The sequence below is a fragment of the Micropterus salmoides genome, unplaced genomic scaffold (assembly GCF_014851395.1).
Source record: "Micropterus salmoides isolate LMB-PRFRI ecotype aquatic unplaced genomic scaffold, ASM1485139v1 Ms_hic_scaffold_1, whole genome shotgun sequence".
In the NCBI taxonomy this organism is placed as follows: Eukaryota; Metazoa; Chordata; class Actinopteri; order Centrarchiformes; family Centrarchidae; genus Micropterus; species Micropterus salmoides.
The window spans coordinates 10,003,867-10,292,224 of record NW_024040040.1 but is presented as its reverse complement, the minus strand read 5'-3'; the positions used below and the strand labels follow the sequence as shown (position 1 = coordinate 10,292,224).

Genomic DNA, 288,358 nt, shown 5'->3' with positions numbered 1-288,358 from the left:
CCGTTTGCAAGGTGAGGCCCGGAGCTATCCAGAATACCACTGCACCTGAATAAGCCTTTTGTCTGCTGAATAGGGTATGTCTTTCTCATAAGACACTGGGGCCTTTGCACAAAATCCAGTTAAGAGTCGCTAGGTTAGATGATATCGCTGGTGAAACAAGTGCACAGTGGTTTGGCCGAGTGTTAAAACCACAGAATGGCATCACTTCGAGGCACGAGAGACGCTGAAACACAAACTGTTTTTTTCCCCGTCTGCACTGTGCTGAACAACATCTGAACTTCAGGCTGAAGAGTCGTATGTGTACTATGCAACTGAAACAGCATATTACATTAACACCTCTAAGTCTGATGAAGTAGTAATCTCATTAGGGCTGAAACTACCGATTATTTTCATTGTCAATTATTCTGTTGATGATTTTCTCGATTAATCGATTAGTTATTTGGTATAATGGTGCGTTCCATTTGACATGGGAAGTCAGAATTACCGAGTTCAAAGTCGGAAATTACAAAGGGAACGCCCCCTTAAGTCGGACTTCCAACTCAGAAAGTCGGGGACTTGCACTAACCCAAGATGGCTGCTCCGAGTATCAACAGGTAGTGAAAGCTGTATGTTTTGTACTGTTCATTAGCACTTCTGTGTACTTGTGTCTCCTGGAAATCTTCGTGCACAAAGTGCTGTCCAACTGCTGTCTGTGGACATGTTGCTACTGTGTTTAGTATGCGTAAATAACACAATGCGTTCTTTATCAGCTGCCGTTGCTAGCAATGGCTAACCTGGCTAGCTGTAATCAATGGCTGGCCAAGCGAGGTTTTTCGACTTCTAACTGGAACGGCGTCACCTCGGGTGTGACGCCATTTTCATCTCCGACCTCCAACTTCTGAGGTAAATGGAATGCAGCATAAAATGTAGGATGCACATTAAAGTAGAAGTTACCAAAAACATCTGGACAGTACTCTCAAACGAACATCTCCAGAAGAAGATTAGTGAACAAACTTCACAAAAAGTTCCTAACTGAAAGAGATTCTAAACCGAAAGGCATATTTGGTTGACATCTTAATGTTCACAATTGACCTCCTGAACATAATGAAATTCAAACACTGCTACTGAACCTGCCCTTTTTGCGCCTCAGTGAAACCTGGCTTGATGTTTATCGCCTTGCTTGCGCTTTCGATGATGGTGGTTTTATCCCCATGCTTATGACCATGCATTTTATGATTAGACATAAGACAAAAAACAGATATCTAGAGTTTAAATTTTTGGGGATTTTAACATGACAAATACAGGACAGACAGGCCAAATAATAACAAATAATGATATGGCTGTAAATGAAGGTCTGTTTCCACCAAAGAGTTTTTTTGCCATCTGAAAACAGCCTGCTGCTCGTCTGAAAACGCCCAGCAGGGAGCGCTTGCAGCGTTTTTTCCGATTGCTTTGGTTGCGTTGATACATTTGTTGCAAGTAGTTCTAACTAACTTTACTGGATGTAAAAATGTCAACACAGAGTAGAGTCCTTGCTCTGTATGAAGAGACTCATGTTTCCTCAGGTCATGTTAGGGCCAATTGCTTAGTTAATGGAAGCCAAAGGTGACAGCCAGGGACTCCAAACCAGAAAGTCAGGCTCTGTCTCTCCTTTCCACATGCTTGGTGAACTGACTGACGCAGTTGTCTTGATAACGATGCACTGTTATATAAATTTGTTAGGTAACCATCGGTCGAGATTATCTTTATTTTGTTTCATTACAGACAGACGGACTGGCTCTATCTAGAAAGTGTTGCGTGTGGCTTGAATGACCCACAACTGCACCACACGACTTTAGGTTTACTTAGGTAAGCATGGTGTCCAGTGTACGAACTATACCCTGGCTTTCGGGGGAGCTCGCTGTAGTAGTAATTCTCCCCACTGGCTAGATGAAGTCTGACACTCCTGAATTTACGCATGGAAGATTATGATGATAGAGAAATATATAGAAATTAATGGTGGTAAAGCATGCTGTCAATATTTTAGTGACCCCACAAAATATCACAAATCATGCTTTTAGGGGGGCTGATGTCTTATTTAGGGGAGTTAAGCTCCCCCTGGCTCCCCCGTAATTCGCACCCTGATATCAGGTATTATATTGAATCAGTATTCAATATAATCCGCACACATGTATAGATGGATAGAAATAACCTTATTTCGACACTTAGTGAATCTCTGTAGGTCTAGGAAGGATAAATATCCCCAGACAGGAAGTATCCTTCAGATTTCGTGTTGGCATCCATCCTGTATCTCCTTGGCCGAGTCTCATTAAACCATGCTGCGTTGTCTTTATCAGTATTGTTGAGTTTTATATATTTTAAAGGCCCGTCTAGTGACGTGTATTGCAAGTTAGCTTAGGCTATAAATGCTGTGGTGTGTGGCATTGGTTTATGTTACATCCTTGTCCTTATACAAATAGACATTGAATAAAGCTTGTATTTCTGAGCAGGCGATTCTGTTTGCTTGGATTTACACTGGGTGGAGTTTACCACAATCTAGTGTAGAGTCTGGATCTGCAGAAATAACTCTGGTCCTGCAAGCATGGTTAAAAGACCTAAGTAATTTAATACTATTTGCAAATACAGTGTAGTGCGAGTTAGAAAGTAAACACAATAGAGACTTCATCTTGACTTGCTCAAACCTTATATTTGGATTCCCTGGTCCTTAAATTGTATTTATCTCACATTATTGAATGAAGTTGGAACAATAGACAAATCAGGTGCTCGTAGGTAATTTATCCTAGACTTGGATTGGTCCATTTGTTAAAATTAGACAGTGCTCCATTAATCATTGGTTGAGGGAATTCAGAGTATGTGGCCTCTGGCCAATAAGACAAGACAAGGCCAAATTGACCTCATTAATCTATTTCAGAGTCAGGAAAGCAGGAATTGTTTTCTGGTGTACAATTTGTGTTTGAATGGGCTGCGCGTCCGAGTTAAGTTTGCTCTGTTTCCTAGCGCAAGTCATTTATAATCAGGAAATTTAGTAAAATTTAGTAAACCTTTCCTGTAGGTCAGAATGACATGTAAGGATTCAAGTCTTGTCAAGTCAAGTTGTTTACTTAATCACTTCATTGGCTTAAAAACAAGTTGGTTACAAATTACTTTCTGGTACGGGCAATAAACCTGACAGATATATCTAGACTTGTTATGGATGACCTTCCTTCTGCACTCCTGTCACTGGGATACTTTGTCTGACATCTTTGCCAGGCGCATGAACCCTTCAGCTTTGTTCACCAAGTGTCTCTTAAACCACTGGCATGAACAGCATTTCACACAGGAGGTTTAAGAAATCAGGTTACTGCAGAAAGCTGACCATAACCTTGTTATTTGTAAATGCACTGAAGGGAGTTTAAGAAAGGGTGGCTTCATCGTCCAGCCTCTGTGTCATCATTGAAAACATACAGTAGTGGTTGCGACCATATGTCTGCTCATGTATGTGTTTCCTGTTTGTATCCATGCTGAATGCTTAATCCCTTACAGATATGATGAGTAACAGGTCAGAGGTCGAACATAGCCCCAGATAGTTTTTATCTTTGTAGTGTTGCCAACTACGTAATTGACCCTGAGGTCTGCCGGGCTGATAGTGCCTGTAAAGCTCTGATTTATAATGTCGTTGGCACACCCACTCACTGAAGTTTATCTTTTCTTTTACATCTATATGGGATCAATAGACTGTTGCTCTGTGTTCTGTTACCGTCTCGCTCGCACGCTTTACAAACTGTCATCATTGTTCTTGCAATTGATATCAGAAAAGATTCATTTGTTTAAAATGAGATCACCATTTGACACCACCTATCAAAATTTAGTGAAATGTAGACTAATAACTATATATCTGTATATCCGATTGAATCTACAGCATTTTTTTTTTATTTTATGAAACACACACAGTGCCAGACAGAACATCCGACCTGTGTCTGTTCAGTGATCCTAGCGGGGGGGCACCTCTCACTGCGTTCCTACCCTGTTTAATTTGAAACCTTTTCACATGCTTGCTTTGATTAATTGCAGTGGCATAATGGAAGTGTTTCAGAAAGCTCCAACACCATGTCCAGAAGTGCTGTAGAGACGCATAATAAGACCACTTTATTCTGGTCCATCTGTGTGTTCTTTATGTATTCACTAAGCGTGGGCAGCGACCTATGCTAAAATGTGGTTGTTACATTATGGAAAGCCTAACATAGAGACCGTTGCATACTTTCCAAAAATACAGTTTCCATGCAGGTTTCTCTTATGCTAATAATGATTAAATTAATAAGCAAATTAATCACATTGGTGCTACGCATGGTATCTGTCATGTACAGTGGTGGGTATTAGTTGGTGCATAGAATTGGGCCAAGTTCATTTCTTCAAGGAAATGTGTCCAACAAAGCTCCGCAGTATTGAAGGACTAGATGGTATAATTTTTGACTTTATTTTATCCCTATTTTTATTCTATTTTACTTATTTTATATTATCTTAAATGTGTATTTTAGTCTTTTAAATTTTTTCTTGCTTTTATCTTGTATTGTTTTTGTATTATTGTCTTTTGGGTATTATTGTCTTTACACTTGTTAAAGCACTTTGTAACTGCTCTACAAATAAAAATTATTATTATTATAATAAACATACAATATCGTTCATTAGATCTTCTGCAGATGGTAACGTTTATATTCTAATTACTAAAGAGACAGAAATAACTTTGAGATTAAATGCACTTAATTTTCACTGTGATGTCGACAGCACTGTAGGACTGCCTGCTAGATCTGATGCTTCAGTTTTACCCCTACTTCAGACATCTTTTAGAGACGTCTGCTCATCAGTTAAAATCTCAAAGGTGCTTGTGTGAAAGCGCTTCGTGTGTAGTTTATTTATTTTCACCCTTCAGGCCCATTCAGATAAGTTTGTAGAACCACAAAGTCTTTGATGTCGAGTTTTCAAAGTGCTGGATATTTTGGTGCTGATGATGCATCTTTGCAGTTTTGAAATCTTTTTATTTTCTGTCTGGCCAGCAGAACAGAAGTTAGTTTCTTGTAAAGTGTTTAGACGCACAACCCTTAGTTTGTGTCTTGGGATTACTTTTGCCTGGTGCATTTACTTTTGCAGGTACCATTGTGTAATGATGCAATATAGACTGCTGCTACCGCTGATTCAGTGAGACCTTACTGCTCCTTTAAAAGGCACAAAGGAAAGCCCATATACAGTCCCTCTCAGCCTATCGAAGAGGATATTCTTCCCTTAAAAGTATTACAGACATTTCTTCAGGCTGTTCCTCCACTCAGCTCGACCAGGTTGTACCAATATTGACTCCCAATCAATCCAAGTGAATCCAGGATTCTTTACAAAGCAAACTAGCCCCCCCCCCCCACCCACCTACACTTGCAAGTTTGTCAAGAGCGACAAAGCATCTGCTTCTCAGGCGACGCTGTCCTCCAGGGCTGTTTGTTAGCTAATAGCGAATGTATGGCAAGTTGAGTGACATTTTGAGTGGCGGCTCTAGTGGGAGAGGAGGCATCTGTTGCCAAGTGCATCACTAGGGCCGAACACTAATTAACAGCCTGTCCTGTTTACACAGTTAGTTTGGTACATGAGTGTTAGGGCTGCCTCCTCCAAGTGTCTAGGACCCTCTCTGCCTCTTTGCAGTCAGAAATGCATCTTAGTTAGTAGTAAGCACAGTTGTTAAAAAATGCTCTGAAAAGTGGTTTGAATTGAATTATTAACTATTACAAACTGGGCAATTATGGCTGAAAATATTATCCTTAAAAGTGTCAATATAATGTTTTCACTCCCATCATTTTGCAATCATCCTACCCTCTCATGTTTCTATTCTATACAAACACACAATTGGCTGACTAAAGGAGATTAGAGGGCCATGCCAGAGCTTTAGTGTTGTGGTTCCATAAAGTTTGGGGACTCGCAAGAGACAGATTGACAAATTATCGAAGCAGCAGAGGCATCTTGACTTTTACCCCATTTTATGGATTAATGTCCAAAGTCCTACATTTCCCATAATGCATCTCAGTAGCATCTTTTCATTAGACTCACACAGCCGTGTAAATACCCATGTCTTTTAAACTCCACACCCCCTTTTTTGTATTTTAGGCTGTTTTAAAATTTAAGTCTAAAGCCGAAGTAGTAAATAGATATTTTTTCACTAAACTTGACAAAGAGCCACAGAAGATATTCTACAAATGTTTTCAAGGCTGAGTAGTAATAACCATTACTAGTAAACTGTCAAGTGTAGTGCCCCTTTAACGTTTTTCCTTTTCTAATTTTAGTGGATTTTTCGGGAGTGACATCCAGGTTATTGAGCTATTTATATTGTTAAATCAGCCGGCATTAGATAGACACTACAGGTAATTCGTTTGTAGCATTTGTCTCCTGCCCACACACGGACACTTCACACAGATCTGGTGATATCTTCATAACAGCTACTCCCACATTCCTGTGCCTCCCACACGCCCATAACACAAAGTGAGCTAACCGTCCTCAATGAGTTAAAGGTTCCTCTGTGCATTGTAATGCTGGGAAGTGCGCAAAAGGATCACGATGTGAACAGAGGAGATAAGGCATTGGAATTACAACCCCGAGACATTTAATCTCATGCATCACATGTGAAGAAGAGCTTTCACCGTGATGGTGAAACACACTTCTTGTCTGGCTCTCTGCCCAGAGAAAATAATGCAAACTATATCACCATACTTCAGTTAACTTCAGCATCCAAAACACATTCCACTGGTGTGATGGGAACTTGAATGAATACTTGTAATATTTATTATTGTTATTGTGACATGAATTATAAGTAAAAGGTGTTCACCTTTTCAAATCATTTGTGGAAAGTAAGACTTGTCATTTTTCTCATGTTTCAGTAATTGCTGGGCTCATTTACACCGCGTTAACACATTTTCTGCTCCCTGTTATTTTATTTTTTATCTATGCCTAAAGATATTTCGCCGGAGGCAATATGTGAACTGCGTGGAGAGATCCAGTGAACAAACTGGCGTTTTGTCGAGTGGGAGAAAAAGTCACATAAAGCCAACACCCTGATTTAAAAACATGTCAACCTTACTTGTGAAACTACAGTAGCACTTTGACAGTGAGTCATTGTTTCTTCTCATATGTTCCACAGTTAAATCATGATACAGCAGCTGTATACCTGCCATCATGTGTTTAAACATCTTGATTCATTCACCCTTTTAAGGTGTGATTAGTCCAGAGGATATTTGCTGTAGATGCATCTGACTTGTTTAAATGCTGGCAGCTACCTGAACGGTTGGTGTTTAGATTCTTGGCTGAAATGTTCTCAATAAATCCTCCTTTTATTTACTACACTGGAGTGAAATCCATCTCCCCTCACTCACTGACCTTAATTTGCCTCTTTAGTAATAGCGTTGTGGCGTTGAGCTCTGACCACAGCAGCTCCCCCGGGACTCTAACACAAACCACAACTGTGCACCTAAACACCTCCCTCGCAGAATGAATGCTTCATTCACTATAAGTGGTGTTTTAGGTCTGCGTTAAAATCTGCTTGTGCTATTCCTGTTTTTAGTTCAAATTAGATTATAAAGCATATTCATTTTTTGACTGAATCTTTTCTGTCCACACTCCAAACCCTTGTCTTCACATTCGTTCTACAAGGCAGATGGCGGTGAGGTAAAGTGCTGCCAACTTCACGGCTCCACACTTGACCTGCTCATCCTGTGGTTCCCATAGTAACTGGTCATCACCGGGCAATAAGCAGCAGAGGGAACAAAAACCCAGAGAGCGTGTTGAGTTGTGTTGCGCAAGTGTTCCCGTCTCTCTCTGGAATTGTGATCCGTGCTAAACACTGAGGTTGAACTGGGCTTATTTATTTTAAGTTAATTGTGTGCACTAAAAAGCAGACACTTGTGGAAGATTTATTTGAGGCATTTTTGTTTTTGCTTCAGTGATGCAAAAATTGAGCCTGAAGTAATTTGTCATTTTGTTCCCATATAATATCACTTTGTCTTTCTTCCTGTTTGTTTGTTTTTGTTTCCTTCCTTCCTTCCTTCATTCTTTCCTTTTTGTTTTTGCTAAAACACATTTAAACCAACTTTAAATGCATCATATTGATGGTGAAATTAGGCCTTTGAGAGCTTGTAACTCAGTCTTCTTAATCCCTTCGCTCCAGGGTAAAGTTTTGGGTAAGGTAAAAAACGATGATGCAGACGCTCACATTTGGCTTTCTGATTGGGTCTTATCAGTCATGCAAAGCAAATGCACAAATCTACTGACAGTGTTTTTAATTTTGGTATTTTTATTAAAATATTTTGTACTGTGCAAATCAGCACTAAAATACACTGGATCGCGATCGATCTTCTAAATCATGTGCATGCTACTTGTCTGAGCAGAAACAGGAGAGAGAGAGAGAGAGAGAGAGAGAGAGAGAGAGAGAGAGATGGCTCATATGCGTTGTACAGCGGCAGAAATCGTAATGAAAAGGACAAAGTTGTGAACATTTGTCATAAATTTAGGACCGTGGGAGGGCAATGAAATCTGGGAGTCTAACCATTCATTTGAGTTTTCTGTATCTATTAAGATATTTTTATTTTTTGGCTGCAGCTCACACCCCAGACAACAGTTTCCTGGGCTTCGTCGTGGAGCAGCACCTCAACGCCAGCGACATCAAGCACATCGATGACATCAAGAGACAGAACCAGTCTCTAGTCTACGGCAAGGTTGACAACTTCTGGAAGGTACTATAATCTTTTACACACACGCACGATACATTTACACATTTTTACTCAATGAAACATGTACATCTCACACTTGGTTTTCTCATTAGACAGTAGCGTATTTTATTATTATACTAGTCTAGATATTGTTGTTGTTTCTAGTCAGCGACAGACGGAAGTAACCTTGCTACATAGGATAAAGACTTCTGAAAGTTCAACACATACAGTAGATGCACAGAAAGAACTGTACACACATGCCTGCAGGCTGATTCACACAGACACCCTTTTCAAACACGTACGTCCTGACATCCAAAAATGTACACACAGATACATTCATATGTATTCCTTCTGAAGATGAAAGTGACAGAATAGGCATGCCAAATAACACCAGCGACACCAAGGATAACCTATTTTCAGACCTCTGAGGGCTCTGCAGTGGAACTCTTTGAACAACCTTGGGTAAAACTTTCACAGGAAACTTAATAACAGTCTGGTTTAGAAGCTCAAATTCAGCTTATCCCCCTCTCCACAGAGCTTTTAATATATTCAAATGCATGCTCACACTGCGGCACGGAGACCAAGGGATTACTGTATCCTAGACAAAAACGACTTAGAGACTTGGAGAGATTTGCACATTGTTTGGCATGCCATGGATGGCTGGATTATTGCCCGCGCCTTGATGAGCTTTCAGGAGACACCATGTATGTTTCAGACTGGGTCGCTCCAGATCCAACCGACTCTTTAGAGGTCTGACAGAGCAACTCAGTGGAATGATAATAGAAGCTACAAGAGATTATTGTCTTCATGTAACATGCCTGTAGTGTAGATGCCTTCTCACATCAGGAGGCTGTGTGACGAAGATGTGTAGAATTGAATAAAAAGCCAAACCCAAGAGACTAATGCCAATACTGTAGCATCAGCCAGTCATGGTTTGTTCAACTTTGCTTTATCCAACTTCATCAACTTGACTTTACATATATGTATGTTCATACAGCTGACTGGCAAGTGAGGATATTTCATGCATTCTTTGCCTAGGATAGGTTATGCAGTTGCATTGTTTTGTCCTAACTATTAGCTAGTTCAACCATTTCTCTGTTATATTTAGCTTACTATTTGAACTCTTTATTAATCATATTACCTGACTATTTCAACCATTTATGCATAACTTTTACTCTAACCTAAGTTTTTAGACTTCTTTGCTAGCTAGCAGTTACAATATGTTATTTCTTTTTAATCAAAAGGTAGTTTCTGTGTTTTTAGCCCATGTAGCCCCTGCCAACTGCCGGAGTACCCATTGTGGTACAAGCACCCTTAATCACTGGCCTAGGTCTAGTTTAGGACTCATCCAATTTCCTCCTCTGCTGTCTCCTTTTTGATAGTTCTTCAGATTAAGTGGAAATGTAAACTGGTATGTAGAGTTTTTTTTTTTCCACTCACCACTGAGGAGTCTTTTTGGAGCAGATGGGGGTTAAGTGTCTGGATCCAGGACACTTTAACATTATGTTTCAAGGGTTGGATGAGTGTTTATTTGTTCACTCATATTCCTATTTTTCCTGCTGGAAAGGTTCACACAGGTGAACCATATCAGCCTGCCCCTGTTCAGCTCTGCTGCACCCAACCGACATGTTGTACTTTGAAACTTAACTTTAACTAAGCCAACATCGAAAAGGGAAATGTCCTTAAAATGAGTCTTAAAAAATGACACCAGTAGTTTTGTGTAGTTTTTTTGTACTGAGAGAATACTGTGAGCAAAATCCAACCAGTCACCACTGAACGAGCACAAGGAAGTGTTGTTTGGAAAATACAAGTCAAAATGATGAGCAAAATTTGTTGACAAAGCAAAGTCCACGTTTATATCTAAATCTAATCTAAAACTTATTCATTAACAACACTTCTACAGTTTGAATTTCAAAGCACAATTGCAGGGCTTTAAATCCCAAGGTGATATAAGATTTTAATCTAGAGGTAGCTTGCATGCTTGTGGGGTTTGTGCCTTCTAGCACTGAGCCAGAGCCATTCAGTCTAGCTTTAAAAGGGCGGACGGGGGAGACCATCATCTCACAGCAAGGGGCATTAGTTCCCAATCAGACTCCCAAGCGTGTTCATTACCTCGTGCTTTTAATTAAAAGGCCATTTTGGAGCAGACTGATAACGAGCTGACTGGCATACTCCATTTCCCTCCCTCTTCCTTTTAAATTGCGCTGTCTTTCGATCTCTTTCTCTACACTGAAGACATTTCTTTTTAAATGGTATATTTAAATAAAAGCTCTCTCCAACTTAACCTTGAGGAAGGTTGGGGTTAGGGTTAGTTTTTTATCGTGTAGGAACTGAATTTTGTTTCTTTTTCAGCCTTGATAACATTGTCAGAGTTCAGTGTTTTTTGTCACTTATCAAATCCTCCTCGTTTTCCAATTTTTAAAAAAATTTTTTTTGCCACCATTACTGTACCTGCACTCGGTGTCCAGTCTTCTTCCCCTAAATTGTTGTTTATCCAGGGATCAAATGATTTCCCGATTTGGGGAGGGGGGATATTATATTATTATTATTATTATTATATACCTAACCTGTCAATACAAATACGATATACACCGCTACTGCCCCCACCCCCCTACTGGCCCCCGCCACTCTTACAATAAGAGCTGCACAGTCCTGGAAGCGGGTGTGACACGAGACCGTGGACTCCTGTGTCGCGGTTTCAGTCTTGGTTTCAGAACCATTGCATCCCTAATAGATATAGATAAAATATGAAAAATAATGGACAACAGACACCAGAGATACTATATCAGTGAACTGAACAGGAAATGGTCCCACCCTGCCAGCTTCCTGAAAAGAACCGTCTTGGTAACTTCCCCCTAACAGCCCAGTTATAAATAAGTGCTAAGCTTTTAATAGGACAACATTTCAGAACAGTTAATTACTTCACACCTTTTTAACCGGAGACAAAATTCCATGATGAAGGTCTAGTACCAAAACCTTGTAATATATGTAATATTATTTGCAGGTTAGACAGTGTGCAGGAGTTTTCTTTGCAATAGAACAACATTTGCAATTCCACATGTGGGCCTTTTAACTGTCTGCTGTACAGGCTTCATAAAACAAATAAAAATATACATTTTACTAGATTAAACAAGCTGAAAAACATCATGTTCATTGTGGAAACCAGAAGTAGTATTTCCATGTCAGTCTTATCCCATCTTTTTGCCTTACTGAGCTATATAAAAGAAATAGTGTGGAGGAACTTTGGATATTGAAACAAGATGCATTAAAGGGCCTTAGCCGACGTTGTTACAGAAATGTTCTCCAGCCAAATGCTGTCTCCTTCCTGCTGATTAATTTGCAGGGGTTAATGTGGGTTAGGCAAGTAATAGTCTGCACGTAGAATACAGCCTATTGAAAGGGCCTCTCTTTGCCTGATCAGTATGCAAAGGTCCTCAGGTCACACTCATCCCACAGGTGTACAAAGTGAACCGGTGTGTGAAGCAGACTGAGTAATCACCCAGGCACAGACACACTCTCTCATCACACACATTTTTCAGGACTTGTTCCAACTGGAAATGGGAAAACAAGTACAGATGCTTTGTAGCATACATGAGTTTCTCATTCTCTCATCTTTTTAGGGGCTTTGTACAAAAAGGATTCTCCGTTTGGTAAATAGTTGTATGCGCCTACACAGGTAGATTCTACTACAACTAAGCTAGGGATTGAACCTCAAACCTCATAGAGTTTGTGGCTCATAAACCTTCTGTTCATTGGATTTGTTTTTCTGAAATAAAAATCGGAAAACTGATAATTTTGTAAGTAAAATAAACCTTTAGGTTATTTTTTATAATATAAGCATTTTAGCATTGCTAGTCTAAAGCAAACTTCTCCATCACAGCAAAATGCAAATATCCTGAAAAACAGATGGATAAAACCTGGTGTGTGTTTACATCAGTGAAAATTATGAGAAGACAACTCCGAAATGTGTGTATGTGCAAGATGTATGTATGTGTAGTATGTTAGGTCTGGCAGCTAAATTTCGTAGGAGAGGACGTCTGGTGTCCAACATTAGCGTCAGCAGTGCTAGCAACAGTGTGCAGATTTTGGGGTAGCACAGGGGAGAGTTTGATTTGGTTGGAGGTGAACTTCGGGACTAACCCCTGTCACTTTACTCAGCAGTTATCAAACACAACTCTGCCACTTGACTTGGATCTTGAGTAGCTGCAGCAGCTTGAGCTGCGTTCACAGTTCAGGTTAACCTGACTCCTAAACTCAGCAGCAGGATTTAGAGTCGTCTGCACTCGGGTGGGTGGGTGGGTGTGTGTGGTGATAGCGGTGACAGTCAATCCTGTGATTAAAGCTAGGATCATTTTGTAGTGAATCAATTTCTAGTGACATTCCTCATTTTGCTGTGGATGGTCTGTCTAGTCAGGAAGGCCAGAGCTCATCCAAGGAGGATCAGGGTTGCATATGAAATAGACCAGAGAGATCCTGGAGATTAAAGAGCCAGGATGGCAACTCATTTTTTTTTTGCTATTGAAGAGGAAGTGTTGATGGTGAGACCCGAAATAAAATGACCAGACCACCTCTGAGGGAGCCGTTTCCATAGCAACCCAGTTGGAGGAGTAGAAAGGCAGAGCGAAGAGTGACTGCCTCCCTTTTCTCACTCTCTGTCTCTCCTTCCATACATATACAGACTATACAAACCAGCAATTGTGTCACTGTGTGCACATGGTTGGTCCATGTTAAAGGTCCAGTGTGTAATATTTAGGACGATCTATTGACAGAAATGCAACAAAATATTACATAACTATGTTTTCAGTGGTGTATAAAGACCTTACATAATGAACCGTTATGTTTTTATATCTTTTAATGAGCCATTTCTATCCACATACACCGCGGGTCCTCTTACATGGAAGTGTACAGTAGCCCAACACGGACAAATGTCAAGAGCTGACAGAGCGTGTCGGCCACCGTAGCTGCTTCTGCGCGCTTGAAAAGGGAGGGGTGAGAGGTGCATTCATGTGGTGTCGGAATAATCAGAATCTTTTTTTTCCTCCTCAAATCTTTATTTAAAAAAAATGGAATATGAAGAAGTATACAGAACTTTGATTTGTGCAAAATCACATTGCATATACATATTTTGCAAACATGTCATTTGTAATATGTTTATAATGGTTAGTTTGCTGTCCATGTAGAGCGAACTAGATGTCTGCGTGTTGTTTATCCATCCATCCATCGTCAACCGCTTATCCTGCGTACAGGGTCGCGGAGGGCTGGAGCCAATCCCAGCTTACAGTGGGCAAAAGGCGGGGTACACCCTGGACGGGTTACCAGCTGCATTACCATTTCAAGTAAAGTCAGTCGCCATAATTCTAATTTCTAAATGGTTGAGATTTAATAAAAGAAACCAATAAGGCCTCAACAGCTTTTACCTGGACTCACCGCATCAGTGTACCACATCTATATCATATCGGTTAGTGTCCCTGTTTTTCAGTGTTGGTGTGAAAGAAAGTAATTGATGAGGCAGAAGGGAAGATGGGAAAAGGTGAGAATGAGTAGGATGTACAGAGAGGGAAAGCTGCAGGCCCCTGGCAACAGATCAGAGGACATGATGAAGAAAGACAAATCACACTGAGCTGATGGACACACACACACACACTCTGTGCTGGCATATGCAGAGCAGGAAGGGTAACATCCCACACTCTCACCCTTGAAAGCCCATAAACAGACAACAATGTGTTTCATCCACCTTTCATGGTGGTTAACTAAGTTGAGTTGAACATTAAACCTTCTTGGCTTTCACTGTCGTTGTCTGATCTCATGAAGCAGTCCCAGGCCGTTAAACTGATGCAGGTGCCTGAATTTGACGTTTAATGAAAGAAATACAGGTTAGAGTGGGAAATATTATTGCTGTTATTAAATAGACGCCTTCTGTGACAGATATTTTATTGAATTAGGTGAAAGGCATTTTCAGAAGGGGCTGTTCGTTACAGCTTTACTTTGTAACTCCAAGCTGCAGGGTTAAATATTGTTTTACATATGTCTGTAGTATGGTACAACTAAAAAGGCTACATTTTCCTAAGAAAATTTATTTTCGCCTATTGCTGAAAATTTTCCCTTGAAATAGTTATTATAGAAATAGCTGAATTACTGAAAGAAGATAAAGTTGCAGTTGAAGTACAATTACCAAAAGAAGGTGAAATGGCAGCTAAAATGCAAAGGCTGAATCAAGTTAAAGTGTCAACTTAAGTGTAAGTGCTGAAGGGAAGTTTAAATGTCACGTGTGTAGGTGATAAATTGAACTGTAAATGTACGTCACAGAATGAAATTAGCCATTTTAAGTATATAAACAGAAAGAAGGTGCCCCTTGAAGTGTTACTGAAAGCAGTTGCAGTAAACTGTGTATGAACAGTGTGGGACTTGGAGGAGCTGACCAAGGTTTTGCTTTTCAAAGGTGAAGATCTGAGCCTTGAAAGAGTTTAAAGTGTTAGCTGAAGTGTGAGCGCTTAAGGCAGATAAACTCTGTTAAAGAATAAGAGATAAAAGCAGTGAAACTGCCAGTTGATGTGTGTAAGTGCTGAAAGAAGAATACAGGATGACAGCTGAAGAGTAATATATGAAAGCAGTAGGGCTGACCCTGAGTAGTCGAAGATTCAATGCTTCGATGGGCGGAGCCATGAAAGCAGTAGGGCTGACCCTGAGTAGTCGAAGATTCGAGCCAGATTCAACTGTCAATCTCACAGTTAAAGATTTGCTGCAAAACGAGGATCATGCCATTTTGGCGATTTGGAGGTGCTCAATGTCTATTTTTACGTAGAACTACCAGTTTTCTCCCAATAAGTTAATATACTGCCTATTACAATATACATTTCAATATATAATGCTGTAAATAAGAAAATGAGAACAGGAAAAAAAGCTTTTAATAAATGTTTTTAAAGTGCGTGATTAAATCCAGAATTGTAAGCCTAACCCTCAAGATAGCAGGCATCAGTGCATGTGTATTGGCACAAGTGAAACTTGCTCTAGAGACGGAGCCTTAACTTCACCGTTGTTGTGCAGAGTTGTCCGCACTTCGCGGGACGTTCGGATAATTTATCACTATTGATGAACCACACAAAGAATATTACATCGTTTGTAACTAGTACTTGAAATAGACCTGCAAGGAACCACGACATGCATGCAGTTGTTGGCCACATGGCATGCACGCAAAACTCTGCACATGACCGGTAAATGGCAGGTGAGCAGAGAGAAAAGGGTCAACAATAAGACTCGGTTTAGCTGGAAATGTACAGTGTAAGTTCTCGTGGAAATTATATTCCTGGTGAGGGGCTGAGCAAATAATTGTGTTACAACAAACCGTTGTCTTTGAAGAATTTATTTAACAAAAGAGAATAAACAGAGAAGTACTACAACACAAATCAGCTGGAACAGCGGTTCTGTCTCCTAAGACAGTCACTAACGTCTGGCCCTGAGCAAAGGGATGCATCATCATTTACACAGTCTAGGTTTCTATGTTTTGGGGAACAGAGATTCTCTCTCGGCCTTGAATGAACATTCCAGGAGAGGAGAGGAACAACAAGAGAGGGAAACACCAAACCAATCTCACAGCTCTGACCTAAACCCTAGTAAATGTGGACAGACGAACATCATAAGTATAGGAGAGGAAAGTTTAAGGATAAAACACAATACATAATAATAATAATAATAATAGTAGTAAAAGAACATACATAAAAGATTAAATAATAATATATAAGAGGACACAATTTTCTGTCATAACAATCCTCCCTCTGGCCATATATATGGACATCCAAATACAGAAAATTGACAATAGAAAATTAGCCGTAGCCAATTTTGCAGAACACAGACATTAAGTTATGAATAAGCAGGGGATCAAACATGTTTATATTCGTACTCATCCTGGATGAGAACCTTGGCTATCAAATATCATGTATAACATTCATAACTGACCTATAGCATGGTATCTATAATGTCTACTATATTAACTTGTGGGATAAAACACGAAATCTACCAGTGTGAATGTTTCTTTGCAGGACTACTTCTGTGTCTGAGACCTTTTGTATTGAAAAACTGTTGCCTGGTTCCATCAGATAAAAGCTTTTCCAAGTGTGTGTGTGCATTACTCACCAATCTAATGGTCCTGTCACCGGAATTGAAATTGATAATAAAGAGTTTGGTCTTTATTTGTTAATTAATTTCTTAAAATAAATTCAATTAGTCTTTCGGACAAGCACATGTTAATATCTCAATATTTAGCAGTCACAAGCTTTGACGGTTGATTGTAATAAAAGTATCCACAATCTCCATCTTTTTGTTAATTGTACACCCACATCATCAGAGACTTGATTCAAACCCCGCCACGATTTGATTTCTTTCGTTAAACAAATTTGGGACCCCTCAGGGCACCGCTATGGCATCTTTATACACATTATGATCATTGGAGGAAAAGTCTGGGATGGAGTGTTTCTGGCTGTGAGGCTTCATATGGCATGATAAGGACATCCAATGCCAATACTACTCTCATGTATGTACCTCTCCATCCTTCCAGCAGAGTTTGGTACAGCCGGCCACTCCCACAGGACCAGTACAGGTCAGGGATGGCACGGATTTGGTGTAATAGTATGTCAGCGCTAGGCTTGTATGCAGTGTGGCAGTCTGTGTTGTTGTCTACTGTGCAGTCCCAGGTGTGTGAGCACACACCAGGAAAATGTCCTACCGACAGCCGTGTGAACCTTGGAATGAGTCTCACCTCTGTGACAACATTTAAATTTGACGTCTGTCGCTACTGCTGTGTTTTGAGGAGTTGGTATGGCGGTGCTTGCGTGGGCAAGGAGTGGATATTTAGCACAAGTTTCTAACAGGGCTGTGTCGACTTTGTAGCCACGTGTGAGCATGCATTCCCAGGCCCTGACCAGGTCTGCCGGGTGTCGGAGAGTGGGAAAGGTTTAAATTTGGAAACTACATGTGAGCGTTCCATGTAGGCTATGTAAGGCAGAGGCAACTGCCTAAAGCGTAGCTTCCCGGTCATGCATGCATAGCAACTAGAATTTAAAGTGGCGCGCACAGAACTATTCAGCACTCGGTACCAGGCATTCCCCTCCGGTGGGAAGCTCAGTGGTGTTACTGCTCGCTTTGATCTGTTAAGACTATGCGGTATCAGTGTGGTCGAGTTGGATGCAGGTGGACGTTTGTCAAACACATACAGAATAGGAAACACCAAAATCACAGAAATACCTGTCAAAAACAACATTAAACCCCTGAGACCTAACCGCTCCCATCCTGGCAACTGGAAAGGGTGCCCCGTTACCATTTTACTGCACCAGCACTCTGTTGCTGATGCCCTCACTAAGGATAGAAAACAGAGATGAATTTCAGTTATTAGGCTTGTTAGGGCTTTGGCCACCGCTCTGGCCTCCTGTTTGTGGAAAACTTTAACCTATTTACTTAACATGCCAACAACTACAAGCATTTCATTTATTCACATGGTATTAGTGCAGTTCACCATAATATCACGTCTGGACCTGTAGGAAAGACACAGATTACTACAGCATGAGATTTTGAGTTGGTCCGTAGTTGTTTTGCTTCCACAATCTCTCTGAGATAGCTCTGGCTAGACAGTAGCATGTTTTAAACTGGTCTCACCCTCTCTGAGTGAGTCTTCTTACTTGGTGCTCAAAGTGTCCAAAAACACAGACCGTTTACCTTCCATTTCTGACCCTGAACAGCTGCTCAGTCTAGTCTCGAAGCAGATTCAAACTCACTTTAAGAGGTTAGTGTTAACCTTTGTTAATCATCCATTCATACCGTAGGCAATATCAAACAGTTAAAGGAAAAACTTTACAAAAAAACACTTAAAACATTAAAACTGTTATTCACGAATATTATTGAAATCTGTTAGTTCAGCAACCTTCATTCAGTCCTTATTCAGCCTCCCCCCTTTTGCCCACGTGGTCCATTGGCCCACACATGAGCAACCTTCTTGACCATGTTTTGAAAGGGTTAAACAATAACATTCAACAACATAGAATGAGCTGGCAGCATCCGTTCTGGCTTCTGCTGTGGGAATCTGTTGGTGTGCTTTTTGTCATTAAAGGGCGGTATATGGGTGCAGACAGACAAACATCTAGTTCAGTATAAAATAAGCAACAGGAACAATAAGCAACAGGACAACAAAGCACCAGTCTTCTGGTTTCCCCCCCAGGATGTAGTGTCAGAACACTTCAGGTCATTGTCTTCTGGTCAGCCACCCAAGTAAGAACGCAGGTCAAAGGTCAGGTCTTGGTAGTCCCCGAGTACGGCGGACTGTGGAGAGCCTTTTCAGTCAGTGAGGCTCTGGCCTCTCAGTGAGTCTGTCAAGTGCACTGTTTTTCACCATGAATCATGGGAGAGAGATTCATCTCTCTTTTAACCTTTGTTAATAATTAGGATCCTTAGTCTACAAAGTCGTCATCACCTCTTTATAGTGATTGCTTTTGGAATAGATAGAAAAGGCTTGTACGATGTGGGAGGGAGAGACGTACTTTCACTGTGATCACATGTCCCAGGTTTATCCTGTCTGTTCCAATTGCAATTGAGACAGACTAGCCTTGTGTGTGGCCATTGAGATCTAAGCGCTTTAGCAAACAGTGGTCATCTCAGCATGCTTCGTGTGATGGACTGCAGAACGAAACCGACCAGTCGCGTGGCTAATGTAAAATTTTTACCAGGCCTTTGAATCACCAACAGAGAAATGTGTGGCATTTGATTTAATCAATAACCGGTTTGTGTAAAGATTTGAGACCTAGTACTCGCAGATGCTCTACTCATTTACACTCTACCACTCTGTGCTCTGTTGGTTGGCCTTCCCCACAGTTTTCCCTTTGATGGAAAATTGTGAGAGTGGGCAGGCGAGTCATCATAGGGGATGGTGACTCCAGCCTATAACAGAGAATTCAAAACATATTAATAAACAATCAAACATGTTCAACACCTTTTAAGCGCTTCTTGTTTCCAAATCTAACTTGACTTTGTGAAATCTATAGCTATAAACTCTCATTCAGTTGGCACCTCAGACATGAGGTCACTGTTGAATGAATGTCTACCCATGGTGTATGGAAAAAATGTTATTGGAACTAGTTCACCGGAACTCAGAACCACAGCAATGTGTGTCAAAACAGACTTGTTGATGTCACCACCCTTGCAGTCCCGGTTCTCGGGCCCCACCACTGGGCACTCGTCAGTCAGCCGACTACGGGTAAGAATCCCATCTTCTCCCTTCCTTCCAGCTCCAAATTACTTGATTTACCCATGTAACTACCCTTTGAGGCAGCTCAACTTAGAAAAAGAGACAAACAACACAACAGCAGCAGCTCCATGCCTCCAGATAATATTTCGCAATAAATATCTAATCTATCTCTCTTTAACTGTCCCTAAATTATTTGTCCATAATTTATCTAGAATTTCATCTGTCCACCTGAACTGTGTAGACTACTGTGCAGTGGGGAATGCATTGGAAAGTCTGTGTGCATGTGTGTGTGTTTGCCTTAGAGGTCACCCTCTCTCCTCAGTCCCAATGCTCTGATTACCAAAATGAGTGTTTTGTCATGTTTCATCAAAATCTGAATATCACACACCACATAGTACCATATTTACAACATCTGCCCCTCTTCTTGGGCAGTTTTAAACAAACAATTTAACAATGATGTCACCTGCTAGGTTTGAACTAATTAACAGTTACTCTGATAATTTCCCAACCCCTTTGTGCTCAGTATTCATTACAAACATAGGATGGTCAAGATTAATATTACTTACTATGATCTTAACATGTTATTCAATTTAGTTTCAATTTGTACTTTATTTGTGCGTTGTAACTCACTCGGTGTGCGTTTGGCTGGATCCTGTTAATAGCGTCCGTTCTGCCTCCTCCAGCTCAGTCCTTTTTGGATTTTTTTTCCTTCTCGTCGTCTGTTTTAGAAATTGTTCAAAATCTGTCCACTTTTGCCCTTTTCTTCGCCCTCTCCCCCCCCTGTATTGTCTGTTTCTTCGTAACAGGATGACTTGATACAGCACCAATCATTTTCTTTTGACAGTTGTCTTCTTGCTTTGTCTTCGTGTTAAACATGCTCTGTCGTGCTGTCTGTCTTGCATGATCGCTGTGTTTCTCAGTCATTGTGGCACATACTCTTTGACAACCTTATCCAAACTGCTCCAGCTGTGTCTGTGGAGCTGTCGAAGGTTTCAGTCAGGCTGGTCACGTGAGCCGTGGCTTCAACAATGTCCTATTTTTTTCCTGGCATTTCTTTCTCTGGGCATCTGGAGGGAGAGCCAATGTCTCTTTATTGGACTTTTTCTGGACCGGAGCAGATTTCCTTCTGTGCACCGGCAGTGGGCCTTTAATTGTTGGTTTCTCATCTCCCTTTTGCTGCCTGGTCAGATTTTAGCAGCACCAGGGAATACCAGTGGTCTTCCTACTGGACTGGATCTCAGACTGGAGCATTCTGGAGGAGGAGGAGCGGAGTCCAGGACTGGATCAGCCAGAATGGATTGCGTGACTTGTGTACCTCAGTTAAAGAAGATATAATCAGTTGATCAGTCATCAATAGGCTAATCAGTTTAATCAGATCCTTAATGAATTTATTCTAAGTTCTCAGCTTTCCTTGTCCTCAGTTCTTGTCTTCATATAGCCTACCCATCTGAATTGCAGTTTTTTACTTTTCTTTCCTCTGGACAGGGCTGCACGCTCTGTTGCATTTCTGCTCTCCTTTCTCTCCAAGCATGTCTTTAGCTGGTTCAATAGTTTTAGACTAAAGCTTCCATTTTGCAGGAAACCCATTTCAACCCACTTCTCAAATTGTTCCATTAATGTCTAATATTTTAGTCATCAATTTCATAGCTGGTGAAGGTAATCTGGGAGTGGATTCAGACTCAGTCCTCACTTTACTCTGACACTCGCCATAGTCTACTCTCTCTAGCTAGTCTGTACTCGGGTCCACAACAATATCTGGGTCCACTGAGTTCGGTTAAGTCTGAGGCTAAGCGCTGCAAACCTAACTTATCAGCTGGAAACCCCAAAAACCCTCGGACACCACAGAGAAAACCAGGACATGTCTGTCCGCGAGCCCCTGATCCAGTCTCACTCTCCACCCACATGTCAGTTTACAAGCAGATAGAGGGTCATGCAAATCATTCAGGCGCAAGATATAAGACCACTTCCTTCACTCTGTTCAATCTCACTCCCTTTATTTTTAACAAATTATCTACTCATTTCTCACCGTGTAAGTTCTTTTCCTTTTCTCTCTGGACCGACGAGCTGAACATAGCTTCTCCCTACAGGGAGGATTTTAAGCCGGCCTCCGTCCTTCAACGGAGTCCGAATCGCTCGTCCGTCCCATCTGGGGTACCAAATTGTCGTGGAAATTATATTCCTGGTGAGGGGCTGAGCAAATAATTGAGTTACAACAAACCGAATTTATTTAACAAAAGAGAATAAACAGAGAAGTACTACAACACAAATCAGCTGGAACAGAGGTTCTGTCTCCTAAGACAGTCACTAACGTCTGGCCCTGAGCAAAGGGATGCATCATCATTTACACAGTCTAGGTTTCTATGTTTTGGGGAACAGAGATCCGCTCTTGGCCTTGAATGAACATTCCAGGAGAGGAGAGGAACAACAAGAGAGGGAAACACCAAAACAATCTCACAGCTCTGACCTAAACCCTAGTAAATGTGGACAGACTAACATCATAAGTATAGGAGAGGAAAGTTTAAGGATAAAACACAATACATAATAATAATAATAATAATAATAGTAAAAGAACATGCATAAAAGATTAAATGTAAGAGGACACAATTTTCTGCCATAACATAAGTTACAGTGTCTGAATAGAATAGAGACTACAGCTCTGCAGCTTGTCAAGATTAACGCGGTGTTACGGTGTGTCATCGTCCCCGCAGCACATGATTCGACTATCAGTCGACTTTAGGCTAGACTTGATTATTCTGATTCGACTATGTAAGTCCTTAGTCGGGGACAGCCCTAGAAAGCAGCAAAAAAAAGCTGAATATTTTGTATTATATAAGTATGAACATTAAATTGATATTAAAAAGGCACGGATGTCCCAAATAAGCTTAACGTTTTGAAATTTGGTTGAATTTTCTAAGGAAAAAGTAATAATTAGTCATTGTCCTTGATTCATTGACCTTAAATGTGTAGTGTTCCATCTGCTTTGATTTTATTGTGCAAAAGGAGAACATGAGTACTGAACGTCAACACTGTTTGCTTCCATGATCATTCACAGAAGCAGATTTACCCAGACTTATGAATAATATTAGAATAAAAAGAAGTAATTAGTTGTTTTAATTGATCAAGCAGTCCAGCTCTGCTTTTACCACATTGTCCAAGGACAGCAAATCTTGTGATAATTAAGCTTGAAATTATATGGAACCCTCCTGATGGCACCAGTTGTGTTCACTGCATGCTTCACGAAGTAGTACTTTCAATGTATGGAAATGGTGTTAAGATCCCCCTCCTGGTGCCATTAGCTTCTGTATACAATGTGCAAAGCTTTTAATTGTACCCAATGAAGCATGTGACGTTACACGTGTTTCCATAGCTGAGAGACAGGCAGGAATAGTATTGCTGCTGCTTGTGTTTTTAATTTATTTTTCTTGAACCGGGCTTACAACTCAATGTTTCCTCCCATATGCGCTCAGCCTGTTACACTTGGATGATTATGCATCCTACATGGCTGGGGCTCACTTTTCAGCACCTCGTCTACTGTCTGACAGTCAAAAACATGCTCTGGCCAGCCACTGAACAGTCCCACACTCCATTATGTCTAATGGAGTGTGCGAGGGCTTTGAAGTAAATAACATCTCCTGACTGCACTCCAAGCACTTCTGGACACTATTTTACCACCCCTGTTTCTCTTGGTTATTTCTAAAGTATCTGTCAAAGTACATGTGATTGCTGTGAGCATTTAAGCTGATTTTGAATTATGTCATAGTTATATGAAAAGTCATAGACCTGATGGATTGGCTGACTTGAAAAGACTTTACTTACCATTAGACTTCACTGCATCTCAAAGTGTACAGGTAAGTAGAGTGAGCTTAGTTACAGTTTGTGGTACTGCAATACTGAGCATTTTGAGATCCAAATGGTATTTCTACTATGTACAGTTGCTGGGTAGTGAATGGACCTCCATGCAGCTGTCTGCATTATGAAACTCATAATACACAAACCTTTCAGTAAAATGAGCTTATGTACACTGAGCATTTTCTAATATCATTGTTCAGAACCCATAAGATAACTATCACGATAAAAATCAAATCATTTATTTGAAGTGTAAAGGCTGATTTTTCCTCCTGAGTGTAAGTTGAAGAAATCAGACGGTTAACTGTGGTTTTAAACTATACCTTATGTCTAGAATATGACAAACACTTGATGGCAAACAGTGGATCACTTCACAAATCTGAGGCAGAATATTCAAAGTGATTTCTCCCACATTTTCACAGGCTATGCACTGTCCTATCTCTCTCAAATAAAGGCAAAATACCCACAAAATATATTTTTTTAAAAACAGTTGACAGGGAATATCTCATCAAACATGCTAATTTCATAAAAATCTTTAATCTTTTTGTAGAAATTTGGTCACGTTGTAAAGGTGATGTCTGTTAACTTCCTCCACATTTAGTTATTCAGTGAAGATGTTCTCACTGTCAAAAGAAGTTTGTATACCATACAGACTAAAGTTCAACCCTTGGGACAAAAGGTTAAACACTGCAGGAAGCACCAAGAGACCTATGGCCGTTTTATTAGCCACTACCATTATCTCTGACTGACACAACATTTTGACATCTCTGCAGAGATGTGTGAAAAATGGGTGAAGTGAATGTGCAAGGTCTGAAAGTTGTTGAAGTTGTTGAAGTTTGTGTTTTGTGACAATTCAGCCCACGTAGATGAACAGCCGCCCAAGTAAATTTGGCAACCCATTTTAAAATCATTCTTGATTGCTGCGCAGCGCACATTTGCTCCGCACATCATCTCACTCAGTCGCTCTCTCTCTCTCTTTTGCAAACACGAACAACATAAACATAAACACACCTGCACAAATCTGTCCAACACAATGCTGTCAACAGTTATTAGCAAGCATGTAAGGAGCCTAGCTAATAAGGAGAGCTTTGTTAACTTTGGAAAACAGCTGTTGAAGTTACCACGCTGTATAACTGGTAGTCAACAGGTGCGTTCGAGATAACTGGCTGACTTTTGCAGACTTGATAGATAGGGGAATAAAAAAAGCGCCGTCAAGTCAGACACACTCTACCTCCGGTAGACTGCGTGAGCTTACTGTGAGATTATAACAATGATCAGGCCTTGATCCCACAAGGTCTAGTGACGTTTTGCAGCGCAGGTGTTGTGCTGAATTCTGCATGCCTGCCGTGAATTGCATACACCTCGAGGTGGATGCAAATTTCGGTAGGTAGCCTACAATATCTGTTTTGCCGAAATTATACAATTCACTTCTTAAGGTCCTTTTAGGACACTTTGCTGTTTGAATGCGGTTAACGCCACATGTTTTTGCTGAATCTCAAGAAATGGTACTTTTACTGTGTAATAATATATTAACGATTAACGTTCATAAAATATATACAGATCATTTATCACTATTGATCAACCCCACAAAGAATAGTATAGCGTTTAAAAGCAGAACTGGTAATGCATTTTCCTACAATTCTCGGCAGGCATGCAAAATTTGCTAACGTGGCTTTAGACTCTTAGCCTTGTTAACTTAGAAAGAGCTGTTAGCAACTTTAAAACAACTGGTAAGTGCTGTAAAGCTATCGGTCATCAAGAGGGACCTTCCTTGCTGTAGGAGTCTCAGAGATTGTGTCTCTCAGCCATTAAGCTTTCCTCCCTGGACACACATCCCTCAACCCTCCCTTCTGTCGACAGAAAGCAGCCTCCGCCTCTCCTGTTTCCTCTCCTGAGCCAGGGTTTACAAATTCCCCCTGATTTACAAGGTCATAAAACTCTCCTCCTCCTCCTGCTCCTGCTTCAATCAACCTCTCCAGCTAAAGCAGCTATTTTATAACTCACCAAGCACATGCTCCTGCACAAGGATGCCGCAATCGATCTGCTTCCTGGTTTCAGATTGCATATTGCATTTGCTCGGAGACTTATACATCAGATTACAGTACAGATGAATACACACTGTGCTCGCTGAATACCACACGGGCTGATCAAGGACGTGGAAGGGGAAACTCTTTTGTAATGTTATCAGTCTGTCTTCCCAGTGTGCTGACAGCTGAGACAGGATTATGAACTGAAGTTGACATAATATCATTACGTGAAGGAAAAGTGAAGAAAATGAATCCACAATGAATCTAAAAATGGCGACGCACCTCAAACATGCTTCTCTTACATGTTGTCCCACTGCTGTATTCCTGACGCTGTCTGCCAGGGATGAGATTTTTCTGTTCTTTTTAAACACCACTGTAGTCCAATCGAAGTGTGTTTGTGTGTGTGAGAGAGAATCCAGCCATGCTCCAGAGAGCATCTGGCGAAGTGATGTCCTCTGACCGTGAAGCTTTGTGCGGCGACTGCCTTGAAGGGTCATGGCAATCGTATGTTCCTCCCCTGCACACAGTCACTCAAGCAGTCAGAGTGAACACACATCCTGCCTTAAGAGACTTAATCATGCCTTTCCTTTAGTAGTGTTTATTTTCCCTTCCTCTCCAAGCAGTTAGAGCCATGCAACATGTACCGTAGCTCAACAAACATTGCACTCTTACACATGATTGCACCACAGTCCAACAATGCTCAGTATAATCCATAGTCTAACTTTGCTAAATCTCATATGCATTATTACAGTGCATTGCATTCTATGTTGAATGCCAACAGACTGTTCCCAATCTGCTTCAGCTAAGGTTTTCAAATGAAGCCTCAAATGTCCATCTTGATATTTTATGACGTCATCGCCCTGAAAAAACAAACTCAATTGTAATAAAGTGATTCATCGGATCAAATTATTTGTTCTTTTTTATATATATACATGATGGATGTGGGCAGCAGGCTAATCCCAAAATCCTGTTGCAGAAGTTCACAGAAGGCTCACTCGCAAAGCAGCCAAAATAGATTTTTTTGTTGTTGTTGTGGTTATATAAATGTAATTTTTGGTTGCTGTTAGGTTGCTGCTAGACCGACCCGTTAATACAGGTGTGAGCCTCCCTTTGTGTGCGGCAAGCTGGAGTGCGAACTGTTTTTTGACCGCAGTGAAAATTTTATTTTTGAAAGGCCAACACATATTAACCGAAGCAGGATATTTTATTGGATAAAAACATCTTTGTTTAGGGTTTTTTTTCAATACTTTTTGACTTTTGGACTTTACAAGGCGCTGGAGTTTGTATCACATGAGTTGGAAACAATCCTATGCAGCCACCACTGGATAGTATTAGTATAGCCTAATCTTTATCTGCAGCTGTGCAGAAATACTGGGTTTACACAAGGGCTGCAGCTAACAATTATTTTCATTATCGATTAATCTATAAATCAATATCGATAAAAAAAGGACTTGATATATTGATTATCAAAATAGTTGTCGATTAATTTATTGTTGACAACTAATCGATCAGTTGACTAATCGTTGCAGCTCTATTTTAAACAACATGAATGGACATGCAAAAAATGGGGGTGGTCGATTTGAATATTGGCGTTGTGAATAAAGCTTTAAACTATTCGGGACAGCCCTATTATGTTAAACGCATACGTAAATATGTCAGCTTTTGCATTTAAAGCGCCATCAGCTGATGTCAAAGTGCAACATCTTATATTTTCTATTCAAAATATTTACATGAATCACCACTGCATTGGAATTATTCTGTTTTTTGGCCTCACGTCTAAACAGCTGAACATGGTAAAATATGTATTCCTGTTCCAAAGTGTGGATCTATTAGGTCTTTTTTTATTAGCTGTTTCAAGTCTCCTGCACAAGCTCAGATAAATTCCGGAGAGTGTGTGTGTGTGTGTGTGTGTGTGTGTGTGTGTGTGTGTGTGTGTGTGTGTGGCTTCTTCTTCAGATACCCACCAGTAACCCTCATTTATAAATCCCTTCATACATGGAGAAAAATCCTAGCTCAGTTCAGAGTGAAAAGATTACAGGATAGTGATTTCACCTTCTAATTAGCACTTCATCTCAAACACACACACACCAGGCTGCTTTAGTTACAGCAGGATTGCTGGAGGCATCTGATAACCAGGCCTCCAGGGACACTGACGAGCGGCTACCTGAAATTTAATCCCCAAAAGAAAGCACTGAGGTACACAGACACACACAGTCACAGACTGAGAGCAGGAAAATGTCCTGGAGGCAGAACTGTTTCAATGGCAGGTTCGTGTGGAGGAGTTGTGTGTAAATTTGAAACCGGTAGCTTTCAACAATAATGAGGCCTTGCTGCCCCATGTGTGTGAAGGCTAATCAATAATATTTCAGCGTGTGCGTGTGTGAACATACTGGTGAATGCGCCTTTGAGGCATCTTGTCAATATGGAGAAAATGGCCAGCTTTCATCTATACTGCATCCCTAAAGGGCTCGGGCTTTAGCATTCGACTGTACTGTACGTCGCTCCCGCGTGGCTCAGCGGTCTTCAGCAGGTACAGGACAAAGTGAAAAAGACACATTTTGCACTGCATTTTAGAAGGGGACACGGGGGGATAGTTTGTGTGCACATTTGGCTGCGTTACACTGCAGTCATGTCCTCGTTTTTTGAGAATCAAAGGCCTGCTGTGACAGTCTCAGCATGGGGACGATCAGAGGCCTTTTATAATGGAAGTAATGTTTCCATCCAGACTGATTAACTTGACTTATTTTTAAAATGAAACTCTTATGGGGCTTCTATGACCAACTTGACAGGGATACTAAAAAGATGTCTAAAGTAAATGCATTATATGCCTGCCCAAGAAACTGGTGAATTGATAAACACGTTTAGGGAATTTCATTAAGACATTTTTACAATTTCACACATCCTTGAGTCACTTTAACATTTTACAACATCTTGAATCTTATTAGTATTTCTGCTTCAGTACATGCTGGTCTGTTATCACTTGCACATGAAAGAGGCAAAGTGCAATTACTGCAGTAAATTCGGGGGAACCTAAAAGGCCCTTGAAGATGAAAACGCACTCTGAGGCAAATAAAAAGGATCATTAAAAACATCTATTTTTTGGGGACATTTAATAGGTTTTAAAAAAAGACCTGTTTTGACATCACAGGGTCTTTGCCAAGGTCGATCTAGTAAAAACAGATTGATGCTGTTATGCTGTACAGGCAATAAAAAGGAAGTAAACATTATCACATAATGAAAAGTTGCACCCTTTGTTGTAATTGTTTTCTAGCTGATTCCTTGTTTGGAGCACAGATGAAATAAAATACTCTGGAATCAGTTTTAAAGTATTAAAATAAAGTAGGCGAACACACAAAACAAAAATAAATGGCAGCGACAATGCAGCAAAAGCAGGTTTTATTGGCCTGCTTTGAATGCTTTGTCTTTTTGATGAAGGACATCATGGATCAGGTAAACTTTAATAACAATAGAAGGGTATTGTGTGCACTGATGCTCCTCATACAGTGCTATTTTTAGCTCTGCCTGCCATTGTGGCAAGATGCTCAGTCAGGTAGCTCGAACAAATGTTCATTGGGCCACATAACAAAGAAACGATACTGATCCCCTCTCAAAAAAAAAAATGGAATTCAATATGGTTCATTCCAGGATGTTTTTTTTCTGGATTGCAGCAGCTTAACCTAAATAACCTACATTTCTTTAATGGTGTGTCTCACTTCAAATGTACCCTCTCAGAGTAGACTCAGAGTAGAGAGTGGTTTCCAGCAGGATTTTGGTTTCTGGAACTCTCTTGACTGATTACGTCTCTCTGTTTGTTCCAGGACAAAAAGAAATACCTTGACGTCATCCACAGCTACATGGAGGTCCACGGCACCGTGCACGGCACCAGCACCGTGCACCTCCCGAGCTACGTCAAGAACCATGGCATCCTGAGTGGCCGAGACCTGCAGTTCCTCCTCCGGGAAACCAAGGTGAAATTGTCTCACATGGAAAAATGAACCTGCAGGGAAATGAAGGTGTGAGAGTGCGGTACTTATTAGACAGCTATGAAAGCCACAAACCAACTCCCACGCTTTTCCCTTTGACATTTTTAAATGACCAAGAAACTGTGTCCCAGCTAACCTGCAGAATATTGAGGAAACACTGTATGTTTATCACCCTATTTTCTATGTGCCAAAGACTGTGAAACCTGCTCTGAACCTTCCTGTAATAGTATCCAGTGGCTGAGACACAGTTTACCTAATTCGAAATTAGCCATGCCCGACCCTCTGTGTCTAAATACAAAGATGGCTCACTTGCAGCCTTCATTTTGAAGCACATTTCAGTGCTAAAATGTAACTCAAGACAAGTTGGAGAGCAAAAATTTGATTCCTAAAGTTAGATGTTGTTTGGGTGAAAAGAGACCCTCTTCTGAAAGAGCCTTGATCTGGCTGTAGTTTGTCTGAGTCTGTCCTCAGTCCAGCCGTCCTCAGAAGCATTTCTCCATTCACGTCATGACTTGTCCCTTCCTCTTACTACTCAAACCACTCTCATTCACAAAGGCAAGGACACAGAGACTGCAGCCAGGCTGGATTGTACCGCGTGGAGCGATCTCTTCTGAACACACACTTTACATGTTCACAGAATGTGTGTTGAGCTGTTAAACATAAATAGCTTTGTTGTATGGCAGTATTGAAAGCTGTGAAGTGGAGAGCATGCTCCCTCAAACTGATTCAAGACTTTCCATCTGTTAAAAAACCTTTTTTTTTATCGATTCAAATGCAGGAAATACAAAAGTAAAAGCTGAGCAGAAACCGAATAATAAATGCAAACACATTTAGTTATTCACGATACCTGAAACAGATAAGTTTAATCTTTTTATCGGATTCATCTGGTATGAAATGACTGATACTAGCAGGTTTTAACAGCTCTAGCTAGCTAGCTAGCTAAATGGCTAACATTAGGCTCCACACGTTGACTGACTACGGCTGACTTTCATACGGTTTAATTTTAAAACTGGAGTGCGGAACTTTTACATGCAAATGAACGTCCATTACATTCAAACCCTTGCCAAACAAGTGCACACATTTCTGATTAAGCCTATCAGTGCCATGTAAATCTCTCTGTATTCAGTGTACAGAGTTTCTATATCTAGTGTCAGAGGCGACATTCAGGCGATCTAGTATTGATGTTTTTTTCTGCCAAACAGCATGATTGGTTTACCACAGCTGAAGGGGGGAGAAACCGTAGCAATATCAGCAGCTCAGCATGGCAGAGCCTGTACATCATAAGCACATGTTGTTGATAGTGTTGTGTTAGAAGGGGGAGACATAAGTTCTGCACTGCTGATTTAAAAGTAGAACCCTGTTAATATGCCTACATCATATTGTGCTAAAAGACTACGGTTCCACGCAAAAAGTCAGTATTCTCACCATTTCATGATCCATTCAGAATACATGGAAATAAACGGCATTGTTCTTGTTTTGCAGTGTAGAACTAGTTAGTCCTGGAATTGGTCCTGGTGTTATGGGTGCTATCACACATAACCTGTTTGGTTCAGTTAAGAAGAACCCTTGTGCGTTTGCCTGGTTTCTTTAAAACTGTCCAATCAACGAGTTACCTGAACATCTGTATAACTTCAAGCTGAGGTTTTTCAGGTTTTTAGGATGAGGACTAATGTATGTGTTTGAGTACAGTTGGCTGGGGATTCCCCTGATCTAATGCAAGAGTAAGACAGAGCTGCTAACTTTAGCTAAAACTCTGATAGCATCCAAGACCAGCTTCCACACAGTGAGGAAACACTACATAGCGTATGTGCTAGCTTTTTTAAAACCTAACCTGTAACCCTACAAACTAATGTAGTTATGCACACACAGACATGCTAACATTTGCAGCTTATGTTAGAGCAGACAAACACGGTTTAATCCATTCATTTAAACTTTTGCTTATGTGTTTTGTTAATGCTAAAAAAGACATCACCCTCCAAACTCTTTCAATTAGTCTTTTTGGAGCCTCATGCACACATGTTGCTTAGCTGCACAATCGTTGTTTCATGGAAGGTGTTTAGCAAACTATAAATCACTTGTCTTAGGAGAAAGCAGTGATTTTTCACTGCCCAGTGCTGTATGGGAATGGAATTAAAATTACTTGGTGCTGAGAAACCTGACAACAATGTCCGCTGAAGGTGAAAACCATCATTAGTGCTGGCAATGAAAGATGGAGTCTGTCTTTTGGCTCCAGTCATCATCCTTTTCAGATGAATAAGGTAGAAGAGAGCTTCGATTTCTTTAGCCTCTGACACCAGATGCTTTCCCATCAGATGAAGAAGGGAGGCAGAGAGGAGAGAGACATCAGACAAGAGCTGGGGCAGGGATAAAAAGTGCAAGAGAGGCATAGATAATGATTCAGACAGTTATAGAAAAAAGATGGATTGAGATTTAAGCCCCCCTTTGTACTGAAAAGACTCATTGCTTCAGCCAAAAAACAATTCTGAGCACCTAAATCCAAGAAACCCAGTCATGCTTGAGGCACTGACAGAGAAAAGCAAAGGTGTATAACAGTGGAGCAGGTCATTAAAATGTTGAAAAAGAAATAATACTGTAAACTTTGTGCCAGTACAAAGAATGGAGTGAATTTTGATTTGCTGGATTCATGTAGCCTGGCAGGTTAACACTCACCGGGGATACATACATATATCATTACACGTTGTTCTGCAGGGAGAACCCAACAGGGGAACGGCCAATTAAATACCACAAAACCCCAAGATTTTAGCCGCAGTGTTGTTTAAGAGCTTACAAGCAAAGCAGGAGGTGTTGTAGGCACAGTTTTCCTCTTGCTTCTTAAACAACACATTTACTGTTACAATCAGACTGCCTGAGCTAATTAGCCTCGTGGGATTTAACTATTGACAGAGTGTACTGTAAAAATACTGTGCATGGAAGCGCTTCTGTGAAAAAGAGGAGTATGTTGCCGTGGATGTCTTGACATTTGATTTTCTCTCAAACTAAATTTCCTGAAATAAACTCTTGACGTGCTGTGCTGTGTCAGGGGAATAGTGTCAATGATCAAACCGCTGAAGTGTGGCAAAGCTTTACTGCGTCATGTTGCAAGCTGACAGTCAAAGGTTTTAGATTTTTCTGCCTGCTTCTCTTCCATCTCGTATATCTGCTTTAGTCAGTCTGTTTAATTGCCTCCTACTGTCTGCCTCTGGTTCGTCTCGCATGTGTTTCTTATTTTCAAATTCACATTTTCTCTATCCCACTGCTCCACACTACATTACATATTAAGATTTGTATATAAGACAAGGACAAAGCTTTCCTTTTGTCTTTTAAATCATTACTGTCATCATATTCTGCTCATTAGAAAACAAACACAACCCATGGCAGCTGCTGGAATTAGAAATACCAAGAACAAACGTAATTAACTTCTTGGCTCATTAAACTCAGCGACTGCCATGTTTTAGGCGATGTGGCCTGGGCTGGGGCTGAGGCAGAGCCATGAAACGCCAGACTCCTTGTGTTGGAGCACAATAGTGAGCTGACCACAATTTGCTTCACATCCTTCAGTCTGATCAGCTCATAAAACCTGAATTTACATGTGAGTTTGAGCTCAGAGGTAGAGGCTCCTCATTGCATCTCGTGTTCATCAGCTTGTGTGCTTTGCAAGCGCCTCACAGCGTCACGGACATTGTGTTAAGTCCTTATCTTTGTCACCTTTTCTGTTGATACAGTTTCTTTAGTTGGATCTCTATGTGGCCAATAACTGCCCATTGTCTTTGTGCTCTAACTTTCCTCAGAAGCAAGAATAACACTGCTGATGTAGGAAAATTTTATGATGCAAGTAACACGATATGAAAAACACTGGGGTCGTTTAGTGTTTCCATGCTAAAAGATCAAAGTTAAATTTGGCCTCCTAACAAAGGATGTACTTTGGAGTACTATTGCCATTATTGTGTTGCCTGTAAAATGAAAGCATATTTATTGTACATTTTAGGATACAGAAAAGCAAATATAGTACTTTTCACTGCACTACATTTACGGTGTTTAACCAGCCAATTAGCTGTAGTTAGTAGTTACTATAAAGTTAAATAGAGAATGGTATAGTTGTAACCTTTCCACAACAAAAAATGATTCAAGGATTCATACTTGTATTTGTAAATTGTAGTATTGCTTCTTTTACTTAAGTAACCCTGAAACCAGATGGAAAGAGGAGTTATAATACATATTTATGACACTTGTCTGATATGGTCTGGGACATTATATTGACATGTGGGTCATTATTTTTACTGGCATTTGGATGTGCGTCCATGCAGTGGGTCAGGTTGAGGATGCAAATTTACACGAAGGCGGGACGTTTTAAAGGGCGGGACAAATCAATAGAACAGCAGCTCTGATGCGAAGCTTTGGATCTCATGAGCACAATGTCCTTGATGTACAGCACTAAGCCTTGCAATGTACGTGAACATGAATACACAAATCAGCTTTAATGCACTCTAATAAAGAGCTTTCAGGTAAAAGCTACAACTCTTGATTGATTTCTCTTTTTGAATTTGTAACATTCACATCGGAGACGCAGGCATCATTTCTGCATTTCTGCCTTTGAGTCCTTCAGTCTTATGGATCACTGCTTTGAGAGCTCTCTCTGTCTCCTCTTCATCCCCTCCCCTACTCGCCCTATAAATAGTGGCCGACTGTTTCTCAGCATTGAGGGGCTTTCACATCCACACACACGGACACACAAACACACAACATACATATGCAGAAGGAGTATGCTTTGCTGCCACCTGTTGGCAGAAGTCTCTTGCTAACAAGACTGTAGGTTTTAGTTGTATTCACATAGGGGCTAGAAGAGCGTAATTCACAACCCAGGTTAGATTTTTTGAAGACTGTACAGACTTACTTCATGATACAGTGCTGCGTTGTGTGTTGTGGGAGTATGTCATCTGTCTCACCTGTCATGAATTGGCAGGTGTGTATATGCACATAGATACAGAACAAACACACGCACACAGACTAGCCATTGTAGCCAGCCAGCTCTGGCCCTCCAGTAAATATGCCACTTGCCCAGTCCCCCCCACCACCACCACCGCCACCATCTCCACTTCCATCCCTCCCTGCTCGCTCACTCGTTTCTGGAGGACTGTCTCATACTCATGTTGAAAAGCTGCCTCTGGTTGCAGCACACTGCTACTGACTCTCAAATATTTGCTCTTCCCATCCTGGAGGAGTGAACTTGTTATTACAGCGCCCTATAGTTTTCTATATGTACTGTACATACTTGATGTGAGTAGGACTATGGGCTTTTCAGAAAACCCACAGAACAAACAATATGTACAGTAAACATAGAGAAGAAGCCTTTGGTTACTATGCACCACAGAGCTTGACTTTGTCTACCATCTAAATTCAGGTTAAACACTTTTAGTTTCTCCCTCAACATTGACTGAACATTAAGCGCTCATCTTTTCACCTATTTTTATCTTTACATATGTTTTTTATTTCTCTTATTAAATGGTATCTAGCGTTTAAAGGATAGGTTCACATTGTTTACTTGTATCCAGTCCTCCTGTTCAAATGTCCCTTCCTAACATGCTTCCAGTGTAAGTGATGGAGGACAAAATCCACAGCAGAATTATTTTATGAGCTCTTTTTAGGGCCTCACTGTCAATAAACACAAGCCTGCTTGGGGCATTTTGTCTTTTTATTGCATAGTGACAGGTGAGGAGAAACGGGGAGAATTGAACCAGACAGATGAGGCCATTTTGCATGCGCTGTAACCAGTCGTTCACCAAGGCGCTCCCCAAGCCCACTTCTTTAACCGTAAGAGAAATAGGCTTATACCCGGAGGGTCGGCGGCCCGATCCCTGAACCAGTAAGATAAGTTTGGTTGGGGAAAGTGAAAGAGCAGCCTTCTTATTCCTCCACTCGGGTGAAGCTTTGCTGAATGAATACAGTTCAAACACAAAAACAAGAAGAAATAACACAGTTAATTACACCAATATAAGAAATATTCTTCTACTCAAATGTCTCTTAATCATTTAGAATTACCGGATGATTTCAGGATTTGCATATTCTAAAAATGATTCAAGGAAAAGGAAAACACTCTGGGCGAACCAGTCACAAGTGTTTTCATTTTAACTGGCCACAAGCCACAAAGTTTGGGAACCACTGATTGAAGTGGAAGAAACATGTGTTAACTAAAGATCAGGGTCAGTATTTTGAGATTAAGTGATGCGGCTCATGTGGTGTTCATGGTGTTTTAAATGAGTAGTTTCAGATTTGTAAAGTGTTGTAAACATCTTTAATCGAGTTACTGTAGTTGTTTTTCTAATTCTCATCGGGCTGCCGAGATATAGTGTGTTTCCAACTGCAAAATATCCACAGTACTCCCTCTTTACCAAACTCCTAGCGGCCTATGGGAGGAATAAACATTAGAGCGATGTCTTCATATTATTCTGCTTGTTTTTCCTCCCTTGTTTCATAGAGAAAAAGTGCTGCCTCAAATGCAGTTTGTGCTGATAACATGGGAGGTTTGTTTCAACAAGGGCTAACTGCTGCTATCAGCAAACAGCAGAAACTCCTCAAAGCAGCCGGTGAAATTTTCTACCTCTCCACTTCCACCTGCTGTTTTTTTTTATTCTGATTATGTCAGTAGCTCCTTCCCACCTTCAGTGATGAACCCATGCTGGCAGCTTGAAAAAAGTGTGAACACAGACTTAAGTTGGTGTGGCTTTAATTAAAGGCAGAGTTAGCACAAATGTTCTCAGGTTATACTTTAATTCATGTTTATCCTGAGTTCAACCCCTCTCTTGGTTTTGATTAAATATAACATGCATGTGGAGGCTAATCATTTTGGTGTCCTCTAAATTTTCTCTCCACTGCAGTTGTTTGTGGGTCTGTCCTTCCCCTACGAGGGACCTGCCCCCCTGGAGGCCATTGCCAACGGCTGTGCGTTCCTCAACCCCAAATTCAACCCTCCAAAGAGCAGCAAAAACACAGACTTCTTCAAGGGCAAACCCACTCTGAGAGAGGTGAGCGAAGGAGATCTTTGGCGACACAAACACAAGTTTTTACTCTTTCCTTGCTCTTTTTCTCAAGATATTACTTTTTAGTTTTTCTTCCTAACCTCTACTCTTTCGTGGTTGTCCGCAGCTGACCTCTCAACATCCGTATGCTGAGGTGTACATCGGTCAACCCCACGTGTGGACGGTGGATATCGAGAACTCTGCCGAGGTGGAGCGGGCCATCCGCTCGATCCTCAGCCAGAAGGTAAACACGGGAACACCTTTCCTTAAAAAATGTCTGCGTTAATATAAAAACGATGGCGTAAAAAGATGGGGAACATTTATGAGATGACTGCCTCATAATTATTACTGTTTTGTGGGATTCAGTCAGTAAAATTCGGCAATTTGGCAATTTCTTATTGCAAAGTAATGCTGCTACTCATGTTGATTTTCATAGAATATCAAAAAATAGTAAAAATAAATAATGTCCCATATCATAGTTTCTTAAAGCATAAATTGACATATTTAAAGCCTTGTTTGGTCCAATAACCAAAAACCAAAGGAAAAGCAGCAAACCTTCACATCAAAGAAGCTGGAACTGGATTTCTTTTCATTGCTTGAAAAAAAATTAGTTGATTATCAAAATGGTTGCTGATTAATTTTCAGTCAGTTGACTAATTGATTAACTTACTGATTGCCTCAGTCGTAATTCAAATTTACAGCACTCTAATACATGATGTAAATACAAGTCATTCATGTAAGAGGTACACGAAAAAAGTGTTAAAATCATTTATTGTGATACATTGAATTTGAGAATGTGAAAAGTCAATTTGGCAACATTTAAAGGGGTTGAAGCTGCAGAGGCATTGAAATTCCCCGTGATGGAGTCTAGACACTGGTGGTGGTGAGATGAAAGGATGAAGAAGATCTGAATGAAAAGCAGGGAAGGCTCATGGATTATCAACATATTATCATAATTGGTTGGAACAAATGCTTGAATGGAAACCTACCCAGAGATGGAGGATGAGTGAAAGCACAGGGGAAAGAAAGGGAGATCCTGTTCCGTCTTCGCGTCCATGCATATTTAAAGGCCAGCCGCGGGACCTCGTGTTGTTTTGTGCCCCGCCGAGCGAGTCGGAACAATGGCTTGGTTCACCGGACAAGCCCACGGAGCCTCGTATGCTTTGTGATCCGTGGCAAGCCGCAGCCTACCAGGCTCCGGCTTGGCCCGCGCGCCCTCCCTCTTCCCCCCCCTCCTCCTCTCCTCTTCCTCTCAGCGCACAAAGACACAGAGAAAGCAGCGAGCGGCTTAGCAGCACTGCAAACAAAGGCTTCAGTTGGTCCTTCCTTTTTGAAGTTTTCCCCTCTGCGAATCTTGAGCCTGTGCAGGTCGACAGGAATCAAAAGGCAGACACCGGGTTGATATTTCACCAGGCTGAGCTCTCACACACACACACACACAGTGAAGTATCCTCCCCTGACACTTCTTTGTCTGTGTTTTGTGTTTGTCTGATCAGATTGAGCCCTACCTGCCCTATGAGTTCACCTGCGAGGGGATGCTGCAGAGAGTCAACGCCTTCATTGAAAACCAGGTACAGCCTGTAGATGTTACCTCAGCATACAAGTATGTCAGAATCTGAGACTTGATTATAGCTGAATGAAAGTTGGTGATTTAAATGCCAACTATTTCAGCTGCTATGAGTCAAATGCATAGATTAATAACTCTAATGTAATGGAAGTGATCATTTATAAACACTCTTTATTTTGTAGTTTAAGTGTGATTGAAGCTTTACTGTGTTAAAACCAGTGTGCAACAATCAGACAGAACATGGGGAAATGTATATATAATTTTCAAAATATACACCATGACAAAAACTATATTATTGGAATAAGATATACATAACAAAAATATAGAATAGAATATATAATAATGTATTTTGTATTTGAAGGATTTCAATCAAAGTAAGCAACAATGTCTTTTAATTATGTTATTTAGCTGTGTGCAGTAACCGATGTGTAAGTGACAATTCAGTAATTAAAAATAAGTGTATAACATAAATGCATTAGTGACCTCCTTGAACTGGAAAAAAACATTTTTGTCAGCAACATGATTACTGATTATCTTGTTAGGACAGTTTCGGTGCCTGTATTTGTTGAAATAGTTAATGCATTAATGATTTTTAATCATCTGTGTCATACCAGATGAATGGCTTGACTCACTAGAATCATGTCTGTTTGTATGAGCTTCTGTTCTTCAGTAACATAACTGTATTTCCGTCGCGTTGTGTTGTCAGGACTTCTGCCACGGCCAGGTGATGTGGCCTCCTCTCAGCGCTCTGCAGGTCAAACTGGCCGAGCCTGGTCGCACCTGTAAGCAGGTGTGTCAGGAGGAGCAGCTCATCTGTGAGCCCTCCTTCTTCCAGCACCTCAACAAGGACAAGGACCTGGCCAGGTGGGACACAAACACACGTATATACATTGAAACGTGAGCAGATACACATGCTCCGCCAGTTGTAGTTAAGTGGCCGGCCACTAGGTGGCAGCATGCCACAGGCCTGAATTAATTTGTAGTTTGTCATCAAGTGGTGAATAAAGATGAAGTGATTGAAACTGCAGTTTCATATTATTACCACTGGAGGGCCCAGTTTGTTTACTGGAAGAAGTGGGTCAAGGCTCATCACTGATGGTGGAGAACATTACTTGAGTTGAGTGTGTCCCCTCTGTCTGTCCTGCTCAGCTTGTCTGATCATTTCTCTGCTTCCTATTCAAATTTAAACATTTACAGACACAAATGTTAGTCAGTAAGCATAAAAAGTGAAGGACACTCTCTCTGCCTTTGTCTCAGGTTTGGCGTGGACTGTCAGACGGTGGAGTCGAGCGCCGACACGGTGGTCCCGGCCTATAGTGAGGTTCGCCACCACTGCATCTTCCAGTCTGACCTGCTACTGTTCAGCTGCGCGGGCTCCCACCCATCGCTGCAGCGCATCTGCCCCTGCCGCGACTACATGAAGGGCCAGGTGGCGCTCTGCAAAGACTGCCTATAGCACCAGCACACAGGCTGATGGGGTGGGGGGGCTGACAGAGGATTGGGCGGATTTTTAGGGGGTTTGGGGCATGGCTGGATGAGGTTAAATGAAATCGAAACAGCTTAACAAGTGTGTGAGTGTGTTTGCGAGACATGCAGCTATCAGTCAAACACACACGCCTGACTTTTTTGTGGGAAGCTGTCTGGACAGAAAAAACATTCATAGGACCGAGCGTCTTCATCATATTTATTGTTTCCCCCAGCTGCTGGAAGTGAAGCACTCCTGCAGCCAACCCAAGCACCCGTCAACCATCCGGTTCACCAGCGGTGGCGCTGCGAGTCCTGGAAGCAGTGTAAAAATTACTTGAATCAACAAAGGGAGACGTCTCAGACTTTAAAATTGGAGCAAACGAGCTCTCTTCTGCCACCTTGGTAGACTCCACATATCAGTGACTGCCTGCCTGTTTGTCTTCAGGTTCACCAGAGCAGCAAGGGACCAAGGAGACTGAAATGCCCCCTTCCTGACAGCCAACCCCCCCCCCCTCCATCCACCTCCCCCTGGTCAATCTGAAACTGTTTATTCTTTAGGTAGGTTTGCACTGGACTGGCATGCCTGAAGGCCCGCTCCCCCCCCCCCATACACAGACACACACATACATATACACACACACACAGGGGGACTGTCCCAGGCTTAACAGATGGTGGCTTAAGAAGAACCCAGTTTTACACTGTAACCAACTCCTCTCATCTGGTTGAACGCGATGAGAGCGGACATGTAACGTAGATATCTAGATTTTTATTCTGGACGTTTTATCATTTCCTGACACATATTCCAGAAATTAAGGTGGTCTGCATTCCCCCTTCAAAAGACAGAATAGTCCAGTCGCAGTCACTCGTGGGCACGGTCTGCCCCTTGATTTTCATACGTTTAAGTTGCACACTTGTTTTAAATGATTTGATGGTGACAAAAAGTTACAAAGAGGGTCGAGCGTGTGTGTTTCTATGAAAGGCCAGTAGTGTATGCGTAAATATTTGTTTGTTCAAAATAAGGTACTACGCACACACACTGAGCGGTGAGGATCGGGGAGTAGGTTGAGGGTCATTCTCTGTAGCTTAAGCTCTTGCGTCGGAGTCGTAGGATGCCGTGACGTTGTGTCATAGATGATAGGCTGTCGTCAGTAGCAGCGGTAACACCTCGAGGCATCGCAGGCTAGGGAGCATTAACAGCAACACGTTTTCCCAGCGCCTGCAGAGAAACATGAAAACCTTCCAGAGATGTTTTGTCTGTTTTGTCTTTATGTGCACAAAGTCAACTGTTAGAGAATACACAGCTCCACACTCCTCTCCCCATGTACCAGACAACTGCTGTAAATCCTTTCGAGCAAACTGTACGCAACAAAAAATGTGCCAACAAAGCGTTCCTGCAACGCACAACTTCGCATCTCCTAGTTTCCTTTGAATAATCGTTAGAATCTTAATTTGCCTGCAGATTTGCAAAGAAAAAAAAATTAAAATGAAAATAAAATTCGTAGTTCTTGTGGTGAATGGGGGAAAAAATGCACTACGTTAATCTATTTGCAGAGGTTTAACAAGGTATCAGTGACACTGTATATTGTTCATATTGGATTTAAAGTTTTTCTTTTGTATTTATTTTGTATACAGATCTTTATCTCTGTGTTTTGCTGGAAATCTTTGGTTTTTTTTATTTATAAGAGGGGTGTTTTCCTGCTTTTTTCCTTTTTTATAGATTTTTATTTATGGAGAGTAATTTAAACAAAAAGAATAAAAAATAAGCAAGCTTATGTTCAAGTATATGAAGGTGGGGAGGATTTGTCTACTTCTGTTCAGCTTATAGCAGTGATGTGAGGAGTAACACTCCTGTCCATAATACGGAGTTATATTTGGGCCTTTTTTTGTGTGTGTGCGCGTGTGTCTTTTCTTTTGTTCTTCCTGTCATCACTGTCTCTTGAAGATGGACAGTAGTGGACAAACGTGTCTTGTTTCATTGCGAAAGCCAGCAGGAGCCTCATACACTTTTGTGCTTTGATTTACAATCTCAGTTTGTCTCTGTTTGCACGTGTATATTCAGACTGAACGGCACGGGTCAGCTGCGGTACACTACCTGTCCTCTCTCACCTTGTCAGCTCAGACTGTTTTTAATGTTTTTTTGAAAAACTTTTTTAAACAGGTCCGTGATCTGCCGCCAAGTTAGTGTTTCTAAGAACATGATGTGCCTTTTCATGGTTGAGTTTTTTTTTTTTTCCTGCTTGTGTTTGACAGTCTGTTGTGGCATGTCAGAGGTCAGGGTTCACGTCTGGAGCCTGGAAAAGACAATTCACACACTCATGATATAACCTTCAGTCCCTCATTTAACTCCACAGATCAGATAAAGGAATCAGTTTTTTCTGATTCATTCAAGAGCCTTTCCTAAATCAGTTTCATTGTTCAGTATATTTGAAATTATTGAATTTTCATATCATTTTAATTTAATGCAGTTTAGTTTTATGTAATCAGTCCAAACCTTGTGATTTGTTACACCCCGGTTGAGTTGTTCAGGTTTGGAAAATACTGTTTGGCCATTCACTGTTAACCTTCAGTGATTTTAGGATTTAGGAAGAAAGAAATAACAGTGTGAAATGTCAGTTCAACACATGTTGCGGTCCATTCTTGAAAACATTAGGATCTTTTCAGTGGATTTACGTGCTTTCTAGTAATTGGATTACCCACTTCCAGCAGTAATTTGATTTCAGAAGCATCCATGTGAACACAAAATGTGTGTCCCTTTTCCCCAGTGAATAAATGAGCAATAACCAGTTTTTCTGCAGTATTAGAAACTCTGTATAAACTGGTGTTTTGGAGTAATCAGATTAATGCAGCACATGTACTATACTTAAAGTGGCTTTCTGGTTTTATTGCCTTAAACTGATTACTCACAGCATTCTGTTGTCTTGCATTTCAGACTCTACGTCTAAAGCAGCGATACAGTGAGAAAGGAACAACAGTGGTGTTATCCTTTAATTTAAAGGATAGGGCTGCTGATGATCTGTAGTTTTGTTATTGTCAACTGATCTGCAAATCCAAACACCATGCTAGTCTGTCTCTCAATTCTTCCTGAGTCCCCTACCCTCGGTTGCTCTCAGCCCAAAGCCTATTGGTTCCTACAGAAGATGTAAACTTTTAAAAATGGCTGACAAATATATAGAAATTTGCTAAAACTAAAGCACTGGGCACAGGAGGAAATTTTGCATTTGCTGGGCACTATTTTCAGCTGCGGATTAATACCCATTTGCTTTAGAGAATATTTCTGGCAGCAGGACGGCGTGCCCGTGTTTGTTGTTTTGAAGGAATCTTATTTGTTACAATAATATAGACTATCACCAGACTTATCCTCACCGTTGTACATGTGAGTCCAGTTGAGTTCATACTAGAAAACAAACCAACAGTGAAATGTGGCGTGGATGTTTTTTTCTCAATAAAAACATTTTAACCTCCAGTGACACATCTTAACAGAAATAAGCTCTGTCCCCTCTCTATGAGCAGCTGACGAGTAGTCTCAGACTGATTTTGTTGCAGCACTTACTTTATGTTAGTCAGACTTATTCAAAGCATGCTGTCCATCAGATTATCAGCTGTTTGGTTTCAGCAGAAATCAGCTCTGTCTGTTCCTGAAAACTGAAACACCAATGTTTTCTTCACTGTCGAATGTCTACATTGTATCCAAAAACAAAACCACTGCTACTTGTCATACAAACATTTTATCAATAATTCAGTCTCCGCCTTGTTTGAAGCTGTCCGTTAGCATCAGTGTCTGAAACACCAGGGATGATTGTGGTCCAAGCAGCAGGAGGTGAATAACGCAATGACAACATTTTTTGTTTTCAGTCCTTGATGAGTAAGAGGGATATAACTTTATTTTTAAATAAACCTTTTTTCTGTGACAAAAGGCTCTGACTCAGGTTTAATATTTGTTTTACATCACAGCAACACAGATTTCAGTATTTACACCGGCATAGTGTACTCAAATTAGAGTCCTTAAATCTGACTAAACACAAACCAACATAGTCACAAGTATGTGCGCCGGATAAACCAGTGTCACAGCACAGTGTGTACATTCAGTTACAGTCACAGCAGGAAACACAGACTTGAGGAAAAACATATGAATACTCATGAAAAATGCGTCCTCCTTCCCGCACCTGCGGTCTATGATAATCAACTTTCTGACAGCTGAAACTCCACCTGATAATTACATTCATGTTTTACAGTCGCTAAACACTGAGCAGAAAGATTAAGGCTTTGGAGTTAAAAATGAGCATGGATGGAATGGAAAGAAAATGATTAATGATTTCAAGGTACATATTTTAGTAAATAAGAGCTTCCTTTCCAATGCCTGTGAACAGTTTTGTATCCACTGTGATACAGCAAACTCAGAATTGAGCTTTTACATATTCACATTGAAATTTCAAGGTAAAAGCAAACACCATTAAAAAGGAAGATAAGCCTGCACACACAGGTATAAAGAGCTGCAGAGGTGCTGCTTTGATATAGTTACCTAGGGAATATGAAATGCATCTGAAAAGTGTCTTTCCATCTAGGTCATTTTGGTCGTTTCATGTATTAAAACTGCCTCTTTGCTCATGAGTTACACCTCCAACTGGCAGACATACTGGTGGAAAGTGAAGTGAAGCTAGTGGAGAGTCTACTAACACCAGACCTAAATAACATCTTGTTTATTTAAAAAAAAAAAAAAAAGGCTTTTGCCTTTAGTCATAAATAAATCTGAGTAACCTCAATCAACATACTTAATTCAGCAGAAAGATTAGGAGTTGCCCTTTTAAATCCCAAAACAAACAGCAGCTCCAGATAACAGAGGACACATGTTGACTCTGGACACAATATCAAGAAGATAAATATTGACTAAAACCATCACTGGCCAGTTTCACAGATTTGGAACCAATAACGTGTTCATCACTGGTTACAACGATCAGGCTTCATGTACAATCACAGTCAAAGTGATGCTTAACAATGCAGTGGCTCATAAAACTGTAAGTTAGCGGACATGATGACCCTACTGGACATCAGTTCAACAGACATCCAGTTTCAGTGTAAACTTCAGATCAGTTTGGGCTAACTCTGGACAGTGGTGGATTCATGCACACAGTATTTCCCATCTTTTTTCCCCCGCCAATCACTCTGATTAGCTCTGCAGTTGGCCAACGTCTCCTTATCAGTAGCCTCCCCACCGAACCATCAGTACTGAAAGAGCTGGAAAGTGGAATCCTTCACAGTATGATACTGAAATATTTCATAGTATGCACTGAAAGTGACTGAAGAGTTTTCTCAGTCACAGCTGGTAGACAAACGCGTCGTATCATGAATTTATGCCAAAGAAACCATCTCGCACACTGTCAGAGTTCATTATAGACAGGCACCAAATTATTTTCATTACACCACACTTACTACACAGAGGCCAAGCTACCAAAACCCTAATCTAACCGAATCTATGATCTAGCAAACTAGTCTCCATCCTCTTCTTTATATAGATGCTTGTGGGGAGAACTGACTGCGCTGGAACCAAAAGGCAGGAAACCAGGGAGGGATTATTCCGAGACATTTTTTTTTTTTTATACCAAGACTCTCTATCACATTCAAACAAAAAACAACCAACTAGTTGGTGTCCTGTTGAGATCAACCACTCCAGCCTAGAGGGAATTTATAGCTCTTAGCAATTGAAATCACGTGACCAGCGCTTACCCTAATTCACAAACAAACTGTGTCTCTAAAAGGTCTAAAACCATCCATGATGCTAAACTTTTCACCAACCTCTAAGCTAACTACCCAAAAGTATTTTAATTAGCATTCCTTCAACATACACAAACAATGACCAGAAACCTAATTGGACAAACCAACAAACAAGCTCCCTTCTGTTACAGGAGGTAGCAACACCAACCAAGCCCAGTTAAACTTCAAAATGTGACGACAAGCTCCTGTTTGTCACAAACTGGCTCACCTATCAAGGAGGGAGTCCATGCAAGAGCTTAACTCAACAGATGTCATTTATTGAATTAGGCCAACTAAATTAAACAACCTATGGAAGTAAGGCAGTGAAAGTAAGTGCAATTGAAGTGTTGAAGAAGAAGACATCAGCTGAAGAGAGCACGTTAGTCTGGAAAGCTCAGGTGAGCTGACGAACCTCTGCTGTCAGAAAATAGTAAGATTAGCCAGAACCAAACACATCCATCCGTTTCTAAACTTACCTATTAAGTTTACCTTACCTAAAGGTATTTCATTTGGAGTTTTTATACATTTTTGATGTGTTTGAGATTTACTTCCTTAGTGTATTGGTTGTTGCAGCCTTAGGCTCTAGTATAAACTTTACAAAGCATAAAGTATAATGCTTCATATTGTGAATTTAATGCCTGACAAAGATCCATGGTGGAAATGTTGCATCTCTAATGAACTCATTGCTGACAGTGTGCAGGAACTGAACTTTCTATTTTATCTTACATGTTAAAAAAAACTTTGTTTGACCTGTAAATGTCCTTAGAGTCGGTGCAGAGCTTTGTAGAAGACCTATTTCAAAGCGCTGTGTTCAAAGACTTCCAGCTGTATTAGATGCAAATACACTCACCTAAAGGATTATTAGGAACACCTTTTCAATTTCTCATTAATGCAATTATCCAATCAACCAATCACATGGCTGTTGCTTCAATGCATTTAGGGGTGTGGTCCTGGTCAAGACAATCTCTTGAAACTGAATGTCAGAATGGGAAAGAAAGGTGATTTAAGCAATTTTGAGCGTGGCATGGTTGTTGGTGCCAGACGGGCCGGTCTGAGTATTTCACAATCTGCTCAGTTACTGGGATTTTCACGCACAACCATTTCTAGGGTTTACAAAGAATGGTGTGAAAAGGGAAAAACATCCAGTATGCGGCAGTCCTGTGGGCAAAATGCCATGCTAGAGGTCAGAGGAGAATGGGCCGACTGATTCAAGCTGATAGAAGAGCAACTTTGACTGAAATAACCACTCGTTACAACCGAGGTATGCAGCAAAGCATTTGTGAAGCCACAACACGCACAACCTTGAGGCGGATGGGCTACAACAGCAGAAGACCCCACCGGGTACCACTCATCTCCACTACAAATAGGAAAAAGAGGCTACAATTTGCAAGAGCTCACCAAAATTGGACAGTTGAAGACTGGAAAAATGTTGCCTGGTCTGATGAGTCTCGATTTCTGTTGAGACATTCAGATGGTAGAGTCAGAATTTGGCGTAAACAGAATGAGAACATGGATCCATCATGCCTTGTTGCCACTGTGCAGGCTGGTGGTGGTGGTGTAATGGTGTGGGGGATGTTTTCTTGGCACACTTTAGGCCCCTTAGTGCCAATTGGGCATCGTTTAAATGCCACGCCTACCTGAGCATTGTTTCTGACCATGTCCATCCCTTTATGGCCACCATGTACCCATCCTCTGATGGCTACTTCCAGCAGGATAATGCACCATGTCACAAAGCTCGAATCATTTCAAATTGGTTTCTTGAACATGACAATGAGTTCACTGTACTAAAATGGCCACCACAGTCACCAGATCTCAACCCAATAGAGCATCTTTGGGATTGGTGGAACGGGAGCTTCGTGCCCTGGATGTGCATCCCACAAATCTCCATCAACTGCAAGATGCTATCCTATCAATATGGGCCAACATTCCAACATGCTTTCAGCACCTTGTTGAATCAATGCCACGTAGAATTAAGGCAGTTCTGAAGGCGAAAGGGGGTCAAACACAGTATTAGTATGGTGTTCCTAATAATCCTTTAGGTGAGTGTATATTCACAATTGTGTGGCAGGTACCTCTTCTGGTCAGCAGATGGCGCAAGTTGTGAATGTACAATTTATATTCTTGGGTTTGTCATTTTAGCTTCAACAACAATAAAAACAAAAGTGGCAACCTGAAGTAAACTGAGCTGGTTTCTGCCATTTTCCTTCTGTCACATTGTCAGTGAATTGGAGGCTGAGACAAGTCTGGACTCTCTTATGTCACTCAATGCCAAAACTGCTGATTTTTATCCTCCAGAACTGTAAGCTGGCGTTGGCATGAGGTTGCTGAAACAGTGTCCACTCTAGGCTTCCCGGCTCCAGCCACAACAGTCTAGATAAATAAGCAAATCACGTGTGTGTGTGTGTGTGTGTGTGTGTGTGTTTTTATCCCGATGGGGACTATAACTTGAATGCAGTGATGGGGTTTCGTCACTAGTGTCACTTTGTGAGGGTTAAGACTTGGTTTTAGGGATCAGGTTGAAATTAGGTCAATGCTAGGGTTAGGCATGTAGTTATGATGGTTAAGGTTAGGGTAAGAGGGTAGGGAATGCATTATTTCAATGAGATGTCCCCATGGGCATAGAAGAACAAAAATGTGTGCAGGCTTGTTTTAATTTATTTGTGGGGTCCAAAAACCAGGATTCCACTATACTTGTGGAGTCTGACAGCTTTGTGGGAACCAAAATGCTGCACCCCACAAGTTTAAAGGTCTGTTTGACAGTTATGACTTGATTTGAGGGTTCAGGTTAGAATTAGATTAAAGTTAGGGCAAGGGTTAAGGTTTGGCATGTAGTTGTGATGGTTAAGGTTTGGGTAAGGGTACCCACAAAGATAGTAACACATGGCTGTGTGTGTGTGTTTGTGTGTTTGCTTATATACCTGCTCCCTATGGCAAATGGGCCTTGTATTGATATATCCTCTCAAGTCATATGAAGGTAAAACACCATTAATACTCCACTGCTACATCAGCTACATCAATCAGTTTGATCTGCCACACTGCAACCTTTTATAGCACAGCTGAGTAAAGGCCTCTAGGAACCATGGGAAAAATAAACTGCTGTGTTTTGACAGGGCAATGAGGTGTAACTGAGGTATTGTACATCAACTTGCTGTGCAAAAATCTGTCTCTCAGGTTCCATAAGTCTCCTGTACGCTGCAGTACAAGCATGTCTCTGTACTATTTGGTCATTGCTGTCTCTTCTGTCACTGAGTCAACCTTTATTTTTAAGCAGGTTTAACTCCCTTTCACAGTTAACTTCCTCAATCTTGTTTAAATGTGGAGGCATGAAAGAACAGACTGCCCCATACACTGTTAAAAGACAGATAAAGGTATTATATGTACACCAAATTGTAAAACACTTAAAAGGGGCCAAGAATTTGATTCGCCCTCACTCAATATCAGCCTGGATGCTCAGTTCAAATCTTTGAATGGAAGGACTATATAGACACAGACGTCTCCACTGGCACTGAATGTGATTGTCTGTGGAGAGACTGTAGGGACAGTAATCCCCATCCTTCTCCTGTCAATCAGTCAGCCAACCCGCTCCCAAACCTTCCTCTTCGCCCTCTTTCTTTTACTCTGTGGTCCGTCACTCAAAACGCTCGTAGTTCCTGGTTTGTCGGACCCGTGGGACCATGTCCAGCAGCAGCCTGCGGTGGGAGAAGAGGGGGCTTTTTAGAAAGCATAGGAAAAACTGAGAGTCGATTCAAACACTTTGATCCCCTTAAATAGAAAAAAGACATGCATCCCATTCTGACTTATTGAGACGCTGCAGACAGTCTTGAATTAATTTCAGGTTGTGGCTGTAACTCTAGGCCAAAAATGTCACTGCATCAGCAGCGATGAATGCTTCAGATTAAAATCAAAAACTCTTCTGAGGGCTCATGAGAAAGATGGTTCCCCATCCTCCATGACTCCATGTTTTTTTGTATAAAGTAATAATTCAATTCAATGTTTGTACAGAATCGGCATGGTTTCTGAAGAAAGTTTTTTTGTGTAGGCTTAATTTTAATTATAAAACAGCTGTTTGTGGAAGGCAGTTTGAGATCAGTAAACAAGACAAGCCAACTGTATAGATAACTGTATCATCTGCATACAAGTTTATATTTGCTGGATGGATGTTCCTCCCTATATTGTTTATAAAAATTCTTATTTAACCAAGCTTTAATAATAACTTGTGATGAACGCCTTGTCAACAAATGTAGCTTGGCAGTGTAGTTTCTTTTGAATTGAAGTGATGACATCATTAATTACAAATTAGGCTGAATAGCTGTACAATGTAAAGTCTCCAGAGCTACATATATTACAAAAACCCTTGCAGGACTGAACATTAAATCTTCATATATTCAGATTTACTACCAGCAAACTGTACATATTGTCACACAATCATTTATAAACTGTTCTTCTAATAACTTCTAGTAACCACTTACTTGACTCCATAGGCGAGGATGATAAGACCTATCAGGATGCCTATTGTCCCATCCAGGTACCACACCTTGGGTTCATGCTTGAACACTTCAGCACTGATGAGGATGGAGAACCCCATAATTCCCCCCACTAGTGAGTTGAATCCTGGGAGGAGAGAACATTTTTCTGTTGGAAAACATCTTATATAAAGTCATCTGATAAGGGTTTTGTAGGGTCAGTGTTGGATTTCATTCCCTTATGTGTTTAGGCTTCCCACAGACACCTGCTGAGAGTACAGTGGACGTGAAATATTGACTGCTTTGGCCTCTTTCTTTATCATATTACAGCACAGGGTTGTAAAACGAGATGAAGTTGTAGTTCCCTTTATGCTACTCACAAAACGCAAACATTATACAAAAATTATACAGTAGATGGGTTGAGAAGCTGCTCTGAAGTCTTGTAGTATAACAGCAGATACTTCTATATCTCTTGCCAGACAGCAGCAGGTTGAACCAGTTGTGGCTGGGTGGGTACTGTCCTTTAGGCCCCGTGTTCACGGCAGCGTCTTTTTTCAATTCATTGCAATGGGAGCGCCGCGTTTGTGCAAGCTGGTAAAAACGGCAGGAGCGTGACGAGGCACTGAGAGTCTTTTCCACGCTGGGCGCTGAGCGTTTTTTTCCGGTCGCCGAGAGTTGAAAAATGTTCAACTTTGGGAAAAACGCTGCGCTCGTCACTGTCAACAGTTAACAGTTTTTACTGTTGGTTTGACCATTTTAATCAGCTTGCGTGTTAGTGGGCAGGAGAAGGAGGGAAATATGGTCTGATAAACCAAAATTGGGACATGGGAGGGCTTTGTAGCTCAGTGGCGGCTCCTGACAAATTTCTCAGGGGGGGCAATTGTTGCGATGATGGCTAAGGTGACCAGTTCAATGGTCTAATTCTGCTATAAGACAAGGATTGTTCCTTAGGCTACATACTGTACAGTATTTGTGCTACATACTGAAGTTCATTGTCAATGCCTACAATGAATGAACAGTCCACAGTTAAGATCAACAGATCTTCACACCTTTGGATGTAAAGGCAACTACTTTAGCATTAATGAAAAAAAGGATGACACTCACACTCATCTGATTTATCTGTGACAAACCTTTTATTTAGGAACAACAAATTCAGAATAAAGCGCAGTATTTACACATAAACAACAAGGCATGTAAGGGGAAATATAAAAGGTATATTCTATTGTTTTTGGTTTATTTTCTGTGTTGCTTTCCTACTTCTTTTTACCCTCCTCTGACAAGATGCCAGTGGTGGTGGCCACATCAGGCTACCTCCTCTTTCTTCTTCGGTTTCTGGCAATAAAACAAAAAAACAACACATCAGATTATTGTTACTGGTTAAGTGCAGCTAACTTTAAATTGACTCCACCAACACATATAAAACATGGCTTAATAACAATCACATTTAACATAAGCATAAAATTCGGCTTAATAATAACTATCAAGATTTTTTTTTACAGTCACAGTTATTAGCTTAGCCTATGGCATTTTACAGAGCATAAATTAGCCTTCTGGCTAGCGGACTTTTCCTCTCCTCATAGCTTAACAAATTACATGTATTATTTAAACTGTGTCTTACTCACCGCTGGTAAAGTCGCTGCATCTCCCGACACCACGGTTGAATTTTCAGCATGAATGTACATTTTGTACAGCAGCTGGTCGTAGTGAGAGCAACAAGCTGGAGGAGTGCAGAGCTATTTTCAGGTGGCAGAAGCGTAGCTGTGCTGCTTGGTGCGTGGCGTAAACACGTTAGTGCTAGCCCTCCCGTAACCCATAGAGATTGCATTGCAGCGGCCGCAGCTCGAAAAAAACTGCCTTAACATGAAAGTCTATGAGAGAGATCTGGGCGATTTACTACCAGCCTGAAATTGCCTCAAAAGAGGCGGGACTCCACGGAACACGACTTGATGCTGTTTGGACAGCGATATTCAGAGACAAACTGTCAAAAACAGTCACAGCTAACTAACAGTGTGGTAGAAAGTGTGAGAAAAATCCCCGGCTTGGTGATGCGTCGCCTGGTCGCCCTAATGAACAAATTAAGCCGCCCCTGTTGTAGCTGCCTGGAATGTTTCTGTAAACATGGTCCAGTGTATTTGTTCTCGTGGGGATGTGGACATGCTGGTGGAATTTCGGTCTTTTTTGATTGAAATCACCTGCTACAATAGGAAATACCATCAGGTTGTTTTGTTGTGGGACTTCTGATAACCTCATACAGTGCAGTGCATTTCTTGGAGGAATGTAAACAGCAGTAACTAAACCACTGGTGAATTCTCTGGGCAGATAATATGGTCAACAATGTATAGAAAGTAGCATGTGCAGTGTACAGCGTAAAATGAACAGTGGCATGACAGATTCTTCAAATGCCTCTAATACAGATTCTTCAAATGCCTCTAATACAGAAAGGTCATCTCGTTAAATCAAAATGCAACTGCCCACGGCCTTGTGTAGGTGACGAACCGTTGCATAACGACCAGTATCTGTTACTCCATGGAAGGAATGTAAGCATGAGTGCGACACCAATGTATCACACTGGAAGTCACACTGTGACACTATTACTAGGAAATGACTAGAAAACCCTTCACACATATATGTGTATGGAAAGACTGACAGTAAATGGACAATGCAGGACAGTTAATTAAAGAAACATACGTATTACTAATGAATTAGTGTAATAAACAAGCTCATCTTTCCAAATTTAAAAAAAACTATGCAACTTTAAAGATTATGGTCCTAAAAAGGAAGGGCAGTACAATGTCCTGCAAGTCTGCTGTGTTTGAGCATGTGTGTACCCCTACCATCAGTGATGAGGACTTTGCTTGTGAGCACTTTGCCAAGCATAAACTTGATCACAGCCAGGAAGATGCACACCAAGCCACTGACGATGGATACACTGAACAGGAATGCATCCTGTGAGAAGACAGACAGAAAAACAGAGGGAGTTAGAGTCATGGTTTGCTTCTATTTTATGATCCGCTCTGTCTTCACCACCCTGTCACGTTACTGGTGTCCCTCAGGGTTTAATCCTAGGTCCTCCCTCAAAGTGCACCACTGGTTGATCCACAAGACTTTGAGGGCCAACAGTTTGTATGTTGTCAGTTATTATAATAAAAAAGTCATAAAGAGGAAAGCAATACTATAACTCTACTAAAACTTTTACAGTTTCAATTTGATTTACTCACTAAAATCTCTCTAAACAATGTCCTGTGACTTACCAAAAGTGCCAAATTGCCAAAGTCCAGATGAGAGAAGATAAAAATGTTTATGGATACATCTAGGTCACTTTCAATTAATACTATGTGTGATCACAGCAATGAGCTTTACAAGGAGGTGTGAAGCTTTGTGCACCTTTTTGCCCTGGGCTTTGTCTCTATTACATACAGGTTTCCCTAATCAACCAATTGTTAGCGCATGTTGAGGCCGCTTGCATCCTCCGAGGAACGCTGCAGATATTACATAAGACTAAAGAAAATACAGCAGGCTCCTCTGAATATTTCTTGCACGAAAAAGAAACATTAATCTTTATTTTGATTTACAGTTCATATTTTTCCTAAAAGGATATTACAATTGAACATCAGTCAAACATAAGGAACTAGCAAACTTAAGTAAAGATGCAAATACAACATTATTTATCATTGTGTATCGGTACAAATAGGACTAATAATATGTTTGTGTGTCTTTTTAACTATTATGTCAGAACCCCAGCTCTTACAAGGTCACGCCTTTACGAAAAAGAGTCCCGTGTTACAAAGCATAACCAATGCTTTATTGTGTCCCCTCTCAAACCAAACCTACACCCTCTATATCAGTAAAGATTATCTATTATTGTTGAAAAGACCACAGCGCATCCGCAGTGCAACCACGGTTTAATACAATTGGTCCCCGCTGTACAGCTCATTCAGAAATGGCCGTGGTCCAGTCTTATGTCCCCATACGACCCATTTATATATCATAACACCTACCCCCTCAACCATCTATTCCAATTATACCACATTTTAATGTTTTCCTTTGCTCCCCATAGCTCTTATATACTGTAAATGCTTTTCCAAGCAATTATCTCTATCTTGTCCTTTTGGTTGTAAAGATGTTTTTTAATATAACTACACCTATTGTGAGCTTCAGGTATATATACATAAAATGTAAATGCACTGAGGACGGATGTAGGAGAGGGGGGGATGGATGAGAGCAGAGAAAGGGAGCTGCAGAGCACTCGGCGCCTCTGCGGCAGCATTAATATTGCACTATGGCCTTGGAGCCATGAAAAGCTACGTTGGCGAGCTCGCAGACATGAAAGAGGAAATGGAGAGAAAACCTGAGCATGCTACATAAAACCTGAGTCAGTGCTGTGACTCAACTGTGAAAATAAAATCGAAATAGCATATCATCCTCAAACTATTGAACACATTCTTCAGCAACAAGGACAAATCTTCCACTTCAACAAATACAGACATACAGCTATACATATTTTCCCATGGTTTTAAATAATGTATGGAATAAATTAGAGGTTATCGGGTGTGATAATCCAGTAGTGAGTTGGTTTAAATTATACTTAAGTTACCATTCAGTATGTAGATATTATGGTAGCTTAATAGATCCTGCAGTGGTAACGTGGCGTTCCACAGGGATCAATCCTAGGCCCCTTTTCCAAATATATAAACTATGAAATCAAGATTATGTGGTTTACTTGATCAAAATGTATGGTTAAAAAATTCTCCAGAAGCCTAAAATGTTAGTGAAAAGAAAATGTTATGTAAGGTTTTAAAACAAACAAGAACATAGTAATTTATATCGTCATGGTCTTTCTAAGTAGCAACAAACCAGTTTACAAATTGCAAAAAATAACATGTTAAATTTACATACATTAAAAGAACTCACTTAAAGGCATAGTAAGTGATTGTAATCCAGTACACTTTTTGTTAAATTCACCAAATATTTCCTCTTGGTTTGCTAGCTCTCCGTTTTGTGTGTGCTCTGAAAAGTTTTTCTACAGAGCCGTGGCTCTGTACATTGAAAATAAAGAAAGTGGTGTGGACCTTCCCCACAACATTGTTTCAGCCAATCAGCAAGAGTTAGTGCCCGTGCACAGGAGTGGGGGTTAGTTAGTGCAAGAGAGAGTTCTATACACAGTTATATTTTTATCCTGTGACATGCTTTAATTTATGCATAACATCTTGTTTATGTTATATTTTATTTCATTTTATATTTTACTTACAAGTCCATGTCACATGTTGGAATAAATTTGTGTATTTGTTTGTTTCCTTTTCTCTTATTTACTTTTTTGTAAACAAAACATTTCTTGCAGCTGCTTCACAACAAAAGCCTTCAAGAAGTTTTGGGGAATTAATACTTTGAAGCTGCTGCCGAAAGTGTTCTCTGCGCTAACATCAAATTAACATTACATGCCACAGCAAAAATCTGAATTAAAATATAAGTAGTTAAAGGTTTACAGTTCATCACGATCCATGGTATCCAGATATTACATTTCTCAAAATTAAATAGTGAAATCTAATGGTGTACCTTTTAAAGATGGCATGGGAAATCCCCCTAGTGACCCTCTAATCAACATTCAAAGTGGGTGGGCTCGTATTTTGGCCCATTAGAAAGGGAAATGCACACACACCATAAAGCAAATGACAAACAGACCCTGCCCAGAATGTGAACATGGTGCTGACATTTACATTTGACAACCAGACATCAATGTGCAGAATAAGAAAATGGTACTAACTGTCGTTCTGCTTTTTAAAGGCGATAAGTCAGGAAGGCCAAGAAGTGCATTATTTATAATGTGGAGAAACCAGACTGGAACAGACAGTGGGAAAAGAGAGAAAGGAAAAACAGAAAGTGTTTGCTTATTTATAATGGGAAAAAGTCAATTATAGTGGTATTATCTCTTCTGAATGTTCAGGTCTTCATCAAGCAGCTCCAGTTTAGCTTAGCTTAGCATTACCAGCACCTGTAAAGCTTAGTTCCGGTACGTAACTGATCATAAAAACTGGTCATTTTTACATTTTGTTTTTTTGACATGTTTATTAGTCAAGTAAAGATTAAACATTATATATATAGAAATACCAGGAATACATAAATTTACATTAAAAACAGGCTTAAATAATCTTACTGCACTGATTTTTTCACATCACAAGTTGTCAAGTGATTTAGGTTTTCCAGTGGATTTTGAGTGGATTTCATAAGCCCATGGGTTGGGGCATTTTCTCAACTCCCAGGTTACAGCAGCCCTTCAAATTAATTAAAAACAGATTTGTTTTGGATGCTAACTGACATTAATTGGGACTAGCAGAGCAGAAACAGTCAAGTGTCAAAAACCAACCTTTGTCCTCCACATGTTCCCTCCTCCCCTCCCCGGCCTCTCTGTCTCCATTCTCCTCTCCCTCTCATTCCCATCACCGCATAACTAAGCAGCTGCTTACCTTATTAACATTTCATAGCGAGGAGGAAAAGAAGGGAGGTGGTGAAAATAAACCTTATTTCCAACATCTGCATACTGAGGCGGGCTGTGAGGCATACACAAGCTATATATAACTCCAAGTATGATGCACCAGAAACCAGCCTGGGAGAACCTGAATGTGTGACAGAAGAGGAGCAGGTCGACTCAGAAAAACAGAATCTGTCTGCCTCACTCCCACAGTTTCCCTTTGTTTATGCTTTGTCTGTTAGGCCGTATCCTTCCCTCACTGCAGCCACAGAGGAATAGATGGAAAACACAGTTAGTCCAATAAATCAATGAAAGATTTGAGAACTAATTGAATTTGTAGCCTGAGTGAGTTGCAAAGGCTATTTGAATCTCTTGAAATGTGTTTGTCATTGTGGTATATTGGTGTTCTGCAGCTGATCTAAGAATAGGAAAATTATGATTAAAGTGCAACCAGCTATGTTGATATATGCCAATCTCCAAATCTAACCATAATAGCGTGTGTGCAGTAGCCTACTTGGGAGTTTTCCTTCTTTAGTATATGTTTCTGTCTGTATTTCTTAATGGAAAACTAACTTAATATTCTTAACATTTGTAGTTATACAAGGGATGTGAGAGTTGTTGAATAATTCAGTTGCAACAGAAATTTAAAAGAAATCATTAGTCTACTCACAAAAATAGTTCTATACCCAACAAAGCAGGAAAACAGTTTTGGTCATTCTTTTAACACCACCAGCAAAACTGCGTATTTCAGAAATGTCTGAGCTAGCATAGCTAAGCTACGATTTTAATAATGCGTAAAATATGTTTCAGCTTGCAATATAACTAACAGGCAAACAATATATTAAACTTAACTGCCAATCCTTTGTAAATGTAGGACTGTTGCTTTATATCTGTATACATGTAGCAATAGGAAATATCCAGTAGCTATGTTATTGTTATGTTGTTTTATTATTTCCAATGTAATTAGCATTTTGTGTTGTTTTGTGAAATATAATTTAAAATCCTCTACATCTTTATTAAACGGCATTTTTAGTGTCAGGTCAGATGTGTCAACCTCCTGTACTCCTCTCTTAATGAGTCATATGTTAGGAAGCTAACGTTAGTTTTGTCATTTAAGCTAGTTCAGTTATGCAGCCGTTACAACTGGCAGCTACTGAGTGTAAATATGTAGTAACAACTACTTAATCTCTATTTAAGAAGTAGTTTGTGTGGTGCAACCTGTTTGAATTTGGTCATATGAAAATCTCCATGTAGTAAACACTTTTGCTAAGTTTGAATTTAGCCTGCATTTCAAGTTTTTGTGGAGATTATCAGTATTCTCATTCAATCTGAAAAAAACTGCTTACTCTTACTCTTTCCTGGGAAGCACGGTATAGTTCAGATATTCAGCTTTTAAGATCCTGTATTCTGATATTAGCTCCTTGGAGAGTCTTCAAACAGTTGTTAGCAATTAGATGACATCACACAACTAATATATATATATATATATATATATATATACAAATAGCCCCAGAGTTGTATAATAGATGCAGCTCATTCTATGAAGCATATCATCATGCATTTGGGACTAAAATCACATTAGTTGTGGCTACATTGGTGGAGAGAGGGCTGCTTGAATTACCTGTGGCAGTAGAGTTAGAAACGCTTCCGGTGGCTGGCTCCACGGAGACCGAGAGGGTGCAGACCCTTAAGCCACAACCAGTCTCTAGGTGGGACGACGAGGTCGGTGGAGGGTTAAAGACACCAGTCACGCTGCCACGTTATGACCCTTCCCCTGAGAGCAGTGCTCGTTCCAGAGATGGGGCCCGTATAAAGGTTCGCCTGGCCCGTCTCCAGCTTGAGGCCCAAGAAAGGGAACGCCAGCAGCACATGCAACTTCAGCTTGAAATCAGAAAGCTGGGAGTAGAGGCTGATAAGGCTGTAAGGCTACGGAAGCTCGAGCTTGAAAGCTCCCAGGCGAGGCAAAGACCGCCTGCTGCTGCACCAGGTATATCATCCGCCTCCTCCACCCTAAATTCTGCTAGTCCAATTTCTCTGGCCTTTGATGTTAGCAAGCATATTGCTCTAGTGCCATTGTTCCGGGAATCTGAGGTTGACTCTTACTTTAGTGTATTTGAGCGCATTGCAGTTGCCTTGCAGTGGCCAACAGAGGTGTGGCCACTACTGCTCCAGTGTAAGCTCCATGGCAAGGCCCAGGAAGCCATTGCAGCGCTCTCTTTGGAAGAGAGCTTAGATTATGAGTCGGTTAAGTCTGCCATTCTTCGTATTTACGAACGAGTTCCTGAGGCCTACCGGCAGAAATTTAGGAGTCATAGGAAGTCACAGAACCAGACTTACACTGAGTTTGCGAGAGAGAAGGGGGTGTTATTTGATAAATGGACTTCGGCCTGTTCTGCTGATAACTACAGTGCTCTGAGAGAGTTGTTACTGGTGGAGGATTTTAAAAAGAGCCTGCCAGAACGTATTGTTGTGTACCTAAATGAGCAGAAGGTAACAACTCTAGCTGCTGCCTCAACAACGGCCGATGAATATGTACTAATCCACAAAACTGTGTACGCTCACTCTCCTGACAGACCACGTAGAGCACCAGTTTCACCTCCCTCTGTCCACAAAACACAGGGTGGGGAGAAGGAGGAAAGGAAATGTTATTACTGTCACCTGACCGGTCATGTTATTGCTACCTGCCCGGCCTTGAAACGCAAAGAACAGTCTTCACGCCCTTCCCAGCCTAAAGGCGTCGGTCTAATTAAAACTCAGCGCAGTACAAGAATTGAGGGTAACAGATGCGATGAGTTGGATGCCTGCTTTAAGCCGTTTGTTTTTGATGCACGCATTTCACTCACTGGCCTGCCTGTGGACCAGCACTCGGTCCGGGTACTGAGGGATACTGCGTGTTCCCAGTCAGTAATTTTGACATCGGCATTGCCCTTTTCGGAACATTCAGCTTGTGGGTTCGGTTCAGTGCTCCGCGGCATTGAGATGGGTTACGTTCCACGTCCGGTGCACCGTATCCACATTCAATCTGACTTAGTTACAGGGTTCTTTCCTGTTGCTGTTTGTGACGCTCTACCCATTCAGAGTATTGTACTTCTACTAGGGAATGATATTGCGGGAGGGAAGGTGACGCCCACGTTGGAGGTGCTGGATTCTCCTCTGTGCGGCAAGTTCCCCACAGACAATATGTCTTCTTCAGTGTTTCCTGCTTGTGTGCTCACTCGTGCACGCACACGGTTGCTCCAGGATGAGTGCGACAGTTCAGATGTTTCCTTAAACGACAGTGTACTCATGCCAATGTTTTCAGGGGAAACTGAGGTGGTGGGAACCAAGGAGCAGGCCGACGTGCAACCCCTGCCTGAGGCGGTTGAACCACAGGACCCTCCCGGCTCAGATTCACTTCCAGTTACACGAGGGCGCCTGGCGAACGCCCAGAGAGGAGATCCAACACTGCAGCGTTGTTTCAGAAGTGTGGTAAGTGTCAACGATAACGCAAGTGTGGAAAAAGTGGTTTTCCTGCTAGACCAGGACGTCTTAGTTCGCAGATGGTCCCCTCTCCCAGAGACTGATGCTGATTGGAATGTTGTTTACCAGATAATCGTGCCTTCTCTGTATAGACAGCATGTGTTATCAGTTGCGCACGAAAGCAAATGGTCAGGACACTTGGGGGTAACGAAAACTTATCAGCTCATTCTTAAGCACTTCTTTTGGCCAGGGTTAAAGTCAGATGTAGCAAAGTTTTGCCGTAGTTGCCATGTGTGCCAGATAGCAGGAAAGCCAAACCAAACAGTCCCTCCTGCCCCACTACATCCTATTCCTGTAATGGAAGAGCCATTCGACCGAGTGATAATAGACTGTGTGGGTCCGTTACCCCGCACCAAGAGCGGAAACCAATATATACTCACCATTATGTGCGCGGCAACTCGTTTTCCCGAAGCAATTCCCCTTCGTAATATTACAGCCAAAGCTGTAGTTAAGTCCCTCACCAAGTTCTTCTCTACCTTTGGTCTTCCACGCGTAATTCAGTCAGACCAGGGTTCTAACCTTCAGTCCAACCTCTTTAAACAGGTGCTCGGCACATTAAATGTTAAGCATGCAGTGTCCTCGGCATATCATCCTGAGTCCCAAGGGGCTCTGGAGCGTTGGCATCAGACTCTCAAGTCCATGCTGCGTAAATATTGTTTAGAAAACCAAACAGATTGGGATGAAGGGGTTCCATTTGTCTTGTTTGCAACACGTGAAGCCGTTCAGGAGTCTTTGGGCTTCAGCCCCGCGCAGCTCGTGTTTGGGCATACCCCCCGTGGCCCGCTTAAAACGTTGCATGACCAGTTTATGTCGCTCAAATCGTCGCCGGTCAGTAATGTATTGGATTATGTCAGCCACTTCCGTGAGCGGCTACACATTGCGAACGCACACGCTAAACGGTCCTTAACCAATTCACAGAGAGTGATGAAGCGCCACTATGACCGTTCTGCTGTGGCTCGCTGTTTTCATCCTGGCGATTGGGTACTGGCGTTGCTGCCCACGCAGACGTCGGTGCTATCTGCTAAATTTACGGGTCCATATGAGGTCCGTGAACGCCTCAGTGACACGGACTACATTCTCAGTACTCCCGAGCGAAGGAGAAAAACGCGCGTTTGTCATATCAACATGCTCAAAATATATCAACCTAGAGAGGATAGTAAGCGCTCTGTAGGTGGACCTGGTCCTTCACTCGTTACCTCGCCTCCCCAGAGCGCGGCACTGATCGTAACTGATCCTGCGCTCTCCCCCGACTGTGATGACCTGCGGCCGCGTCACCCAGTCCAGTTAGGCACTCGACTCCCTAATTCAGAGGCGATAGCAGAGTTGCCGTCCCAGTTATTACATTTACCTGCTGAACATCGACAGGATGTAATCAACCTTGTCGACAACTTCACCTGTTTGTTCAGTGATGTACCGACCAAAACGACTGTAATACAGCATGATATTGAACTGACTGACCCGCGCCCCATAAAGCAACATCCGTACCGGGCAAACCAGACAAAACGGGAACTGATGAAAGGAGAAGTGGAATATCTTCTTCAGAATGGGTTTGCTGAACCCAGTTCTAGTTCATGGAGTTCACCCTGCCTTGTTGAGGCTAAATCTGACGGCTCACCTCGCTTCATTACTGATTTTCGTAAGGTAAACTGCGTAACTGTGCGTGATTCGTACCCCTTGCCGAGAATGGAAGACTGCGTTGACAATCTGGGGAATGCCAAGTTTGTGAGCAAACTGGACCTGTTAAAAGGTTACTGGCAAGTACCTTTAACTGACCGTGCTGCAGTTATTTCAGCGTTTGTTACGCCAGACCATTTTGCTCAATATTCCGTCATGGCGTTTGGTATGTGTAATGCTCCCGCTACCTTCCAAAGACTAGTGAATACTGTGTTATCTGGAGTGGGTAACTGTAACGCATATTTGGATGACTTGATTGTGTATACAGACACGTGGAAGGAGCACCTACGCGTCTTGGAACAGGTCTTCAGTAGACTCGCCCAGGCCAATCTAACATTGAATTTAGCCAAATGTGAATTTGGAAAGGCGACCGTCACCTATTTGGGTAGACAGATCGGGCAGGGACAGGTGCGACCTGTTGAAGCAAAGATCTGTGTAATTTCACTGTGCCCGGCCCCCACTACACGTAAAGCGCTGCGTTCGTTCCTGGGAATGGCGGGGTATTACAGAGCTTTCTGCCGTAACTTCTCCACTGTTGCTCAGCCACTAACTCGTTTACTGAGCCCCAAGGTTGATTTTGTGTGGTCTTCAGACTGTCAAGCCGCGTTTGATAGCCTCAAGGCGCTCCTGTGTCATGCACCTGTGCTTGCGGCTCCGGATTTTGCCAGGCCGTTCAAGCTTGAGGTGGATGCCAGTGCGGTAGGGGCAGGCGCTGTTCTCTTACAGGAAGATGTAGAGGGGATCGATCACCCAGTGTGTTACTTTTCCAGGAAATTTAACAAACATCAACTTAACTATTCCACCATTGAAAAAGAGACACTTGCCTTGTTGTTGGCCTTACAACACTTCGAGGTCTATGTTGGGTCCAGCTCCCTGCCAATTGTGATTTACACTGATCATAACCCCCTGGTTTTTCTCTCACGCATGTATAACCACAATCAGCGCCTAATGCGTTGGGCCCTGATCATTCAGGACTACACCTTAGATGTCCGCCACAAGAAAGGTTCAGAGAATGTGGTGGCTGACGCCTTGTCCAGGTTACAGTGAGTGTTGGCGTGTTGAGTTGTGTTTCACCCAAACATGGAGTTTGTGTTTATGGGAGGGGGTGTTACGGCTGCCACCGCCCCCACCTGTATTTGCCTGTGCTTTCAAGTGGACTATCTGTTATGCTGAGCAGGCTGTGCAAGCCCACGCGGAGGATTGGCTGCACAAGGAGAGAAGGCCCGCCTACTTCCTGGGTTTCCAGTTACCATGCCCTCGATTGGTGCGGCATGCTCTACGGGCCAATCAGATGGAGACCGTGACAACCACCACCTGCTTAAAAGCCTGCGGGGTCTGCCATTCGAGGCAGCAATCTGACCTGAGTTGCTTGCCTTGGGAATGCCTGTCTTAGAGATTATAGTAGTGTTTTGTAACCCGTGTTAGACTTTGTGTCTTGACATTGTGTGTTTCACTGTGTGAAGGTAAGAGAGTGGGCCAGGGCTAAGCTTAGCTATCACTGACACCTTTCTTGCACACACCCTAGTTGTTTTATGTTAGTTTTCACCAGGTTCAGGGGTGCTGTGCGTTTTGTGTTGTGTTTTTTCAAATGCCGTAGGTTAGTGAGCTTTTGGTTTATTCTTGTTTTGTTAGTATCTCTGTAAGCAGTAATCCTCCTTTTGAGGATCTCCTTTTGTTATAATTGTTTGTTGATTTCCACAGCACCCATTGGCCCATCCTCTGTTTGTGCTCCACTTGCATTATTTCAAATAAATACCCTTTCAAACCAACAACATCTGGTTTATGTTTATGTCCCTATATCCCTAGACACCTCGGGACGTAACACAGATAAGAACATTTTTTTACCAAACTGACATAGATGTGATTGTGATTACAGAGCTGAAGTGCAAAGAGACATTGAAGGGCCTAAAGAGCAACAGTCAACTCTCTACAGTAATTCAGCTCACTAAAGCATAATATTCTCATATTTACTCATCGTCATCATTACGTTCAGATCCTCGACAGCATTTCTACAGAGATGACTATTGCCCAGCAACGGGGTGATGAAGCTATTTCAGGAAGTGTGAATGCTCTTGAGTCTTCACACCTGAGATTTGTGACATTCTTCATCTGACAGCAGCAACAACGCTGTTACACCTCTGTCACACACACATTCACACACATGTTATTGATGGGGAGGGGGGGAATCTAATGTTCAGCGTGAAAATCAAAACCTGCAGCACAATGATTCTGCTTGTTTTCAGAACAATTTGTACACCTTTTTCCAAGCTGGAAGCTGAAATGTTAACAAATTAAATATCTCACATAGTATATATAAAAATCATTCCCCTCTCACCCCTTGCAGGGTGGTATGTGTATATATGTATATATATATATATATATATATATATTAGGGTTGGGCACGTTAATGCGTATTATCGCAGTGGGGTGGGATGTTGATCAGCCTGCAAATCACCCACCCAAACAAGCAGTGAATGGAGGCTTCGGCAGACTACGCTGTCATCTACTTTCCATATTTTTCCACTCGCGATCCGTTATCACAGCAGCAGGTGAGCCACTTGCTGGTTAATGACGCAGCCTATCAAACAACTCAATCAGCCAAAACCAACATCTGCACCCTGTGTTCAATGTTGCTTTAACGTTACCTGGTCTGTGCTTGTAAAATATCCACCGCGACTTGTAACGTCATTTCAAGTGATAAAAGATACCTGATGCTGATACCTGTTCAAAAAAAAAAGTAAGAAAATTGGACTCTGATGGTAACTTGCAACAAGCTAGATAAAAGGTAATTCCCTGGCAGTGGCAAATAGCTTTGGTTTAATATTTGATTACATTAATGTTTAAGTTGAGATTTAAAGAAATATTTTATTGCTACTGTGTAAAGGGAATACTGCTGGTAAATAGCACCTTATTTGTTTGCAAACCACATGTTATTGCTCTTTTGTGTATATAGTAGTACATTTAAATTAAAATTGTGCAATACTCTGCTTTAGAATTCATTACTCAATTTTATTTATTTAATCGCGATTAATCACAAGAAAATCATGCGATTAATCGCAATAATTTTAACCCTCGCCAGCACTAATATACATATATATATATATATACACACACATATATATATACACACACAATATATATACACATATATATATATATACACACACACACACACACACACATATATATATACACACATATATATATACACATATATACACATATACACATATATATATATATATATATATATATATATATACACATATACACATATATATATATATATATATGTATATATATATATATATATATATATATATACACACACATACATGTGGATGCACCTTTCACTTTTACAATGCTACTATTAGCAACATTCTTCCTTGATTCCTTATGAGCCTAACCCACATGTGTACACACACACACTGCAATGAAATCCATTATAAAAATCCATTCAATCTTAAAGGCCCTAAATTTTCTCAGTTAGCTTCTTACTATAAGCAATGGGGTCCTACATGAACGCACAACCTTCTGCACAAATAACAGTTTTTGTTTTGGTTATTTCACATGTTATTTCTGTCTTTTTTTACCTCTGTACTCTTTTCACTAGTTTGAAGTGGGTTGGAAAAATGTGATGCCGTATATCTCTGTGCACCAATCAGAATTTAGCAACTTAGATTTTAGAGTTTTTGAGTGTTAAAATCTTAAATAATACTTATATATAAATATAAATTTGATTGTTGCATAACCAGTCAAAACTATTCGACGTTATTAAAAACACAACTTTTCAGGAACTTTAAAATCGTATTATTCCGAAAACGGGAAATCTGCCAGCAGGATGATGACATTCCTTCCTCATTTTCTAACATCACTTTTATCAAGGACTTTAAGGCATTTTTAAAAGGATAAATATTGATTAATGCTAATAGTAAGTCAAAACAATGTGACTATTGTTAGAGACTGGAAAATAGCAAATAAGCTACTTTGCGAATGGTACACCATGTAACTGAAGATACTGTGAAAGTCAAATATGAATAAAACAACATAGCAGGTGTGAAAAACTGAGAAACTGTCAACACCAGTCAGCCTCCTCCTCTCAACTCCCCTCTATATTGCTTGGCCTCAGTCAAGTCTGAACCACCAACCCTCAAGTGACCAGCACCATGTGACAGCTAATAGCTTAAAATATGCCGTCTTATCAGATATACAGCCCACTCAAATGGCAAGATGTGGAGTGAGTCAGCCACGTCTGATCTGCAGCTTCATGCAAATCACGTGAATAACTGCCTGCATGTTGTTTGTCTTGGACGCTAAGAAGTAAACTCAGATTTTGAGAGGATATTATTAGATACAAACACACATCAACAGGGCTTTTTTAAAATCCTCGTCTCTGGCAGACTGGTGGTATTACAGCGGGGAGAGTAGACGATTGCTGGCTAGAGAAAGTAGTTGTTACTATCAGGACAAGCTTTAAAAATAGCCATAAATTCCACCAAATTATCTGATTATGCACCAAACCTTTGGCTTAAACTCTGCAGCCTGACTTCAGTGAGATGGACAAAACTGCTATATGACCCTGTTTAACTGTTCATCTGACCGTAATCCAGCTGTCATAGTGTACTACAGAATGTTAATGTGTTTAGGGTTTTTTCCTGAGTGTTAAATGGATAACTTAATCTGTTCCATATGGTGGATGTTTTAATCCAAAGCTCCCCTCCATCTCCAGTTTGAATCAAATTCTGACCTCTACACCACGGTCAGAGCCATTTCCTGCACACTGGTGTATACTGTATGATGTCATGTAGTAGAAAAACATGTGGTAGTAGACTCTAAGCTAGTATTATCCAGTCTTACATAGTGTTTTGTTGTGTTATGAGTGCATATCAAATCTTAATCAAAATATAAATGGAAAATGTGAAATATTTTTCAAATCTAAAACTTTCACACAGCTTTTTCAGCTCTTTTTAAATCTGGGGTTCGTGTTGGTGATCAATAAATTCTTACCACTTCAGGCAGCAGCTTGGTGGCCAGGTCGTGGATGGCCTTACCCATAATGCACAAGGAGGACAGTATGAAAATCACACCTAGGATAACACAGGCTCTGAGGAGGAAAAGAGACAGAAGAGTACATTACTAACTACACAAACACAAATTACAGTGCCAGCTCCAAGATGGATCGTGTGAGCCAAGCAACAGTGTGGTAGCTGTCTAGTTAACAATCAGTGTAAATGAACTGTGTTGCAGAAAGCCAGCAGTAACCACCTGCTCTCTCTAGTACCAATAAGTGTCACCAGAGAGAAAATGAGAAAAAATCTCCTTAAGACAAGGTTTCTTCTTTAAGGTTTATTCCTTCCCGGAGAGCAGACATCTTGACCTTGAACAACATTCCCTGACGCTGAAAACCCGATCAATAGTGAAAGTGGTACACAGCTGCTACCTGCAAGGCCGAAGCCAGGATTTTAAAAACTACTGAGGTCAGGAGTCGTCGTGGTTATCTCAGCTTGGGCTCGAGAAATCAGACACATTTAGTGTTACAAACTTGAAGTGGGGATTGAAAGACGTGGACATTTAAAAGGGGGGCAGGTCTAATGAAAGGTGAAATTGAGCTGCTTTATGGGAAATGTAGGATTCAGTATTTTTTGAAGCTTGACAAATTTTTAGAACTAAAAGTCAGGATTGAGTTTAACCATTCTTAAAGTGCAATGCTACTCCATTTTTAAATTGATTGGTAACTCTTGTAAATACAGCTGTTTTGAGATAGACTGTACAAAAAATACTGACATTTATTTGTTATCTTTACTGTTTTTAGCCACAATAGCATTTTGGTTCTAGGGACGGCAATGTTGATCCACCACTTAGTCCAGACTTTGACTGACTGCCATTAAATGTTGTACACACATTCATGTTCCCCAGGGGATGAAACCTACTGACTTTGGTGATACCCAGACTTTTCTTTTAGCTCCCTTATAAGGTTGGTGTTTGCGTTTTTTTTATTTTGTTTGTCTGTTTACTATTTATTGGAATACCATGAAATATGGTACACTTATCCATGTTCCCCTCAGGATAAACTGTAATAAGGTGACAGCTATGCTTTGTGTTTAGTCCTACTTAGCAAATATTAGCATGCTCCCTATCCAACACAGAATCCAGTTTAAAATCCTCCTCATCACCTTCAGAACTCTGAATAACCTTGACCCCTACTACCTCTTTGACCACCTACACAGTCATACAACCACCCACAACCTCAGATCCACATAGACGCCAACCTCCTTTCCCCTCTCATTCGCCCCAAGTACCAAAACTGCACTAAAAACCCATCTGTTTAAAGCTGCTTTCAACCTGTTTTGTCATTTTATTTCTGTCTTTTAAATAGTTATCTCAAGTAGTTATTGTGGTTTTATGCTGATCTTGTTTTGTCTTTTACCACGTAAAGTGCCTTTCAGTACCTTTTAAAGCGCTATATATATATGTGTGTGTGTGTATAGCTATTATTATTACCACACTAAACTAAGATGTAAAAACATTATACGCAATAAACATATGCATTTTGGCATTGTCTTTGTCAGCATGTTAGCATGTTGCCTGCATTAGCATTTAGTTCAAAGCGCCGCTGTATCTGTAAGTAGAGCCTCACAGAGCCGCTATCATGGCTGTCGACTCTTAATCTTGTTACATTTTGTTTGTTTAACCACAAATGTAAAAGAGTTAGCTAAAGCAGCATTTTCCTGTGAACCTAAAATGATCCTGAATGACCGATAACTGTGTTACACTGATGTGCAGAGTGAAGACTTATTTGGAAGCAGCAGATGTCCTTTACCCAATTAACCAAGTCCGGAGGGAGATGCAAAACAATTGGAGCATATGCCCTGGTCGCGCATGGCTACCAGTGTGTGTTCAATTCTGAAGGTTGCTCTCGAGCCACACTTGGTGTCCTGGGTTTTGACCGGATGAGGTAACCAAGGCAACACCCAACATCACTCTAGGAAGTCCACACACACACACACACACACACACACACACACACACACACACACACACACACCAAGGGAGCTCTCAATCCCCACTTATGACCCCCCTGTTGTTTCTTGCACAGTGGATATAAAGATGACGCCATATCTCTGCGCTGCTGTTGGCTCCACAAGTAAAACAACAACAACACAACAGCAAAAAGACCAGCAACAGTTTTAAAGCAAAATACCACTTCTTTTTCAATACATCACATTCATTCATATCACAGATGGATAACATCGCAGCTGTATCTCATTCTAACCTTTGCCTAAGTGATGTGAAAAAAGGTGTTTTTGTTTCGAAAAGGCTCCATGTTTCATTTGTGATTAAAAACTCCCTAATTCATCTTGTTTTGATATCTCAGGCTTGTTACCCTGGCAACCGGGCTGTACCTGGGCATCGCTACTCAGCCGTCAAACACATACAGATAAAAAAAAATTAAGAAGATTCTCTGGTTGTGTGGCAGTAGTTTTCTCACTCAGTCTGCTGAAAGCCGCTAGCCGTCTAAAAAACGTACAAAAAAACATGCTACAGTAGATGTGTGTTAGTTCATGTACGTGTTTGTGTGTACCTACATATGGTATGTGTCTATTTAAGTACTTGTAGACTTGTGCAACCATGAGCGTGTGGGTGTTATAGTTGCTTGCAGGCAATTCTTGCTTTTCCGTGTGTCTCAGAACATTTATACATAAATATATCTATGTTGTTATATATTTATATATCCAAATTCTCCAATTTGCTGCCTGAGTGACATCATGAAGGCTGCTGATAAAAAGTGACTCTGTGTGAATGCTTTAATGTGAAGATTTAACACTCCCATATATCTATCAAAAAGCTGATTTGATTGAAGGCATCAACAGCTGTTAATCTAATTACCCTGCTGCTGACAAGAGAATAAGAAAGTGAGCCCTTCAGATTCTGACTGGTTCTGAAACCAGCGTTTGTTGTCTCTCAAAGTCACTCGCTCAAATTAAATTTGAATTCATAAGCAATAAAGTTCACCCTCTCACAGTTCATCACACTCTTTACTCTGCTGTGACCAGTAACTAACGTAAAATATGTAGTAATGTTTTTATTTTCTAAAGGAAATGCTACCATATTGTATTGTTTGCTTATTTCCAGAGGATATTATCTCATCTGTCGTCTCTACAGCAATTAGCATTCACTCCTCTGGGTGTGTTGGGACTGACAGATTCACTATATGAATCTACCAGATGCTCTGACAGTAACAGATATTGACACTTTCATTTACCTGATTCATTCAGTAACATATGCTTTATGTTTTGGTTGAATTTCATTTGCTGTGTATTGTTTCTGGTAATGTTAGGACTCATCTTAACAGAACAGCACAGGACTAAAATACTGCGTTACACTCTGTTTTCTTTTCTTTCACTCTCTTTCAGTTGCCTGGTTGCTGCCAGCACCCTGACTATTCAACAGGCTCTGAAAAGCCCACCTGACCTCCACACACACACACACACACACACACCATTATCAGCCAGGTACAGATAAGACGTTAGGCACCTGTCTGTGATCGGTCCCATCGGGACGAGGCTGACAGGGCTGAAGAGACCTGCTGTTAGACATACTCCTTCACAGGACAAAGGCCACACATACATCAGACCCTATCACGGCTGTGCCTCACTACTGTTCCCATGTGTTTCTCCGTGTTTCCCTCCTGCCGCTCCTCTACTACTCGTGGCCAGATCATTGCCTCAGCTCAGCGGTAGTCTAGCTTAGTCTAGTTTCTCGTGTTCTCTCTTTGTGATTGTTTTTCATCTTGATTTCCAGCCTGTCACTAACTGCCTTTCCATTGTGCCTTCTCCCTGCTTGTTTGCCTCCCTGCCTGCTAACCAACTCTTCCCCACTACCTCCACCGGCCACATCGCCTTGCCGTTCGCCATTCCTTCTCAACCCTCTACCACAACCAGCCATCTGGTCTCCTCAGCCCATCTTCAACGTATCTTATTTATTCAATAAATCTGTTAACTTCACCTGCCTCTGCGCTAGGCTCCCCTTTTGAGCTAACTGTAACAGGCACTGTGGATACATTGAAATGGATTTCATCACTTCTCTGGGTTTGTTTGGGATTCATAGATGGAATCAAACCATCTGAGCAAGCCAAAACAACTGCAGGGTGTCTGCAAGTAGTCTTCTATTATTAAAAAAATGTACTACACAGTTAATACACAGAAACAAAGCTGTCAAATCAACACTAGTTCTGCCTGAACATGAGTTAAAAACTAACCACAAATGAGCAGTATAAATACATCATATTTGACCAGCCTAATTTGTGCGGCTATCATTTATTCTGAGACAGTTTATATAAAAAGATTTTTGGGGGCGTTTTTGCCTTTATTTCTGATAGGGCAGGTGGAGAGAGACAGGAAATGAGGGAGCGAGCGAGAGGGCACAGGATAAGGGCCCAGCCTGGTACATGGGGCGCGCAGTCTACCAGCAGAGCTAACCGTGGCCCTATTCTGAGACAGTTAAATGCAAATAATCTTTCCAGAGAAAGACCTGCATTACACGGTAGGTGTTCAGAACACCACGGGGATGTTTTAGCAGCCTTTGTACAAGCCATCATATCTATTATCATCATTACCTATTTAGCATTTTAGTGGTTTTAATGCTCTTAAAGTTATAGAATTTCCGTATTGATTATAAACCAGGTGACTGTACTTACATGTATTCGCGGTGCGCTGAGTGGACAGCTGCTGCGTTGCTGTACCGCCACAATACAATTACAGAGGACAACACATCCAGCATGGCATCGAACTGCAGAGTGAAAACAAAAAACATATGTTTAATATTCTCTTTACCACAGCATACAGCGTTAGCCATCGTAGCGTTAGTGACGTGGAGGCTTTACAGTCAACTTACAGCAAATCCAAAAGCTGAAGCACTGTGGCGCATGATGGAAACAGCTGGGAAGAAAACAGACAGAGAGAAAGGGACACTGAACAACAAGTAATACTGATACAATATGCTTGTCATATAGTTTTTATTTCACTGATATTTATTCAAAACATATACACGCATCCTTCCATCCATTTCTTCCTACACATAGTCATATTCTGCATATTATGTTGCATAAATGTTATGTTCACGTTTCCTACTGTAATTCCAAGTCTTTTTCAATCACATGCTGTAGTCTGCTCACAGGAGATGTGTTACATCCCAGACATCGCAGACATTAAAACACCAAGATGAAAGTCTTGTTTTTGCGGGACTACTGACAGCAGGATGGAGATTTTCTGCCACTGCCTGTGTGCGTAAACAAATAAAGGGTGACAGCTGCAAAATAGAAAATGGCAATCAGGAGAATCCCTCATTTGAATGAGAGATCCCACACTGGCTGGGCCCTCTCCTGTCTAACTGCAGTGATGGATGATTATGATAAACTGTATGTCTAGAGGTGCATTTTTTGGGAGGAATTGCTTTTCTAGTTTTTATTAGTTTGCGCAGCAAACCTGGCAGAGCGGAAAAGATGCATGATGTTGACTGAAGAGATTTAGTTATTAGTCTGTTTTACCTCAATGCGGAGCTGTTGAAAACAAACATTGCGCCACAACAGCTGTCTGTAACAATTCAACACATATACACCTGCAGTGGGAGAGAATGAGGAGAGACAAAGGAGAGAAAGGTGCAGATAGATAGAGGGGAGGAATCCTCTCCTCTCCTCTCCTCCCAGGTTTATTTTTAGCGAGACTCACTGGGGACCAGCAGCTCGCCTCAGCCCTGCATGCAGAAACACAGCATTGTGTGGTATCTCTTTCTTTGTGCTTCCCCTTCAGTCGCTCATTTTCTTTCTGCTGCAAGGATAGCATAATGATTTCCCCTCCTTCGTGTAACCCCCTTTCGCTTTTTTTCAGTCTCCCAAGCTCCCTTTTTCATCACCCTCTCTTTTCCTCCCTTTATGGTTTCATCTACATTCAGTTCCTCTCTCTAGGCTGAAGGTGCAATCATCCATTTCCCGAGATCAAAATGGAAACACAAATGGATGCTGCATTCACATGCTTTTGCAAACACTTAAGCACACATGGACACACCTTGAATACAAATGAGTAAGTGGGATTGTTTTTATGATACAAGAGATCTGCAGAGATGCAGCATGGAGGCAGTTGTTACAATCAACAACTGATTGTAAAAATCATCTATACAACAACTTTTGGTCAGTTTAGCAAAAAGACACATACGTCTTCCCTCTAGCACTCATACACAAAGTAGCTCTGTGCTGTTTGATTTTGGAAATGAAACAAGGATCCATCTTATGGGATAGATTATTTCTGATTTCAATGCGTATTATGTTAAATTAAGGGGTATACTGTTTAAAAAGGCGGCAGAATCCTGCATATCACCGTCCCTCCAAGCTTTAGCATGTTGCTCAACCTCGTGTTCGCTAACAATATATGTAATAAATTTAGTTGCTGTTCACACATTAAAGGTTTGGGCTCAGATTAAACAGCATTTTAATTGGTCCCAGGATCCATTTAAGCAAGATTAAACTGGCACAAATTTACCCTGCTCATACTGACAGCTGTGACAAATGCTTCCAAACTCCATTTGATCTTACATGTATGCGTGAGTAGTGTATGAGTACAGTTGTTGCTCTAAATGTTTTTTGGGGGATTTTTACTTTTATGTGATGTCCAGATGTCCACTTTCCAGGTAAATATACTGGTTAGAGTGTCTCTCACCATCATCATCACATGTACATTTGGTTCATATAGTGTGTGGAATGAAAACACCATGTATGGCACGGTTTACTTTAAGCATCCAGGGTGGAGACATTCTTCTTGTCAAACTCGTGCATGCCTCAGCTCTCATAACAGATATATGATACAGCAAATACAACTTGGCAGCTTTTTAATTAAAGTACATAAGAGATGGGAGTGTCACGCATCTGCCAGCGTTGACACAGCAAGGAAAAAGTAGCAGGCACACAATGTTTTCTTCTTTAGTGTACATGTGAAGGACTAACATTGACACAGCAACTGAGGTGAGCATGTATGTACAGTCTGAGCACAAAGAAACACGAAAGTTATATGTAACTTTACAAAGTGCTTTACAGAAAGGTGGAAAGGGGGAATGGATGCAGATATAATTTTTGACTGAAATACATACATGTTTACCTAACTTGTTCAAACTTCAATCATGTCCCATTGCTTTCATGCTATTTTACACGATTTTTCAGTTGGTAGAGATCTCATTCGGGATGGAAAGCCAACAGATCCGCCCGTAACGTCATGAGCTGGGGGTCCAAAATCCAGACATGTACTCCCTCCCTCTTCCCCTCTTTCCTTCCCTTTTCTCCTCCTAGCCACCTCATTAGGAGCAGAAAGAAGAAATTGCGTGTAAATGAATCTGCTTGCGGCTCTGCAGTCGTCAAAGCAGAGCCCCTGCGATGGCTAATTGGCTCCCAAGAAAGCAGGGTGGGTGTCAGCTGGGATACACACACACACACACACACACAAACACACACATATGAGGTCTCTCGTCTTCCCCCCTCCTTGTCACATCTGACAAGAGGAACAGGAGAAGAGAAGATAAAACACCATCCGAGCTCTACCGGTTTATTGGGTGTTTCTGGAGCTGCATTATGCATATCAGTGAAACACTTTGCATTCAAGGTTGTTTTTACAGTTGGTGGACTGATGGTGTTTGTCTCCCTGTGCTGCAATATGCATACGCCTTGTTATTAAAGCAGCAGCGAAGGCCTCGATTACATTTTCATTCATTCATTCCTTCAACTCAGTTCTGCTCCACTAATTTCACTGTAGGAAGGATTGCAGACAACAGAATGTGTCATGGTAGAAAATATTTATATAGTATTTTAAGAGTAATACTTATCAAGGCTTTAGTTTAATCCTTCTTTATTCATACTGTTGTGGAATAATTAGCAAATTAGTTTGATTTATTTCTTTACATTAAACTGGATAGCTAAGTTCGATGAGAACATCTATACCACTTTCATGTCTGATAGTGATATCGATCTGCTCATCTTCACATCAGTAATGAAGCAAAACAAGTGTATTTTTCCAAGATGTCAAATTTTTTTGTTAACTAAAGTAGAGCCAGTAGAGTCAAGAATCTCTTAACTGTTGTTAAAATGCACTTCTTTTCCAGTTTACAATTATTTTCTTTCTCTACAGATAAACTGGCACCAGCCAATGGGACTTGGTGAGTCAGACTGGACCAAAATTGTTCTCTTTGCTTAAATTGTTGAGTGACACCGTATCTGTGAATAGTCCCGTGAACATTCTACTTTCCCCACTGCAATGTCTCTGCAATGAACCTAAAGCTGCACCTGCCGACCCACAATGAAAGTCACACACTCACTCTCAAATATGCTAAAGTTGTGGTTTTTGTCATGGGTCAAGGTTATGTTACCCGGCAGCTATCATTCTTTCAACATGTAGAGCCGACAGGGAAGAGCAGCAGGTTGCTTCATCCACTACAGTCGGCCACAGTGTGAACACACTGCCAGACTATAGGGTTTTGCATTCCAGTGACGTACTTCATGCCAAATATTCAAATATCATACCATTCCTCAGTTGTATTAATCTTTTAAAACTCCTTCTCTGCCCAACTCTGCCAGAAAGTAAATGTTGAACTATTCATTTAATAAGAAAAAATTAAGATCATAATTTATCTGGACATTACTGTTTTATAAACCAGCCTGCTTTGTGGTGAAGATATACTTATTTCAACTGAGTCATTTTGTCTTTATAATTCAGGTCATCAGTGATGAAGAGTACTTGTGTTTATTTTTCCTATTTACTTTCTCTCTGTGTACTTTCCGCCTTTGCAATCATGTTTCATTTGGTGTAGTTTATAAAAACAGACATGTCAAGGAATTTTCAAAATGAACTTTAAAGAGCTCACAAACACACAGGAGGATAGAGTTTTTGTGCAGTGCTAACAGCTAGTTACCAGCAGGATTGTCACACGGTCATAGCACATTAAAATGTTGCTTTTTTGACAATGGGGCTCTGGGATACTGAGGATTTTACCTTCAGTACACACTGACTTGGTTCCAAAGAGCCAGTGACAGTTTAACAGAACATTTAATGAGTGTTTATCGAGTGAATTGTTTGCTAATAAGTGTTCATTTTCCCTACACTGTCAACCAAACAGGAAGGTTGAACCAAGAGAAGGGGGATGATACGATAGGAGTGAATCTAACTTATGCTGCTGTAAACCGTGTGGAATAAGGTAATGTGGTAGTGTAAATCTTAAGCATTGTTAATAATTTTCTGCAATTTGCAATGACTAAACCTCTGTCAGAGTGGAGCGTACTGAACATGTATCTTAAGCAACTTAACCCACACATGACAAAGAAGGAAGATGTAGCACTGGCCTGTCCTGCTGCTCTACCAACATTTCCTTATCAGAACAGGAAGTGGGCAAAATGTATGAAACAACGCAGACTGAACTACAGGAAGAAGCTCTGATTTCCAAAACACAAATGTCTCTGTCCTTTAACCATTTCACTCCAACAACTTGCTGGGTCTCTTCATTAACTCTGACCCAAGTGGTCAACGTGTGCCACGCAGCCACAAACTGAATTCCAAGTTTTAATCTCACCCTTAAACAAGACTCCAATTAATTATTGAACCAGTGGCTATTCATCAGTCCCTTCTGTTTTTCTCTAGAGAGCGTCAAAATCGAAATGAAACAATTACCTGTGTGTAATAACAGTGGCCCGGTGTGACTGTAAGTCAGATCATTGTTTACTACAATCAGTGCCACTACATTTGTCTCTTCCTCTGCTCTTTTCTGCAGCTGATTTGAAAGCAGCGCCATGTTTCATTTGTGAGAAATAGCAGGCAAGATGTGACAAGTGAGGGGTGCCCCTGCAGGACCACAGAGATGTGATCGAAATGTCTAAATGAAGAGACTCCATGATAAGATGTTCAGTGAAGAGAAAAGGCCTGTTTGCACATGTAGAAAGTCTTTCTTAGCAGGCTAAATGAGCAATTATTCTCAAAAACAAAGAAGGCGAACATGCTTTCTTGCTGTCATCAGTCCTAGTCTTCAGCATTACAAGAAACTACATATCTCTGCACATATGCAAACCAATGTTGAGGTGATCAACTACACTGCAGCAAAGCTTGTCCTCTTTACTTAGGCATCTGTCAAGCTTAACCTGCATTTACTGCAGAGGAAGAAGAATACTGAATATTACAGTATGTGATAGTGTCAGATCTCTAAAACAATCAAAAATCTGCATCTCAAGCACCACTTGTTAAATTGTACTTCATGTTCTTAAAGATATCTGACACATATTCATCTCTACATGACACCTAGGCGGTCAAATCTCTAAATAATCCGCAGGGTTTTCTAAAATGGGCCTTCAAATCCAAACGTGAGGAAACATTACCTGAATTAGAGCTACGGCGTGAATTACTTCGATCCAAAGTTAAGGAGAGAAGCAATTGACATGCAGAGAAATGATATGTGATATAAAAGTATGAGAGACAGTCAGTACTCTGTCTGGCCTCTGCTCAATCTCCAAACCCAGAATGAGTCATTGTATCCACGCAGGGGATCGTCCTTCACACGCTGAGGTTCGACAAAAAGAAAAATGCTTATGACAAAGACAGGTGCTCAAACTTTCCCTGCCTCTGAAAGAAATAAACTTCAGTAACGGCAGCAAGAGCCAAGGTTGAGTTCACACTCTTGACAGCAGAAATGTTCCATGTTGCTTTCTTAATGGAGAGGAATTGCCATTTGAAGTGGAAGCTGTGGGAGGCTTAAGGTTTAGGGGGTAATGAAACAGGATCTTGGCAGTGTGTAGTAGCGTGTTCACATCAATTGCTTGTCCTTCATGTTGTCATTTGTTTTAAGTATTGTTTAATCAGGCTGTTGGGTGTCACATTGATCCACAGGGTGTCATAGTAATTAACAAACCTGTCCTTCAACTGAAGGACAAAACAGCAGGCATCAGCATTTCTTCTGGTTTTTGTTTGCGTAGATCACTTTTGTTTCTTGCACACAAATGTTAAAAGAATCGCTTCCCGTGAGCAAGAGGTTTTATCAAAGGAGTGTTACTCACTGAAAGCGGTGATGGCCAGGACTATGGTCACCGCTATGGACACCCAGGACACCCATAGAGCTTTCTTGCGGTAACTCTGTGCTTCATGCGGCTTCAGACGCATACTGCTTTCCAGAAGACCTGCAGGCAGTAACACAGGGCACATTGACCCAGGAAATACAGATATGATTCAAAGAGCAGTATAAGAAAACAGGGAGAGGGAGTCCAACAGTTATTTAAATGAAACCATGTAAGAAGTTTAGAGTAGAATGTCTCTTTGATGGAGCTGCTGACAATTCACAGACAGCAACTAACCATTGCTTTAAGGGGTTCTATCAATTGATCTTAGCCCCATGTAGTGTTAATTAAAATAGAAAAGTTATTTTAATTTTTTTCCAGGGTAAATACATGTGGGATGATTCAATGACTGTGAAAACTCAATGAGGTACCTGTAATTGTGTCTTTCACACCTTCCAGGCAGCTAGTTTTCACTTCCAGAGGCTTGAAATGTGCTTGAGTTATCCATTCATAAAAACACATGTGTCTGCTTTGGTTTTGCTCAAAGTTACAGGATTGTTATGTAGAAACATTGTCTGAAACATTCAGAACCAATCTTCTAATCTAATCTAATAATAATCAGGGTTGGGAAGGATCTTTCAAAATACATCCATTCCAATACAGTGAGGAGTCACCTCATCAGAATCCACCAAAGATCCCTATATTTCACAATACTGTCCAAATGAAAGTAATGTCTCTGCATTTTAGATGAATATCTGATTAGTTACTTAAGATGTGGAGCACATGCCACATTTTAAATGGCTGCCTGTGGATTTCCCTCAGTCCCATAGGCAATTTGCAAATTTATTCACACAAAAAAATGTAATCACAGCAAGTATTCCATTTCTACCCAGCTCTGTAAATAATTGATCATATTGACCATAACATTAAGGTGTCAGTCATCAGTTACACCACTCCATTAAGTCGTATTTGTGCGCTGTGTGGAACATTTGGGGCAAATTAAAGGAAATAGACGAGCATTACTTTTCATTATAGTTGAATAAATGCAAGTGTTAACAGATGCAGCGCGTGTACAGTAGCTAAAACATATATCGCGCTACTCTCCGTGGCATTACGCACAGAATGCGCCCTGGCGACGGGGCATCCGGTGAACTTTAAACATATTTCACACCGCCTACCTCGGTCCTCTATGCTCTCTGTTATCTTCATCTCTTGGTCCATCTTGAAACCCTCTCCCTGACTTTCTGTGTTGGGCTGCTGCTGCTGCTGCTGCTGGGAGTCTGCCTGCTCGCACTGCCCGTTCGCAGCCGTGTGTTCCCCTACTACGGCCGGGTCCGGGACGGCGGTGGAGTCTGGCGGTGTGGAGTCCGTCATCTTCTCCTGGGGTTGCGATTCCAATAAGGCAGTACAAAAATGTCACACCTGGGCGAGAGGTGCAGGCTTTGAATTGGGGAGAGACCCAGAGACAGAGAGGGAGGGATGGCAGGGAGGGAGACTCCTTGCAGGGCTGCAGGTCCAGTTGCGCCAAATTACACACTGTAAGGTGAAACAATACCGGAAATTGGTGCGGACTTCAAAACAAACGCCAATTCATCGCCTGAATAAAGAGTAGGAAATATCTCTCTATTTGTATGAAATAGCACACATTCTTATAGATAAATTGCCCAAAGGTGTATTACGTACTTAAATGTGTCTCTATCTCGAACATTAAAATGCTGCTTACATATCAATTTGTCAGCGAGGTAAAAATAATAGTCCAATAAGCTATTATATATAGCCTATCCTAACACTCTTAAGATTGTTAAAATTAACCCCTATATGCTGCACAGGTCAAACCAGACCATTTAAGGTTGTAGCAGTAAACCCCTCCTGTGTGTGTTTGGCAAAGGAATTTAACTATTCGTTTGTACAAAGAAGAATGTTTTATTTTCTTTTTCAGAAGTTACCCTACATCCTATAGCTTTAAGTAAAAATCTTAGAAGTACTTAGGCTATGTAAAAATAGAGAGCAGTAGGCAGGCTATTTATTTTGAAGGTGGTGACCGGCACTAGTAACCTTGGCCATGTCTGCATGCTGACAAACCTGATGCGCGCAGTCTGGACATGCATTAACAAAATATTCACAATAGGGTCCACTTCGCGTCGTGGAATAGCTACACCTGAAGTCTTAATTACTAATCCTTGCGGAGTTCACGAGACGTGGGCTCGAGCTGGAGTCGAACAAAACTGCTGCTGCGCCGCGCGCCCCGAGCTCCGTGTCCGCGAGGAAAACATCTGTCCCGTGTGGATTGCGCGAGTTAGCGGACGCGCAGACGGTCTGGACCCGTTACTCACCTGTCACGTAGCTACGCTGCTTGAAAGCTAATTTCGTAATAATAAATCAGCTACAACGATTTATCCTCCTGAGCAGCAACCCGTCACACAGACCAGTGTCTTACTTTACTTTTCTGCAATCAAACCCACCACACCGGGGGAAGTAACATGATTCCTGTAACTTGTTGTTTGATAAGCAATTGTAGGCTAGACTATAGGTTATTCTGCTTAGATTAAAACCGTGACACGATGTGAGGTTAATTTACAAATGATAATGCGTCCACTTATTTCTACATGTAGGTGAATTCTTTGAAATGTGAGGATGGAACAAACAAACCAAATTAGGCTACATTTCACACAGTAGGCAGACGCTGAAGACTGAACTGTCAATTGACTAGACAACCTTTGATATTATTAAGTATAGTACTGGACACAATCAATACCTGGATCTTTACAAAAGAGCACAATTGGGATTTTATAAATATTTATTATTGAAATAATGTATCTCTATGACCGATTCATGCAAGCAATTTTGACATTTTAATAAACAGACTCAACAGGTTAATATTAAGTTACATGCAGCTTTCTGATAAGAGTCTTATACAGTAGACCTATGCAGCTAAATCTACTCTTCACATTTGTCTTGTTTTGTTAGAGCAGTTGGGGCAGAGGCTCACTGAGCTTGACTTTTGTTGTTGGTCTCTGCTTCCCTTTAGTGGCAGAAAGAGAGTAATGCAGGGGAAAGAAAGAGGTAATGATCAGTCAAATCTCCTTTTATTCGGATTTTTCTTTAAATGAAGGAACCTTGCCGTTAATTAGATACTGCCTCATTTGCATGATTAAACATAACATTTCAGAAAACCTTTAATATAAAAAGGTATTGTCTTAATGTAAGTAATTAACTAGGAAATTTCATGGTGATATCTGTTAGAAAATGTTTTTTTTTTTTTTTACTCTATTCACCTGTAGTGTCTCGCCTTAAATGAAGGAACCTCGCCTAGCTGCATAATCCATTCATAAAAAGATGGTTCACCTGGACTCTTCTAGCCCATAAGAACCATTTCTAAGGGCTCTTCTGGGCTTTACAGTAAAAATAATACAAGAATGGCCCAAAGTACAGCTGTGACCCCTAATGGCTAATCCGAACTCTGAATCAGGTTTACTGGCAGGTACATTTTCACAAAGGAATTTGCCTTGGGATATATTGTTGCTTAACAGTACACATAAACATAAATACAGAAATATATATATAAAGTAAAGAGATCAAAAATGTACAAGTATACAAAATAATACAATAACACTATAATACTAATAGGTAGATAATCAATAAGGAATGTGCAAAAATTCACATAAAGAATTAGTGCAATGTACACAGTTCAAAGTTGTGTGTTGTTGTAGCGTGTAGGGTCAGGTGTGGTGGTGGTACTAGTGGTGGTGGTGGTGGGGGCCTGGGCCTTGTTGAAGACGCATGTGGCATGAGGTCTGGTGTGAGGTTTTGGTCCTGATGGACTTGTATGAGGCCTTTCTATTTTTTGCAACAACTCAAAGCGTTTTACATTATTTCCCATTTACACACTGAACGAAAATAACACATAACAATACACTTACACTGACACACCAACGGCACAGCCGCTGGGAGCAATTTGGGGTTCAGTGTCATTAACTGGGGATCAAACCAGTTAGTTACGACTGCTACACCCACTGAGCCTCTGCCCCCCACAAACAGTGAGTGTCTGAAACAGTGTGTGCGGGCCACAGTCCTGGAGGCGTGCAGGTCCTGGAGGGCTGGAAGATTGAAATCTGGATATTTCAACCCTAGCTGCTGTTTGCTCTTTGATTAATCAACTAGGAAAGGAACAGACGGGGATAAATACATCTACTATACATTTAAATAAAGGTATTTTGTTGTGGGCTTAATGTTATCAGACCACAACAGGTGTTATTTGCACCACCGACCACCGGTGGCGCTGTTCGGAAACGGGCTAACCGGTTATAAACAGCTACGGCTGTTCTTTTCGTCCTTCCGGTGCCCCATCGCCCCACTCCCTCCCGATGCTAACGCCGTCGGGCTTGGCTGTGGGAGCGTAATGGCGGTGCACCGGGGACCCTCTACGAAATGGCTCTTCACCCGGGAGCAGCTCGAAAACACACCGTCTCGCCGCTGCGGAATAGAGGCTGACAGGGAGCTCTCTTACCGGCAGCAGGCCGCCAACTTAATCCAAGATATAGGCCAGAGACTCAACGTGTATCCTTTCTGAAACTCCAAGCTAGCTGGCCGACAGACGGGTTAGCTCGGCTTAGCAGCAGGTTACAGAAGGGCCGGGATGTCGGGGCTTGTTTTAGCTCATATTATAACTATCGAAACACACTGAAAACCTTTCTTTATCATGGATAGAGTCCTCTCCGACGATATGAGCTGTTAAACTCAGCCAATATGGTGTTTATATGTAGCTACCTGGAAGTGTTGAGGCCTGCTTGCTAGCTTAGCTATTGTTTTGTCTCTTTAGAGCGCAGAGCCCATTGTTAGCTTTGTGTCTAATGATACCAGCGATAAAAAAAAATACCACTGAAAACGTTACTGTGTAAAATTTAAACATAATACGTAGTTACAAAAGGACGTTTACTACATAGTTGTATACGTAAAGACTTGATTATTGGTTTTAACCCGCCGGGTGCACGTTTTGCTAGCTGTCCATTGAACGCTAGCCGGATGCTAATGTGCCATGGTTTGTACAAGAAAGCTCTTAGAGTCAATTTGTGTTTTTCTGTATAATATCCACGTATTATGCCTTAACTATACACCCAGCTCTCAACTGATTATCAACACTGCTATAGTATATATGCATAGGTTTTATATGATTCACTCCTTCACAAAATTCCATAGAAATGTAAGTATCACTGCAGTGTTGGCTGATACCAGAAATCCCGGTGGGACCAAGCATGAAAACTGACTTTTTCTCCCACCCTCTGTAGATAATTTCCCAAACTACGTTGTTCCTGGCAGCTAAAGTTGAGGAGCAGCCAAGGAAGCTGGAGCATGTCATTAAAATAGCCCATGCCTGTGTTAACCCCCAAGAGCCTGCCATAGACACAAAGAGCAACGTAAGTAAACTGTGACTAAGGAGTGGACTTTCATGAAATGACTGCTCCCATATCAATATACACAAGGATGTGTGATATTCCTCTCTAAATGTACACCACGTCACATTAAAAGTGATGTGTAGCATTACAATGTGACCAAACAAAATGTTTGAATGTATACCTGACACTGCCGTCAGACCTTGACTTTTCACTGTCTGTCTTCCACATTTTCTAGGAAAGAAGAGAAAATACATCTTCAAGTAGAGTAGAGTGAAATAATTCTATTCAAGATCTTTATTTGTCCCCGAAGGGCATTTAGTTTTGCCTCAGTAGCAATAAAACATTAAAACAAGACAACTACAAATTAAAAATACAGGGTTAGACATATAGATATTTAAAAACATGTGTGCCTTATGTGCAGACGTTAACTATTCGTTGCAGAGAAATGGCAGAGGGTGTGAAGGAGAGTTTATATCTGTTAGTTTTGACTGGTGGTTGACTGAAGCGGGAACCAGAGGGCAGCATCTTAAATTCGGCATGCAGGGGAATTTAAGATGCTGCCCTCTGGTTTAATCAACTGTTACAGTAATTGTTAATTGCAGCCTGAAACTACAGCTTTCTTGAGGCAGTTTACTTTGGAAGGAGCCTCTGCTACAGTTCGAGGGATATAAAGTTTACCTGATAATGCTGCAGTTATAAAAGACTATTGTCAAATGCAAGTACAATACTGTAGCTGCTTATTGCATCATGCGCTTTTCTGCCTCACTAACTATGCTGTCATTTGTTGTAGGAAGAAAGGACACAGATAACTTGAATTCATACTGTTTGACAGGGCTATGCCACAAATCTGTGTCTTCGGTGGGGCTGCAAAATGTTTTACTTTATTGACATTGTGTTTTGAATGTCGCTAGTAGTAATATCGCAACAGGATGCAATGTTACAGTTTCATGCAGTTAATTAGCTCTGCTTTCGCACTACCTGCTGCATACAAGCTGTGATGTAAAGGCTATTCTTTTCTTGCAATAGTATAAAGTTATCCTCTTCCATCAAAGCATGGAAACAATGTGGTAGTTTAAACCTGTTTTCCTCTGTTATGGACTTTTCAGCTTGGGTTTATTCAGCCCTGTGTGATGACACATGTAGGGATTTTCACCATTTTATTTTATGTCCTTGAATTGGATGGCTGTATTATCCCAATTCTGTTAAGCATTTATATCAGAATGCTAAAAGGCACCGGAATGTAGAGCTGCAATGATTTATCGATTAGTTGTCAGCTACTAAATTAATCACCAACTATTTTGACAAAATGACTTTGGAAAAACAAAAAGTCAATCTGAATTCTGCATCTGAAATGTAAATATTTTCTGGTTTCTTTGCTCCTCTATGACAGTAAACTGAATATCTTTGGGTTGTGGACAAAACAAGACATTTGAGGATGTAGTCTTGGCCTTTGGGAAACACTAAATGACATTTTTCACCATTTACTGACATTTCATTGACCAAACAACTGCTCGAGAATGAAAATAATTGTTTGTTGCAGCCCTACAGGACTGCCCTCTTCAAATGATCACCCTTTACAGTTTTGTCTGCTGGCATTGCTTTTATTTTGTAGCAGTGTTGATTAGAAGTTGAGTCATCAGATTATAGTTTTTGGGAAACAAGGTTTAAAATTGTTCATTGATCTTTTTCAGGCATTCCTGCAGCAGGCACAAGAGCTTGTAGCACTGGAAACGGTAGTGCTGCAAACGCTGGGTGAGTGCCATTAAAGCTTTCCTACTGCACAAACATGCATTTAGATTTTTTTCTGTGAGTTAAATTGCTTCACTGGCTTCTACAGTCAGCCTTTTTTAGCAGCATTATTCCCGTGGAAAGAATAAGTGAAAACAACTAAATTACACAGGTACCATGTGGGCATGTTGACATTGGATTTAAATGTTTAACACGTGAGATGTTTGTTTTTAGTTTTTTTAACAAATGTAAACCGCAATATCAAACTAAAGTTCTGCTGCTGACCCTGTACTTGCACCGGTGGCTGATCTTCATTCAACATCTTGATTGCAGGTTTTGAAATAACAGTTGATCATCCACACACAGATGTTGTGAGGTGTTCCCAGCTAGTGCGAGGTATAACGTTATTCTCACATTTACCTTTTTATCAACTCAATATTGTGCCATTTTTTTTTTTTTTTTTACAATGTTTTGCCACAAAGTGCCACATTGTCTTCGTGTAGATCTCATTTTGGATTCACGTGTTTTATATATTCATCTACATACACTGTACTACATAATTTAAAATGACATTAATGCTAATTTTAAAATGACCTCAAAGTATCAACTGGGTTCTAAAATGAGCTTTCTTTTTCTTTTACAGCAAGCAAGGATTTGGCACAGACTTCCTATTTCATGGCTACCAACAGGTTATTATCCTGTTCCCGTTATTGCACTGTAATGGCACACTATAGCTTCCTGTCCTGCAGGGTCCCCCTTCCTGTGTCCAACGCCCTGTTGGCGCCTGGATCCTGGGAACCCCCAATGTGGGGAAGTACCGGCCAGGCCGCTGTGCGGTGTATTGTACAAGGGCTCTGTGTTGGCACATAGGGGTTGAATGCACAATGTGGAGTGTAGTGGTGCTGTTTACCTCTCAAGGTTGTTTGGTACGGAGTGCATATGTCTAAAAGAAAAACTCAAATGGTAGCCTGAATATAGATTGCCACTAAAGATTCTTATACTTATAGAGTGCTTTGGTAAGTATAGTTTATAGTTCTTTTTTAATTTTTAATCTTTTGCACATTTTCACCCACAAAGAGCTAACAATGAAACGCCAAACTACACTGCAAACTGCTTGTTCTGCGTGACACTGCAGTTTTTTAGTTTCTATGAACAAAAAGAAATATAACATAGCCGTGTAATGCATGTGTATCTTAGGGCTGATGTCTTTTAAAGAGGAAACAGGTTTGCTACGCAACGATTTTGACTTTAAAGTCCTGATTTTGACATTATTGTGCTGTTGTGTATATGTCAGTAACTGACTTTTGAGGTGTGTATTTCACTTGTTTTACAGAGACTGCTAGTTTGATATGGAGGTTGATGTTCCCAGCAGATGATGGTAGACAGATATTTACAGTAAGAATAAAGGCTAGATTAAAGTGTAGTGAATGTAATAACACAAATATATGATACTAATTAAGTTTAAAATGTGTTTGGCAAAAAGTACCTTAATTTTCCCCACATGTAAGGGCAAAGACGGTATGTTAGTGTGGAGGGGGGAGTACAGCACATCAGAGTTGCGGCACGGTTATGTGTATTATAAAATAATTAGCTTCATTTAGTGTTTTTAAGTCATGCTAATTACCAAGGCACCGTTTCAGAAAGCAGGATTAGTGAAAACTGTTGAGCCTGAGATGAGGGGAAACTCTGGGTTTTCTGTTTCAGAGACAGAGATCAGATAAATGCTAGATCAGTAACTCCGGCAACTGATGCTGTGAAGAGAGGTTAGCTTCAACAAACTGAGTGTATCTGTGACTTTCCTCCCCTCCTGCTTAGCCTGAAGCAGCTGTCTGACACACAGTGTCATTTCCTCATTCATAATGTATATGTCAAAGCACAGTTATGAACGCATTCATATGCAGACGTTTATGTCTTTAGAAACCTAAAAATCACGCTTAGATAGCCTATTAGTTTGTTGCCAAATCATGAGCTTGAACATGACCGCTTTTGTGATCAATCTATTATTAATTTATGGACAGCGACCTCTGGACATCATCATCGTGGATTTAGCCGCAGCACAGGAAAAGGAGGCTACACTGCTTTTTTTATAACACCATCACTCTGTACATTAAGGCAGCTCTCAGGTTGTTGAAACATTTACCGTGAGCTACATAACTGCAGTAATCACTGTTAAAATCAAACTAATCTGTAGGGTTAGATGTAGCATTTCATTAAATAGCCTACAAAATGAGGAAGAGATTTTTTAAATGTAAAACGGAAGTCTAAAAGTCAGTTTAAACCTACAGACACATTTTCCACTGCCTAAAATTTTTTTTTGATAACCTACTGGGTCGGGCTATGAGTTTACAATCACAGGTCCATGTGTAGCCTAAACTGTGTCTGTCTGATCAGTTCGATCCATATTTTCGTCCACCTGCATTTTGTCCAGTCAGGTTACAGATGAATAAATATAGCCTACCTATTTAAAATTGTTTGTAATGTGCTGTAGGAGAATTCCAGCACTTTATCATTCATTAAGGAAATTAAAGTCTGGTAAATGATGAAAGAGCTGCACTAAATAAAATGTTATATTGTTAACATATTGACTCCTTTGTCCATTCCTGCGTTTTAACATAAATAGCCAATCAGGGTCCGCGTTGGCGCTCATTCATATTTATAGCTCCACTACATTAAAATTTAGGCCCTGCCATTATTTACCCGTTGCCATTGTGAATCGTATTTATATTTTTTTTTAACCCACACACGCACTTCCGATCAGGTTCAACATACTCAGATTGAACCTATTCTGAACCGAAAACTCAGTTTCCCATCTCGGGCTCAGTCAACTCGGAGCTCAGGGACAAGCTCAGTTATTTAAGCCTGCTTTCTGAAACGGAGCCCTCTATAATATATGATCTAGATAAATTAGTGAACTATATTCACATAATCTGAAGTGGGGCCGTTTTCTGCATTTCTAATTATGAAACTGTGCCTGAAACTGACATAAAACACGTTGTCATCATTTCTGCTGAGAGTGTTGTTAAACAGGAGGAGTGATTCTACCTTCTGAAGTTAAGAGTAGGAAGCTTCATGAATAACTCTGTCCTACTCTGAGGTAGGAGAGTTTTCAGTCCAAGTTTAACTTTCAGTGCAACTCCTAGGAGTGATTCTGAGACGCTTGAGATGGTTATTATATTTTATGGCTGACTTTGATCGCCGTGTTGCTCTTACCAATGTGTTTTTGTTTCGATACACGAGAGCCAGTTTGCAGTTTAGTTTGCGATTCAGGGTGCAGAGAAAATTAACTGTAGAAAACTTTTAATACCTAATCATTTGTCTTAGCTACCAACATCAGTGTTTCTCAGTCTTAAACTTCCCATGTTTGATGTTAAGTTTCAGTGATGAGAGTTAAAATGTGCCGTCATCACTCATTTTACACTAACACAAATAGCGTGTAGACTTGATTGTTCAGTAGTAGAGATATCCTGAAGTGCTTCTTGTTGTTCATTAAGAGATTGAGAAACACTTTTTTTAAAATGTTATAATTTCCCCTTTTACATTAAAATAAAAACACATTTAAAAACATGCCAGAATGAAGATTGCAAATATCTACATTTATATATGATCATATGAGGCTGTGTGTGTCTCATTCAGACATTTAGGAACATGCCATAATAAACGTAGGTATTCTTAGATGTTCCAGCTGTATAAGGTAAGGGTGTGTATGTGATATGTCAGTTTTGCTTTAAACTTTAGCTGTTAATTTGATTGTATGTTAATGTTGCCTTGTTATAAACTGTTTAAAGTGTATTTTATGTGTGTAAATTAGTATAAAAGCCCTTCAGCTGACGTTTGTATCTTTTCCATCTGTTTCTTGTCTCCTCCTGCAGTTTGCACCTCACCACCTTCTGCCTGCAGTACAGGCCCACAGTCGTCGCGTGCGTCTGCATCCACCTGGCCTGTAAGTGGTCCAACTGGGAGATCCCCGTGTCTACAGATGGCAAACACTGGTGGGAGTACGTGGACCGCACCGTAACGTTACAGCTGCTGGATGGTGAGCACTCCCTTCACTGGTTTATCCTTTTCTTGGACTTCAAATCTAATTCTCATTTATCAATTACTGTATTGTGTATCATAAAAATTATTTTTTACAGTCATAGAAAAGCTTGATGCTCCTTGAGGTTCAGGAGACTAGGGGTGTTATTTACTTTCCCATTAATGTTGTTTTCCCCAAACTAATCCTGTACCTGTCTGTAATGAAGTTAAGAGCTGCTCCCTACACTGGATCTTAAAGGTGGAGGTATGCGATTGTGGAGAAATCCAGTACCATGAGACAGCGGGAACAACTCTCCTCCTACTATAGCTAACATCACAACAGCACGTCATTTAACGTTACCTGACACACACATACTGGCTGTAATAGTGTTGTGTGACTCTGTCTTGTTTCACAGTTACAGAGCCAGGGCTGTAGACAAACGCCGCGCACACTAAACAGAAAGCTATCGGACCATGAGGAGATAGTTGCATTTGCCAAAAAGACGTGAATTGGATTAGAATAACTTACCCCGCCTTAATGGGGCTGAATTTAAACTGTGTGTCAGATCAGTATTAAACGGATTACATTAGAGTTAATCGAACAGAGGGCTTTTTATTTTCTTGCCAGAGGCTGCCTCCTTCCAGTCCCGAGGGGAATCGATGGGCTAACTGTGAATTGGCAACAAAAATGTAGAGCTGAAACATGAATCTATTAATTGTTTCAGCCATTTTCCAAGCAAAAAATACTCATCTGCCCTTTGTCATATGTGATAGCGAGGTTTTGACCTGTTGGCTGAACAATACATATGAAGGTACCAGGTTGGGATTTAGGAAGTAAGTTATGAGTATGAGAAATTAAAAAAAACAAAACTATTTTCTAGTATTTTATTGACCAAACGATGAATTGAGAAAACAAAAAGATTATTTGCTAATAAAATGAATGGTTGGTTACAAAAATGTAAGTGAATGTAACTGAAAATGTGCATCCTGACCTTTTTACCACCGTTCCTCTATCATTGTATTGCAGATTCAGCCTTGATCCTTCGCTATCAGCAAATAGTATATTGATCCCACCATAGATCACTAACACTGTTGTCTTCACTGTTTGCAGAGCTCACGCATGAGTTCCTCCAGATCCTGGAGAAGACGCCCAGCAGGCTGAAGAGGATACGAAACTGGAGGGTATGTCATAAATACTTGTCAGGCAACCATATGTGATCAGTACAGGACACAAAGCGTGGCTGGTACAGGTTAGGACAAATGAAGTGTCTTTATCTCACATTGAATTCTGTGTTGTTTTGTAGGCCATTCAAGCCGCTAAGAAGCCAAAGACAGATGGTTCAGGGGGGGATAGTACCTACCAAGGGACGTCCTTAGACGGCCTTCCTGGTGTCAGCAACTCCTTCTTCCCCTCCACCTCTGCATCAGACTCAGACATGCCCTCCCTCAACAACATCGCAGTCCCCTTCTCCTCCTACCAGCCGATGGACGACCAGTCGAAGTCCTGCGGCTACGACCAGTTCTCAGAGCCTCACCTCTCAGACTTCACGTTGGTGAAAAACGAGCACAAAGCCACAGGCGGGTCTAGTAGTAAACACCAGCAGCTTGTTACAAACGCCGCGGCTTTTTCGCGGCCACAGAAAGTCTTGACTCTGGAAAAGTACAGAGAGAAACATGCGGCGGAGCTGGCCTCGCAGAACGGTATAAAGGATGAGCCGAGCACAGACATGTACGCACCTGCTCCAGCTCTCTCCTCGCACCACCACAAGAAGCGCTCTCAGGCGCAGCACGCCGGCCAATCAGGCGACAGCAGGAGAGAAAAGACCAGCTCTAAAAAGGCTCGGCTGCCTCCTTCTTTTGCCGAGAACGGCTCCGCCACAAACGAGGAGCTCAAGATGAGAATCAAAGTTTCATCAGAGCGACACGGAGGCTCAGAACAGAGCGGGACTGGAAAAGACAAGCACAAAGAGCACGGCGGCCACCGTCACTCGAAACACGGCCACTCGCACGCTTACTCTCTCAGCGGAAACAGCAGAGGGACAATAGACACCCCCTCCTTATCCCTACAAGCTCCCAGCAGCCACGACATGCGCTCCTCCGGCTCGTCTCGTAAGAGGCCTCACTCCGACACGGGAAACCACAACCACCACCACTCGTCCAAGAGCAGCAGGAGCTCGAAAGGGGGCCTCAACTCGTCCCACTACTCGTCAGAGAGCCAGAGGCTGATGGAGCACCACGGCCACGATGGAACCAACGGCATGCTGACCTCCAACGGCCAACACACTGACTACAAAGACACTTTTGACATGCTAGACTCTTTACTAAGTGCCCAAGGAATGAACTTGTAACCCTCGGAGAGTCCACAGTGTTGTCTAGAATAAGGTATTACCATGTTTAATAGAATTTTAAAAATGAATTTATTTGTCTTAAGTTATCTGAATTCGCCCCTCAGTCGTGTCTCCACACTGATTGATTATTCTCGTTTAGCTGTCAAAAAATGTAAAATTATATGCATAGAGCTGCGTACTACTAGCTTGCAACAAAAAAAAAACAAAAAACAACCATGTGAAGTTTTAAGAATGCGGCTGGAAAAATGAAATGGGATTTTAAAAGTTCTTTTAACACGAGCTGACGTGAGTTTTAACGTGCATGTTTTCAGTCACAAAAGGGAAAACGGCTAGTGTTCGCAGCCATCGCGAAAGTTGACAGACTGTTCTTTTTTTTCATATGTTAAGGCATTTTGTTCCACTGAAAATCTCAGGTCTTGAACTTTTTTGATATAAGAACGAATCTTCCTCTGTTTGGGTTTATTACCTGTATCTGTGGAGATGTATCACCTCGTCCGTTTGTTGACGAAGAGGGCAGAGCTTCGGTGTCTGTCTTAGAAAACATGGTCTGCTTACCTTTCAAAGAGCGCATCAATAGTTCAGAAAAAAACAATACAAATGTGTGGCTGACTCCAGCTGCTGTCTATTGAGACTTTCAAGGCCGCACCTGAACTTAATGTGCAGACTCATTATAGAGCTACAAATGAAGTTTACGTTACATCTGCTGTGAAAGTGCATTTAAGATATATCGGCTAAAATTGCAAAAAGGCCTTGTGATTGTACCTCGTCAATCGCTATTCAGTATGATAAATGTTATTAACTATCAGAAAATACAGATCTCTAAAATAAGATTGTGTATATAGGACTGTAGTTCAGATTTAAAACTGTTGGTTTATTGCATCAGTCCAAATCTTCCTCCGTTCAGTGTATCATGAGATCTAAAGCAGACTGTATTGATGAACATATCCTCGATTTGTGTATTGGGAGCCCAAATAAAGGTGTAAAAGAGATTTTTACATATCACAGCGATTTTCTGTTCTTAAGTGTCTGACGTGAAACTGAATTTTTTTTTTTTTTGATTGCATTTGTCAGTAAGGGCAAACCTTTTCTGTAACAGGACAAAAACATGGTCATGTTCTCTATTTTCTTTCGGGTTTCACAGTTTTCCATTGAAAGTTGTAGGGCTGGGACTAATGAGTCATTATCAAAGGACCTACAGATTATTTTCGTAGGCGTTTAGACTATAAAATAAAAATGCATGTTGCGACCAACAGTCTCAAAAGTACCCAAAGGAATGAACTTGTAACCCCACTTAGCCTACTGCAATTTTCAAATCACATGAGGTGCAATATTTGGTAATGTTGATGTGTCAAAATAGCATTTTTAAATTAAATATTGTCATGTCCTGGCCTACATCACATTCTACAGACCTCAGAAAACATCTTTGTTTGGTTCAGATCCCTGCAAAAATCACACCACAATCATGAAAATATGGTTTTCAATAAAAAATTATAATTCCTTCCAAATTCGCAAATCGATTACAATTGTTTTGAGGTCGATCAACCAAAAATGTCTGCGACCACATCTGCAGGCAGCCTTGTCAGTGTGGCTGCTGTGGAACGACGTTGACACTCCCTACTGTGAGTTTTGGGAAGGTAGTGAAAAGGAGCAATATTTCCTCTGTTACAGTTTTCGTTTCTTAATGTTCACACGTTTCTCCTAAATGACAGCAGATCTAATCTAACATCATAACATTCATGTTAAATATATGTTGTAACACTGTAGAGATAATGCAGCTGAATGATGTCACTTCTGACAAACTGCACCCCACTCTCCCTTAAACAACGGTCTCATATATGTACAACCATACCCAGAAGACATATGTAAGGTAAAATACAAAATCACCAATAAAATAAAACATTGCAAATATAAAATAAGTTTTAAAGTAAAGTTAGAAAAAGTGGGGAAGCAGAAGTTATTGGTCTACCGCATAATTAAACATATTTCTAGTTCATTAATTATTAAAAAGCTAAGATAACCATGTATATTATACATGACTTTTCCTTGTTTTGATATCGGCATCATATAACGGCCATCAGCCATAGAAAAGCCCATATTGGTCGACTTGGTGACTTGGAATCGGAAGTTTAAAAGAAAGGAAAAAAAAAACAACTAAAGGCCCACTGACGAGCTTTTTCCAGGGCTTTCAACCACAACCGTGATGAAAATTGAGCTCCAACGCATTTCATCTTTTGCGGAAGACCATTAGTTGTGGTTGAAAGCTCTGGCAAAAGCTAGTAAGTGGACCTTCAGTTTAGATTTGTTTTATCAAATGACTTTTTCATTCATTTTTCAATAATAATATTTGCTTTTAAGGCATAATTAGCCGACCTAAACATGCCACGTGCTGTTAGAAAACAGTAAACTCACTGGTACGTGATGATGTGTTAAATACCGATCACAAGAAAGAGCTTATTCAAAAAAGGTCCATCCCTGGACATTTTTCATGTTACATTTTTGATCTGACTTCTGAACAGTCCTAAAATCTCTTTTGGGAGTAGGCCTACTTGGGCTCACCTTGACTTGAGTTCGACTCTCAAGTTAGAAAAACGCTGTCCTCACTGCAAAAAATAAAAAATTAAATCTTAAGCCCCTAATTTTGGCCTGGAAAGCGAATATAGCATGCAAAAGTGAAAAAGAAGTGCCAAATCATGCAGATGGTTTAATCCCAGCCTCATAACATTGGATTTATTCCCCATTGAATTTAAGCCCTCGCTGCATTTGAAGATAAAACAGTCATTTGTCAAACGCCGCCAAAGAAAATTCTCATCAAAACAGAACATACAATGTCTGTCTGCTTACATATAGTATATAGATTAATTGATTATGTTACAGGCTACTTATTGAACAATGCTGATTACATTAAATGACCACAATATCAGCTGTCAGTACTGGCTATGTTTAAATCTAAGGCTATATCGGAGCTCTAATAGAGTGCTGAAGTGATTAGTAGTTGGGTTGCTGTGCTGTTGAATTAGTAATGCTAATGGGAGTAACAAGGCATGATTGGAAATACATGCTGATGTTACCGCATGAGCAGAATACTGAAGTGAGTTTGTGCTTTTAGAGTTTTTCATTTTGCATCTAAGAATGATTCTGTGTCTTGATAATTGCAGAGACTGGGAGGAAAATGTAATCTTTTTCTTTTAGTAGCTAAATTACCTTGAGGGCATTTTCTTTTCTTTTTGTTCTTGTTGTTTGGTCCCTCCCAACAAACCTCAAAGGGGTTTCAAGGTTCAGCTTTGGACTTTACACTCTCACACAATACAGCGTTGATGGTTCATTTGTGGGTGGAACATAAATCCAGTTCCCGATAATTAACTAGCACCCTCAGAGCAGACGCAGCGTTTTCACCAAGTATTACCTTCTAATTTTAGCGTGGAAGACAATGGGGAAATTCAGCGGGAGGACGTCAGTGAAAATTCAACCATCTGGACATTCTCGCATAGTGGTGGGAGGGTGATGATTTATTTTCAGCAACCTCTCGAGCTGAATAAGAGATGCCTACTGCTCGAAAATCCGCAGAGAGGAAGAGATATGAAGACTGCTTTTGTGAGCAACAAATCCCAGAATTAAGAGCCATCTGAAAGGAAAACACCGTCCAAGCTCTAATTACAACTCAAAAGACAGGAACATAAATATATATTTGTGCGCAGGTAAAGGTTCCAGACACAAATACCATTATTATCATTATGACTGTTTCAACAGCTAAGATGACAAATTAAAAGTTAATGGATTACCAAATTACACTTTGAAAGATGATTTGGAGACATTTTCTTTCTCAAGTCATGCTCCTTTTTGATGTTACCCAGCTGCCAGATGAATAGATGCAAAAAGAGGACAGCATCATAAATGATTTTTGTTTGGGACAAGAATAATTGCAGCATTGGCAGCCATATTTCACAGAATTGCAGGTACAGACAGCAAAAATCCCTTTTTCATGTCAGTATGTGTCTGATCCATGGCTGCTTGTACACTAGATGGCAGTATTGCCTTTGGCCTTGAATGCCAGCAGGGCCGATCAGCAGCAACACAAACATCCAGCATCATTTTCTGGGTGGTTTTTGTAGGTTTTTTTAGAGGAATTTTTTAAAAAACAAACAGGACACAGTGATGAATAACCTTGAGAAAAGGACGCAGCTTTTCCTGCCATAAATCCAAGGTGCCTCTCAGCACACTTTGTGATCCTCAGTCACAACCGTCACACACACGTGTCAGCTCGCACAGCCACAAACTTTGGACTTGATCCATCTAATTAACAGATTCAGATAACTGTCGGACGGTGGAGGCTCAGAGGCATCCCAGGAAATGTCATGGCACTTGGTAATTTCAGTGGAGTTGATCAAAAGGCCTTTGCAGAGCGGCATATGGTGCACTTATGCCCATACGGGTCTTAATGCAAATGATGCCCAGGAAATTGTGCAGGAAAGTGGCATAATTATGAGCCATTGAAAGTCCATTGTCATTCCTGTCTGAGAGGTCTCTCTTGAAAAATCAGGAGCTGATGGAAACCCCTCTAAGTACCTGAGATAAAGCCGGAGGGGGAAAATGACTGGGCCAGGGCTGCCATTATGCCATGGTAGCACAATTATATCCAATGATTGGCAGGAGCATAAATTAGCGTCTGTCTTCATGGTGTGGTTTACTTTTTATTTCCAGCCAGTGCGAAGGTATCCCTTTTTCATATGTTTTTTTAAAAAAGCTGTATCGCTCTCTTTAGCCAGCTGTTCTCAGTGAAAAACAAGACATTATTTCAGTTTTCCTCTGTAATTATTCCCTTTACTACCCCAGTTTATTTCTCCGCCCGATGCAAATGCATCCTCTCGCGGCCTGAACACCAGAGATTCATGTCAGTGGTGGGAACCGCAGAGCACCAGCTGTCCTTTAAAAAGAGACAGCTAAAACACACACACACACACACACACACACACACACACACACACACACACACACACACACACACACACACACACAGAGTTGATGTGAAATGTCTTCCTCCCTACTCGTCCCCAATCATCAATAATTCACCGGTTTCGACATTTGAACTAATTATGGTGCACCAATGGCCTATTTGAGCAGGGTCCTGTCAGATGAAAGCTGCTAGGTCCTTCCTGTCAGCGGTGGAGGGAGCGGAAAGAACCGACAGCAGTGGAGGCTGAAGCCATTAAAATGAACGGAAAGCACCTCTAACAATCATACACCTCTGACACACACACTCTCACACACAAACAAAAACGAACTGCTGCCTCATACACACTCACAGTTATACTGACACAAAAACAAATAAAGATTAAAAAAAAAACATGAATTGCTGCCTCACACACACCCACATGCAGACATGCATAAACATGATGTGCTACAGTAGACACACTGCACACACACATAAACACACACACACACGGTGACATGCCCGCCACCTGTGTGGGTTGTTTGGCCTCCTCATCCGGACCTCTCTTGTTTTAATTAGCCTGCTGCTGAAGTGTTTTCCTTTTTATATTCTCTGAAGGGCGGTGATAAGGGCTACAGCCGAGATGGAGGCTCTCCGCTGGTTTGTTTCATTAGGGAGAGCGTAATGACCCTGCAATCACAACACCAAGAAAATACCTACCCTAATAATTATTTTCCTCTGAATGGTTCAGTTTATACTCGGCTGTGGCTTTTGTCATCAGCGCTGATTGAAATGATTTATAATCATCATCTTCCCAAATTTATTGTTTTTTCGGGGGGGGGGGGGGGGGGGGGTTGTTCTTTAGCCTGACATCACTTAAAGGAATAGTTTGATATTTTGGGAAATATGCTTTCTTGCAGAGAGAAAATTGATATCACACTCATGTCTGTATACTAGGTACGAAGCTAAAGCTAATATTTAGCTTAGCTTGTCATAAAGACTGGAAGCTGGGGGAAACAGCTAGTCTGGCTCTGTCCAAAGTTTTAAAAATCTTATAAAGCTCACCAATGACATTATCTGTTGTTGTAAATCTACTATTAGCCCCCCCCCCTTACAAAAAAAGAGTGGAATCAATCTTATCATCTAATGCTCTGCAAGAAAGTATATACACATATCTCCCAACATGTCGAACTATTCCTTTAAGGAACTGACTCCAGAAACGCATTAGCGTCTTTCAGCTCATTATTTTGGTTTTATAGTCCACAACTTTACTGGTTTGGTTTAGACCCATGGCTCTCATGAACTTTATAGCAGAGGCAGGAAGCTGGTTTCAGAAAAAAGCTCTGAAAAAGATTTTTTGATCGTTTGCTTGTTCTTAAAGTAGACAAAAGGGTTATATTCTACCCACAGCTTTGCTGTTTTATTGCTGTTTCAGTCTGTTTATATGTTATATCTAAGCCTTAGTCAAGTCTGTTGTTGTGCAAGCAGCCTAAGGAAGCAGAAATATACTGAGCGATATCTGAAAACAATCAGTAAAACGTTGGCTTCAGTGTTTCTCATGGCATACGGAGTTACTGTGGACTAAACAAAGTGATATAAAAACAGTGATACACATAAACTTTTTAAAATCTGCAGAGGACAAACTATATTTACTTCTGCCTTCCTACCCTAATTTTCTTGACCCTCTTGACCTTAATTTGCCAAATTGATTGGCGGGTTGGCTTTAAATGATGCTTTTGTGGAGAGATTAGCAAATAACTTACCATCATCAAGCTGTGAAAAGCTCTAGGACGTCCTGTTCTTAACACGACAGAAGCAGTTATTTGGATCATCAGGTTTCCGTGGGAGATACAGCTGGGTGTCATCGGCGTAGCAGCGAAACAAAACGTCATGGATTATGCGGCCGAGTGGGAGTATGAGGAGGAGGATGAGTAGGTTATTGAGAAAGCTGAATTGGAAAGGTAGGAGTTGAGGCTTTCCAAAGCTGGATTTGGGTCGACAGAGCATAGAAATATGGTTTTCTGTGTTCGCAGCAGCAGGGTGAAGCAATGGGGGTGCTGCCAAGGGTTTATTGATATTTTAAGGTGAAGCAGCACAGATGAAAATAGTGACTCTGGTTTCAGTTTTGAGGTAAAACAATGGTATCTTGCCTCTATAACTACAGCAGTTTCATAAAATATATTACACAATAATGAAAAAGCACTAAAAACTATATATCAGACAAGCACAGCAGGTAATCATAGTCACAGTCACAATACTAAAAAGGTTAGTATTTGTGTCCATGATTAACATGATTTTCTTTGTTCTCCTGCAATGTAAAGTACAGCATATAATGACTCAGAAAGACTATGTTGCTGCTCAAACATGAGCAGAACAACAGCACAGATGAGTGAGTGTGTGTGAGGCAGCGATTTGCGTGTGCATTTGTGGGTGTAACAAAGCTAATCTTCTGTGTGAGAGAAATACCCAAAAAGACGCACCTGCTCAATCACTCATTCCAGCGCATTACAATACATATGACACTGACCATGTATATAAAGATGCCGTATTTATTTGCTCTGTTCCCCTGAATGTGTTTGATTGTTGTATTTACTGGCTGTATCATCTTCATTACTCTCTATCTGCTGCTTTCTCTCTGTAGCTAAAGCAAGCAAAGTTCCCCACGGATGTTATTAAAATTTCATCTGAGCTAATCTATTAAAGATCCACAACCATGATGCTGCATGGTATGTGGAGAAATGTACTGCAGTCAAAAATGAATGAATACAAGGAGCAGAAGAGAGAGTGAGCGTAGGCTAGGGAGGTTAGTCAGAGGTTACTATATCAAGCAATGGATCAAGCCTTGGTAGCACTTGTTGCTATATACAGTATGTGTGGGTGGGTTAATTGGTGGGTGTGGGCTTGTCACTGTATCATCTGGAGTCAGTGATTACAAAATGAATCCCGACATCAGCTCAGTGTGATAGAGGACTGCTTCAAAGGTCAGAGGTTATTTTTTAATACTTACTGATGCTCAGTGAGTTTATAAATGCAACTCCCAAAAGAAGAAGTCAAATGCTCTAAGAAAGATTATTTAACAGTCATGTTTGATAGTTCAGTTTGTTAGAGGACGGCTTTAAAGTTCAAAGGTTGTGAGTTCGATCCTCATTGTGACCCAACAAGTTTTGAAGCAACTCTCAGAAGAAAAAGTCAAGAACTCTAAGAAATCAAGATACTATGTCTGGTCCATTAGCTCAGGGTGGTAGAGGACTGCTTTGACAGTCACAGGTTGTGGGTTTGATCCTTATCGGGACCAAACAAGTTTTGAAGCAACTCCCGGAAGAAAAAGTCAAGAGCTCTAAGAAATAGAAGTAACATGTGTGGTGCAGGCTGGTAGAGTAATGCTGTGAAGTTCAAAGGTTGGATGTTCAATCCTTATTGAGGCCAAACAAGTTTTGAAGCAAGTCCCTGAAGAATCAGTCAAGAGCTCTAAGACATAAATGCAACATGTCTGGTCTGATTGTGCAAGCTGGTAGAGTAATGCTGTGAAATTTAAAGGTTGTGGGTTCGATCCTTATCAAAGGCTCAGTGAATTTTGAAGCGCAACTCCCAAAGTGAAAAGATAAAAGCACATGGAGAAAAGGTTCAAACGTAAAGGGGACTCGGTGGCATGACCGTAAGGTGCCCGTAGAGCCGGGGGTTATGGTCTGGAAAACCTAGACTGGCTGACATTTTACAGTAAGAAGTTGCAATGGAGTTTTTAAAAATGTTGGGAAAACACAGTAGCCACACACATACAAGATTTACTAAAACCAAATACTCAGACACACTTTGTTTGTTCTTTCAATTAGACCAGGGGGCGTGTCTCCCCCGGCCTTTCTGAGAGATGTACGCAGGTGGTTATGGTACAGAAAACCAGCAACACTTGAAAAATGTTGAAAAAGTCTCCACCACAAGATTACTTTACACTCTTCCCAACATTTACATATTATACTATGCCAAAAAGGGATATTAAAGATAGAAGATTGTATTTCAGGAGTTTCTACTACAATGTGGGATCATCAAAGAGAAGTGTCCAGTGTAGCCAAAGCTAGCCGTCCTATTGCTGATTCTACCCGGACTGGAATCTCGTTGTCCAAAATGCTTAGTGTAGCCAAGTCAGCATTCTATAGGTGGCTGGATTTTACAGAACTGTGAAAGTAAAAAAGTTAACATTTTTGAAACAGTCTCTGCCACTAGTTGTTGCTTGTTACCTTGAGTTGAAGGTTGAGAAAAGATGTATTTCCTCTTAAGATAAAGATGTGAGTGAGATTTATTTTGATGTGAATAAGTGTGTATTTTATTGGAGGGAAGACCATGAGTAGCTGGAATTTTACTTGAAATGTGACATTTACCATCCATCGTCAACCGCTAATCCTGCATACAGGGTTGCAGGGGGGCTGGAGCCAATCCCAGCTGACATTGGGCAAAAGGCGGGGTACACCCTGGACAAGTCGCCAGTCCATCGCAGGGCCACACACATTCACACCTAAGGACAATTTTAGAGACACCAATTAACCTAACCTGCATGCCCTTGGATGGCAGAAGGAAGCCAGAGCACCCAGAGAGAACATGCAAACTCCAGAGAAACACACTGAAAGGCCGGGGAAACCGGGGCTTGAACCCACAACCTTCTTGCTGTGAGGCAACAGTGCGAACCACTGCACCACCACACCACCCTAAACTAATACTCATCATACTTAAAAAAACAACCAAAAGAAAAAGGGGCTCCTGAAAGGCATCCGCCTTCCAGGAGGGAGAGGTCTGTGGGTCACCACAGCTTTTAAAGAGGTGGCTGTAATCACTGAAGAGGTGGGCGTGTCTGACCGAACAAGAAGAAAGACCTGAAAAGAAAAGGAGAGAAAACAGGCCAACACCACAGGCCCCAGGCCGTCACAGTATCCATTGCACAGGTGACCATTTCACAATGTGTTTTCAGTTCATGGAAGTTAATTGTAACGTGTCTTGTTCAGCGTGTGGCTGTACTAAAAGACACTTTAAGGAGTCGGCTGTTTGGCATTTTTTGTGAGAGATCGTTGAGATCGTTGAACTACAGCCAGGAGACAGTTATCTCAGCTTAGCTAGTCTGGCTCTTTCCAAAGGTAAAAACAAAAATAAAAAGTTCTGTTTTTTCACCCCCGCTGGTTATTATTACAAACCCTATCCTGTAATTTCTCAATGGTTTTCAATGGCTCTCAATGTTTTGGCCGGGTGCAGTGACCTCTTGGCCTGACAACCTCACGGTGATGACAAGACTTTTGCACCTCTGCTAGCAGTGTTGCCTGATATAAATCTAGGACATCGTGTGTTCAAAACCACCTTAAAAAAACCAAACAGAATTATCCGATGGCGTGGACTTATATAAACACTGGCAAGGTGTTGACTCAATTTTTACACTCTCAGGATTAACGCTGATGCTTGTGCCATGTGTTAATCGTCCAACTCTCTGAAAAGCCCTCGCTTCTCCAGGTATATCCAAACACCTCGCTCCTTTCATTACGGCTGGCAAACCTGCCCGCTATCACATAATTAAATAAGATTTATATCATCACATAGAATAATTCTGTGTGGGCTGATGGTGAATGTCACTATAGCCAACTTTCCCCCTTTTTGCACCAGCCCACTCGCACAGTAATTGAGAAACTGGCATAACTGAATATACAAAAAATAAATAAATAAATGTGGTGTGGGAGTGAAGATGTCCACGGTTGAGTGGCCAAATACAACCCACTCAAACAGCCAATTGTGAAAGTACTTATCAATAAATTTCAGTGGACATTTGTGACACAGGTATAATTGGTTTTCATCAGCATGAAGTCAGATTTACATATATGATGAAAGATTGGTGACAGATTGGTTGCATTTCACTTCGCTTCACATTTTCATTCACTTTTATTTTTAGCACTCGAGTGAAATCATTTTCTAACTAACTGGAGGATGTCCTTCATATTTTTTGAGCAATGTTTTCCACAATACATTCATAATATCAACAAGAAAAGGAGGCAAAAAAGGTAATCACACTAACTGCTCTTCAGTGTATTAATAGACCTACCTCTTTGCTAATGATACTGTATGAGGGAGGTGGAGGACTCACATTAACAAACACCCCAGCTTTAAACAGCCTTGGCTGAAAATGGAAATTTAAATGGAAATATAACTTTGCAGAATGTGAATAATTGTGTATTGCTGCTAAGAAAAGGCGTCTCCTTCCTGATTTGACTGGACTAATTTGCTATCTGTAAGGCACTCAAAAACCTCCACCAACGCCGAACAACTCTCCAACTTACACCCATAAAAAAATCTCTAACACTTCAAGTTAAACTCGTTTCTTGGCCTCTACAAACTTATCCCAAACTTTTTGGAACCAAGTCTGTTTTGGGTTTTTTTTGGTGTTTTTTAGCTAGTTTTATAATTACAGCTACAAGGTGATAATCATCTAGTGGCAGAAATCCCAGATCTGGATCACCACCAAAGGCGAATCAATTGTTGCCGAGTCCAAAGCCAATCTGTCCACCAATATCCACTGAAAGCAGTTCATACAGGTTTGAGATACCCAGTTGAAAACATTGCCTTTCAATGTGAATATAAGAACTAATTTTGCTGTTGAACTCCAGTGAAATATACTATCAAAGCTGCAAACCTGTAGCATGTTCATGATGCATGACGTAGGCATCCATAAAGCATTACACACTCTCTAATATGAAATGCAAAGAGGCTGACAGCAAAGACAAAAAGTAAGTTATTAGGAGGGTGAAGATGTTTAGGAGTTGACATGCCAGGAATTCACAAAATCTTTGACTGGGACATAAAAAAAAGAGACTGCTTTAGTAGATGTAATCCAAACATGTTTTGCCAGCTGGAAACACGCGACCACATAGAGGACAGGCTGCTGATACTTTCCCGCAATGACTGAAAAGTGCCTCGATTTGTTTCGTGCAGCGTGTCCAGACATGCTGTCACATGATCTTATTGACAGTGTAGAAGTGTGGGTAAATATCAAGTCAACCTAAAGGAACCTAGTCACAATGTTTTCAGCTCTGCACCTGCGATGAGGACATTTCGGCTGATCCCTTCGCCAACTCTGTAGTCCCTGCACTGATGTGTGACAAGATATCCGCCGCTGTTCAGTAGCTCACGCCGTGTGTTCAAGGCATTATGGGATGCCGTACTGAAGAAGCAGAGGGCTGATGGAAGACAGTCGCAATCGCCCTCTTCTCATTAGATGCAGGCCTGTCTGTGCTCATTAGGCCGGCGGCAGCACAGTGGGGATCTACTCTCCTGAGGTGACCAAAGGTGCTTACACAGACCTTCCAAGTCTCAGTAATGATGCCCCAGACCTGTCACTCTTGTCACAAGACTGACATGACCTTTTTCTGGCTCATGTGCCAAAAGAAAGGAAAAAAATCCTAATTTCACAGGATGAGGCAAGAAAAGTCCTATTTTACCCCCCAAATTTGAAAATCTGCCCAGTTTTGCATCAGCATGCGCTCTGAAACTTTCCATGCTGTTGATCCACTTTTCACAAGCGTCAATAAAGTCTGTGTCTCCTGTGGATTTATTTATTTATTTAAGTGACTGCAATACAGGTTTTAATCTACGCACAAAAGCCAGACCTTGGCATTAAGACCTATGAAATACAGGCATGCTGAGCAGCGACAGAGTGGCTGAATAGATGTCTGGAAGCAATCTATGAAAGATGGCTGATCAATGGTGGCAAAATGAAACGGGAGATAAAAAGATGTCTTTTAAGGCTCATGAAAAGGGAACTTGTTGGAGGGCGTTTTGTTCAGCTTTCCATTTTTAACCTCAATCATCTGACCACAGCATACATGAAAGGGGGAAAACGGTAATGCTGTAGCCTACTGTGGCTTTCTTCCTTTGATGTCAAGTGCCGCCAGGACTCTTCTTTGCCTGAATGTAACATTATAATGTGTGAACAGTATGTTTAGTTAATAGTGCATTCATTTTTGTCTTAGCTTCAAGTGCTTCGATGCATTGCATGTGACTTTTTTCACTAAATACTCAACAGCTTTGTTTATGCACAGATTCATTTGCTGACACAGCCTGCTGCTAAAGCGCAAAAGAAGATCTTGATTTTAATAAAATACAGATGAGATTACATCAGTCCTAAATTGCATTAGGTACAGATGCATTGTAAAACGATGTGGTCAGATCCAGGCCTCACAGGGGCCCTTTCAAACAAAGCCTGATTGTAATGGGCCACATGAAGCGGCAATTTTGCCCCACACCAGCTCCAACATACAAATGAGAGTGAGCTACAGCGAGGACATACATTAATCCTAGCCAGATTGGGTACTGTATGAATTATGCTAAGAACCTTATCTGTTATTTCCCCTGATCTCCTGCTGGGTGAATTGATTGCGTTTTTGGTCCTAATCCGCAGCATGCCATGCATCTTGGGAGACAACCAGGAAGCCATCTTGAATAAATAGAATTTGGACTTGACAAAAGCCATCTCCAGCTGAGCAATGAGAAAGAATCCTTTTACCCATGCACATCCCCTACTACGCTGAGTTACATTAGGAAATAGCCAGCAACGGTTTACATAGAACTGTTGTATCGATTGTCTGTTACTCGCTTCAGCTGCAGTTTCTCTTGGAATATCATTTGAGTGTATGACACTCATCAGGATGGATAAGCCCATTTTGGAGAACTCCTTCTGTTGCGGCGGTCCTCAAGAAACAACCAGAGAGGGTGTTTTAATGAGATTAATTAGATCGCTTATGAGTGATGGTCCTCCACCAATTACCTGGGCCGTAATACCGTTTTCCTCCACCCAGGGCGTCGCGCTCTGCCGAGCGGTGCCAGCCTTCTGCAAGTGCGAGGCGGCAGCAGGAAATGATTAATCATCTCATCACCATCCCAAGAGATAATATGACAATAAAGACAAAAGCCTCTCGTCGGCTGTGGCCGTTCAAAGCCAAGAATTGCTTCCTAAACGCCGGCACGAGTTCAATTAGACGATACGGGTGAAGCCTTTTAGAATACAGGCTTTCTCGATGTTGTAACACAACACCACAGAGGTCTGACTGGAGGTCCATTCCTTTTCTATAATGAGGTACTGCAGTTCACATTGCACCAAATGACAGAATATCAGAGGTGATTTGGCAAGACAGAGACGGTGCAGTCACTGTTTTTCATTCAAGGAGAGCAGCGGGGGTATAGCCTCCCCCGTGTCTATTTCCTTTTCCTTGCTGAAGGGCAGGGAGGGTCACAGGCACAGAGGGATCACAGTGGAGAGTGTGGCAGCCAGGAATCAAACCACAGCAGGATTCAGCCATGGATTGGAGAGCGGCGGCTGCACGCTGAGCGCCGTGCAGGCTTTTATTGGCCCTTCTCCATCACACCTGTCACACAAGATTGGGTTTGTAGAAGCGCTTCCTTCAGCTGAAAAGGCCAAAGTAGATTATGGGGGCAGGCGAGGTTGAAATGGAATAACCGATGGAATGGCGCCAAATATAACGCCTTGCTGTCTGAATGCAAATCATGATTGAATTAGAGATGATTTGTTTAGTTTACTGTCAAGTTTTGCCTGGTTGGAACAGCACTTTTCATTAATTTTCATGTCACAGACCCCTAAAAAGACACATTTTGTCACCACAGCCTATGGGGAGATAATATTGAAAACCTACAATTACAATAATCGTTCTCATACATAATGTGTGTAATTAGAGAAATTCCTATGGAATAGAGTTACAGCGATATTAATCTATTTCTCAATTTGCTTTGCTTTGGAACCCCAGGAGTGAAGGGCCCCCAGAGGTCCTCTCTGACCCACATTGAGAAACACTCTGTTAGCATTTAGAGGAAATGTACAGCTCTCTGAACCATCCTTTCTTCTTTCTGTCGACGAACAATGTGCGTCACTCTGCCCTTTCTGACTTTCCTAACCTGTCACAAATATACACTTCCATTTTATTTCAATCATTTACCCAAACAGAGTGCTATCATGGGTCAGAAGTGTGTGTTTGCATCACAGTCGACGAAAACTGCATTTACATTTTAAGGAGTTTCTTTTATGGTCTATTTTCTTGATATTTTCCTAATAACAACCCTTCACAGCTCTATATATCGCGAGATTCAAGTGACAGCCAAAGACGTTTAGGCAGCCTTTCTAGCTTGTCTGCCTGTAGGCCCGTTGTAGAAGGCAGTAAACCATGTTAATCAACTTCTTTATTCCTTTATCTTTAGTTTGTGAAATTGTAATTCGAACAATGCAATTAGACTCCCCACTCCCATCCTCCCTCCAAATTATGACATTAATTGAATTAATGAATATTAATGCCAAAACAACTTGTAGTTCATTTTGATTAAAAAAATTTCATATAACATTAGTTTTTAAAATTTCAATTAAAGTATCCATTATACATATGTTTTAAATAAAATGAGCCAATGAAAACATGCCAGCAGATAAGCTTGCTAGCAGTTTTCATGAAATTAGCTGACAAATATAGTCACTAAACGTATCATTTAGAGTCCCTAAGATTTCTGATCATTCATTTGTCATTAATTTAGATTTGGCAGGTTTCTGCATGGTGCGTCTTTTTAATTACATTTGCTTGGATTTTCTTCAGAAGACGTTTCTTTTCTTTTTTGTCACTTTACTGTGATTTTCTAACTAAATGTCATTATTTGCTCAGCTAATTTTGGCCATGTGACGTGCAGAGTATGCTGTGTTGCTATGTAACCTGTTGAAATGTCTCTGCAGCAGCGACACTGAGGCAAAGACGTTGATTGCACTTGATGGGAAAAGGGAGTTGGGTTCTGCTCTGATGCTGGCTTTAGAAAAAAAGCGGAGGAAGGTGGGTGTTAGACAGAAAGCAAACACTCAAACCTAGGCGGCCGTCCGTCTGTGTTTGAGTCCATCTTTATTACTGTCATCACCTGCGGAGGTAATGTTTTTCCTCTGGGCTGATAGGTTGTCCAACGCAAACAGTGTCACGAGGCTGCAACGCTGCTCTTTACCCAGCAGACCCTCTGGGAAGAACATGAGAAGTCTTCATCTGGGCGCTGCCTCATTAAGGCTCCGTCTGACAAACACACGCACACACCACTTCCTCTCTCTTCCAATATACACTTCTCCCCTGCCAAACACGCACGCTTTATTTGTGTAACGCACAGGAACACAGTCAGCTACACTTTTACACTATACTTTACCTTCCTCCCTCTCTCTCCCGCGCACACACACGCCCATACACCTTTTGGGTGTAATAAAACAGCAGATCAGAGTCATTGGCTGCTGACAGGGACTGACACTGAAACCTGCTGTTGTTGGAAGGCTGCCTGGGAGATGTTCATTACTCACAAAGCTTGTCGGTTTGGACAGGAGAGGAACAACGGCCTTATTAAGTGGAGACCTGGAGCAGCCGTAGGGGAAATACACACACACCCACGCTCGCACCCACATGGGCTCCGAGAAAGTTCGACGCTGTGGCTTCAACCGGGCGCTCTGATAGGCTGGGAGAAGTTGGGGCTGCCAGAAAAATGTAAAACTTTCCAGTGACGGCAGAATTTGCTGAGTTCGGAGTTTGACACGGCTGACAGACAGACAAATCGTGACATGGCGACATGTGCGGAGCCTCAGCACCGAGAGGGGAAGTTAAATTCTGCTGCGGAGGAATGTGACGGCCTCATTTTCACAGGAGCCTGCTGATATTGATTGGAGTTTCTGATGTCTGTCTGGCTCATTGTATAACTCTCACAAGAAGAGATTCAATATCCCCGACATCGCTGAACCTGAAGCCTTGTTTCCATAGTAACTCTGCTCTCCGTCTCTCTAAACATAGCCCTCCTGACTGACTTAAGCCCTGTTCAGATCATCAAGCACAGCTGAAGAGGAGGTAGATGCATGGACATGGACAATAATGTTCCTGACTTGAGGCGATGAAACAATTTGCCGGCTTGTCAGAACAACCAACGTCTTGGTGTATTTACAGTCTGAACGGTGGTCAAAGCGCCAGAGGAACAGAAGAAGACAACATGAAACTAGATGAAAATAGGTTTTTATTTCACAAGGGAGCGTTGATCTTTCTTTCAGAAAGTAAGGTTTACAAGGCGGCACTTGTTGAGGGCGCCAATGAGGACACTTGGTTGCGTTTTCTGCCGGGTAGTTTTAATCACAAAGCCCCTAATTCATCTCTCACCTGCTACTTTTCACCAAGTTTGCAAAATCTTAAAATAGCAGCATCTCTCTAAACAACCTGCTCCATTTCAGCCTCGAGCGAAAAGGAGGCCGTCATAAATCAAAACTACCGCAAGTGTGACGTTTCGGGGACAAAAGGGGGGCTGGCTGAATTTGCATTTGATGCAGTCGTCACTGTTTTGTAGGTAAATCACCACCAGCTACAGTAGAGACCAACAGGACATCACTGGCATCATCGGAATGAGAGTTAAAAGAAAAAGTACCATTCTTTGAGAAATTCAAAGGGAATCCGGCCTTTTATCCTTATTTGTCAGGGTCAATGGCATTTCTGATACATGAATTTGAGTTTTGTCTTTGAAGAATCACGAGGCATCTTTAGAAATCACGCCAGCAAGGATTCAACAATTTGATTCAGGAAATTTTACACCTATACAACCCTTACTAAACCTCCCTTTCATTTCCTGAAGAAGAACCTGCTGATGTCTGACGCAACCTTGGAGGCTGCAGCGCTCTTCCTCATCTGGCTCCGTTGTTTGGCTTGTTGAGCCGTCCTCTGTGGAGGAAAAATAAATAACATGATGTAAGAGTTAAATCTGCAGCCTGCGCTGAAGAGAAAAGTGAGATCAATATATTGAGCATCTCTAGATTAAAGTGTCTGAGCGGTGGCATAAACAGCGAGAGGATCCCCTTATCAGAACGTGCAGGTCCTCACATCAGTTCATGTACGTCAACATTTGAAGCGTTTCCTTCCAAACTGACACCCACTCTGACAAAAATGCTTTCTGGCGTGAAAGTAAAGCAGATTTTAGGACACAATAAACGCTCTGTTTTATTTTGAAATCAGTTCTGTTTTTGAGAAGTGAATTGTCTGTGATTATGAAATATTGACTGAAGAAGCTCAAGAAGGAAAATGTTCCCAAGACAGATATATAGCCTTTTGCAACAACTGCTATACATCAATATGTCATACAGCCACACCATGTGATGTTATTACAGGCAATATATAGCGTTGTGAGGGATGGTGTGACTTTTGATCAATGTGTTTGACCAAGTATCACATTACTGCCACCACATGTGATCCTCAACATGAGTGATGAGGCTTTCTTTTTATGTAGGGATAAAGGAGAGGTCCATCCACCAGGCACCTTAAATGTTAGACAAATTGCTTTTGCCCCTTAAGCCCTTTTGGCTCTAAAAGCTGCTGTTGAGGTTGTTATGGGTGCAGCGATGCGGCGTGTGCACGTACGGCTTTGTGGCAGACGGTGCAGAGTGTCTGCAGGTTGTCCAGAGAGCACTGTCCTCCTCCGCTGTAGACCGGCCGGATGTGGTCGACCTGCCAGAAATCCCCTTCGACCGGAGCGCGGATCATCTCATTCAGCTAGAAGCACACACAGAATGAAATAGTGAGCGTCTCAGTACACTGACTACCCTTGGATGTTTTCTCATACCGCTCGAAATTGCCAAAAACAAGCTGTGATTGCGTTGCCGTCCCAAACCATCCATCTATGCTGAAGTACATTTTTTGAACTGATGTGATGTCTTTCTCTGAGTACTAAAGTGACCTAAATTGTTATTTTACAGCACACACACACACACACACACACACACACACACACACACACACACACACAATCCTTCGTATTAAACAAATCTCTGCACTGCAGGGGCACTTCTGCAATGTGCTTCACAATAAAAGGAGATAAAAACAAATAAGTCTCAAGGACTTATGACATGACTACACATGACAGCATATAAATGGCAAAAATCTACAACAGGAAATAATGAAAGAAGAGTAGAGACAAAGGCCTGCGATAAAGGCTTAAAATGCCGAGAGTCAGATGTCAACCTTGTATGATTGTGAGAGACCAGTTGATGAAAATAATAATTACACCAAATCAAAGAGAGAACTTTGACTTTCTATTATCCATCACCATTAGATGGCTCAGGTACAGCCATAAAAACCAAAATGTTTTTAGCCTACATAATGGGCAGCTGTAGGGAAACCTGTGAGTACATCCCCAACAAAGACGGAGAAATTAGGTTAAATAAACTACAGGGAATAACATGCTACATACTCCAAATGTCATAGTGATGTCTTCAAGCTGTTAATAGTTTCATAATAACTGGTGTTTTTAAGTTCATGGAATAATATATGTAAACACCACACCATCGCTTATCTATGAAAAACAAGTATCTCCAAAATGTGAACTTTTAATGAGAAAAAATAGTTTTCAGCTTTGTGACAATGAATTCTTCAAATATTAAATGGGTTTTTAAATAAGCTTGAGAAATAGGAATTTTCTTAACCTATATAGGACCACTTGGAGATACATGGTTTTCACAGGACAGTGATGATTGCCAGATGACAATATTCTGGATAGTCTCCTAGCCTAGCTACTGTATTACATACATTACATGTATAATGAGGTATACCGATATAATTTCAAAAGAGATATAAAATTAGACAATACTGTTTATACCGATACAGTTTGATGTTGAGATATTTATTATGTTTCTGCAAAGTCCTGCCAGCATTTGCTCCTCTCTCTCCCTCACCACGCAGCCCCGCCCTTCCCTCTGTGTCTACGCGCACCAGTCTTCTCACAAACTCTCTAACAACAAGGAGGGAGACTCAGTGCTGGTCGATACTGCTGAAGACCTGGCTTGTAAAAAGAAAAACAACGTTTCAACGCAAACGTTAGCATGCTATCAAGCTAAATTAAAATTGTGAATATTTTAGTCTCAACTGACCTGTTTCTGACCTAAATATATGAATATAGGGCGTATCAAATCTAAACTCTCAACTAGCTTTCCTTTCTAATTCACTTATTAAATCTATACCAACAACACAGGAGGAGACTGAGACAAAAGGAAGTGATGAGCTGGATTTTAAAGCTTTGAGACAAAACAGAGACTGGTATTTTATATAGTGCTAACGACCTACTTGTTGGACCTTCCTAGGACTTAGATTGTGCCTTTGTATCTTTTCAGGAACAGATTGCTAAGCTCCAGCAGAGCAGAGAGGAGCTGGGAACACAATGACCTGGCAACTGAACCAGTGTGTTGCTTGGTGGTAAACATCTGAACAAAACTGTTTTATTTTATTCTGAAAATACATAGTAAGACAAAAAAAGGGAAGGACAGAAATAGAAAAAAAAGAAAGAAAGAAAGGAATCCACACTAAAAGAGAGTATACAGAGGAGGCAGGTAGAAGAGTAAAAGATAATTGAGAGAATTAGAAACAGAGAAAGAGAAGCCGATGGGAAGAGTTCAGTCAAAAGATCCATTTTCCTCCTGTGAGAGCTACTCTGACGACATTAAGACAGCAAGGTGGAATTGATCCCAACAGATTTAAAGAAAAGGCCTGCTCACAGGGGCAGAGTTCACGTCTCTCGCGCACACTCGTACGCACACGCTGACACTCTCCAGTCAATTGAACCTGCTTTTGTGCCAAAAAACCGTGCACCTCGCTACACCAGACTCCACTACTACACACTTAGACACAGGAAAATTCTGCTCACAGGCACAGAAAATCCACGCATACACCACAATACCAACACACCAAAAATCTGTTATACACGTACTCGCACACACAAAAAGAGACCCTAAGGTGCACATAAAGACCCATATACACATGTACGCACACCAGGAATCACACCCACTCACACACACCAGAACTCCCTGTATGAACCAAAAAATCAGCCTATAATCTTGAGGCTCCTCCACCGCTGCGCCGTCTTATCATGTGGCTGAGTTTGTTTCCTCTAAAGCTTGGTGCATCGATCGGTGCTGATGCTGCTGCCGGCGGCACTGGGATGGGGGTGTGTGTGTGTACACAAGGGGGGGGCTGGCTTTGCAGGATAACAGCCAACCAAATCAAACAGGCTTACTGGTCGAGGCCTGGCACTGGGAAAAAAAATCAATGGGCCCAGCAATCCATTTACTGGGCGCTGGCCCCCTGGAGTGCAGATCAACCTGTGTGTGTGAGCTTGTTTCACTATATTCATGGGGTCCAGAACCTGGGAGCCCATTATACTTGTGGTGTCTGAAAGCTTTAGGTTTTAAGTTTTAAAGTGCTGTTTGAGGGTTAAAACTTGTTTTTAGGGTTAGATTTGGGTCAAGGTTAGGGCTATTAGTTGTGATGGTTAAGGTAAGGCGCTATGGAATGCATTATGTCAATGACGGGTACCCACGAAGATAGTAAAATAAGGCAGTGTGTGTGTGTGTGTACATGTGTGTGTAGGTGGGTGGGATGTACAGGATGCTTTTATTTTTGCACTTACACACACACAGACAGAAAATGGCTCTCCCTCTCAAGTTATTTAGCTCACAGGAGACTGTTCTTACTGTTCTTACTGCAATAAAACAACAACAATAATTATCACAATATAATTTTCCTTAATAACAATATAACAAATGTTCAATAAATGTTTGATTTAATTAATTTGAATCACAAACAAATTAGCATTTATCAAGATATTTTTTTTGTTGGGACTGAAAAAAGGTTTTACTTAGTTTTACTCATGCAATCTTATTTCACATGAGCCCCTAAAAACACGCAAATCAAGTGCCATCAGCCTCAGCTGTACTTTGTGTTTAGAGCTACGTGATAGTGAACATGATAAACATTAAACCTGCTAAACAGCAGTATTTTTAGCCATGCTAGTAGAATTGCTTTGTGGATGACAATGTCGGTTGGTGGGGCCACCACTTTGGTCCAGACTGAAATATCTCAACAACTATTGCTATTCATGTTTCCCAGAAGATGAATCCTTTTTTAATCCCCCTTACTTTTGCTCTAGCGCCACCTTGAGGTTTACCCTTGTGGAGTTGAGTGAAATTTCCCGACAACTATTCGACAGATAGCCATAAAAGTTGGTACAGACGTTCATGTCCCTTTCAGGATAAAGTGTAATAACTTTGGTGATCCTTAACCCTTCCTCTAGCTCCATCATCAGGTCAGAATTTAAGATTGTCAAATATTTAGTTTTATGGCTAAATACCTGCAAACTAAGGACTTATTTGTATTAGCATTTAGCTCAAAGCACTGCTGTAAGTACACCCACACAGATACGGTATGGTAAATGTTTATTCTGCCATTGGTTTTAAAGATTATTTGGCCACATATTGTCTGACTGTTAATTAGCAGCTAATGGTAGATTAATGCAGACAAAGTTTATTTCCTGCTTTGTTGACTTTGTGAGGAAAAAATAAAGATATGGATGAGGCACACCAGCCAACTCAGCTAAAGTTACAGATTTTGCTGCACCTTGCTTCTTCAAGTGAATTATCTGTTATAAAAACTGGCGTCCTCTGCTGTGGTGTCTGACCTGTTTGAGTGACAGTTGGGTGAGCCAAGTGTTCTCCAGCATGTCCTTGCGCTGGGAGGGCGGGGCGTCACGGACCTTCAGGAATAAGTCGTGTGCATGGAGGCCGCAGTGCTGACAGATGCCCTGCTCTGCCTCCAGCACCTGCGAGCGCATATATGTCTGACTGGATCGCAACTGGAACTCATCCTGGCACCTATGGGTGGGGAAACAGGAATAAATCTGGATTTGTGGTGAAGTATATTTTCATTAAATTTACTCTGAATGAACTACAAACATATCTAGGGTTAATCCATGTACTCAATATATCAATTATATCCACATATAATACAGGAAATTTTGTTGTCATACATAACCAACCTCAGTTGAAAGTTAGTAACACACTAAAAAACTCTTGAATTCTCAGGATCTAGTGTCTGGGGTAGACATGCCCAAGCAGGTCTGGGCATGTCAGACTTGGGGAGCCAGCTCCGAATGATGTCTTGTGAAAGAAACTGTTGCATTGAACTCTTTAAGACTCCAACAGCTGTCTAGTTTCGTTCATGTGAAGTGTTGGTGAAGAAATCCATACTCATCCTTTGGCCAATTCTTGGACTTCTGACCTCCAACACTGGAATGTATACTCCTTTACATTTACAACACTAACAGCTGAAATTCTTTATTTTCATAAATAGAAGAAAGTTGTTATTGTTTTATTTACTTCTGTAGTAATGATTCTGCTGAAAGGAGCACAGAGATCATTTGTGAAAATAAGACTGTGATAAAGTTTGATAAGATCCAGGTACAGAAAAGTGAAGTATCTTACCTTGACTGAATGACCTGAATTGGCCCCTGAAAACCACTTCAGGAAATTGAATTTCCGCTTTAAATGTGTAGTGAGACTACAGACGCAACACTTTTTTTTCAGTTAAAAGAATGTAGTTGACCGTTATCTAGTGTGGCCATGTGAGAAAGGAAGCAGCGTCTCGCTCAGGGACATCAACACATTGCGAAGACCGAAACAGCAGCGTTAATTTTCCATTAAAAGCATTATTCATACTGGTGTTAAAAAGTAGTGATTTTGAAATAAAAAAGTAGTGATTTTGAAATAAAAAAGTTAAGTAAATATATATAAAAATTATAACTATAAGAGTCGCAGTGTAATTTATGAATCTATTTTAGTAATCAGAAAACAGTAAAGCAACAAGGTGAAGTCAACATTCACATGAAGTTTGTTTTGTACAAAAATCTTGAAGCTCTGCCTATAATTGAATTTTTAGGTGCCAGATGGGTGGGCTTTGGCACAAAAGACAATCAGTACTTGGAAGTTCAAGCAAACGCAGACACAAACTATTTGAAAGTTAATTTAATATGCTTTTCTTTGACATCTTAGCAAGACTGCCTGGATTGTCCCATTGCAGTAAACCCCACCCATCTGGTGCTCCAAGCAGTGAATGCTCAGATTTACATGCATCTGCTATTTGTCTGCTCCATACTTTTTATAACTTTATGTGCATCTCTCTACAATATTATATTTTCCACATCCTGACTGTGAAAATTCATGTGTATCTGAAGCTGCAGAAGCTCCTGTCGCCAGTAAAGTGTATGGGTTTAGTGTCACCATACCTGTGGCTGCAGAATCGAGTGTCCCAGGCCCCCCCGGTGGTAGAGCAGGCCTTCTGGCAGGACAGACACAGGGGGACACCCTCGCTGTCCACCGCCTGCAGGTAGCCGGACTCTGATGATGGCTGATCCTCCACTGTCTTACAGGACTCCTTGTCCTGCCTGCAGAGACACAGGTAGAGAATGCTGGTTACATTACCCAATATCAAATCACCTGGGTCAGTGATATCGTAAAGGACAAGATCTGTTTGCATGAGAGATGTTATACGGGAGTTGCAGTTTAAGTTGAAGCACTTCAAGCAATTGAAGTGTCAGTTAAAGTTGAAGCACTGAAAGGGTTTGAAGTATCTATTAAATACAATTATATAAAATGAGGTTCTGTTTACTTGTCACGAGGAGTACTACACAGCCTGTGTGAACAGTTGCACAATGGCTTCTGTGGCTCAGGAGAGAACGGAGAAAATAACCCAGATCATGTCAAGAGGGTTATCTTGAGTTTGGCCTTAGACTGGAGGCATGGAGTTTAAAAGATGAAGGCATTTAACAGGTAAGGAGGTTCTAATATGAGACATTATTGAGTTTCATGATGGGAAATGTAGGACACTGTGTTTTTGAAGCTCGACTCGTACTATGTACTAAAAGTCAGGATATCTCAGGCTCTGCAGCTTCAATTTTGACCATTCTTTTTTAAATCTCCAACAACTTTATGGACTAGGTCGCAGAAGTACCCCTCTATATTCTCAAATAATAACCAGTATTCAAATAATCACAAATCTCAGATAAAAGCTGGGGGCGTAGCCTGCACAGCACACAGCCAGTACCAAGCACTAATACAGTTCATTAGGGGGGATGGGGTAAAATACTACATCATAGTAAATTATGATAAAATTTATTTGTGAAACTTAGACATAAAAACTCGTTTGTAAATAGAGGCGTGTGTGTTTCAAATAAATAGATCTCTATTTGGGGATGATAGCTCTGTCCAGTGCACATGCTAACACTTTAGCATAAAGTATGTTAAGCAATGTAATGCTTAGATAGGGAACATGACTAAATATGATGAAATGTGAACAGAAATACTCAACTTTATTGACAAGAAATAACAAAGTGCAGTATTTAGACAAATTTTCAATTTATTCCATCTATGTATGCAATCTTTTCTTTTATATGTTTTTGATTCAGGCAGCACGGCTACTGCTGATTTTTTTCTAAACATCAAAGAGGAGTTACCTTGACCAATGTGACAGACATCAATATGTTTGCCAACAGCCTCATTCAATGTAGAGCTCAGTTCTTTCAGCATCAGCAGCACAGAAAACACAATTCAATATATATTCATCAAATAACAAAATAAATTTCTGTTACTTTGTGTGCTGAAGATGCAGAGTTGATGGACATATGGCCGGTGTGTGTGTGTGTGTGTGTGTGTATATACATGATGGTGATGTATCTGCAGAACATTTCAAGTATGTGTTTGTGCATGCTTGTCCTTTTGGCAGAGGACAGTGAGTTTTGGGCATTTGCCATGTTGTCCCAGCAGGGTGCTAGAGACACGTTGGAGGGGACAGATGGACTAAATTCTCTTTCCCCATGGTTTACAATTCAGACAGACAGAGAGCGGAACAAAGAGCCAGAGATACATAGCACTACAGAGAGAGATTTAATCATTGAAATGGAGAAGAAAAAACCCTCTAAAAAAGGAACCTTGCTGCTTCAAAGTTGAGAAGATACCAAAAACTGGAAGTACCAAGAGACAAATTTGGTGCCAGCAACATCTAGTGGGTGAAAGAGAGACAGAAATAGACTTTTTACTGGTGTGCCCAAACTGAATATTGTGAAAACATGGTACTTCTGAAAAAACTTTAACCCAGAAATACATGGTTTGCTAGTAACTGTAAATGTTGAAACGCATTACCTCACATCAAAGAAATAAAAAACATATTAAAGAATGTATTTTTGTAGCAATAATGTTTTTTTAAACATGATTTAAAATGAATTATAATGTGTACTTTGCATTTAGCTCCAAAGTAATTTAAATTCATATATGCACAAAGCAAGTGGGCACGTTGGCAGCTCCATATCGCAGCATGAGGTAACTCATACTTCAAACCCCAGAACTCACGCAACATGCCTTCAGCAAACGGCACACAGCCGGCTAATGTTTACCACGAGCTGATGCTTTATACCAAAGGAAACCAAAGACACGAGAGAGGAAAGAGATCTGACGCTGGGGAGTCCAGCTGTCAATCCATGGAGTGCTTGTTCACAGTTAATCATGAGGCTGATTCTATTTTATACATTTCTATTTTGTCGCTTCCTGTGGACATGGAAAATCCAGTGCACCTCAGTTTTAACATTAGTAAAATCAAATCAAACAGCTGTGATGGCAGCATTGCTGTTTTTCCCCATCACTCGGGCTGGGTTTCATACACTTTTTTGTTGCAGACTAAAAATTGTTTTAATGACAATGCCAGTTTTAGACGATTTTATTTTTGCACAGTTCTTATATGGTTTCTTGTATTTAGGTATTTGACACTTGAGGATTTGGGCTTTGTATGTTAAATGAAAAAAGGGTTTTGTAAAAAAAAAAAGGTTATATTTAAATGGCTATATTTCCCAAAGTGAGTGTTCTGGATCATTAAACACAGTCTAACATATGATTTCCATTACATGAGGTATTGAAAAAAGTCTTTGCTGCTAACACTGTGGAAATCCTAACCTTGCATCAGCACTAGCACTGAAAATATTTCAAACGATACCCAGCCCTACCCACAAATTACACCATCCCATAAATGTCAGATTTTTGCTTTGCAGAAAATGTGACTTTTTGGTGAAAATATATTTATTGTGTTTTCCTTTATGTATGCGATACGTGCTCCTTATGACTTTTAGAGGTTTTGTTAAGCAGTTTTCTTTTTTATACTTTGCTTCCAGTCTTCCAGCTCTTTTAAGCTAAGACAATCGCCTCATGGCTCCAGTTGATGACACACAGACATGAGAGTGGTAATGATCTCCTCTTTCAACTCTTGGCAAGAATTGTTCGAAGGTATAGTTTGACATTTTGAGAAAAAATAAATTACTAAGTTACATTCTTATTTGTTGCAAGAAATAAATAGCCTATGCAAGATTCTTCATCTGCAACACAATGAAATATTCTGTCATATTAATGGTTAAAAGTGTGATGTGTCAAGAATAACTAACCTAGTTGTTTGTAACAACAAAATTCTGTATATTTTAATTAAATTGCTATGATATAGGCTAATATGAAACAAAAAATATTTCTGCTCCGTTACAAAGTGTAATTTGTTCATTGTCATTAATTTTTTCCCCACAAACCGGGGGAGAGAATGGGTTTTCAGACGGGAGCCGGTGTTCTGTCAATTTATGCTACCTATGGAGATGTGCTACTTAGCGGTTCTGCACATGCGTATGACCCACAAGCGTTTCCACGCCCATAAATCTGTGCAACCTTGCTGTTGGGAATGCCGCTAGCCCTGATATCTTAAATAAAGATGGCATAATATAGTATTTCAACATGCTCCCCATCTCCGTACAGTACACATGGAGTGAGTAGTGGTGCAATATAAAATGATTCTGTAGTGGGAGCATTATTTGACAGGGGATATTAGTCTATCAGAATACGCTGCCCCTGAAATGATGTTATAATATAATCAAAAAAACAGAAGATGTCATAATACTGTGAGAGTTATAACTTTATGGGTTTGAAAAAGGGAACACATAAGGTAGCATTTTTTGATAGGGCAGAGCAAATCGATAGTCTCTGCTGTCGATTTGCGCTACGGTAGCATTTTTCGACAAGGCAGCATAGATCGTCAGAACACCGGCTCCCATCGTTCACTTAAGAGCTCTCAACGGTGTCGGTCTCAACTCTTTTGAGACCGACACATCACTAAACCTGATGTACTACCAGAGCTGGACCCTCCAACTGATGTAAATTTTCTAGGGCTGTCCCCAACTAAGGATTTACATAGTTGAATCAGATTCGTCAAGTCCTGCCTATAGTCGACTGATAGTCGAATCATGTGTGTTTTTGTGCATTTAGAGCATTAAACGTTTAAATGTATATTGTAATGGGGTGTATGTTAACTTATTGAGAGAAAACTGTTAGTTCTATGTAAAATCAGACGTTGAGCAACTCCATATCGCCAAAATGGCACGATCCTTGTTTCACTGCGAAGCTTTGATTGTGAAACTGACAGTCGAATCAGGCTTCGCCCATCAAAGCATCAAATCTTTGACTATTTGGGGTCTGCCCTAAAAATGTTGTTTGTTTTGTTTTTTAAATCCTTTTCTCCACTATGGGTGTTCACCATGGTTCTCATGTGCTTTCCCCTTAAAAACATCTTGTTGTCACTCCGCCCACGTGAGCGAGTTAAAAACATTAGTTGTGCATTGATATTAATGATGATGTGAAAATTTAATTCAGCAGCTGAGATGCGCCAAATATAGGGGGAACTCAACATTACTTTATCAATTAACATTTAGATGATCGAATTATGACAAAAAAAATCCCACCTTTAATAGTTATTAATAGTTATACAATAGTAATACTAAAAATTTCTAGTATATTTACAGTAGAAACCTTGTCAGTGAACTATGAGGGCCCAAAAAAAGAAAAATTAATAATAATAACGGTTCATTAATCATAATCGATGTAAAATGTTCAATTAATTGTGATTTTGATTTTAGGTCAAATTGTCCAGACCTGTGTACCTCCAACTGAAAAATGTAATAAAGAAATGAAACGTTGGATATAAATCAATATTGTCTTAAAATTCATGAAATACAAAAGGCTAAAAACAGAGATGAAGACAAAAATATAATCCTGCTACATTATCAAATAATTTTTAATGTTTTTCCCATTAGCATATTAGCTAGACAGCAGTGTTAGCTTTTGGTAGTTAGAGAAAGAGTATTTTGCTAAATAACATGCAAGCTTTTGACAAACACAGTTTTTTTGAAAACGATGTCCTCAAGCTGTACAAAGCTGCGTGGTGAACAAAAGCACTAATCCTGGATGGCACCTTGAAAACTTCATGACTACCTCAGGCATTTTGTATGTTGCTGTGTACATGTGAGAAAGAGTGTGTGTTCGCTGCAGGTTTCCATAGTGATGGTGGTTACATCTCACCCAGTAGATTGTATTATGGTCTATATTTACTGTACTAACACTCAGCAGGCCTTTGTGCCTCTCCCACAAGGCAAATACACATCTCCATGGAGACAGCTGTGGGAAGGAAAATGAAAATACACCGAATCCCAGAGAGGAAGAAGCCATGTGATGACACAAACCACCTTCCTATAAAGCCTCATCTTTATAAACCACAAACAAGACTGGACAAAATCTAAGAATCAGTTAAACCGAAATGGTAATGATTTTGCACTTGTAATCTACCAAACAAGTACAGTTAATAGAAAATACGTAGCTATCAGCAATATGTAGAGCTGAATTTGAAATTTAAGATTGTATACTGAGCCTAGAAGATATTAAGACTTTTCAACACTTGAGGACAGCTTCACCTCTCCTGCCCTGAACAACCACCCACGTATCTTGCCCTTTAACCTACCTCTCTGAAGCAGGTGGTGTCAGTGAAGCAGCAGACCTCCTCTTCGTGAACAATTTTTCCGTGGCGACCAGTCGGACGCTGCCTCCGTCCTGCTGGGCCCTGCTCAGGGAGGCCTGGGCCACCTCGTCTTTACTGAGGTACCTGTGAAAAAGTGATAAACGGAGGATTTGTAGACGTTATGTAACCACAGAGCTTGATTCACATGTAGAGCATGGGGGAGTAGGTGCAAGAGGATAGATTCATAAACTCTCTCTGGACCGCATTAGTACCAGGTAAGATGGGAAATTTGATGTTGCTCAAGCGTATCTGTAATCTTAGTCATCTGGTCCGGACTGCGGTTATCCTGGGACTCACCCACATAAATGTAACACACACCATCACCCACAGAACTGGCAGAGTACAATGTGAGATGCGTGTTTATATCTTTCTTGGCACCAAACTGTGCTTAAATGCACACATTCTTTCTTTTTTCTTATTGCTTTCATTGCTTATTTTCTATTCTATTTGTGTGCTTATATTCTGTTTGTCCTCTTCCCCTGCTGAATCCTATTACTATTGCTGCTGCAGCAATCTAATTTCCCCACAGGGATCGTCAGTCATCTAATCTAATCCGTCAACCCCGCCACTGGTTTTTATGGTCCTTGTAATACAGGTGGCTGGGAGTGCAAGTCGAAAATAGCATGAAACACTACATGTCAATGTGGACAGGATTAAAATGACCCCAGGATGTCAGAGTTGACAGGAAATACAGGAGAGGAGGAGTTGGGGGAAAAAGAATCACTGACTTGTTTGTGGTGGGCTAGAAGAAAATTGCTGTGGTCTTGAGAGAAAAGTGACCAATCACCAAACGTCCCCAGGTAACATTGAGGCTTTCCACTGAGGGATGATACAACACTCTAATGGTCCCTATAGAGCAATAATACTTTCTCTTTCCTTCTCTACAGGAAGGCCAGAGGTCAGACTGTGCTACTAAACAATGCTGAACGGACTCAGTGTCTTACTCAAAGACACTGTAGTAGAGTGGATGTTTGTGGAGTCTGGGAAGTGAACCAGCTACTACTTTACAAACCATCTACGTATCCACTTAACAAAGGTTTCTTTCTGTCGTTTAACATAACATCACATAACATACACTGGTAGTAGCACGGCGCAGATAGTGAGGAAAAGGTTTAAAAAAGAAAAAAAGAAAAGCAAAACGGCAGCTTTGAAAAACAAGGCTGAGGTAAGAAAAGATGGGTTTAGAAACAGGCGCCAGCTGATGCGTGGCATGGTGATGAAGCCATTCACTAATTGTTATGTAGATCGATAATTAATGTTGCATTTTATAAACATTGTTCTGACAGTTTTGTCAATTCGTGAACTTGATGAAACTTTATTGCAGGCAGACAAACGGTAGTGCTGCCACCTTTGAAATAAAATCAATATCTGAAACAGCTCCTAGACCTATTAGATCTGTGTCATGTAGAAAAATAAATTCAACACCATGTAACACCGTATAAAACTGCACAGTAAAAGACAGAAGAAAACCTGCCTGTGGTTATATGTAGAAGGAAATGTTAAAACCATACTCCTGAAAGGTTGTTGATCCACAGGAACAAAATTAAATGTTTCAGTAATATACAGTATATATATATAGCTGAAATGTTAACAAGGGTATTTACCACCTATATTCTCCAAGTGAATGGACTATCAAAAGCTTATTCTAGCCATTTCAAACAAAAAAAATGTAAATATGAATGTGTTGTTTAATTGTACAAATGGCTACGTGGTGCGTTTCTATCCTGACTGAGATGCTAGCCTCCATGAAACACCCAGCTATTTAAATAGGAAGCTGTTGCCATTGTTAAACTCCGCTTTTGGTATTTCTACTTGGCCCTGCAGGCTATGCAGGGATATCTTTATGCATTTCCACCACCTCCATCTGGACAGAATACTTTCTTTGGGTGTGAGATGGAAAGAGGGTTGGGGGGGAAATGAAGGAAAGATGGATGACAGGAGGCAGAAATTGGAGGAGGGAGACACATCAAAGAGGAGAGGTTTCTGTGTGGAAGCTGAGGGGAGATGAGGAAGAAGGTAAGTCTCCATCAAACACATGAGCTTCCTTTGCTTCAAACAGCCCCAGCACAGAGGCTGGATGAAACGAGATACCTTACACTAACAGGAGTCCAACTGCGCTTCTGGGAGAGAGACGGTGTGTGTGTGTGTGTGTGTTTGTTTGCATGTTTTTATGCAGCTAGGTGCTTGGACAGTATTTCTGTACACTGCTGCTCCTTCCTTATGCATAACATGTTTTTGCATTACAATTTTTTGGCCATCAGTAGCGTTATGGAGCTAGTGGGTTCCTTTATTCTTCATATCACGTGCACAATACAAACAGCAACACACATTGCTGCAGATTTTGCGCCATTCCACTGACCGACAGTTGGTGGCGGTAACGGGTGAAGAAGCGCAGAAGTGCGACCACAAAGGAGGTGAAGAAGAATGTAGCACACATAAATTTAAACAATGAAGGATTTAAAATATCTTTGAAAATCGGCTTTGCAAATGTTTCATGAGAAAGGAAACACATTCAACCACAGAGTGTATAATAGAAATGGACGTAGTCGCCATGACGTCACCCATTGGTTGTGGACTGCCGTAATGAACCCTTGAGTGTGGCATTTTGGCTGTCGCAATCTTGACTTTTTGCAACCAGCAGCACCAGATGTATCCAACAGGCTTACTTCAAAATGTACCCTCCGACTCCTAATAAACTTTTTCAACGGCGCTGGTCAAATGGTGCTCAGTGCCATGGGTACGACTTGCCTCTATCCTGATTGACAAGTCACCATGGTAGCGTCTATTTTCCTCTAAATGGGACCATCATTACTAAATGACCATCATACTGTTTTGAAGAAGACGAGTGAAACCATAAACTCATTAGGAAAATGTTTACTGAGGGAATAAATCAGGTGGAATGTAGGGTCAGTTTACCATTATTTCTAATGGAACAGGACTTCTTTTTGCACCACAGGAGTCGCCCCCTGCTGGCCGAATGCAGGTCTATGGCACTTCCGCATTAGCTCCACTGTTCAGACCTGGAGGTTCCCGCTTGCATTCAACACACTATTTACACTTAAATGAAACACACAATGCGTGAATGTGGACATAATTTTGTAACCTCACAGGGAACCTTTAAAGTTAAAGTTTAACATTTTGGGAAATATATGTATGCTAAGTAAGAAGCTATGGCTAGCAGCTGTCTAGACCAGGAGCAGGGGGAAACTGCTAGCCTGGCTCTCTCCAAACAGAACAAAATCTGCCTCCCAGCACCTCTAAAGCTCACTATTTAACATGTTGTATCTTGCTTATTTAATCTGAAAGGCTCCTGTAAAACCGTGAACTATGTATTGGACTATTTCTTGGCCGGGAGTAGTAACTTCCTTAAGTCTCTGCTGGTTGCTTGGTAACTGATCAGCTGCTGGAGGTAGCTTCATATTTCCTGTACTGACATGACAGCAGTCAGTTTTCTCATGTAACTCTTTAAGACAACTTTCTACAGTTCTGACAGCTACAGTAAATTTAAACATGCTTCAGTGGTGTTGAAGGTTGCAGCACCTCTCACCAGACACAGCGGTCAATATTGTTTTTTTGGATTATCTGGACATGGTTTTCTGCTTGTAGCCATTTGATGCACAGCTGCAGGAGTGCAGTTGCAGGCCTGTGGTGGCAGCGGGTTGCTGACAGCGTACCTGCAGAGCCTCAGACAGCAGCTCAGTTCCGCCTAAGCCGGCCTGCAGTTCAGCTCCGAAGCCAGACCCAGCTCAGCTGTGTGAAATCAAACTAACGAGCTAATTCTGCAGTCTGGCCCAGCTGAAGCTGCTTTGATTGATTGCTGCTCCCCTCCACCGGCCTCAGTGAGACATGGACGGTACAGCAATAGTCTATTCAATGTCGGATGGAAGAAATTCCCAGCTGTTTTATCGGAAATGACATGCAGTGTAATGGTCATCCAAACGAGGATGAAACATGGAGCTACAAATTCAAATTTTAAATGTATATGTTCAACTGTTACCTGATAAATGTTACAGCAACTTTAGGTTGACATAATGGTGTATATAAAAACAAATCTGTGTATTATGAGGACTACAAACATGCTGTATTTCAAGCAATAATCAGGAAGCTTTCCGTGCTGGTTGAAAATCTTAATGATTATAAGTGGCACCTGAAGTTCAGTGCACCAGTTCAGCCTGTGAAAACAGTTGTATAATGTTTTCTGTGGCGCTGGAGGGGCACTGTCAAGTCAGAAAAAACTTGGCATCTGCTGCTTCAAGCTTGACCATTTTTTTTTTTATTTGTCCCCAAAATGTATGGAAGTGCAATACTGACTTGCTGAGTATGCTTGAATGTAAGCTACCATAATGACAAGATGACAAAAAGTGCTTTACATATTCTGGTTACTTGTCCATTTTCGTCCCTTTTAGGTGCTGTACTATCGCACATCAATCGCAACTGCAATTTCAGGCAAAGTAATATAAATTAAATAGTTTTTCTAAATTGTTCAGCCCTATGCTGTACTATAGTATAAGGTTTCTGAATTAATGTTATTATATGGATGTTGAGTATTATTAATTCTGCAATCACGGCAAATTTAAAATATTTCTCAAATTACATTTTTTAAAAAGTCTTCACCTGTACATTTTAAGTTTAACAGCCTTATTTTGAACATTTTGGATTCTATACTGGACTATTCTATTTTGGACTATAGGTAATAAAAACATGTTAACTGAATCTTACCAACAAGTTCTACTTACATGTGTTGATTAGCAACCAAATGCATAAAAACTACCAATACGAAGAAAATTAGTACGCATACTGAAAGAAAATTCATGTGCTTTCTTATTGTATAACAAAGGCATATTATAGAAGCAATAAAACATTTATAGCCAATGTTTGCAGACATTTTAGCGATGAAACGCACTTAGGCAAGATGCTAACTGGATCAAAACCCTCTTAACTCTTCTGAAATCACTGTAAATCACCATGAGTGGCTTATGACGAAAACATCCACAGTGTTGGAAACCCAGGCAAAGTGCATTAACTTTGAAGTAGTTGAAAACTGAGCGTCTCAGTGCTGGGAAGGTGAGCTGTGATCGCCCCGCTGAGCCGAAGCTGGAGCTTGATTGGTTCTGATTAGTGAATAAATCAAACAGGTATCAAATCAAGCCGGGCCAATTGCCTCCTACTCACACCTTGATTAGGTTCATGCACCTAAACACGTTCCCTGGTTGAGAAACACTCTCACACACACACACACACACACGCAAGTCTGCCCTGTAATTGGCAAACTCTCCCTGCCTCTATCCACGCCAGCTGTAATTAGTGTGCCAGCAACAATGCTTGTTTGTCAGAAAACACACATGTACACATACACAGTGCTCATCCCATCCTCTCTTATGCCTCAGCTGACACCCTTTGATACGCCCACACACACATGCACAAACACACCAATACTATTCAGCCTTCCATGACGCCTCAGGGCAGTTAGTATTTACAAATCTGCTTGTTTCTCTGTAAAATCTCCCACGCTGCTTCTCGGTTTCTGACATAATGTTGGGAACTAATTCGTCTCACTGTTTCCACTATTTTAAAATGTACACTAACTGGCACAACGGGGGCGCTAGGTCAAATTATTTCTTACTGTTTGGCTCAGAAGGGATAACATATTTGTTCCTTTTATACAGATTTATTTGCAGTTATAAAGGGAAAGATTTAAATTGTTCACAACAAATTGGTTGATAACACTGTAACTTTTTAATGGTTCCATCTGATTTTAAACAAGAAGGGAATTTCAAATGTGCACCTGATGGCTACTTGTGTGATATTGTGTTTAAAGGCTAAAGCTACATCCTCACCAGGTGATGATCCATGTAGAAGACATGGAAATAAAGAAACAGTGTAGAGCTAGTTTGTCCTAGCATTGTGAGCATGATAACAAATGATGCATGAGTATTTTAAAACAGCATGTTTCACCTTTAATGTTAGAAAAAAAGGCGTATGGGATGAGTGATGACTGATTGATGTTTGGTGATCATAACTCTTTCTCTTGTAAAACTCCCGAAAATCCAATAAAGAGCAGGACAGAGTAGCTAACATTAGCTAAAACTAATAGCATCCAAGATCAGCTTCCAAAAAGTGGGAAATAACAACACAGTGGATGTGCAAGTAGTGTTTTAAAATAACATGTAACCCCCATAAATGAATGTAGTTAGTTAATCATGTGCTTTTTGGCCTTGGAAGTAACACTGGGAAACTATTGGTAGCAAGCTAGCCGGATATGCTAACGTTTGCAGCTTACGCATAAAAAAAGTGGACGCTGTGACGTTACCCATTGCTTTTTGGACTCATAGCCTCCAATTTTGCATATTGGCTGCCACCATCTTGGTTTTTTGGAACCAGAAGTGACCATATTTTGACAAGAGGGTGGAGCAGGATAGGGGTACTTGTCACTCACAAGGTTGCCATGCTCTAAATCATACCCTGCTTTATTGTCTATTTTCCTCTACATGGGACCATAATTCACAAAATGAACATCATGTTGTATTGAAGAAGACTTGAAACTAGCGATTGAGACCATAAACTCAGTAGGGAAGTGTTTGCTGAGTCAAATCAAATCAGAATTAGGGTCATTTTGTCATAGACTTTTGTACAATCTGACTTTTTTTTGCAACCAGTGGAGCCATGCACACCACTTTGACATAAGAAGACCCTTAACAAGCTCGCCGTGTTTAGTTAAGGTTGCTAAGCCATGATTAACCAATCATTGTTCAATAACTAGTTTATTCACAGCTACGCTTTTGAAAGTCAAAGTAGCATATGTCCTTCAAGAACATATCTGAAGTTGGAATCTGACCTTTTGGTGCTCGAGTGAGGGCGTTGGGCGGCGGCCAGCTGCTGCAAGCCTAAAGTGGGGCTGTGGAAGAGGAGGCCGCTGCGTCGAAGCAGTTTCTGCTTCATGGCTGCCAGGCTGCTCCACTCCTGAACGAACCTCAGTACCTGCGGGGGGACATGACACCTCACTTCGTATTCAATTTCAGGCGGCTGGAGCCTTCATCTTCAACACAAATTGATATTTTAGATATTGGAGCCTCTTTAAGAGCAAAACATTTTTTTTTACTTTTTCAATTTTGAAAAAAAACTTGAGCTGAAAACAAACAAGCCCTGCAGAACGCACGCACACACACAAAATAATACACACAAGGAGACAGATTTCCAGATAGCTGAATAAAAACCCATCAAACCAAGAGAGCTGTATATGCTTTCAGCCAAGTCAAGGATTCAAAAATTCACTGGCAAAAAAACAAATAGCACACCAAGCACCAAGGCCTAATGGGCAATTTATCTGGGTTTATTACACTGGAGGAGTGTTTTTTTGGATGATAGCTACTCTCACAAAAACATTATTTGTCTGAAGGTAAAACTCAATATTCATTTTACAGAGTTTTCTCACATCCACGCCTGCTTTGCTGGTGTGACCTGAGGATGCAAAGGGAGGTTGGAGATGGACGATATGCTTGGAATCATTAAAATTATATTAATAAGCATATTTTCAGTAGTATCAGTAAATGACGGTGTAGCAAATGTGGAATATCACATAAATAATCAAACTACAGGGCCTTGTTTTAGAAAGCAGGTTTAAGTAACTCTGAGCTCTGAGTTCACAGCTTGAGATGGGAGGGAAATAAAGAGCAGGGCCTCCATTTTAATCCAATGGTGCTAGAAATACGAATGCATGCCAGAGCGGACCATGACATATTTCTAAAAAAACAGGAGTGGAGGAAGGATCAATAAGTTAAAAATATTACATTTTAATAAGCGTGGTCTGCTCATTCAGCATTTACCAGATTTGAATTTCCTTAATCAATGATAAAGTGCTGCAATCCTTCTGTATGTTTTATCTAAAAAAATATATATTTATTTAGCTGTAAGCTGACGGGGACAAAATGCCGGTGGCAATAAAATAAATGAGAAGACACATCATCAAGACACTCATGGACCTTTGATTATACATTCACAATCTGACCCAGTAACAGTTATTTTGGTGATTTGCAGTTGTAAATGTGTCTAGGTCCAAAGTGACTGTAACGTTTTAGACATCTATTTTACATTTTAAAAAATCTGGCTCGTTTCACATTTAATGAAATGCTGTCAAAACACATTAAGCCTAAACACAGCCAATTCACTTTTAAACTACATTTAGTCCAGTTTTTGGCTCTTAAAGTGGTTTCAGCTGCACCACAATCATCCTCACTCAGAAATATTCACATCATCTCCAACATAAATGTTCCGTCAGTGTGACCAGTCACACCATGACAAATGATTGTTCATTGATCAGTTACAGCTTCCTACAGATTAGTTTGATTTTAACAGTGATTACTGCAGCTATGTAGCCCAAGGTAAGTGTTTCAGTGCAACTGTTGACAACCTGACAGAGTCACAGTGTTCTAAAGAAGGACACGCCTATAGATTTATTCTAAGATGAGGATGAATCAAAGATCGTCTCTGTCCTTACATCGGTCACGTTAAAGATCATGTTTCGGTAACAAAATGATATCTAACTGAATTGGCGACGTTTTTGAAGACATTAACTTCTGCAAATGAATGCGTTCCCTATATGCTTTGATATTGACTGTATGAATGAGAAAATGAGTCAGAGGGGAGGCGTCAGAGAGAAACTCGTTGAAGAAAACCTGCCTTAGCATGGTGTAACATGAATAAAAAGCCTGAAGTTGTTACCCTGTTTGTGCCTGTTTCCATATAACTTAAGACTAATTCTGACTTTTTCATTATAAATTTAAGATTTTGACTGTAACCTGATTCAAGAACAGGAACTACAGGGCATTTTGGCGGCCTGGTGGCTACAACACGCATGTTGTTTTGTGACTGCAACGTCCACATTCCAATTCTGGCCTTCATTGTGAGATTTAACCACTGCTGAATACTTAATTCCACTGAATTTATAGCACTAAAATATTTCACTCTGAAATACATCTTAATTTGTGCAGTCATCTGAACCTTTTGCTTCTGTTACTATCGAAAGAAAGCAACAAAAATAGACTTAAAGAATAATTCTGTAACCTAAACGTGTATTAATCCACAGCTGAAAATAGCCCATTTACTCCTGTTCTAGTAATGTTTGCTAAAAAATTACAGAGCCTTTTTTTAAAAATCAAACTAAATGCTTGAGAGCTAAACGATAATCGTCTTCAGCAGGAACCAGTGGGCTTGGGGCTGAGTGCCACAGACAGGGTAGTGAAGTACCAAGGAGAGACGCGGTAACGCATTGTTGGTTTTTCATCTTTCCATGGGATTTGCTGACAGTAAGAAACATAAAGAACAAAGCCAGCTTTATCTTGTAAGAGGCACAAGCACAGAATTAAGAGGATGACAGAGTACACTCTGCAACCTAACAATTAACAATGATCTTCTCAGAAATGTATTATTTTGAATAAATGTATGTTTCATTCCCTTTAAAGACCCTGTTTTCATGGTATACAGATTTATAATCGTTTCCTATAAATTCTTTTAAAACAGGTTTGCTTGGGAAGCCTCTCTTTGGTTGTAGGTGAGTTTACACAGCGCTGCCTCCCCGGTCCAAGACGTGTTGCAGCCCACGTTAAACTGCTTGCTTAGTATTGATTTTGATGGACAATTGGTGAGTAACAGGGCGTAAATGATGGGTCAGAGGATGGATGCAACTCACGCCTTCGCTTTACAAACCAACATAAACAACGTGACAGGCGGGGTTGTCTGTCAGCGGCTCTGTTACTGCCAAGGCAGATTGCAGGATTTAATATTAGCTGGCTGGCGTGCGGGGTCGTTTGAGGCGATGATCCGTCTCCTTTAACGACCCTCATAAAACGGCACTTTCTCTTTTGCCGGTCTCCTTGGCTGCCCAAACCCCCAAACCACCCCCTCTCTTATTTCCTCTCTCCGTCATCACCCAACCCCTCCTCCCTTTCCTCCCCCCTTCAGGCCCTGCAGTGGTGGAAGTAGGAGTCCACACTCCCCCTATCTGTCAGGCTCCCAGTACCGTGCTTCTGCTCTTCCTCCTCATGATCAGTGGTATCATTACATTCACACACACGTCTGATATCTGTTTAATAAGCCCCGTCCAGCCTTGTGCCTCATCTTTACTGGATCAGTGGAATTGGGGAGATAGCTCTCTGACCGCGATATTAAACTAAATTATCTTAAAATTAAGGTCATCCTTAAAGCAGCCTACGGGCTCACTGGCTGAAAACCCTTCAACCTCACTCTTGTGCCCATGTAGAAGCTTCTGTCATCTTGGAAATTGTGTAGTTATAAATGGTTGAATCTTTTCTCATCAATCAAAAGAATGAAATATTGGCGCATTTTACAACCTCAAAGTCTAGTCCAGAGGAATGCCCCTTAAAGGCGTTTTACAGTAATGACTCATTAAGTAGGTCTCCTTCGTGTAAACACTCCTATCCGCATGCACACCCACACCCACAGCCTGGCAGGAAGGACAGACCTGTATTCGATTTTCCCGGCGTCGACTGAAGGCCTCGGGCAGGTCGTCCCAGTTGGTTAGTTTGATGTCCAGAGGGACGAAGCTCAAGTTCAACGGATTACCGTCCTAACAGATACGGAGACAAGAGAGGAAGAAGATGGCCTTAAGCAAAGCGATTTGTTACCACACTTTATTTTACTAATACTACCATCCACACATACCACACTTACTAGAGCTACTAATATCCAGAATGAAAATCTTTGGCCCGGCTAATAAGTGTAGCAGCATATTCACCCCGTATCATTAAATATTAAATATTAAGCCTGTACTTTATTTTTGTGGAACATTTTGGGGTGGGTTTTTAACCTCCAATTTTAGCATCTATGAGCAACATATTAAATTAATGATTTATAAACACACTATGATTTTACATTTACTCATTTATCCAGAGCGACTTACAATTGAGCATCAACATACAAACATCCATTAAACAATCTATATAGTAAGAGATCTACAAGTGCCAATAAATACTACTATGGGCAGCAATAGATACTAGCAAGAGCTTTTAGCGCGTACTGCATCAATCGGGTAAATACCTGGGGAAAATAGTAAGAGTTAACGAAATAGTGCAATCAATACAAGACATTGTAAGGTGATAGAAGAAGAAGAGCACAGGAAGTGCATGTTAGAGGTTAGGAGTTACAGGTGTTATAAGAGGAAGTGTTCTCGGAAGAGATGAGTTTTCAAGAGCTACTTGAAGTTAAAGATTGACGCCCCTTCTCTGATGGCGTGTGGTAGCTTGTTCCTCCACGTGGTGTCACAGATGAGAACAGGGACCGAGATTGCTTTGTGTGATATGGCAGAGCCAGGCGGCGTTTGTTGGAGGAGCGCAGTGGCCCAGAAGGAACGTAAGCTTGTATTATGGAGTTTAGGTAGATGGGTGCAGTAGTCACTCTGCAGGCAATCATTAGTGACATGAATTTGATTCTGGAGGCCACAGGTAGCACGGTCACTGAGTAATGGAGTAACATGAGTCATTTTGGGCTGATCAAAAGCGGCACGACCGCAGCAACATGGTCTGAAAAGGACAGCTGGTCATCAATCATGACACCCAAGTTTCTCACCATCGTGGTTAGATTGATGGTTGAGGAGGCAATATGTACTTTAATGTTATGGGATAGATTGCTTGGCTAGAGGTTTGGTTGAAGGTGGCAAGCCTTCATCCATGCAGATGTGTCAAAGAGACAGTCTGTGATCCGCTCCGTGACGGTGGGATCGTCTGGCGGGATGGATAGAGTTGCGTATAATAGTAGCTGTAAGCAGATTTAGGGACATTTTTTAATGTTATGTATGTAATGTTGTTGTAATATTGTATTTTGTTAAACAAAACACCTCAGTTCACTGAAGGAAGCCGTCTGAGTGTGTGAGGAGCAAGCTTGTTGATGTGTGCATGTAGAGTCCTCTGCCGTTTGACTCGTCCACCAATAGGGGAGAAGTTGACCCCTTGAGATAAAACCCCTCCTCATTTGCATAATAAGGCAGAAATGCATAGAAATGTAAAAAGGACAGGCAGAAATAAATACCATTGGGGAAATAAATAGGGTAGAAATGCAAAGTAAGAATAAAACAGACAAAAATAATAAAAACACACAAATAAATAAATACATTTAAAAAATAAGTAATTAATAACAAAAAGTTGAAGATGATAACGGACAGTAAATAAATAAGGTAATTATGATAAAGGTGAATTAATCAAGAAGCTAATTAAAAGACATATATACATTTATGTCTAAATGTATAACTTCATTACTGCCTACATTTATTTATTTACTTTATTTTTTGTGCATTTAATCGGATGCTTATTTATTTATTTATTGAGCATTTATTTCTTTCTGTATTTATTTCTTAATCTGTCAGAATCAGTCCTCCATAATACAAGCACACACACACACGCAACGATTAAAATTTTTAAACTAAACTAAATTGCGATTAATCACAGAAAATCACGTGATTAACGATTAATCGCATGATTTTCTGTGATTAATCGCAGAGTTATGCGCAAAATTGAATAATGAATTCTAAAGTAGTGTATTGCGCACTTTTAATTTAAATGTACTGCTATATACACAAAAGTGCAATAACATGTGGTTTGCAAACACTTTAAACAATTAAGGTGCTTTTTACCAGCAGTATTCCCTTTACACAGTAGCAATAAAATATTTCTTGTAAATCTAAACTTAAACATTAATGTAATCAAATCAAATATTAAATTACAAAGCTATTTGCCACTGCCAGGGAATTACCTTTTGTCTAGCTTGTTAAAGTGAGTTACCATCAAAGTCCAGTTTTCTTGGGGGTTTTTCTGAACAGGTAGCAGCAGAAATATTTTTCTTTTATCAGGGAGCAGCATAAACAGTCTACTGTATGTTCATTAGCAAGGTGAAGTGGTCGAGCACAAGGTGTAGCAACAAGCGGGTGCGTTCCCATGAAACTGTTGTGCTCGCCTCACGCACATGCCTGTGCTCGCTGCCGAAGTTGAATTGTCTTGAACTTTTTGTATGCAACGCACAGCACAAATCATTGGAAGAGAGACTGATCCTCGCTGTTTGTGAGTTTCCAGAATCTATTACTGTTTATTAAATAGGTCATCACCAGGATGGAATTCGCATGGCAGAGCATCCCCGCAACTAGATGAAGACCTATCAGGTAAAGTTATATAGCCAATAAGTATAATACTTACTTAAGTTATATAGGCTATAGTTGTGTACCGCACAGGAGCTGTTGCCATGGTTACTATCCATAGAGCGCCTGCCGTTTACTCGCGGAGCGCTGTCTTACTACTCCCACATGCTGCATCCAACATAGTCTGCCGAAGGATTTTCGAGTGGCCTTTTATTGTGGCCACCCTAAGGCACACCTGTGCAAAACCCATGCTGTCTGATCAGCATCTTAATATGCCACACCTGTGAGGTGGATGGATTATCTCGGCAAAGGAGAAGTGCTCACTAACACAGATTTTCACAGATTTGTGAACAATATTTGAGAGAAATAGGTTTTTTTCTACATAGAGAAAGTCTTAGATCTTTGAGTTCAGCTCATGATTAATGGGGGCAAAAACAAAACTGTTGCGTTTATAATTTTGTTCAGTATATCTATATATCTATATAGATATATATAAAAGCAACTTTAGATTTATTAATGACATGTTTTTATAAATATTTCTTCACTTTCCACAACAACGGAGGCCTCACTACTAAGTGGGCCTTGAGTTAAGAATTGTTTTGGGAGTTATAAAGTGTTAACACCTGGGTTACAAAAACATTTTCTCAATCTAGTAATATCTCGGCAGGCAGTTTTGCTTTTATTTGCCCAGGCCTTGACATCTCTCTCTCTGAGATTTCTGCCTTTGCCCAAATACAATAGAGTTCAATGGAATTTAATTTGCGGTGCTCATAGGACTGAAAAATGACATTTAAAAAACTCACCAGAAACATCTCTTTCCAGAAACAGTGTCACCGTTACTCTAGACATTCCACAGAGCATGCGGTCAACAGTTTATATGGTTCCAAAGAAAGCTGTTCATAGATGTTACACAACCCGGGAAAATAAAAATAAACTTCCTTCTTTTCTCCTTTCATAAACCTGTGAGCCAGAATTTCTAAAGCTGATAAACTCTATATTATAATTATTTTTTCTTAACCCAAGATAAATGGCTGTATATGATTTTGATTTTGCATTAATGATTTGATGTAAATATAAGTTCAACCATATTTTTAACAAAATGCAATAAAATTTTAATGTATGTAACTTTTACATTTTCTGTGTGAAGACATTTTATCTTGAAAGGTGCTTTACATACAGTTAATATAATTATTTACTTAACAAAGGTAAGAAAAAATATAGCACACATAACTTTACCATATCAATAATATAATTTTACAACTTGAACTGAATTAATTAGCTTATCACATTTGGACTATATATCAGAATCAGAATCAGGAGCTTTATTGCTAAGTAGTGTTTTACACATACAAGGAATTTGCTTTGGTGATAAGGTGCTACACTTTCATCTTAAATGATTTTATCTTGTCTGCAAATCTAGATTTTGTTTTTAACTGAATCATGGTTGCAAATGAATGACTATGGCCAGCTAGCTGAACTGTGTCCGCCTCAATATGATTGTTTTAGTCAAAGGGTCAGTGGTCGTGGTGGTGGGCTAGTGAGTATGTATAGGAAAAATTTTAAATGTCATCAAGTACGCTGTGATGAATTTAACTCCTTTGAAGTTCTCACTCTTAAACTTGGAGGGCTATCATATTTGTTATAATTTATCGCCCCCCAAAACCGCCTGGAGGATTTTTATCAGAACTTCCTGAATTTTTATCTACTCTGGTTTTAAATTATGACTGACTTTTTACCACTGACTTTTTAAATATGGCCACTTCTTTTAACTTCAAACAACATGTCAAAGGGCAAACCCATAACCCATACACTGGACTTGGTTTTTACCCTGGGTGTCAGCATTTCCCTGTGGAATTAGTGGACATGACCATATCTGACCACAGATGTATTGTTTTTAGCTGCGATTCGCCTGTTACTCATGCCGCCTCACCAAGCTCTGTGTGTTCTCACATCTTTAATGAACAAAGTGTTTCAAAGTTTTGCACATTCTTTCAGAGCCAAAGCCAACACCTGTCTGATTCCAACACCAACAATCTGGTCGATCACTTCAATCATATCTGCTTGTCGACACTACTGCTCCTCTAAAGGTTAGGCCTACGTCTAAAACTAGTAAGCAACCCTGGATAAATGACAGCATTCGCAGCCTAAAAAGGGAATGCAGGAAAGCAGAGCGCAGATGGAAAAAATTCAGTCTCCAAGTCCATTACCTCAGTCTGAAGGATTTATTAATTAACTACAATAACATGGTTAAGGATGCGAGAACACATTATTTTTCTGAACTCATTACTACAGATAAACACAGTCCCAGGTTTCTGTTTAAGACTGTGGATCAGCTGGTAAACCCAAACCCTCCTTGTGCCTCAGCTGCAAGTAATGATGACTGTGAATTGTTTTTATCTTATTTTACCAATAAGGTGGTGTCAATCAGAGCCTCTATTACCCCCGCGGCCTCTTACTCAGAGGTTCCTCACCAGCAACAAGAGAGTTTTAACCAGTTTTATCCCATCGACTTGTCTGAGCTTTTAAAAACAGTATCACAAATGAGAGTGTCCTCCAGCCCACTTGATGTAATACCGACAAAGTTTTTACTGAAAGTAATGGATTCTGTTGGGCCCCATTTGATCTGTTTTTAACAGCTCCCTATCTACTGGTTGTGTCCCTGATTATTTTAAAACCCGCTTTTAAAGAAACCTGGTTTAGATCCCTCCCTCCCACAAACTTTTGGACCAATTTCAAAACTGCCTTTTATTGCAAAGATTTTAGAAAGAATTGTGTCCAAACAGCTGCTCACTGTACTGGAAAATAACAAATTATTTGAAAAGCTTCAATCTGATTTCAGGAAGTATCACTGAGACTGTCCTGCTTAAAGTCACCAATGACCTTTTAATGTACTTCTGGACCTTAGCGCTGCTTTTGACACCATCACAACATCATGTTAGACAGACTGAGGCACTGGGTGGGGATCTCTGGTACTGCCCTAGAATGGTTTTCATCCTACCTGTCAAATAGGAAGTTTTGCGTGTCTGTAAACAACTATGTCTCTTCGTTCTTTCCAGTTAAATATGGTGTGCCTCAGGGGTCGGTCTTAGGACCCATTTTGTTTTCCTTGTATCTGCTTCCCCTTGGACATATTATCCATAAACATGGCATTTCTTTTCATATTTATGCTGATGACACACAAATATACTTGCCCGTCAGATCCACAGACCCTGAAATGCTGAGTTCACTTAACAACTGCCTTAAAAAATGGATGTTAAATAATTTCCTCCAGCTGAACTCAGACAAAATTGGGTCATTGGGTCCCAGCAGATGGCAGTAAATACTGCCATCTGCTGGTTCCCTAGTAAATCACATTAAGCCTGTTGCAAAGAACCTTGGTGTTTGGTTTGATAAAATAAATTTTGAGCAGCACACCACAAACCTTGTTCAATCGTGTTTTTATCAACAGCAAACATTCGATCTATGTTAACTTTTAAGGACACCGAGACCATTTTACACGCCTTCATCTCATCACGCCTGGATTACTGCAACAGCCTTTTCACTTGTTTAACCCAAAAATCTATTGATCGACTCCAGACTGTCCAGAACTCAGCTGCCAGGCTTTTAACCAGAACAAAGAAATATGACCACATTATCCCAGTATGTTTTAGAATTGACTTTAAAATTTTATTGATCACTTTTAAAGCTCTTCATGGCCTCTCGCCTTGTTATATTTCTGAACTTTTAGTCCCATACACACCAGCACGTACCTTGAGATCCTCGGGCAGAGGTCTGTTGTCTGTTCCAGAGTCTCGACTGAAAACTAAAGGGGACAGAGCGTTTGCTGTCAGGTCCCCGAGGCTCTGGAACAGCCTGCCTGAGGAAATCAGGTCAGCTGAGTCAGTGAACTCTTTTAAGTCCCTTCTTAAAATATACTTTTATAGGAGAGCATTTCCCGATCTTTTTTGACTTTATTTTATCCCTTTTATTTTATTCTATTTTACTTATTTTATATTTGTCTTAAACGTGTATTTCAGTCTTTTCAATGTTTTCTTGCTTTTATCTTGTATTGTTTCTGTATTATTGTTCTTTGGGTATTATTGTCTTTACACTTGTTAAGCACTTGTTAGCACTTTGTAACTTGTTTTTGAAAAGTGCTCTACAAATAAAGATTATTATTATTATTATTATTATTATTACACGCAGACAGACATACAGCTGAATGTGTATGTCTTTATGTATTATATTTAAACTTAGTAGAGCTGAAACACTTAATCGATTGATAGAAAATAAATGTGCATTTCTGAAGTCAATTTTTTAAGTGGAAATGCAAAATAATTCACAAATACTGCAAGTTTATTTAATGTGGTCAAGGGAAATAGACAGTAGTGTTGGCCATAATACCCTCACTGTCACTCTTAAGGCAGAGAGAGATATCCATAAAACACACTCAGTGGTTCTTTGAAGCAGTAAATGGTGCTCCAGTGCATTGTGGCTCCACTACACTACACACTTCATGGTTCTTTGGAGGTTCCTGACTGGCTCCTCGTGATTTCCTGCCCAAACAGTTGGTAGGACGTGGGATTTGCTGCTGAGTCACTGGTGTAACCAAAGCAAACAAATACAACCACGCACGTTTACTTGCACTTCTCAGTGAATGACGATGCAGCAGGGTTATTGTTTCACTTGCCTGACAAGAATAACAGTAATATTAGTAGTTATATAACTTCAGATACAAACCTAGGAGGAGGGACAGATTGCAACAGACCTCGCTGATGCTATCAAATAAATGTTAGCTTTATGTGTCAGAGAATGTGGGTGTCTTTCTGTTTTCTCATTAGCTACAACAGAAGAACTTCCTTTCATTCTAACGTTACTTTCTCAGATAGCAGAAGTTAATGCTATGTTACTGTGAACTGCCAGGGTAAAGTCATAAAGGCTTGTAGCCTACTATGTTTTCTGTTCTTACACTTGACTTGAAGTCTTTGATGTCCGCGGTCACGTTTTCCGCAAGCCGTAAGATGATAGTTTGAGACATGTAAGTGTATACATGGCCTTTTCTTTTTACTTCCGGCATCAGAGTGCTTGAAGTGACGATGTCCAGTAGAATTGTTTCCTTAAAACAGATACTATGAGAAATTAAAAACAACATTCCCTGACATCCTGACCTCATCTTACATTTATTTCCACAACTTTGAGCTATTCAGCTAGATTCGACATCGCTGTTGGATAACTGCATTGCCATTAGATAATCAGTCATACTGTCCTTCCACAGTATGTTATTTGTATATAAAATTGAAGTATATTTATCACAATTATCTGACTTTATTTACTATATTTCATGTTTCATCTGCAATAATTGCTTTAAGAGTTTGCCCAAATATTAGCATCAAATGTATGTTTCAATGTGTGCATTAGCAGTTTTTTAGCCCCACTAGAATTCTTTTTAGAAATTAGTACATTGAAATATCCAAAAACTATTTGCGCCAACATGAGGTTGACATTTTTGTTTTAAGTCAAATCTCTTGACAATTTTGGATGGCTTCTCATAAAATGCGACATCATGATACATTTTGACGAACAGGTTACATTTCTTATTTGTCAAGTACTTTGGTTTAATGATATCAGCCTCAGTTGTACTTTGTGTTTATTATTATATTTTTTGTGTTTATTATTGTGCTAATTAGCAAATGAATGTTAACACTCTAAACTAGGGCTAGGGCACATTAACGTGTTAATGCATTAATTAATTAATGCAGACACTTATTTTATCACATGTAGTTTTTATTATTATTATTATTATTTTGAAAGTCCGTTGCTTACTGGCTCTGAATAAACATACAGTCAAACCATGGGTCACAAGAGGGGTGGGAATCAGCCTGCAAATCACCCACCTAAACAAGCAGTGGAAGGAGGCTTCGGCAGACTACTCTGTAGCGATGCAGCGTGTGGGAGAAGTAGATAAACAAAAGCAAGACAAGCAATCAAATGCCACAGCGAAGTGGATAGCTCCACACCGCATGCTGATTAGTATTGGGGAAGATGTCGATCTTAGGAATGTTCTTAAAATCACAACGTAGTCACTTGGCCCCGCAGGGTTGCTCTTTGCTTCGGTGATCAGAAAGGGAGACAAGCACTCCGCTACTAAACAGCAGGCGCTCTATGGATAGTAACTACACAGCTGTAGCCTATTTAACTTAAGTTAAAATTATAGGCTACATAACGTCTCGGGTTATGTATGTAACCCTTGTTCCCCGAGAAGGGGAACGAGACACTGTGTCGGTGACGACACTACGGGAACGCCTCTGGGCGTGGCAGTGCTGAACATGAATGAAACTACTCCAATCCTATTGGTGTTGCTAGAATGGTAGCGTGTGGCGGCGTAACTGGAGGCGTATATAAGCACGCCGGCACACAGGACACATTTCTATGAAGCAAAGGCACTCCAGGCGGGGTGAGGTGTGGCGGACCGACGCAGTTCGAGTTCCCTCAAAGGGGAACAAGGGTTACATACATAACCCGAGACGTTCCCCTTCGAGGGAACTCGAACTGCGTCGGTGACGACACTATGGGAACGAGATACCCACTTAGGCCGAGTCGAAACCCCGCCTGCCCCCAGCGTGCAGAACCTGACGGCACGACTAGGAGGAGAGTGCACGGGTGCAGAAGGAAGGTCCAGACTGTAAAACCGGATGAAAGTGTGAGGGGTGGCACAACCAGCTGTATCACACAAATCCTGGAGCGACGCCCCTGCGAGGAGGGCCCTAGAAGCCGCCATGCCTCGAGTAGAGTGCGCCCTTACGGCCATAGGTGAAGGTAACCCGTGCACCTGATAGGCCAGGGAAATAGTCTGAACAATCCAGTTGCTGATCGTGTGTTTGGAAGCGGGGAGCCCAGCCTGGGGGGACCCGAAACACACCAGCAACTGGTCTGCTTTCCTCCACCGGGAAGACCTCAGAGTGTAAATACTCAGTGCTCTGACCGGGCAGAGCAGATGAAGTCTCCCGTCCTCCGCCATCACATGAGGTGGGGGATGAAACACCTGCAGCACCGTCGACCCTCCCTGGGGCAAACTCCAGGCATTGAGGAGAAACCGAAAGTGCCTGGAGATCCCCCACCCTCCTCAGAGAGGTGATAGCGAGGAGAAAGGCCATCTTAAGGGTCAGGTGCTTAGCCTCAGCCGACTCCAGGGGTTCGAAGGGGGCCTCAGCCAGCGCTTCGAGAACCACCGCCAGGTCCCAGGTGGGAAGCCTGGAACGAGTCACGGGTCTCATCCTCCGGGCTCCACGGAGGAAGCGCACGACCAGTGGAAGCCTCCCCAGAGGCCCATCCCTCAGAGGGGTGTGGAACGCCGCCACAGCAGCCACATATACCTTGTGGATGGGGAAAGGCCAGCAGAGAAACGGTCCTGGAGGAACTCCAGTACCATAGTCACCGGGCAGATAAATGGGTCCACCGCTCGTTCTCTGCACCAGGTGGCAAACACATTCCACTTCAGGCCGTACATCCTTCTCGTGGACGGGGCTCTGGAGCTGAGCAGCGTCTCGACTGTTCCTGCCGTGAGGCCTGCCTCCAGGAACTGGGCCCCTTCAGGGGCCAGACCTACAGTCTCCATAGGGCGGGGCAAGGGTGAAAGACCTGGCCCTGCGCCTGAGACAGCAGGTCCTTCCTCAGAGGGACCTGCCATGGCGGGCCCTCTAGGAGCAAAATTAAGTCCGAGAACCACACTCGGGCCGGCCAAAACGGGGCTCCTAACAGTAGGCTGACACCGTCCTGACGGATCCGTTCCAGAACCCCCGGAAGCAGAGCGACTGGGGGAAGTGCGTCGTCTCTTGAGATGCAAACAAGTCCACATCTATGGGGCCGAACTCGCAATGGCCGCAAGCAGCCCCCCTGGGCATGCGGCATCCCCAGACAGGAAACACACAGGATTATGAGTGTCGCTCGCCGTGATGTAGCGTGGGCACGGGAAAACACATCGCCTGAATTGCTCACCAGCCATCTCTCTGTCTGCCATCCTTCCAGGTAAGAGATCGGATTTACTGTGGTCTTTCTTCAACATGCCAGAGTGCCGGCTGAATAGAAAAAGGCTAATGTGTCCTGTGTGCCAGCGTGCTTATATACGCCTCCAGTTACGTCGCCACATGCTACCGTTCTAGCAACACCAATAGGATTGGAGTAGTTTCATTCATGCTCAGCCCTGCCACGCACAGAGGCGTTCCCGTAGTGTCGTCACCGACGCAGTTCGAGTTCCCTCGAAGGGGAACTTTACCTGATAGGCCTTCATCTAGTTTTGCCGGGATGCGGGGAAGAAAAATGTTTCTGCTGGGAAAAAAAACAAGAAAACAGATTTATATATGCTAACCTGTTGCTCAGAAGGTGCCTGTTATGATAACTTGTTTTAACAAGCTAGATAAAAGGTAATGCCCTGGCAGTGGAATTTAGCTTTGGTTTAATATTTGATTTGATTACATTAATGTTTAAGTTGAGATTTACAAGAAATATTTTATTGCTACTGTTTAAAGGGAATACTGCTGGTAAAAAGCACCTTATTTATTTATGATGTTATTGCACTTGCGTGTACATAGCAGTACATTTAAATTAAAAGTGCGCAGTACACTGGAATTAGAATTCAGTATTCAATTTTGCGCATAACAATGTGATTAATCGTGATTAATCACAACAAAATCATGCAATTAATCGTGATTTTGCCCAACACTACTCTAAAGTAAAACATGGTGAACATGGCAACCATTATACCTGCTAAAATTCAGCATGTTAGCAGTACTACAAAGATGTGTTGGATTAGCATTATCAGAGCATATAAACAACACGCAGACATCTAGTTCACGCTACATGGACAGCAAAGTAACTGTTATAACCATATTACAAATTACATGTTTGCAAAATATGTATTATGCAATACATGATTTTCTTCTTGTTTCATTCATGATCTTTCTACGTGTATGACGTTAACAACTCGACAACTCCTGTATCACAATTTTCTTCGACTTCAGCAGATTCATCGTTGACAATATTTATAAAGATTTTGCACTGATGTGGGAGAATGCAGTATTTTGCTTTTATAAAAGTCAAAGAAAAGAAAATAAGTACTTTATAATAAATGTATTAATTGTAACGGCAATTGTAAACTTAACTTTGTACTTTTTCTCCATAAGGTTGTACACTGCATAAATTTTATTTCTCGAACAGCAAATGGGCTATAAAAACTGTCAAAATATGGTCCTCTTTAAATATATTTATATGATATAGACTACCCCTGGCAAAGTTTTTATTATTTGTGTCTAATATATTTGTATACTGCTCTGTATACTTCTTTATGTCCCATGTACATTTTATTCCTATTGCAATAAAGGTTTAAGTCAGAATCCGATTGTTCCGAACCACATGAATGCACCATCAGCCACTGCTCACTCCTCCCTTTGCAAGCACATAGGAGAATCTACGGTGGCCGACACGCTCGGTCGGCTCTTGTGCTAAATTATACTTGTTGTCCGCCATTTGTACAGATTTTACTTCTCTTCTGACTAACTTATCTTATTGACTACAACTACAACTACTGCTAGTATACTTCTTCTTCTTGTACGTATTCTATGCAGTGACTCTGTAGAGCAGTTTGTCCGTTTTGGGCCACTGCAGAAACATGGCAGTGCAACATCGCAACGTCCATGTAAGAGAACCCGCAGTGTACGTGAATAGAAATGGCTCATTCTAAGGTAATAAAAACATAATGGTTCATTATGCAAGGGTTTATACAACACTGAAAACATAGTTATGTATATTATATTGCATTTCTGTCAATAAATCCTCCTACAGGCCTACTGAACCTTTAAAATACACACACACAGTACAGGAAGGCAACTACATCAGCCTATGGGTATTGGTCCTGCATGAAACATGTTTGACAATAGCAGCTGCAGCACCTAAACTTTCACTCTATGATTAGAAACCAAAGAGTTTTATAGTGTTCCCATGCAATTAGTTTCATTGTATACTGTAGCTCAATTTGTAGCAAACTACAGGTATTTTCAGCCAAGCAATCAGATTCTGAATTACTAACTTGCAGAACTTGAATGCAATTACATTCAAGTTCAGTAAACTGGCCGCACTTTATTGGTTTCCATGGTATTTCTTGTGATAACCAAGGAGCTCATTAGTGATCTCTATTGTTTTCTCCCCTTTATATTTTATATATATGTGTGTGTGTGTAGGCTACTTTGAAGATAATGTTTCTCTTGTGACAATATGCATGCATTAGTAACAAAAATAATGAGCATTGTGAAGAGTATTATAAAAACCTGCATATACCTACTAGAATGTACCTTGTTGTGATTATGGGTAATCACACTGCTGCCGCTTCCAGGTAACTGCATAATCATTGTAAGAAATAACCACAATAAAGGCAATTTTCCCAGTTATTACTGCTTCATTAGCACTAACTACTAACAATCTTAAGCCAGAGAACCTCACTCAAACAACAGTGAGGGTGCCAAACGTCAGCATCCTTTAACCAATAAGAGGCTGACCAGTGAATTTATGTAAAAGCTAGAATCTGGACCCCAGCTGTTAGAGCCACAGGAGAAAGAAGAAAGTGTAAAGGTTAATATCCTCCGGCAGCTTTTTGGAGATACAAATTAACACTGGAAAGTTTTTACAGGGCTGTACCCTCATTGTACAGAGGCCTGTGTGTTTATTTGGATTATGGTCAAATAAATATCATGGAGAGTCAGGGGAACGGCAGAGCGGGTTGTGCTGCAACAGCATGGGGCAGGAATAGAGCCTTGCTGGATGTGATTGAACAGAGTTGTACTACCCTCCACAATAAAAAGCGTAACAAATACATACATTAAAAATAGGAATTCATCCCAAAATCAGATTATTTAATAATAATTACATGAAATAATAATGAATTCATGTAATTTCGTTTCTATATTCATACTTATAATGTCTATATACGGTGTAATATATATAGACAGGTATACAGCCAGGGTGCAAATGCAACAGGCGCAGAAAATACACTGCCAAAATGTTATGATAGCTTATATAAGGACATTTTTTATAAATAAAGCTACTTGCTGGAAACATGTAAAATTTGCATGTAGCAGTGTTGCATTGCACGCCTCACATTTATAGACATCTGCAAGCTCAAACTAGTTAACATAAAACATGTAGTTCTAGTTAGAAATGGCAGCTACTAGCATAAGCAATGCTAATGAGGCTATTCAAAGTTAGCTCTCTTTGGGTGTGTGAGAAATGAACAGTAGCTTTGTTTCAGACCATCAACAGACAGCACTGGTTAAAAGCAGAAAAGCCGGCTTCACACAAGAAATGTTAGCATTAAAAAAAAGTCAAGTTAGCATATAAAAACATCCTGCTGTTTGCCTGTTATACAAGTTATAGAGCACAGAAGCCCCCTCATTCTGGATAGTAGCTTGAATGTCCTGCGATTTACCATCAAAATATACCAAACACTAGATAAATGCCTGATGTCTTGTGCAAAAAGTCCTTCGATGCCTGTGATTTACTAGAAGCAAACCTGACTCATACCTGATGATTGTGGATTTTTATGGTATCATTCTTTATAAAGTATTTCAGGGGTTTGTCACACACTCTATGACAACATAATGAGTACCACACAACATGGGAGTCACGGCGAAGGCTTTCAAAATAAGTCCAGCACAACATAATGCATGTCTGAATCATCCTGACGTGGTAAACCCCACCCATCTGCTACTTCTGGTGAGGACATGAAACAAACCTCCCACCCACCTGAGAGCAGGCACAGCGAATCCTTGAATAAACAACTGTTTGATGTTGTAGAAAATAGACATAAAATTCCTAACGCTCTCAGTATTTCTCATTCAAACTCCGGTGACAAATCTTCCTCTGATTGTGCACTGAGCGGCCCCCCGGGTGAATTCTACGCCTGGTCCAGGATTATCCCGATGTGACAGCTTTCCAGCCAAATTCCTACAGTTTATCATTTAAACGACAGCGGGGGACATTTATCTCCGTGGCTTATCGTCTCAGCCACGCGTACATGACACTTGTCTATTGCAGTCAGGGTAATACTGCATTGGTGATTCAGTTCAGCGCTTTGGTCTTCTCTATGTAAAACCCTCTTGTCTCTTATCTACGTTAGTGGGGATCTGATCCCTTATGAATGAAACAAAAGGGTGTTAAGTATCACAGTCCGATCAATACAGAGGTCTGTTGGCAAGTGGCCCTTAAGATGAGTGCCAAGAACGCACAGGAGTGTAATCATAGTCATACTGGGTTAAAATATAGTTAATCTTAGCCTGCTAGGGTTTAGGAAGCACAAGAAAGTTCAATGACAAAAGCAAGTGAAAGAATATTTTACTTGATTATCTGAATGAAATACCTGAAGTCTTCACACAAAGCCCCTTGCGAGAGACTGAAAAAATGAAGCGACTGGAGCTTAGGATAGCTGCAAATTTATGACTTCTTCCCTCAGAAGAAAAAAGAGGTACAGTGAGGAACAGCCACCTCACAAACGCCCTTAACACAAGTAAATCGTGTATAACCAAAATGTAAAATAGGCTTGTTGTGTCGACGACAGTGGCAGATATCATCCATGTAGTTTACAATAGCTCCGAAATAATGTAGACCCAATGCATAAGTTAGTAAAGGTCAGGGCTGGCAACTGCCTGTCTTCCACTCTGTGAGTGATCAAAACAAATAGCCAATCAAAGGTCACAGTATTCCTAGTGACCAATCAAAGGTCTATTCAAGCCTTATTTTAACCATCTAAGCGCACGGCTTGAAGCTCGGTAGTAATGGTCAGTGCACCAGGTGCACAGTTCAAAAGGGTTGCACTTAGTCGGGGAATAGTTCATGGGTATGTTTTGGGTGTGACATGCAATACACCAATCAGAGTGTCATCTCCCATTCCCTTTAAAAGCCACATGCGCTTGTACCTTGGCTCGTTGCTAACAGAAGGATGAGTGGCACAATATAAATTGACTGATTGAAAGGCAGGCTCGCAGCACAGAGGGGGATGTGGACAGAAGTGTGGACGTGATATAAATACTGTCTCTGATCATGAAGCCTGGTCTTACTCTGCAGCTCTGTGGTTTGTCAGTGAAGTGTCTGAACTCCACTGCAGACTGGAGTCTGTTAACAGACAGACAGACGCTGTCTCCTCTATGAAACGTCTGGATCCTCACTGCGCTACATTATTATAAACTATGATGAACAGGTCGTGGGTCACATCTCTCTCCCTCTTCCTTTGGTTTCTTTGGTTTTGAGTTCTGATGATGTTTGAGTGTTTTCTTTAACGATTTACTTACATGATTAGAGAGGCTCAGTCAGTCATTTTATGTGCGCAGGAAAGTCATAGCAAATATCGCGGGGCATTTAAGCAGCAAAACAAGGACAGAGGGAACAGAACACAACTTTTAGCTTCTGAAATAATTTTGATTGATATGATTGATCAGGAGGACTAATGCACCCCTAAAATAACAAGAAATAGTGAAATGCTGCAAATGGATGGCACATTGCTATCTTGAGGCAGCAGAAAGCGTTTGCGCCATTGAACCCCCCAAAAAACAGGTCTAAAGTCAATGGCGCAGTCGCTGTCTGCTGCCTCAAGATAGCAAAGCACCAACAATGTCGTGACCACACCTCATTTGAAGGCCGACATTCCCATGGGCGCACAGATGGGTGCAAGTGCATTTTTTATTTAAACAACGTGGTCGCTGGGCATGAAAATCACAGCAGCGTCTGTTGGTCACCGGCAATGACACTTGCACTGCCCTTTGCGCGGGGGCAAGATAGGGACCCAAGTCTCAAAAGTCTAATTGACTAGGGAGGGTCAAGCTCGTGCTCCAGAACCACAGAAGATATTATAGAGCTATTTTCACAATAAACAGAGCTTGACATTTAAAACTGGAGGACTTCTCTTTTTAAAATGTTTATAAATAAAAGATTTGTGAACATTTTTGCAAAAAATATATTAAATAAAATGTTGAAAAGACTGTCTATCTGAGTGTTGTATAAAGACAGGAGGATTGTAGATGAAAAAGGAAAAGTTGGAAGAAGCTTGAAGATGGGTGGATCCTTATTAAATTGTACCAGTAATCCTTAGGTAATTCCTAAACCTTTAATTTGTATTGAACCAAAGAATATGAATGGATTCGAAGAGCTTTTCTTTCCCCTTTTACCACACAGCCTCGATCAATCTCAGAGAAAAAAAAAAGTGAAGTGACTCGAACAGGCTTTTGTTCCTCTGGTAATAGACGGAAGGGAATCAGAGCTGGTATCGAGCATCAAGGTTATTCAGTAAAATGTATTTTTATTAATACTGTGCTAAACCTATGACACATTATAGCATGTTGTTATAGTTTAAGTTGGTTTCCGTTGCCAGGCCACTTTTAACTGGAATAATTTGTAGCTCTGTCAATCACGATTCCTTCTTACACTCTAACTATGTTCTCACATCTGTCCTGTTTGCTAATTAACAGACACTTAGGAACTGCACGTCTCGGTATTTTTTTTTTTTTTTTTACTGTATTGTTGTTTGCAGCTCTATCTTGATAAAGATAGCTTGATCTCAATGAGAAAAAAAAGAAAGAAGAAAAACGTAATTAATTATGTTTTATTCACTGTGCAGTTGAATATGACAGGGACAAGCTGGTAAGGAACAAAACATCAAGTGGGTCTCAAAACTCTACATGCCCTTTCAGTTTTACTTTTTCTTATTGCCTTGACATGAAATAAAAATGATTACATCAGACGCTTTTATTTAGAAAGTGAAAAAAGCCCCTGTTTCCTGACAGTTAAAGCTGCACAGCTTAAGACTGCACGTCTTCAAACAGCTGCAGAAATAACTAAATAAAGGAGACGTGAAGGGTGCTGATGATTTACAATGAAAACGCTACCTGTTGATGAGTAATTAAACTACTTAACTAGCCCTGAGAGCAGTATTTGTGGCTGAAACGCATCACAAACTGCAAGTCAGTGCATCAACTTACATTTTTATGTCTGACAGTTTTTATTGAATTATGGCTTGTTTCCTTGTTTGCACTAACCTTTGCAATATTCAAGTGGAACGTTTTGGACAGGACAAAAAAACCAAGTTTAAGAAATTTAGAAAGAAACCAAAGCAAAAGGAAGAGACTACAATCAGTTGTGGTGTCATTAAAACTCCAGCCCCAATAGGCCTTTCTCACTGCAGACATTTTGACGTGTCAGGAAAAGACCCTAAAACTGAAGCAGATAATTGGAATTCCGCCTTTATTCATTTCATTATTCACACTTGTGCTTTTTCTACTGTGACATGTCAAAATGTCTGCATCAAATGCATGTGAAAGAACCCTATAAATGACAGGAGCCCGCAGGAGCAAAGACGTTTAAAGAAAAGGGGATAACACCATTCAGTGCTCCTGCAGCCGCTATTAGAAGAAGCAGGGGAAAAAATCATTAGTAAAACATCTCTGGTCCCCTTATGAGCTGAGTCTAACCGTGATCCAATATGCACAATCAAACGCTCACACAGGCGGCGGTACCTTGGAGTAAAGATATATGCGGTCTGTGTACTGGCTGGCGCAGAACTGCAGGCCCGGGTAGACGGCATGGCCGGTGCTGGCGTCATCTCCATCATTGCCCTCATCATCGTCATTAGCATCAGCATGCAGACACAAAGCTGCACTCCGGTCTGCAGGGAGAGAGGAAGAGGCTGACTAATATCTCGCCGAGTATTTATTATTGGCTCATCATTGGCTTCCACAGCTTTATTGGTACCTCTGCTTGCTCCTCTGGTGATGCAATGACTAGCAGAGACATTAAACTCCAGCAGCGTTTGAGATTTATTACACAGAGCACAATATTGAGAAGATATGACATTTGTAGCAGATCATTCAAATGTGTATGCATCCACATGACCTCATATTTAAGTTTATTTAAAACATTTGATTATAGAACCTGAAATGAAAATGTAAAAAAAAGTAATTATCTTTGACATTTTGATATAAATAGGAATGAAAGTAAATGTTGCTTTTTTTCCTATCACCACTTGATACAACAACCAACCTACATGTGGGGTCTACACGCTGACTGCTTTCCTGTTTTATGTTTCTGAAAGCAGCAGGAGCCGATTAGTTTGAACAAACCCAAGAAGAACGTTGCAGCACAGATGAATATGACTTTCTAACACCAAAGTGTAGCATATCAAAGTGTTTAAAATGATTAATATCTTTATTGTCCTTTGAGCATGGACTAAAAGGCAGGAGGTCTCTCAAAATTGGACCTGATTAAACATTCACATTTCATACTGGTTTTTGGTCTTAACTTAAGTTAGGTTAAAAAAACAAAACAAAACAAAGACCCCGAGTTATGTTTCATTTTTGATTTACAACACCCAGTAGCAAAGGCAGCCAGTCATGTTGTGGTTTGATGATTGGTGCAACACAAGGTGTTGGGTAAAATTTTTCAGAAGCAAAACCGAAATCATGAAATATGGCTGCTTGACAAGTTAGATTAAAATTTAATTTTCACAATGTAAACGATACTTGGAGCTGTATGAAAGACTAAAATCAGATTTCACAAGTGTTGGATGAAAGATATAAAAGGAACAGTTCATTTATGGATAATATTTGCTTTGTCTTTGAGAGTACAATATGAAGATTGATATCAATCTCATGTCTGTGTGTTAGAACACAGCTGGAATCAGGAGGTGGCTAGCCTAGTTTTAATCACATCTAGATCGCATCTTAAGTCCAGCTCCATACTCACAGTAACACACAGACAAGTTTGCTATAAGTCTCATATCACTCTTGGGGAAAAAAAGCAAATAAGGATATTTGCCAAAATGCTGAACTATTCCTTTAACTTGTGTTAACGAAGAAGGACCATTTCTTTGACAGAAACCTCACAATTTATTTCTCACAAGTTCGCTCAAGAATTTGCTGAAAGACAGGATGGAGCAGCTAGAGAGAAAGAGAGAGAGAGAAAATGACAGTCACAGATGGAGAGAAAAAGAGAAAGAGAAGAGAGAGAGCAGGTCATTAGTGTCAGCTATGTAGCTCGCTCATCCTGCCAGCATCTAGCAAGAAAAGGTCAGGCGGTGGAAATGAGACCGCCGCTGCTCGACCACGCTTCATTTAGACAATGACCTATAACACTCTGATAATACTTGCCTTAAATCACTTCGCGTGGCCACTTGTCTGCCTTGACTGTGTGTGTGTCCATTTGGCTTGCTAATGGGAGAAAATACTGACAGACCGATGCCTGAAACAAGAGTGTTTCCATTGAACAGGTGCTGTCACGTACCTGCACCAGGTCTCTGTTGGTTATCGGACTGAATCAGCTTTTGTACTAAAACACTAAGAGGGTTGAGTGACAGAGGAACATGCTGGAACAAAGACACCCCTCCCATCATGCTTTGAAGGTGGGCCAGAATGTTTGACAATGGGTGCAAAATTTTAACATTATGGTATTACGATATGATAGAAAGTCATATTACAACTATTTTGACCTGAAATTACTAAGATATTCAAGGCCCTGCAAACACACTTTCCCTATCACCTTCTTAACACACACAACTTTCTGCCAAAGTTTGAACAGTTTGGGTTATTTTAAAGGAGAGATTTTTCAATCCTGTTTTTTTTTCTCTGAGCTTTTCTCACTGAGTATTTAACTCTTAATAAATAATGCATTGTTTTTTTTCTGAACTTCAATTAAATTTCATCTATTTATCCATGAACATTTGATGTTACAGAAACAGAACTTAAGATTTGAAGCCAATGTTTTAGGGGCTTAATGTACCTACTTCAGAAAAATACAGTTAAAGATCCCTCCAGAAAGGTCTTAAAACATATATAAAAATAGTCTGCTTGGAACAATAATGTGTGTCTGATGTATTTGTTCTGCAAAAAAATTGTGATATCTACATTATATATAATGTAGATATTGTACTACTCCTTCTGGCTCATTAAGTCTCTACATCACACTTGTATAAGCTGCAAATTCGATCAGAACTGGCTTCCAAACTATATGTGATGACATAAATCACGCTCATAGGCCGGCCCCTTTAAATCTGACTTTCACTGAGCACAGAGAAACGCTCCACTTTCAGCAGATGAATGTGAAAACAGCCTTTGGGTGTCAAAATCTGCACATGCATCGTTCTGCACAGTGAAGCTCAAACATCCAACTCTAGGAACAAGAAGAAAAACACATTTTTGAGTGGAGGGGGAGACTTTTGGTGATTTCCATTTTGAAGACACGATTTGTGCATTTTTTTATTTTCAAGTTTCCACCTTTTCACTATCTCACTCACTTACAGTGGTGGAAGACATTCAGATCCTTTACTTTATAAATAATAACATTACTTTAAGTATCCATTCAGATGGGAAATGGCCCCGTCAGTGTTACATTATTATATGCTATGTTATAGGATGACATATAAGGAGGCAATAATTTAACTACTTTATACAGTATGATGTTGGGAAGCTCTATATGATCTATAACAGAGTTATATTTTATATTATAGGATTTCTATGTGAAATTCTAATGTGCAAAGTTACTATTTTATTAAACACTGCCCTGTGGACTTTCTATTTAAAGTTAAGTTACATTGAGTTTTATTTCTATTTTCTATCATTTCAATCTCTTATATTTTGCAGTTTTTGCTTTATTGCTATTAAGCTACCGTAAAGGAAACTCTTCCTACACAGATGGCAATAATTTGAGAATTACAAATGAATTTACGGTTGTCCCACCACTGATTCGTTGAATATTTGTGCTGCGATTTTACGTTAAACCTCTTTTTGCTCCAAGGTGAGCTCATCCTGATAAATGAATTCCTTTCTTTGACCTATTCTGTACAATGTCCATATCTTTCATTTTTATGTTTGCCGTCCTCATAGGTGCAATTTCCCCCAGTTTGGGTACACGCTGCTCTGATCTCACCCCGGCTTCAGCTGGAATGGGCCACTTTGAGTCTGAAAAAAAAACGGGACGACCAGGTGGGAAGCATTGTGCAGAGCTAGAACCAAAACATTTTTAGGACACTAGCATTTCACAAAATCTCATCTATCTGTCCTTCTACCTCTGTAATGAAACCTAGCAGCTCTGCAATGTGCAACCTATTTGTTGTAAGCAGTTTTTCCCCCCTGTTTGCAGTGCCGGAACGCGCCAGCTGCATTAAGTGGGCCATTTATACGATGGGGGCAATTCATCTTACAAAGCCGTCTTATTAGACTGTCACTTACACAGTATGAACAGTGCCTTCAAAACACCCCAAGGGATTTATCTGTTATTTTACTGCGAAAGAAAGAAAACAATGCCTAATTGGACTGAGTCATCTCATCTTCTGCAGGATTGAAACAAAAGATATAACAAAATAAAAAAAATTCTAACTGCGCCCTTCAAGTATGAAGAGGTTTGGTGCAGCTGCTGCTGCAACGTTTGAACTAACATCCAAAGGGAAAAAAAACACGTGTATCCATGTTCAAATGTTTGGATCATGCAGATGGATGGAACGACAGACAGTAAGGAGAAAGACCGAGAGGAGCAGTAGTGATTGCCTGTCTGTGTTGTGAGGAAAGTAATCTCAGAGCAATCAAGAGGCGGGGGCCGCCGACAGCTCTGCGGTTTGCCTTCTAAAACCACAGGCAGGTGGAGAAAAATCATTAGGCACCGCTCCTGACCCCATAGGTCACTTTTATTGGACAACCGCTGTGTTTCGTACTAAACCCACGCTGCAGGAGACAGACTGGCAACGGCACGTGACTAACAAACTGACTAATCACCAATGGGACAGACAGACAGGTAGACAGATGGACAGATAGACAGTGTGGATGGACGGATAGATACATAAATGAGAGACAGACAGATAGTTTGACATCAGTACATGTCCAAAGGGGAGGTGGGGGGCCAAGGTGGCATCCAGCAGCGTCTCTTTAGTGCTGCCATTTCTGATCGACATTGAAGCTTTTATCTCTCCCCTAGAATCTGTCTAAATAAAAGTGGGGTTTTTTTGTTTTTTTTAAAGAAAGCGGGCCCTTTTCTCATCTATGGGGGGGGCAGTAGGTGAAGGCACTGCAGGGGACGCTGCAGTGGGATTCAATTCCAGACCGTGGGGGGCACAGGTAGCTACAGAGATGGGAAATTAACCACTCGACTATCTCTGGCCACTAATAGATGTCAAAGTGTGTGTATGTGTGTCTCTGAAAGGAAAGGAATCTGCCAAGTTGTTGCACACTGATCTGAGGATGTTAAAGGGTAATAGGGGTTGATAGCTTGCCTGTTAAAACCTAAATGGCTTGTGCAATATTCCTTCCTATGTTAAGTGTCTTACAAAGAAGCTTTAAAAACAGCCCTGAACTGCTACCAGCTCCGTTTCATCATTCAATAACTCCAACCCAAAATGTCTGCACGCTTTCAGAGGCAACACCCAGGTCACAGGCTTTTCTTAGACTCTGCTAGTCTGGCAATTTTTTTTTAGAGCTCCTCATATTGCACACAGTGTAATTAGTTCTTTGTAATTAGCGCAATTTATTGCTTTGCGTATCCCTTTGAGACATATGTACTTGAACACCGAGGTCTTAATTTGCAATATTACACAGTGTGTAATTGGGAATTTGTTTCTACACATCCCTCGGAGACTTGCAGACATGTACACATATAACCAAAATGGACCGGGAAACCAGTTGGTGCAGGAAAGGAACTTTTTTATGTAATTAGACCACGGCTCACTTTATTAAAAATAGCCAGTCAGAAGCTCATCAGTTGCCTGCTGGACAGCAACTGAACCTCCTGTGCATTTTGGTGCAGGTATCTGTTTCAACAAGCATTCTAGAGATTAGTCAGGTTGTGCTCAATATCTCCTGTAGCTTCCTGAGGGCAGAAACAGGCAATATCCCTAACTAGATACTAATAATAGTAAGAATAATAATGCCTAGCCCCATATGGAATGAGATATAGTCCCTTATTGATTTGAAGTGGTGATATTAAACAGCATTATATGGGCAGGTGACAATGCGGCACCAGCCAATTTCCCTAGATATGAAAAGGAGAAGATTGCAGGTGGGATTACCCTGTGTGTGGTCAGGGTGGAGGCAGCCGCCACCGCCAGCGACGATGTCGCCTCGCTCTCCCGCTGATTGTTTGCCTTTGAGCTGCCGCTTGTCCTCCTCCTCTGCTTCTCCTAGCTTCTGTTTGTCTTTCGGAAGCTCATCCTCCTCCCTCTCCTCCTCCTCCTCGCTCTGTTTGTCTTTGTGCGATTTAGGAGGCTGGGCTTTTCCCCGGCTGAGCTCCGGCTCGCTGTCGGAGCTGGAGAGGACAACGCATGCCTGGTCCCGCTCGGATGAGGGAGGTTGCTGAGGCCTGGGTGGCTCTGAGCCAGCAGAGAAGGGAGGTGGGGGGGGGATGAGGAGGGAGAGAGAAGAGATAAAGATTACTTTATTGGCCGAGTTGCACTGTGTAATCAGACTTTGAAGAGTTTCATTCCCTGGCGAGATATCCATCATCTGAAGAGTGTGACAGTGTGACAAAATGACTGCTGACATGAAAGTAAAACTCAATATGGCTCATTAGTGGTGTTATTAGCTATCATAAGTCCTTTACTGACAATTTTAGAAGATGTGATTGAGTAAAATTGAGAGACACAAGCAGGCGTGTAGTGGAATGTATAAAACACACCCAACTCATTTTACAAGGAAGAATTTACAGTGTAAAAGAAATGCAATTTTAAATCAATATATTATCCATTATACGTAGTTGGCTTATTGCTACATACAGACCACTAACTGCTGATGACATTTTAGTCGATGCTCATGCTCAAAAGCATGTCAGCAATGTACGTCAGCTGCAGATGGAACACCTGCCACCCTCCTTACACCAGCTCCGGGAGAATGAATTATGTTTGTGTCACATAGTTTTGTTAATTGCCCGCCTGCATCATGCACAATCAAACCTAAACAAAATAATTGTCAGCAATTGGTGCATCTGTGCAGCGCTCCAGCCGGGCACGGTGAAGGGTGTTCAAACAGCTGATAATGGCGGAATGCCAACCGCAGTTCTTGCTTTAAAGAATAGTCTCCACGGCAGCTTGTGGCCCGGCGATCAAGCTTGTTCTGCATTTCCACTCTTAAACCATTTGTGATATTTTTATTCATATCAAATGTGGTAATTCTGTGAAGGTCAAGCAGAAATCTAAGCCACAAAAATGTTAATGGATGCAAGGATTATGCCATTCATAGACGCCAAATTATTTAAAATGTTACTTTAAGTCGTCTTCTGCCCCTCGTAAACTGAGCGTTTGGTGGTCCTGATGTTTAAAATCAAGGTAAAATGAACAGACAGATTAGCTGCTAAAGGCAAGAAGACAATTATGTATCGCCAAATATAAAAACCACCTTCCGCCTCAACAGAACTTCTTTAAGAGAAGTGCTATACAATTTCCTTTCCCTACTTCCCTGGTTAAATTTAAATCATATCCTTCCACATTATTTGTTGAACCTTAGGTGTGAAATCTAACAAGACAGTAAGTTGTGAGACTCGGGGACGCAGACGGCTAATTAGTGATCCTGCCTCTCTGTGGCTTGTTTCTTCAAAAGGCCAGCCTCTAGTCAGCTCCCTCAAATGTCATCTGAGTCTCCGGGCTCCTGGCCCCACCGCTGCCCCCCTTTGCTAACAAGCCGAGCGAGACCGTGGAGAGACGGCTCAATTTGTGTTAAGCTGTCCCCACCGAGGAAGATGTTAACAGGGAAATCCTACAGGGCCGTGCCTCGACTTTACCAGTCAACCCCCTGTTTTCCCCCCAATCAGGGCCCCATTATGTCTGTAGTGGCTTGATAAGGTTCCAAAATTTAGTCTTGAATCCAGGCACACAAACATACTACTACACACAAACACACGCAAAAAGCATGTGATCCTATGCATGACCCAACGGCGGCATAAGCTTATGAGAATTCACATGAAAAATAACACACTCCAGTGGTTGAATAAAACAGGAAAAGCTTTTATTGCCGTCTGCAGGGGGTGAAATTGCTGCAGCCTGTGACAAAGAAGTATCACAGAAGAGAGGAAAGTACTTGGTCCTCAGATACTATATATCAAACAGTTAAAGATTCGACTGTTAAATGCTAAAAAACTGTAAAAAAGAAAAAAAAAAAAGAAGAAACAAGCAAAAAATCAGGGCAGGGATAGAGTGCTAGCTGAGAGGCGTAAAGAGTCAGGAGATAACCAAATTGCCCTCTTCCTGTATACATTTCTCACAGTAGGTGCTGAGAGACAAATTGCTGGTCTATCGGTGAAAGAGCTGAAGGACTGAACAGTGCCCACGCTCTCGGCCTGAAAAAGCTGCAAACACAGAAACTCAACACCACTGATCCAACCTGAAAACTGTTCAGCAGAAGCTGTCTTGTTGTTTCCTGGTGCTAAATCAACTTCAGGAAACCCACCTCAGATGCCAAACCCCGTCATATAAAGGAAGTTATAATGCGTGACAGTTTGATTAAAAACAGTTCTCGATTACTGACGATATAGCACAGCAACAGTGATTCAATTTGTGTTGAATTAATGAAAGCTGTTGTTGTTTAACACCTGGAATTTGGTAAGCTCTCCTCCCTGCCACACGGGATATAACCGCCTGTGTTAAATATGAGAAGCGATGGCCACCATGGAGGAACAGTTGAAGCAAATAGGACCAACTACACAAATTCCAAGTCAACTCAATTAAAAATCACCTGAATCAAAAAAAAAATATTTTACATTATAAAAAACCAAAGCTTCCCACCAAAATGTCTCTGGCTTTCGATATTTTACCCTTTTCACTAAAACCCAACAGCAGTTGTTTCATTGTAGCTTAGAGCACAAAGTGGTGTTTTAGTAAGACCAATCCTCCATATGTAAAAGGGTTTAGAGGATGGTGTCTTTTTTATCATTTCAAAAGGCAAAAACACAAAAGCAGAAGTGTAAGTGATGGATTAAATAGTATTGTCCATCTGCTCTAACGTAAGCTAGGTTAGACGTTAGCATTCCGGACTAACTCGCTTATTACCTACAGTCACAAAAACGTGTGCATATAGTAGCTCACTTTTCATGAAGCGACCATTCACAGCCTGGATGGGGCGGGCCACTAAAAAAGGCTGGGTGGTGCTCTACAGCAAACTATCGAAATGTTGAACTTGTTCTGCATGAATGGTTCTGATTATTGACAAGTTAGCACTTAGCATTAACAAATTAGAGACTAACCCCATGTCGACCATTTTTCTTGCACAAAGATTTAATGAATGAGAACAACATACCATAATGAAACTGCTGTCTTTGGAATTAATATTATACAAGTGGTAATCTATATATGATACTATTATCTGGAATTATAATGAATACGCTAATATTAGCCTTAATCAAACCTCAACAAGACAGAAATGCTGAAATGTTACAAATAGACCTACTTTAAACACTCTGTAGGCAGACATAAGCCAAATAAAGTTTAACCTATAATTATATTAGTATTATACTACCATCAAATGTTGTAATATTGTACTAATAGACTAACTTATACTAGTTCCTCCTCCAGGTGGACAGAGCCTCTGCAGTACATATTGCCACCAATTACTTGAATCCCCCCCAGCTGAAACCTTCTACGCACTGTGGGTGTCCGTCAGCCTCCTGCCTTTTTTGAAAACAAAAATATGGTCAGCCTAGGCTAACGTTAGTGGCTATGTCATGCTTTTTATTTGCGGCAACTCCAGCCAAGCCTGTTACCTAAGATGGAGTAGGGTTAGTTCTTATACTGAAACATTTTCTTTCTTTTAGATAAAAAAGGTAAATGCAATGCAGGAACGAGTCTTTAACTTTTTGAATCAACTAGTGAGAATGCTAACATTTGCATACCATTTATGTGGTCCTCAAGTGCATATTTAAGACCCTTTTAAAGGGTTCTCCTTTTAAAAAGAGGAAACATTAAAACGTCATCTGAAGGAGGACTTTTCAAATAACTCATAGAGTTAGTGTTAATTAGCAAACGCTAGCTAGCTACAGCTGATCTGCAAGCAACAGTTGTCATTTCCACTGACATAATCTACGGCGTTCGGCCAGAAATGAGAAGCTGCTTTTGTTCACTACTGTGAGAAAATGAAGGTAAGCATTTGTATGCATTTTTGGTGCTAAATCTATCGCTGTTATCACTGCAAACTGCATGCGTAGCTCTAGAATGGCAGGCTTTATTAAGCAACACTAGCTAAGGGAATGGGGCTCAGCAAAGGCTCAATTTGTCACTGTTTGGTAACCAGCTTCTAGCCTTCCCACATCAAGCTTCAATACTTTGCATCTAATCATAAAAATCTTTATTTTCCTTCTCATTTCTTGCATCTCATTCTGTTACTTTCTGGTACAAACGCCTAATTGTACATGCATGCTGACTTTTATTCCTCTACAGCTGCTGTCATGCTGTATTTTTGCCATGCTGCACAAATCCACAGACAGTGAAAGCCAAATGCCTTTGATGCTTCTTCTGTTCCTTTACTTTAAATATGAAGCCCTGATATCCTGCATCATGCGTCGGTATTCTGTGATTCTCTGCAGCACGTCATACCGCTGACACAACTTGTGACACAGTGTCGCAACTTTCTTTACAGTCATTGTGAGGAATTGTTGCTCTTGAAGGGATAACATCTCTCATGTCACACTATAGGCTCTGACCTGATTATTTTCTTACATTTCCACGAGCTGAGGACTGCAGTGCCAAGCTGAGATATATCTCCATAAATATAGTTGTTATTTTTCAGCACAGTCTGTCATTTACAAATTTAGCAGGTTGTTAAATTCCCTGTCTACCGAGCTGACACAGCCTGCTGCTGTGAATGCAGAGTGGCGCTTGTGACAAAGAAGAGAGTGTGATTGCTGAATAGTTATCAAGCATCTGCTGCAGCTGAGCATGAAATAGGGGGTGAATTCTGTGTGTGTGGGTGTGTGTTTTTGTGCTGCTTAAAGGCTGAGGTACTGGTTGTTTGAACTGTGTGTTTTAAGTGCACCATCCTCCCTTCCAATGGGCCGAGCTGCAAACAAACCTTCCGCACAGCCAACATTTACTCTGTACTTACACTAAATTGAGCTGATATATAAGCATAAAGAGACTTAGAGAGTCATTAATGCAGACAGGTGAGAAATTGAATGTATTAAACAAAATATTAATATTATTATAATATATATTCAAATGTTGTCATAAAGCATTTGTACAGTATATGTGTTTATGGCTGAAGAAATCATCTTGCCTGTGAGATTCAGGTGTTTTTTGCATCACCTGTAGTAGTTTCTTCAGTTAATTCTCAGTGGGAGGCTGTGTCAGAATGGATAAGACACAACAAGAGCAAAGTTGGATCCAAGCGTGTGGATATATACGTTAGCCTCACTTTAAATTACAAGTACACTAATATCAATACAACCATAAAATTCAGTGGAACATCCTGCTTTAAAAGAGGCACTAAAACAAATGCTGCCTAAATACCACTGGTGCTGAAACCGCAGTGAATTTCTGCATAATGTTTTAAAGTCATCTCTGAGCTGATGCCTCTCAGACATTTAAAGAGCATGGACCTGCAGCCTGCCAGGTCATAACGACTTCCCTCCCCTCTCTTTTGCAAGATACAATCATAGGCTGTCAGAGATATCAGCCAGAGCCAGCTCAACTTTTCCCAACTTCGTGCAAGACGTTTGCAGCAATAGCAGGCGCCTGTTCACTCTCTCTCTCTCTCTCTCTCTCTCTCAGCTTGACAGGTGAGAATTATACTGTGTCCTTGTCATCTGCAGAGAGAGAGAGAGAGAGAGAGAACGAGACAGACAATATTCTCCGAGCAGAGCTATTTCAGACTCTGGCAAGCCTGCCTCCATCTTTCGCTATCATGCTTCTCCATCTGGTGAAATCTGTAATGCTGTTCAAAAGTATTATGTCAACAGACTGTTGCGATTGATATTGACAGGAAGGAAAATAAAGCAATGAATGGATTTCCGCTTCAGGTGCTTCAATTCAAGCAATAGATGGAGTTATTGTCCTTTTCTTAATGGAATCCAGTTTGTTAATTAATAAAAGATAAAAAGTGCAACACACATACACAGTAGGAGTTGACGGATCAGATCATCTATTTTTGTTTAGTTCGTTTCTTAATCCTACCTGAGCTGTTGCCAGAAGAAGAGCGTGGGAACTCGCACATCTCGCAATAAGGCAACAGGCTGCTGTTGGAGTAAGTGCAGGCCCCACAGCTCCATGTCTCAGTTGGAGGGTCGGGCTCCGACAGCTTCCTCGGGGCCATGAAGAAGGCCTGGGCGCTGGGGCTGCCGGACCCTGCCTTCCCAGCCGTCGACCTCCGCTTCCCCCCGAATTGGGACCTGGTGCTCGGGCTGGGCTGCGGCGTCCGGAGCCTCTTCAGTTGGGGGGAGAAGTCCTGGTCGGGTGGGGCAGAGGTTTGGGGACAAGACTTTTTCTCCTCGCTTTTTTCAGAGTCCGTTCCAGCGCCAGTTGGTGAGGCAGTAGTCTCCGAGGAGATGGATGGAGATGTTTCCTCACCTTCTAATCTCTTCCTCTTCTTCTCCTTGCTGGCGCTGGGAGAGAAGAAGGCCCGAATGTCGTGCTGCTTCTCTTTCTCAAACTAAGAAAAAAGATGCAGGCTTGGTTAAGTTTTTATCACTATAGCACACAACATAGCACGCAACCTCTAAGTGTGTTTAACATATTACTTTTTCTCCTCATGCCATCAAAGTCAATAAATAATAACCCCACTAATTACATGAGTTACATTAGCTCAAACACAACCTCATGCAGACCTGTTACTGACACAAAATCACAAATCACAGTTTTTCTCAAAATACTGCAGCCAATAGTCTGCACTTCTCAAACATAACGGTTTCATTCTTCCAATAATCTTTGTCATAATACCACAATCGCGAACATGTTCAGCCTCACGTGTTGGCAGGCAGGCATCAGAGAGAAACAACAGGCCACTCATACAGAAGGGAAGGTGTCACAGTACACTGCATGTGTTGGTTTGTTCAGAGTGAGAGGTGGACAAACAGGAAGAGACAACAAAGAGAGGACAGGGACAACATGCTGCCTGCCAGAGACACATAGAGAAGGGTTGCACCACGCCATAAGCTCTTTTTTATGTGTGTGTGTGTATTGCAAGGTCAAATATTGATTGAAATGCTCTGAGCAGATAGACAGAAGCGTTCGGATGGCCAGTGAGGTGTTGGAGGCGACTTCCAGTTTGCTTATTCTTTCTAAATAGTTCCTAACTGACATGAATGTGTTGTACTGAGACATCTGGTTTTCACTGTACTTTTATTTTTGTATTTTCTATTATACGTTTCGGTCACATTTTAGGTACTCACTGTAAATGGAGGTCAGACAAGAAAGGTAAACACTGACAGAGAGAAACTGTTGAAAGTGGCGTTAGTACGACATGAGTTTATGCACTTTGATTTAGAGGATATTTGACTTTATTACAGAGTTAGTGTTTCTACGAGAAATGACATAAGGAAAAACAGATTTAGTGTCTTCTGTCACTTCTGACTGCCGTGATATAAGCAACGATAAAAGGACATGTCATTTCAGTGGCAGCGATGAACTTGTTGATGATGTTAAATGTTTCGAGTGAACGACAGCCTTTTGCAGGATGTGTTGATTGATGTGGTGATCGCACTTGTTGTCGGGAGAATTGTATAAGTGTTTGAGCAATATGAAAAAAAAACAACCTCTGACAAACTCTAAAATTAAAATCATTTAATCTCATGAACCTCAGACATATTCATTATCAATTAAATTAAGACGAGCTCTTGTTTTTGTTCTCGATCAGTGCACACAACTCCATCTATCAGAAAGGTTGAACATTACCATGGTCACCCCACTCCAAATTTTAGTTTTATAAACTGTAATTCTTTTAGTTTGGTCCATACAATCCATCAGAAGCCGGCTCTTTACCCTTTGAAGGACATTACAGAGCTCCACTTAGACAAGAGCAACGAGATCCCTTGTTATGAGTGACAGCGTTCTCTTCCCAAGGTCCTTATCCAGTGTGCAGCTTTCTCTATAACGGCAATCAAAACTTTACCTTGCATTTGTGATATTTAACAAACGTATACATACTCATGGGTCGGTGTTGGGGTAGTGGGCGGTTCATATACCTGAGCGGCTCGCCCAAATAAATTCTATGTGTGGGAAACGCACCACTGATGTTTCTGACGAACTGACTCACGTGAGTGAAGAACACGTCATCTTTGACATTTCCCGTGTTCCCCTGCTGCGGCAGCACCATCTCACTCGGCTCCCACGCGTCGGCAAAGCTGAGGAACTCCCACTTGTCCTTGTCGCCCTCGTCGGCCTTCAGGTATTCCTTCCTGCCATTCAGGGTGCTTCCGGTCACTGTTTCCTGAGGGACACCGTACATTCAGTTCAACATTACAGTTCACCATCAAACTTCATGGTGTGGTTAAAACATTTTTTCACAAATCAAGTGTGTTTTGCAATGAGCAGAAGAAAAAAAAATGTTACTGGTTTTAATTACAAATCTTGACATCTGTGATTATTAATGTAAATCCCCAAAGCCTGTTCTCACATGCAAATCAGCTTCACTGATGGTGCTAAGTTTATTCATGAATGCCTACAGTATATGAAGCAAAATTTCTCAGCAGACACTAGGGATGGGTATCGCTTCTCAATACCATTATGGCATCGCCCAAAACAGCCCAGTATCAAGTACAATTGAAACATCTCCAGTCAAACCAGTAGCCTACTTCAGTCGATACTTTTTGTAATCACATAGCCGTAAAAAATTACTTTTTGTATTGTTTTGCTTGTAGCCAAACATGCAAGCAACACAGCGAAAGAAAGACAAGTGCACACTTTTTTTCCCCTTATGTGCCTGCACCATAAACTGTATTAAAAAAAGTCCATGGAGTCCATGCGTGATTTTAACAGCCGCTCACCCTCAGCTGGGGTCTCAGGCATGTTTGTCACTGTTGCAAGTTTATCACCACAAGCTTGGCTTTCCGTTGTTTTCATCTTCTGGTATCATTTCACACTCCTCTGTACATTTTTGGTACACCCTAGACAGGTCGCCAGTCCAATATTTCATACTGTAGACAGTTTTTCCAGTGCGTAACTAGTGGAATTGACAAATCAAAGGCCTGTCACACATGTTTCCGCATTTGCCGCCATAATGTCCCTCCACAGTACCTTCCTATTGAGCATGGACCACATGACGGTGTCAAAGGTGCCCTTGGCGATGAGGTAATGCACGTTGACCGAGGACGTTTGTCCGATGCGGTGGGCTCGGTCTTCAGCCTGCTTGATGTGGCCGGGGTTCCAGTAGAGCTCGGCAAATACCACGTGGCTAGCAGCGGTGAAGGTCAAACCCTGAAGAGGACACAAAGCCCAATCAGAACCCCATTCAACCACCTGAAAAAGAGCTCTTCAGCCCACAACCAATGAAAGAGAATATTAGCAGCTAATTGCTATCTAAGTGCTTCAAGCACCTACTTCCTTTGATTGGAACATTTCAGCACATATTTGGTCACTGAGAATAATTGATGTCAATGACTTTATTAAGTTTGTTATAAAGAGCAAAACACATTTTCAACCAACAAGAGCCATCATTTTCACTAATATCCACCAAATGACTCTATTTAGCCTATTGTTGCATTACAGCACTAGTCTAGTTCTGGACAGTGTGTTCATTAGTTTCATTGCACCAACTCTTTATGTTGATGAAATCCAATTATTTTCCCACAACTATTCCAGGACATAAAGTGTTATATGTGACTACTTCCAAATGTCTTCATTTAAATAGCAGCCTCTGTTTACAGTGGTCACAACAGCTCAGCAAATGTATTTGTGTTTCATTTTTGCCTCAGCATAAGTTTACTTCATCACTCAACTAAAATAGAAAATGATGCTATAGAGTGTCAAATACCTGACCGGCCGCCTGGATGCTCAGGACGGCCACTCGTGTCTCTGGGTCACTCTGAAACTTGTGGACCAGCTGTATTCGTTCTGAGGATGGGACACTGCCGTCGATACGGATATAACCAGCCTGGCAACAGAGGCAAAAAAACAAATCAGCTCACAAAGGATGACAGCGGAGCAAGGCTAAACCAGGTGGCACATCTGATGGAACATCTGCAACAAATTTCTGTTTTATTCAGAGGAAGGAAAAAAAGATTTAAAGCTTTTGTTCTATAAAGCTGCTCAAACATATTTTCAAACATTAACAATGGATCAAATAACAATGTGTAATGTGAAAGGAATCATCAGAGATTTATCACCCAGCTCTTCAGTTCACGTCAGCTCTATGGGACCTTTTAGCCGCTTTTAGCTAATTGTTTTGGTTTTCTGGCCAGCAAACGGCACTCTTATCAACTTTATTTCCAGCCGCAGCAGGTAGCGGTTTTCAGTGAAAAAGCTCAAGTAAACCCACTGCGCATTACCTCCCCAAAACCAAATGGCACAAAATTAACAACTATAAGAATATAGCGGAGAATTTAGCTGGTAAAGAGCTAGATATTGCCCTCAGGCGCTGATGTAGATCAAACCGCTAAAAGGAGAATAATCTTGGATTTATTCTAATCAGGGTCCTATGTTCCCCAGTTGTGGGGTTAGGATTAGGGGTTTATGTGGAGAGGGAATTTAGGACACTGGGAACATCTCCCAACAGGGACATGACTCCAAATGAAAAAAAACAAATTAGGGCTGAACAATTAAAAAAATACATCTCATTAATTTGACTAATATTACAATTGCGATATGATTTGTTTTTATAAATATTGTGCCTCCTGTGATTTGAAAATTTCAGTAGGCAATTTTGCGATTTCTATAACATTTCAATTGACTGTCCAGCCCTAAGCTAAATCTTTCTAAAGTTTGCTCACCAATCAGACCAATCAAGGCAGTAGCAGCAGGGTATTGTATTTGCAAGGTTAAGTTTTATTGGTTTCAAATTTCAAAGTTACATCGCCTCACTTTGAAATTCAACATCTTTCCAACTTTTTAAATCAGGATAACAAAGTCTTGAAGTCTTGACTGACGTCACGTTATTATTATTATTATCACAGGTGTACTAGCGTAGAGGTGTAGTTTGGCTGTCATCTGAGGTGCACCCAAAAATAACTGGAGGATATATCATAAGTGTAGTTGTTTGCACATTGCACTGAATCGACTAAAGGCTCACACAGTTTGCGAGAGACAGCATTGCCTGCCTCTAAAAAGCCGGTGCAGATGTGTGCTGGAACATTAAAGGCAGGGAGCATTTCATTAACCTTTACACTATAGCCTATTGTAGATACTTCAATGACAGATGTGTGAATGAACTCCCCATAGAAAGCATGACCGGTGTTGCTGAAATGAATTAGTTACAGTAAATAAAATAGCTCCTTTGAAAGAAAATGAGAGCAATAGTAATGTTTTGTAACATTTTATAACACCAAACAAAGAGAGCAGTGGCTGCGTGTTCATTAAACCTGAACTTGACATTCAGTGAGCTGCTAATGCACCGTGGCGACCGCACTCTTTTGATTCGGGTCCACTGGTCCTGCGGAGCTACTCAGTGGCCGACAGTAGGAGGGTGTGTTCATACTGTGCAGCTCCCATGTGTGAAAGTAACTGTAACTTCATGAATATGAAGCAGAACCGTGCTGAGAAAGATCGTAGAGGTCTGTTTGACTTTTCCTGGAAAAATAAAAGGTCAATTAAATTTGCTCTCGGAGAACTGAGCACCCACCAGGTTTAAACACCATCTCAAGGCCGCAAAAACATTCTGAAACCAAACTGCTGTTACTAGTTTAAAAAAATTCACAACTTTATTAAACAAACCCTCCAAACAGATCGACGCCAGGTGAGAAATGGAAAAAGTGTGGAGCATAAAAGTACTGATAACATCAGGTGATCACTTGTCTCAGCTGAGCTTCTCATCACAGCGCATTGCCTGTCATTGCTTTTTTTAGCCCATCTCTGTTAATTGGAGAGTGCGAACGCACCAGAGAGTGAGCATCTCACGGAGGAATGTGTTATCACACGTCGTACCGCTGCATTACATTCCTCCCACACCTCCTCGACCCCTGTGACACCCAAATACATGCACATATGCACAGACACACTTGAACTGTTTCACAGGTTGCGGGCGCCGAGCTAAGAGTTACTGTTTGCTTGTGACGACTTGTGAAATACGCCTTGGGAGATTAGTTGTGGAAGTAAAGTTCACTTTCTGAGGGAAAAAGTAGACCAAGAAAGAGAAAAAGTTTACCATGAATTATTTAACCTTCTAATTCTTCTACAAAATATCATTTGTTCATCATCTAAATATTGTACCTGCATTACACTGTACACCCAAATTTAGCATATACGTGGAAGATGTAAATAATTAATGACTGTGGACATCTGCTGTATACCCCCCACTGAAGAACAAGCCCAACTTGTAAGCTTAGAGGTCAGTACAGTAAATGTATCACAGATATGGCGAGGATTTGACTTGAAAATGCAGCAGGATTATGGATGAAGGAATAAAACTTAAGGATGGGGCAAAGTACCTGTGGTTAACCAGGAAGGAGGAGGAGTGAAATATGAATCTATACTGCATATTTAGTTCTTCCTAGTTTACCATTAATGGGTAATATAGGTCAATGAGGCTGGGAAAAAAAATCTTACATGGAAATGACAGAAATGAACATAGGTGCAAAAAATTAGTATCAAACATATAAAACCAGTGCACCCCCGTGTTCCTAAGTGATTGACAGTGCATGAATGACACAAATTCCAGTACTTTTTCAACCACCTCTTGGAGGTTTCAGCAAAAACCAGGCTGACGCTGTTGTGTTATAATAAAACTCAGGAAACTGTTCTTCTGACTGATCATAGCTGACAAAAGCTCTGAAATCATGGACAGACGGAAGAAAATCAATGGTTAGGTGACATGATGTTAAACTGACAGCTGTGTTTGTTTGCTGACCTTTCCTTGGTTTAAATCTAACAATGCACATAAGATGCAGAGAAATGTGTAAAGAATTGACCGACTAAGACCTTTAAGTAACTGTACCGGCATGTTAAAAGACTCACAATTAAATATTGTTAAATACTGTAAAATAATAGATAGATAATAGATAGAGAAATAGAGAAATACACATTGGTAGCTACCTAGCACGATAGATATACACAGAGAGAGACAGATAAAGATCACTTGATATAGATATATATTAGTAGATAGTCAGCTAGATAGATAGCCAGATGGATAGATACATACATAGATAGATTCACTAGTAGAGCTTTTCCACTGCACTAACCGGTCAACCTGTGACCTGGAGCTACCCGTAAACTAAACTTTTAAATCTTTTAGCAGGTTTTATTTCACAAAGTAAGACATTTTAGATGTACGTCATTAAAAAGATGACTGTGTTATTTTTATGGTCTTCTCTGGTAGGTGAGTGAGACTATGAAGGAAGAGTTTTATTTACTTTGTCAGGTCAAAATTTGAATTTGTTTTGGTTTATGACAAATTAGCTAAATAACTCAACTGTAGATTGTGTTTCGTGCCAAATAGCAAATGTAATGTGGTAAAAGATATGTTTGCATTTAGTTTAAAGCATCACTGTGCCTAAGTACAGCTTTACAGAGCTACTAGCATGGCTGCAGACTCTTATCCTTGTTAATGGTTGTCCTGGTCGCAGTGTTAAATTGGTTGTTACTGTTGTTGTGTTTGTCATAGTCGTCCTTGCTATGATGTGACGTCATAATTCCTTGACCAATCACAATTGATGGCACAGCGGCAACCCCTGCAAGTACCTAAAATTTGTATTTAGTATCGCCTCCTCCTCCTTTTGTTTCTGGAAAAAGTATACATGTTACATTTCAAGCTACTGCATTGGAAATGAACTAATTGTGTGCACTGTCAAAGCCTCAGAAACACAGATACGGCCATAGTACATACATCCAGACACATGCACAGTAACATCAATGTAGCTTACATACTGTATCTATAAATACATACATGTCCCTGTCATCAGCAGAGTATTGTGTTCAAAGCTGCTATGGCAGATGAGACTTGCAAAGACGTGCTTTAGCATCCTGTCTCTGCATCCAATTTGGAGTAGTGTGAAAAATTTGATTGAGATTCAAAGGTTGGGGGTGGGGAGGGCAGTGATTTACAGGGCAGTGTGGAACAATTTATTCTTGTTGGAGAGATGGTGACAAAACAAAGGAACAGTAGAGCAACGTGGATTTAATTTATTATATTTAAAGACAAAAATTTAAGCCAGTAGGCCGTGGAATCTTTCCAGTTCCCAAAAACTTTGTGCCATCATTGCGGTATTTCCTACATGCTGTACCGCAGCTGTGGCTTACTATCCCTTTAACATGCTTTAGAAGATCCAGCTGCCCGTGGACCGCCTAAGGTTACCTTGGCCTCGATGACGGCCTCGGTGCAGGCCTGCAGCATGGTGAGGTGGTGGGCGAACACCAAGAACTTCAGCTGCTCTGCCTCCAGCATCATCTTAATGTAGTCCTTCACAGCTCCCGCCTGGCCACACACACACAGATACAGAAATAGACACAGATGAAAGAGAGCTACTGAATCTATCACTTCACTGGTCGACCACACACAGAGGAATCGGCTAGATCAGTGAAGAAGTCAATTAATCACCGCGGCATCCTTTCTGTGTGATCGATTCTCTATTGAATGCCAGGGATCCAGACTTTAAAAGGAGAGAGCACACAGAGCGACTGGGGTGCATTTGTCAGCTCGCAGATAGTGAGAGCAAATCAATACATCACGACTTGGAGATATGATTGGTGTGTGCGCTTTGGATTTTGGTGACACTAGATACAAGAAAATTCACCCTTTGATCCACAGAGGTGAATCTCACAACTTAATAAAGACATGTTTGTTTGTTTTTTTAATGAAATGCCATAAAATTAGATTTTTTTTATCAGGTTAGGAATCTGTGTGTGGCGGCTGTCACTCAGGAGGTCAATAGCTCGATCCCCGGCTCCTCCTGTCTTCATGTCGAAGTGTCCTTGGGCAAGACACTGAACCCCAAGTTGCTCCTGAAGGCTTCGCCGTCAGTCTGTGACATGTGACATGTATTATAAAGTGCTTTGAGTCATCGGAGGACTAGAAAGGCGCCGTATAAGCACAGTCCATTTACCACTTGACTGGGCTCAAGAAAATGTATGATGTGTCACACTTGTGTGTCTGCATTCAGAAACTTTTCTGTTTTTTCAGGACTTGCAATAATACATATTAGACTGGTCACTTGTCAGTGCCTACAAGTGACAGCTGCAGTACGAAATTACTGCAGTAAGTAGAAGTTCACTTTTCAACTACTTTATTCTGGAGTTATTTGCTTGGTTTGTTATTATGCAACCTTTTTTTACCTGTTAGTGTTGTATTATTTATGAAGTCAAATGATAACAATGCTTTAAAATCATCACAGTCCAAATTTAACAGCATCTTGCTTGTTTATGCTGAAGCCTCTGACCCTGATTGACAGTGTGACGCTAACAATCTGAATAAGAAAGCAGCAGAAGTGCGAGTGAGTTAACTGTACCCTGCAGGTATCCGTATCTATCATTTCACCGTGCGCTGCTGCCCAGCAATCACACTGTGATGGCTGTGGCTGTTCCCGCTACCTTCAGCAAAGCTGCAGAGGATGTGCTGTATGAGCGTGACATTGAGCATCCGGGCTTGGCTCATTTCAGAGCCCCAGGCCAAAAAGCAGCCAAGTATAGCACCAACTAGTGAGAAATATTGAGGTTTGATTTGAGTCAAACAGAGCCCTTACTAGACGGTTTTAGAGACAGGCCTTTCACCGTTGTGTGAATCCCACCCCTATAATCTCCACACCTCCTGCAACATGACAACCTCTGCAGCCATCACACCTGCTCTGGTGGGAGAACCTCTGCTTTGCTTTGCTGATAATTAGCCGATGCGCCTGATAATGAATCTCTCCGCCAGGCCTGCCGACCCTGTTCTGATCTGGGGGGTCCTCATTACTGACGGCTTGGCTTCGCCGACTTCCTTCCGCTGAGTTTAATTAGTGCACAAACTTCTCGGCTGTCTGAAGCGGCCCGTTAGTTTTCTTTAAAGTCCAGCATCAGAGCTGTCCTCTCTGGGTAATTGGGAGCAGATGCTTGGCGGGTAAAGCAATAAAAATACCCCAAAGGCGTTTGGCAGCTCCGTCGCCAGGCGGACTGGCAAGGCAGGCAGGGGCCGTGATGCTTGTCAGAGTGACATAGATGTGTGAATCTATCACACCATTCCACCCCTCCTGATGATCCAAAAAAAGAAGAAAGAACGCATTTTTTTTTCCTGAAGTAGAGAAAGTGTGTCCGACTCTAAAAACCAATAGGCGAGGAAATGAGACTGGGCCGACAGTATTGGCTTTGAGGTGGGTGAGTAGGCGGGGGGAAGTTGTAATGAAAGGAGGTCCAGAGTTAGGCTAAACTGAGCAGAAATCCAATCAGCAAACAACGCCAAGCGCAAAAAAGATCCAAGCTTGGAGGCAGGCTGAGCGAGTAGCGTATCGATGATTGCATTCGGTGGTTATCTCCGGTCTTCGTTAACCCCGGGACTGCGCTGCTCATGACTGAGGGCGTTGGGCTAATTGAGAGGAATGCCAGCCCTCGAACATGGCAGATGATTGGAGAGGGATACTATATTTGGTGGAAATGTTTACTCAGCTACAAACATAAGAGATTGAGGTTCTGCCTATTTCCAAAGCATCAAGAGTAGTGAGGCTGGGAACTGATCAGAGGTTAAAAACTATGTTACCGTCTTACATATGTTTCCACTGAGGAAGAGGAAACTAAAATGCTTGTTAGATTCTCAACACCAGTTGCTCTGACCCCAGCCTTCCTCATACTGTATGCATCCAGCCACCATCCCACATTGCTTATTTCTCTCTCATTAAAAAGAAACGTCACTTCAAGCTGAGAGCCGATCGAGTTGCCATAGCAACAACATCACAGAGATGCTATTTTAGTGCGGTGTGTAACTTTGAGATAAGGTGTAATCATGCCAGGCTGGACGCAACTAAATAATACCTCAGTTATAACTCCCTACTTTGTCTAAGTGCTTTCACTGGCGACCATTAGGCTCTGTTACCATGGCAATGCTTTCCCATGAGATCTCACTGAGTGGTCGGCCAAGCGCTCTGAACATGATGCTGTACCATCAATTCACCATTTCCAGCAAAAAAAATTACATTCTTTAGCCAATTTTAAGCTATTTAAAACTGTTATGGATAATATATGTGCTTAGATTTTTTTTGAGTTGAGTTAGAAGTTAAAAATCTTTGGAGGCTTAACTACAGGGCACATTTTCATTCATCTAGAAAAGCGAACATGGCGCCAGTGATGTGATGGTGTCAAAATTCTCCCATTTTGCGTGGTTATGTAAAGCTACAATGACTGACTTTAACTGAAAATACTTTGAACACAACAGATATTAGGGGATTTCCATAAATGTTTGGCTCCATTTGTTGTCATTTATCATAGTTTCTTATTCTAGTCTGTCACTGGCCAGATGTAGCTTAACTCATATGACGTCACAAGGAGATATTTTCTGGACATATTAACCTAAAATCTAAAAAGGTAAATGCTTAGATCAGTGTCTCTCAAGCTTTTTCGGTTTTTATTTATTTTTTAAACACTATTAATAATATTGGGGAAATCAATTACATTTAATCAAGTTAATCTGATTTAATCTGACATGTCCGCAAAAATACTGCATGAAAAGACACCAGATTTGATATGCAGTACCTACAATATGTGTTGGATAACAGTGGGTTGCCTTCTATAAACAAATACGGTAAATACTGACTGTATCCATATCAGTTAGCAGAGCATTTGTTCAAGCACTCCAGTGGGAAGAGCTCATGGCGTCATGTCACCGGTCCTGTGGATAGAGCCGTAAACAAAGTCGGCGCTGTGAAAAAGTATAATGTGGGAAAAAACGCTTTGTAAACCTTATTTTGGGGCAAAGTCATCAAACTTGTTTTTATCAGATTTTACTGGTGATTCTATACATGCAGTTTTTATGTCCCAATGACCATTGAAAGTGCAGTTGTGGCTCTCTCCTTAGTTCATTTAGATAGGGGCCTGATCATGTTGGTCCAAAATAACTGCCCGGAGGAGTTACCAAGATGGCTGCCGAGTAGCGGGCCTATATAAGGACTTGTAACAATCTTCTATTCAAGACAGCAAATCAAGACTTAAATGCAAGACTTGATTTGCAGCTACTTTTTCTGAGCTGCTTAAAAGCTGACACTTTTCCTGCTTTTCTGAAATGAAAGCAGGGACAACGGTTAATGTTGGATGTTGACTGACTGACGATCATGAGGTTTGAGTGGGTTAAATACAAATGCTCCAGGATGAAATATCACCTTCAGAGTCTAGGTTTTAAACTACTATGATGCAGCTGGTGTCCATTAAAACCAACAATGTGTTAGTCCGCCTCTCAGTAATTTCTAAATTTCTCGTGGTAACAAATATCTTGTTTAATATTTAAAGAGGCAACATAATTTACTAAAACAGCTGGGCACTGCAATTTCTAGCCAGCGTTACTCAAACAGGAGGAAAAAGTGCATTTGTTGGGGACTATTTTTTCAGCAGCGGATTAATACACATTTGCTGCTCATTAGGAGTATTTCCAGCAGCAAAGATGGAGTCAAAATAAACGACAGTGCCCATGTTCATAATAATGAAGGAATATGTCACCCAGTGCACAACAGTGTGGCTCAGTGATGGAGGGAATGGAGCTCTATGGCACAGAGGAATAACATATATTAGTCTTTGTATACACACAACACTTGTTGTTAGGATTTAGAAAAAACACATACTACTGTATAATGACATAGGCTGGGGTAAAACAAGATCTCTAGCACCACCTGATCTCCCATTACCTTGGCAATAGCTGTTTGCTTGTACATCTGTGTGACCAGGCCCATGACCTGAGTGAAGGGATTGTCTGTTGTGACGACCCCCGACGACCCCAGTCCCTTCATCAGTCTTTCCCACTCGGCGAAGCTGGCTGAGGCCTCCTGCGAGCAAGGAGAGAGCAAAGACAGTGAGGCTGCGTCCTTTATTTCTTCATCCACCATTCTCTCTCGCTCTTGCTCTCTACTGTTTTTGAGATATAAAGGGCAAAACAATTAATGGTGCTGCTGGGTGTCCTACTTTCCCTGGAAGAGAAAGAAAGAAAGAGGGAGAAAAAAAAGAAGAAGAGAGAGAGAGAGAGAGAGAGAGATGGAGAATTCCCAAGGAAGCTACCCCCTCCGACTGGGCTGCTGTGTTAGGTGGGTCATGAGCATCTCCCAATTATAGCCGGCTTGTGACAAGCCGGGGTCGAAGATGGAGAAGCAGCCGGGCTGGTACAATAAATCAAAGACGCCTCGCGTGCTCTCAAGGTGATTGGCGAGAAGTATTTAAGGCGGGAGTGGGGAGCGGAGAGGACCGCAGTGGGAGAGGCTGCCGGTGAAGAGCAGCATATGCTACATCCTGCTCATAAACAAGAAACGCAGTGAGGCAGTGCATTTGTAGTCGACATGTAGGTTAGCCCTGTTTATCATAAAAACGGGACTCACATGAAACTTAGTCAATTAACAGCAAGCTACAACACACTTTTTCAATATTTTGTCCCACAATGCAACATATTATGTAGAAGTCTGACAATAAAAGCAACATGCTGTATCGAATAATTGCAAAGCTTGAGGTCTGATTCGATTTTCATGCAACAACTCAAGTGTGCCTGTAATTTAAAGTGCTTCATAAGAGTGCTCAAGCCCCTTGACTTTTTGACAACTGTCTAACTTTAAACCACTTTGTCATTAGAGGTTATTTTGTGCCTTCAGTTCACACACTCAAAGGAATCTGTCTAAATTCAGACTGCAGCAACACAAAATGTGTAAAGATTCAACACTTTCTTAAAGCGCTGCATATCAAACAATCCAAAACTGTGAACCATATGGCAAGCTGAAGGAAGAGGAGTTCTGCGCGTGATTAGGCACATACATACACATAATGACGAGTGTGCGAGTGGGAGCAGAGAGGGGGGGGCAGAGGGGAAGGAAAAAGCCTTATTAATGCGCGCACACATGTATAATGGAGGCTTCTTCAGCAAGTTTCACAACTGGGTTTTTTTTACTGTGTGTTCAGGACTGGTACAATGAAAAGATTTTTGTGAAACATGAAAGCTTTGCACCATTTAGTGAAAGAATTTGCATTTCAGTGGATTCAGACCTCGTCAAAGTCAAGGACGGTTGAATGAATAAATAGTATATTGCAGGAGCGCAAAGCTGCGTTTCCTTTATGTTTTGTCTCTGATGTTTCACTCAGCAGCACCTGCATAAACAGAGATTTTGACTGTCTCTGAATGTTTATCTCTAATTAAAAATGTCACATTCAAGCATTTCTTTATAATCTGCTGGGAGGAAAAGAAAAAACCCAGAGTGGCTAAACACTCCACCCTTGATGATATTCACTAGACAAACTGGCAAAAGGCCAGGGCTGAAAACGCAAAGGGCAGCAGGGGCATAAAAAGTGTCTGCGCTGGAAGATAAAAGCCATCATTAGGGAGAAAATGAGGTAGGAGGAAGAAGGCCGAACTGGTGAGTGGTTCTGGTATACATATATATTGTCAGTTAGCAAACTAAGCTTCAAAAGACAGTTTGTTTAAAGGAAAATAATGTCCACCCAGTCTTTTATGTTTAATATTGTTCACATTTTTGTGCTTGTAGGAAGCACAATGGCCGTCACTTTGGGTGACTGACCACCTCACACCTCCCTTTCTCATCTCTTAAAACCAGTCCATTTAGCTGGGAGGATGAAATGCCTGTCTATTCTTCTCAGTGGACAAATACCTGTAAAAAAATTAAATAAACATTTGCACATTCATCTGACGAACAAATAAAAAAAACGTTGTACAGCCAAACAGCTACAGAGCCAGCGGTGCTTTTTTGTTTCCACCAAAAACAAATGATCTCCGAGCTCATACCTCTGGAGGATATTACGCATCAAAGCTGCTGTTTCAGCTAACTTGAGATAAGAGAGCAAAGCGAGAACAACTACAAAACATGACGTGAACTTTTCCAACAGCTCTGTGTGCACGTTCGGTGGTCTAATTGGCACCACTATGTAGAAACACTGACCATATTTAGCCCCCCAATTAAAGCGTCCTTTAACATTTAGGGAGATTGGGGTAAAAATCCTGCATCATCATTCTTACGAGCGACTTCCTTATTGTTGTGTCATTCCTGGGATGGCGGCTCGGCGCGTAATTAGCGCTGAAAGAGCTCCTCCAGTGTTTCCTGCTGATATGCTACAAAATATAACAAAGGCCTCTTAGTAAGTGCGTAGTAAGTTTGTATTGCTGTTGGTGCTGGTTGCTCCCAGCGGGAAACTAACCCTTCGTAGCCTTGACACCAGTGACCCACCGTAGAGAGTAGAGGAGGCACAGACGCACAGGCCAGGTCAAAGCCACATTAGCATTCACGTGCACATTCACTCTGCATCCAGTGTGGCGTGGGAGGCAGAAACCGCAACCATAACTTGGCGAGGCTAAAAGAGATGCAAACACCTACACACGAAACGAAACATGACATTTACTCTACAAATATCCTGGCATCCTCTTTGTGATGTTGGAATGGGAACACACACACACACACACACAGGGGTCAGTGTATCTAGGGTTAGGCTAAAGGAGACTGAATCTTAAAGCAGCAACTGTTCATTCCAAATACAGCAGAAGCAATACCCATCATGTATGACTGGATGAGTGAACTACAAACATCACATTCATGCCAATCATGTATGACAGTTCTGTGAAGATGAAATGCAAACAAGGATTATTTTCATTTGTGGTTTATTTGTTGATTGTTTAAATAAAATGCCAGAAAATAGTTTTTAAAAAATGCCTGTCACAATTTCCCACAGCTCATGGTGGTTATCCCTATTGCTTGTACACTTTTTTCTACCACATCTTTTCCTTCCCTTCGCCTCTCTATTAATGTGCTTGGACACAGAGCTCTGTGAACAGCCAGCCTCTTTAGCAATGACCTTTTGTGTCTTGCCCTCCTGTGCAAGGTGTCAATGGTCGTCTTTTGGACAGCTGTCAAGTCAGCAGTCTTCCCCATGATTGTGTAGCCTACAGAACTTTTACGATTTCTCGATTCTCAAAATTACTTGAGACAAAAGGTAAAGAAAATAGAAGCAAAATATCAAATTGTGATGAGTCGGAGACTTTATTTCAATTAATCACTCACTGTGTGGTGAGAAGTGTACGTGCCCAGAGATAACAGAATTTAATTTTGCTTAACAGCGTGAATCTGTGGCATCTCCATTAATCGAGATGTGACCACTGGATATTTAGACAATAACGCTGTTGGATTTGTGCTGGGCATGTATTCAAAAAAAAACACTTTATCATTTAGTCAAGCAACACAAAATTAGTTTGGAAGTATTTTGCTACTGAATTCATCATTTGAGTCATTTTTCAAGGAAGAAATGCCAAACATTTGCAAGTTCCTGCTTGTCAAATGAAAGCATTTGCCGCATTTCTTTGTTTTAGATGATTGTAAACTGAGTATTTTTGGGTTTTGCACTGCTGAATGGACACAGCAAGACGTCTGATAATTTCACCTTGGGTTCCGGGAAACATCTCACTATTATCGCACATTGTGTACCATCAATAATTAATCTGTAATGAAAATAATTGTTAGTTGTAGCCCTATAAAAAGTGGAAACAAACATTTCTTGTATATAACAAGCAAACACTGAGTGAAATGAATGTCTGACAACGGGCCACATGTTGTCATCTATGCCCAAACATGTACCTTTGCAGCCTCCTTAGGCAGGTCGAAGGGGATACGCTGGCGGATTTTAGGGGGCAGCTGAGTGAGCACCTCAGCCTTGAGGCGACGGATCATGATCTGGCTCAGCCGCTTGTGCAGCTCCTCCAGGTTGGACGCCCCGCGACAGTCCCACTGCCTGCGAGGCCCAAAGTACCTGTGAGAGAGTGAATGAGGGGTGAAAGCTGTGGCTGCTGATGCATTTTATACACATTTCTAACTTCCTAAGAAAACATACTTATTTACAGCAAAGGCCTGAAGGAATAGTTAAACACATTTAAACATTCCCACCTGGGAGCTGCCCGGCACTACAACAGCCTTCCATCGTTTATCGCTGAGCAGCTATGCTGGAGCAGTCGGGGGATCAGTTTTTTGCTTAAGGGCACTTTGCAGAGCAGGAAACTATTTTGTCTAATGGCCACAGCAGCAGGTTTATCCCAAAACTCGCAGGCAACTTTCACAATTCATCAGCCAAATGGATTTTTAGAATAGAACTGGCCCTACACACAAAGGCTGGTTATCTGCCATTTTGGCTGGGAGTGTGGACAAACTTAACAAAACACTGCCAAAATTAGCTCTTTCACACTCCGGTATTTAAACTTGTAGTTGCTGAGGGAAGGCCAGCTGATTCACTCCTTTTAAAATAATGTTTATGCCTGGTGTGGGGATTTGAACCAGCAACTTTCAAGCTGTAAGTCTGCTGCCACTTTCCATGATAAATTCACTGTTATGTGGGAATGCAATAGGACGACTCACATGATGTTTCGTGTGTCGCTCAGGAAGGCATTCCCCAGACACACTATGTGCTATTACATACAAAGTGTTATCATTAATGGCGCCGGGCCCATCCCCGACTGAGCTGCCAACTTTGATGGACATCCAAAACAATGCATTTGATGTGTTTGTTCACACATGTAACTGATCGTCAATGGCAACTGGCAGCCAGTTGGCATTTAACGCTTGGCTTCAGTTGTAGTCTGGCTCTGACAACAAACCCTCAACTCAGCAGCACCACCACGCCAGACTTAGGTACAGCCCAACGTATCCCTGCAGACACTTGAAAAGAGTGAAAATTAAATGGTAGGTGAGAGCTTTTAAGCTAATAATTTAGAAAATATGCTCATTCACCTTCTTGATGAGAGTTAGATAAGAATATTGATAACACTGGGATGTCGATCAAATATAAAGCTACACCCAGGAGACGCTTAGCTTAGCATTAAAAAGCAGGGGGAAACAGCTAGCCTGACTCTGTACAAAAGGTAAAACAATCTGCCTACTAAAACTCACTATGCAACATGTTATATCTTGTCTGTATAAACTGTAGCATAAAAACAAAAAGTTGTGGTTTTACGGGGTTATATGCCGGACTATTTTCTCAGCTAACTCTCAGCAAGAAAGTGAGTTAGTGCAGCATGGTTAGCTCACTTAGTTGAGCACCCGCCCCATGTACAAGGCTGCGGCCGCCTAAAGCATCTCTCTTCCTGTTCCCTGAATGAGCGTATTTACCAAAAGTTTGGCGGTTCAATCCCCGGCTCCTCCAGGCTGCGTGTGGAAGTGTCTTTGGGCAAGATACTCCTCTGGTGGCTGTTCCGCCAGTGTATGAATGTGTGTGAATGTTAGTTTCTGTTTGAGCACTTGGGCTCAGTGAATGAATGTGTGTGAATGGTGAATGCAGATGTAGTGTAAAAGCGCTTTGAGTGGTCGAAAAGACTAGAAATACGGAGCATTTACATGAATCAAGTAGTATTTATATACACCACATAAAGTAGAACAAATGGAAAATATGAGGATATATATTTAAATGAGTTGTATGTTAGCGTGTGTGCACGTGTTGTGTGTGTTGAAGACTCACCTATAATGGGCGTTGCAGTATTTCTTGGCGTAGTCAGTCCAGGTTCCGAACATCTTGGGGTAGAGGGCATCGATCTGCATGAAAAGCTGTGAAACACACATACATGAAAAGTCATGTCTGTACTAAACGACACTCATTGTGTAATTTTTAATTAATCTCCTTTTATTGTAATATCCTTCTCAATCTTACCTATATTTTCCTCCAATATTAACAGTATGATTTGTCTTATTTGTCATTTTAAAACTGTCAGCAAGTTAGCAAGACTTGCTGTAAGTGAGATGAAGAAAACTCACCCTTGCTCAATTTAATACACTCAAAGGTGGCTAATGTGAGCTTATGTTAGCCAACTTTATGTAAATATTGTTGTGTAACTTAGATTACTAAGTCAGTTTGCTGAGTTTGACTTTTCTCTACTTGTTACTGTTACACTATGTTTCATGTCACAGATAAATATTAAAATGATTTTATCACAATGTTAAACAAAGAGTAAGCAGAAGACATGTTTCATCATGCCACTTGTGACCACAGTAGCTACTCTTTCTTTACTGGTCCCTGCTTTATGTCATGCTAACTGTCTAATACTATTTAATACATGTAACTGATGTGGTCATGGTTAAATTATGGAGCAATTTCACATGACATATTGCTCATAACCTTCACCTTCCTTAGTCTTCTTTGAGCTAATTTAAGCTCACCAGCCGCTGGCAGTAGCTACATATATATACACACAGGTGCTGGTCATATAATTAGAATATCGTCAAAAAGTTTATTTATTTCAGTAATTCCATTGAAAAAGTGAAACTTGTATAATCTATACATTCATTCCACACAGACTGATATATTTCAAGTGTTCATTCCTTTTAATTATAACTGACAACTAATGAAAACCCCAAAATCAGTATCTCAGAAAATTTGAATATTGTGAAAAGGTTCAATATTGAAGACACCTGGTGCCACACTCTAATCAGCTAATTAACTCAAAACACCTGCAAAGGCATTAAAATGGTCTCTCAGTCTAGTTCTGTAGGCTACACAATCATGGGGAAGACTGCTGACTTGACAGCTGTCCAAAAGACGACCATTGACACCTTGCACAGGAGGGCAAGACACAAAAGGTCATTGCTAAAGAGGCTGGCTGTTCACAGAGCTCTGTGTCCAAGCACATTAATAGAGAGGCGAAGGGAAGGAAAAGATGTGGTAGAAAAAAGTGTACAAGCAATAGGGATAACCGCACCCTGGAGAGGATTGTGAAACAAAACCCATTCAATAATGCGGGGGAGATTCACAAAGAGTGGACTGCAGCTGGAGTCAGTGCTTCAAGAACCACCACGCACAGACGTATGCTAGACATGAGTTTCAGCTGTCACATTCCTTGTGTCAAGCCACCCTTGAACAAGACACAGTGTCAGAAGCGTCTCGCCTGGGCTAAAGACAAAAAGGACTGGACTGCTGCTGAGTGGTCCAAAGTTATGTTCTCTGATAAAATTTTGCATTTTCTTTGGAAATCAAGGTCCCAGAGTCTGGAGGAAGAGAGGAGAGGCACAGAATCCACGTTTGCTTGAAGTCCAGTGTAAAGTTTCCAAAGTCAGTGATGGTTTGGGGTGCCATGTCATCTGCTGGTGTTGGTCCACTGTGTTTTCTGAGGTCCAAGGTCACAGCCATCCACCAGGAAGTTTTAGAGCACTTCATGCTTCCTGCTGCTGACCAACTTTATGGAGATGCAGATTTCATTTTCCAACAGGACTTGGCACCTGCACACAGTGCCAAAGCTACCAGTACCTGGTTTAAGGACCATGGTATCCCTGTTCTCAATTGGCCAGCAAACTCGCCTGACCTTAACCCTATAGAAAATCTATGGGGTATTGTGAAGAGGAAGTTCAAGTTCAAGTTTATTTATATAGCACATTTAAAAACAACACTAGTTGACCAAAGTGCTTTCCACAATAGACAACAAATATACATGACAACAGTAGAAAAAGTAAAAAATAAAATAAATGTCACTACTCAACTCTGTTTGAAGGCCAATGAATAAAGGTAGGTATTTAGCAAGGATTTGAAAGTGTCAGTAGTTTGGGTATTTCTTATTTGAACAGGTAAAGTATTCCAAAGATTAGGAGCAGCTACTGAGAAGGCTCGGTCACCTTTAGTTTTTAACCTGGATCTGGGGACATCAAGGAGCATCTGATTGGATGACCTCAGTGCTTTGACCGGAGTGTGTACATGTAAAAGTTCTGATAAATAAGGAGGTGCCAACCCATTTAAAATTTTAAAAACAAGCAATAAAATCTTAAAATCAATCCTAAAGTGGACAGGAAGCCAGTGGAGCGAGGCTAAAACAGGGGTAATGTGCTCACGCTTTTTAGTTCCTGTTAGAAGTTGGGCTGCTGCATTCTGGACTAACTGTAACCGATGGAGAGATGACTGATCCACTCCAACATACAAAGAGTTACAGTAGTCGAGACGAGACTTTATAAATGCATGTCTTACTCTTTCAAACTCTTTGCGTGGTAGGTAGGGCTTGACTTTGGCCAACAGTCTCAGCTGAAAGAAACTGGCTTTTACTACAGAACTAATCTGTTTTTCAAACTTAAAAGCACTGTCAAAGATCACACCTAGATTCTTGGTAAATGGACGACTATATGTTCCTAAAGTACCAAGAACATCTATACAAGCACTTAAATCCACAGGTCGACTGAACACAACAACCTCAGTCTTACTTTCATTCAGACAGAGAAAGTTCTGATTCAACCATATTTTAAGATCTCTCAGGCAGCTGAGCAAGGACTGAGTAACTGAGGAAGATGCGATACGCCAGACCCAACAATGCAGAAGAGCTGAAGGCCACTATCAGGTCAACCTGGGCTCTCATAACACCTGAGCAGTGCCACAGACTGATCGACTTCGTGCCACGCTGCAGTAATTCAGGCAAAAGGAGCCCCAACTAAGTATTGAGTGCTGTACAAGCTCATACTTTTCATGGTCAGACTTTTCAGTTGGCCAACATTTCTACAAATCCTTTTTTTTATATTGGTCTTAAGTAATATTCTAATTTTCAGAGATACTGAATTTGGGATATTCATTAGTTGTCAGTTTTTATCATCACAATTAAATAAAATAAACATTTGAAATATATCAGTTTATGTGTAATGAATTAATATAATATCCAAGTTTCACTTTTTGAATGGAATTACTGAAATATTCTAATTATATGACCAGCACCTGTGTGTGTATTTTTTGTATATATATATACATATATATACAAAAAATATGAACCTGAATAAGCCTACTAGATTTCCCTAAATGCTGTAAAAAGTGTTACTTTTAAAAAGTTATTATAGTACCAATCCTCTACACCAAACTGACATACTACTTTAGTTGCTACAACTTCTCACCTAAGTTTTTGAAAACTGCATGCAATAACTCAAAGCAGCAAGAGCTTTTTTTGGCTTTAAACACAGACCTTACCTGTGCTCACGATTAGTCTACTGTCATGCGCTGCATCTTGTGTGCAGTTTATTCAAGGTCCTGTTGTCCTTCACCTAGTTTACAAGCCCTGTGTTGTGCAACTGCGTGGTAATTTGTGTCAGCGCCAATTAACCAGGTCAAAACGCTGTGCAATCAGACTAGGCAGAGAAATCGAAATTGATTAAATAAAATTACAAGGCATCAAAAGACCTTTGCATGGCTTGAGATTCAAAATACTGAAAAATTACAAGCTTCTACTTTCTGTCTTCAGTGAACGTATGGCATTTTGAAAAGAGCCTTTTCATTCAGTAAGTAGGTAAAGAGTGTGTATGCATCACAGGTTGCAACAAAGCTCCCAGAATGTGTGTGTGTGTGTGCGCAAACATCAACGTGTACACACCACATCCCTGTCAATTTTCAGTATTTGCGTCAATTTCTGAAGTAATGACAGATAATCATCAGCAAGGCCATCTGAATACGCAGCCACAGTGAGATGGCTATTCTAAATTCAGCGCTTGTTTAACAGAAGCTTTGCATTTTCCCCCCTCACACTGTTGATATAATAGGTGGGTGGAATGAGGGCACATCATGAACGGTGCAGCATGCCCTGAGCTGTGTGCTAACTCGATGTCAGAGCCACAGTGAGTAATGATGGCAGTGAGGAGACTGGCACAGAGGCAGGGACAGGGCTTATCAGGTATATGCTGTGGATGATAAAATGTTATATTCAGTTTCAGATTCTAGAAGCAGAGAGAGGGAGAGAGATGATATCTAAAAACTAACCTCACCACTGCAGGCAGGCAATGGCAAAGACAGCATAGCATGTATCTCACACACACACACACACACACACACACACACACACACACACACACACACACACACACACACACACTTTCTCGATGATACACCTTCTCGAGATTTCTTACAAGCACTAACTTCACTCCATTTTGGAATTAATTAGCCTAGCTGCCTGAGTTTCATCAGTTAATTATCATGATCGGGTCTAGGCAATAATTAAGTTTGCCTCATAGCAATGTGGCAGATAGATGAAAGTGGATTCCCAGTCCTGTCTCACATAAGATACTTTAACGTCATCAACACAAAACCTATGATGTCAATCCTGGATAAATAGTTACGTGGTTATCAGCTCACTGTTATCCAACACGTTTTGCCCCCAGCAAGTGCCTTTACACAACAGGGACTGAATCGGTAACAAAGTTGACCACATCACACCAGATGTAGCTTTGCTATGACTCCCAGTCTGTTTAATAATTGATTTTAACATTTCATCGCTAAGGTCCTGACCCTATTTATACCAATGTGACCTATGATTAAACTATTTTGGAAAAGTGGCCTACTTAGGATTTGTATCATTTAAAATTTTGTTTTTAGAGTAAACCCGGTGATATTGTATATTTTTCTAACTTTTCAACAAATCTCACGAAAAGACCCAAAGACTATTACACATCAGTGAGACACACTGTTGCAATGGTTGAAATGTTCCTTCATTACCATGAACACACACGGTAGTTTTATTCTGACTCAATCCCACATACACCTTCCTGCTGCTGCAAATATTGCCAAATGTATATTAATCCGCAGCTGAAAATAGTCCCCAGTAAGTGTTCTCCTGTTTTAGGATTTAGGATTTTAGTCTTTCTATTAAATGAAACTATATATTTGTATGATTTAGTAGTAACATATGAGGTTGGCGATGAGCGCCACAAACACAGTAGGGAAGTCAGAGAGTAACACGGTGTTGGTTTTGGTCTTTTCATGCGATAAGACTAATGCCCTGAAAACCCATTTTCGTAATCACCATCTTATGACGAGTTGGTGCAGTGATTTCTGCCTGTGCTGCTTTCTTTCTCTGTGTGATTATCAACTGTGTGAGGTGGGCATGCCTCAGTTGGAAAACGGTGACCTTATGTACTTCTGTGCACCAACCAGGTTTTAGCTACATTTGCCACAACCACGCAGTCCTGATGAGGCAGACTAGCTAAGTTCTTAATAAATAATACCCTACTTTATACCAAACTTTAACATGGTTTATATTTAATTTTGAGTGAACTAAGGTAAAGTTTTAGCGGCTTTAACTATCGTCGTCTTGCTTCTGTTCAGTTTCTGCTTTGGATCGTCCTTTCAATTATTTTATGCATCTTACATATATTTGTAAAGCCATCTGTAACACTGTAAAAATAAAGTTGGATTATTTTCAATATGCAACACAGACAGATTCAGAAAGAAACTAAACATTAACTAAAACAAGCTACAGAGTAGATTATGAATAATTATGGGGAAAATAAGGCTGAGGTTATCTCGACGATAATGCGAATAAGTAATTACTTCCTAAGGCATCATAATGAGCATATGAGCAACACAAAAACATTGTCAAAGCCAAAAGTAATGCTGCCATTGAGAGGGTGGAAAGATAACTAAGGGGAAAGTAAAGACAGTAACTGCCTAAGCACAAACTGTATCAGTGCCCTATCATTAGGGTACAGTAGACATAAAGTACTTGTTATTGATACTGTATTGTGTCTTCACATTCAGACTGTAAAAAGATTTTCTATTCACCAAGTCCACTTCATCTTCCATGGCTGCAGTGATGGAATATGGCTGCAATCTACTGCTTCAATATATCGTATATGAAAATGATATAATAAATCATTATGGAGAGGGGAATGGCTCTGCCGCTCTCCAAACACTGTTGTCCTGTGAACAGTCGTTCTTATTGTCTCTAAATTCAATAGTTTCCCCACCGTGCGCTTCTTTTTATTACTTGTCTCATTTATTGCAGTGCAGTGTCTGTTCATATCTGGCTTTGTAAATGAAGCTTTTGCAACAAAGGTTATTGAAATAAGTCCACGGGATCCTCGAGGATAAGTGATGCCGGAGAGAGTTAATTGACTTTTTGAATGCTGGATCTGAGTGTAACCTGCTCTGGAGCATGTTACCATGGCGATCTACCTGCACTTGTGGAGTGAAACACCTTTGTGAGAAGCCAGAGCTGAGCCCCGGAGTTAGCTCTGTGGCCTATTAATCTTTCGTCATGAGTGCGGGCTTAGAATCCCTTTTGAAGCATATGGATGTATTTTCATAATCTGTTGAATGTGGTTTCTTATATTTATCCACATTGTTCCTTCCTCTACAGCCCAATGTTTAAATTTCATTAAAAATTTAAAAGCAGTGTTTTGAATCTGCAAGAACAGCTTACTCCACTTAAATTCCTATTCTTTCCCATAAAAGGTATTTCCCATGAGGCATCAGTCAATTTTCATTTCATCAGATTGTATTACCTCTTCAGGCCGACCCAGGGCCGGGGTACCGGTGAGCAGGATGGCCCGTTTGGCACTCTGGATGAGAGGCGCCAGAATCTTAGTCCTCGCAGCGTTCCTGGATTTGAGATAATGTGACTCGTCCACCACGACCACAGCGAACCGCTGCCTGCTCAGAGCCTCCACCAGGGGGCGGGCATCTGTGGTGAGCAGGCCATAACCCAGCACCGTCACTTTACTGCTGCTGATACCCCTGGAGGGACAAGGACACACACACACACACAGAGGAAACACAGAGGAAACACAGTACGATATGACATATGTTTCAGGTCATGGAATAAAATGTCATACCGCATATAATCACAAATATAATATTTTCTCAATTATTGTTCAGTGTGTAAAAGTGCTTGTTTATTGAACATGTTTTATGCTACATTTAAGCATAAGGCTGGTGATTGCCTTATGCTTAAGGCTAGTAACACACACATCCTTAAAAATAGTCCTAAACATATACTTTGATTAAAAAAGGGTCCATACTTTTACCTAAAACAGCTGGGCACTGTAGTTTTCAGCAAACATTACTAAACAGGAGTAAACAGGTTTTTGGGGACTACTTTCAGATGCGGATTAATACATTTGTTCTAGAGAGTATTTATGGCAGGACGGTGTATGTGGGATTGATTCAAAATAAACTGCTGTGCCATCCAGTCATGTAATCCAGTGCAACAGTGTGGCTCACTGATGATGTTTTTAATAGTTATGGATAAGAATGGAGCTCTATGACACAGACCAATAATGCCTAGTGCAAACTACATGATTTTTAACGCCGGCAGATCAATGTGCTGCTCAGACTACAAGACTTGTTGTCTTATGACAGGAGTCTTGAAGTTGTTGTGTTCACACTACATGACTGATCGGTGACAGGGGGTCACACACTACACGAGCTAACAGCGACGTTGTCTCCTGACGTTTTGTCAAGAAAACACGTGTGAAAAGTGACACAGTAAATGACGCGAAACCACGTGTTAAACAGGAGTTGTTTATTATTATAAAGATAGAAATTTTAAAGACAAAGTATAGGTGTGAAAGAATGGATTAGCACATGCGAGCAGCGGGGATTGTCTGGGCTACAGAGAGAGAGCTGGAGGTGAGTAAAAAATGTATTGTAATGAAAAAGTAGCTGCCTGCTCTCATTGGATGGATGTGGATGTTGAGTCGGCCGACTCCTCCAGATATTTAGATGTCTGTCTGGCGTTGGTGAGCCGTTTTGATGCGTCGTTGAGTAGTTCACACATAACGATTGCCGAGCGTCGATCGATTGCTCAATCACAGTTGACGGTCGGCGAGCTCGGCAAATCTGGCTTAAAATCTTGTATTGTGAACTTGGCTTAAGATATCTCAGGTTTTGTACACACAGATAATACTTGTTAGCGGGATCAATTCTTGTTGCCTATGAGATACAAAAAATATACAATAGCAGCCTTATCCTGTAAACTGCTACTGTAGTTATAGTAGCCACCTTTAACATTGACCAATGTGTGTCAACAGCTAAAACTAAATACAAACTCAACATCTGTTCAAATGTTGTAGTGTTTATTGACATGGCGACTGAGCCCTCAAGGTAAAGTAAACCAGACTATTTAAAAAGGGTGTGTGAACAGCCAGGCATAAAATGGGGCTGCAGCTTTTTTTTCATACATATCCTTTTCTCTAGCACTTAAGAAATCCATTCCTGGGCTGTATTGCAATTTTATGCGCAGCCCTGACTCAAACACACAGATACACAGGCACAGTCACAGAGAAAAAACAAACAAACACAGCGTCGACATTCGGCTGCCTGAAACTCAATAAGAATCTCTGAGAAATCAAAAACATTTCCAGCATCTGGCAGGCTCTAATTCTTTGCCTTCGCCACACACACACACACACACACACACACACATTTGCAAGCTGAAATAAACCTAAGGTGCCATTCATGTTCTACAAAAGAACCAGTGAGCCAAAATACTGAGAGGAGGTGCTGCATAATTTTTTTCTTGCCTCCCAGTTCAGTCATTAACACATCCAGTTCAAGGACACGTTTTCCCCAGAAGGCTTTCACAACCTCTTTGCGCCTCATCTGTGATGTAAGGTGGAGAGGGGTTTTTTTCCCCTCCAAGTCACAGATATGGAAAGTTTGTTTCATTCAAAAATAAAAACTAAGAGAACTAGGGGAAAGTTGAGATGATAATAAAAAGTAGCTGTTTTCAAGGCTTATTCGCGACAGTAGACCACAGTGCAGAGACACACTGCAAACCCGGATCAATTTAAACAGCTGTAAAAATGAGGCACACTTCTCCACGACGACAGCAGTTTTCCACTTTCTGCATTGAAACATTTCTGCTCTTGTTCAATATTGCAGACGTTGCCTTGCCTTGACATGATTTGTCTGTCAGCGCTGTCAAACATCGGCCCATGCTGGCTCCTGACACAGAGGGACAGTCTGAGATTAAATTTCAGCCACGACTTCTCTGTCTATCACACTGCATCACTTTCACACTATGTGACCAAGTGTGTTTTTTTTATTACATCACTTTAGGTAAATTAGTTCCATTTGCATGTGAAGAAGCAGAGGGCTGGAGAGATGGAGTCGTAACAAGAGACTTCAGACATTGTCATACAGCTTGTTTTAATGGCCGCGACCTTTCACTCACATAATCCTACATGCGATGAACATAAACCTATACAAAGATATCTAGAATATACTGTATTTATGAGCTCTCGAGATACACTTCTCACCTTACACTTCTGTACAGACTGTTGAATGTGTGAAATGTGTCCCTATCTGCTAGGTAACATGGAACATTTTGAATTAATTAAAAACAAACAAGTTCATTTTTAAACAAAAATGCCAGAAATTCACTAGTTCCAGCTTTTCGTATGTAAATATTTGCTGGTTCTCAGTCATGTATGATAATAAATTATATATATATATTTGGGTTTTGGACAAAATAAGCTAATAAGCTGAAGATATCACCTTAGGGAAGTGTGATGGGTATTTAACATTATACAGACCAAATGGTTAAATGATTAATAACGCCAACAGTTAGGAATCAAATAACTAAACCTTTCCTCCTAAAATTAAGATGTTTTCCTTTTCTTTAAGTGTCTATACGTTAATTATTGGTTAGATTGCTGACCATGTGATGTTTAACCAAAAGTAGTAATAAATGTGCTAGTTATTTTTTACCATAAATACCATAATAGAGTAGTACTCAAAAGTATTTCCCTGAAAGTTAGACTGAGTATAATCCACAATTGATAACATATTTATTGTCTATTTGAGTCCCGTGATCAAAATATATTGAGATGAGATGTTTTGATAATGAACGTTTGCAAACTAGCTGGGTGAACATAGTGCATAGAGCATTTCGCACCTAAAGAGTCAGATATTTCCCTCAGGAGTTGGTGGAGACCAAAACCAAAGCTAAAAGGAGAGGCAATATTGGACTTTGTCAGGTAGTCAGAAGCACGACTCCAAATGAACGCTACTGTTGATCCATATCTGTTGAATGTGTGAACAAGCAACTGTTTGCTAACAAGTTTGTCATATGTACTTAAAAGGTAATAATGTTTATTGTGTTTACCCTCTCCCGTGGCCAAAAAACGGTCAGATTTAAGGAAGTCGAAAAAGTCAAAACCTAGATTTAGTTGCAGTGATATAAGAAACTAAGAAGCTGATGTCACATTATAACATCATATCTTGGCTGAGGTGTTTTGGAGGGATGGAGGGGGAGTGGGGGGATGACCTACATGGTGTGGCTCTTATTCTCCACCAGGTTGATGTCTCCGGGCTGCAGCTCGGGGATCCACCTCTCCAGCTCCTCGATCCAGGGATATTTCAGGGACGAAGGCACCACCACAAGGAGGGGCCACTCTTGCCGGAAGGCGTACGCCACCGCAATGGCCTGCACCGTCTTCCCAAGACCCATCTGGACCGACCAAATCAACACACGGCGAAGGGGGAGAAAAACAAGTCAATCGCGCATCGACTCTGCGGTAAATTGCATATGACGGCCGAGCTGATGTGAGGCCCAAGAGTAATAAGGTCTCAGAATGATTCTCGTGTCAAAACTGATTAGGCACGTGGGAGAGCTGCACAGGGCTGACAAATTAATTTGGAAGGCATGCAGCGAGGTCCCGGGTACATTTTTTTGGGGGGGGGAAATAGATTTCCTGAGCCAGTGTTGTGTGTGCTTACCTCATCAGCGATCATACATCTGTAAAAGAAAAGAAAACAGAGAAAACTTTATCAGATGAGTTTTGAGACGAGGAAATTGGTTTGTAAGGCTGACCAGCAGGCAATAAAACCTGGCTGCTATAAAAAGACGAGAGGTTTTAGCTTACATATAAAGAGAACAGCCTCTGCAGCACGAGGGCTGTGCTCAAGGGCACCACAGCAGCATTCACTAGAGAGGCATTTATTCAGCTTCCCTTGTCCGAGGGTTCAATATCAGCAACACCTGTCACAACCCGACTTCTCAAGCCTCTCTTGCCACAGGAAATAAACACACAAAGTCACTTCCGAATCAGCTACTCTTGGAGATATTACAAATCTGTCACTTGTAATTTAGGGGTGCATGGGTGCTTTGTTGCCATTCACTATTTAAGCTGTTGTTGTTCCTATTGAATATTTCTGTCTGATGCCACTGAGTATCTTCGGAGAGACCTCCAAATCCAGGCCAAAGGAAATACCACACTAGGTGATGCAGAGTTTTATTCCTGAAGTAATGATACTTGTTTTTTGTTTTTTTAACCCTAACCCCATTTTAATGAAGAAGTTAAATCTTATTCTCTTTGTTTTTAATTATGTCTGTTCATGCACAGTACGTCATAGGCAGAGTTGTCAAACAAAAGTCACGGTATGAGTTATTGAGGTTTAACCCGGAATCAGAATCAGCTTTGTTGCCAAGTAGGTTTAAACAAGAAAGGAATTTGCTTTGGTATTTTGGTGTATAGCAATAAAAACACTAAGTAGAAAACAGAAATAAAGATAAAGCAAGTACTGGAGGTCAAGAATCATAAATATAAAATTGACAATATGATGTAAAACCAAGAATAATAAATATTATGTATAATGTGATATTTAACCTAAATACTCATTTGGGCCCATTAGGAAGGAGTGAAGCATATTTAATTGTATTGGCAGATAATTGATTAAGTAAATAATGTAGCCAGCCTTCCATTAAATATCAACTTATTTATGTAGTAAGGTGTCTGGTTATTAAAGATGTTTTACTTAAACAACAAATTCATCAGGTAGATGTTGTGTTATTTTCTGCTTTAGTCTGTACTTTTGGCTTTCAGACTCAACACATGTATGCCAATTGAACACGTTATCGCTCTGATTGGTATTTTTTGTTGATCCATAAATAAATCAAATGAAAAAAGAAAAAACTGTTCATGGGCACAGATGATTTTATTTAATGCCAGGCACACACTGTACCGATTAAGCCCAGTTTTACCCCAAATTGGTCGCCTCAGAGTCATTTTAGAATCGGCATGTCAGAAATTTTGGTTGGCAGTTTTACAGTGCGATTTCTCAAATGGCTGCTGTCAAAAGATGTGTTATAAAATGCAGTAAGCTTGTTTTAAGATCATTGGAGTAGTATTTTACATGCTGTAGCTACTACAGTCTTGACTGATACGGATAAAACTGAACTTTGCACCAAAACAAACCAATAACAACATCTAACAGCCATCTGCAGCTCCATATTTTTCATTGTTTTCCTCCTCGCTCTCCGTTCTTCCAGAAGAAGAGCACGCAGCCTTTCATTTTTTGGTCGAAATTGTTAAGGACACTTGTGGAATTGTCAATGGACATGATCGATCAGAGGTTTTGTGTTTATGTTCAGTGAGCCCCCATGTGTGTTGTGTTGACAGGCGAATCATTAAAGTGTAACTTAACACGAGACTGAAAATCAATGTTTTCCTCTCTGGTTTTAAATTTTCAGGACTGGTTCACCTCTTTTTTGATGTGATTTTATACAATGATTAACAAGGCTGAGGATATCTTCACAGACTATTTGTGTAAATCTATCTTTGTTAATCCTGATTCAATTCACATTTTTAAGAGCGTAAGATTAGCCAGAAATTGGACCTTAAACTCAGATCAAAGTAACAGCTCACCTCTAATATATGTTTTAGCAACTACACAAGTAGTTCCCCCTTTACACTGTACATTATGAAAGGAACAATGAAAGCGCGACACATTTCTTAGCTGAAGTTATCCCCACGGAAACAGTGCAGATAGATCAACCTCTGGTTCTCTCTGCCCAGTGGATCTGGGCCTATTGTCATGACCTTGCTTTTTCATAAATGCTTCCAACATCATGTCAGAGCAAACAGTGCAACAGAGCAGCTCTGAATACCTCAGACAGTGTCTCTCATTATTCTTTCTCCGCCTCCCTCCCTCCCCCCCATATCCACCCCATTTCTCTCTTTCAGCTGAGGAACATGATTAATGTGCACCTTGCCACTGGTGGTTTTTCTAATTGCCAGCACACCGGCCCAGTCAGCGCAATGCGCACACACACACGCACACAGAGGCCGGTCGGTATGTATGTGAAAAATGCAGACAAAAGAAAAGATATGCAAAAAAGCAAAAATTACCTGATATATAAGAGCACACACACAAATAGAAACACATAACGTGAACGTAAACGTGTATACACACACACACACACACATTTGCGCAAGCACCCACCCACACACACACCCACACACTTGGGAGGGAGTACGGCTGGGGCAGGTGCTTGCCATTTCTCAACACATTAATCATCCTCCTTTAAATAACCTGAGTGTCGTCTTGACGGTTTGAGACTGCGAGGATGCTGCAGTGCTGTTGCCTGACAACGGCACGGTCTCCGTCGCCCCATCTTTCTAATGTTATCTCTGAAACCCACAAGCCCCAAAGTGTCAGGAAATGTGCTCCCCTCCCTCCCGAGCCGGCTACGATGATTTGATGGGTTTGACCTCTGCACGGTGATGTGTTGTGTGGCCCATTGTCTAACCCCAATCTTCCAGCCTTGTAAAGGTTCTCTTCTGAGGACTGGACCTGTAGTGCGCCGTGGTCAGTGGAAAACACACTCAGATGTTGGATGCTGCACAAAAGGCTGACTCGAAGGGTGCTCCAGTACGCCATGCTCGGACCCACAACAATCTTACACACAGTTATGGGTTCAGGGTGCAGTTTTGCTGCATACTTTGAATGAACCTGAAAAGAAGCCTTTGGTGGAAAAGGTTTTGCCTTTTTTCTACTTGTAGGAGATGGAGGTTTCAATAGTGTGCATGACTTTAAAAGTTAAAGTTTAATCCCTAGCTATAGGGGCCAATGCACACACTAGTGTTTCACTTACAAGCCCCCTTAATAAACACACCCTTCTGTAAACCAAATCTATCAGAGATCTTTTAATTCTATTTTTCAGTGGTGCTTAAAATAGAAAAACAACAAAAATATTTTAATACTTGCAGATTTGAACAATAGTTACACACACCCAGCCTCCCCTTTTGATTTTGTTGAGCGTTGTTTTGTTTAATCTACCCCTTTCCAAAACGTAGACCAGTGGTTCCACCAGTGCTTTATTTTCACTTTTTTACTGTCTATTTTCAATAATGTTTCACATTTTTATATTTTGTTTTTAACCATATCCAAACATAAATAATAACAACAACAAAACACGACTTTTTAAATATGCAGTTATGCCACAGCTGAGTCTGAAGGCAACAGCAAATAAGTGCCAGTTGTTTCCAGCACGTGACTTTCAGGTGCGGTGCAGTGAGACTATTTAACTTTTGAGGGAAGAAATAACCCAATGTTCCTCGTACAAATGACAAGGTGAATTCCTAAGCGACATAACACACCAATGCTCATTTCAGTACACTCAGGTGTTTTGCATCTGCAGTCTTCCTTGGTCTGAGCTGACCAATAGCATATTGTGGCTAATGTTAGCAAACGTCAGCTAAATATTGTTGTGCAACAGACATTATTGAGTCAGTTTGGTGACTTAATCAAAATCTTGCTTTACTTGTGCTCCTGCCACACTATGTTTTAGCAAGATTAATATGTTATTTAGTAAGCAAGAAGAAAACGTAAATGTATTTATTGAAATGTTTATATGTGACATGCTAAAAACTGAGCTGAGCAATGATGTGTATTATTGCTTATTATTTAATTTCTTCTTTTAAAAGTGACATAGTCTTGCCTTAAGTGTTTAAAGATATATCCTATGTGTACAGTTGGTCTTGATTAAACCTGTCAGGGTACTCACAGAGGGCACATGAATATGTTGTGTTATGTGACTATTCTCTTCTATTATGGCTTTAGATGATCCTTGATACTTTCTTGTGCTATGTTTAATCATAATCCTCGCCCTCCTGTACCTATTACAGTAAGATGTACTCAAAGATGCATTATTTTAATGATACATTTAGTCTAAAGATTCTTAAAATGATAAATTAATTTAAAATACTTGTTAAAAGTGTTTCCCACCAGCATAATTCTTCTCTCTTAAACACAAACTGACCCAGCAGGCTACAAAGTTTATTTATCATGTCTGGGCTCTTTACTTTGTTTCTGTAAAAACCTCTTCTTTCCATCCTGCATGGATACTTTCTAAATAATGGAAGGTCGGCTATTAAGGCTATGGATTACTGATGGTGAGTAAAATTACATTTTCCATGCTGTATAATAGATCAATTAATCAAATTAATCAAAATCACAATATGGCCAAGTGCAATATCCAAATAGCAGGAGCTGCAATCTTTTGTTTAAGGTAAAATGTGTCAGAACATACCATTATAAATGAATCATTGTGGTGCTATTGTGATGCCCCGGCCCACAAATCATAGTCTCCAGACGTAAGGGAAGATGCTTGTTTGGCACAGGCACCAGCATAAATCATATCATCATCATCATTTTTATATTTTTTCAGTGAAAATTCCCACTAAAATCAGGGCTCATATTGCAATCACAATATTTGTAATGATAATTGCACTATAATTTTGTTTTTTTGCATAGCGTTCATCCCTAGTACACAGCCAACCCATGCACTGCCCCATGACAATAAACATTATTGTTGTCAAACTAGGGGTCAGGGTGTTTTTTGCTGAAGCAAGAATAAAGATGGGCAACTATTACCTAACGATCATCAGCTTGGACTTGATTACACATTTATTATACAGAAAGCCTGCATTACAAACCAGGAGAATTCAGTTTAAAAGACATTGGCAAATTCGTGTCAAGGAGGGTCTTTTAAAATAAACAATCATGTTGCATTGTGGGAAATGTGGGATTCAGTGTTTTTGGACGTTAACCCATACTAAAGACTAAAAGTCAGGATATCTTGATGTCTGCTGCCCAATTGTGGCCATTCTTTTTTTAAATAAGTCCCCAAACTTTATGGAAGTGCAACCTTAAATTGATCGATTAGCTGAGTTTTTTAGTGTCAAACTTTTAATAAATACACAAGTTTGATTGTTGCTTATTCAATCATGAGTATTTAAGGTTTTAGAGAAATCCTCAAGATTTTAAACCACATTTGCAGGGGCTTTAATATTGAGCTAATGTCCACCAAGCTTAATTTACCTTACATGAATGGACTTTCAACAGGGAAATACGTTAAATTAAACTCCCAGTACTGTAACCCCTAGTATGTAGCTGAATAGCCCTAATTATTTTATGTATCCACTCCATGGAGAGTCTCTATTTTATGAACAATATGGGCCAGTAAACATTTGGCATAAACAGTACATCAACTTGTATGAGTGCAGACACTCCATCTCTGGAAAGGACTTCTCTCAGTAATTTGACCATCACAAGGAGAGACAACACAGTCTGCTTATTGATCTTCTCTTGCATCAGCAGCACAGGCCTTATTCGATAAAAGCACAGGCAGTCACTTACAATAATATTTTGGACAAATCAGAGCAGGGTAGACATACAGAGGTCTTAATGGAGGTACAAATTGATGTTTTTTTCCCAATATCTGGGTAGGCCCACTCAGAGTACTGCATTTTACAGATGTACCCTGGGTAAATGTCTGCTTTAGAATAGCTGATCATATACAGATATCAGCACACAAATATCTGCTTTCCAAACAATACAATCAACCACATCTCAAGGGTTTTTATTGTCAAACATCACCACAACTTTCCCACATTATCCTTCATGTAACTCCATAAAATTCACTCACCCTCCTACACAGACCGACACAGCAGGCTCCATAAGTATTTGAATTGCAACAACATTTGATGTTTTGGTTCGGTGCTCTTGATGCTCTGGATGTGAAAAGACGACTATGAGATTTAAAGGAAAATTCCGCCCACGGATCCTCCCACACTGATAGATAGCCAACATCAATCTGTGATGTTCATTGCATTTCAGGAGCTATTTTATAATGAAGGGCTGCCATTTATTTTTTTGTCTGACAGCCCACCTCGTCTGGTTCCACTTCAGGTAGTGATATCCTACATTTCTCAGAAATGTTATAGATAAGTCTGCAGCTGCAGTGCATTCTGGTCTATTCAGGCTCTTGTACTTAGAAATATTGTTATTTCTGTCTCTTCTGCAATGAGTCTCTGTTGAGTATCAGTTAAAAAAATAAAAATAAAGAAACTGCTGCTTTAATTCGAGGCCCTTTTCAAGGATATTGAATGAACAATTAAAGAACAGCAGGGTGCCTCAAATTCACAGAGGCATCGAGATTATGGTCAATAAAAGTATAATTTTTAGCTTGTAATCATCTCTACTGTCCGTGTGTGAATGCACACACTTGTGGATGAAAGAAGTGGAGAAGATGGTTGTTTAAAATGGCCTCATATTTTAATGCTAATGCATGACACTACTATGTTAGTAACATGTTAGCATGTCTGGCTAACTAGCTATTTACCGTGTAGTAACTGAGCGTTACTTTTAAGAACAAAGAACACATCCTGTTACACTATGTGGAAGCTGGTCCTAGTTGCTTTTAGAGTTTATGCATCATTAGCTAAATGAGCTAGCTAGCATAGTTAAACAAATCTGACAGCGACAGTTTCAGCAGATAAAAATCGATGGTTGTCTATCAAAGATCTATTGTTTAAAAAAAATACTACAAATTTCCAGTGGTAAGTCTGCCACTGTTATCATAAACTGACAAGAACCTATTTAGCCATTAACTATAATGTCACATTCAGTTTAAAACAGAAAGCGTACGAAGCCACCAATTCTTCTGCTATTTTTATCTGAATGTGAGGCTTGCCTCTAAAATCTATTGAGACATTCTACATGGCCGGGTTCAAAAGCCTTGCTTGGAGTGAAGACTTGACCCGCTTATTAAAGGCAGGGCTTAATGACATTCTTCAGGAAGAGAAAAAAACAAACCAGGTTTCTATGGAAGATACAGCTTCAACTCGACATGTATGACAATCAGCGCATTCACGAATGCCACTTCTGCTCGTCTCCGGAGAGAAGAACTGCCCGCGCTGCTCTTACTGTCACACTGATGCCAATTGACTGAGGTAACTGTCCACACCGTGCAGCGAGAGCCAATTGACTACTGACCCACCCGTGTAACAAAGCAGTGCCTTCCAGTATCCCTGAATCAATATGGCCGCTCCGCATCACAGCTGCGGCGCTCAGATTGGCTCCCCCTGTGCTGACCTTCCCGAGAACCCCGGTGTGCATTGACTGGTCGGGGAGGAGGGAAGTCCTGGCCCGTTCCTGCTGCTAATGCTCAACACAGCCAAACACGGATAGACTTGAGGGCAACTGAGAAACTTCCCACAGACTGGTAATTGTTTTCAAAGATACACCCTGGACTCTTGCTGACCTCGTATATTCACAAACACTCTAGCCTTTTTACTTGCTTCTTGAGCCATCATAACATATTGCAGCTTGGCTGGAAATTTGAGGTTTGGGACTGCCTATTTTAAAGCTCCATTAGGCAAATTATCTACATAGGCATGCCATCCTATTGGACTCACTGATGTAGCAACAGAGAGGGAAATGTGTTGTACAAGAGATCTGCTCATCTGCGCAAATTAGGTTTTACTGTCAAGTCTGGAAACAAGTTGAACATCTTCATCAGGAAAAATTATACATATCAGTGACAACAGAACTTTTATATTATTTAGTACAGAATCACAGACTGCATGGGTTAGTAAATATGTGCATTTTGAGTTGCTGATTAATGATGCCTTGCAGGATTTATGGATAGCTAAAAAGGTACCCTGTGATAAGTTATGTTTACACTCATTGTTTCTCACCAAAACGCATTGTGAACACAACAATTGTAGAGGCGAATGTTGGAAGATTTTGAAACCTACATTGTTTACATCCATGTTTGTTTGTTAGCAGTCTTGTTTGCCTTTGTTGGTGCATTGCTACATTTCTTGGCATGCTGCGACTACCAACCATCAGCAGGACTCTATGTCACAGCACCCAAAATGCATGCATACATGCGCGTCCTGGTATGTAAAACAGGGATCCACTCTTAAAAACATTGCTCCATTTGGCTAAAAGTGATCTGAAACACCACAAGATATCTTTAAAGTGACACTATGCAACTTTTGAAAGAAGAAACAACATATTCTTCCTCTTACAAACAATATGTTGAACTTATACACAATAAAACATAGCACTGCTTAATTCAACACACTCAGGAGTTTGGCTGCTACACCCTAACTTGGTCTGGTATGACCAGTGGCTTGTGGTGGATAACTTTAGCTAATGTTAGCCAACTTTAGGTAGATCGCTGTGTAAGTGTGTCAGTTTACTGACTTTATGGGTCTTCACATCTTACAACTTTAAAGCTACATTCTAGCATTTTCATTTTAGCATACCACTATCCTGTTATTGTGTCTTGTGAACAAAGTGGCTGGCGTTCAGCTAAAGTTTAAGTTTACATTTCCTAAACACCTTGCCTCTAACTGTAATTGGTGGTGACCAATGTGTGAAGATTCTAAGAAACAAGAAGCAACTTCCATCCTTCTATGAAATGCTAAGACAATAGATTTGAGTTGAAAGCATCTTCATAGCAGTAAATCAATATTTACCCACTGCAGAAGACTTTAAATAGTGTATGTTGGAATGCTGTTTCGAAGATGTCTCTCAACACAGAACACAAAAAGCCTTTGATGTAACTGACCGAGCAGCAGCACTGCTTACCGTCCATTCTTAGATAAAGCAAACTCCACTCCCTCCCTTTGGAAAGGCATCAGGCGCTGCAGGAGCTTGTGAGGAAGGCCTGACAGTTGCTGTGACCATCTTGTGTCACAGCCAGAGGTCTGTAGGCGATTATCATCCATTTCCATTAGTAAGTCCTCATCAGTTTCTCGGTCCTTGCTCAGTCAGCCGGCTCTTATTTTAGGGTGGGAAAAAAAAACCATTAAATTGATCTACATACATAAATACATCTAAGTGTATTTTATAATAATGGGGAGAAGCTGCCTACTAGCAGTGACAGGACTACCATTATTGGAAGCCGGATAACGCAGAATAGAGAAAGTCAGAATTTCAGGTGAGATGGTAGAAGTTGCCCTCCCAATTACAGCAACGGCATCTTTTTTTGTGTTGCCTCACCTGGCACACATTTACATTTACACATTTGGCAGATGCTGTTATCCAAAGCGACTTACATTTGAGGAACAACATATAAGCATAAACAGAGCATCAAATACAGATCTACAACTGACAATACATACTAGTAAGAGCAGCAATAAATACTAGTAAGAGCTCATAGTACATATCCCATCAATGGGGTAAATACCTAGGGACGGAAGTAAGAGTTAACAAAAAGTGCAATCAATAGAAGATAATTGTAGGGGATAGAAGAAGAAGAGCACAGGACGTGCATGTTAGAGGTTAGGAGTTAGAGGTGTTATAAGAGGAAGTAGGCGTTTTGCTTCACATGTAATTAGTTGTATGGGACTACTTACAACCCCACAAAATTATTGTTGTGTCTAAAACAGTAACAATAGTGTAATCCAGATAGAAGTCAGAGAGCAAGCTGCGCCTACAGTTACTGTTAAAAATCAAAAGTTTAACATTATGTAATGTTGTTGGTATGTAATGTTAACATTAGTATACACTTCTGATTCTGATGTATTTTTGTACCGGGACAATATCGAAACCTCAGTCACATGCGTGATGCATCTTCTCTTAAGCAGTCACTAAGACTAAGTGCTGCTTGAGACGTAACGTTATTTTGTAATAACAACAACCAAAAATGTCACTTGAATGTTCATTTTTCACCAAAACCACCTTCATGACTTGCAGAGATATAACGTTAGCTTCATCAGCGATATATTAAAGCACCTAAAAAACAAGTTGGCAGGTTAAGGGCCGACAACAACTAAAAATACTAAGGACAAATTTAGTTTAATTGAGTTAATAAACGGGTGCTACTACCTGAAAAAGTAAGCATGTGTAGAGCATCGGCTAGAGCTAGCAGCCTAAACCGGAAGTTGAGAGACTTGCCTACAGAAATAAAAGCACCATTCGTGGTATTATTATTAAAACCATAAACTGGAAATGCATATTCACTTTCGTAAGCTAATTAGCTTGTATTATTATAATTATTGACACCGGAGACACACGCGTGTTGAGTCGGACTCTCTGTGCCTAGCCACCTTATTGTGGAAAAACTAGCAAGCAAACATAAATATTGTACTTTTAATGAGCTTTACTCCTCTGCAGACCTGACCTGGACACAAGTAGCGTTGATATGATTTCGTGACCCACAGGGTCAGGGTCAGCACCATAGACTATATAAAAAAAGGTCAGCACTCGGGCACCTAATATTATGTAAAATTGCTGTGTTGGCAAAGCGAAAGCAGAAACCCACATTGTTTTTGTTGCGTGGTTTGCCTACCCCGGTGAGACACTGGGAGGAAAGGGCAGGAATCAAATGTATTTTCAAAACTGCAGACTGAATTGAAACATTGAAAAGCTTCGCGGAAAATCCAAGGTTAACACTGTTTATATCACCAGGCGTCCCATAGCACGCAGTTATCAGAGCATTCAGACCAGCTTCCTGTCACTTTACTGTAATTCAATCACAATTCATCTAAGAGTTTAAAGACTTTACATCGGTGGTAAAAGATATGTGAGACAGACGATAAATGCATCAAACAAACTGCGTGCAAACGTGCTGCCATAACGCAAGAAAAAAAAAAATCGAGCAACGACAAGACGTGACATATTTTCAACACCCTACGTGTGGAGCTGACGCACTCTCCCAGCCTGCTGGACTCCGCCGTGTCTCCTTCTCTCCGCCACTAACGCTAGCTACTTCACCCGCGGTAGAGACTCCGGCTGTGCAGCGACTCTAAACCGAAGCGGTAAGGCAACATTAGATATCTGCAGTATCCTGTCCAACAGTTACCGGTGTGAGAACAAAAAAAATGTAACCGGATTTGTTGGCTAGTTAGCAGTAAACATCTCCGCTGCTAGTGCGTGACAGCGCGGCGAGCCCGGTGTTTGGTCGTTTTCAAGCGTTAGCAAGCCACCAGTGTGCCAGGTGATCGTTAGCTTAGCCCCGACACGATCCAACGCAAAATGTTGCTCCTAACGTGCTTTAAGGCAGAAGTACACACCTGGCAAACAAACACCGTGTCTAAAGTGTAAGCAGTCATTCTTAATTTCGGCGTCCGTCCGAAAAACCAAATCATTAGTGCTGTAAAAATACAGCGTAATTCAATAACTTTTAGGCCTGGTTCGACTCTTTCTCTCACAGTAACGTTAATATGCGGCAACGAACAGTGTGTACTAAGGTTAACTGTTAGCCTTTTCAATAAATTCGCTTTTGATTGAATTGTTGCGTTGCTTACTTACATGTCTTATTAGCCGAATTTTATTTTCATGGGTTAATTATCAGATTGAATTGTCACATGTTGTCCGGGGTTAGTAGATTTTCCGATACCAGGGGAATCTTAAAATTGCCAGATTTGTAATGGAGTCTGGTGTTACGGGCTCGCTGTGGAGTGAAAACTAAAGAAGACGAGCATTTAACTATTGATCCATCAAAAAAAAAAAAAAATGCATTGCTTTCGATTGATTGTAAACACCCTTCTCCTTAGACATAATACGAATCATAGTCTCTTGTCGTTGTGGTAGATAACATGATTGGCAATGAGACATTTTCTTGGTCGATGGGAGCATAGAAAAACAAGTCACGCTAAGTGATGAAGCCCACGTATTAATAAATGACATACGAGTGAGCAGTTTCCCCATAAAATACCAGGGAACCAAGTCAGCGTTAACGCAATAAGGGCAAAACGGGGTTAATGTTGTATTTGGATTCATAAATAAAATGCATCAATCACTATCAGTTAAATTAGTCTTCTAAGGCTTGTGGCAAACAAATTAATTGTAAATATGAATTAAAATGAATGAGGGATGCACATAATTAACCACAAGCATTTTAGAGGTTCTCATGTTTGTTTTATGTAAAGTGTTGATAAATGGATTTTAAAAAGCCACTGAGCGTGTATATACAGTAGTTTAGTACAACTCCATTGCTGTTTTCAGAGAGAAAGGCACAGTAACACCTGACTTGAAGTAGATTTATACTAGTAAAAGGCAATAAATCATGGATCAAACAACTCATTTTGGTAAATAACCCCTTTCCCACTATAATTACAATGCTTTAACCCAGACAGTTATCGCCTCATAGACTTGGTAGACATGGACGGAGATGGCAACGAAAGCTCACGAGTTGCCACTGATGCTGAGCATCATGATGGTAACATTCTCATTAAGGTACCAGCGGAGCCTGGTGGGTGGATGCTGGTTCAGTCCCTTCATCTGCTGTTTTAAAGAGTGGAGATGATGTGTTAATCTTTGCAGGCCTGGCAACTCTGCTGTCCAGCTACATGCTACATATAATGTGTGTTAAAATGTGTGACACATGTCTTTGAAAAATTGTGACGATAATTGCGTGCGCTAATTTAGAAGTCCTCAGTCAAGGTATGTCCATGTTAGAGTGATCTGGTTATTGCGGATAAATGTCAACGTCTGTTTTTACCTGCTAGGTGAGGTGTAGTGCATTACGAAGTGTGGTAGTCAAAGAAAAGGGCACTAAGTCATTGCTCAAATGCTCTCTTGTGATTGTCTGCACTCTGTGGCACACCCCTCTGAGGCTTAAAATAAATGGTAATAATTGTTTGCCCAAACTGTTTCACCCGCGGCTGCTCAGGCCACTGCAGCCGCTACTCGGGTTGACCATTCATTACGCAGGTTAGGCCGTATTTGGAGCTGATGACATTATCAGATATTGAGGTTGAGGATGCCGTGTAATAGCTTTCCACAAAGATGTCGCCCAATGACTAAATAATTCATCGCCTTCCAGGGGGAGAAATCTCTCCTTCCTATAATATTTGGTCTGGGCCATTAAATAATTCATCTGCCTATCCATAAATTGTTTGTTCAATTGGTGACCTTTTCGTGGGATTAAGGAAGCACAATAATAAATTCTTCAGAGACCTGGCATAACGAATGGTACAATTATGAGGCAGGATTGGATCGGATCGGTTGTCGCAGCCTGGTGTTGGTTGCTAAGTGACAGCAGGAACTTTTCCGCCCACTGTGTTTGCTGTTAAAGTCTGAGTGACTGAAAGGACAAAAACAATCACATTATGGCAGTCTAGACTCCGGCTGCGCATAGGTTTGTGTGTATGTTTGTGACTTTCTATGCCTTTGACAGCCCGTCACTCACTCAGTGCTTTTATGAAGTAGACATTTTCAGAGCTCAATTATCACCGTCCGTGCTATCTTTTGTTGCATTGTACAGAGAAGACAGAATGCTTGATCTTTAATGATATAAACAATCCAAGTGTAAGAATACCGCTGGAAGCTATGACCCCTTATTGTTTTTTCCTATTAAATCCTCTAAAATCATAAGATGAAATAGAGGAGGGGTGCGGTTTGATCATGCACATGCGGCTGCTCTTCTTCCTTATGCAGGCAGTGTATTGTTTTCTAGCTGATCCTACCAGTAAGCTTATCCTAAATTTGCTTTTAGCAAAATATTTTATTGCAGCATTTCACTTTTCTGTTTCGGTAATGGGTGGTATTTCAGGTGGCGGCTCTCTCTAAGTCAGTGGGATTAGCTGTAGCCTTGTCTTCTTGTGTGGAAAAGCAGGGTGCCAGCTTTAATGGGAAGGTAGCCCAGTGAACAGCTCGGCCTCTCAGCGGCTAGCGCCTCCCCATCGGCTCTCCACCTGGTCTTTGAGCACCTAGCTGGCTACAGACGTGTCGATCCTGTCCCCTATCCTCTCCTCCTCCCCTGTTTGCCTTCTCTCTATCTCCTTCGTTTTCTTTTCAGCACCTATGTGCTCCTTTCTTCGCCCTTTTCTCTTACCGCTCTACCTCCCACCCTCATCTTCTCATCTTCCTCTCCCTCTGAGTCTCCTTCCATCTATCCCATGTCCCTGACTGCCCTTTTCTCCTCCACCACCTCCTCCTCTTACCTCCGCCTCCATCCTAAAGCAGAGTAGCTAATGAAGAGCCCCATTTAGCCGGTGACTTTGGTTCAGTCGGCGCTCGGTAGAGCAGGCCGGCCTCGGCTGCCGTGACTGGCTGTTGAGGCTCTGACATCACACAGGGGCCAGCTGTTGATTTGGCGCTGTCTCCAAGGCTGGCTGGCTTGATGGGTTGTGGCAGGTAGACTTGTGCTCGCATAGCACTCTCCCTCTCTCCTCCCCCCACCTCTCTCTCTCTCTCTTTGTGACACCCACTCGCCCTCTCCCTTTACACTCCCCTCTCCACCGTCTTACACTCTCACTCAGTCGAGCGAGCGAACAGGAGGCAGCAGGCAGCTGCCGAGGAGCGAGCTGGGAGGCGACTCCAGCCTCCTCTCCAGCAGATTGTGCCTCCTGTACAATGGAAACTAAACGGCCGAGTAGCAGAAGGGATGGAGGGCAGAGCTGCCGGGCAGGTAGGGTGCTGCAGCTTCAAGCCACTTCGGGCATGAACCTCACATGCCTTTTCTGATTTCTTGTTCATGTTTCTTGAACTTTATTTTATTTTATTTTTTTCAGCTTCTCTGACATTTTTTTTGTAATGTACCTTTCAAGGCAGATTTTTTTTTATTTGCTGTTTATTGTCACATAAAGTGTCTTCATTTATGTTTTAAAAACCGACAACATGTTAATCCATGTTAAAAATCTCTTCTGCATCAGCTTTTCTGTTTCTTTAATCAGTGCGTGGCGGCACTCGGTAAGCAAATGTGCAGTCTTCTTCTTTGGCTGGTTAAACTAAGCGCAACATGAGATTTGGTGTGCTGTCTGTGGCGTGTTACTCAGCGGGCTGAGCCAGAGCTTTCTAAATCTCCACGCTGGTTTGCCAGTGTTGCTTCTGCTTTTCATTATGAGGATAATTAACCAAGATCAGCCAACAAGAGGCTTCGCTCTGCTCTGTTCTCCAGCCCAGCTCATCCTCTATCTCCCCGCTTCCCGTATTTGTTCTGCAGGTGTTGTCTGCAAATGGACTTTTAATGACTCTGGCGGACTGTTTGAGTTATTCTCCTCTCATATGGCTCCGTAGAACAAAACTGCTAGACTTGCATGTTAGTTTTCTTTGTTCATTGTTTCACCTCTAATTGCTTAGATTGATTTTCCCTGGAAACTATCCTATGGGATAGGTAATGGATTACCTACATGCTCTGCTGTGGATTTAATTTATTAACGCTGGCGGACTGCGCCTCTGCTGCGCCGCACCACCTTATGCGACCTGGAGGCAGAGCGAGCAGCGCAATTAGAGCCTCATTTGTGCCTTTTTATGTTTTGTTTTTTTCTTTTGTTTTTTTTCCTGTTCATTCAGTTCAGCTATTACAGACAGTTTCTTAAACTGACACTGCCTCAGTTGCCCTGAAATTGAGGCAAGCAGTGTATGAAAGTGATATAATTTCATAAGCTTTACACTAATCGTTTTCTGGTCCAATTATACTGCTCCCCTGTCAGTGCTTTCCTTGCTTTGCAATTAGCAGAAATTGCTAGAAAATGGGAGATTAGTTACTCAGTTTAGCAAAACACTGAAATCAATTTTATTGCAGTGCCAATGAGTGCAAACCAGCATTAGCAACCTAATTAACTGTTTATTTGAAGTCTGATTTTATTAGCCAGGGTGCATGTCCTGCACTCTACCAAAGCTGATAAATTCAAAATCCGTCTTTTTGTTGGTTTGTTTGGAAGTCGGAAATTAATTGCATAGCAGTCGAATGTTTAGCTGCACTTGCTGTGTTTTGTGTCTACAATTTTAGAAATCAGCCAAGCATAACCTGTCATTTTTAACTCAAAAATGGCAAGCAGGTGACACAGCTGTTGCCTTCAGACATGGCACTGCCTTTATATTTGTCTCTCTGCTTTTTTCCGCACAATGCTCCAATGAATAGAGCTCTGTTTAGCATTTTACATCTCTGCAGACAATATCCCAGCTGTCTGGCACCGCTCCCACTGTTATTCTTTTTATGTGACACTTGCAAAAAGCTCATCAGCAGCAATAAAGCATGAATTATTGTTCAACATGTAATCTGTGACCGCATGCAGAAAGATGCTCGGGCGCTTCGAAATCATCGGTGGCTTTTTCTTTGTGATCGCGCAGAAGCTTGAGATGGTGATGGCTTGTTCTTTTCCGCCTTGTGTTTGACTCACCTCCTCGGCAGCTATACCCGAGAATAGAGCCAGGGATGGAGTAGCAGATAGAGGGAGGGATTGAGGGTCCTTCACCTCCAGTTGAGCTGGTTATAGCCCAGACAAGAGCCCTGATCCACACAGAGCCGAACAGAGCGGAGGCGTGGGAGGGAAAGGTCAGCCTTTGCAAGAGATAGAAGCAGGTGTGTGTTTGTGTGAAGGGGACATTAAATAAGTATGCTGGAGTGTGCTCGCTCTCCTGTTCTTGTGTGTGCGTGCCATCACAGTGATTGAAAAATGTCTCATTAGCTTGCCATCGAACATAATTGTGCGTAGGAGTAGTCCGTTAAGAGCCTGGTGGTATGATTAACTCGGCTCAGTTAACGGCCACTCTTATGACCCCCACTATGTTTTTTTTTTTTTTTTTTTTTGAGAATTAATTTCAATATATGTGCAGCGGATAATGTGTATTTGTATGTGTGCATATCTAGCTGTTGGACGAATCAAATTCTGTTGGTTTCATTGGCATCTTTGAGTTTTCTTCTTTTTAGGTATCGGTCTAACTGAGCAGATCTGCATTTTAATACATGGATGCATTTGTGCTCTGATTGTGTGCAGATGTGCAGGTTTGAGTCTCATTCGTGTGTGTGTGTGTGTGTGTGTGTGAGGTTGCTGATGTTCCATCGGGCATGGCGATAAAGGTGGTGTGACACTGAACGATGCCTAAGGGAGCCTCTTAAAGGATGCTGCGCTCTGCGGCGACTGTAATACCAATGAACCACTCCCTGTCAGCTACAGCACAATATGGGAGGACGCACAAGCAGACTCTACAAGTTCACTGCTGCTTGCAAGTGTGTGTGTTTGTGTGTGCGGGTGTTTTGCGGTGCTAAGTTCTCATAGAAAATGTTGAGCACCATTTGAACTGTGATGTTTCCCGATCTGTGTCTGTCATAAAAAAAAAATGTCAGGGTGCGCATTGTTTGCGCCATTAGCATTCATATGACTGCCGCCGCAATGCTGCGCACACACACAGACACACACACACAGACGGACACACACACACATACACATACAGGCTCAGTGTAAAGTCCTGAAGCCCACTCAGCAGCTCTGGTCATAAAACCTAGAGCACCCATGGCCAGACTCAGCCATACCGCTGTCAGAGCAACATTTACTCTGTGTGTGTGTGTGTGTGTGTGTGTGTGTGTGTGTGTGTGAGTGATAGCTGCAGGACCCAGCACTGAATTACAGAACAGGCTCCACATTTTTCCATTTCAGGCATTTAGCTGGCACTCCTGTTCGCAACGGCTTGAATTGGCACAACTTCTGCCTTCAGCTACGAGCAAGAAGGGCCGAATCTAGAGCCCCGGCACTGAGATGATACCCTGTCACAGCAGAATGACCATGTTAAAAAGTGCAGGGTGCATTTAGAAAAGAGATAAGAGGCAAAAAGAAGAGCAGAAGGGTAAAGATAAGAGCAGCTGGGAACAAGAGGGGGAAAATAGATATAGGCTATTGAGAGGAGAGGTGTTAAGATGACCAACATGCAGTGATAGATGTCTTAGCTACAAACTGCATACACTAGGTTGTGTACTCTCCAGATGTAAATAATCATAGGCAGGATCCATTCATCATTGTTGAATGAATGGATCCTGCCTTGGGCCTCATACTAATGCCAGGGAGAAATGCTACAGGCTGAAGGGGACATTTTCCTCACAAATTTGCTAAAATGTCAAATAGAAAAATCAGATTTCAAGCTACTACTGAGAGTTGTGGGGTTGTACCAACACTAAATATCATTAAGTAGTCCAGTTTAGGGCACCGGTTGGTTGGGCAGTTTGATCTAAAGCAATGCACCAAATGGCGACTCTTCCACTGCACGTCGCTCCCACCCATCGTCATCTCAGCCCGAGGTGGCGTGAGAAGGGAGATTTTGAAGCAAGCAGGGATTCCACTTGACCTTTTTTGGCTGGCACGGAGGCTTCACCAAGACCGCGTTGGGTAGCAGCAGCCAGGCCTTGGCACCACTGGGTGCCAGAGTCAGCGTGGCACCTCGCCCGCTCACTGAGACGGAGATTAGGGGAGGAGGGAGAGGCCGAGAGCAATGCAGGGAGACAATGAAAAGCCAGAGCAAGGGTCTTCTACAGCCTATACGTCGCTGTAAGGGAATGTACAGCATTAAGGAATCTGATGGAGAGCTGAAACAAGTAATTGATTAGTGGATTAATTGTTTCTCTTTGGCTCTAGTTCGCTATCATTGTAAACTGGTTATCTTTGGGTTTTGGACTGCTGGTGGTTGAAAACAAGGCATTGAAAGGTGTCACCTTGGGTGTTAGTGAAAATGACCGACATAATTTCCTATTTTCTGACATTTCATAGACCACACGATGTTTATCATCCTAATTTAGCAACTATGACCAACTGCAGTCAATACAGCAAAGAACTAATCAGATTGTCACTCTGTGGAGGAGCAACATAGCTAACCGAATACTCAAGTGAAGTGCAAAGGAAAATACTGATTTAGCAAGAAATCTGGAAATGGCTTTTTTTTTTTTTTCCTGCATCACAAAAGACTTTCCCTCCAATATGTCAATATTTTTCAGCCCTGTTGTTGTTTGCGTTTTCAGATATCTGCCCTGCCCAACCGGTGTCATCCTGTAGTTCAGCTTGAAAGGAATTTGCTGGAAAATAGAGATTGTACGCCAGCTGATTTGAAATGTATGTGCCACCAAATGGCAGAGGACTTTCGTCTGAGAAATGCTATCTTCCCCCCACTGCTCTCTGAATTCCTAATGCATGGTTTTTACGAGGCTGGCAGGGGTGCCTTCTCCTGTTGCCTCCGCCGCACTCCCATCTCTGTGCTCATCCATTATTTATGGCGCATCGGCACGCATAGGCCCCGAAATACACACTCAGCCACGTTTTTACTTTGTACTCCGACCACACAAATATTTTAGAGTTGCTGACATCCTGACTGCTGCCAGTCCGCCGCTCCTAACCCCTGACCCCTCTCACCCCTAACACCGCAGCGCTAACCCCGTGCCTCTCTCGGTTGCAGGTCAGCAGGGGTCATGAGGGTGTCGGAGGCCCCGGTTGCTGTTCAGAGCAGCTGAAGCAGACATGGGCAAAGAAGTCTCGAATGGCATCGGTAGGCTCAGCCTCATCGACTTCACCAGCCACGTCCTCCTTCACCACAACCACCACTGGCTACCCAACAAGTACGTCCCCTGTTTATTTCTCTTTGACAAGAATAGTCAGTCTGGGAAGATACTCTAGAAAAGTCAGGGTTCAATCCAAATGTAGAGCACATTTTAATTAAATTTCAGGAAATCTGCAAGAATGGCTACTGTTATATGAATATCAGGAGTTGGTTCATCGGTATAAACAGTTGGTGGCGCAAATTCTCCACCTCTTTCAAAATGGAAGACGGAACCGCAGCTTGGTTTCCGATGTGTTACATGCCTACTAAATATTAGATCATGAGCTGATGAGTAATTATAGCCTTAGTCACAAATGAGTCACTTAACCAGAATGTGGCAGGGTACATTGTAACGTTTTATCACTTTGCTCAGATGCTTTGTTTGAGATGGGATTTTTCAGTCCAACTGAAACAAGACTGTTCACACTTGTTATATTTACCTTTCCACTGTTGTTCTTGTCAAAAGAATTGCAATTTAACTAATTTCGCTATGTCAAATGGTGTTTGTGTTTAAAAACATACAGCTCAACATTGATTTCCTTTTAACATCCATAATATGACGCATTTATTCAGATACTGACTCACCAGTTTACACTTTCATTAAAACATTATAAATAAACAATTTCCTGTTATTCTGACATGATACTCTTGTTTTGCCCTAATCTTATTCACCCAAAGCACCCTTTCCCACTGATGGTAAAATGTTATCAGTAAAATAGTGCAGTAATGTAATGTCCAGCAAAAACAACGGATACCTGAATAAACACATATTTTAACTTATTTCTCTGCATTTCTTTTTGAGCTAGTGTATCTATTACATTAACACTTGCACCATGTGGAGGTAGCCATAACATTACGTCTCTGTCATTAGACTAGTGTAGTAACACTAAGTACTCTTTCTAGAAACATTGTGTGTTCTCACAAAGGTACTATGGATTTACCATATGCATGTTATTTTTTACCTTTCTGATGTAATCTCAGGCAGCCAACCCTCTATTTCGAACTCAATAAGCTACAGTAAAACTCTGTATTTAAACATTTATATTAATATCAAACCTAATGGAATGCCTTTGTACAGTGTAATTAAGTATTTTTAAAGTAAGTAAAGATTTAACCTGTGGAGCTGTAAGAAAGCACAACGGTTGCTGATGAAAGCAATTAGGTGTCATTACATTTAGTGGATTATCCACGACTGCAATATAGAGCTGCAACAATTAATCGATTAGCTGTGGACTTCAAACTATTTGGATAATCGATTAATCGGTTTCTTTACTCCTCTATGATATTAAACAAAATTTCTTTGGGTTATGCACAGACCAATGCATTGAGGACACCATCGTGAGCTTTTGGAAACACTGACCAACGTTTTTCACCATTTTCTGACATTTTATAGACCAAACAACAACTTGATTAATCGAGAAGATAATCAACAGATTGATCAAGAATCATTAGTTGCAGCACTACTGCAATAATTAGGGGGAGAGATATATATGAATATGAATGATCAAAATATGGTGACTTGTATTTTCAGTCTCACTCATAAGAGAGCAATTTGCTACTCCCTAAATTCCCAGACGTTTCCTTAATGTCACACTAAGGATCTAATGATGATCCATATTACTTATGCAGTCAAAACATCAGGGATACTAAACAGGCACACAGTGCAATTACATCAGCCATGAGAGACGAGACGGTGAAATTTTGAATGCATCAAAATCTTAAGCCAAATTTAGTCCTACACTCCAGTCCCATGATGAAATGTGTTTGGAAGAATGAAGGATTCGGTGAGGGACAAAATAGCCATCCATCAGAAGCCCGGCTCTTGAAAATATCTGTCCAATATTGCAAATCTTCAACAGAGCGACTCAAGAGACTTCACTCATCAAAATGTCAGCAACAGACAATAAATATTCAAAGGTGTGCACAGCACTCTGGAGTATTGAGCTGTTTTTCTTCAGAATGTAAAAATAATGTAAAGCAGCAGCCGGCCTTGCTTTTGTCAAACCTTTGACAGCTCATTGAAATTCAACATCAGCCTCTCCAGTGCCCAGCTAAATTTGAGCTAACCTCTTAGCCTCGCGCAGCACTGGGTTAGCGGTACATTTGCCTGGCAGAAGAGCTCGGGAGAGCAGCGGACCTCACTTGAAGTCAATTACTCTGACATAGAGGAATTGGATGCCACCTTTTTAAAGAGAGCGGCTACCCGCTCGCTGCCTCAGCTCTTTTGGGACGGAGATAAACAATCAAGTCTCAGCCAGCCGCTTTTGCTGCTCAAGCGATCAGATAGGAAAATGGCTCTGATCACTGCCGGGCAAATAGGTTGAGGCCCCCGCTGATTTGGCACAGGCTGGAACACACACGCAGCCAGTCACGTACACACTCAAGCACAGCGTAAGTGCTGTCATGTGTGGATCCAGTTTTGATGTGCAAAGTGAATTTGATGAGCCCGTTTCTAATTAACCTATTAATCATAGCTCTCATGTACCAGATGTCAGCCCTCCCTTCTTGTGCATATACATGTTTCTGTGTGTGTGTGTGTGTGTGTGTGTGTTAGGCTGCATGGGGCCTGGCTGCATAATTGGGGCATATCAGCAGGATGAACTCGCGCCATGACTTCAACATAGGGAGGTCATTGAATTACACAGATACTTCCTGCAAAGGACCATAGGTGCGAGATTGGCAATAATTTAGAGTTCTTTTATTTTGAAAATAATGTTTTTTACTCTTCTGATATCAACCCAAAAAGTCTCCATGTTCTATGTTTTAACTGTAGTTGTTAAAGCAACCAAAATCCAAACCAATTAGTATTAGAAACTTTGCCTTTTGGGATGTTAATAAAATAAAAACACAATTTAATTACATACATCATACAATTTTAAATTATTTAAGCTATTCCACATTTTTGTTGATAATAAATATAGACCTTTTTTATGTTACATTTTTGAAATACCAAATTAAGTTTAATACTAAATCAGTATTAACAATAAACAAACCTTTACATTATAGAGGAGGAGGGTTTGTGTCATTTTTTTGACCACACTGACTTTACAATAAACCGCGAAACACTGATGTCAAAGTTTTCTCCTTTGGGCCCAAGTGGAGGCGCAATGTAATCTGAAGGTGTTTGATCTCGCAGGAGCAAACTGTGCAACCCCACCCCCACTGTGTCTTGTCCAGTCATGTCCATTGTCTCTAGCTGAACAGCTGCAGAGCTGCGAGACGGCACAGACAGAAAGTAATGACTGATGACACAAACTGCCCCTCGTCCTGCCTGCTACCTCATAGATCTTTGTCACGCCGTACATTGAGTTCAAGTTGTCAAACACAGATGTAACGAATGACGTTAATGATAGGCTGAACTCCATTTAGATGTTAATGTTATTAGTCACACCAGTGTCGCTGCTGCTATAACAACTGTAAATGGTTGTTAGGCTGTTCCATGGGAAATGAGCCTCCTTACACGTGCGGCGAGTCACTGTTGTTACCTCTGCAGCACTGAAGCTTCCTCTGATAAAATAAAATCAGAGACGGGTAAACGGTCTTTGCTAAACACTCCTCAAACAAAAATAGGGAACTCATAACGGATGGAGAGCAGGAGCTTCGCTGTGGGCCTGTTTTCAAAGGATCGAGTGTGAACAAGTAAGTTAATGGATGATCAGCTTTCTACATGTCAAGTTTTATTTCCTTCTATTATTGTACTGTTAAGGACCTTTATGCCATAGTAATACACCTCATATATAGACTGCATATTATAAATCAGTACTAATGTAGTACAATTTAATAAATACATAAATTGATGTTATGTTGATAAAGTTAGTGACGTGAACTGCTTCTTTTACAGTTTAGCGAAGAAGGTTGAGGACAAAGGACGTCAGGCCTCCACAGCCACTGGACCCAGATTCTCCGTGTTTTCACTCTACTGTATATTGTCAGAATGCTGCTCATGCATTCATCTTTACCTCATGCCTTTTGAGATGTTTCATTCTGAATTGGCAAAATGAGCTCCAACTAGCGAATAAGTGAATTATTGGTATATGCTTTTTAACGAAAAACTTGTAGAATTTTCTGTGGTTTTTCATTCGTATGTTCCTGTTGTTCGAGGCTTTGAAACTTGAATAAAACAATAATAATCATGGAGAAATTCAACCTGTGCAGCCTCTCATCCTAACTTGCAACCAACGTCACCTTTTTCTTGTAACTTTGTCCGAGAAAATCACCCTCACAGACTTATATATATTCTTCTCTTTCAGGTTCTCTGTATTTGCCAGCATCTCCCAGTAAGACATTGCAATGAGAATGTCCGATACACTTGACAGCGAAACGATGAAGGTTTCCGAGGCGGCCGACACGTTGTCATCTCCAAAAGACAGCGCCACCAAGTCTGAGGTTACCGACCAGAGCCAGAGCAGCAGAGATGATCACAGTAGCAACAATAAGAGGGACGTTCAGGTAAAGAACTGACATCTGACACAACTGAACAAGATTTATGTTTCCTCAACACCCCCGTAACGCCTCTTTCATAGACACCACTGACCGGTAATTTATAAATTAATGATTTGAAAAGAGCTCAGTCATTTCCTCAACCCTTCTCATCAACAACGAGTAGTCAGCGGGGTTTGAGGTGTGAGCAGCCTGACCTGACTGGGAGTGAACCGAGGACACTTGACACCTCGCCAAACATTTTCACTTTTCTTCCACACTCCATGGAAATTCAGTAACAGTCCACGTCAAACCCAAACCTGCCCTGGGGGATCTCCTGTCACCTGCGGCGTTCAAGATGATTTCCCCGGCTGCTTCAGCAAGCAAAATTACTCCAGAAAAGAATAATCTGCACCAACTGAAATAACAACGTGAGGCTTGAGACTCTTCACTACTGTCCGTCTGGCTGCTGATAAACTTCAGAGAGTGGAAAAGATCATTTGGTCGTGGAAATTATGTTTCCTCCGTGGGAGACATTAAAGTATTGCATCTACTGGGGATTCAAGGCAGCTGAGATCACTTTCAAATAAACTGCTAATTAATTAGGTCTCTGTGTCATTTCAACAAATGTGCTTTGGGACCGCAGAAATTTTGCTCTTGTTAATTTGGCTTTTAAAGTGAAACTAGTGCTGACTGGTTTGTGCACAAAGGAATGGCGAGGATGCAAAAATTTCTTCGAGTGTGGTCAAGGAAACAAAATCCAGGAAAGGAAAAAGGATTGTCTCTTTGGCTGCAGCCTAAAAATAGGATTCAGGCCAATCTGGCCTTGTGGGTTGGAGGCAGGCAGAGCGAGGGAGTCAGGCAGGCAGATAATCTGGAGCTCAAATCCTGGCTTATCTACCAACTTCCTGTGTCCATGTTACCCCGAGGAACAGAATGACACCGGCATGGGGGAGCCGCACGGGAGAGAGGAGGGGATGCAGGAGGGAAGAAGGGAGGGAGAGATGGGTTGAGTGGCTGTAAGAATGACGGGATCAAGGACCGGAGGAAGGTAAAAGAGCATGAGAGCGATGCTATTGAAGAAAACAGGAAGGAAAGAAGAGGGAAGATGTAGATAGAAGAAGCCTGAAGTTAGAAGTCGGAAGGATTTCTACTTCCTAAATAACTCTACTCAGCAACAGAAAACAATCTCATTTAAAACAACTGGCTTGACTGATGAAAGTAAATATGGTTGCCACTGACCACATATGAGTTCTGCAGCGGCAGTCATTTGAAATGATGCAGGAAGGTTGCAATAATTTAAGGCTGCATCTGTTCAGAACAGTCAGAACAAAGAGGAACTTAAACCATGTAACTTTTGAAAAGACAAAATAATAAGATATTCTTCCCGCTTGAAATGAAAAGTAACTTCATAGGCAATAAAATGCACCACTGCTCAGTTCATCACACTTGGGGGTTTTCCTGCTACAGCCTTACTTGGTCTGGTATGACCAGCGCTGTCTTATTCCTTACTGAGTCGGTCTGCTGACCTTCTGACTCTTCTCTACTTGTGCTAAAAGTTTTGCTAACTTTTAGGGGCTGAGACCGAGTCGAGACCAAGACCAGTTTACATTACATGACACACAATAAAATGTGGAAAACATCTTAGGTACTTCTTAAATTGATCTGAAAGATCCACATTCCCATTAAAACACCCACATAAAAACACTTAGAGCTGAAATCAACTTAAGCATCTTTATTCAACACTATTCCATGCTTACCATCGTGGGAACGTGCAACGTCATCGTTAACAGCAACAACACATTTTTATTTAGGATTATTGGTTGCATTTGATGTTTTACATCCCATCAATGTTAGGATGTTAAGAAATAAATCAGACAAGCAATTTATTGATATTCCCGAAGTTATGGTCTTGAAATAAAATCCCAAGTCCTCACTGTCCGAGACAGAGACAAGGCTGAGTATAAATGCGGTCGTGTCCGACACAAGACCAAGACCATGAAAAAGTGGTCTTAAGACCAGTCTTGAGTACTACAACACTAGTGCTAACACTGCATTTTAGCTCAGCCAGGTTGCCTCTTTTTATAGGAATAGTTCTGTATTAATCTTCACATCTTACTGACTCGAGAGAACTTGGAAAATGAAGAGATGTTAAATTAACTGTTGTCCTGTAATTAGCACATGTGGCAATAGTGGCCGCTGTTTTTTCCAGGATACACAAACAGCACTATGAGGCTGATAACTGACACTGATGAAGCTTTTCATAATGCGGAAAGATTTGAAACTGTAAATTCTTGACTTTAAACTGAGCAAGCAGCTCTTTTCCTCAGCTGTCACCACCTCCAGCCGAACTCTTCCCTTCTGCTTTCACGTGTCACCTTAAATTGACTTTGCCTCCTCTTAATGTTTTTGTGTGACCTCTCCAAATGCAGGCTGTATCTAGCTCCTTACCTCTCAATTCTAATCCTTTTTCCTAAAACTCACTCTGGCGTAATTATTCCACGGTCACAGGATATGCCAGGACATGCTGACGGCACCAAAGCCCCTGACCTTTCTGCTGGTGATTTTCAGCAGTAGAGGAGGTGAAGCTAATTCTGTCGTTCGGTGTGTAAGGGCATCGGTTAAACGCCTGAAATGTTCATTGTGAGGAGAAATAGAGGAGGAAGGGAAAGGGGATAAGAAACCTGGGAGGGAGCGGCGGTAGGTGTAATGGGGGGTGACAGAAAAGCATTCCGACAGAGAAAGGGTGGGGGCGACTGGGTGACTTTGTCACCATCTGCCTCCAGCTCTCCAGCTCCGTCCTCTGCGGCAGGACAGGTGGCTGGTGGCCGCCCTACTTCTGCTGACTTCAGCCCTTTCCCTCTCCCCCTTTCCCATTCCTTTATCTCCTGCCGGCATTGTTCATTCCCCACCGGCCCCACGCCGCTCAATTAGCTGGTGTAGTGGTGCGCTCACAGTCCCAGTACTCTCCCCACCCCTCCCCTCCTCCATCCACATCCATATTACCTGATATAGAAGGGGGGCGCGGGAGGTCACAAGCATCGGAGATGGGCTAACAGCGGCCCGTTGCAAATTTTTTTTATAGGTATTATTTTGCCCCGAGCTCAATGAGAGAGGGGAGGGGTTGTCCTTTTGGTTTTTAGAGGACAGGTGGGAAGGACAAAGCTGTGTGTGTGCGCACGTGTGTTAGTGTGGATGCATGTTGGGATTAGGAAACAGAGGACTGGGCTCTGTTACAATTTCAGCTGAAATGGCTCCTGCCAGCCCCCCCCCCCGCTCCTCTATGCATGCTACTGAGAGACCGTCTGTTTATACGTACACACACACACACGGCCACTAGTGCGTGAAGCGCAGAGGCACCGAGCTGTCTCACACACTGTTGGGCGGCCGGCCTCTCTCTGCTTTCTGCATCTCACCTCCAGCGCCTGGGTCTGATTCACATGACAGCTAAATGGAGCTGGGAGCAACGCAGAAAACTGACCTGAATCGCTCGCAGCCAAGTGTCTGGCTTTTGTTTTCTCGTGTGTGTGTGTGTGTGTGTGTGTGTGTGTAGGGGTGTGTGCGCAAGGAAGGTGCTCTGCAGTACAACCTCTTTAGTAGCATATGCTCTGCAAAATTAATTCACGCTCCCAGGAAATGGTGACTGTTCAACTTGAGATTTCATGCCGCACAGAAAAATTTCATTTTCTTTTTTCAGGTCAATGTCACTTAATTTTCTTTTCTGCTCTTTCATTTGTCAGTCTAGCAAACAGATGTAAAAACACAGGCATTTAAATTAAGTTATTTGTCTGTTTTTGCAGTCTTGATATGAAGTGTTTTGCTCTTTTGCAGAGCTAGTAGCACACGCATGCACAAAATGTAGGCCATAGTCATATTTAATTCAAACTTCTCCACTTCTTTCTTAAAGTAACGATCCTCTTTCCCCCCCTCGAAACTTCTGTGGTTTGTTTGATTTGATTTTCCTGTGCACTTCTCCCCTGCACCCCTCCCCTACCTATGGACAGCCTGTGAAGTACTCTAAGGTACGGTACGCTCGACATGCATGTGTTGCAAGGATGCTCCAACCTGTCGAATGTGCACTTGGATTGCGTTGTTTGTTTGGGTTAAGTTGGAAGTTGTACTGTGTTTCCTGTCAAGCTAGTTGTCATCGTACGCATTGTTCCAGATGTCTAAAATTACTTCAGTGCAACGTGCTGAGACGCCATTAAATGAACAATAGTGGAGGTGATAGTGCCTGGGGAAAAAAACAGTTTGATATGGACATTTCCTGTGCTTGCTGCATTGCTGTTTATGTTCCCTCGCGGGAAAAAACAAGAGAAGGCTTGAGTTTCTGTGAAAATGCTTACTCCGTTTTGTTTTTATTTTAAGATTGTTCTGATCAAGTTATCTGAGAAGATCTGCAGCCAATGGCATGCAGTCATCTTACCAGCAAAAAGCTCGGGGGGAAAAGTTTTTGTCAGCTAAAATGTGAAATATAGAAACTGTATGATTTGCTTGCAAGAATCGATCGTGCTCGCTGGCTGTTTCTGTTTTACTTTGGCTTGTCACTGTAATGCGTGATGATATTGATGCAGGTGTGTGTTTGTGTGTGTATGTGTGTGTGTGTGCATGGTTTTAACTGTGCCCACCTACCTGCACCCCCCTCCTTAGTCCAACACCAGGCTAAAGCTCGTGCGGAGCCTGGCAGTGTGTGAAGAGTCCTTTCCTTGCCCTATTCCTGAGCCTTCAGCAGCACCTCAGGTAACGATCTCTCTGATTAACCTGAGTTTATTCACGTTAGACATATATACCATGCTGAAATACCTACATTTTTTACTACTGTTAACAGTGGCTTTTCATGAACACAGTGCATCTCTCCTATCTTTATTATCTTATTTTGATTAACTGGACCAGAGAACCAGGCTTCTTGCCCGTCTAGATCTAGCTAATCTGACTTGCTATGCTAACACTTGTTAGTTGAACGACTGAAGCGCGGCTAGTTTATGGGTGCCGAGTTGTAATGTATGAAGAGAGAGAGAGAGCGCGTGAGGAAACTCCTTGCATCAAGAACACCCACATTACCTTCATCCTCACCAGTCATCTTCAGCAGCTTAGGGGATTTGTTTGTAGTAATGCAGAGATGGTTTGCGGACCGGTGGGTGGTGCTAGTGGCTTAAAAGAGCCTGAAATGACAGTGACGCGCTTTGTCGCTGTTATGTTCTACCTTCTAACTATTGACATCCAGCAGTAAACTCTTGAAAGACAAAAGAAAGACATGTTTTAAATATACTTTGAGCACATTATTACACCCAAGTCAAGTGATTTAAGTAAAACACATTTTTGAGCGGAGGGAACCTTTAAAGTTTCTTGAAAGTCTCAGGGAGTAGAGTTCATCTCATCACGCCCAGTGTGACATAGGCGCTCCTCTGACACCTCATACCTATTCATCAAGCTACAAGCTTACATGCATAATGCTGAAGTGCTGACCAGGGGATCGGTTCATTACAATGGAGCAGGTAGACCTCTGATGCTTGATTTAGCAGCCTTTGTCTGACAGCTATGATTAAACACCTGGCCGCGGTCCGCCTGATGAAACATTTTCATGAAGACATCACCAAAGCAGAAGGTATCTCCGGGCTAAGCCCCCCCCTTCCCCTCTGATCAAACTTTCTCCATTACATACCACCCTGCACAGCTCCTGACGTGCTCTCACACACACACCTATACACACAGGTGTTTGTTCTAGGCGTTTCAGCCAGTCAGCACCGAGCTCCATAACCAGAGGGCGGTGTTATTCCCAAAACAGTCTCGCATCGTCTGCACTCACACGACGTCCTGTATTACTGCCATCAATCATGTCGAGGAAATTACAATTTCCACACGTCAGCTACAGAGGGCTGTGGAGCGCTCTAATTGAATACTCCTGATATTTCCCCCGCTACTGTTATTGGGCCCGGAGTTGAGACTCCTTCTGCGGCAAACTAACCTAGAGGGGTGAGGTAAAGTAATAAAGAAGGACGGGGGGGGGGGCTTATACATTCAGCTGTAAGATCCTGTTCAGACCTCATGATTATCAAATCTAAACATTTCCCATTGTTTGTTATTGTCTCTAATGTCAAAATACAAGCATTAACAAAGGGCTGCATGGATCTAAAGACTGTCCAAGCCTACTCTACGTCCTGAAAATCTGCATCTGCCGTTACATTGTACGCCTGGCTGTCAATTCCAATCAATGGCCGATAGTCAAGGGCCCCTGAATACACGCTGTACTTTTTGTTTTAGAGTGACAGCATGTTCATTACATATTCAGAAGACCATCATTTTCACGCTGTTTTTCCTTTTATCTCGAGGTAAATGGATGTCAGGAAACAAATGAGGCAGTTCGCAACAGCTGCACATCAACCAGGCGGCTTCCATGTGATGCCGAGGGTGGCATTAAGTAGCAAACATCACCGCTTCTTGCCAGGGAGAGGAGGGGAAAAAAAATCCCTTTTCTTTGACAAACACACACACGCGCATATGAACTCGCTGTCACTTACACAACACACAGTCCTAGACTCATTTTCGCTTTCTCCCAGTCTCACTCTGGCAATTAGTCAGTCACGTTTCTCGTTAGCATATTACAATTTCACATATATTCACAGCGCATTGAAATGAAGAAGAACGTAGCGTCTCATTATCTTGCTTCGCAGCTGCTACAGGGATCAAACCCGTGACCTTTATCGGTTATGAGCTGCTCTCCCACCACTAGGTCACCCCTTCTCTCGCTCCTCTGTTCATTCATTTCCGTCTCTCACGCACGCACACACACACACACACGCTCTCCCAGACTCTCTGATGTTAGCTTTCCAGAGTTGTGTTTAATCCACTTACGGTGCACTGGCAACCCCTCTCCTCTATTCAGCGTGCCTTTCATCCTTTTGTAGGATTGCCTGAAAAGCAAATCAGATACTGCTGCGAGGTGTGTGTGTGTGTGTGTGTGTGTGTGTGAGAGATGAGGAAGAGTTCGACTGGGGTAAACCAAGACCATTTTTACTAGATCTCACAAAACATTCAGTTTTCCATTAACATTGGTTGATTTTAAGAACTTTAATAGTTGGAGGGGGATTACAGCTCCTCCATTCTGTTGAATTTTAAAAGAATGAAATGTGCTGTGTTGTTTAATTTCAGGCTCAAACTCATGTTTTATTTAAGTGGTTTAATAAAAACAAGCTAATCTGGCAGATTAATTGTCATCGTGATTTGAAATTCATGGACGCGGGTACATTATTACTGGTTTTGATGATAAACCAGGAGAGTTTATTAAGTATCTTACAGTGGCCTCTTTTGCCCATTCTGTTCTCTAATTAACCTAGAGCCTCAGGCAAGATCATAGAGAATTAAATGCCTCCTTTCTAAATGAATGCCTGGTGTCTGTTCATCGATCAGGACACACCGAGGTCACATTTTGTATATGAAGCTTTTGTGAAATGCTGACATTATCACACTTGTGTGTGGTAACTAGTGGAAGCCTCCCACGAATGGTTAAACTGTGAGGCCATGTTGCAAAAACCCATGTGTTTTAAAACGCATAGCTCTTAATTTCCCCCCCCCCTTCCCTCCCCGAACAGGATGGATTCCTTCTCCAGCCCTTCGAAAAAGAAGAACGAGCCAAACAGGACCAAGCTGAGAAAGAGGACAGCTGCGATAAAGTGGACAAACCTGAGAAAACGCCCAGAAAAATGCTGTCGAGAGGTGAGAAATGCAGTTAAACCCATAGGGAAGTGCTCGTTTCACAAGTTGTAGGTGGGTTTTTTGTTTGTTTAATTTCTGTTTTGTTTTCTTGAATATCTTGACCTCCTCCTCCTATTCGCACGCATTTTTATTTTATTTTTTAAACATTGTTGTGCCCTTCCATCAGTGTCGAACCTCTGTGAATATATTTTAAAATATTTATTACTAAGTTTGGGTCAAGTTTTAAGGTTAGAAAACTCTGAAGACCTGACGATACAGGGAAACAGATTTGCCGTCACAGGAGCTGAGATTTTTTCCATTAACACCTCAGCTTTCTTTACATCATAAACACCTGGGACCTCATTTATAAACATTGCTTACTCCCAAAAAGGAGCTTGAAAGATGCATGTGTTTTTCCCATCCAAAAATTTGAATTTATATATAGAAAACCATACATGCGCACTTACACCATAGATTATGTATGTATGTTTACATCATTTTGTTGGCAGTGTGTCACTGGTGACACTGAGGGCAAAGTGTTGAAATGAAGCAAATGCTTTAATGATACTTATCACACAATCTATGTCACTCAGCCAAATTACAGCCTTCTAATAATTATATCCTTTACCATGTCACAAGGAACATCCAATCCTAAACTTCTATTTTTTTTTTTCCGGCGTAGTGCCCTCCAGTTTGTCCAAAAGCACTTCTCCATTTTAAATGATATCTCATTATGGGCTGATAATTGGCGTGATTCAGTTAATTGCGACAAGCGCAAGGTGTTTGCAATTATATGGATTCCCACAGGCGTCTAAAGGTGTCTGCTTCCCTCTGCGGCGCAACACCACTGATGAGGCAGCCTCCAATTATAGAAACCAGACACCCACCGAGGGGAACGAGCTCCAGTGTCTCCCCCACTCCCACTAATAGGCTCTGTCCTTTGTTGGTTTGCAGGAACATGTTTTTTCTGTGTCAACTTCGTATATTCGACAACTTCTTAATTTCTTAAGGGGTTCAGCTGGCAGTGCTCACTGCTGCTCATACAAGCTGTCAGATTCTTTCTTTTTTTTCAACCACAAACACCAGATAGCATGGTCCTCGGCAATGTCACCCTCCGTGACGTTTCCCTTTTCAGACTTTTTCTTTCTTTTTTTTTGCTTTTTTTTTTTCGCAAATAGTTGAATGACAAGCTGATTAATTTGCATATCAATATTCACAACATGCGTTTCATTAACTGTTTTTATTATTAATTTGGAGAGTTAACAGGGTGGAACATTTCAATTTCCTTGTTAGTCATATAAAGAAAATTATATTCCCAGGGTCTGTTTTATAATGTAGGAGACATTTGAGTATATGAAGATTTCTTCATTTGTGCACAAGTATGTTTGAGGTGGAATCTGTGTTTTATAAATGAGATCTGTGATGCATTATTGCTTTAATTTCAAAGGGTTTACCTCATTGGTTATTGAAACCAGAAATTATGTGTCTGTCTTTGTTAGATTCCAGTCAGGACTACACAGATTCAACTGGCATAGATCTCCATGAGTTCCTGGTCAACACATTAAAGGGCAATCCCAGGTATGTTCAACATACACACCCAAATTCCACCAAACTGTGGTGAAACCTTGACCCTCAGGAGTTCAGACTTTGAGCCTAAAAACCTGCTCATACTTTTAGTTAAAACAGCCAAATGTTACTGTAAAATCTATTCATTTCAACGATATTGTTGCGATTAGTGGAACTTGATTCAGGAATTCCCACCGTTCACCAACAGCAAGGTGTCTTGACTGTGCTGACTTTTTGAGAGAAGTCCAAAATGGAGGAAGCTATTATAGCGTATTAGCTATTTTGCCCCATCTGCTTTTATTTATCCCTGTCCCACGGATATACTGTCCCATTTGCAACTAGCCTGCTAACTTTTTAGAGCCCAATTTGTTCAATGTGAACCAAACTTTTTCTTGTGTTGTACAAAACAAGCAAGGTGTGACAAGGCGTCCTGGGTAGGTAGTAGGGTTGCTAATTCCATGCTGGCTAGCAAGTTAGCGCTTAGCTTGCTAGCTACAGTATTCGCCAACTAGCCTTGCGTATAGTCCTTAAGTCACCAAGCCTTTATTTTTGAAAACACACAGATGAATTTCACTGTGCTACTTTCTGGTGTAACTAGGCTTTTATAGTGTTTATTATCGTTTAAGTGGTCTGAAAAGTAAAAACATTAATGATTATGAACCCAGTTTTGTGTTTGAGATGTCTCAAAAACTATTTTAATGTGTCATTTTTTTTTAAGGGATCGAATCATGCTACTGAAGTTGGAACAGGACATCTTGGACTTCATCAGCAATAATGAGTAAGTAATATTCAATTAAGATATTATTAAGATATCATTCTGACTAAACACAGACATATGAGTTCAAATTCAACCAGAGATGGAGAACTCGGTGAACGCAGCTGCAGTAGTTTTTGATGGGAATGATAACCCGCAAACTTTTCCATCATGTTAAAAGGTTGTCTTTGACATAATGAATATCTAGAATATGAACACAGGAGGATCTTTAGACTTTCAGATGGGCTTGATGTCACACGTTTTAAGAACAGCTGTTCATCGTCCCAGCTGTTTCAAGTAGGACTGCTGTAGAGTCTTTGGCACTGTTTGGATGTGTGGATAATTTTTAAAAGGAATATGTAGACTTATTATTGTCTCTCCTTGTAGTTTAGAGTATAAAAATTCAGTTTTGATCACTATTACTATGTAGTGATGTTGGTCTGGAATTACTGAGGGCTTAAAGTTCTCCACCAGTGAACTCAGAAGGGCCTTGAAACATTTTCAAAATAGGCCAAAGAGCAAGTCCTTACAAGGTAAAACAACAACAGATATCTAACAGATGAAACAAGCGTAGCTTTTTTTGCCCCCAATTTACTAAACTGATTTTAGACTGAGATTATCAATGATTTATGACTCTTGTTTTTTTTTTTTTTCCCAGAATATTAATTTAAAAGAACTTAAAGATTTCAACTGTAGACCGTTAATTAACTACATTTCCGTGTCTCTCTCTAGAAGCCAAAAGAGAAAGTTCCCGCCCATGACGTCTTACCACAGGATGCTCTTACATCGAGTGGCAGCCTACTTTGGCATGGACCACAATGTGGACCCCAGTGGAAAGTCAGTGGTGATCAACAAAACCACCAACACTAGAATGTGAGTCTCTCTTTGGTCATAGACTAAACTATCACTTTGCTAGTTAATTGGTGATGAATTTTCTGCAACCATAAGCTGTTGCAGTCATTCGACAGATAAGTTGGTTTCCTGCACTGCTTGCTGGTTAACATATGTTGCTGTCAGCATCTGCCTAAAATTAAGCTGCCACCAAAACTCTTGTGAATTCCACCACCGACAGACCCGATCAGAAATTCTCAGAGCACATCAAGGATGACAGGGCGGACGATTTTCAGAAACGCTACATTCTCAAACGAGACAACTCCAGCTTTGATCGCGAAGACAGCACGGTAGGTGCTTTTTTATTCCCACCCCCACCCCCACCCAACCAAGCTGTCACTTTCATTTCTGACATGTTGGTAAGAGTGGGACAATCTGGCGTCCCTGACATAGCTGCTAAAGAAGTGTGTGTGTGTGTGTGCTTGTGTGTGTGTGCTTGTGTGGTGTGTCCTTGCCAGATTCGAATGCGTTTGAAAGCTGACAAGAGGAGCAAATCGATGGAGGAGAGGGAGGAGGAGTACCAGCGAGCCAGAGAAAGGATATTTGCACATGATGTGAGAGCTGTTTGTGTAGGCGGGGTGGGGGGGGGTGGGAGCCATGATGCACAAATCTTTGTCGTTTCTATTCATGTGCAAATTCAGTAGATTTCTTGCTACCAATTACCGCTGCTGGATTTATGAATTTTTAGACGGAGTCTCTCCGATTTGGAGCCAAATTTGTAACAAAACCTGCAAGATGGTTTTCTGGGGTCCAAGCATCTGTCAGCGCAACGTTGAGGTTTTATGATATGTGTTAATAAACTGATTAATGCTGTAGAATCAAATTCATGAGAACACCAAGACGTTTTTTAATGCGTGAAATGTAGCTTTCAGCAGAGATCAAATGCAAAGAGAGAAGTATTCGAGATAAGAGTAAGAACAAACTGTGCCATGAATTATCTGCACGACTGTAATTCACTGTATCATTTCCACCCACAGGGAGATCACTTCATACTAGATAGAAGGTAAGTAGTAAAATTACACTAATCACATGATCACTGACTTTGCTTCACCTCTCCATTGAGAAATAATTTTGTACCAAAAAGCTATCTCTAATATGGATGATGAATTGTCAGTTAATTGGCCAAAGCAGAACCCGGTTTCATCCCATAAAGACCAACTAAAGCTCTTCAGATAGCTTCTGCTTCAAATGACATTCAATCACTTTTATAGTTTTCCTGTCAGGGCAGCAATTAGAGTCAGCTCCGCCGTGTTTCAAAATGGTGGATATCTCATTTTGTCAGCGCCTGTTCTGTAACACCTCTCTCCCCCCTCCCCTTCCCAGTGCTCAGGATGAAGACGCATGCATGAGCACCCAACAGAGGCGGCAAATGTTCAGGTGGGTCCACCCCCGTCACACATCATTCAGCTCTTTCAGAGGCCGAACCGCAGGCAGAGAAAAAACCCTTTCAATCGCCGTCCGCCTTAATCGGCTCGCTCGGGAGAAACAGTGCTGATCTGAGGATTTGTTTTTGCTGCTCAGGAAAGCTTCTGTTAAATAGGATTTTCTGCCCAGGCTTCCTCATGTGGGACGGCCTATTCGGACCAAAGCTTGCTAATTAATTAAAACATGAAAATGTTGGGGGGGGTTGTTGTTGTTGGAGTAGATGCAGTCTTTCTATAGCTTAATCTTCAAGGAATGAATGGCCATCGCTGAATATGGTTTTAGAGGATGACTACAGGCTATAAGATTAAATTTACTTTTTAACAAGTAACTTACAAGTTTTTAAAAATGCTTTCTTACAATTAGAACTGAAACAAATAGTTGATCAATTAGTCAGTCGACAGAAAATGTGTTTGCAACTGTTTTGAAAATTGCACAAAAAACAAAAAAAGACTTCTCTGGTTACAGCTTCGGGAATGTAAATATTTGCTGGGTTTTTTTGTGTTTTATGAGGCTAAATATCTTTGGGCAAACTCCTTGTATTACTTTTTTAAATTTTATGGACCAAATAGTTAATCAACAGATTAATTGAAAATGAAAATAACGCAGTGGTAGCTAGTGGCAGCCCTAATAAACACGTAGATCCTGTGATATGAATTTGCACTGGAGAGTAAAATAAGCCTAAGATATTTTAAAAATGGAATCTCTCTCCTTGACCAGGCTACGGGCCGGCCGGTCAGGCGCCAGCCGGCAGAGCAGCTCCGAGACGGAAACGCTGCCACGGCACGGCGAGCCTCGGCCGTGGAGCAGCACCGACAGCTCGGACAGCTCCAACCGGCTCGCCCCCCCGGCCCGCCATCACCAAGGCCAGCAGCTTCAGCGGCATTTCGCCCGGCCTCGTCCGAGGGGACAGCACGGCCAGCAGCAAGAGCACCGGAAGGCTCTCCAAAACAGGCAAGAGGAGGGAGGGCGGGAGATGGACTAGGGCTGTGTAACACAGCTGTCCTACAATGTTTAGATACTAGAAGCAGTTTCCTCAGAATATCCTCAGTTTGTTTTAAATGCCTGAAATACAAAATAAAGCCAATAGTCAATACTTTAATTACAAGTGTTTAATGAATTGTTTTTGCGAGTAAAAACTATCATCTTGTTTATCCGATTAAGCTATTTCTGTGACTTACTGCTCTTGTTCTAAAATGAGGCCAATTACGTCGCACAGGTAAATTTGTGAATGTAGATGGAGAGAGCTCTCTTTTCAAAAATGTCTCTCACTTGGGTCGAACATGTAATGTATTCAGTCAGTCAAATAGACAAGTGCTGTGTCCCAGCATGAAGAGGAAAAATGTGCTAATTAGACAGTACACTGGGTGAATGGGGAACAAGAATAGGCATTTTGCATATTAAGCTCCGAGCAAAGTCCGCTGGCATTCGGGGCACTTGAGGTCTTATCAGAACAAGTGTTTGTTGTCCTGCCGTGGTCAATAAAAGTCTGTGGGCCACCCTGTAGCTGGACAGCTGTCAAAACTGATTACCATACAGCAACATGGTGATGGAAGAGGCTCTTAAAAAGTGTTGTAGCAGCAGTAGTATAAAACCTAGCAGTGAGGAGTTGCTGCATAATGTATAAGCCTAAGCGCCGGGAAGTGCCACGCACGCCACCCAGATGAAGTCAGGACTGCTCTCCAACTGCAGGTGCTTACTCCACAATATGATACATTTGTAACTTGACTGGCTGAGATTAGATGAAACGTGTTCTTCACCGCCGGTTTGCCTTCTTTATCTCAGCGAGTGCAGGACAGAAATTCTTGGTTGGCCTCTGCTCTCCATTTCGCTCCCTGCCGCTGTTTCCGTCTGGCATTTTTCTATTTTTTGTCAATCTCTTTTTTTCTTTTTCTCACAGAGTGGTAGCAGCAGCAGGCTTCTTGCCTGAGCAGTTTTTTAAGTTGTTTACGAGGCGGCTGGCTGCCCTCACTTGGTGTTTTGGGACTATAAGTCGAGGAGACATCTTGCCTGTGCTGCCGTGTTCTCCTGTGTTTGCCCTTCTCCTAAGCCCTCAAATGATCTTTCCTTGCAACAGGCTGAACTTGGATAGCCTATATATGTCATCTGAAAAGAAAAGTCTATTGTTTCTGTCTTTATGATATTAGTTTTTGGTCCAAAGTCACAAACCTCACTTCGTCTGAATCCAGTGATGGAATGTAAATAAGTAAAGTGTTGAGGTGCTTGTAGTGTACCTCAGTATTTCCATTTCCTCCCCAGCCTTTAAGAGGGAAATATTTTTCCATCACTACATTTATTTGACCGCTCTAGTTGTCGTTTTTAAGAACGTTTTGCTGAATACTTCTGTATGTTAGTGAAATTATTTAGTAGAGTATTTTTGTATTGTTGTATTGCTACCTAAGCAAAGGATCTGGATACTCAAGCAACCTGAATTTAAAAAGGAAATTTAAAGTGTGCAGCCATCCAAAATCCTGAATGCCAGATTATGATGCCAGTCCCTCCTCCCTGAAATAAAGGGCTCCTTTGCGCATTCACCATTTTGCACGACACTGGGTAATTATCCAGGGAAGACATCCATCACAGACGGTGCAGAGACACCAATTTTTCCATCAACAGTTGCCTTCAGAGACCAGAATGCAATTCAGCCACAAGAGAGGTTGCATTATTAGCAAGAGACACGACTGCTTCATTATCACCACCAACTCTTTCCACCCTTGTGAATAAGACATACTAAATGCTCCTCCTCTCAAAGGATGTGTAGGCAGGAGATGATGACCTCTTTGTTCTGCCTTTCCTCAGGTTCAGAATCATGCAGTAGCGTCGGTTCCTCGTCCAGCTCGCTGTCCCGTCCCCAGCTGCCTCTCCCAATTTCAGCCCCGTCCTGGTCCAGCATCCCCGGCGCACCTTTAATCCATCCGGCTGCTGACAGTAGAGGCTCTGGGCACCCGGAGATGATCAAGAGCGCACCCCCGCAGCTACCACCAGCTACAGACGTAACAAACTATTATGTGTTGCCGCTGGAAGCCTCAGGGATACCACCCGGCAGCGTTCTGGTCAACCCACACACAGGTGGGTGGTACGGTGCCTCCGTGTGAAGATGAAAAGCCAGAATTTCTGTTTGGAAACTCCATTTCACCAGATCAAAAATCACACAAAGGCACAGAATTTCTTTCTCGAGGGCGGTGACCCCAATCTCAACCTACTGCATAAAATCAAAGTAAAATTTTCCCAAAATAATAAATGTTCCTGTCTTGCAATTTTATGGTTTACTCTAATGAATATTCATGACTTGGGGACAGAATTACAGGTTGGCATGGGGCTGCACTCGGTTTGTCTGTCAAATTAGTAGTCAGACCAAAGCATGCTGATCAAAATGTACTGAACAGATGGGAGGAATCTGTAAATATTCATCATGGGCCGAACACACAGTTGTATACTTTTGAGCTACAAACTGAACTTCAAGTGATGCCAAGGTTGTTTTATTCCTGTTGACTCTTCTCTCATGGACCATGTTTGGGCGTCTCCTTCCCTGTCATGAGGAGCGTAATCCATGTGTTTCCTTTTGTGTGATGCTGAATTTTTAGATTGTGTACAGCTCATATCACTGTGGTTTTATGCTCTCTTATGAATTTAATTTGACAGGCAAGCCTTTCATCCACCCCGATGGCAGCGCTGTGGTTTATAACCCGGCCACTGTCGGCCCCGCTGGTGGCAGGAACCCACAGCAGGGGAAAACCCCACAGCAGCCAATCCCTGCCCCAACACAGCAGCAGCCAACCAATCACCTCCACTCCCAGGTCAGTGGGACTTTTTTTCTTTTTCAAAGTGAATTCATGTAGTGCACAGTGTTTTTTTGTAATGTTCTCTATCCTAAGAAGCTTACTGAATAAGATGAATTGTAAGGATGCCTACAGAAGTAAACTAGCATTATTTCCAAGGCCTGGGAGCCACTGTGTTGCTTGTCCAAAGATGTAAGCTCAGCAGTTAAATAGGGTTATGGTACAAGTCTGGTCATACATTTTTACTTATAATACTAGGAGTAAGTGGCTCTACACTGTAATACAACACAAGAACAATACTGTTTCTTTGTTTCTATGTCTTCTAGATCAGTGGTTCTCAATTTCTTTCACATCAAGGACCCCCAAATTGACACAAATTGACCACAGACCCCCATTTGATAAGATTTTTGCTTTTAGGTGTTACATTACAGAAAGTGTATGAAACCCACAACTCAAGTAATTATACATTCTCTCATTGTATTACTTATGGATGGAATTATAATGAAAACAAATAAATAAATAAGGGACTCCCTGGAACCCCCCTTAAGGACCCCCGTGCCCCACTTTGAGAAGCACTGTTCTAGATGGATTATCAGCTAGCTTCCTTTTTTGCCTGAAACATGTGAGCTTTGACCTCAGTCTTCTACCGTGATAACATGTATGTAGCCATCAAGTGCGTATTTAAGACTCTCTTACTTTGTCTATGAAGATTCTCAGTCATCCAGGTCATGGTTATCCACAGTTATCCACTTTCTAATTTTAAATCAAATCAGCTTGAAACATTAAAAAGTCAGATAGAGACCAAGCTAATGTTAGCTCAAATCTACCAGCATCAGTTGTTGAAATCAAGGGCCCATTGTTTATTATTAATTTATCTATTTTATTTATTAAATATACTGTAAGCTGCCTATGTGACCGACCGGCTTATCAAATGGTCGTTTGAGGCTCCCCACCATTTTACTTCCTCCTTCGTCCAGTCTCATCTCCTTTCCCTCTGTCCGTTTCTTCTTCCCTTCCCTCCTCAGCCGATCTGTCCTCCTCTCCAGCTGTCCTCTGAGCCTGTCCACAACCCAACGGTCTCGTACTCTCTTCCTCCTCCTCTTCCTCCTTCTCAGTTCCTGCCAGTCTGTCCTAACCAACAGTACACTGTGGTACAGAACTTCTTCCTTCCATATTAATATTCCTACTCCCCACTCCATCTCCTGTCAGACATGGCTCATTAAGAGTATATTTATAGACTTTTTTTTTTGTCTGAGCAGTTAAATTAATAAATTACACTCTGACACAGATGTCCAGATATTCTGCTCAGCTTGTGTCGGGCTAAAGAAATGCTCTGAGCTCTATTTTGACCCAGGTCTTCGTACTGTATCTATGTGCCTTCTATTGAGCTCCTTTAATAAATTCACTTATGTGATTTTATATATATATATATATAATGTAGCTGCATTATTTCCCACACACACGTTAAAAGGATGTAACATATGTGTGTTACCAGAAATATTTTCCTATTTAAATTGTGATTTTTGCCAAGTAGAGTTTGGTGTCCACCTTCAGTGAGTCCGGAGGTTTAGCTTAGCAAAGTGTTTGTTAATGGTATGTAAAATCGTGCAGAGCGTCACCAAACCTCAAAATAAACCTTATTATTACTCCAGTTTTACTATTCACTTAGGTTTTTTTGGTGGAAAGGTGTATCTAAATCCAGCAGGAGCCATTCCCCACATATAGATCATGCATTCACTTAACCTCATTTCTGACCTGGTTTTAGTGAAAGACATGCCTCTGTGACTAATTATGCCTGTGGAAAGTTCCATTAATATTTAATTCATCACCAGATGTTGGCGCTGAATAATCCATGACTAAAAACACTACACTTTTTCCAACAACTTGTCAGAAATGACCTGAACTGGCGTGCCGTGGTGATGCAGATAAATAGTTCACTTTATTCTCTGCTAGTCTCCGCAGACCTGGGTCAGATTTTAACCTTTTGCATTTGTTTAAACCTTCAAGCTAAGTCTAGTTTAGCAAATGCCTTTGATTTAGCACTTAGCTTAGAAATCAGCCGACTGTCTCTGGAGGTTGACTCTATTGATCCATGTTCGGAGCAGATTAAATGATTAAATTGCTATGTTCTGATTGTCAGTGCCCTTCTGCGCTATATCTTTTGTGTATCTGGTGGTGTTTACCTAAAAGTTTAACACTAAATTTTCTCTACAGTCTGACGCCCTGAACTCCCAATTCAGTCACATGACTCTGGCGCAGCAACCGGCCAGCGAAAGTGGGGCTTCAGCTCCGGACGCCCGCCACTATCCGACTGTATACCACCACCACCCCTCCTCTGTGGTACTGCAGGGAGCTCAGCAGCAGCAGCAGCAGCAGCAGGTTGCTAGCTATGTGATGGCAGGGCCATCGGGAGGGCACCCAGGGGTGCTGCAGGGTCAGCACGTCCCGCTCCCGACCCCTGGCCCCAACCATGCATATCCCAGCTCCACCCCGGGCCCCGCTGCTTTTCCTGGGTCCACGCTGAACCAGCAGCTACTCCAGCAACACACCTACATCCAGCAACCTGTCCAGCAGGTACGTGTGCATCTAAAATCATGCTGGCTGCTCATAACTGTTTCAAAATGTGCTCATTTGTCTGTAGGCCTCAGTCATGAGTCACCCCTACAGTGGAAACCACATTTATGACTAATCCGTCATTTCTCCTGTTGCTGTGAAGTGGATTTAAATGGGACTGCCGATGTGTCGTGCAGTCATTAAATTCGTGTTATGCTTTTTTTTACAGATGTCCTCGTGTTACTGCTCTTCAGCCCACCACCCCCACTGCTCCAGCCAGCAGCAGCACTACCGGCCCCCCGTCAACCCACTGACCTATAACTGCCCTCAGAGCCAAAACCTGCCCCAGCAACAAGGTGTGAACACGGTCATTTTAAAGAAAACTGTTGAATTGCTTTATCTTCTTAAAAGAACATTTGGCTGATAGTTTGTGTCATGCTTGATTTTTCAGCGGTGTAACATGTTAAAGATGAAATCAAGACCCTGTTTTTAAAAAAGAAAAGTCTATTTTACTCTTAAATTGTCATTAAATGAAAAGTTGTTTGGATGAAAAACACTTTATATAAATTATAAAACAGGTTACCCTTTACTTCTCCAGATTACAGTGATAAACCAAAAGCTTCAAATTTTTCAAGTAAGGCTTTGAAATAGTTGCATGATGGATCTAAAGACGAATCAAAGTATGTTTTAATGAATAAGGTCTGCAGCCTCTGATGTGAAGCAACCGATTTTTCCTTGAATTCTCAGACTTCATGTTGTCACGAGCAAAGCTGCATCAAAAGTCATACAATATCAGAGGCTTTGTTAACTTCCTTCTTTCAGCTCTTGGATAGTATTTTTTTTTTTGTTGTTGTTGTTGTTCTTGTGTGTTTCTTCACAAGGGAGCTATGTCAGCCGCGGTCCAGTAGCTCTACTGAAGGACAAATATTACTCCCTGTCTTTCCTCTCCGGGAGTCATCCACTTGATTATTCTGTTTCTGTTTTGTTGGGGGGGGTTGCCTTCACCACAGGAGTTGAGATTGTTAGCTCCTGCTTGGTCTTTCTCACACACACGCTCGTACACACACACACACACACACACACACACACACACATACTCTCTCACTGAACTGGATGTAACGTTAGCTCGATTGTGTCACACACACACACACACACGAACACACTGGTGCACACACGTCTCTGTAAGTGGCTGCGGCACTATTCTGTCATCTGTAGGCTGCAAACACGGCTTCCCTGCTGGGGACCTGCAGAATAGGCAGCAGACAAATGAAGCTGACCTACAAAGGCAAAGGACAGCAATTATTTTTTCAGGGAGCCCAAAAAAATTACTTCAGTGCCTCGTTTCCCTTCTGTTTTTGCATTAATTATAAAAACAACAATATATACGACCAGCTAAAGGTGAAGATACTGTGGTGTGGCTTGCACATGTAATAAATAAGTTATCAGTGGAAATTCTCTGATGGCCCAGCCGGTGAGTTTCCGCTCACTTGCATCAGACAGCCACCGCCACCTCAGTGCTTTGGCTTCAGTCATGGTCATTCTAGGAAAGCAGCTTGTATTATATGTGAAGGGATTGAAGGATTTGTCTTCCTCCCTCTTTACTGTTGGATGATGTTGCTACAGTTTATTAAAAGGCTCTCTGACACTGTACGACAAACTGAACATCATTGCTGGAAAGAAAATGTGACAAATATTACTTTCAGTGGAAGTAACATGAAACAAAAGCACCTTTCTTCTTTTATGGAATGATGGAAACCTCCAAAATTTCAATTATACTTGCACACAGAGCTGAAATTATTAGTTGATTAATAGATTTGTCTAGTCAATTTATCGTTCATTCTCTGGTTTCAGCCTCCCCAATGTGAGGATTTGCTGCTTTTCTTTGACATACATTATAATAAACTCTCTCTCGATAGATAGATAGATAGATATCTATCTATCTATCTATCTATCTATCTATCTATCTATCTATCTATCTATCTATCTATCTATCTATCTATCTATCTATCTATCTATCTATCTATCTATCTATCTATCTATCTATCTATCTATCTATCTATCTATCTATCTATCTATCTATCTATCTATCTATCTATCTATCTATCTATCTATCTATCTATCTATCTATCTATCTATCTATCTATCTATCTATCTATCTATCTATCTATCTATCTATCTATCTATCTATCTATCTATCTATCTATCTATCTATCTATCTATCTATCTATCTATCTATCTATCTATCTATCTATCTATCTATCTATCTATCTATCTATCTATCTATCTATCTATCTATCTATCTATCTATCTTTATTTGGGTTTTAGAACAGATAAAACGAGAAATTTGAAGATGCCACTCTGGGCTCAGGGAAACTATAATCTTAATCTATCTTCTTCCCTACCTGCTGAATTCAGCAGATTAGTCGATAATGAAAATGAGTTGAAACCCTAATCGTAGTATAAACTAAATGTAATTTCTAGAAAAATATGGCAGAATGTTCTCAATCAAAGTGACATTAAAAAATAACTTTCGTACTTGCAAACAGTTTAAAAACAGTACATGAACCAAATGCAGAGAGCCGGGCTAAAACATTGGGCGCTGCAGATAAACTCTACAGGGTCTGTTATGGATTGAACAAGGCCGGGCAGCTGTCTTTTATTTTGTTTGAGCCTTTCAAGACTGGATTCCATTTTAATTTGCTCGGTTTTCAGCGTCTCAAGGTTTTTTCCGGGAGGTTTTGTTTTTTTGTTGTGTTTTTTAACCAAAGAGGGGGAAGCGTACTGAGCCTGAGAGGCGGGATGCGGGGCCGGGACGCTGTCTGAGAGGCCTCTATGAATCTCACAGTGAACCGGTCTCTTTTTCAGCCCCTCACTCCTCACCTGCATCATACAGTCATCATGTGGACGGACATTGTGTGCACCCAACGCAAAGACTCAAATTGGCCTCCTCCTCACCGGACGGCTCTAATCCCTAATGTGCATAAAAACCGTCCATCCTCCGAAAGCACGATGGTGAACGACACTTATGATAAAGGGACAGTTGGTCATTATCCACCACTGAAGGAATTTTCTAAGTAGAGAAATCACAATCGTCCCTCATCTGCTGCTTGATGGAATGGAATAAAATCGGGTGCGTTTGATATTATAGCCATTTCATGCTTGGTTTGTAAGTGAAGGTGGGAGAGGAGGGTGGATAAAAATAGTCCTCCCCCTGTCTGTTCCTCGCGGAGCGCACTCATTGTCTAGTTGTACTTCTCTCCCAGGGCGGCAGACTGTAAAGACACCTTCACAAAAGGACGTCCTCTCCTTTGTCACTTGGATTACCACATGTGTGTGCGTCGCGAGGGACAGTATTTTCAAATGTCTCTTTTTGTCACCTTGACATTTAAGCGTCTGATTTCTCCCTCCGGCTAGGAATAAGCGCCGCCATTTCAGGCCATTCGGGGGAAACGGACAGATCCGTGTGACTTTGCGTCGTCTTTTGGGTGTCATTTTCTTCGGGCGCTCTAAATGTGTTTTTAACAAGTGCTGTAGAATCCCATTTTCTGTTTACCTCCTGAACGTAATGACTCGGAAGTGGAACTTGTATTTGTTTTTCTTTGTTCAGGCAGAGGGAGTGGCCCAGCCAGTCAGGTTACAGGTTCAGACCATCCCAGGCTAAATCAAATCTACTGACTTTCTCATTTATTCCAAGTGCCTCAAACCTGCTTAGCTGTAACAGCTCAACTCTGCGAGCCGACCCCCGACTTCCACAATCTGCTGCTTGTTCTTATGTTCTCCTTCTGATGAAAATCAAATTTCCCTTTAAGATCAATAAAAGACTATTTCCTTGTAAAATCTTGATAACCAAGCTTTTATGAGTGGCGTCTTTAGCTATGTTGCACAGGAATCATGAATATTAATTGCAGTGTTTTCTCATTATTATCACCGTGTTCCCATCAGGAGTCTCTTTTCATTCGGTCACAGCGTTGTGCCTTTCTCATTTTGCCTCAGTGCACCAAGCCGTGATGCCAAACCCAGCGTCCAGCTACCAGACCATAGTGGGCGTGCAGCCAAATCCCAACCTCGCTCTCACCGGCAACCAGCAAAGCAATATGGGCAACCAGATGCAAGGCATGATGGTCCAGTACCCTCCAATGCAGTCTTATCAGGTATTGTGACGATGAGACGCCTCTGCGGGCTTTCCTCCTGTCTGCGTCAGATTATTATTCCCAGTCTAAAAATGAAAAAGCGTGCTCAGTTAATTTTGTTATGAATGAAACTTGCTGTTCTTGACACCATTGTTGCTGCTAGTGGCTCTACATTCTTCTCAAGACACAGGAAGAGAAGAGGCCTTCAAAAATAAAAGCGTGCGCTTCATATTAGAAGAGAATGCCATTGTTGACTTTCGAGTTATTTGTCCTTAATATTATGGAAAATACAAAAGTACGAGAACTCCTACAGTGGTATTCATAGCAACTGATGCGTTTAAGATTTCATAGCTTTTGATCCAGATAAGTTTAATAATATCTGTTGGCATTTTTTTTGCAAATGACAGACCTTCTGAAAAGGCACTTACAGTTTTGTGTGTGTGCTGGAATTAGCCAATAAAGCCAGCTTTCTGTATTTTGTGGCCGCATTTGCATTTTTTCTGATCTGTTTATCTTTTCCTTTTTTTTCTGCAGCAGGTTTCTGTACCACCACAGACGTACCAGCAGCCAGTGTTTGTGTCCTGTCAGCCGGGACAGGGGGCAATGGCTGTTGCTGGCATGCAGCCCTGCTACAGCCTGCTCCCCCCTAACCAGCACACCACTATGAGGTACTCGCTCAGATTAAACACAGATGCTCTACACATGTTCTTGTCTGACAAAAGTAATGATAAAGGATCATTCTTTGATATATTAGGTTATTTTCTTTCAGATTTGAATAGAGATGTATGCACTGTACCAGCACCAAGAGAGACCAGTGTACTGGAATAAACACATACACTCAATTTACATACATACTCTGACATAAGTACTATATTTAGATGTGGTCAGAGAAGAGGTAGTTGAGAAGCTTGAAGGTGGATAAAGAAGCTGTTTATTTATAATAGTATCACAATTATTAAACTCATTTATAAAGCTAGAATCAATAATGGTCTTTTTAATAGCAGCAGAGAAACATCTTCAGTTTACTAATCAGGTGTTCTTCGTGGCTTTTAATGAGTCTGTTATCCAGCCAGATAAACAATTAAGCTGACAAATCTTGGAAGAATTGCCATCAGCCGATATGAACTTGAGGATTATTGATTATTATAGATTTTTGCCAGAGACAATATTACCCACACAGCGTGAGTAAAATGAGGTGTACTTTTAACAAAACATATGAACATTTTAAATCTTTAATTAAAATAAATACAGGGCAGCAAACTCATCACCTTTCAGTGAAATTCAGCGCTTTGATTGAAAAAAGACCCCCATGTGATCCATGTAGAACCAGGGAGTTTTATTTGTTGTTGTTGTTGTTGTTATTATTATTATTTATGGGGAGAGGGGAGAAGTGCTTGGGCATCCTATTTCAGGTAGCAGGTCTGAAATAGTTTATAGATTGGTAAAAGTTTTTTTATTATTATTTTTTATACAAACTAGTTGAGAGTTTACATTCACATCAATACGTTGATATGAGGGCATAATAAAATTTTTTTATTAAAATGATTTCTTGAACAATTCAGTTTACATCGATCCATTTAATAATTATTCTAAAGGAGCTGTCTAAAACGTTAACACAGTTAATCGTGTTTACTGGTTCAGCCTTTTTCTCCAAAATTAACTTAAGTCATGTTTACGCAGATAATAAACTTACTGTGATTTATGTTCATCCTTTTTATAATGACAGCTTCTAATAGCTGAAGGTGCTTTAATCGAGTTTAGATTCAATCATTAGCTCGCCTGTAGATATGCTTTGTCCCAGAAACTGATTTGCAGGTACTTGATGCTGTTTCTCACTCCTGAAGGTGCCTGTTATTTATAGATCTAACAGGCCTGATGAGTGAATCCCCAAAGCACCTCCGAGCCAAGGTCATCTTTGTTCACTGTGGGGGAAAAAATGAAGTTATTACTACGATGCTTTTGGTGAAGCGGGTCTGCCTATAGCTGATGAATGTCGACTCTGTCGCCCTCTCAAAGAGCTTTAGTCATTTTCCTCCATTACTCTGCTGGTGTGAAGTAGTGTGCAGCTCTGTGCTTGCTCTCATTATAAGCTGATTGATAGAACTAGCTCACAGAAAGCAAAACATGTAATTAGTTTGCTCCTCCATGGACCCAATCAATCTGGCTACCGGTGAGTGGAGCACTGCTGGGACTATTGTGCACACTCGTATAAGTAACAAACATGAACACAGCCATGTATGCAGTCATCACCTGCCGAAGAACAATGTAAAGACACACATACGCACACACACACATGCGAGGAGAGGTCACTCTCTCATTGTCCCAGCTGTAAAATGAGGCTGCTTTAGTAGGGCAGTCAGTGTGGAAATGATTTATGCGGCAGTGTTCGAACGGCTCAGTCTTCTCCCATGAGGACCAGCTGTCCACCTGCAGCCTGCTTTTTCACCAGCTGTACACGAGTCCCCGCAGGCAGGTTGCTTACAGAGCAGAGCACAGCTATTTTGCAGATGGACTTAAAGTTAAATTCCAAATTTAATACCCCAACTGCAGCGTTAAGATCTCAGAGCTCCCGGAGATTTACGTCTGTGCTGGTTTAGAAGTGATTATTAAGATTTTTTTCTAATCACTTTTACGGCCAACTTAGGTGTGAGCATCGTGCTGGACACTTTTTGGGGTTGTTTTCAGCACTTCCGCTGACAAATTTGGCAACATTTAAACCTTATTTCATCTTTATCCATCTATTTTCTGCTGCTTATCCAAGTCCAAGTCGTGTTTAATGATTAGTTAAGGAAATTATTAGGAATTATTGTTATTAGGGCTGCAACTAACAAGCGTTTTTATTGTCCATTCATTTCCTGATTAGTTTTTAGAGCAGTTGTTTGGTCGATACAATATGGGGCAATAATAAAAACTGACCATTACAATTACTTAGAGAGAGATAGACAGAGATATTCACAGCTTACTACACTGTAAGATAATGACAAGCAACAAATTTTCACATTTGAGAAGCTGGAACCATGAAATATTTGCCGTCTTTGCTTGAACAATGACTTAAACGATAATCAAAATAATTGCTGAGTAATTTCTATTTTTCGATAGATCAACTAATGGTTGCAGGTCTAGTTTAGTCTAGTTTTATGCCAAAAATGTGGTTTAAATGTCAAATAAATTGATGCACTTGGTAAATAAGTCAAGGTCTTATCCTCACTACTGATTTTCATTTATTTCTTTTATACTTTGGTCAGTATGACTGTGAAAAAGGTGGTATTAAAATAGTCTTTTTCCACTTCAACTAGGACCCTTCAGAAGCCCTGTAATAAGACACTTGGTTTACTCTGTGTGTGTTCATTCACAGTTCAACAGTGAGTTTCCTGCCTGCCCAGATGATGGAGCAGCTCCAGTTTCCTCAGACCTCGTCTCCCTGCGTCTCCCAGCAGCACCCAGGCCAGCAGTATGCAGGTATGCCCCCCCACCACCACCGAACCACAGTAAAACAGTCCGAAGCCTAGATTCAAACAGCAATCTGCAGTTTGATCACGCAGCAAAGTGAGAATATTCTCTTTTCAGTCTCTGACATTAGCCGCCCTGGAGATTCCCCATCACTGCCAATGCTCCGACATTCTTTATTTTTCCCCATCTCTCAGTGTCAATAACCGCAGAATGTATTCCTCCATAGCTTCGACCCGGGCTTCTTAATGAAATAATTTTCCCCGGGTTTACTTTGCCATTGTATGTGCTTCAGACGCATGATTAGATTTACACTCTGGATTTTCAAAATGAGAAAGAGTGAGGCGTGATGATGACAGCTCCCTGGAGTTCAGATAAGTGAAAGTGATTTGCACATCCACCTCCACCTTCCTCCTGAGCTGCGCGCAGGTTAAACCGCCAGTGGGTCGACCACTGCAAACGTTCAGTCAAAATATTAAAAGTGACTTGCTCCTAAAGAAATATTTTCTGCTTAATTTGTCCTGATTATAGTGAAGAGTGTATCTTACAGGCATGACAGCAAAATGTTTGCTGTTCAATACAAGACCGTCAAACATTAAAGGAGTATAAGGGGCAGCTAATATCGCCTGGGAAACAATTAGATGAAACTACCAAAGTGACTCATAAATATCAAATTAGAAGTTTAAAACTATAAAAATAACCCATCTTTTCGTGCACTGCCTGTTTTGTATTGGCCTGACGAGGGCTCAACGAATCGCTGTCCAGAGGCCCAGGTGGGGCAGTCTCCTTACTAATGACCTTTATTATTCATGTCTGATTATTATGGGAGAGAAATGGAGGGAGCCATCATTTCCAGCCCACCAGTAATGAGGTCAGATGAAGGTCTCGCTGCGGCCTCACCTACAGCGTCACCAGTAAACATTTTTAATTGGCTAGGCCGGGGCCAGAAATAATCTGCAGATTAAGTCCAAATATCCAGTGTCCTTGCTACTGTTGTTGGGCAATAATTCATAAATCAACATTGGCGTCCGTTGTGCAAAGTTTTCAGTATGATTTCCACCTAATGTGAGCTTTATGTAAACAGGAATTAATTAGCTGGAAATATATTGTCATTTTTGTAGTTCATTTGCTTCTCAACCTTTTGATTGTTTTGTTTTTTTTTTAAGTCACATCAGTCACGTTCATGCGTCACAAACTAATAAGATAATTGGATCTCCCGGATCATCGCGGAGGATTTAGCAGGAAAAGGGAATGGACCCTGTTATTGCTGCTACGGATGTGCCCTTATAATCAAGGCACTTAGAAACCTAATTGCTCGGCAGCTAACGGCGTGAGAGCGGTGTTTTCACTGATGAGGTGTGTCGCTGAACAAAAGTGCTGAAAAAAGAGATTTTCAGCAAAAACGCGTTAAATCTTTCAGGTGAGTCTGGTGCATAAATGAGGAGTTTATTTTGATGAGTTAAATAAAAATAAGTAGTATTAAGTGTCTCATGTCTGCCTGACCTGATTTGCCTCTTGTCAGCACAGCATTAATTTCAGCTTGTGTTTATTCGTTTTTTATTTGTGTTTGTGTGCAGGGTTGTTACCCCCAGGCCCTGGTAGCAGCATGGTGATGCTGCAGATGACAGCGCCCGCCTGCCAGCAGCCCCGGGCCCCCTCCCCCTGCCAGCGGAAACAGCCCAGCCACAAACACCCGGGCCCCGACTACCAGCGCAACCGCAGGCCTGCTGAGCTCCCCCCGCCTCCAGATAACACCCAGGTACAAACGCTGCTCATGTGCATCGATTGGGCAAAGACTATCCCTCAAAACAATACCACTTCCCAGACATTGGATGAAATAAAATTGCATTTTTGTGGTGTAAGATTGTATTTACAACCTTATAATAACCTTATTGAGGTTGTCTTTTGAAAATAATTAGCTCAGTGGCCCAGAGGGTTTAACTTGACGTCAACAATTTCCAAATTATTTTAAAATACATTTACTCTGGTAATGTTTGCGACATAGGACAACACCAGTATGTGTCAGAAAGTTAAGACGCTCACAAGAAAGCAATTTGAAAGCCAATTTACTTTGGTTGTTTGAGTCTGACAGTGACGTGGGAATTGTCCCCTTGAGCTAGACCAGGCCTCCCTGCTGCTCCAGGCAGGTTAAATGTCGTAGTAAATAGACTCTGCAAATGAAGTCAACACTGGTGTAACCTGAAAATGAAGAGAAAATAGTCCTTAGCATTAGGGTGTGATGGTACATTAGGGGGACTAATGTGGATCGAATGGTACATTAAAGCAACAACAGAATGGCTTTGCCAAAGAGAGAAATAGCCCTGGTTGCTATATATATTATTTATTATTTTTTTTTTTAAATGAAAGTGATCGTTTTCCTCCCCCTAATCTCTCGCCGCACCGCCGGTGTCTTGTTTGTAGAGCAGCTTGCCCTCGTCTCCGGCACTCACTCCTTCGCCAGGCCAGCCGCCCAGCGTCAAGGGCCTCCCATCAGGCATCTCGTCCATCCCTGTCATGGCCCAGCACCCGCACCACCACCCCCCGCCGCTCCCTACAGCTTTCTGCCACAGTGGACAAGGTCAGAGACGCATGGGCCACCAGGGTGTTTATTCACTCACAGACATAGACTGTACATAAAAAGCTCACAGACAAATATTAAAGAAAAGGTACATTTACCAACTGATCAATACTTAATCCAGAGTGTGCAATGATACGTTATTTTGTAGAGCAGCTATCATGTAAAGAAAAATTTCATTTGAGCTAACAAAAATCTATTTCGTGCTACAAGAGCACACAATAATAACCTCAGTTTTACTCTCTTGTCTTTTCTCAACATCCCTGGTCTGTAGTTTTCCATTTAGCCTGCGCTCTCACTAGAGCTGCCACAATTATACCTAATAGGAAAATTGTCATTTCTGATAGGCTGCTTTGTCTCCAGTCCAATTGCTTCTAGGATTACCTGTTGCTAGCGAGGTAGGGAAGCAGTGAGAGAATGGGAAGCAGGCACTTTTGGTTACATATTTCTTTTCTTTTTTAACCCTAATAAAATATAATTATAGAGTTAGTTTGTACTTTTATTAGCTTGCAGCCTAGCTCTCTTTGGAGGTAGCTAGCTAACCCCTGCCACATAAGCAGTAGCTAACTAAGCTTAGCTTACTTAGGTGGCTAATATGAAAGTTGTAGTTCCTTTTAAAGAAAATAAACTTACTCTGTAGTACAAGTACCCATAAAAATGTATATAGCCCTGAGTTGAATTAATTAATATAGCTAGCTGACTTACTAATTACTATTAGCCACCTTTTAAAACATGCTTTTAAACTGAAATTTAGCACACTCTGTCAAATCTTAGATTTTATTTCTTTTTAGATGCACAGTTACAGTTAAGAGTTTTTTAAGGATCAATATTAACGATTATAATGCCTTTTCTCTTTTGTAGCTGGAATTATGAAATTGGCCAACTAGCTTAGCCAGCTACTGCTTAACTAACTGAAGTTAGCTCACTACCTTGCAAGAGGACTAGGTTTCCAGCCAATAAACGACCAACTACCTTTAAAAAAATGACTAAAGGTTCATAAAACTAAATATATAACCACCTCCCACTGCTTCCATAGTACCGATATCCCTACTAGCCAGTCGGATTACAGATACAGCACTAATCAGAAATAACCTAACTGTTATTTAGCACCAAATAAATTTTAGTTTGCTCAAAATAAATTATTCGGCACAAAAGTTAACATAGTAGATGGTGAGTTTTTTGTTTGTACTGAAAGTATGTGTTTTGGCTGACATCTAGGTGAAGCGCACTACTCTCTACTGGGCCAACCTCTCCAGTACAAACCCTCCATCAGACCTCCGCTGATCCACACTGCTCACATGGTGGCCAAACACCAGGTCAGGAAGACAAACGCTTTCCTTGTTACACTTGATTTGACATCTTTTAAGTATCACCAATAAAAGTTGAAAAAAGATGGAACGTGTTTTGCTAAAACCACTACACATAATGGTTGTCATTGTGTTGATATATGAATATCGGGGTATCTTTAGGATTTATGACCCATATTACATTCCAGGTCAGCCAACATCCCTCCCCTGCCTTCCACAAGTAAACTTACTGTTGTCCTGTCTCCTCAGGGTCCACTGGGGGTTTGGCGTAGCGGTCATGGGAGGAAGGCCAGCAGAAAACCTCTGTCTTCAGATCTCAGTGTAGGTGAAGCAGGTAATAGGAAGTCCAGAGGGAGGCTTGAGTGTAGACAGCAGTCATTTTTAATCCATCAGAGGTTCTGACCGAAATGTGACCTTGCCTCTACAAAAAGAAGCACCAAGTTGAATTCGGGTATATTATAAAGTGATTTATATGTAGTTTCTTATGGGAACTCAGGCAAACAGTTTTTCAAAGCATGCAGTCCCGAGTGAAACATCAGCTTTTAGATCACAGGACTGTTCAGATGCTTCACACGATAACTTCAGCTGCCGTGTAGCCTATTAAGCAGATTAACTGAAATAACGTCAGGTTTTTATTGTGTCAAAATATGCTTGCTGCGCACCGTAGCTGTGGAGAAAGCGTCTGTTTGTGAATGTAAGCAGAATAAATCACAGACAGGGCAGAATTCACACCTGGCAGTGGAACCTGCAGCCCCGGCGGTATTGTGCCGAAAGAAATGTGCTGATTATTTCAAATATGCCGTCGTATTTTTGCACTCACCGAGATATCTTTTTGCATTATTCAGGTGCTCTTGTCAATAATCCCACTAGTACAATCAAAAAGGGGGGGTAGTATGCCCAATGTGTCGGTGGAAAGTTCAACATTACATCGCTGCCTCTAAAATGTCACGCTTTGTGGAAATCAGAAAAGCAGCCTTATTTTTAGACTGACACTGTTTGCATTTTTAAAATGTAACCGATCAGGAATCAGTAAAAACACAAAATTAGAGTATTTTTATAATTTTGGTTGAGCACACTGCAGCAGGTTTGACTGCCCTTCCAACTAAAGCTTTAAAGCTGACAGCAGCAGTTTATTGAAGCCTCCCGATGGTGCAGGTCTGAGTTTACTCTTCACCCATGACAGTTGTTTTATTTACTGGCTCTGCTGCTCACAGCGCTGTCTGTGTTTGTCTGCAGTGAGCAGTCAGATCCTGGAAGTGACACATCCTCCGGAGGGGATCAGCTGTACAGACTCCCACCACCTCCTGGCAGAGCTCTGCAAAGGGGGCGAATTGATCCAGCGGCTGTCGGACCATCAGCCCAGGCTGTGCAACACCACCAGAGACGCTCCCAGCAGAGACCTGGCCTCATCATACTCCATCTTTGCCATGCTACCCTCCAGATATGCTGCCCCGGGCACCACGCTCCACCACAGCGCCCCCCCAGGCCACCTTAAAACTCAGAACTAGCACCAGACACAAAGGGGAGCTGTGCGACTCGGACAAGGTCGGCTCATAGCTGCTAAGAACTCGGTGCACCTACGGAGCGCCACATGAACGCACATCCAACCACCTGCCTCTGCTGCCTCAGTCTGGACTGTCTCAGTTCACGTCCCAGGCTGTCCAAATCAAAAAAACGTATCAAATGTTTGAAGAATGAATGTTCACTTTTATTTAGTTTTAGTTCATTTTATCATTTTTCTGGCCGACAGGTTTGTGCTGTGTGGGCTCAGAGCGCCACCCAACAGTTTGGTTTTCTTTGTGAAATGCATCCGTGGCTGCTGAGCTCAACTCGAGGCCCCCCCTTCTATTCTAAAAACCTAGTTTGCTGTTCAAAAGTGAACGTGTTTGGAGAGCTTTGGGATTTACCAGATGTTTGTGACTCCACTGTGGCTCTTTTTAATAGCAGGTGCATGAGTGTTTACAGCATCACGTCGAGTAAAACGTACACATAATCTACTTGTTTCTGGTTCAAGAATGTTTTCGGGCCCACTTTTGAAAATTAGACATGTGAAATTGGGGCTCTGTACCATATTACTGCATTTCAACTGAGCGTTGACATCACAGCAAGTGTGTTATTTTATTTAATATTCATCAACACTTCAGTCATCTGTGTCCGAGCTTGATCCCAGTCACTGACTCATGAAAGCTGGGCAGCATTTTATTTCCCGTTAGGTACACAAGAATGGGTTTCTTCTTTCTCTTATAACAGGCTCCCAACAAAAACGCGCAGCAGCACTTGTACATTGTGAGCCCATACAATAATAAACACTGAATAATAGATATACTACCTGAATTATTTAAAATCACTTTTATACACAGTGAATTTTGGATTTGCACTGAAGTGATGAAGGAGATGGAGATTTGATTGGACAGGGTCTGGATTTTCTTTTATTAACCCCCTCGTACCTGTTTGTTGCACTCGGCCAGGCCACTTTCTTTTATATTTAATTAAAATGTTTATATGCACAAGAAAAATGCAATCAAGTTTGTCACTCTACTCGGCTTCTTATTTTATTTTTATTTTTTTTTTGGATTTTGTTTGTGTGAATCATGAGGTGTTCTGTGTCTGGTGTGGCTTTTCTTTCTTTCTTTCTTTGTTTTTTGGTTTGATTAATAAATCTTTGCACCACACGTGTTGACATACATTTTTCCAAGTTAAAAGGCAAATGAGTTCGCTAACTTGAGGGTCTATTAAAGTGTTTTCTTGAAGGAAGATATTCTTTCAGTGTGTGCGTGTGTGTTTAGGTGGAGGAGGGACAACAGATGAGGCAAGTCTTTAGAAAATGTTGCCATGGCGTTTGTACCTTTTTGGGCAATGCAGATATTTGCTTTGCTTAGCAGACTAAATGAGCCATTTTGAATAAACCCTTTTCTCAGTGAGTAAAATGTAGACAAACGGAGGCAGCTAGTGGACAAACGGTGTTACTACATGTGAGCAAACTACACCTCCAGGCAGAGGGGAAAGTGAAACTAAAAGCTAACAGTAAGGTAACTCTGTGTGTGTGTGTGGCTGTGTAGCAACAGCGGGCATGTTTAAATTTCGCACGTTTGCCGTTAGTAGCCGTTAGTTTGGACGTTGCTAGGCGGCTTCATGTTGGCTGAAGGCGAAATGGAGGCCGACGCCTGGGACAAAACCAGGACGGTGGTCGTGTCCGGTGTGCCTAACGTGTTGCCCGCCAGCAGGATGATTGACAAGCTGACTATTCATTTCCAAAGCTGCCGGAGAAGTCACGGAGGAGACGTCGAGGTGGTCAGGTATCCCACCAACTCGGACGGGGTCGCGTTTGTCGCTTTTGACAAAGCTGAAGGTAAACTAACAGGTTGTTAGCGTAAACAAAAGCTACAAGCTTAAAGTTATGGTGTGTGTCTGTAAAGCTGTCCCCACTTCCTGGAGTACAAGTTAATAAGTCAACAATAAACAGGTTGGTTGACAAACAAAACACCATTTAAAAACTTTAAATAAATAACGTTAGGTTGTAGCTCCAGTTTGTGCTTTTGATGTATTATATTCCAGGCACAGAGCATAAGCATAGGCACACGACCATCTTTGAAAACCTCAAACAAAGATGGTGGAAGGAAATGACATTATCCCCTAGCTCATTTGGGACAATGGGAACACAAATGTCTAATATTTCACACTTTTATTCAAAGTAATGGTTTTTGCTAGAGACGCCTCAAAAAAGAGGAAGAGCATATGAATATTCTGGCTACATGCATCAGGAAATGCAGTCTTATATTGAGAGATGTTATTTTTGTTTGCATCCAACAGCCCAATATTTTTGCATCCAGATGGCCAGAAGAGTCTTTCTGGACATAGATTCAGAGCTGCTGCAAGTGTTGTTTAACAACCTTCTGGGTTTTTCATGTATTTATTTTACATTTACATTTACTGATTTGGCAGACGCTTACCCAAAGCGAATGAATCTTATTAGCTGTGAGCTTAATATAATGGGAATGAAAATACCTTTAACCCAACTGTGCTGTACATAATCCACTTTCCATTGTTGAAGTATCCTGTTTTATGCCATAATTGGTTCCCATGGGAAGGAATTGTGTTTCCCATGGGAACCACTTATGCAGCACACTATGTTTTGTGGACAGGTGAAGTATAAATCAAACATTTATTTACATGAAGTGCTGCCTGGATGTATGCCTAGTTGATGAATGGTTTAATTTGTCATAGTCATGTGCTGTCATAAGCAAGCCAACATCAGGCTGGTAGATAATGACTTAAGGCTTCGTGCATGGTCCATGACTAGAAATGACAAGCATCATTATAATGTTGACATGGGAAGAGACCATAGCAGAACAGTACAGTACTCTTGGCAGATGCAGAGAGGGTGGTGCGAAAGCAGCAACACATCATGACTGACGATGAGTTTCCTGACAACTACCTTCTCACGGTGTTCCCCTTCACTAGAGATGTAAGTATGACCATCAGTGTGGTTTAAAAGTATAGATTAAAATCAAGTAATAACAATAACATTTTTACCAAATGGTGTAAGACACTAAATCAAATATGTTTTTGCTGCAGGTGTTTTTGTATGTACCCAGGGCTACGGTCAATCTCCCCATATTCGGCAGAGATCAAGCAGCGCTGATTCAGAGTCTGCAGTCAGCTCACAGGTCGCTACGTTTCCGACCTCTGCTAGAGCAGAGAAAAGCCACCATTGAGGGGCCTTTCACTGCCGTCAAGGCCCTGAGAGAGGACCTCATCTGCAGGGCCAGCCAGCTTCAATCAGTCCAAACTTCTCCCTTCAAACTAAGAGAAACTCCTCTTAATCCGACGGTAATATCTCATCATGAGGTTGTCGGCTCTGTAAGCTGCAGCGGTTCTAACACTAAGCTGGAACCAGCGAGCTCAAACAGCTTATCAACGGCGCTGCAGACCACAGGTGAGGGAACTGAAGTCCAAAGCCTGCTCTCAAATGCAAAACCTCAAAACGCTTCCTTGAGGCAAAAAGTTTCCAATGAGAGTTTGACAGCAGGGAGCTTTTGCGACACACAGAGTGATGAAATAAGGGAGAAAAGTCCTCGGACCAAGCTCGAAATGCCCACAGAATATAGACCAAAAACCAACCCCAGACAATTCAGGGAGGAGATCAATGCAGGGATTGCATCTTCCTTATCAGGCATGGAGTTGCTCCCTGCAGAGGGAGTATCAGCGAAAAACCCTGGAGATGACGATGTGACACAAAAAAGCAGCAGACCAGACAGGATTTCAGCAACCATGACCATAAGAGAAAGTAAATTGGGCTCCCGCTACAGCAGTACTGACCGTCTGAAGAAATCGCATCAGAACAGCTCAGCCTACACCGCCGAGCTCCTCCAGACCGGACTTAAAGATGTCTTGACGTCCTCCGAGGGCGACGTGAGTGCAATCTGTCCAGAGGATCCTGAGGATACGTGCATCTGGGTCGATTCAAACATATTCAGATACATTGAAAAATTTCACAAGAAGGCATTGGATAGATGCTTGAGAGGTCTTCATGCATCCACTATGGATATGGAAGGAACCGACCTCACGCGGATACTGTTGACCGAGAAGCAAACCTCCAAGACGGCCTCTAGGATCCAGGGGGCCTTGGAAAACCTGAAGTCTTTGGTGGAGTTTCAGCAGTCGATCTTAAGAGTTCATCAGATCGACTATGACGAGGAGGAGCAGCCTGACAGAAAGAAACTGATTAAGATCTGCGATTATGTGAATTCCCTGTACGATGACGTTCTATATATGTTGGAGGAATCTCACATAAAAATCATCGGCCCTTCATTCTCCAGTCACCGGTTCTATAAGGGAGTGGAGGACAGAATTAGGAAACTAAAGGACACTCTTGTAAATCACTGAGAATTTATCAGCAAAAACAAAATGAATGTACTTTTACGACTGACCACAAGGTGGTGCAGTTGTGCTGCATGTTGCCTTCATAAAACCAGCTCCTGCACAGTTCTTGGCTAAAATCAACATCTATATTTTGTTATTGTTACAAGTGTTTAGTTACATTACAGCCATGGTTTTGTTTCCTGAGTTCAACTCATACGGTTAGATTTCATATTCCGGGCTAACATTTAAGAACTACGCTCTTGGTTTCTTTGTGTTTCTATGGTGAAACTTGCCTTTTGTTTATGTGTTGATTATTAATTAGGCCTTTTAAATAGCAGGTCTTAATCCCATCCATGTTCTCACAGCAGTAGGGATAAGTCTTAATTAACCTCCTCACATCTTAATTACAGCAGATAGGCTGCTAATTAAAAACAAAACTGACAGATGCCAACTAGTCTCACATAATCATTTCTTCTTTTTCTTCTGTCCAGAGATTTTTGACTCTCACTTTATCGCTCATTATATGAGTTTAAATGTTATTTCATTACATAACCCTGTGTCGGATTTTTGTCAATAAATCCTTTTCTTTGAGGCGTTTCTCTGATTTTTTTTTACCTGGTAAACTAGAGTCTAGTCTATTTCATGGCAGATGGATGGCAAAAAATCTAAGCTCCTAGATAACACATTTTAAAAAGTTAAATGTAAATGTACACCATTGAGGCTTTAAAGACTCCCTCCAGAAGTGTTTTAAAATATAAAAAATACTTTGCAATAATTTATATATTTTGACTGACATATTTTTTCACAGAATCCATTAATATGCAAATATTATTAATTTCAATAGGACACGAGATGTCTTCTGCTTCATGTAAAAGTCCATACTTGGAGTATGAGTGCTAGAGGTTTCAAGTCTCCACATCAAACTAGTGTAAATTTTATACTGAACCAGAATTTGCCTCCAAACCAGTTGCACAAAATCCTGCTTGTATGTCCAGGTGTTTAACTCAAATTTATAGAAACATAGAAACTTTCCCCCATCAGCAGATAGATGTTTCTAGTGTCAAACTCAGCACATACATCATCATGCACAGTGAAGCTTAAACATGCATGTTAATTAACAATACAGTAAAAGACATTTTTGCGAGGGAGGGGACTTAAATAGAGCTGCAAATATTCGTTGGCATGGCTTTTATTACTTAGTATGTGCTATGCTTGACTGTAATGCTCATACATCCTAGTTTTGCTGTAGTCAGGACAGTAGGGGGCGGCATGACACTTTCCCATATGGTGAACAATTTAAAAATGGAGACACTGGCGGCAATAGTCCTGCTCAGTGAAGCTATTACGGAGGCTGGGTTTGGCAAGCATGGTGCAGATTGGCAGGCAAATGATGTCAGTTGGATGTCTCATTATACGCCCTCTCTCCTCCACACAAACACACACAGCGTTGTACCTTCTCCAAGGGAAATACTGATCTGTACATGAGATGTGTAAGGATGCTAAGTAAAATCATGTTGTGTGGAAGCGTTTTCTGCGATTATTCAAATGAGCTCGCTCCGCAGCCCCTGTAATTGATTCATTATGTAAAAATAAGCCCCGCTGCCATAATGAACACACACAAACACAGACAATCACTCATCTCCCAGACACACACACTGGGTAGTTACCATAGGAACATAGTGGAAGAGGTTGCAGAGCTGGGCGTTGTAAGCCGAAGCTGTAGAATACAATGAAAACATCCATGAGGACGGAGGAATTACATTTTCAGCAGAAGGACCCTTCATCAAAGACAAGCAGAGAGAGCACTGCCTCTTAACACCGAGATCTCTCTGCTGCACATCTTGAGCAATTATCTGTTATTTGGGTGGGGGCTGGAGTTATTGTGGTGAAATAGAAAGGAGGGTCAACAAGCAGAAAGCATGAATTATCTTTCCTGAAATGGTCACACTGGTCCTTTATTACACCCCTTTTCATTCTTTCTCCTCATTATGCACAAAGTATAATTAGGTAATTGCATTTTTGAATATATTAAACATGAATGACTTTCATAATGGAGGTCAAAAACAGCAGCAGGCCTGAAAAGGAAGCCTCTCAAGGTTGTTTAAGTGGGTGCGGGGTCTGCTGGGGATCAAACCTCTGATTGGACCATAGATGGATTACTGAGCAGGCCTTTTGAGCATAGGTAGGGTCTCTGAAGTGACTGTTGACATTTCTTTATGGAAAGTAAATCAAGTACAAAGAGACACAAACAGACAAAGAGTCAAAACATCTACAGCGAGATGCAAAACGACTACAAAGAGACACAACAACCACAAAGAGATGCACAATGATTACACAGTCACAAAAAGACCACAAAGAGATGCGAAATGACTACAAAGAGACACAACAACCACAAAGAGATGCAAAACGACTACAAGGAGCTACAACAACCACAAAGAGATGCAAAACGACTACAAGGAGCCACAACAACCACAAAGAGATGCAAAACGACTACAACGAGACACAACAACCACAAAGAGGAGCAAAATCACTAGACAGTCGCAAACCAACCATAATGAGACAAAACGACTAAGAGATTACTACAAAGAGACAAAGCGATTACAGCCTAGACCCTCAAACAACTACAAACAGTGCTCCCATGTAGGCAGGGTGGGGAGCACGTGTCTCTGGCCAGGGATCCATTGTTTCAAAATCCATCCATGGACTGGATGGTGCCTATCACCAACCAGTCCACATATTTCTGAGTGTGTATGTTCATGTGGGCACATTGAGGCACACACATCTTGGAGGCCAGAGGTCATGCAGTCAAGCAGGAAGCGTCTGCGTCATTTGTTTTCACAGTGAGGAATGGGGGCTGCTGGTGATGAATAGTCTTCTCCAGGCAACGTGTGCACGAACGTTGCAGTCACAAATTGCATCTTAATGATTCTCTTTACAGATCATCACCCTGCCTGGGAGGGGGAAGACGGGGAGGAGATATGAGCTGTGTGCCCCCCCCCCCCCCCCGGTGCTCTTAAATGTTGTGTGGGTATTAGGGAGTTGCGATGGAAGAGCCCTGTAGGAGAAATTGGGGGCAACAGACCAAGAACATAGTTTGTGTGTTAGCTGTGAAAAAGGAATGTTTAATTGGTCTCACAACATATGACCCATAATGTAAACGGAGCGAATCCCCTTGGATTTTCCAAATGTAAGCCATGTGTGACCAATGTGTGTTAAAATGCACATCCATTGTGATACCCCAGTGATCCCATTCATTGTGATACTATTTAAGCTTATTATGTCAAATACTAAACAGAAAAAAATGTCTTAACAACCTTTTATTATTATTATTATAATTATTATTATTATTATTAAAAGTAAATTAGTTCAACATGTTGGGACATATACTTTTTGGCTGTTTTGACCAGAGTTTAGCTAATCACATGGAGGCTATAATTCCATATTTAGCTTACAGACATGAGAGTCATACCAACCTTCTTATCTTTTGACGAAAACTGTTTATAAAAATATATTTTCCAAAATAAACTATTAAAGTACACAAAGTACAAAAATATAAACTTGTTTCTTTGCATACAATATGGTAATTTCTTCTTTATTCAGAAAAGATGCCTGCTAGGGCTAAAATTGAGGGTAATGAGAGCAATGACAGTGAATCAAACAATAAAGTTGTGGGCCACAAAACCAAAACAATGAAATACACAAAAAGACTTTGTAGTGCTGAGGGGAACTGAAGAGTCGGTTTATTGCTACAAGACACCTCTCAAATTACATAGTCATTTGATATATTGTTAATATTAAAATATTGATTCGTGCATATGAGACTATTTAATTTAATGTATTTTCTGTGTGCTTTCCATTTTACTTCTGTATTCAATTGGTAACAGATCAGATCAGGAGCAATTAAGAACTATTGCAAATTGCCCAAACACATTTCATCAGCTGTTGTGGAGGGAGAAGTGGATTGTTCTTAAGACCATGAATTATCTAAAACAAATGTCTCTGACAAATTGGACTTATAGATACTGTCACTGGGACGCCTTCCCTGTCTTTCTTCCTCACCTTAGTCCCTCTATTCTTTGTGGATGCTGTCATTCCCCATCTCTCCACTAGTTGCCCTCAGCGAGTTTCCCGCTTTTGCCAGTCTCCTGACCTTGCACTTCCCTGCACACCTGTCCCTTTGAAACAAATAAAAGAATAATTGTGATTTCTGACAAATGGGGTCTCATTTTCATATTTTGGCCATCATTGCTACTGATGACAACACCTGACTCATTAGGTTAATCATACAGATTTCAACAAACCCCCAGAGTGGCCAAATTTAACAAAGGCGAACCATAAGATTTCTACCCAGGCTGTTTCATTAAACATTTAAACGTTGCTGACAGTTTACAGACCAACAGTACTTTGTGTAGTGGTGTGCACATCAGGGCTGTTTCTGGCTGTTTTGGTGTGTCCACTGGTCTTTTCATAGCCAGACAATTTAATTATGTTTTAGTTTAATTCAATTTTATCAACATATGTCTGTATTATGTCAATAACAACATGTGTTCTTACATTATGCAACAAATAGTGCATACTTAGCTTATAACAGGGCCACACTAAAGTTTGTAAAACATTGTAGACATGTTTTCCTTTGATGGATTCTTATATTAATGCTGTGGAAGGAACAATGATCTTTTCAGGGTATAGATCATTATTTATGCTTTTATGATTATGTTTTGGTTAACTAACTACTATGCGATTCTAGTTGAGGACACAGCTCTGTGTATATATATATATACATATATATTGCGTATATCATTTGTTTAAAAATAGTTTAGTGTTTTATATTTTTTAGTTTAAAAACACAATACTGTACAATACTTCTACGTGATGACATTATAAAAACATTGCCTCTGATTGGTGCCTACTCAGTAATTTGCACAGAGTTGTTGAGATCAAAATAGAAAATTGATCCAGATACAAAGAAGAAGGTCAAGGTGAGAAACATGTAGGTCGCCACCTTTCCATCATTTTTTAGCATAAATTGCAATACTTTACAATTACAATTCTTAACCGCTCCTGTTAAGTTTTGGGGTTCATTTTAGTAGCCTAGAATAAATCGTTTACCAATTTACGTAATGGTCTAGCTAACTATTATTGACCCGAGTAGCAGCCTTCACAGTTAATGTTAGCTTGCTACTTCCTTAAGTTTTCATCGATTGTGCGCAAACAAAATAATAAGAAAGAATTTCAGAGCTGTTGTACAACATTACTATATAACGGCATGACATAGTGTAAGTTGTTAAATGCACATTTGTGAGTGATTGTCATTAACAACGATGTGCTGCAGCGCCATTAACCATTAGGTTGTCAGCTCATCCATGTGAGAAAGAGTAGTAGGCCCTTCATTATAACATAAACTAACTACAGTAAATTAGGATACAATTATGAGTCATTAGCAAAGCTGTTAAACATTAAACTGTTTAAAACCAACCTTCATCTCAAGCATATGTGAATATTTGATCTGTTAACTGGTTGCCTGTCAGATTTATGTCATGATTCATTAAGCAGAGAAAAACTTGTTGTTGTTGTCAAACATTGTCCACTTAATCAACGGAGTCAGTGTGCTGAAATACTTTGGTGAATACAGTGGTATCATGACCAATAAAAAACAAGGCCCAAACTATGAAAACAAGTGGAAATATCCTTTAGGTTCCTGACTGCCTGTATACTATACTGCACATCATCTGCTCAGTCCTCCTCCTTTCTCACATTACAACGCCCCATCTGTGGAACCTCACTGACGAGCCGATCCAGGAAGTGTCAGTATAATTATCAGCCTCTCCTCTGAACATTTCAAAAAGCTCGCAGTTAGTGGGGTGTGAAGAAGAAACACGATTGCCAGTTAAACCTCGACAACGCAGACCGCAACACTCAACACACGGACGCCACATGTGGGGCCTGCCTTAGCATAGGACTATCATTTTGCATTTGAATATTTAAAGACGGGACAGACGAGGCGCTGGCAATATACAATCTCAAATATGTATTTTTTGGAGAAAACCACATGTTAAATGTTTTTAACATGTAGAAACAGAAAACGAGAAGAAGGCAAGCCCAACAATTTGGAGGGATTTACTGACCATCCAGCAGCTAGCTTAGCATCTAATGTTAGCAAGCCAATTTGATTAAATTTCTCCTCTTATAGTAGAGGCTAAGCACCCCTCCCCCTAAGTAAGTTGTGCATTACTGCCCAACACTGGTTATGAGCCAGAATTTGATAGGTACAAATACTCTTCTGAATGAACTGTGTGAACATATTTTCCTGTTTGTGACTGATCAAATGTGCTTGCTAACTTTCAGGCTTGTTAGCTTGATGAGCTTTCCCCCCCGTCCAGTAACTATTTATTAAATGAGAGCAAAATGGCAGGGTGGTGTCAGCAGCACATTACAGAGAAAATAGAAATTAGCTACTTTTATTCTATTGTGACTGACTCAGGCTAGCCTGACTGGCTAGTGTTTTAGCTTTTAGCAAAATAGTAATAATCACCAGGGCATGACAACAGTCTCTGAGAAAGTGCTGTTGCAGAACCTGTTTGTTCAGTCTTTTAAAAGAAAGGAGGAAGTTACAAAGATGGATTAGCAGGATGAAAGGAGTCATGAAGAATATTGTGTAGTCTAATGGTGGGGCTACCATCCCCTGGCCTGATAACAGTGTTGCAAGTCTTTGGGAGATAGAAATCACAGTAAGCAGACAAATAAAACCTTTTTGGATAAAGTGATGCAGTGGAAGATTTGGTCTCAGATGGGGGCTTGATGGCCAAATGGTTCATTGTCTGCTGTGATCGTCTGCCGCTGGTCCAAAATATCATATGAGTGGTTATGCTGCCTTGTGGGAGAGCTTCTCAATTTCAGTCCTCGTATCTCAGCTCCATTAACTGACAAAAGATACCAGAAGCCTGAGAGTGCACATTGGCAACATGGCATCAGATGATTTGTAGGTCTCTGGATTATATGAGGCAGTCTGTCTTACTTTAAACTGTATATGGATGTGTCCAGGAGGTAAAAACACTCCAGAAATAGGTCTAATAATTCAGCTTCGCGTGAAAGCACTTGTACGATTTAATGGCCTGGACATTTTCAAAATTGAAGCCACCGCAGAAATGGCATCAGTAGGACCATCTCATATTCTGTCTGCCATTACACATGCTGCACTGACCATGATACGACCCGGGGTGGATAATAAAATTCGTGACACTGTGAAGGTTCAGATCACGTAATCAGTGTGGTGACTTCAATTACACGGTGTAAAGAACTGTAACGAGTTGGACTCAAAAAAAGTTAGAACTTTGCCATTTTACTATCTGTGACATCCAAACAGAGATAATATAAAGATTTACATAATTACACTGGGTCCAGAATGCATTTCTTGGGCTTGCTCTGTCCATACCAGTATTATCTGACTGTTTTAGATTTGTCTGGACTAAATGGCAAAAAGAGAAGGGACAGATGGAGAAGAGAGAGGCGACGACGTGAAAGAAAAGGTTTTGAATACATCAACGGCCTACTGGGCCAACAGCATGTGCCAGCATGGCTGTTTTTGCACATGCAGGTATGTGTGATGAGTGCATTTGAATGGTGTCTGCAACTGAAATCAGTGGCATGGTGAAGATGAATGGCGCTGGCTTTAAGTGACATATAAATGCTTAGACAAAGGACAAAGATGTCAAAGTCCATCACAGATTATGTAAACAAACATGCTGGTTAGTTTAGACATACCAGGTCACTGGGTCGCCGCTAAATATAGCAGAATATACAGTGCATTCTGTAAATAGGATTGTAAAAATGCAAATATGTGATAATATTGAAAGTGAAAGTATTAACAGTGCATAATTAATCAAATAATATCACCCAGTTAAAATGTAGGAAGGAAGGAATTAATTCATTTTCTGTATTTAAATGTGAGCAAATTCTGTTCACATTAAGTAGTCTGCAGAAGGACTTGTATCCATACAGAAAATGCAAACATCTTTTCATTCATTCAAAAAAGCACTTACACACAATGTCTCCTCATCTCCTAACCATAAAAAACCAAACTGCTAAGAGGCTTGCCGCATACATGCTACCTAACCTTAAAGAGAGAGAAAGCACCCTGATTTGATTAGCCCAACTCGAGTCTTTAAAGGCTCCTGGAAATGTCAGCGAAATCATCAAAGCAGCCGACTCCTTCATAAAGCCTTGATCAAAGGCATTCTTGACATACTGTGCCTTCAATATTGTTAGCTCACGGGTAAATCGTCTACATCTGCACAACATTATTGGTTTTATGGGAGTATTATAAGTGGAGACAGACTGAAAACAGGGAGAGACAAGTGACATTTCCCCCTCTTAGCCAGACTTTCGGCCCACCAACTCTCTGCTGCATTTGCAAATGTGTCACATGTATCCTGTGTGATATCACCCTTGTTTAACAAGGATTCCTTTTCGTTTGCTCAGGCTGCCTGCCCCATATATTACATGAATGCACTTTCTCTGTGCATTACCACCTCTGCAAGGTAAGGTGCATTTATTCACTGCCCTGGGTTAAAAGGAGCCAGTAATCTTCATGTTTGTTCTCATCCACCTTAAATGATAGGTTTTTTCCACCTGGACCGCCAAAGCGTTTACTCAACATGAGAGTAAATTAATAGTAATTCTGTGAGAGGTCATTTGGGTCATAAATCACACTTGCCCTCAAACACAGCATCATAATCTCACATAAGCACCACTATACTCTCCCACACAAACCCTAACCTTGTGTCTACATATAAGATATTAACTTAAAGTCCCCCTGTGGAGTTTTCTTGTAAACAAACATTCATTGTCTCTCACCAAAACTCTTTGTTTGTATCCTTGAAGCATAACAAATGTGTTGAAGGCATTTTCTTCCACACATATCCAAGTTTGCTAGCTTGCAGTTTCCTTCTTCATTGCTTTAGTTCTTTGCATGTTGCTACCAACTGTCAATCAGCAGAATTGCCCCTTTTGCGCACGCATGATGCAAAGACAACGGGGGCCCATTCTTAAAAACATTGCTCTACAGCGCTGCTAGAAGGCCTTGAGCACACCATAAAAAATGTGCACAAAAAATATTACACTGATGGGTCCAGTCATATGTGAGATTAGCTGCGGACAGATACACGCACACATGCACTCAAAATGTAAGACAGAGTGATGGTCCTAATTTGGTGAACATGTACAGTATATTGTTATAGATAATAGTCGTATGTTATTTTGAAATTGAAATAATATAAAATGTTCTGATAGGCTTACACCTTATATATCAAGAAGACGATAAAGTACATAATCTGAAAAACTCATGACAATCATGCTACAATTCTAACAAACTTAGGTCATTTTAAACTGTCCCTAAGAGTGCTCTGGCTTGATTTAAATGCTCCTTGTAGCCTAAACGTTGCAGGCAGCAACACTGAGCAGGTGCAGAATTTGTTTTCATTAAAGCTGCGAGCCAGTCAAGAACTCAATTTAAATTTCATACATCATTTATATATCATGCTGTCTCACACACATGCACAGCGCATTATTCTATTTCATATACACTGCCATTATCTCTTAGAATATTACTTAGTCTTACACCAGCATTTTGTCTTATAAACAACGTAATTCTTTGTCATACACACCAGTATTCTGTCTCATATATAAGGCTGTATGTGAGAGTGTGTGAGTGAGAATGACAGTTTTTAGCCTCTCATATTAATCTCACCTGACATATAATCTCATTAAAACAATTACCGCCATGCAATATAGTGTTTTCATGTGTATCCTTGGTTTTATGTGTTGAATAATACACACACATACCTCCAGCCCACCTGCCTACCCCCCAACTCACAGCAGGCTACTCAGACCTCAGGCCACTTCAGTAGATCAAAGAAATGTTGGTATGAATCCCCCACCTCCCCTTAAAATCCCAGCAACACCACCCCAGTGGCCCAAAGTAACCCCACAACACACCTTTTGCTTTGCCTACTCTTTCCCTTTCAGAAAACCCCAACAGAAGCCATGAAAGACCCAGCTGTAAGAGGGTCAGCGTGCCTCTATTTGATTTCATTCTTTGTTTGGGATCTTTTTGTTGGCTTCTTTGTGTGCACGCAGACATTAAATATCCACATATTCACATATTTGTATGCAGGATTCCCCTAGTCCTGCAGATAAATGCGCACTCGCAGATGCTGACACAATCACACAGCCTTCTTCTACACCCATCCCCCCTCCTGTGCTCCCTCCATCAGTTTGGGCAGCGTTATGGTTTGGCTTAGCACGCTGCACCCTCGCCATGTCTGGGGCTGATTTCCAGGCCACATTGCTGAGGCGTGCCAGTAGGTGGAGGGGGGGGGGGGCATAGCAGGCTGCGCTGTGGAGGCGCTCCAAAGATCATATGGACATCACCACAGTGCTGACAAAGAGAGGGGGACTCTGAGCCATAAGGAAACTCTATGATGCTCTCATCTGACTGTGTGGCACACCACAACAACAATCCAGATGACAGCGATGCTCTACTTTATGCTTTCTAACATTTTCAACAGCTGGGCTGAAACAGACATGGTTCTTCACGTTTTAAACCATTTATTTCAACACAATATGCATTTGAATTTAGTGGTGTGACTCTGCTCATCTGTCTATAAAACCACTTCGGTGATCAACTGTTTTGATTAATGAGTCATTTGTTAAGCTAAAAAGTCAAATAATTGCTGGTTATAATGGAAAAAGTCCTACTAAAAGCATAGGCTAACTTCCCAGCAGACATTGTGTGATAGGGGGAAAAGCACAGGCATTGCTCATGACATTAGCAGCTAAATGGAATTCAACCATTAATCATTTCATTATTTCCACCTGTGCTTTTCCTGCTGTGACATGGCAAAATGTCTGATATAAAAAATACCTGTTCAAATTTACAGGACAACAAAATGACAAATACAAAACTAAACACTGACACATATTTAAACATTTACAAATTTAAAGTCTGTCTACAGAAGTGACTTGTCAGACAGTTAGTTAACAAGGCACGGTGTTAGCACATCATTGCCCGGGGTTCTCAAATCTCCCAGCAGTCATGTCTGCCACTTTCATATAGGTCTGTTGGAGAGTTAGCACATATATGGGCCAGAGAGATGGCCTGGTTGTTAGCTATATTTAGCCAGAACATGACATATCTGGGAAGGTAAGTGTAGCTGTACAGGCCTTATTAAGGGTGTTAGATGGCTGATTTCTATCCATTATTTTGCTCAATGTGACACCGCTATTTTCTATTAACGACTCAAATCATGTGTCAAAACAAGGCCATTCTGGTCAGCCAAGTGAAGGTTACAGTCAGTGGTGGAAATGGTTTTACTGGGGGAACATTACTTGGGTGTTACAAAGATTGCAGAAGTCTACTGCTTATTTTCTTGATGACGCTGCTTATTCATCTTCCAAACATATGTTCTCCTACTATTCTCAGCTCTGCTGCTCTCTTCTCCTCCTCTCCTCTCCACTGCATTGTTCCTTCTCCATGTCCAACAACAATAAATACACGACTCTTCAAATAATCAAGATTAATGTTAAATTAACTAGACTAGATGCATCATAGACACCACCAATCTTTGAGGAAATTAGAAAGTGAACCCCTGCCATTGATTTTGATGGTTTTCAATGTAGTGAGTCCCCAGGACCTACAGATGGTCATTTGAGTGGATCCCAGGTCTTATTGGTTCTTCTTAATTACTAAAAGTAAAAATATATATATTTAAAAAATAAATTAATTCAGAACAGGATTAGAATAAAGTTAATGTTGCTTCTCGGGCAATTCTGCAATTTACAGCTGGATTTGCCCCTATAAAAACCATTGAATAGATTTTCGCCGTTCCCTCCGGACTTTTACTCATGGAACATGGCGTCCCAAGCAAGCGGTTAGCAGTAGCTGGTTGGCATGGTATAAAGTTCAAAGAATAGTTGGATATTTTGGGAAATACACTTGTTTGTTGCAAAGACTTAGATGAGAAGATCAACATCACTAATACCAGTCTGTTAAATAAAATCTACAGCCAGAGGATGGTTATGTCATGCCCAGCTCCAGCACATACGGTTATGTTTTCAGTTGTCATTTAATACTCTCTGTTTGTGTTTTGATTTCTCACATCGTGTCTCATTTCAGGTTCCTCTGTTTCCTGGTCCCTGTCTGCTCCCCGGTGTGTGATCACCTTCCCCGCCCTAATGTGTTCCACCTGTGCCTCATTTTCTCCCCTGTCTCATTGTATAAATACCCACCCACTGCTTTTGTTAGCTGCTAGATCTACTTGTTCCCAGTGACAGTATTCCAGCGTTATTACTGGTGTTAGTTGACCAGTTTTTAGACCCAGCCTTTTACTAACTAAGGCTACAGCCGCACTACTATGTTTTGGTACAGCACTTATGCCGTCCGGAATCCGAATCCAAACACCTAAAAAGAAGAAGTTTGAAGACGCAGCTGACCCCGTTTTTTTTAAAACTCCGGGGCAGTGTATTAATGCGGACAGGTGAAAATGGACTTTGAAAACAATGACGCAGACGCTCATGTTTGGCTTCCTGATTGGGTCTTAAAATGGATTTTAACAAAAAGATAGAACATGTTAATCCGTGAACTTTAGAGGTTCTGCTGGGTGGATATTTTTACCTTTGGACAGAGCCAGGCTTGCTGTTTCTCTCTGCTTCCAGCCTTTATGATAAGCTAAGCAGGATGCTAACACACTAGTACACACTTTTTCAGGTGAAGTAGTAGCAAAGTATGCAAAGTAACCACAGAAACATGGTTGATGTTATGTTTCATTTTAATATAAGCCATGTAGCAGTAGCAGAACAAAGACAGTGGGAGAGGCAGGTGGAGCCACAGGAACTCATGTCAGATCTTACAATGGTGATTACAGCCAAGAGTGTAAGGTGTTAGGCTTTAGTTTTGTTAGAGGCTTATTCTGTCTCCAGCGGGTGTCATTTTATTACCTGCAGAAAGCAGTCAAATAGAGATACGCCAACTACAAAATGTTCTTGTACTTGACACAAACCTGCTGAATTCATGCAGAATAAACCAATATACGGTATTATGTGGGACCTCCACCACCCATAGCAACATAATAAATGTAAAATAAAGTAATTCGCTGACATCATCATGAGGTAAAACTGTTCGCATCAAAACTCCTGATGCATAATTCCCCTGGTGATACATTTAGAGATACAATCAGCTACAATATATAGCAGCCAGGGTCCACCTGAAAGCCATTAAAGAACATATCAAAACCCTACTATCATGTCAACATTAACATCAGACAAAGGTAATTAGTATTTTAATAGCTTTTGATCACAGTTCTTTTGCCCTTTGTGTATTTGAAATCTGAAAGTAAATTTCATTACATTACATTCCTGACAAAAAAAGGATCCATAACACATATGGAGCTTCTCCTTTGTGATTACTGTGATAAAGAGCTGGATGACACCGGAGGTTGTTTCCTGGCTGTCACCCTCATCTTCACCTCACACATCACACACACAAGCACACACCGCCTCTGATGTGGATCGCCCCGTGATGGGATCTGACTCATCGGGGTGACTGTGGTGGGTCTGCGCACGGTTGTTAAATAAAAAAAACCACATCCTCGCACAGCGGCCGCACATTTCCGAGGATCGTGACGGATTACAGCAGGCACTGGTTTGCATCCCAGACTACATGACTGCAAGACACATTCAGAACTGGGGTGAACTGGGCAGTGTTAATCTTATCACTGAATAACAGTCAACAAACTTTTTCCAGGACAAAAACAAAAGCTAAATATAGGAACATAAAATATGCTATGAAATACATTACAAATTTCATCAGCGATGTTACCAAACTACATTATGAGTGACAAATTGATGATTTAGCTGCTTGACCTGTTGTGCTAACAAGCAGCGTCTCACATTTCAGTAATGTTGTTAGAAATGTCAGCTAACATTACTGCTACCAGGAAGAAGAAAAAAGTAGCAATTTTATTCACAATCCCACAAAAAAATAGTCAAGAGGCAGCTACAAAACAGCTGGGACAAACCACAAAAACAGGCAGGCCAGCATGCCAACGTTTATGAAAAGGTAAGCTAATGCTAACTAATTAATTCCATTAATGTTTTTCATGTATAACAAGTAAAATAAGAAAAAATATACAAAAAGTTTTAATAATCCTTGTTTAATGATTAGACAAATATTCTATGTAGCGGTCATGTAAATGACAGATATGATTATTGCTCCATCATGTGGTTTATCTTAAGGAGATGCTAATGAAGACATCATTTCATGCCCCATTAACCCCCAAACATGCACACACAGGAGCCTTCACACACACACACACACACACACACACAAATGCTCGAACTTCCCTGAAGAATCAGGTCATCCCTGGAATGATTCATCTTTCAATCTATTAAACACTCACACAGACTGAACACATTCACTGTGCCTCATTTCATAAGGGTGTGTATCCATGCCTGAACAGACCTAATGACTGACGGGAGACACTTGACAGAGTTACAGTACTCTGTCTAACGTGTCATTGCCCTTCTCCGCCGTCTGTGCACGTCCGTGCGTGTTCCCGTCACAGAGCGTGTGCTGTGCCCTCGGTGCCCCACAGTACATTCAGTGGGGGATATTAAGCTAATGGTTTATTAGAAGAAAATGCCATGTGCTCGTAAGCCAATGGGGAGGAGGACAAAGAGCTGCAACTTATTAGGATTCATTAGGGGGTTCCAGTCTGTTACCACTACTTCATCCACTAGAAACCACAGAATGCAAGAATGACTCTTTTTCTCATTCTGTAGATTTATTAGAAGTAGTGTGAGACTGTCCTGTTGGCAGTTTACCTCATGCATTTTAGTTGATGTAATGTTCAGTGGCAGCAGGTGACTAGTACAGTGTTTGGTAAGACTGTGGACTCCAATGGAAAATTTGAATTGACGGACTGTGGATAAGATACCACTCCACTGGCAATGGAGATTACAGGATCCTCTGTTATTTTAACAAAGAAAAACACCAGTTCCAGTTTCCATTAAAAAATGAATCATCCTCAATATGTAAAACACGGTTTTGATGTAAATTTCACCTCTTGCATGCTTCTCTGTCACTCCATGAAAACAGAATGAACTAAGAGGGTTTCAGGAAACAGGAAGAGAAAAGCAATTTCTCAAGGACATTTTTAATACTAAAAGGGATTTTGGAAATCTTCCCAGTTGTGTTCAGTGATGTTCCAGTCAACGTTCCATTTATATTATATAAAAACAAATATTAGACACAATACAGCGATGTCACTATGATGTCTTTTGAATTACACAACTAAACATAGCCATTTTATGTACAGTGATGTCACAGCTGAAGTGTTTGTTATAGTGAAATTTTGGAAAGTTCAGTGATGTTATTTGAAAGGAGTCACTAAAGAGGAGTAGATTGTGCGTTAATCCCCCCCCACCACACAACCAAATAAGCAATTGTTAAATCATAGCTTAGCCACCTCAACAAGGCAAAACCAAGTTACTATCTACAGTAGTAACCTAACCCAGCATTACTTCCAGGGAACTAAGAGATAGCAGATGGCTAACTACACACATTTTACATTTAAAGCCCTCTTCACTACTAGCACGTCCATTTTGTGGCTGCTGGTGGTAACGTTAGCGGCTCTGCCCTGCTCTTTATTTATCGTTAAAATGTTGAACTGAAACATAAAGGTATGAACAATAAAACTTACACCTGACATTTGTTGCTTTTTCAAGTAGGCCCCTATAAGCTAAGCATCCAAATAGAGTTATTTTAGAACATATTTCCTTAATTATACTAATAATAGGACTAACTAGTTTGACACCACAATACAAGAACACTGCTGTTTCTTGCTGACGTCTTTTGCCTGGGATCTGTTAGCTTTAGCCTCGGTCGATTAGCATGATCTAATGTGTGTAATCATTAAGTGTATATTTAAGACCCTTTTGAACGGGTTCGCCAAGGACGACATTTTGAAACAACTCTTGATTACATGACTTGATTACTTGATCTGATTACATTAGCTGATAAAATCTGCAAGCAGCGGTGGTCATTTCAGCCAGCAAAATTGTCTGTTGCCAATTATTAGAATCCTGATTTTGTTTACTTTTGTCTTGAATCAGGAACAAATTATTCAAAGGAATTTCAAGTGTTAAACCTGCCAACCTTATCACTGTAAACAGCATACATGTTCTGCTAGAGTGCTATAGTTTGACAGGAGAAGCAACAGTAACTACTGTAAGGGGGAGGGGGCTTAGCAAACAGTCAACTGACACCAGCTTTTTGTTAACATATGCCATATTTGCACGATGCCATACTTAAATTAGTTATGTCTCCTTAAGCCTAGGTCACACTACACGATTTTTAGATCTATTTGCCGGTCGGTGAGCTTGGCAACCGTCAGGCTGTGATCGGGAGTAAATCAGCTGTCAATCTGTGGTCGCAAGTCATTATGTGTGAACTACTCAACGCATATATGCAAAAACGGCTCCCCGACGCATCACTGACACATCGCCGACGTCTGCCAGATATCTAGCATGCCCAATATCTGGAGGAGTCAGCCGACTCGACATCCACATCCAGCCAATGAGAGCAGGCAGCTGGCAGAGCAGGCAGCTACTTTTTCACTGCAAAACGTTTTACTCACCTCCAGCTCTCTCTGAAGCTCAGACAATGTGTGTGCTAATCCTTTCTTTCACCCATTTTCTAAAATCGCTATCTCAATAAACATAAACGACAGCTGTTTCGTGTGTAGGTTCACATTATTTACCGTTTCATGTGTGTTTTCTTGACAAAATGTGGTTTGGAGGCCAGCGTCGGGTGACAGAGTTGTTCGCGTAGTGTGGACGTCACAACGACTTCAAGGGCCAATCCAATTTTACCCCTAGCCCCTACCCCTTGTTTTCGAGTTTCCCCTTGGCCCTTAAAACAGAGTTACAAGGGCCAAGGGGTTGAAATATTCCCCTACGAAATGGAACAACCTCTCAGGAACCCGATACGTCATCAGTAGTCGACGGCGGCTCTGACGTTAATAGAAGCGACAAGTTTTTACAGGATTTCTCCATGACAACAATTGAAAACAACTCCAATATGCCGTCCTCCGATGGTAACGTTATACCACACATGAATCGATCTAACAAGTCACCAGTTAAAAATAAAAAGCACAGCTTTATTACCAGGTTTCTAACATTACTAGCGAAGCTAGCTAACGAGACAACAAGCTAGTGATTTTTTTTATGATTCTTTTGAATAAAATCACAATATTACGTTGAAATGACATTAAACTAAGAATAACCATGGTAACCATAAATTATACGAAGAAAATTCCGGGAACTTTCTTGTAGCCCTCCGTTTGGAGTGCGCTTCTGAAAAAGCTCCGTTTCGAGGGCTATGTAGCCCTCCCCCTTCGCCCTACACCTCTATCGCATCAAGAATTGGGACACCCTACCCCTAGACGTGAAGGGTCAAGGGGTAGGGGAAAGGGGTGAAATGGGATTGAGCCCAAGACTCGGCCGGTACGGCCATCGGCCAGCACGGTCATCGGCCGATGCTGAAAGTCATGTAGTCTGCACAAATGACGTCACCATGGTGGAACTTCAGTAACTCCAGTGATGTCACTCCAACTTTGCCTTAAGCATTTATTCTCCACCCAAGTTACATTTTGTTTGTGAAGACTTACAGGCACGATTTCACACACACACACACACACACACACAGTGTGTCAATAAGGGTCACTCTCTAGCCCAGCTGGTGTGAAATAACACCTCTCCTTGTTCTGAAACTAGAGTGGTTTCAGACTATGGCCCCCTGCTGCTGTCAGCCAAAGATCAAAGTGGACAGCTGAGAGCAGGGGCAGTTACTGTGAGAGGTGAAACAACTCTCTGACATACCGTGTTTAACAAAATGTATTTTATCTTACAGGAGCACTTTGAAGATTTTATTGAAGCCTTTAACAGAAATACCTGTGACGCAGTGCATTTTAAGGATGATTTAAAGGTGATGTCAATGTTCTGGATCTGGAAGTTAGTTAGTTATAATTTTTTCCATCTTAAATCCATTAAGAGTACGAAGGCAAAGACGGCAGCAAAAAAAATAGGCTACTACGACTCATCCCATGGTGCTTGCATTTGTTTTGGAATATAGAACAAAGGAGACTTTGCTATTTTTCCAAGAACTGTTTTGTTCCTGCCCTTAATTTCCCAGTCACGGTGACTAACCGTCGAGGAAATCCCTCTAAAACTGAAACAAGGGAATGTGTGCTGTGTTTGCCCCAGCAGTAAATGTCAGCGCTCTGCTGACTGAATGCACATCGACAGAGATAACTGTGGGGCAGCAGGCTGTCAGGGCAGAGGGATAGCGACCCAGTGACCTAGACTCGTCACACACCTCCAGCACTGCTGGCCCACTGGCTAAAACCAAACCACTTTAGACCTGGCTCAAATTCTATTATTTCTTACTCATTCTTCATCATGTATGGAGCAGATTATTTAAGTAATTTTCAAATGGTTACCTGTTGCCTAACATTTCTGGAAATCATTGCAGCAATATGGCAAATCCCTCTCATTCGGTGCTCACACACAGGAAGAGTTACGGAGCATGAACCAGACCTGAACTGAGCTGGATATCGCAGATAGCGATGAGTGCTTGCCATACAAAACACACACAGATGTGAGTTCATCAGGGGAAACTACAGTATTGCTGCTCTGAGGTATTTTCAGTATGAATAATTCAAATTATTTATAGCTATAAAAATATCTGTTACTGATTTAATGTTAGCGGGCCCTTGTTGTTTTTTTACTGCGCTAACACACTGAACAGTTATAAAAATAAATAAAAAACTGTGCTGACATAGTCGTGTAATAAATCATTACAGAAATACAGACCAAGGTCATACTGTGTTCATCTCATACTGTATCTACGCTTCAAATGTTATTAATCAAAGTGTATTAATTAAAACGCAAAGTATATCAATATGTTATAAAACGAGTTTGAACATCCAAAATCATTCAGTCTAGGACTCTAATTCCATTTACCTTCAGTGACTTGCATCACATTTATGCTGTTGTTACATACATTCACAGAGGTACTAGAATTTCCTGACTTTCCAAGGACATCTCTGCATTATTTTATTGTATAAGACCACCAGTGAAGATGGTAACTACATATGTGACAAAGGGGTTCCCCAAGGAGAGATACAGAATTGGAGTTTATTGATGTTTCAATCAAGGATACCTCAAGATCATCTCTGAAACACAGCTGATGCTAAGCTACATGTTCTGTTAACCCACATTATTTTCAAAATAAGACTACTCTGGTGCTCAAAAAGATGAGTCAGCTTTGATCTCCTCCAGTTAAAGAGGCCTGAAAATTAAATTAAAATTGAAAATTAAAATATCAATAAAATGAATATGAAAAGGTTGTAAGAAAATTAGCTCTGATCATGAATAGTTGGTGTTTGAATTCCCCTTGTGGAAATTTACAAACTCTGCATGATGTTGACAGCACCATGTGACCAGAAACAGGTGGTACCCTCATTTCTATTCTGGGAACCATGCACAGTGCTTGGGCAACTGTCTCCCAGTCCCATTAACATTAAGACCCGTTTTAGTGTTGACTTTGCTGTGTGTTCATCTGGGTCCATTTTGTTATTTATTTCAGCTATCTGAAACATCAATCATACTGTAAAGGTCACATTTACTGACAGCCATGCAGAATAAAAAAAGCATCAATCATTTTGCAGCAACAGTCAAACAGCCAGAAAGCCATTGTAAAAGGGTCAGGGATCCAATTTCTATATTGACATAAGGCTCAATAGGCCAGAATGCACAACATGTGTAGATTTTTCTTGACTAGAAAATTACTCTAAACTGAAATACTCAGGCAAGTGCACCCCTTCTCTGTGGTTTGCTACAAGGCATTTTGAGAAATGCAGGACATGTGGTGTAGACATGGCAGGTTGAGATGAAGATCAACACCCCTAAGATATGGGACTCTAATACCTATACTATAATAACTGCTGTACAGATTGATGATGTCTTATCTAGAAATGGTTGAGGTTTTCTTTTAGGATGTTTCTGCATGATGTCATTCTGCACAGTCTCACTTTGGCCCAAATGTGTGGCTGCATCCATGTGAGATTGGCAACCCCTCAGGCTATAGCAGAGTGCCGCACACGCACACTCACACACAGGCACACACACACACACAGGCATATAGGCAAACACAGCCTGAATAAAACAGGGGGAAGAGACAGGGGCACAGTGGGTAAACACCTCAGTTAATGTGGTTTTGCACACTTTCTCCTGTGCTATGGCCCTTTCAATCTCAGCAAGCAGCAAGAAATGATTAAGATCAGTGGAAGAATGAGGGATACGCTTTTAAAAAATCACATAAATACACAAACCAAAAACCACAAAATCGTTGTTTTGCAGCCCATAAAGGTAAAGTCTCCATAATCTTTTAATTCAGTCAGAATTTGAACGAGGTCAAATGCATGTGGTACAGATATGGCAGCCAAATAGCAGTGCTATAGTGTGTAAAATCCCCCCTTTTCTCCCTTCTCTCCTGGCAGTGTTGTGTCCTGGAGGCAGAGCTCCCACACAACAGACGGGACTCCCACCACACAGCCTGCAGGGTGGAGCTGTCTCACTGTAAAAACGCTGCCAGCTACACCAATAGTCCAATCACTTTGTCACAGAGGGGAGTGCTGATGCAGAACGCTGCTGTTTTCCCATTTTTGTAAAATTAGCGGCAATGCCATGTTGGGAACGTCGCCTGAAGGCTTAGAGATGAGGCCTTGGGACCAGAAGGGTGCTTGTGCGCACTCTGAAAAAGATAGAAAAATGAATGTGGTGCCTTATCAAGCCCGTAGGGAAATTTAGTTTTCATTTTTATCCCTTTCTCTGTGTCTTCTCATAGGGATCTGGATGGAAGCTAATGTGTCTCTGGCTGTGTATGCCACAATAAGTCCGTGTATTATTCACAGATAATGAGGAAATCCTCAATAGAAACTACCGAGGCAGTTTACTGAAAATTAGCAGTGGGTTTGCTGGGTTTATTGGTTTCCATGGACAGATTTGCTTGCTCTTAAACGAAAAAACTCTGTGTATGACCTGCTCACAATGTTCAGCTAACATGCAGCCTGAAGGTTCATTCTCAGAATGAATTGAGTGAAACGTATAGAAAACATTAAGAATGAGGATAATATGGTGTCTTGCTAAGTCAACTTGAAATCAGATTTGACTCCACGCCAGTTACAGGAACCTCAATGGGCCTTTTATTGTGCTCTTGCCCAGCAGAAACATTTTTAAAGCAAGTTTGATTGAAACTGGCACATTTAGCATATTGTTTAAATATAGGTTGTAGGGAATATGTTAGCCAGTTAATTATTTCTTTCTTAATCAAGATTATATAGAATATTATGCTACTTTAATGAGGTTTAGCTTGGCTTCAGGCCTCAAACTAACAACAACAACAACAACAACAACAAAAAAGTTTAATTCAGGCAGGTCTATGATTAAAGTATGGTTGACTGTTCACTAATCTCGCTAATTGCAGTTTAGCAAGTTTAGTTTCTGTCATTTCTTGGAAACAGGAGATAATGTTTCATCAGATTTTGATATTTGTGTCTTTTATTCATTCAGCAAAAATCAGACCAGGAAATTATAGCTTTGTCTGACGCTGCCACCTGAAGCTCATAATTTAATTTTTTATAAATATTATATAGCCTAAATAAAATATAAGTTTTTTTTTTTCAATATTTAAAAAAAATTAAATGTAAAGATTTAAAAATGGAGGCAACATATTGACATTTACTGGCATTACTGGGGGGCACAGACTCTTACACTAATATTGTTAATAGTAGTGTAACGTTATTTATTGGATGCAAAAGTTTTGAGTGAGTGTGTAGTCCAAACGGGGGCGCCATCGCGGAGGACAGGCCCAGCAGGCTGCGGTGTGGAGGCTCGCGGGAGGGACGAGCCTCATCCAGACTGCTGCCATTGGCTCCTGCGACGTTATAAATACAGGCAAATGGCATTTACCGGCTCAGAGCAGGCGGAGGCGAACAGGGAGTCACCGCGGGCGCATCTGTCGCTTTACATCTCGACGCTTCACGCACGCACAGGATTGGTGGACTCATTTTTTTTATATTTCATCCCGACTGAAATCAATGAAGGAGAGACGCTCGTGTCAGAAATTATCTCTGAAATCCGGCATGGATCCCAGTCAGAGTGTGAAGTGTAAGATAGTGGTGGTGGGAGACAGCCAGTGCGGGAAGACTGCCCTGCTTCACGTGTTCGCCAAGGACTGTTTCCCCGAGGTGAGACCCCGCAGACTGATGAACATGATACTAATTAACCTGCTTTTATTAACACACAGTGATATGATAACCAAACCTGTCGTGCTTTTATGGAGAAGGATGTGTCAGATGGTTCAGTGCTCTAGCAATGATGAAGGACATGCGTTGTGTCTTACCTATTTGATGCATGTGTGTATGCTTATAATAAATGCAGGCCTAATAGTGCTGTAGTATCTTGAGTTGAGTAAACAAACAGTTGTAGTATTATTCTTCTGTTTATAAGCCCAATTTGCGTCATTTTCACTTAAGTTTTCCCATCTAATGTGGCCTCTCTTCATGTGTCCCGCAGAGCTACGTCCCCACAGTGTTTGAAAACTACACAGCCAGTTTTGAAATCGACACGCAGAGGATTGAGCTCAGTTTGTGGGACACCTCAGGTAATTGTTCCGCCCATCACCTCTCTCTTGTGGCTTCCTGTTGTGTCTCACTGCAAATAATTTCTGGTGAAGTGTCCAGACATGTTCCAAGCTCTTTGCACAAACCCTCTGTGACCCCTCTGGATGTGCAATACTGCTCTCTTGCTGATAAGAGATGATCAGATGGAGATCTGCGTTTGGTCATATTTTTCATAAATGAACTTTAATGCAGTGGTGTTTCCTGTAAGATGTCTAAATCATGAACTATACAGAGGCCCAGGCTTGCATTTTTTGAATAATGAAATTAATCTGTGACCCATTTTAATCAATAAAGCTGGGTTAATCCTTTCCCTTAGTCTGGAGTTGCTGTTCCTACAAGCCAGGCACATTTCTACCTCGCATTACTAAGTGGCTCACCTTTTACCCACATAAAAACGTGAGTAGCTCAGAGTTAACACAGAAATGCATCAAAGTGCTGGATTTGATTTCTGATTGCTTCCCAGCGGGGCAAAGCTACAGCAGAAACAGGGGAAAAAAAGATAATGATAGGCTGAATGGAGCACATATTCATACATCTGGAGAACACATTGTGAAATTCTTCTTGTTGCGTTTTTTTTGGGGGGGGGAAGTTTTGTTGCGCAACGTATGTGTACTGGAAATCCAGCTTTTGTGGCTTGTTGGCTGGAGTCTGGGTCCAAACCAGCTGCTTTACCCTCTCTGTGTGTGCTTAAAAGTGTGTGTGTGTGTGTGTGTAAACAAACCCACTTTCCCATCCATCAACGCCTGAGCAGTGAACAGCACAGCAGTCAGGCGTGAGTGAGGCGTATGGTTTGTGTGTGTGATGGGCGGGGACAGGCCGACAGCCAGCTGTTGCGGGTCTCTGGCCTGGAATTCCTGAGCGACGTATGTAAAGATCAGCGTGAAACGTTTTTCTTACCCCTCAAAAGAAACACAACTACAGAATCAATTTACAAATTCTGATTTTACACGAATTCAGCAAAGCTTGACGTCCTTTGAGCGGCAAAAGCAGCATCTTAAAGTTTTTGCCCCTTACTGTGTTTTATACTTCAGAGGAAAGGAAACTAAAAGCATCAGCAGATAATCCTCATTTCTAGGCTCCGTAACACTACATGTGAGCAAAACAAGGAGCTCGAATGTCAAATTCTTTCACCCCTACAGTATGTGTGTATTGTGCAAGTGGTAAGGCAAAGAAATGAAAGCTGGCCAGAGTGAGAATTTAGTTTTATTGCGCTGTGTTGGCCGCCCGCCTGGAGCCATTTCTCTTTTTCTCTCTGCTTCATAAAACAGCAAGGGAGGGACGCGGTTCCTATTAGATCAGTGGGTCTGAGATGGAGCTAGACCACCCCCCCTCCCTCTTCAGTTCTCACCCCCACTTTACAAACACACACACAAGCATGCACACAAAACCAGTGACTGATTGATACAGCTTTCAGCTTGACTGGGCCCTTTGTAGAGACACCCAATGGCTAGGGCCTATCCAATCGATCCCTTATCTCCTGAGGTGTGCTGGGGAGCACCGTGTGTGTGCGACCCCAGGATGCACTCGGACAAAGCCCAGGACACGAAGGAGACCAAGACAAACACCCGGGACTGCCTATCCTTCTCCCTCACAAACACACACCTACACACACTGTGGTTGGTCTTTGTTCTGCAGTGATGAGTGGCTTAATGAGCAGCCTGGTGTGTGTGTGTGGTTAAAAGGGAGGGTGATGGGAGTAATTCAGGTCATTAAGGTAAATGCCTACCAGTTGTCTTGCCTTCCATTTGTCCACCACCCTGCTTGTCTGTGCAAGCGTTCCTTCCCGGGCTTGGGGTGGGGCCTGTTAGGGGCTGAGGCGCAGCCTTTGATGCTTCATGTCTTTCAGCAGCGGAGGAAGCGGTTTACGCTGTCTGTCTGCCTACCTGCTCATCCGCCTGCCTGCATGTCTAAATGAGCTGCAAAGGAGTTGCATTTGTTTGAGAGTCAAACAGGAAGATAGGAAGACTGTGACGGTAAACAGAACTATCCCTGCGGCTCAGCGCCTGAGGCCTCTTTCTCAGTTACTTGAGTTGAAATGAGCAAGAAAGTATCTCGAAACCTATAAATAGGTGACTCCAGGCAGGGCTGCAACTAATTACCATTTTATTGTTAACAATTTAGTTTTTAAAGTGTCAGAATGGCAAAATAAACAAACAAATATATTTAATTTACAGTCCTTTTAAAATAGAAAAGCAGAAAGTCCTCACATTAGAGAAGCTGCAACCAGCAAATGTTTGGCATTTTTACAATTTACTGTTTGTCAAAGCTGCGTTAATTGATTTTATGGCTACATGGAGGCGGCAAAACAAGCTGTAAGGACAACACTGACATACTTATGGCTAATGTGTTAGCCAACAGTTGCTTATTTTGCACATCCAGCAGACACAGAGCAACGTTAGCATTCATTTAGGGTCATGTCTCTGGCCACATGATAAATGTAAGTCCAGTGGTTTGTTGTCCACAGACTCCTAAGAAATATGCCTGGCTCTTAAGCTGCTAAATCCTCCTACTATGTTCACAAGCTAGTCGCTAACTTTGTCTGTCTGCGGTTTGGTGGGTTTATTATTGCTTTTTCTCTGAGAATGCTTGGAAATGTTTGTTGCGTCTAAAGATCATTGAGGGTGGCGAGTGAACCAAAAAAGTAAAGTCTTGTGCTGGGAAACCTAAACAGTGAGCTGCAAGACGGCCTGTAGAACAGGGTGGAACTGCAGAGTCTGTAGGTTCATCACTATAGGTGACCCCTTTCACATTACACATTGTCACCTGACCCATTGCTTATATTAAAATGTTAATTAAAGCAGCTTTAAAATTGCTGTTCTTTCATTTTCTGTCAATCAACTAATCGTTTCAGCGCTAATCCAAGGCTCATGGAAGATTGAGTAAACCGATTGTGCACCTTTGCACTGGTAAATTGAACTGCAGGAAACAGCTTAGTATTTGTTTTACTTCAGAAATCAGTCTGAGATGTTTGTTCCAAATTTCTGGGCCAATTTTCCTGGGAAAAATAAAGGCTTCAGTAAAATCTTATCAGGAGAAACACCGGAACTCTCAGGCCTTTTCACATAAGGACTCCAAGAGAGACACACATGTTAGACCCCATGGCTCTCATGGATTGATAATATTTATCCCGGGGAACCTTATGGGAAAGTTCTTGTTTTTTGTTAGTGCTGATTTGAACAGCTGCCCACTCTGCACTTAAAATGATGACCCACTTTGTAAAACAGGAAGAAAGTCAGATAAAGGAGTTTGTAAAGGAAGATGCATTTGAGTTTGGTTAGAGGACTAGTAGTAGTTTCTAGACTATGTTGCATGTGCTGTTTCCCCTGTAATGCTGGTCATCTTAACTATGGGACTTTTCCATGCACTCAGTAAGCTCCTCTGCTGCTCAAACACACACACTGTGTCCCCTCCATTCCTCCGTTGGCGGCCATTGTTGCATTGGATCACATTTCTAGGCTCAGCGAATTGGAGCCGCATGTCTGGCATTCCTCAGACTAAAGGTTTCTACTTCCTCCTCTACAAAGACCCCTATTGTACCCAGCAGGCCCAGATCCTTAGTGGAGTGAAAGAGAAGTGGCGTGGTTCACTAAAGCCTTACCTCGCTTTCAAGGGAAATTGAATCACACTGGAATTTGCCGACTGGCGAGAAAGCCTCGAGGCAACGGTGGTGATACAGTGGATGAAATAAAGGACAGTTGAGTCCTCGGGGAGAATAACAGACTTCCTGTCTGCTAATGTCATGGAAGGACTTTCTGTGTGATGTTACACCTGACATTTAATGTGTGTCCGGCCTTGACACTGAACACCTTGCATTCTTGGCTACTACCTTTCACCAACTCAAATATGCTGCCTGTTTGAATGGACATGTTAAACATCAGTCGCACTTGATTCACGCTTTGTTGTTAATGTGGCCGTGAGCGTCATTAACAGCACCTCCTGAGATCATATCTGTGGATCTTTATAGTGTTTTAGGTGCATTCACATCTGGAAGTTTTTAGCGCAGTCAGCTTAAATGAGATAAGATCTGAAAGAGGAATGTTTGTTATTGTTGGGCACTTATCCACAGAATAAGTTACGTTTAAACAAACAACAACTGGATCATTAGGGATCAGAACAACCATACACACTAGGGCTGGATATTTATTTCCTTTAATCAGATATTTTCTGATCTAAATCATAACTTTGCTGATTTTAGACTGTCATGTATGCTTGTGTTTAAAAAAAAAAATAAAAAAAACCCCCACTACACTGAAGCATTGAGAAGTTTTGTATATTTTATTAAAGGACGTAGGTATTTTTTATGTTCTATGAAGTAAAAAGTAATGTACTGACAGTATGATTTATGTATAGGTACTGAAGCTCTTCACTTGAACAGTATCGTGTTGTATTGTGTCACAACATATCTTATCGTAACATATTGTATCAGATTATCACATTGTAATGAAACATTCCATTCATTAAATGTCCTTCCTGGTTTTTTCGCGGGCCTTTATTGTGATTGTTGCGGTCTAAAAATGCATGATTATGTGGCAGCTTTTCCAAAAATTGCGATTAAACTGCAAAGGTAGCCTGTGTCACAGTGTCTCATCTGACGTCTATGCGTTTCTGCCACTTTGTGTGTTAATCATGATTTCCTGTATGTTCAACCACAATACTGCATTTTGTTAAAACCGTTTACGCCCACTTTGGTAAAGAAGGTCCGGATACAGTTTTTCTGTCTGCAGATATGAGATGTTGGTATCACAACACACGCACGTGTCTGCTGCAGCTTGTAAACAAGGAAGTGAGCTGGCAGACGTATCACAATGTTTTGCGGGAAACAGCGATGGCCGGTCAAATTTTTTGGGAAAAGTTGCATCGATTGGTCAAAACAGCAAGACGCGCTGAATGCACAGGGATTGTTATTGTTTTTTTTTGTTTTTTTTTAATAGTTGTGACAACGACATCACGAAATCCTGGAGGGACTTTTATTAGACATATCAGATTGTATCACTACATATCATATCATAAGGTATCTTAGGGTTATTTATTTTCCATTAACATACTGTATCATAACATCACATGTTAATGTAACTTACGTAACATATTGTGTTGTAACACTGTACCGTAACATGTGTTATAGTAGCATTCATCACGTTTTAACATATCATCATATAGCACTGTAATATATTGTAGCGTAACATTTGTTATTAAATTGTAATATATTGTATTGTAAGGTATCATACATCTTATCACATTGTATTATACTGTATTTATATCATATAAGCACCAGATCTTTTCAGATTTTACATGTAAGGATGGCAGTATTTGCAGCAACAGATATATTGGTAACCACAGCAACTGCAGCTGATATTGGTTCAGCTTACTTCAGTTTGAATTGCTCTTTGTCTTCCCTGTTTGTGTTGAATGTGTCTGGCTTATGAGAGGTTATGTATTTGTGAGAGGTATAGGATGGCTGGACGTGCTTGTCGCCGTTTGTTGTTTCCGCAGGTGTCACCAATGGCTTAACACAGCTCCACGCACACATGCGCTCGATGCCGCTCTGCTCAGCTCTGCTCAGCTCTGCTCAGCTATGCTTGCTATGCAGTAAATCAGCAGGCCTGCAGACCTGTTGCCATACCTCCAGACTGTCAGTCGCAGCTGGCCTTACCTCATGACTGTGTGAGATAAAGTAAATTTCCATGTCAGGAAGCCATTTGTTTTGAAGGCTGCTTACAGAAAATGGAATATTTTAGAGCTGTATTCTGATGGCTGACAGGCAACGTCAGGGAACATCTGGGAATGTGAATGAGTCACATTACATGAATAGAAAAAAATGTATTTTCCAACTTGTTTCATGTGTATTTATTGCATTCAATGGTGCTTTCCATCCCAGCTGTGGAAACCAGCCTGAAAAAGCATATTAACAAACCAAGATGGATCTTGGAAGAGTTTCTACTTAGTCATGGAAAGTCATTAGTTGTTTTGTTTTTTCCATCAGGACCTCACTGGGCGTTTGGTATTGTTTCACATTACACTGTGTCTTCTCATGTCACTGTGCTCAACAGGATTAATTTGCTGTGAGCAAGACACGAGGAAGAATATGTTCAAGAGCAGGCAAGAGGGCTAGAGAGTGTGTTTAAAGGACAGCGAGGGTGGACAGGGTGTGTGTCTTCCTTCCAGATTTAGAGATCCTGTGGGAGAACAATGACAGGAGCTAATTAGATGACAGGTCTGTGTGTGTGTGTGTGTGTGTGTGTTTGCTCTGGGATTTCTTCTTATCTTTCCAGTTGGTAGGAAGATAACCTCGAAGCAGAGTTCAGTCTCAGACGCAGATCTAATGCAGTTACAACTCTGCTATAAATGGCAGACAAGAAAGGAAACGTCTCCTGTTAAAAGTCTCCTGAAAACCATTAACAGACCTGTACACACATGTCTACAAGCCATGCAAATTTTGATCCTCCGTGTAAGATACTGCCCTTCATTTTCCTGTTTATGTTGTGCAGCTTGAAATGGTTTGCAGCGCTGCAGTTAGGGGATTTGCAGCTATAATGTCCAGGTAAATTCACAGGAATATGTGCAGACACTTTGAAAATAAGACCTCCCACACTGCACCCAGCATCTTTAGATATGTTTGTTTCCTCTCATATTGGCAAAAACAATCAATTCATTATAAAATGTCAACATACTCTACAGCTTACCCTTTTCAGTCGCAGGGTCTAATTTTTCCAGTGATTGGTTCCAGGCAGCCAGGACTGAAAAAACAAAACCTTCAAACAATGCAGTGTGGTCGTGATTGATTGTGAGACAGGCATGAAAAATGGGAAATAAATTCTTGTGGGGATTCCACATTCCTCCTCGTCTTGTACTTCCCGTGCTGTGTGTGATAACTGCTCAGAGTCTGCCCTTCTTGTTTAGGCGGTGTCACCTATCAGACGGCTTTCCGAAAAATCCTCGGGGAGTGAGTGGAAAAGAAGAGAGTCGTCTGAAACACATTATGTTTTGATCAAGACATCAAAATAATTTATCCTGTGTAATTTCTGGCGTCCATACTTCACTGACTTTCAGTTTTTTTAAACCATTAAAAGCAATGTCTGTGTCTTGATGCTTTTAATGCATCCTGGATGGCCCGTGTGTATCAACGTTTGGAAAAGTGATACTGTGGAATTTAGGGTTTCAGCCAGAGCACTCCAGTGCGTCAATGACTCACTAAAATGTAAAATGTCCTGTCACTACAACCTCCCTGCGCTCAAGTGTCTCCAATAAACTGGCTGTTAAACTATTGCCTGTTAGCGTGTAAACATACAGTGCAAAATGGCGTCTATATGCGTAGCCAAATATGGTTTGTCAGAGAGAAACGCCACTTTGTGCTGTGATATTTAACAAGGTAGCATGGATTGTGTCCTTCTCTTGTCCAAAAAGAGGACTAGAGAGTTTGTCTGCTAGAGCTTTTCCAGCTCTATACGATGTAGCTAGATAGCAGTCGAGTACTGTTAGCTTTTGCTAGCAGACAGTAAATAATAGTCAGAGTGCCTTTTTTATGCTTTTAAACCCATCAGAAGATGAATATTTTAATCAACGGCGCCTTCAGAGTTCAACCTCAGCTTGTATTGCTAGTCTGTGACATTATAACGTTAGCTAATTTAAGCTAACGTAACTTCTAACTCTGCTGCTATAGAGAACCAAAAATGGAAATTGTTTAAATATAATGAAAATATAATTTTAAGCACAGTCATGTAGTTATTATAACTGCAGGCGAGCTTAAGTTAATTGGTGTGTTTTTCTAGATACAGATTAATTGTCAAGTTCTTCTTCAATATGAATTCTCAAATCATTTTCTTATTATTCTCATTATTATTTTGTTAACTCAATAGGTGTACAGCTTTCACAGTATTATTGTCCATGCTGGATGGAGCAGTGACCCCTAGATAAATCCCAATCATCCCATTTCACCCCTCCCAGACAATCTTGGCTCAAACTCTGGGAATGTGTGATTATGGACATAGATACGGTTCGTTTTTCTGTGTGCAACAGTGGTGCACTTATTGTGCACACATCAGCTAGTGTCATGCTTTGCTGTGCGAGGCCCAGGCCTGGAGCAAAGCATTGGATTGTTTAAACAGTGTCGTCTCCCATACAGACTGTTTAGATTAGGAAAACTAGGTGTGTGTGTGTGTGTGTGTCAGTGCATTCCTGGCTTTTCTCCATAGCGGTGTTTAGAAAGGACCTCCCAAGGGAACCTTCAGTTACCAAAAACAAAATTCTCCAGATTCTTGGCAGCTGGTTGTGTGTGTGGTCAGCTCTTGCTCGTCATGTGATCTTGACTCACCTTGACATTACGCCACCCTCCACTCTCCTCCCTTCCTCTCCGGAGATGTATAAGTCTGGCGGAGAGATGGGCGTCTCCCTGACATATGGTTTTAATTTTGAGGAGGGAGCCATTTCCCTCCCTCTGAAGTTCTGTTTCTCCGGAGAAGATTTCTTCAACAAGTGATCTTGTCGTAGTCAGCACATTTTTTTCTACTGATGCTGCATTATTTGTTTTACTCGCCTGGTTGCTATGGATTATTGCTGAGCTGCAATCATGCCATATGAGAATAACTGTCAGAAATGCTTTCAAGTTTAAAGTGATGATTTGGCTGTGTTCATTCATTTAAGAAAATATGTTTTAGGTTTCAGCAGATTTGATTGCTGCCCCTCATTTCAATGCAGGTATTTCCCTTTCAGCGAAGCTACAATACCCAGTAAAAAGGTCCTTCAACCATCTCAGTCATGAATTGGAAAACCTGTGCAAATCCAACCTTGTGACACAAGTTGTCCAATTTCCTGTTCTAAAGCACTGATTGCGAGGTTTTCCCTGGTGTCCCTGGAGCTGGATCCCTGTTCAAATGATCCAGAAATAGCATTCAACAGCAAATTGAATCAGTCATGAGGATGGTGGTTCAAGTGATTTAAGCATGCAGGTCGTAAATTTACATGAATAAATTAAAATATAGTTCTGTTGCCTGGTGTATGTACATTTGTGTGTGTCCGTGTCCTTGCTCGACAGCTTTAAAGATCAACCAAACTGAATGTGAATGTTGCGTGAATACTGTTTCAGTTTCTTGTTTTCCTTTGTTTCAGGATCCCCGTACTACGACAATGTGAGGCCTCTCTCCTATCCGGACTCTGACGCTGTCCTCATCTGCTTCGACATCAGCCGCCCTGAAACGCTCGACAGCGTACTGAAAAAGGTTTGTGGCACACATTCACTCAGGAAGCGATCATTAATCCTTTGATAACCTCAGAAGTCTAAACATTCCTTTACTTTAAAGTCTGTTCCCTTTGATTTCCTTTGATTCGCTGACAAGGCAAATGTTGCATTTAACTGGATCAAAAGTCTACAGTCAAGGGATTTTGCTTGTAGCCTCAGTGACGTCGGATCTTGTGATGTGAAGTTGTAAAGTTGTAGTGTGACTGGAAGGTCGCTGGGTGAAACCCCGGGAGCGGCTGGAAGAAGGAAGTAATGCACTCCACTGACTGACTTTTAAACTCATACTGATGTGTAGCCACCAGGTACTCACATGAAGCTGCAGGTGGTTAACATCTGCTGACTGTGGTCGTACTGGCTGACTCCCACGTGTCAGACTGAACATAAAGCAGGAAAGGCAGAATCAGTCATCTGACCGGTGTAAGGCTTTGATGGTACTTAAAAAAAAAAAATTTTGCTAAAAATGTAAAACCATTGTTTTCTACAGTAAAACACCTGGTACGCCCTATTTTGTAAGGCACTTCCTGTTTTCATGGTGTTTTTTTAGCTGTCCATAAGTTACAATATGACCAAGTTTCTGGCACACAGTCGGTCACATTTGCCATAAATTAGAGGTCTTCACAGGTCCATATTCAGACCTAATCTGAAACAGACCCATGGAAAACCTAATCCTACAAGAACCTGGTAATTGGTTTTCAAAGGAGACCCAGTTTGACAGGAACCCAAGAACAAGTAGACATGATCTCAGTAGATCAAATGGATCCGAATACAGTTGAACCAAACAGAGAGAGAACGCCAACAATGACAGCAGAATGATGGCACCAGTTAATGAGCACACTTGGTTTAAAGAGCAGAATACAATTTATTTTTCCAGCACACACAAAACAGAGCTTTCTTCTGCGATGATTATGACTCACCTCGTGATCAGAGCTGATAACTAGTACATGCATATCAACTCGGGGTATTAGACAAAGTGGCACACAGACCCAAGACAATGATACTACTTAATACAACCTGAATTAACCCTGACCCAGTCAGACTTGTGTGTTTAGTCTGCAAGTGAAAAACAAAAACTGTTATGGTCTTTGTAACTGGGGTATGCATTTTAACCACACATCCAACTGTGTCATTAGCTAACGTTGCCGTTAGCTAGCTAACCTCGGTGATCTTTGACCAGCTGTTTAACTGGGCTGTCTTTAAATTAAATCTGGTGATCAAACTGTGTGTTTCAGTAATGTTATGTTTGTCATAGGTCATGTTCCATACAATGAGCGTTTTCATAGAATTTGTCAAGTGGTGTTTGTGCAGACAGCAAGTGATAGACACACCGTAAAAACAGCTTCCTCTTTGGATGTTGATGTACTTGATCCCCTAGCCAGCCAGCCAGCCAGCCAGTCAGCCTGCCCTGAGGCACATTAGCCTCAGATTAAAGCCCCTGGAGAAATACCATCGATCACAGAGCATTTATTGTTGTCAGGGAGGAAACACGGGGATTATTTGTTATTCCTTTCCAGGATCCAAAGCGTGAGGGGCTCCAGGAAGTGGCAGCTTTAACCTTTGTAGTTAAAGGGCGAGTGGGGACTCATGGGATCTTGTGTCAGGTCATTGTGGCCAACAAGCATATTTTACCACATATACATTCACATGTGAAAATATATATATATATATACACGTGTGTATGTGTATATGTAATATTTGCATATATTCTGTTGGAAAAATTTAGCTATTTATTGATCTTCTGCTCATATCTTTTTCTAGTAGTGGTGGTAGATAATTTCCCATTTTTCTTACTACTGAATTAAGAGGAAACATTTTTTACCTCTCAGAATGTTGCATGATTGCAAGTTTTTGTCTTTCTCTACAGTGGAAAGGAGAGATCCAGGAGTTTTGTCCCAACACTAAAATGCTGTTGGTTGGTTGTAAGTCAGACCTGCGCACCGACCTGAGCACACTGGTGGAGCTTTCCAACCACAGACAGACACCAGTCTCTTATGACCAGGTACGCAGATGAGAAGTGTTGTAAATGACGCCAGATATTTGAATGAAACGCACGATTAGTAAAGGAGTTTTGTGACTGAAATCATTCTTGAATAATCGCTCATTGTACTCTGCTTAAAGCAATGTTTTACTGAGCCCTGCGAGTGAAAATCCTTTCCTCAGTGTTGACGCAAGTACTTAAAAAATGTGTTAACCTCTTTCAAACCTGACCTGCAAACCACGTTTGCCTTTTCTCCTCAGGGTTCCAGCATGGCCAAGCAGATCTCGGCGCCCTACATCGAGTGCTCGGCTCAGCAGTCGGAGAACAGCGTCAGAGACATTTTCCACGTGGCCACACTGGCTTGCATCAACAAAAACAACAAAAATGTCAAGCGTAGCAAGGCCGCCCGCGGCAACAAGAGGATTTCACACATGCCTGGCAGGCCTGACCTGGCGGCTGTGGCCTCGGACCTCCGGAAGGACAAAGCCAAAAGTTGCTCGGTCATGTGACTGATCAGACGGAGGGGGATTAGACTGAGAATGAGGACGGAGCACAGTGCAAGCAGGAAGCTATGGGGCAGCGCTCTTTCCTGCATGTTAAAGACCCCTTACTTGTCTGGAAAGGGGTTTTATAAGCTTCAATTCATGTACATGTTACTGGAATACTCTGCACCAATGAAAACTCAATGCCTAGTAGCGTCCCTATCCATGTGGCCCCCCGCCCCACCAGATGAGGAAGCTATCTGTCAGCGGACTACCTGCTCGGGGAAGTGACCTGCCTCCTCTGGGAGGACAAAGCGGATGCGGTCGAGGCTTTCCACACCAACAGGAAATTAGCAGGAGTGATGTCAGTAGGAGACTCCCAGTTGTAAAGGAAGAGTTTAAGGACGTGATCTTTTGAATGAAAAAGTCTGCGATGAAGGTTTGCTGCCTGGGAGGGGAAAAGAGAGGAGCTGCTGTAGTTTGTGCTGGGTCAAAGACATTTTGCTCGGTGGGCTTATACAAGAACTCGTCACTGTAGTTTGGAACTGATTCCCTCTCACCCCTGCTCCTGTAACTGTTAGTCTGTGTACAGAGGAGATTAGAAGAGGAATTTCTTAGTCCCGCACAAAGGAAATCTAACGCTGTGTGTCCCCTGTCTATGATATGTTGTCGGTAAAATGTGAAGTCATTGGTGTGTAACTGCATCATTGTTTTATTTTAGCTTAATCCTGATGAGTTTCAGTACAGCAGATCCTAGGAGCTGAACGATTCCTCTGATCTCACCGGAGCTGTTTGAATTTATAAATGCACGTTTGTACCAGTCAGCCATTCTGTGCACGTTCATTTCACCTCAAAAGCTATAGAAACATAATAACTCTGAAGACTTAGATTATCCTAACTGTTCGCCACACTGGCAGGTTCATGGACTCCTCTGTATCATGCTGGGCAGCCACTAGCCTCTAGGATTTGGTCAACAATTCCAGAAGGCCATTTGATAAACAAATGCAATTTGGCCTTTCATTTTTACCAATTTGTCACACTGTACATATACATAACACACTTTCATGCATTAATAGACCCTTTGTGGGCTAAAAGCTTAAGTTGATCAAAACTTAAGTGTCAATTTGACTAATTGTGTAAAATGATGAGCCAGTTAGAGCTATGAATAATTTTTCCGCTGCACTTTAGGGAGGAAGTGGAAATTAATGTAACAACTAAAACTTGTTTAATAGTCTCGGGAAGTCAGAGTTCAGAGAATAAGAGTTCTCTGCTTTGGATTTTGCTGAAGTTATGTAAAATCTTTAGAAAGACCCGGTCACACCAGAAATTAAAACAGCAGAAATGTGCAGCAAAATATGTTATTTTCGGGAGAAATCGCTGCAAGTAGTGGATTTGGTTGCAGTGACAAAGTGTATATAAGACATTCCCAATAGTAAACAGTCTTGACATTGCTGACTTGTGAGGGAATAAAGAGCAAGAGTGTCCAAAATGGAGGAAGCTATAAAGTGCTTCAGGAAAGAGCAATGGTTTACAGAACGTTATGAGACATGAGAGTACAGATGTGTTTAGAATGTGAACTTATTTTCCAGCTAGCAACAAAGCTAATAAGCTTGCTAAATAACAGTTAGCACACTTGCAGAGCTGCGGGGGGGGGGGGGGGGGGGTTAGAGAAATTGTAAGCATTTGTTCTTCATTTTTGATAATGAAAATAATTGTTAAACTTTGTAGAATAACGTACAATACTGAGAACAAAATGGCAGTGGGGGAGTTAATGGCACAGACAGAGAAAATGGAAGCTCAGGTGGCTATTGTTTCTGACTAGCATTAGCGGTTAGCATAGCAGTTACAGACAGAACGACATATTTAGCAAAGACAAAAATAATTTCACTGTGCCACTTTCTGGTGTGATCAAGTCTTAACACAAATAGGATGATTTTATTTGTTATTAGGTAATTTCAGTGTTTGTTTTTATGACCCTTAAGCCTGTGGGGCTCCTTTTTTGAAATGCGTTGTAATGTAAACGACAAATAGGTGTCAATTAGAAAATGAGACTTTTCTAAACGTCTTGAGAAACAGTGTTTTTAAGTTGTGGCTTTTCCTCTAACAACAATGCTTTTAGGAGCTGTTTAAATATCAAATGTATTGATGCACTTTTAATGCAATGTTCCAAACTTCCCAATTAGCTTGTTCAAATGTCAGTGCTGTCACATTTGGCAGCTCAGTGGTCCCAACTCTTATCTTCATTTTCTAAGCTGTTGTCTCTTCCCCGTGTACATTATCATGTTTTCTTGAATGTTGATGTCACCTTCAAATGTCTTTGCCAATGTTGTTGCCGCAATATTTATTGAATTATATATATTTTCCCTTTAGAATAAATGCAAATGGAATTGAAGAGACGTGTGTTTTCTGTTCAAACATGATGTAAAATGGTAAATTGAAGCCACAGTATTGTGATCTTTCATTACATAAGTTATGGATATAGCCAGCAGTGCTCTCTAAAGCTACATTAACACTCAATTTAATGTATTTTGCTCACCAGATATATACGTACAAACAGGGGAAAACACATTGAATCTGGTAATTTCAGACCGTAGTTTTAAACTATAGTATTATGACAAAATAAGGCTGGCACAGATCATATTTTTCTGACCACTGGGTCATTGGGTTCTCATCACACTTTCCTCTGAACTTAAGTAACAAATATAGTTTAAAGCAGGTAAGAGCATGCTCTCGACAAAAATCAGATGTGGACTTCAGCACCTGTGGTGTAGACAATTCTTAGCACATCTGTGTGTCTATGTAAAGTATTACACAGGTGGCTGCTTTCTGAGAGTAAGCTTTGACGTAAAATACCTCATGAAGAAATGCAAATCGTTTCTATAAAGCCACTGAACCATTTCAGAGACCAGATGGATATGTTAGCAGAAATGTATTTTAAAGCTGTACACAACAGCAGGAAAATCAACTTCCTCATTCGTCTCACTTTAGAACAAGAAAATAAGTTGTCTACTTAACATTAAATGTAAATAGTATTAAATCTATACTAATTCTGAATCAAAGGTTATTAAATGTGATATGTATTTTACCTCAGATAGGGTACATTGGCTATTTCTTGGG

At 41.1% G+C, this 288,358-nt stretch overlaps 7 protein-coding genes across 13 annotated transcripts in view; 5 read left to right on the top strand and 2 right to left on the bottom strand.

Moving 5' to 3' along the window:
* Window positions 1-42,189, top strand: part of mgat5 (alpha-1,6-mannosylglycoprotein 6-beta-N-acetylglucosaminyltransferase) — a 113,419-nt gene extending 71,230 nt beyond the window's left edge. Inside the window, exons 12-18 of the mRNA XM_038717845.1 lie at window positions 8,581-8,714; window positions 29,609-29,758; window positions 36,646-36,792; window positions 36,914-37,030; window positions 38,283-38,357; window positions 39,060-39,217; window positions 39,611-42,189. Of these exons, the coding sequence (XP_038573773.1) occupies window positions 8,581-8,714; window positions 29,609-29,758; window positions 36,646-36,792; window positions 36,914-37,030; window positions 38,283-38,357; window positions 39,060-39,217; window positions 39,611-39,809 (980 nt within the window). The 3' untranslated portion in view covers window positions 39,810-42,189. The remainder of the gene's footprint in view (window positions 1-8,580; window positions 8,715-29,608; window positions 29,759-36,645; window positions 36,793-36,913; window positions 37,031-38,282; window positions 38,358-39,059; window positions 39,218-39,610) is intronic.
* Window positions 42,190-47,499: 5,310 nt separating this feature from the next.
* On the bottom strand, window positions 47,500-79,709 carry LOC119901999 (transmembrane protein 163-like). The gene is made up of 8 exons (XM_038717831.1): window positions 78,938-79,709; window positions 77,763-77,882; window positions 71,585-71,628; window positions 71,388-71,479; window positions 66,698-66,794; window positions 52,866-52,977; window positions 50,038-50,179; window positions 47,500-49,257 (listed from the first exon to the last, which is right to left on the bottom strand). The coding sequence occupies exons 1-8, from the start codon at window positions 79,131-79,133 to the stop codon at window positions 49,197-49,199; spliced, it is 864 nt and encodes a 287-aa protein (XP_038573759.1). The 5' UTR covers window positions 79,134-79,709; the 3' UTR covers window positions 47,500-49,196.
* A 2,370-nt stretch (window positions 79,710-82,079) lies between these two features.
* On the top strand, window positions 82,080-92,244 carry LOC119901978 (cyclin-T2-like). Of its 4 annotated transcripts, XM_038717800.1 has the most exons (9): window positions 82,083-82,316; window positions 82,878-82,959; window positions 83,045-83,173; window positions 84,844-84,904; window positions 85,214-85,276; window positions 85,524-85,569; window positions 88,750-88,913; window positions 90,006-90,076; window positions 90,199-92,244. In XM_038717800.1, the coding sequence occupies exons 1-9, from the start codon at window positions 82,159-82,161 to the stop codon at window positions 91,240-91,242; spliced, it is 1,818 nt and encodes a 605-aa protein (XP_038573728.1). In that variant the 5' UTR covers window positions 82,083-82,158; the 3' UTR covers window positions 91,243-92,244. The 4 variants fall into 4 exon arrangements, 3 of the variants coding, with proteins under 3 accessions (XP_038573747.1, XP_038573728.1, XP_038573735.1); XR_005444274.1 differs by lacking the exons at window positions 90,006-90,076; window positions 90,199-92,244 and having other exon boundaries at window positions 82,080-82,316; window positions 85,524-85,896; window positions 88,750-88,887; XM_038717819.1 differs by lacking the exons at window positions 88,750-88,913; window positions 90,006-90,076; window positions 90,199-92,244 and adding an exon at window positions 86,214-86,254 and having other exon boundaries at window positions 82,081-82,316.
* Window positions 92,245-108,193: 15,949 nt separating this feature from the next.
* On the bottom strand, window positions 108,194-201,874 carry zranb3 (zinc finger, RAN-binding domain containing 3). Of its 3 annotated transcripts, XM_038717752.1 has the most exons (23): window positions 201,745-201,866; window positions 200,937-201,005; window positions 199,695-199,886; window positions 190,749-190,767; window positions 190,301-190,479; window positions 186,530-186,761; window positions 179,763-179,848; window positions 177,896-178,067; window positions 173,969-174,106; window positions 169,465-169,584; window positions 164,995-165,114; window positions 164,259-164,438; window positions 163,279-163,452; window positions 161,202-161,676; window positions 155,121-155,420; window positions 149,590-149,738; window positions 131,402-131,506; window positions 127,760-127,902; window positions 120,868-121,008; window positions 115,283-115,441; window positions 113,681-113,873; window positions 109,597-109,728; window positions 108,194-108,903 (listed from the first exon to the last, which is right to left on the bottom strand). In XM_038717752.1, exons 3-23 carry the CDS (start codon window positions 199,838-199,840, stop codon window positions 108,805-108,807), a joined length of 3,462 nt encoding a protein of 1,153 aa, XP_038573680.1. In that variant the 5' UTR covers window positions 199,841-199,886; window positions 200,937-201,005; window positions 201,745-201,866; the 3' UTR covers window positions 108,194-108,804. The 3 variants fall into 3 exon arrangements, with proteins under 3 accessions (XP_038573680.1, XP_038573687.1, XP_038573693.1); XM_038717759.1 differs by lacking the exon at window positions 200,937-201,005 and having other exon boundaries at window positions 201,745-201,874; XM_038717765.1 differs by lacking the exons at window positions 200,937-201,005; window positions 201,745-201,866 and adding an exon at window positions 199,999-200,156.
* On the top strand, window positions 201,736-247,563 carry LOC119901941 (R3H domain-containing protein 1-like). The gene is given in 29 exon segments (XM_038717741.1): window positions 201,736-201,868; window positions 210,216-210,375; window positions 214,607-214,805; window positions 218,780-218,797; window positions 219,426-219,515; window positions 222,365-222,488; window positions 223,967-224,045; window positions 224,752-224,811; window positions 225,520-225,660; window positions 225,860-225,968; window positions 226,137-226,232; window positions 226,656-226,681; window positions 227,002-227,055; window positions 227,821-227,944; window positions 227,946-228,054; window positions 229,900-230,169; window positions 230,743-230,897; window positions 231,905-232,030; window positions 233,094-233,453; window positions 233,662-233,788; window positions 237,426-237,583; window positions 238,097-238,230; window positions 240,918-241,021; window positions 242,587-242,768; window positions 243,431-243,587; window positions 244,803-244,900; window positions 245,141-245,225; window positions 246,128-246,369; window positions 246,371-247,563. Coding segments are annotated over 27 exon segments (3,465 nt in total). The 5' UTR covers window positions 201,736-201,868; window positions 210,216-210,375; window positions 214,607-214,646; the 3' UTR covers window positions 246,449-247,563.
* Window positions 247,564-247,828: 265 nt separating this feature from the next.
* On the top strand, window positions 247,829-251,348 carry LOC119901966. Of its 2 annotated transcripts, XM_038717779.1 has the most exons (4): window positions 247,829-248,240; window positions 248,702-248,797; window positions 249,262-249,356; window positions 249,467-251,348. In XM_038717779.1, the coding sequence occupies exons 1-4, from the start codon at window positions 248,024-248,026 to the stop codon at window positions 250,775-250,777; spliced, it is 1,719 nt and encodes a 572-aa protein (XP_038573707.1). In that variant the 5' UTR covers window positions 247,829-248,023; the 3' UTR covers window positions 250,778-251,348. The 2 variants fall into 2 exon arrangements, with proteins under 2 accessions (XP_038573707.1, XP_038573716.1); XM_038717788.1 differs by lacking the exon at window positions 248,702-248,797 and having other exon boundaries at window positions 247,847-248,240.
* A 21,488-nt stretch (window positions 251,349-272,836) lies between these two features.
* On the top strand, window positions 272,837-287,633 carry rnd3a (Rho family GTPase 3a). The gene is made up of 5 exons (XM_038717729.1): window positions 272,837-273,117; window positions 273,446-273,533; window positions 282,655-282,764; window positions 284,646-284,780; window positions 285,020-287,633. Exons 1-5 carry the CDS (start codon window positions 272,968-272,970, stop codon window positions 285,266-285,268), a joined length of 732 nt encoding a protein of 243 aa, XP_038573657.1. The 5' UTR covers window positions 272,837-272,967; the 3' UTR covers window positions 285,269-287,633.
* Window positions 287,634-288,358: the final 725 nt, after the last annotated feature.

What these genes read in the sequence shown, in the direction of transcription:
- LOC119901999 (XM_038717831.1), bottom strand. Translation starts at nt 79,133, where the DNA reads ATGACGGACTCCACACCGCCAGACTCCACCGCCGTCCCGGACCCGGCC. An exon ending in CTTCAGCTTTTGGATTTGCT is followed by an intron (nt 71,480 to 71,584) that starts GTAAGTTGACTG and finishes TTCACTCTGCAG; the next exon opens with TTCGATGCCATGCTGGATGT. An exon ending in ATCCTCGCCTATGGAGTCAA is followed by an intron (nt 49,258 to 50,037) that starts GTAAGTGGTTAC and finishes CTCCCACCGCAG; the next exon opens with GCTGCTGCTGGACATGGTCC.
- LOC119901978 (XM_038717800.1), top strand. Translation starts at nt 82,159, where the DNA reads ATGGCGGTGCACCGGGGACCCTCTACGAAATGGCTCTTCACCCGGGAG. An exon ending in TCACAAAATTCCATAGAAAT is followed by an intron (nt 82,960 to 83,044) that starts GTAAGTATCACT and finishes CACCCTCTGTAG; the next exon opens with ATAATTTCCCAAACTACGTT. An exon ending in GGTAGTGCTGCAAACGCTGG is followed by an intron (nt 84,905 to 85,213) that starts GTGAGTGCCATT and finishes TCTTGATTGCAG; the next exon opens with GTTTTGAAATAACAGTTGAT.
- zranb3 (XM_038717759.1), bottom strand. Translation starts at nt 199,840, where the DNA reads ATGGAAATGGATGATAATCGCCTACAGACCTCTGGCTGTGACACAAGA. An exon ending in CCACCCTGACCACACACAGG is followed by an intron (nt 149,739 to 155,120) that starts GTAATCCCACCT and finishes CTCTCCCTGCAG; the next exon opens with ACCGGAGTGCAGCTTTGTGT. An exon ending in GCATATATCTTTACTCCAAG is followed by an intron (nt 131,507 to 149,589) that starts GTACCGCCGCCT and finishes CGTATCTGTTAG; the next exon opens with GACGGTAATCCGTTGAACTT.
- LOC119901966 (XM_038717779.1), top strand. Translation starts at nt 248,024, where the DNA reads ATGTTGGCTGAAGGCGAAATGGAGGCCGACGCCTGGGACAAAACCAGG. An exon ending in CGCTTTTGACAAAGCTGAAG is followed by an intron (nt 248,241 to 248,701) that starts GTAAACTAACAG and finishes TGCATCCAACAG; the next exon opens with CCCAATATTTTTGCATCCAG. An exon ending in TGTTCCCCTTCACTAGAGAT is followed by an intron (nt 249,357 to 249,466) that starts GTAAGTATGACC and finishes TTTTTGCTGCAG; the next exon opens with GTGTTTTTGTATGTACCCAG.
- rnd3a (XM_038717729.1), top strand. Translation starts at nt 272,968, where the DNA reads ATGAAGGAGAGACGCTCGTGTCAGAAATTATCTCTGAAATCCGGCATG. An exon ending in CCAAGGACTGTTTCCCCGAG is followed by an intron (nt 273,118 to 273,445) that starts GTGAGACCCCGC and finishes TGTGTCCCGCAG; the next exon opens with AGCTACGTCCCCACAGTGTT. An exon ending in TCGACAGCGTACTGAAAAAG is followed by an intron (nt 282,765 to 284,645) that starts GTTTGTGGCACA and finishes CTTTCTCTACAG; the next exon opens with TGGAAAGGAGAGATCCAGGA.